Source organism: Ambystoma mexicanum, chromosome 2q (assembly GCF_040938575.1).
Source record: "Ambystoma mexicanum isolate Mex_15411 chromosome 2q, UKY_AmexF1_1, whole genome shotgun sequence".
NCBI classification, from domain to species: Eukaryota; Metazoa; Chordata; class Amphibia; order Caudata; family Ambystomatidae; genus Ambystoma; species Ambystoma mexicanum.
In genome coordinates, this window is record NC_090924.1 from 1,125,940,378 (window position 1) to 1,126,228,735 (window position 288,358).

General features: G+C 45.9%; 1 protein-coding gene and 1 long non-coding RNA gene across 3 annotated transcripts; both read left to right on the top strand.

The window, feature by feature from the left end:
- The first annotated feature begins 51,523 nt into the window (after positions 1–51,523).
- Positions 51,524–56,107, top strand: TWIST1 (twist family bHLH transcription factor 1). 2 transcript variants are annotated; one of them, XM_069648484.1, is made up of 2 exons: positions 51,524–52,264; positions 55,443–56,107. In XM_069648484.1, the coding sequence occupies exon 1, from the start codon at positions 51,708–51,710 to the stop codon at positions 52,224–52,226; it is 519 nt and encodes a 172-aa protein (XP_069504585.1). In that variant the 5' UTR covers positions 51,524–51,707; the 3' UTR covers positions 52,227–52,264; positions 55,443–56,107. The 2 variants fall into 2 exon arrangements, with proteins under 2 accessions (XP_069504585.1, XP_069504584.1); XM_069648483.1 differs by having other exon boundaries at positions 51,524–52,097.
- Positions 56,108–64,971: 8,864 nt separating this feature from the next.
- Positions 64,972–239,061, top strand: LOC138569987 (uncharacterized). Its single transcript, XR_011303362.1, has 2 exons — positions 64,972–65,122; positions 238,206–239,061. It is a non-coding gene; the product is annotated as an uncharacterized lncRNA (long non-coding RNA).
- The last annotated feature ends 49,297 nt before the right edge of the window (positions 239,062–288,358 follow it).

A 288,358-nucleotide genomic window follows, 5' to 3' on the forward strand; every position in this document is an offset into this window, starting at 1 on the left:
AGGAGTTCTTCTTGGAGACGGGGTTCTCGATTTCATCCTTAACAGCAGTATTACATCAAAGGCATGACAAGGTCAATAAATTAATCTCCTATGCAAGTAACACTTTATCCTCTGTATCCTCTGTGGAGGAAAACTTCAACGATTGCGGGAAAGCACTCCTGGCAACAATGTGGGTATTGAAAAAATACTGCATGTTCATCCATGGGGAGCACATCATCGTGGAGACTCCACACCAGCCTTTGCAATACCTCCAAAGTGACAGAATCCGGCAGGAAATGTAAGTAATTCCAGAATTACTTCCTGGATTCTGTCCATGCAAGGATTTCCTGTGGAGGTCAGATATGGCCAAAACAAGATGAGTCCCCTCGCGCAAGGTTTGGCGGACTTGCATGATTGTGCCCGGGAAAAATGTCTTGAGGACAAAAGTCTCAAAACCCAAGACAACATGGAGGCGTACCTGAATTCTACGCACAAGATCTACGAAGTAGACATGTGCAAGGGGATGCCCATGGTTTATGTGGACGAGCGCTTCTACCATGTTGACAGCAACAGGGAAAAGGAACTGGTGGCTGACTTTTGGAATGCCTGGGTGGATGATGCCACAGAACACTCCCCTGGGTACAAGATCGGTAGTCAGGTTGCAGAGTTGATGGCAGTTCACTACGCCATCTTCAATGCCGTGCAACACCGACTCCACAAACTGGTCACAATCACTGATTCAGATTATGTCCGGAACGGGTTCGTGGATCACCTGATTAATTGGAAAACCAGAGGCATGCTGTGTGCAAACAATAAACCACTCAAGCATGGCAAACTCATACAAAATATTGATGATCTAGTCACCTCTAATGGGCTGACCACCTATTGGAAAAAGATTAAGGGTCATTCCAGAATAGAGGGGCCAGACAAAACTGGAAACTACCTGGCTGATGAGTTGGCTAAAACCAGAGCCATCCAGAGGGATCCCCTTGAGATTGAGTCCCTGTTGGGAGAAATCCAGGTCACTGCTGTCACCAGGTCCCAAAAACGTGTCCACGATGAACTCTCAACTGCCCAGTGAAGTAAGGAGACCCCAGATGCTGATTTAATCATGGCACAAAAAGGGGATCCGATTATTGGGAAATGTTACCAGCACATTGAGGACCCTTCGAACTTTCCTATGTCAGAAACCGATTAGATAGGGAAAGAGGAACTCCGGGTGTTTATGAAGTTTCCAAAATGTTCCAAATCCAAGACAGTTTGTTGGTAAGGTGGTCCATCTCTGGATGTGACCAGTGGGTAGTACCTACCGCATTCCAAAGCCTGATGCTAAGTCACACCCATGACGTGGCCACAGCCGGTCATCAGGGGTTTCATACTACTTTAGAAATCTTGCGGGATGTCGCATACTGGCCACACATAGGCCAAGACCTCGACCAATAGCTGAAGGGGTTTCTTGTGTGTGCACAATTTCAGCTAAGTTCACTCACACAATGAGCTCCCCTCCAGAAGAGGGGGATGACACTGCTTTGGTCAGATTTACAAGTAGATTTCTTTGGGCCCTTGATTTGCTCCTCTAGGGGGAACAAGTACATGTTAATAGTAACATGCTTGTTTACCAAATGGGTGGAATGTCTCCCGGCCCCAAATTGCAAGGCAGGAACAGCAGCTTCCCTGATGATCAACCACATCTTCTCACATTTCAGCTTTCCCCAAAGGTATGAGTCAATCCAAGGACGTCACTTCACCAGCGAAGTGATGACAATGATGTGGGAGATACTTGGGGTAAAGAGAAAACTCCATATTGCATACCGCCAATGCTCTAGTGGGGGAGTTGAGAGGTACAATAAAACCATTGTGAGCATTCTTACGAAGTTATTGGTGGACTCTGGTCCAAGTTGGGACATCTGATTACCGCTTATCCTGATGGCCATCAGATCTACACCATCTTCTGCAACTAAAATGTCTCCATTTGAGCTAATGACTGGACGAAAAATTGTGCTACTCCAGCATCTGCTCTATAGAACACAAGAGCAGACACTGATTAATGCCTCCACAACAGATGAATATGTTGAGAATCAGAGAAAACACCTTTAGCATGCTTGGGCGTATGCTTAGCGGAATCTGGAGAAATGGGCAGATGGAATGAAAACCGACTACAATTTAAAGACAACTAAAAAAGAATATTTAGTAGGAGCCAGGGTCTACTTGTACAATTTTCAGAGGAACCAGACTAAGGAGAGGAAATTCCTCCCCTCCTGGTGCGGCCCCTTTGAAACTGTAGATAACATTTCCCCTGTTGCCTACAAGACCCTAACCCCCAAAGGAGAGCGGTCAGATGAGAAATCGGTGACACCAATCAGTTAAAAAGTTGCCACCCCAGACTCACTCTGCAGCTGATTGATGAGACAAAGGAAAATAGAGCAGAGGAACCATCGGAAGAATGGGAAGAAAGGAAAAGAAAAAGCAGAGGGAAGTATTTAAGTGCATAGATATATCTATATAAAAGGCAGTAATTTACTTGATGTTAACATAAAAAGAAGAAAAAGATGTTTTAAAAGTCAGGTTGCTGAGACCGCCAGGGGGCACGGAGCATGCTGGATGTGTGAGACCAGCACTCCTCCACCACCACAGGGCCTTTCACTCTGAGCCAATCCCCGGCCGGGAGTTTGGAGTAACCCCGACAGGAACGTGCGCCGCCGTGGCAGCGGCCCAACGAATCGAGTGCTTCTCCGAACGTTGATACAGCTTGGCCCTGATCTGATGCCCCGCTAGCCGAGCAACAGAGACGACACATTTTCGGTGGCCGTACAGTGGAGCCACTGGGGGCGTCACTTCTCGCAGTGCCCCAGGCCTCGGCCGGACCGGCCGCGGAACCCAGAGCAGCCGGCCATCGCCTCCGCAGCCGTGGCCCGCACCCATAACACCGAGAGGAAGATGCCGGAGCACGCCCCCCACCATGCGCGGATGCCGAACGGGCCCTGGAGCTCTGCCCCGGTGGCATGTGGACATCGCATGGGGCCAGGGACGAGTGGGGCGTCCTGGTGGGAGCCCCACACCACCAAGAACCGCTCCGGTGCGGACAACTAGCAGCAAATCAGGACTCCGGGAGCCTCCCGACCCATCCCCCGTGCACGGAGGCCTACTTGAAAAGGAGCCCCCAGTGAAGAAGGTGAGAAGCGCAGGGGGGAGAACTGATACTCGGCGGACTGGGTTTGGCCCCCCCGGTGCCCTCCAGGCACAGACCAGCGCAACTCACCCCGTAAAAGCTGCCACGGCCTTCCCCCCTGGAGTACAGGGGTCCCCCTGGAACATTTCAGCCGTGACGCATCTGGGGAAACAGGCCCCAATCACAATCTTAGCCCCCTCGTGAGGACCACAGCCATCACCGGGGTCCCCCCCAAATGCGAGCTTGCCTCTGCGGACGCGGGGAGGGCCCAAGACGACCAGAGGAAACCTCAAGGCATTAAGGCAGGGTGAGAGGCGCCCCCAGCCCCCACACAAACTCCAAAGGGCACCCAGAGACCAGAGCCCTGGAACCGACCCAGCCCACGTGCGCAATCCGCTCCCTCCAACGCTTCCGCCGGTCCAACGCACCCCTCAGTGATCCACACAGAGTCACCATGTCTTCAAGTGCTGACCCCCCCCCGCAGTGCTAACGAAGGACAACCTCAAGGACATCCTCCAGGAGATAAAAGCGATTCGAACGGACATACAAGCCTCTATAGTTGATCTCAGGGGGAGAGTGGAGACGCTCGAGGAAAAAATGGAGGGAATGGAAAACAACCACCTCCAAATGGACCTGTTAGACATGAAATACGAAGCGAGGCTAACAGACCTAGAAATCAGAGAGGAGGACATAGCCCTGAAAATGGACGAGAACAGAGAATGCCGAAACAACCTGCGCATTATGGGTGTGACTCAACAGAGAGGCGAGACTGCCACAGACGTGGTGAGAAAGGTTCAGGGCCTCATCAACCAACTCTTCACACTCGAGGGGGGCAAGGAAATCCAGCTGGAAAGAGCCCACCAAGGGGGAGGTGGAGCGAGGGGCGGCCCAAGGTCCATAGTTGTGCACTTCCTCCGCTACAGAGAAAAAATGGAGGTCCTCGAGAAAGCGAAAAGGCTGGAGAGTTTCTTGTTCGAAGGAGACACAGTGAGGATTTACCAGGACCTCTCGGCTTTCACTCTTACCCGCAGAAGAGAGTGCCGGCCACTCACCCAGTGGCTCACCAGCCAAGACATAAGATACAGGTGGTCCTTCCCATTCGCCTTGTCTTTCGAACGCTCATGAGTGGACTATAGAGTGACCAGCGGCAAGGAGGCATCCCAAATGCTGCAGGTACTCAAAGGGGATACCCCAGAGGAAGGAAACGAGATGGAGGTGCAAGAGCCTCGGAGCGCCAGGAGGGAGCCGGAGGGCCCTGGTCCACAAAGAAGAAGACAAAGGGCCGAAGGAAATTCAAGAAACTAAACACCCCCACAACGGAAGCCGAAGGGGACTAAGTGGTCAGAGGCTCGTTATTAGAGAAACTGAGAGATTGAATCAAACAGCCCCGGCCGGGAAAGCTGAGGGGACTGCGGTGGATGGAATTGCATTCACCCTGGTCGCCTGCCCGTTGGCAGGCGTCATGATAAAGAGGGGGAGGGGGAGGAGGGAAGGGAAGGAGTTGGGGTTGGGGATTTTGGGGACCCACACAGTCTCAAAACAACATTGGAAGGTGGCAGCAAGCACAGATCCGGGAAGACGGTACATACAAGACAAGGACCCAATGGCAGACAATGAGAATAGGGGCCGGGCTGAGTCACTGAGAATTGGTTCACTCAATGTAAAGGGTCTGAACTCCCCAACAAAGCGCTCCCTCTTGGGGAGGGAAATGAAGAATGCTAAAATAAATATCCTCTTCGTACAGGAAACTAGAACGGTCACGGGAGAGGAGAGGGTCATCCCGGGAGCACATGTGGGCCAGACCTTTTGGGCATCCGCTCCCACGAAACGGAGTGGAGTCGGGATCATCCTGCAGAGAAACCAGAGACTCACAGAGGTAACCAGGTGGGGGAGGGAAGACGGTAGAGCCATGATTATATCAGGTGACTTGCACAACTCCAGGGTCTCCCTAGCAGATATCTATTGTCCTAATGTGGGCCAGGTTGAATTTCTCAAAGAGGAGATGGGAGAGATAATGGCCAGGACAGAGGGGCTCCTTATACTAGGTGGGGACTTTAACATGTGGGCAAATCGGCAATTAGATCATAGTGGAGGGGCCATCCCGCTAGGCAGCCGAGGGGGTAGACCCCAGGGGAAATTCCGGGAGCTGATGTGGGGCTATGGGCTCATGGACACATGGAGGGAATTGCATCCGGAGGGAAAGGGATACACCTTCTACTCAGCGGTCCATGGCACCATAACGAGAATAGATTACCTTTTCATGGCGCACCAGAACATGAGCCGAGTGGAGTCCTGCATCATCCGCCCGGTTAGCTGGTCGGACCACGATATGGTCTGGGCAGATATTAGTGTATTGGGTCTGAAACCCAGAGAATCCCTGTGGAAATGCAATGACTTCCTGCTAAGGGATGTGGTTTTGAAGGAGGAGATGGAGAAGGCGATCAATGAATATTTTGAACTGAATAACACGGGTGAAGTCAACATAGAGACAGTCTGGGAGGCAGCAAAGGCGACCTGGAGGGGTGTTCTGATTAGAGAGGAGGCTTCCAAAAAAAGGACCAGGACTCTCCTGGCTCATAGGCTATGGGCAGAGATAATAGCATTGGAGGGATCTGAAGGGAAGAGAGATGAGGAGAGGGAAAGTGTCAGGCTCGCCGTCTTGCGCGGAGGCAGCACGTACACCTACCTCCCCGTTGGGTCTTGGTGCCTGGCTATTAGGAAACACAGGCCACCGCGACCCGCCGGGGAAAGAGGGTTAGGGTCCGCTGGATTGGATAGGTAAGGGGAATTAGGGTAACCGGGAAGTGGGTAAGGGAGTGGTTTTGGGTTGGGTAAGGGGACTGGGGAAAAGGTCACCTTGGTGTTTCCTGCTGGAGCTCCTGAGTTCGAGGTACACCCTCTCACACTCGTGCTCCCAAAACCTCAGACACCGTATATGAGCATTAACATAAAACCATATACATGAGCGTTTCCATCACGCCCCTAAACAAACATTTCCTGGGTTGGTATCTCCCAAGCACAATCTGAACCTTTGCGACCTCCCCCCCACAGCCCTACTACTCGCCCAATAGGTAGAAATCGAGACAGCACTTAGCTCTGAGTGTTATTGTAGCATTGCTTGCGAGGCGACTGCCTGTTCTTGCCGTAATGCCTCAGCGCTGGGCGAGATGTTCGTGCTGTCAGTTCTGCGGAGCTCCGCTACAAGAGAACCAAAACATACGTGAGGCCAGATCAAGTCCGTGTTGTTTTCACACGGTTTACAAACTTCACATACTACTCCACAAGACGCCGAGTTACTGCACTCGGCGTTACGGGTGCTCGTAAAAGGTCTGCAACCAAGTCTTGCCACACCACGTGGCGTGCCCAAGCCTTCCCCAGCTGTCCGGCGCGTACGGGCGCCTGATTGCCTGGGAAGTATTCCCCACGAGGGCCTCTACATACACTGTGACCAGCGATCCACATTGATCGCTTGCGAAAGCATGCACTGAGAAGGAGAAGCACTTATCTGTCAGGGTGAGCGGGGCCTGCAGTTCTCACAGGCGGGGGATGGCCCCGCAAGTCGCTGCCTGCAGGAGCCCTCTGCTGAGACGTCTTCTCTGCTCCGTGTTCATCAGCGCAAGCAGGGATCCTTGCGCGCACCGCGCGCATGCGCTGTAGGTCGGGCGTGGTCCGGCAAGTAGTTCTTTGGCTCGCGAACCCGCGAGCATGCTGGGCAATGTAGTCTTTCACCGGTCTAGGTGCCGGATAGTGTTTTCTGCCGCCCCCAGCCCATTTCCTGCAATAAGGACACAGCAGAGTCCTGAAATATGGTTGCCTGTGTCCCATTACCTTTGTCCCGAGCCCAGGTTGCTCCCTCCCATGCAACCGATCCACCTTGGTTACAGTGGTGGCCCTGACAGAAAGGGACTTGGGGGATGCAAGAGAGAAAAGGCAAGAGCTGAGAGCATTGGAGATGGGTAAAATTGTAGAGGGCCTCCAACACCTGCACCAACGGTATTATGAAAAAGGGGATAAGGCTGATGCCATGCTGGCGGCCAAACTCCGGGGCCAACGGAGAGATAGATGGGTGTCACGGATCTCATGCAGGGATGAGGGGACAAAAATGGATCCTGAGGGAATAGTGGAGGAATTTGCGGGTTTCTATGAGACTCTCTATGGGAGGGAAGGAGAAGTGGAGGCGGAGGCATTGGGAGCATACCTCGGAGGAGCAACATTACCTGTGATGGACCCCCCAGAGGCATCAGCCTTAGACGCCCCAATAACGAGCGAGGAGGTACTTAAGGCAATATCGGGTCTTAAGCTGGGCAGGGCCCCCGGGGAGGACGGATTCACCGCAGGCTTCTATAAGGCCTTTGGAGGCCTACTAGCAGGGTTTCTGGCAGGCCTATTCACAAATATCATGAGGACCGGGAGTGTGCCTCCTTCTTTTGCAAAGCACTGATAACAGTGAACCCGAAAGAGAGCAAAGATCCAACAGACTGCCGGTCATATAGACCAATCTCCCTCCTGAATGTGGACGCTAAACTGTTCACCAGGATCATAGCCACGAGACTAGACAGCCATATGCCGGTACTCATCCACTCCGACCATGTGGGCTTCATACAGGGGAGACAGGGGGCAGACACCCTCCGAAAAACCCTGCACCTGATGAGGGAAGCAGCCCCAAAGGGATACAACCCTTTCCTGGTGGCCATCAACGCCCAAAAGGCGTTCGACAGAGTGGATTGGGAGTTTCTACACAGAGTCCTTGTCAAACTGGGCTTTGGCGAGGGAATCAGGCAAGCCATTAAGGCCTTATACACAGACCCCTCTGCTAGAGTCATGGTAAATGGTCGCCTTTCACGAACATTCAGCCTTCAAAGGGGGACGAGGCAGGGCTGCCCCCTCTCTCCAATCCTGTTCGCCTTGACCATGGAAATACTCGCAGAGTACATCAGATGTGCCCCGATGGTCCACGGTATTGATGTTGGAGGTCAGACCTTCAAGCTCGGCCTCTATGCAGATGACATACTGCTCCACCTGAGGGAACCTACTAGCTCAGTTCCAGCGGCCGTTCGGGTTATTGAACAGTTTGGCCAATTCTCAGGCTTCAGGATGAAGATAGGGAAGTCAATGATCTTCCCCTTTTCCCCAGATGCAGACAGGGACCTCACAGAACTGTCCCCCCTGGGGTTTCAAATTCGTACCGAAGGGATTAAATACCTGGGGATCAACATCGTCCGGCCCCACGAAGATCTAAGCCAGGCAAATTACCCCCCGCTGTTTGACAACTTATTCAAAGATATGGAGACATGGGGTAAGGGGCAAATCTCGTGGATGGGAAGGATAAACGCCGTAAAGATGAACCTCCTCCCCAGGGTCCTGTACGTTTTCCAGATCCTCCCTTTGGAAGCCCCAGAAGCACTTCTTAAAGAAGCCAAGAAATGCATAACGAAATTCATATGGCAAGGCCAGAGACCCAGAATAGGTTATGAAACACTCATCCTCCCCAAGGATAGAGGGGGGGTCGGCCTCCCAGACTTACAAACTTACCACAGAGCAACCCAGCTCAGAACCCTGGCCCCCCACCTCAGAGAGGACCCCAACAAACAATGGGTCTTTCTTGAAAACTCCCTCCTGAGCCCTGTCACAGTGGGTGAGTGGTTATGGGTCCCGATGAAAAAAAGCTCCCAAGGAGAATCAGGGATCACCCAATACTGGTAACAATGTGGAAGGCGTTGGAGGGTAAGGGACACAGTGAGAAGGTGACCACTTGGCCCTCCCCCATGAGTCACATCTGGTCCACACCAGTTTTAGAGGAAATCCCAGGCCATGAACACTATCAGCCCTGGTTTGATGCAGGCCTATGCAGAGTTGGTCAGTTGGTCAGGGAGGAGTCCTTTATAAGTATCCATGAGCTTGAAGAATCCTTGAGAATAGGTAGGCTCTCCCCACTCCTCTACCTGAGACTTAAGGGAATCCTAATGAAACCAAACCTGAAGCCCAAATTACAAAGAAAACTAACCCCAGTTGAGAAAATCTTAGATACCTATGTAGAAATGAAAGGCCTCATCTTACTCCTTTACTCGGCCCTTTTAACCCCCCGGGAGGGAACCACCAAAAGCCTTTGGGGGAAATGGGAAAGAGACTTGGGTTGTAGCATCAGAGACGGTCTCTGGGGGCAACTCTGTAGTAGATCATTTAAGACCGCGATCTCCTGCCAATACAAAACCCATGCTGTCAAACTCCTGCACAGATGGCAGTATGACCCGATCACACTTTCTAGGATGTTCCCTGACATAATCCCCCTTTGCTGGCACGGGTGTGGGGAAAGGGCAAACTATTGGCACATGTGGTGGACATGCGGAAGGTCCAGACTTATTGGGCCGAAGTCCTTAGCTGGCTGAAAGAGGAGGCGAGAAGGTGTGCTCCCACTGGACCCGATGTTGATACTGTTTGGCCTGCAGCATAAGGATGACCACTGGGAAAAATTACCGGACCTCTCGCACTCCCTACTGTTGGCAGCCAGGGCAGCCCGCGCTAGAACGTGGAAGAGGCCGCCCTCCCCACGAAGAAAGAATGGGTGATGATTGCCAAAGACATATTCCTTATGGAAAGACTTACAGCGGCTTTACATGGTTCAAGCACCCAAATAGAGACAGACTGGCTGCAATTTCAAGAGGTGTTTGGCAATACATAGGCCTTGTCCTGAGACCTTCAAGTGCCCTTGGCCAGCCCAAAAACAAGGCCCAACATGGAACGAATGGCCCTGGAACTTGGAAAGCCGGTTGACCACTGGCAGAGAAAACCTGGATTGACGCTGCCCTATGCCGCATCATTTCTATAAGCAGACAGCAGCGCTCGAGATACTGTGTGTGGTGGGTGGAAGGGGGTGGGGGGAACAAACGCAGGGAATAATGGCTTATTGTCTGATTTGTTGAGGGCGATTGCCCAAATCTTGTAATTTGTGTACCTATGCTGTTGTTTTCAAAAAATCAATAGAAATTGAATTTGAAAAACAAACAAAAGTCAGGTTGCTGTCCTGGTCCTGTTGAGTAAGTTGTTTGATGTTATTTTAAAAATGGGAAGAACAGATCACAGAAAATTGTAAAACTGCAATCATGGTTCCGCTGTTGTAAATCGTCTGGGAAGAAGACCCATAGAATGTACTAAAACTTTCTTTTATCTATCTTCTATTAGATAATTAACTCCATTACCTCATAGCCTGTTGGGGACCGCCCCAGGGACCTGGAAGGGCAGGAAGGAAAGAGTGTGCTGTTCCATACCCTCCAACCGAAAGATGGAAGGGAATCCTGGAGGGCTGCTCCCTGATGAAGGAGAATTCCGTCGAATGAACCCCTCTCTGCCCTACTCTCCCTCAACAAAAGGTCACGGGAGAACAGGGGGGAATCTGTGGGGTACATTTAAGGCCCTTGCAGAAATCCATTTCAAACAAAAACCGCATTGAAATAATGTGAAGAAACTGCTGTGCTTTTCTTGCCATGGCGCATGTGTGGCGAGCATTGAACACAAGAATGCCCCCATAAGAAGTGCTCTGCATTGTTTTACCGCCATTTAAATCATCTGAAAATGACCAGCATTTCTTCTTGATTTCCTTTTAAAACACAGCAAAGTGTGTGCTACGTTCTTTATTTATTCTAATTGACAAGAAGTGAGGCAATACATTTTTAGAACGCCATTGCTGTGTGGATAAAGTACTTTAAGAACAAAGAATTCTGTTTTCCTTTCAACAAGGCTTCTTGCCTTTTACTGGGACCCATGGAGCTCAAATTGCAGCAAATGAAAGAAATGACATAGTGTTTCTTTTTCCCATGTCGACGAATATCAAGGAAATCCTGTGCAGCATTCTTTTGTGTCCATAAATCAGTCGTATGTGGCAGCCCCAGAAGATTACTTGAAGTGAAACCGTGGTCTGCATAACCACATTTGTAAACGTGAAATGAAAGAAAATGAACACCGTTGCAAAATTGTGCTTTTGCAAATCAGGAGAATGCCGTTCAAAAGTGAAATGTCAAATGACAGCCTGTGCTCGCACAGAAATGTGATTGAATCTGTGGGTGGGGGTTTCTTATATAAATGCACATTATATTTAACCCCAAGACTTGGTTTCCTTTGAAAAACTCAGAAACCAGCAGAACTGGTTTGGCCCAGGCACTGACTTCAACGATGCCCTACCTCTCAGGGAAAAAGTTATGTCCATAAGGGAACCAGCCTATAAGGGCACATGAAAGGACCAAGAGTGTGAAAATGCACTGCCTCGCCAGACTACTCAGCATCCCTGCAGAAACGAACAAAGGACCCAAGTGGAACTAGTATTTCACCGAGAGGTGCGATTTCCTCTTGCACCCATTATCGGGACAAACTGCAGAGCTTCAAAGGGTGTCATAAAAGTCTTTTGTGCAGACTGACCCAGGAGGAGAGAATTTGGATGTGGGGGTTTGCAGGACCGCCCACAAAGTGACAAATCCACCCCATTGACATTAAATAATTTTTCCCAGCACCCTGAATAAGCAGTAATGTTATGTTATGTCAGTATTTCATGTGAGTTGTGGACAAACACAAAGAGACCAAGCACATGTTTCTAGCACTTGGTGAACTGAAATGGCAGGTAAAACACATTTTGGTGTGAATTATAAATTGCACAGACATGAAACCTGGTGAAAAGATTAGCAATGTTAGTGAGCATATGTGTAGCCATTTGCAGAATTTACATATTATGCTTTTCATAAAAATGGAGAAATTGTGCCAAAGGGTGATGCAACATCACACAGAGTTGGCGATCGGACTGTCCAAATCCCTGTGACTTATGGAATCTGTATATCTGCTTCTAATAATTGTGACTAGTATAAATGTGAAGTTGTTCTCCATAACTCATTTTAGATAAAAAGTGGCTTTGTGAAGCAAAGGAAGGTCATAAATGCACACACATAAATGATGTCATTTCCCCTGAACCAATCAGCCCTGAGGAGGAGGGAGTATCAGTGGGCTGGCCTATCCCAGGATAGGAAGAATTCCAGAGTACTTCTCCCCAGATTGTAAATTGATGATGTCATTCTGGCTATATAAGGGGGAGACAGGGAAACACAAGGGATTCAGACTCAAAACCAGATCCAGGGGGAGCTGATCCCATCCAGGCAGAACTATCCATCCATCCATCCAGGCAGAACCACCCATCCAGATCCAGGCATACACAGGCATCCAGGGAGAAAGGAGGCAAGCAGCTGTTCCCATCTAGGAGAGCTCAGTGACCAGATCCCTTGCCCAGCTGGTCCCATCTAGGAGAGCCCAGTCACCAGATCCCTTACCCAACTGATCCCATCCAGGGGAGCCCAGCTGTCCCACTGACCAGATCCCTTGGCCCCGCTGTCCAGAGACCTCGCTGGCTGCCCAGATTCTCAAACTCAAGCTTACCTTGTAAGTATCACATCACCCAGTCCCCAAACTGCATATCCCTCTCTTTTGACCTTTGCATCCTATTAAAATCCCATTGAAATCCCAGTCAAATCCCAAATTGCCAGTATCATCTGTTCACCTGTTCCATAGAAGAATCTGTGTTAGTCTATGTCTGTTAGCATATTCCTTGTATAATTATTTCAGTTAAGTAAATCAATCAATTTCCCCATTGATAATTCATGTTCATTATTGTTGCCATTGTAAATCAACAATTTTGTCAAGTATTTACTAATTATAATAATTAAAATATAGTCTCAACAGAAGACTCAACAGAAATAGTCTAGTGCAACAAAAAACGAATTTGCCAGTGTATTGTTCTTTTCTATAAATTCCGATTTGCATTCTTCCCATAGAAAAACCCAAACTATCATCCCATTAAGAGCAATCCCTTTCCCTCAGAATCCAATCTGTTATGTGCCTGTAGTTGTTATCCTAAAAAAAATATTTCCGATTTTGACAGTTCAGCCCTTCTCTGTGGCTGCCTGTCATCACAAGCTCTGTGTAGAAAAGAATTGTCATGCTGCCGCGTGTGTTTTCTTTTTCATTGTTATCTTCCCAAAATCAATTTTCTCACCTTTGTTCACATTGTCTTGGTGCTGTGCTCAGTAGTCTGTAAGCTTCCTTGTCTCTTAAAGTGCAGCCACATGAATGAATGTCTGTCCTATCTATCCCACTGCAATTGTAAACTGATGTACAATTGACAAGTAGAATCTGAGTATGCCATTTTGCTCCTAAATAAGGTTTTTATTTCCGTTTCTGGCCTCCCATCTTGATGTGGTGGGCTGGATTCAAAATTCGTTTTTTTCCTTCTTCATACTGACTCCTTGCCACTACTTCCCATCCACAAAGAATTTAGTTAACAGGTGTTTGTGGGAAGTGTTGCAGGGGGAGTGCTGAACTTGAATGCCATCTGTTGTTCTGAAAAATGATGTTGCTTCTGTTTTCTATTAAAGGTTTATGTAGGTTATGTTAGGAGTTTGAAGTAACTGTATTGTGGGATTTTTGCATTTGTAATGCCACACCGTGGTGGCTACTGCCCTATTATTTGATTTTGCTCTGATTTTTCACTGAACCATAAAACAAATAAATATTTCATTGTTACACACTGGCCTGGTTCATAGTGCATTGCGACACGTGGTGTTTGCGAAAGTGGGTGTGAGATGGGTTAGGGGCCTTCTCAAGAAAGAACACAGGGTTCAAATAAAAATAAAAAGCGTTTTTACTGTGCGCCATATTCCTTGTCAGTGGAAGACGTCCCTGGCTGGAGTATGCCATGTTATAAAACCATTACAAGAACACCTGTACATGAACCCAGCCTGAAAGATCAGAGTCCACACATTAAGAACCATCATTGTAGATTCCTTCACATCAACCTAAAAAGCCAAAAGCAGATTACGGCATACTATTAGACTAAGACACACGCTGCTATACCACCTTAGTACTTTGGTGTATGGTAGAAATCTGTTGTATGATGCATGTCACTAAATAGGATATGCAAACTAAAAGTCCATGTTGCTGGGTGCATCCCCAAAACCATCAAAAGAAAATGGCGATTAATTCATACTGCTACATTTCACTGGACCAAAGAACATCTCAGTATGATGGGTTATATTTAACTTCTGACCGGCATAATATCAATGGTGCATAGCTCATTATGCTAAATATCCTAACACTATTGTAAAACAAGCATTGGCAAAGCAAATAGTTTAGGTGTTTACTGCTGTTCTTTGCATTTTGTATTTACAGGCAACTATGTGCAAAGAGGAGAGTGTAAAGTTTGAAAGGCGGATGTCATAAGGGGTGCAGGTGTGAAATATAACAAGCAGGGCAATCCATTGTACTGATAGAACCTGGCTTCTGTAAGCAAAGTGACTTTAATATGAGCTCAGGAAAGGCAAAATATGAACTGAACAAACTCATTTCCAGCTAGGTTGACTATGCCCTATTCAGGCAAAAGGTTAATAATTTTGAGAAAGGTGAGAAAGCAGGGAAATTGCTGGCGCATAGACTGAAAGTAATGGAAAGTGATTGCTTTATTACTGCAATCAGAGATTTGAATAACGTGTTGGAGACACAGCAGAAGGGAATTAACAATTTATTCCGTGGCTTTTATGAGAAACTTTATGATTAGGAATTTACTTGTGAAAAAGCAGAAATGGAGAGATTCCTTGATTCTTATACTTTCTCCTGTCTGACAACTGATGAGGCAGCAAGCCTTGAAGGAAGAGTGGAATTAGAAGATATTCAACATGCGATTTCAAAGCTGTCTATAAATAAGTCGCCTGGCATAGATGGACTACCTAATGAATTCTATAAAGTCCTCCCAGATTCAGCATTGCAGATTTTGACTGAAGTTTTTAATGATGCGTTTGAGTCTGGCTCGCTACCAGATACTAAGAGACATGCCTTGGTTACATTATTGAAAAAGAAAGACAGATCTGCTGCAAGGTGCGAAAACTATCGACGTATCAGTCTGATAAATTGTGACTGCAAAATATTGGCTAAAATCTTGGCTGTTCGATTGGAAAAGGTTGTTTCAAGTTTGATACATGTAAATCAAGTGGGTTTTGTATCTGGCAGAGCAGTGGCGGACAACATGAGACGCCTGTTATTGACCATTGAGAAAGGACACAATCAGCTTCTTGCCAATGCGGTCATTTCGCTGGACGCTGAGAACGCGTTTGATCGTGTTGAATGGGAATTTTTGTTTGCATGCCTAGAGAAAATGAACTTTGGGCAAGGTTTCCGACACTGGGTTAAACTTTTATACAACAACCCTTCTGCGAGTGTACTAACGAATGGTCTTATTTCAGATGCCTTTGTACTTCATCGGGGTACAAGACAGGGCTGCCCGCTTTCACCTCTCTTGTTCATTTTGTCTATGGAACCACTTGCAGCATGCTTGCGAGCAGATGTGAACCTTCACCCTATTATTGGTAATGACCAAAATAACTTAATTTGGCTATACGCAGGCAATTTACTGATTGCCCTACAGGACCCTGCTGTTGGTGTTCCCTACCTGATGCGAGATATTCAATATTTCTCCTCGATATCAGGATATAGAATTCATTGGAGTACATGCAACATTCTCCCGATTAATTATCTTTGTCAACGGCATGTGTGTGCTCAATTTCAGTTAAGGTGGTGTGCAGTAAAGATGAGATACCTGGGCATTTGGATTGGAGCAAATATAATGAAGCTGCCATCAATACATTTTGCACAGATCCTCCCGAAGATAAAATCAGATTTGGGGAGGTGGGGTCTTTTGAAGCTATAAACCTGGGGCAAAATAAATTGTATAAGGATGATTTTGGCTCCTCTGATAAATTACATATTATCCATGCTCCCTATCAAGGTACCGGGAAACATTTTGAAGGAGATAATAGACTTATTCAAAGCTTTATTTGGAATGGGAAACCTCCAAAGCACGCAATTTGGAAACTTCAACTCCCATTGAAACTTGGGGGAATGAACTTGCCTAATTTCTTAGACTACCATTTATCGTTCTCCATTCGCCACTTATGCAGGGTTGCTGACTCAGTGAATGAACAATCTGATCAATCTGAATTGTTGTCATGGGAGTGTGGTGCAGTTTCCCAACTGGACCCCAAAGCCCTGCTGACTACCAGGAGATGTAGATCAAAAAAGGCCAGCGTACTCACTTCATTCTTGCAAGACTGCTGGTGTACACTCTCAAGTCGTTTGGGTGCTGACCCCTACTTACACCCTGATGCATCCATATGGAATAGTCCGGCATTGCTGTACCATGGAAAAACGCTCTTTTGGTCTGAATGGTTTGTGGCTGGTATAAAGTACTCGAAAGACTTGTTTGAGGGTGGCAAATGGATACCATTCTCCCAACTTGGTCAAATGTATGAGATGACGGAATGTTCATTTGCTGAATATAGAAAACTGAAAATCATTATTTCTGCTTGTGTTGCATTACCACAGTTGAATTATCAGAATGCAGCCTGGACATCTTTAGAGGTGTGCTCGAGTGTGTCACATCCTGCATCTACCATGTACGGAATCATAAAAGCTAATCGAAAAGGAGATCCGAGACTACCGGCAATTTGGGCAAAGGAACTGGGAGAAAACATTGATCTGAGGTGTTGGCGTTTGGATTGGGGCCTCATGGCCTCTCAAATGAAATTGCTATTTAGAGCCTATTGGACACCTGAAAAATTGTTCAAGAGACAAGCACTCAAAAGGTTCCCTAAGTCACTTGATTTGGTCATGTCCCAAAACGATGCAGTTTTGGGAAAGGGTTTGTGAAAGGCTAAGTTTTGTCCTAAACACTGCGATTCCCATGAATACTTCTTTATTAGTTTTTGGCAACATCTCTTTGCTGGATGAAATTGACTTTGGCAGGAAAGTATGGTTACTGCGCGCATGCATGGTGGCAAAAAAATAATATTAAGGTCCTGGAAATCAAGTAATTCTTTTAATATTGAGGACTGGTTGGAGGAGCTTCTTACAGTTTCAATGTATGAAAAAGCCATCTACAAAAACACGGATGTAACTGATACATTTTGGGACATTTGAAGCTGTTTTCTTGATGGCTATGGATGAAACTGAACTTTAATTTGAGGACTTTACGCCTCTAGCTTTACTTGTTATTGATAAATATAACTATTTATTAGTTTATGTAATGGATCTGTGATAATGTTGTGCTTGCTGCAAGGTTCCTTTCAAATGTGATTTTCAGTCATGGACTTCCATGTTCTCTCTCTTTTTCCTTTCCTCTTCTTCCCACCTCTATTCTTTATCTACTATCTGTTATTCAGATTTAGTTTCTGATGATTTATTTAATGTGTTCTGACTCGGTTGATTGTGTGCTTATTAGTAGAATACTGTCATGATATGTTTTTATTGTTCTTATAAAAATACAAAATTTGAATTAATATGAGCTCAGGAAACGAAGATCTTAAAATTCCCGATAATGTGTGAAGACTTACCAAAATTTGATTCTGCACACATTAATTTAGAGTGTTGTAAAATGTATTAAAAACCTCTTAGAAATACAGTTGTGTGTTTGGTACATATTGTAGTATGCACCAATATTCCAAAAATAAAAAGGAACAGGGCACTCCGCAGCCAAGCCTTCTAAAAAGCTAGTCTGCTGGCAGCAGAGTTCTGCCAGGCCAGCAGAGCCTCATGCCAAAACGAAAAAGGAACAGGGCATTCCACATCCAAGCCTTCTAAAAAGCTAGTCTGCTAAGAGTAGAGCTCTTCCGGGCCAGTGGAGCCTCAGGCCAAAACCATAAAGGAACATGGCACTCCGTAGCCAAGCATTATAAAAAGCTAGTCTGCTGACAGCAGAGCTCTGGCAGCCCGGCAGAGTCTCAGGCCAAAACCAAAGAGGAACAGGGCCCTCTGTAGCCAGCCCTTCTTAAAAGCTAGTCTGCTGACAGCAGAGCTCTGCCAGGCCAGCGGAGCCTCATGCCAAAACCAAAAAGGAACAGGGCACTCCTTAGTCAAGCCTTCTAAAAAGCTAATCTGCTGACAGCAGAGCTCTGCCGGGCCAGCAGGGCCTCGGGCCTCCTTTTAATAACTGGTGAGAAGCTGCAGGGTTTTATTTATTTGTGTGTTAATTTATTGGGTATTCATAATGCACCTATACAGCAAAAGGTGTTTTAAGGCGCAACAAGAAAAAAGAGGGGGTGGGCGCCAGGGACAGGGATAAAGAAAAACCAAAAGGGTCCTACTAGGCCTTGTGTGATTTCCGACTGGGCAAGTGCAGGTTTGGAGTCAGGGAAGGGTTAATAAGTAGTAAGAAAGTAGGCAGTCATCCACCCACCAAACCGAGGGGTTACTTGCTTCTTTGTGCCCATATAACTACTATTCATTGAGGAAGACAGAGTACCTAAGGAGTTGGAGTAGGAGCGGGATAGACAATGGGCTTAGAGTAGGGAACAAGTCTCTGAGTTGGAGCCATGTTCTAAATCAGTTGGGGCAGCTCAAGGTTGAGGGCGGCACGCATTCAGGATGGTACTGCGTAAAATGCTGGGGGCCACTGTGGGCAGACTTTGAGAGCAATCATGTGGATTGTGAGCCAGTGAGGGTCGTTGTATGTTGTGTTAAAGCTTCCAGACTGCTTGTCTGGCGGATCGTGGGCTGTTACCACACAAGAATGAGCGGCAATGCACATCTGTTCTAAGTCACGGCTGTTGTGAGGAATTTGACCCTCTGCACAGGGAGAGTGCGCTCGCCTGGGCTTTTTTGATTTTTATAATAATGCAAATGAATGATGGGAGACCAACCTCTGACAAATGTGTGCAGCCATTCCGCACCCATTTCATCTGCTTCTCACACAAAACGCATAGTCACATGTACTCCGGGAAGATGCAGACTACAGGTGGAGTCTTTCCCTGTCATAATCAGATTGAATGTCACAGGCCCGGGTACATCAAAGCATCTCCAGAAGGGCGAAGGCACACTTTCCTCCAGCTATGAGCAGCCTAATTTACATATCAAAGGCTCAATGGATCTGCATTCCTTGTGTCTACTCCAGCTGGTGGCAGTGCATACTAACGAGATAATTGAAGCAAGCCTGAAGGAGCTTGGTTGCCCGATAGACAATAGGAAAGGCGGGGCTAACACCCCTTTGGTATGCAATGTGTCAACTTGAAGCTAGTTTCCACCTCTTTGTATGAAAGGTAGTGAACGGCCTATCTGGGTCCAGCAGTTACCACAGGTGGCCCTGCAGAGCAGACCCCTATCAGAGGGACAAAGGATGTGATTTGGGGGAGACAAGAAGGCTGCTCCCAGCACAATCTTCAAGGGAACCCTAGGCTTCAATCAAGAGTCACAGAGGGATCAGTAAACCAGAGAGACACTTTGATTTGCAACAGACAGGACGATGGGTGGGACATAGGTATGTGTTGTCACCCCTTGTCTATCTTGTTGCAGTGCACTCTGGTCCTGATCTCATGCATAACAGAAGATTGTTGGTGGGGACCCAGGGGTGGTTCATTGAGGTAGGCTTAGACTGCACCAATCACTGGGCCCATTTGGCTTTAAAAGAGTGCTGAACCCCTTACTTAGCAGATCATCCGACGACTTCGAAAGGAGTAAGAAGAAGGACTCATTTGGACCCGGGCTGAAGGTAAAGTGTACCTTACATCCTCAGCCTGTGAAGAAAGGCCAGGAGTTCCAAGAGGGAAGCAAGGTCCCTCCCCTAAACATCTCCCAGTGAACAGAGGGAGATAACGGGCTCAGAGGACCCATCCAGCAGCTCCAGAACTGGTACCCAGGCAGCACACATCGTGCCATGCTAGGTTCTGCCAGAAAGATTCCCAGGTGGGAAGTGCCAGAGAGACTCTGGACAAAGGACAAGGCTGTTGCCTGCAAACACTCTCCTGAGATTTGGGCTGCCTGCCTTCAAAGGACAATACAAGCCCTGCAAAGAAGCTAGGAGGAGTGCCACACAAGCATCATCCAGCATCCATTGCTTAAGGACATTTTCTAGACAGTTCAGTCCTTGAACCGCATTCGGCTGCACTGCTGACTGTTGTCACGCTACAGTAACCAGAGCCATCCGAGATGGCTCGACCAGCATTCCAGATTCACCAACAAACACAGAGACAATGATTCTTGGACTAAAGCGACCATGCCGGACATCCTGCAGAAGTCCATCGAGCCTTGCTTGCCAAACTGCCTGCCCCTTGGTATGCACAGCTGTCTCCCACCACTAACTCTGTCTCAAAGGCTGCAAAGCGCCCTGGAGCCACCTCGACACAGTTGAGCACCAAGAACTTCTTCAGTACAAGGTACATTGTGGTTCTGCCCCTGGTCCTTCTCCGAAGGACCCTAGAGACAGTTACAACCCTTTGCCCCCTTGGTGCTGAAACTAAATAACCTTGAATAGTAAGACTGATTACTTTACCAACTACCTTCTTGTCAGTATCCAGAGTGCATCTAGCACTGTCTGTTGTAGTAATAATAAGGAACAAGTTATTTACCTGTATCTGTTGTTCTCCAGCATGGGTCTGGCATGGATTCACATGCTCACGGGGCACATGCTCATGAATATTCCCCGTTGTCAGGGTGGGAAGCCTCACTAAAGAAAAAATCAGTTTCAGTTTCGTTTCTGAACTGTCTTTCTACTTCTAACCAATCACTGGTCTCTGGGTCGCATTGCCCCCAGCCACTGACTGCCCTCTACCTAAGACCGTCCTCTGGTAGCCATCTTCAGATTTGGTAGCACGTAAAGTGGCAGTAGGACCAAGAGAAGAGCCGCAAAGGGGTTGGCGGGAGGGTTTGCATGTGAATGCATGCCAATTCCCATGCTGGAGAACAACGGTTACAGGTAAGTAACTTGTTCCTTCTCCAGCATGGGGTCTGGCATGGATTCACATGCTCATGAATACAAGAATACATAGCAGTACACACATGCACAACCACAGGAGGTGGCAAGGCTCAACATTAAGCATCTCTTACCTCCTCATCAGGCTCACCTTCAAGCGAACAGGTTGCGCAGCACTGCCTGGCCGACTCTGGACTCCTCCCTGGAATCCCGGTCGATGCAGTAGAATATCGTGAAGGTGTGCGTCGACCTCCACGTAGCAGCCCTGCAGATGTCCAGCAGGGGAACACCAGACAGGAATGCCATAGTAGCAGCAATCGCTCTGGTTGAATGGGCTCTCAGATGTCCGGGAAACGGTCGGTTAGACAATCAGTGACAGTGCATGATGCAGCCGGAGAGCGATCTGGAAATGGAAACCTTCGAGAGGGCCTTCCCTTGGTTCACAGGTCCAAAGTTCACAAACAGCTGTGATGTCTTCCGAAATCTCTCTGTGCGGTCCACGTAGAACTTCAGCGCTCTAGATACATCCAGCGAGTGCAAAGTCCTCTCAGCCGGTGACGAAGGAGACGGGAAGAAAACAGGTAACACCAAGGGCTCGTTGAGATGGAAGTCTGACGGCACCTTGGGCATGAAGGAGGGGTGCATCCTTAGAACTACCCTTGTCTCGTGGAATAGTTCTAAGGAGGTATGGAGGTTTACAGGAGAGGGCCTGGATCTCTCCCACTCGTCGTGCAGAGGTGATGGCCACAAGAAACGCTGTCTTCCACGAGAGGAACTTCAGCGGTGCCGAATGCAGGGGCTCGAATGGGGAACCCATGAGCCTGGTCAGCACCACATTGAGCTCCCATGCCAGGGCCGGGAGCTTCACCGGTGGGAATGAGCAGAACAGTCCTTTCATGAACTCCTTCACCAGGCAGTGAGTAACAGCGACAACCACCCCGGAGTTCTGGTGTAGCGGGAGATAGCCGCCAGATGGATCTTGATGGAGTCGTGTGCCAGCCCCACCTTGGCCAGCGACAGCAAGTACAGCAGCACTTGAGGGGTCGTAATCCGTAGGGGGTTGATCTTCTGTGCACGGCACCAGACAGAGAACCTCTTCCATTTATGTCCATAGCACTTAAGAGTCGAGGACGCCCTGGCCTTTGCAAAGACCTCCTTGCAGTCAGCCAAGATATCGTAGCCTCCGAACTCTAGTGCAGCAGCCAGGCCTGCAGGTTCAGCGATCCTGGGTCGTGATGTAAGATGGCACCTCCTTCCCTGGCGAGGAGATCCGCGTCAGTCGGCAGTCTGACTGGGGGGGACGCTGACAAGTCCAGAAGGTCCGGGAATCATATCTGCCTCGGTCATGGCGGTGCCACGAGGATCATCCTGCACCGAGACCGTCAGAGTTGACTGATGAGTCGCAGAAGCAATGGCAACGGAGGGAACGCATACAGGAACAGGACGTCCCAGGGGAAGGAGAATGCATCGCCCATGCTCCCCAGCTGGGGAAACCTGCTGGCAAACCTCCGGCACTTGGTGTTCGTTGCCATCGTGACGAGATCTATCTGGGGATTGCCCCATTGTCGGAATAGTAGATCCACTTGATCCTGTGGCACGAGCGCAGCTCCCTGCGGAGTTACTCAGTGTCAGTGTTCTTTAATCCTGCCAGGTGGAAGGGTACCAGGAACATCCTCTGGCCGATGGCCCAGTTCCACAGATCCTGTGCTTCCTTGGATAGGGCTGGGGATCTGGTGCCCCCCTGCTTTCGGATGTAGAACATTGTGGTGGGGTGTTGTCGGTGAGGATCCGCACCACTTTGCCCTTGAGGGATGGAAGGAAAGACCTGAGGGCACAGTCCCAGAGCTCCAGGACGTCGATGTGCAGGGACCTCTCCTCCAGGAGCCAAAGGCCTCTTGCGTGGAGATCTCTGGTGTGTGCTCCCCACCCCTCCAGGGTGGCGTCCGTCGTCACTGTTTCCTGGGACATTGGGGTCTGGAAGTCCATGCCCACCACGAGATGCGCGCGGGTGCCCCACCACCGGATCGCCTGACGGAAAGTCTTGTTGAGTGGGATCTTGTCTTCGAAGCTTCCCGCCGCTTGCATCCAATGAGCGTTGAGGAACTCCTGCAATGGCTGCATTCGCACAGACGCACAAGGTAGATGCACGATGACATCATGCCGGGCAGGGACTTGATGGTCCTCATCTTGGCCACTTCCATGGTCAACAGCGGTTGCACCTTGCCCAAGATGGCCCTCGTCCTTTCCTCCGACGGTGAGGCCAACTGCGCCACTGTGTCGAGCCTGGCTCCCAGGAACAGGGCGTCCTGCGATGGTACCAAGTGGGACTTCGCAAAGTTGATCAAGAATCCCAGTTCCATGAGCAGGAGGACGGTCTTCGCTGTGTGGTCGTTGGCGAGTTCTCTTGACCTTGCTCGGATGAGCCAATCGTCCAGGAAGGGGTATACGTGGATCCCCTGCAGGCACAGCCGCGCCGCCACCGGTGCCAGGCACTTGGTAAAGACCCTTGGAGCCGACTTCAACCGGAAGGGCAGGGTTTTGAACTGGTAGTGCCGCCCTTGGACCACGAAACATAGGAACTTTCAATGTCCTTTGTGTATGGGGATGTGAAAGTAAGCATCCTCCAAGTCCAGCGGCGATAGGAAGTCGCCTTCCTCCAGCTGTCCCAGCACGTGCTCAACGGTAACCATCCAGAACTTCTGGGCTTTGATGTATTTGTTGAGGTGCTGAAGGACCAGGATGGGCCGCCAGCCGCCGGTCTGATTTCGGTCGAGGGAGTACAGCGAGTATACTCTGGAACCCCGGAGCCTCTTTGGGACAAGTTCTATCGCGCCCTTTCTCAGCATGGCTCGTACCTCCAGAAGCAGCTGTGGGACATGGTTTTATTTCCTGGCCACAGGTGGGAAATGAGGGCATCTTTTTGGAACTCCAGAGTGTGCCCGTAGGCCAGGGCATCCAGCACCCAACGGTTGGTGGAGATGGACTCCCACACGCTGATGAAGTTCGCCTGCCGGCCTCCCACCGGGGTGCTTAGGTGAGGGCCCGTCGTCACGGCCAGTTCAGTCCTATTACCGAGGCCTTGCCACTCTGGGCTCCTTGGCAATGATGACGGTATCCACCGGCCTTGCTGCGGCCCCTGTAAGCTTCCTGCGACAAGGAACGGCAGCTTGGCAGTATGACAATGAACTGCCGCTAAATCCTTTGGAGGCACCCTGAGATTTGTCTCTGGAGGTCCGAAAGGACGGCCGTCGTTGATGAAGAGTGCCTAGGGCATGGGCCGTCTCGGGATCCCCTTTGATGGCCTGTAGTGACTCGTCCACCGCTTTCCCGAACAGGTTGTTACTGTCGAAGGGCATGTCCAGTACCCTGGTCGGCACATCCTGATGGAAGTCGTTGGCCCTGAGCCAACCCCACTGGCGCAGGCAAACGCTGTTGCCCATCTGACAAAAACCAGCATCGACAATGTCCGTAGCTACAGTGATGGCATGATCCTACGCCACCTCGCCTTCCTGAAGGATTTCCAGGGCCTCCACCCTCTTGTCGTCCGGGATAAAGTCCAGGATATGGGCGATCTTGAACCACAGCTCCCTATCATAGTGGGCCACGATTGCAAGGTCATTGGCCGCCTTAATGGTAGTCGCTGCCGACGAGATGACTCGACGTGCCATGGCATCTAGCTTCTTTCCCTCGCTGTCCGGCAGTGAAGTAGATGACACCGTCACCCCTGCCACTTTCTTCTTGGCTGCCGCGGAGACTACGGGATATGGGGTAGGCTGTGCCCTGAGGCACATAGGAGCGTAATCCAGGACCTGGTACTTCTTCTCGTACCGGTCTCTCTTCGCAGGGGCCGTGGAAGGTTTCTTCAGAAGGGACAGACCCTCGTCCCATATGTCGTCCAACAATGGAACCGAAAGTATGGTTTTCCTCTTGGCTTCCCGTCATCGGTAAAGAAATCCCTCTTTCTTTTGTTCCTCTGGGAACAGCTGGAAAATCTCTGAGGCCCTGGCAATCATGGCGACGGGAGATCCATTCCATCATCGCCATCGTCGTCAGTCCCTATCGTTGCTGTCTCTGTCCCCGTCTCCTCCTCCCTCGGAGGAGGGGATGGGGGTGAAGGCTGTAAGGGAGGGGGAGGATGAACTTGCCTCCGCTTGCTCGGTGGGCTCCCCGACGGTCCAGCGCCACAGGCTCGTCTGCTGGGGGTAAGGGCAACCTTGTCCTTATCTCCGTACACAGGGTCTGCAAAGCCATCACGATTGCTCCTGAATTGTCTTTTGGCGTAGGCACCGGTTGCGATGGGAGCGACGGCTGAGGCGTGGGGTACTCTGTTTCATCCATGGACCGCGGCTCTTCCTCGGGTCCACCGTTGCTCTCTACGTCGCCTCGTCGGGATCCTTCCCGTAGGTCCTGACCTCCTCATACTTCTTGCCCAGGATAGCTTTGACACCAGCCAGCTCATTCTCGGAGGTGGTATCTGTGTCTGTTAGGGCTACCGTGCCCCCCCCCCTCTTTCTCATCCTGGGGTTTCACGGGGGTCTTCTCGATAGGCAGGAAAGATGTTTCCCTCCAGGGTGGCAGGGAAACTCTAGGCCCAGAAAATCGTCTACACTGGGGTAGCCACTACAGGCTTCGCCAGGGCCGCCACGACTCCTTCAATAGAGGCCGGATGAATCAGGGCCTTCACGACCATGGGAGCGTCTGAGGCCTTAACCTTAGGGGGAGGATCACCGCCTCGCCCCCCCTTGACTTTCTCCGTCGGTATCGACCGGGGCTTTTCCCAAAGATTACCCGGGTTCTCCGACTTCCTTTTCACCTAGCCAGAGCTTTGGCTCGTGGATGATGGAGTCAGTGACATCACGCCCTGCCTGCCAGCCGATGAGCCCAAACCAACGGCGCTCCTGGTGCCCACAGACTCTCAGTGCTTTGCCTTTTGTAGGGCCCCCATTGTTGCAGCGCCATTAAAGGTCTTAGAAGACCACTCAGACTTCTCACCTGCTTCGGGGCTCTTCCCCTTCCAGCCAGTCAGCGTGTTGTTTACGACGGTCCATCATGGTCCAGATGGACATGTTCTTGTAGAACGCACAGTCCATCTCCATGTGCGACTTGTCGGAGTGTAAGCAATAGAGACGCCAGGAGTGCTCGTCCTCCGTAAAGACGTTCTGCAGTCCACATCCTGGGCAGTTCCTAAACAGTTTGGATCCAGTAGGCGTTGAATCTCCTTTCTCCTGGGCAATGTCCGAATCAGGGTAGGCCTCAAAGGTCTTCCGGAATCCTCCAAGAAGTGTAATTCGCTGAAAATTCGCCCTTGAGGGGTGTAGAAATTTCTGAAATGGGTCCCTGTTGATCGGAAGAAGAATCGGTGGAGCTTGAGGCTCGAATTGACTGAAAAAAAAAGAGTAAACTATTCGAAAAATGCAATACGCAGTAAAAGCTCGAGAGCTACAGCACGACGACTCCCAACACTTGAACATGCAGTAAAAATCGGAAGATGGCTGCCAGAGGAGGGGCTTAGGTAGAGGGCAGTCATTGGCTGGGGGCAGTAGGACCCAGAGACCAGTGATTGGTTACTAGTAGAAAGATAGTTCAGAAACGAAACTGAAACTGATTTTTTCTTTACCGAGGATTCCCAGCCTTACGACGGGGAATATTCATGAGCATGTGAATATTCCCCGTGAGCATGTGAATCCATGCCAGCCCCATGCTGGAGAAAGTCCATATTTTTGCACGACCTTGACTCGACAGTCCCTTTTATCCTTGAGTGGTAATTGTATTTTTACGGTGTTGCAACTAACCAACGATCCACGACCTTGCAGAGATAAGCCTGCCATACCATCCACATTACCAGAAATTGGACAAGGAGGTCTTACAATTCACTTGTATTATGATCTGTTCAGATCCTTTTTGGTGTACTAGAGGTGTGGGGTTGATTGATGGTTTAGAAGCTGATATTCATTCCTGGACCACTGGTGCCCCGGCAGTTGATTCGTCACAGCTGTTGTATACATCAGCTACAAAATGCCCGCCTCCTTGGCCAATCCTGACAGCATCTATATTCCTCTGATTTATTGCGGACTGTGCAAACCACAGCACCTCTTGCATCGTGTTATTCGGCAAGAATAAAAAAAGCCATTGTGACTGAGCGAAGCATGGCCATCGGCACCTGCAGATTTCCCCTTAAACCAAGGTTTCTCACATGCAGCCTAACTCTGCTCCTTTCGAGCAATCTCGTCCTACAGTAGTGTGTTATTATAAAGAAGAGAGCAAGTGGGCATGCTTCTGCTAAACTCATCTGCGCCCTTCTATGGCCCAGAAAAATCGCTTCAGCTCCATAAAACTGTATCATCATAGATCGGTCTGTGTCTATACATAGTTTTAATTACAAATATTGTGCAGTAGATCGGAATATCCCCACATGTCAATATCGACTATTGATCTATGCCCCACTAGATTGGTTTGACCCCATAAATAAGTTATTCCCAAATAGATCGCTCTCTCGACCCCTTCTACCTACATAGGTTCATTCAGAAGATATTAAACAAAATGTCAGCTCTCCCTTGCCCTCCACTTCCAATGGTTTTCTAGCATACACGGAAAGAAGGGACTGCATGTAGCCTGTACCGAGCTCTACAGCATGTGCACACTCAAAACTCACCGGGGACCCTTGGCAGAGCAGCGCGCAGCATCATACAATGAAGGAGGGCAAGCAGCCTGCGGCAGGGGCAGCGCACACTGCACTTTCCATCGACAGAATGATACAGAGCTACTGCTGCTGCACATGGTGGCAGTGCAGGCGGAAGCAGCAGGAATATCTTTAACGACCTCAAAGTTGTTAGTTGAACCCTTTGGAGTCGACGTCACTGCTTGTTCAAAAGTGTTGGCTGCTGTCCCAAATACGTGAGAGAATCCCCTTTTTGGCAATGGAGTTGTGGACACTGGTTGGCTCAACACCTCAACCCGCTTTCCACCGATGTTGCGCCTTTAAAAGTTCAGGTGTCCTACTATGTCCCTGGAGGCCTCTGGTCCTGGTCTAAAAGGATGACTTTAGAGAGCATCTGGAGTCATCCGATGATCATCGAAACTATGTTAGAAGTCATTCCACATCATCAGAAGTCATCAGCCTGTTAAAGTCATTAGCAAATATCTTAGAACGGTGGGTGATGATTTGGGGATGAGCTTAGGATGACTTGCTGATGATGCCAACATCATCCCTATTTTAGAAAACTCTTTGTTACTGATGATGTTAGGATGACTTGATGATTACTTCATGAGCATCAGCTTGTTTGTCCATGATGATTTGGGCATGATTCTGGGATGACCTACCGATTCCTTCAAGAGCATAAACATGTTTGTCCCTGATGATTTGGGGATGATTCTGGGATGACCTACTGATTACTTCAAGAGCATCGCTATGAAACATGTTTGTTCTTGCTGATTTGGGGATGGCTTACTGATTATTTCAGAGCATCACAAAGTGTGTAGGATGATTTGCGGACTAATGCTGATTGTCATTCAGCTTTTAGTTAGTTGCACTTGTGCTGAATGATTTTTGAATGCTTTGCTAAGCACACCTTTTCTCTATTTAACAGCTCTATTTTCCTAAAAACTAACCTCATTCCACCTCAAAAATCTCATTAAATTCTCCAGCTATAGTCACTCTGTCTCATTCATATTGTCCCTGTGATGTGCTTCTATCGCCGACCATTAAAACCACATTCAGATTCTGTGATTTTCACCTATTTTTTTAAAAAAAAACGTTTTTTGACATTTAAAGCGAAAGAGAAAAATGCACCTTTTTCATGTGTGATTTGACTGCACTGTATTTCCAATTTCAACCTGCTTTGTGAACCGTATGTCTTTTGTGATACCTTACCTTAGAGTTGCTAATGATATAACATCCCTGAGACTGTGATAAAACATAAGTACATCATTTTCAATTACTCATATAATTATATGTTAAAATCCGAATGTCATTTTAGGCCATTGCAAAGGGTTTTAAATGACTCTTATTTTGTGAGGGAAGGTTGGATTTTGATTCCTCGTATCCCTGACTACCTGTTGCTTCCTTCTATCCACTCAGAATTCGAGGAATTGGGGGTTGAGGGAACATTGCAGTGGGAAACCTTAACTTGGGTGCTATCTATCCTATTTGAAAAAGGTGTACCTATTCATTTGTACATTGGATATTTTCTTGTAGAAGTTTAACCAAGTGTATTTCAGTAGTTTTCATTGTTATTATCACCCCATTGGTGATTGCTGCCCAACATAAAAATTGTGTGATTTCCTTTGACATTAAAATAAATAAATATTGAATTCCCACCAACCGGCCTGGTTCATGGTCCATTGTGACCGGGGTATTTGTAAAAGGGGGTGTGAGACGGGTTGGGTATCGGCTAATTTTGAATTTGTTGAAAATAAAGAAAAAGTATTCTAATTGAGCGCTGCATCCTAGGCTAAGGGCAAGAGTCCTGATCCAGTGTGTGACGCCCGGTTAGAATCCTTCACAGATAACATTGATTGTTATTGTCTGTTATTATGTGCGTTATGTGACTGCTTGCATGTGTGTGATAGTTGATACTCAATGATGAGCCAAGTGTTGCCAAAGGTTCCCAATGCCAGGGCCTGGTATAGTGGTGACTGGCGGTAAATGAAGCTATCATGTGTGCTTCCGGGGAATTTGGTATTCACATGCATGATGACTCCCTCTGCATCGTAGATGACCTGTGAATGCCAATGCTTGTGGTTGCGGTACATGTGCTAGATCGCTCGGGGGAGGGGCTCTAGTGCAACATGCATGAAATCAGTTGTTCCCAGCATATGTGGGAGGTGTGCTATGGCATAAAACTCCTTGCACATTCTCTGCCTTGTGTTGTGCATGGCACATATATGTGCCTACGCAGACTGTGGGATATATAAACCCACTCAATGCTTTGCCCCACATCACTATGCTGCATTGGTGCAAGAAACAGCAATATGGCTGCGCTGACTCCTGTGCGCGCCAGGATCTCAAAACTGCGTTTTGACAACCACCAAAAATAATGGCTGCACCACCCTGCCACACACATTTCAGGTGGAGGGGGACACAGTACACACCAGTGTGCTCTGCAACATTTAACATGGAATTAAGTGAAATAGGCAGCATTGCCTTGTTGAAAACCCCAAAAATCCCTTTTGAAATTAATCTTTTCATCCTTTAAAAAAGCTGCCTGACGCTAAATTCATCCATTCTGGAAAGCCACTGTGATTAACACACCCTACCAGGCCCAGGAAAAGTCCTTGTGCTCAGCCAAACCGGGCCTAATTCTGAAATAACAAGCCCTGTCAAACCAACTCTGAAAAAAATCAACCAGGGGCTTTGTTTCTTTGTTTTCATGTTGCACGGTAAACACGTTCCTTTCTTTTGCAAAAGTATCTAAAACTCAGCTGTTCAGAGAAAGACTCTAAATAGCTGCGCAATGCCTTTTTCAATGTACCAAGTCTGCAGAACACCTCCAGCATTCAAAAGAATAACTATAGCTGCATGGCAGTGAGTGAATCTGCTGGAGATGAAAAGTTGAATTAAAGAAAGAAATATTGGCTGCACCACGTGTAAAATAAAACGGGCCTTTGCAAAGCTACAAAAAAAACTGTGTGTTTAAAAAGTAAATTACTGAATGAAAGCTTGCATTACCTAGCAATGGGAAAGGTGTGTTTCTGTTGAGACTATATTACATGGATTATTTAATGCAATAGGCTTGCTTTAATTCTGGATTCAAGAGTAAAAATGAAGGATTTTTAAAACCAGGGTTCTGGAGTTGCAAGTAGAAAAACAGGTTTTCTGCTTGGAGGAGGGCACTCTCTCTCAGCAGCTCCTGGCAACTCCTTGATATTTACAGGGTTGGTCATCTCTATTGAGCCCATGGACAATGAAGCTCCCAGGGCAAGGAAGTTGAAAGTGTGAAAGGGCAATAAAATATACAATCAAGGTGAAACCCCCCATCCTGCTTTGAAGGAAATGCCAGTTGGTGTCAGCTGACAAGAAAGAAAATGGTCCAGCCCCTGCCATTTACTTTTAAAGATTATTTCATGAAGAAACTTTAAGGACTTCTATCTCTGCAGCAAGACTTTGAAAAATTGTGAAAACTTCCCAGTTTAACATTGCTCGTGTGTACTTTATTTTGAAACTTGGTAGAATGTCTTGACACTCTCTGGACAAAAATGGTGAAAGATTAAGGATTGAAAGAAAAATAGAAATGTTGCATACATACATTTTAGTAGTGACATCCGTCATGAAAGTACCCACATATGTAAATAATTATGGAATTTTAGGCAAACTGTTCATGCCTAAAATGATGAAAAAGTAGTAACCGCCCAAAATAAGGTCTCACAGATTGCAGGATTGGACGGCTGTACTTTACATACAATATGTGACCTGATTATGCAATTTATTAAGGTGTTACCATTGTACAAATGCTTAAATACTGAACATTGATTGTCAAATCCAGTTCTTTAAAGGTGTGCTTAGCTAAGCCAGCCCAGCAATATAGTCAATGGTGTCACTAGGCTCTATATAAAGGGTCCCTGACAACAAACTCAACACACTGATTCCTGACTGATTCCTGATTTCCTGCCCGGTGTCCTGTCTGTTCCTGTCTTCTTGCAATTGTCCATCTAGAATCTAGATCCCAGCCACAAGGCCAAACCTTGCTGGTCCTGCTTCAGCTAGGCCTCAATTTTTAATTATCCTAATAACCAAAAGGAAGCTGTGGTGTTTTGGGAAAGCATCCTGAATTTAACCTGGCTTGCTGCTCACTAAATGCAAACCTGCCATCCAGCTGATGTGTAGTAACTAGTAACCAGAAGTGCTAACTGGTATCAAGTCCATGCCCGCTGATTTTATCCGGTTGGCCTGTGTTAGACCCAATCCATGTGGTGATCCAGAGTGCTGGCTGTCCAAAATCCAAATTAAAAGTGGACTTTGAGTATCAATAGCTTGCCTTTCCTTTTCCTTAGTTCCACTCTCTAGACCGTCCTATCCTTACCTCAATAACTTGTAACATTGTTGGAATCCTTATTGCAACCATGTCATTGATTTCTAGTGCAAGCACTATCTATTTAGTGATTCTTGTCATTTAAATCCAAAGCTATCAATCCTATTTCGAGTGATCGGACTGGTTCTGCCAGGGTGGGCGCTGGCGAACTAGGGGTGAACTCATGAATCAACCCTGGAGCTTACTGTGTCCCTCTTTGGTATTCTAGCCTGAATGCTCTAGCATAGAGTAAAACTATTCTTGTCCAAATTGATTTTCTTTTCTGTTTTCACTACCCAATTTTTCTAAAAACGCACCTCATACTACCATGCATATCTCCCTCGGTTTAATAGCTAGAGACTTCATTTCACCTCCTGATTGTACCTAAGATCTATAGCTACACCCCAACCAAAAACCGCACTCCAAATCAGAATTTATCAAAATCCATTTGGTTAATTTCAGGCAGGAATGAGCATTTTTGCAAAGTTTTACACGTGTTATTTTTACTATCAATTGTTTTAAACCTTCCATTCATTTTCAAATTGTATGCTTTTGCTCAAACTATTGCTTATGATTGCTTGTAACTTTCCAGTGTTGCTCCTGTAGAGAATTGTACTTATTTAAGGATTTTTGCACACATTCATTGTTTTATTCAGCCATTTCCGAATGTCATTTTAACATTGCAAGGGTTTAAAATCTGTTTTTCTCTCTTTTTTGGTGAGGGAAGGTTGGATTTGAATTGTGTTTCTTATTCCTGATTACCTGCTACTTCCTTATATCTATTTAGAATTGATTATTTGTGGGTTGAGGAATATTGCAGGGGGAAATCCGAACTTGAGTGCTATCTTTCTAAAAATTCAAAAGTGTCTCTATTCTTTGGTGTTTTCTATCTGTGTTGCTATAGGGTTAAATTGAGTGCCTTGCCTACATTCCCATTGTTATTGTCACCACATTGGTGATTGCTGCCCCATATATTAAAAAGTGTATGATTTTCTTGAATCTTGAATTTTAAATAAATAAATAAATAAATAAATATTACCATTAACAACCAGCCTAGTTCCTGGTCCACCGTGACCCGGGGTATTTGAAAAAGTGGTGTGATATGAGTAGTGTATCTCTCAAATATTGAACCTATATATAACAAAATAGGTATTTCAGTTGTGCGCTGCATACTAGGCTGAAACCAGGGTGTATCGCCTGATGGAAATACTGGGGGCTTGTGCTGAGATTTTGAGTTGGTTACCACCCGTGACAGTCTAGCACAGCAGACTAACCTGCAGGGTTATGATACTTTGAGTGGTTGGAATACTGTGCTACACTGTACAAGCGCCTCCTAAAACAAATACTCCAATACCAGGCCTGTCTGTAAAAGTAAAATTAAATCAACCCCGAAATAACTAATAGAGAAAGAACATTTCCAAAATGGCTATTCCAGTGGAAATCAGTATGGCTATGGAGCACCTCGTGCACAAGCTTTTTGTCAGGGGTGAGTGGCCAGAACCGGATGAACAGGAAATCACGCAACAAGTCACCGCCATGAACCTGGATAAATGGCAGGACAATGGCCCATTACACCAAGCTCTTAGTGAATTGTACATGGCCCCAAAAATTAAAGAGGAGAAAAGCAAAATTGCCATAATTGCGGCTTACCTATACCTCCACATAGGAGTGATACGGGAAAGCATGCTGAAAACACAATCCTGGCACAGAACCAAATTGAAGTATTAGAGAAAGTCCAGACTGATTTAGACTCGGCCGAAAAAAGACTACAGAAGAACCAACAATTGGAGGTAAAATCTAGGGATTATGGCACAAGATTAAAAGAGGATCTGGCTCTCCAGCAAGAGAAGGCGGAGCAAGACACTCAAATACAGGCACTGAAAGAGGAGTGTAAGGAGAGGGTTGACTCTCTGCAAAAGAGTCAACACAAGCTGGTGCAAGAAATACAGTTTAATAGAGCCTGCACAGAGCAGATGGTTATCCTACAAGACCAGATAGACAAATTGAAAGAGGAAAATAATAAATTAATTGTGAAAACCTCCACTCTCAAGAGGAATTTGATCAGGAGCGCCAGACTATGAAAAAACAAAGAGATGACCTGGCGGAGCAGAGGGGCACCCTAAATCAAGAGAAAGAAGCCCTAGGCCAGGAAATAAGTGAATTAAAAAATGAGTTACAGGAAAGTAAGTTGTCCCTCCAGGAGTTAAAGGAACTAAGAACTGAGCATGGGAAGCTAATGGAGAACACCAGACGGGTAGAAGGTGCTCTGAAAGAGAACACCCAAGCCAAAGACGCATAAACACAGGAGATGAATCACTTGCAAAAGAGAATGTCCCAGTACTCCCAAAACATGCAGGAAAAGATTGATGGCCTCCACCAACAAGTAGCAGTGCAAGAGCGAATCATTGAGACCAGTAAGGCCTTGATAGATGAACAAAAGGCCCATATTTTTGCTTATCACCAGGAAATAGGGTCTGAAAAAGAAAAGGTAGCAAGATTAGAGAAAGAGCGTGCTAGACTAAATTCTAACTGGAGGAATCCTGAACAGGTAGAGAGGGACAGGGCATTCCCCTGATCATAGCATAAGGACCTCTGTACTCAGGGACTTAAAGCCCTGCAATACCATGAACACTGCCAGCTTCATGTCTACTGGCTCATATGAATCGGGGGCCATGAGGATGGCAGAATTCAATAGGGTTGATAAAATGGGACTGACCGATCAGCACCCTCCAGAAATTGATGGACGGGCGTCCCTGTACAGATAACCAAATGTTAGGGCTGATATCTCCGACAAGGAAGACTCCTATGAGGGAAGGGTCAGGGAATTAGATCCTCTACAATACTGACTTCCAAGGGACCAGTGTGTGACATTTGGTGGGGAACTCAAGGAAATAAAGCCCAAAAAAAGTATCCTGAAGACCTCTACCCAGTTAGGGCAGTGAGGGGGATACTCCGCCAAACCTGGGAGCAGTGAAGAGTCCGAAGTCTCTTCTGAGCACCACAAGAAAAGAGAAACTAGGCCCCAAAATTCTGCGAGCCCTTCACAAACTCGCAGAATCGGGGAGTGCCTAGATGATCAAGAACCCACCTCCAGTAGCAGCGCCTCTGAGCCTGAGGACGAGTGGACTCGGGTGACTAAAACAATGAAGGCAAACAAACTTAAGAGAGCCATAAAAAAAGATCCCATTAGGCACATCAAGGACATTAGAAGTGTGATAACTCCATATCATAAAAATGCAAGGTTTTCTGTCTGGGAGCACCTAGAATTATATGAGCAAATGATGGCTACTTTTCTTATGAAGGACAGCCAGAATCACATAGAGTATGTGAACTGGACATTCTCCCCTGAATACTCCAGTTTCTTTGCGGGACTGGAGGACCAGAACCACTGAAGATGGTCCACCTATAGGGCGGCCATCTTGAAACATTTCTCTGCACACAGAAACCCCCAAGAGGCCCGCAAGGTGGCCTACAATCTGCAGCGTGGGGATGATTAGGCCCCGCAAGAATTTGTGCAGGAGCTCAAACGCGCCTTTGCACAGACCACGAGGAGGGTGCGCACAGATAGTCGGGAGTTCATCACCACCTTCTTTCATGCCCTCCCAAAATATATAATGACCCAGCTGGTGAGGGACTTTCACGAGAAAAGATCACTGGACTGGGTCATAGAACAGGCGACCCGCGTTTATGAGGTACACAAACCGGTGGATAATAAAAATCCAAACAAAAACCCTAAACCAGCCAACACCCCCTGCTGCTGCTAAGGTGGCAGAGGTGAATGTTGCCCCCATTTTAGATCTGGAGATGGGGGGGCCTAAAAATATACCTGTACTGAATCAATCCAATAAAAGACCCAGAAGGCCCTCGGGCCAATCCCAGACAGGTGGTAGTCAGGGAGGTAATCACACAAATGGGACCTCTAAGTCCCCTGATTACATTAGACCCCATTACTAGGTAACTGACCAATCCTGGGGTATGTTTGGACTCCCCCAGCCCAAGGGGAGGGGATCCGCCCAGGTGGGTACCACCCCAGGAAACTTCTCTCTTAATTTTCCCCAGGTGGTCAGTAATCCACCAAATGTCAGGTTGAGTTCCTTTCCCTAGTACCCACAAAACCCCAACCTGCAGGACAACCCTCCTTTCTTTCCTCGCTTTCAGGAGCCCAGACAGCCCAATCTGGGAGAGGGGAGGCCAAGGGTGGATGGTTACCCAAATTCTCAAAGCCAAGGGTACTATAGGAGAAGGGATAGTTACCCTTCCCGTGATTCACCTAGGGTTGACCAGAGACCCCTGTACCAGCCGGAATGGGTGTCACAACTAGAGCACCAGGTCCAGAATCCAGGTCGCATGTTGAGGGCTCAACAGAACCCTCAGATGAACATGGCGTCTCAGAACCCCACCCACCAAGAGTCTGGTACTCCAGAACAAAGACGGGGAGAGCACCCCGACAACTCACCGGTTCCAGAGGAGGAGGCATGGGGGAAGGGAGGTGTAAAGCCCTAGAGGAAGCTTCCTTCCTCACTCGTGAAAAGCCCCTGGACACCCAGGAAAAGGAACCAAAATCTCATGCCCCCAAAAACCTGCCACCCAAGGAACACAAGGTGGGTAGGAGAAATAAAGAACCCAAAAAGACCCATTTTGTGGAGGAGGTTATTGTTCTCCAATTTGAAGGAGAGCAATCCTCAAAGGATTCTGGGAAAAAAATCTTCTCCTTCAGGGACGGGGGTACTCCTCCCGAAGAAAAATGGGTCCCAAGAGATCCAAATAAAGACTGGGTGAATGTGGGGACTGACCCAGAATTGCCCATCATTGAACCACTGAATGAGCATCAAGGAAACCACACTGTCCAAACCAAGTCTGGGGACTGCCTCCAAAAAGGGGGGGGGGGCAAGAGTCAGAAAAAGGGGATTCCTCTGCTCCCCAAAGCCATTCTGGCGACTGTCTCCTAAAAGGGGGCAGCCCAGAATCAGAAAGTCCTCGAATCCCTGAGTGCAAAATGTTCCCTTCAGATTCCCAAATTACCCAACTCGGTTCTGGGGACTGCCTCCTAGAAGGGGCGGGCAGCCCAGAACCAGCACAAGAGGATTCCCAAACTACCCCACTCCATTCTGGGGACCGCCTCCTAGAAGGAGGGGACAGCCCTGAACCAGCACAAGAGGAACCCCAAACCTCACCAACCACTTCTGTTGACTGCCTCCAAAAAGGGGGTGGGGGCAGCCCAGAATCAGAAAAAGGGGATCCTGAAACTCCCCAAATAGCAGTGTGTGAAAATGTTCTGTCAGATTCCCCAACTCCAACACCGAATCATAACCAAACTATCCCTGTGTTGGAGTCAAAAATAAGGGTATTGACTACACAACTTGCCCAGAATGCCCATTACCTTTGACCATTGGAGGAGAAAGAAGGTAGATTCTACACCTCTGTTCATGTGCAAGGGCATTGTGCATTTCCAGCACTGGTGGACACTGGAACCATCTGTCAAATAGGACCTTTGCCCAGCTAAATTTAGGAAGGGGGGAGAGATACCAGATCCCTCTCACCCCTCTACCTGGACAACTCCAGAACTTCGATGAGAAGGAAATTCCTGTTGAGGTGTCTGCAGAGCTGGAAATTAAAATAGGTCGACACAAGATGAAGCACCTCGTCATAGTCGTGGCTCCAGAGGGAACCCCCTGTCTATTAGGGAATAGCATCCTCCGTAGGTTGTCTGCCCTAATAGACTGTGTGGATAAGGTACTCTGGACCCAGACTCACAGGTCAATCAAATTAAAACAGAGCGTCAACCTTGTTAGTCTAAATTGCACATGGCTGAACAAAAACCAGATCAAATTAAGTTTTATCTTCAGAATAATGGAATACCTGACGTTACAATAATTGCTGTGGGGCAACAAACTGGTGATGGGAACTCCTCTCCATTTCTGAAAATCAACCTTCCTTCCAGTCTCAAGTGGCATTCCACAATCGAAGGACATACTTTGAAATGTTATACCAATCCACAATCTGAAAATCCCAATTCTATAGCCAAAATTGATGACAAACCAACACCAGGTGTGCCTGGCATTCAGAAGAAGGGCGAACAGCTCTTTTTCCTGATTCAGTTAAATGACGAAAAGGAGTCTCTCCTCGCCCAAGTTGACTTGAATAGCGAAGAAGGCTTCATCAGTGAAGTATTATTCAAGAAGCTCCCAAAAGACCAGACCCTATCCACTCTAGAATCAGTTTATCAATGGGTATGGGGACTGGAAATTCCCCGTTCCAAACATCTTCTGCTTAGCAGTTGTATGATCAAAATTTCTACAGGTAACAAAAGCATAGAATACAATTGTTGGGTCATGCGGGGTGTTCCTTTCGCCTTTTACATGGGCAGGCACATCCTCAACCGACTTGAAATTTATTTGGATCCCAGTTATTGCCAAGCCCGGTCGCAACTGGAGAGTAAATCTCAGGGCCCTGGCAGTCCTAAAGAAAGCCTCCCGGTCAGACCCAGTGCTACCGTAGGAGATTTGAGTTCAAAAATGGAGAAGGGGTCACCTTCCCAGGCCTAGCCTACAGAAACTGCATCCCCAAAGGTGACTTGACAGAAGAGAAGTGGGTCCACATCATTCAGATAAAGAGGTGCCACCCCAGGCACATTTTGCAACAGAGGAGTCCATAGAAAACCCAGTGGGGATACATCTGAAGCATAGGAATATTTCAATTTCACTGAATGCATGCGTATCCCACTGCTGTCATCCTAATTGGAGGACAGTTAGGGGGAAATTGTCGTAACCGGTTTGTGTTCTCATTTATAGATTCGTACTGGTTGCACCATCCTTACCAAGGAGGGCCTCCTCGGGGACCCGGAAGGAGAATCCCAAGGAGATCCGGGAGTTTCGCTCCACACCACGAAAGGAAGATCCCTGGGAAAGCAGGGCGTGTCATTCCACGTCTGTCCAGAGACAACAAGAGGAGCAGGACACACTGTTCTCTGATGATAGAGGGACTCATACCTGCTGGACCCTGCTGCGACCCATGGAGAAATCCCACTTGCCCAACTCCCCCTCGAATTAGAAAGCCCAGGAGAAGTTGGGGGGGTGTGGGATATATTGAGCCACTCAAGGCATTACCGCAAATCACTATGCTGCATTGGTGCAAGAAACAGTAATATGGCTGCGCAGACTCTTGTGTGCGCCAGGATCTCAAAATTGCATTTTGACAACCACCAAAAGAAATGGCTGCACCACCCTGTTACACACACTTCAGGCGGGAGGAACAGAGTACACACTCCAGGAATGTGCCAGTGTGCTCTGCAACATTTAACATTGAATTAAGTGAAATAGGCAGCATTGCCTTGTTGAAAACCCCAAAAATCCCTTTTAAAATGAAGCTTTTCAACATTTAAAAATGCTGCCTGACGCTAAATTCATCCATTCTGGAAAGCCACTGTGATTAATAAACCCTACCAGGCCCAGGAGAAGTCCTTGTGCTCAGCCAAACCGGGCCTAATTCTGAATTGACAAGCCCTGTCAAACCAACTCTGAAAAAAATCAACCTGGGGCTTTGTTTTCATTTTGCATAGGAAACATGTTCATTTCTTTTGCAAAAGTATCTAAAACTCAGCTGCTAAGAGAAAGACTCTAAATAGCTGAGTAATGCCTGTTTCAATGTATGCATTCTGCAGAACAACTCCAGCATTCAAGAGAATAACTATAGTTGCATGGCTTTGTGTGAATCTGCTGGAGATGAAAAGTTGAATTAAAGAAAGAAATATTGGCTGCACCAGGTGTAAAAAAACGTATCTTTGCAAAACTACAGAAAAAATAATGGTCTGTTTAAAAAGTAAATTACTGAATGAAAGCTTGCATTACCTAGCAATGGGAAAGGTGTGTTGCTGTTGAGACTATATAACATGGATTATTTAATGCAATAGGTTTGTTTTAATTCTGGATTCAAGAGCATAAATGAAGGATTTTTAAAAACAGGGGGCTGGAGTTTCAAGTTTAAAAACAGGTTTTCTGCTTGGAGGAGGGCTCCCTCTCTCAGTAGCTCCTGGCAGCTCCCTGATAATTACAGGGTTGGACAGACTTTCGTCTCCATTGGGCCCACGTACAATGAAGCTCCCAGGGCAAGGAAGCTGGAAGTGTGAAAGGGCAATACAATCTACAATCAAGCTGAAACCCCCATCCTGATTTGAAGGAAATGCCAGTTGGTGTCTGCTGACAAGAAAAAAAAATGGTCCAGCCCCTGCAATTTGCTTTTAAAGATTATTTCATGAAGAAACTTTAAAGACTTCTATCTCTGCAGCAAGACTTTGAAAAATTGTGAAACCTTCCCAGTTTAAAATTGATTGTGTGTGCTTTATTTTAAAACTTGGTAGAATGTCTTTACACACTCTGGACAGAAATGGTGAAATATTGAGAATTTAAAGAAAAGTATAAATGTTGCAAACATACATGTTTGTACGTTCATCCCCCATGACAGTACACACATATGTATAAAATTATGGAATTTTAGGCCAAACTTTTCATGCCTAAAATGATGAAAAAGTATTAACCACCCAAAATAAGGTCTCACAGGTTGCAGGATTGGACGCCTTTACTTTACATACAATATGTGACCTGATTATGCAATGTATTATGGTGCTACCATTGTACAAATGCTTAAATACTGATATGACAGATTTTTGGCAAAAAGGTCTGTGGGAAGTCTTTTTAACTCATAAAAATACAACCTCCTAAACTGGGTATTGCCGAGGGGAGGCAGTTAACATTGATCGTCCAATCCAGTTGTTTAAATGTGTGCTTAGCTAAGCTAGCCCAGCAATATAGTCCATGATGTCACTATGCTCTATATAAAGGATCCCTGACAACAAACTCAACACACTGATTCCTGGCTGATTCCTGATTTCCTGCCCGGCGTCCTGTCTGTTTCTGTCTTCTTGCAATTATCCATCTAGAATCTAGATCCCACCCACAAGGCCAAACCTTGCTGATCCTGCTTCAGCTAGGCCTCAATTTTTAATTATCCCAATAACCAAAGGGAAGCTGTAGTGTTTTGGGAAAGCATCCTGAATTTACACCTGGCTTGCTGTGCACTAAATTCAAACCTGCCATCCAGCTGATCTGTGGTATCCAGTAACCAGAGGTGCTACCCAGTATCCAGTCCATGCCCGCTGATTTTGTCCGGGTGTTCTGTGTTAGACCACATCTGTGTGGTGATCCAGAGTGCTGGCTGTCCAAAATCCAAACTAAAAGTGGACTGTGAGCATCAATAGAAACCATAGAAAACCATAGCCCAACTTGGCTTGCCTTGTCCTTAGTTCCACTCTCTAAACCATTCTATCCTTACCTCAATAACTTTTAACATTGTCAGAATCCTTATTGAAACCCTGTCATTGATTTCTAGTGCAAGCGCTATCTTTTTAGTGATTCTTTTAATTTAAATCCTAAGCTATCAATCCTATTTCGAGTGATCGGACTGGTTCTGCCAGGGTGGGCGCCGGGGAACTAGGGTTGAATTCATGAATCAACCCCGGAGCTTACTGTGTCCCTCTTTGGTATTCTAGCCTGAATGCTCTAATATAGAGTAAAACTATTCTTTGTCAAACTGACTTTCTTTTCTGTTTTCACTACCCGATTTTTCTAAAAACACACCTCATACTACCTTGCATATCTCCCTCAGTTTAATAGCTAGAGACTTCATTTCACCTCCTGATTGTACCTTAGATCTATAGCTACACCCCAAGCAAATAACCGCACTCCAAATCAGAATTTATCAAAACCCGTTTAGTTAATTCCAGGCGGGAATGAGCATTTTTGCAAGGTTTTACATGTGTTATTTTTACTATCAATTGTTTTAAACCTTCCATTCATTTTTCGAATTGTATGCTTTTGCTCCATCTATTGCTTATGATTGCTTGTAACTGTCCAGTGTTGCTCCTGTAGAGAATTGTACTTATTTAAGGATTTTTGCACACATTCATTGTTTTATTCAGCCATTTCCATTTCCGAGTGTGATTTTAACATTGCAAGGGTTTCAAATCTGTATTTCTCTCTTGTTTGGGGAGGGAAGGTTGGATTTGAATGTTATTTCTTATTCCTCATTCCTGATGACCTGCTGCTTCCTTGTATCTATTTAGAAAGGATTTAGAATGGACTATTTGTGGGTTGAGGAATATTGCCAGGGGAAATCCTAACTGGAGTGATATCTTTCTAAAAATTCAAAAGTGTCTCTGTTCTCTGGTATTTTCTATCTGTGTTGCTAAAGGGTTAATTTAAGTGCATTGCCTACATTCCTATTGTTATTGTCACCACATTGGTGATTGCTGCCCCATATATTAAAAAGTGTATGATTTTCTTGAATTTTGAATAAATAAATAAATAAATATTACCTTTACCAATCAGGGGTGTGATATGAGTAGTGTATCTCTCAAATATTGAACCTATATATATATAACAAAATAGGCATTTCAGATGTGTGCTGCATACTAGGCTGAGACCAGGGTGTATCGCCTGATTGAAATACTTAACAAGACGTGAGGTAATGCAGGACAAGACCTGGTGTACAATGGCAGAGGTGTGCTGGAATGAGCCGACAGCCTAAAAAATGTAGGACTGTCGGCACCTTCTCAGGGATATGAGCACATGGGAGCAGATGGTGGGTGATGTAAGGACTTCCTTCTACTCTCTGACCAGGTCTAGGATGACATGGGGATGGAACCTGTACCTTACATACACCACTGGCATCCCAAAAAGTGTGTGGATGTAAACCCTGTCCCTCACCCCCCTTCTCGTCTTCCTTCTATGAACATGTACAACTGCTGCCACTACAGCTGGATTCATCCTGGCGGAGCAACTTTAAAATAGTCTGCATTGTGTACTTATATGCGCCTCCTTTGCACTTTGCGCATTCCGTCATGTATCATGTGGCGGTGAGATCACAAGGTTTGTGTGTGCCTCTTTGCTCCGGGTACTTGCGGCTACTAATCCATGAATTGGATTATGTTTGGGCTGGACTGGGTGGGTTTATTTTTACGTGACGCCTCCCTACACGCCCACACTATGCCTCGTTCTTCCTCATTCTGCGAAGGGAATGGAGAATATGCATGTTCCGCCCCTTATTTGTTTCTTTGCGCTGGCCCTGCCCATGCTTTGCGCAGCGTGTCGCGCAAAGCATGAAGCATGACGCAAAGTTGGGAAGGACCCGTGCAAAGTCTGATCCATGCATAAGAGTGAGACTTTTTTTTCCTATATGCTTTTAATACTTGGACTGATATATGGTTTAATACATTATCATTGTAAAGGAAAAGCAACAAAGAAAGATAAAAGTAATGTTAAGATGTATTAAAAAAAAACGATAGCATGTATTGTAATCAAAATGAAAGCCGCAAGGTTGGAAATCAAGACATGTCGCCTTGAATATTCCCTTATTAAGGGATAAGATTATCAGGATGTGTGCCACTCTATAGTGGGTGGGTGGGTTCCCTGGCAACGAGTCCCCTTTCCATTTCCCACAGCATGCCAGGCTCTGGTTCTCCGCTGGTCGGGCACAAATACATTGTCCGAAAAGCCTCTCTGCAGGAAGCTCACGGCAGTGGTGACTTACCACACTATGCCATATGGATGGTAATCTGAAGCACACGTCTGACATGTTCAAGAGGTCGGGCCATGTCCCAACTACAGTAGAGTCATATAGACAAGGTATGACTCTAGAGACAGCGCGCTCAGATCAGAAGACGGTTCATCGGAGACTCGTGAGGTTAGGGGGAAATCGCCCAGCACGTCTTTCTGCCAGTACACAGAAACCCCGGTGTCAGCATGGAGAACAACAGGGCGACCACAGAAAGACCCGAGGCAGAGTCCGAGGGAACAGAGCGATATTCTGAACTGGGACGTGGGTGGGAGGGGGAGGGGCTCATGGGCAAGATACTGCCATGACACTGTCCAACCTGGAACAATTGTTGCGATTGAAACACTGACACTGCCTTATTGTAGCCTGAGAGAAGGAGTAGGAGTGTGTGAGAGAGAGAGGGAATGGGGGGAGTGGGGGGTGGCTTATCGGATTGGGGGCGGTATCATGCAAGAATAAGGAAAGGTGTGCCTTATGCTACTCGTTTTATGGACGGCTCCAAGGGCTGGAAAGCACTTCAGGCCCCGCCTTGTTGAAAGGGCACAAGTGAAAGCTGGAGTAAAGCGCTCGCCGAGTCCTGCATGGTCCGAAAAAGCAAACGCGAGACCATGAAAGAGCCACCGTCGAGCAGATAATGCGTATCTTCGGCTCGAAAGAGAAAGAGTAAAGTTGAAATCGGCAATGACACCTCCCAGATGTGTCTGCACGGAAGAAAACCGTAGGCGCTTCACCAAACAGGGAATACTGCGAAAGTCAACTGCAAAAACTACGGATTCCAAATCTGTGAACAGTGTCCGATAAACAGGTGCACACATGCACGCCATGTCTCTAAGCACACGTGCTCTAATCATGACTGTTTTTAACGGATTTCAATGTTATGAATATTGATCAGTTCTAACACAATAATCACATTAGTATGAAAGCGCCTCCTGACTGGATGTCCGCTCTGTGTTTACGTTTGTAGCCTATATCCTTTGTCAGCGAGGGGGATAAGGAAGAAGGAGGGGCGGGCGCTAATTGATCCTGATATATAAGTATAGTATGAATCACCTGGCCTGGGCACATTGGTTCGCGTCCAGCCATTGGGTTTGGACCTGATTCTGGATTTTGGGGGGAAGCCTGTCCTCTTGTGGTCACTGGAAATACCGCGGACACATCTGCACGCGGCGCTGCTTTACGGACAGCGCGAGATCACAGCGTATTGGACAGCGGGTCATGGGCGACAATATGGGCAAAAGTCGACACCTGACTATCGGTGTATTAAAGGAACTAACTGTGCATTGCGAGCCGAAGGGATCGTTATCTTTAGCAATACCAAGAGTGCTGCAGTGCAGCTCCGAGGGAGCGAACTGTTAGCACGTCCGAAAATGACAGGTGTTTTGTCACCTAATTCTTTGGCAACGGCTGCAGCAGCCCGAGGAGGACGAAAGATGGAGCCGAACTCTCTGCGTTATTCGCCCGTGTGTGTTGCAGATCTGGTGCTAACTGTCAGGCCAGTGGCAGGTGCTTTCCCGGAGAGGAGCACCCGCGAGGAAGCTGGTTCCCCGCTGGGTTTAGCTCACCTTTGGGGGGATTTGAGAAATGCGATCGCTGCATAATTCAAAGGATTACAAATTCACGACTCGGCGAATATTCGACAGAATGTGCAACAGGAGATCTAAATGGGCATTCGTGTAAATCGAGCATTTCGTCGTGCCGCGTGATCTGCGATTGGGAAGGCGTTAATAGAGCGTAGCACCCTTACAAAGAAGACAATGTGCACGGCAAATGTAACAGTGTTTATTTGCAATTGCATTTCTTCGGACAGGCTGTGCACCTGCACCGAATGAGCGCGCCAGTTGTCCACATATGCACTACTTGTTTCAAAGTGATAACGGGCCCCTTAGGTCTTGCAAATCACGATATCAGTCAGAAGAGAGCAGTGGTGTGTTTTCTGTTTAAACGTTTAGGCGATTACCTGACTGTTCATCGTGTATTTGCTTCACTATAGCAATACACGATTGGGTAAAGCACATTTTGAAACGGCCCATTGATGTCAGTGGCGTCCAGAAGGTTGCCGCGTGAGGTGTGGGCAGTTAGGGTACGACGTAGTTAGGAGGCTGACCGCCTCTCCTTGTGCCACTGCATGCTCGAATTCTTGCATTGCGCCCAGACCATGTTGCCCAAATCATAGCGCCGATCCCTGCGCACCCACATGTTTTGGGGTGCTTGCGAGCAAGGTATTAAGGGCCCGATCCATGGAATTTTTGCACGGTTCAAAGTGACTTTGCACTGCCAACAAACGCCCTGATTCGTGGAACAGTGCAAAGTGTATTTTTGCAGTGCAACATGACGTTGCACTAACTGTGCACTGCACAAGTACACGTTTCACAGTTCCATGAATCAGGGTTTGTGTCGGCAGTGCAAAGTCACTTTGAACCGTGCAAAAATTCCATGATTCGGGCCCAGGGTGTGTTTACTGTCAGTGCTGTGAGTGTGGCTTGTATCTGACTCCTGACGCTCTCGGCCTCCTTTCTCCTGCCCAACGAAGCCGACCCTCTGTTCCTTGTTTGGCTCCGCAGGTAATGTTTATGTCAAATGTGCCCTTCCCCTCCCCCGGCCTGCCCTCGCCTGTCCCTCCGGGGCCTGCCTGCTGCTAGCCCGCTGCTAGCCCGGGAGCCTCACTGTGTTAAGCGCTCTGCCCCGGGTCCTTTGTAATTTTCAAATCAGGTCTAATTCAGGCGAGGCCCCAATGCAACAAAGCAGTCATTGAAAAGGTGGTGTGGGGGCTTAATCTGCCACCCCCTCCCCTCCCCGTATGCGAGGACGTGCCAATGGAAGCGGTCAACTGAACGGGTAACACCATCTTCGGCCATTGTGGCAGAACCTGGGACTATGCCCTCTTGGCGAAGGGTGTCCTAGCCCACATCGCACCGCGTGTTTAGCGTTCGGCGTGACTCGAACCTAGGCGTGTCATCGTGCATGCTGTGAATGTCGTGCAACTGCACCCGCGTGGGTTGGAAGGGACCTCCCAAAAAGAAGAAATGGGGGGCATACTGCACCCCCATACCGAGTGTGACAGGCTCTCACCCCTTGTCCTCCCTGCAGCGCTCATCGCCTGCACCATCTCGGTGTGCCCTACATTCGCGGGGATTGTGGCTGCTTGCTCCCCAGCAGCCTCCGCACACCGCCGCCCCCTGGCATGACACACTCTTGCTTCAAGCGCTTCCCTGGATCCCAGAAGACCCACGCACACGACCCTACCAAGAGGAGTCTATGGCAGCCGGCCCTCAGTTCACTGCTGTGGTTGCCTTCATTGGTAACATTGCGCATGCTACATTTGGTGCGCTTACATTTCAAAAGTGCGCAAACAACCCCACATGCCCAGGTGACTCCCGTGAAGTGTCGTGTGTGTGTGTGAGAGCAGACACAGGCAGACAGCGACCCTAACACTTGGCTCCCCCATTCTTTCGTGAGGGTATTTTCCGCAGTTAATTGAGGGGGCTGATAGAGTGCCATGGGTCTCTGCGCAGCGACTGGTCAAGGGGAGGATGCAGTCATTGGGGCACTCCCTGACAGTGAATGGTCCATGGGAAGCGTGAATGCGTAAAGGCAACGGGGGTCGGGGGCACGTGCCTGCGACTGCGCACCCACAAGCCTCGCGTATCCCGCGGTGCGCATTTATGCGTCAGGTCCGCCGAGGTCCCCGGGCTGCGGGCGACAATGAGAAGAGTTTTAAAAGCCGCATGAAGAATAATCGACTTTACCAGTGCGGAGTAAGCGTGTGACCGAGCGGGCTGCACCCGGTTAACAGTGGGAGAAACGCTTTGTAGATTAGGCCCGGGTGTTCCTCGTGAAAATATCACCATATTGCAAGTTTGTTTATAGCTGTGTGTTGTGTGTGTGTGTGTTTATGCATGCTTGTGTGGGCAACGCGTCTGAGGCGGTGTGTGCACTGCTTGTGTGTGCGTTTGTTGTGTGTGTGAGAGGGGGGCATGTGACGCACAGACACACGGTGGAGGGAGTTACCAAGGCCCTCGATTGTCGGATTTAAAGAGAGGAGTTTCTCCACACCCCCTTCTCGCCCCCTCTACAGTCGGCTTCATTTTGCACGAATCAGAGAGTCTTCTCTGGTTTTCCCCGCGTGCACGCACTACACTCGCAGCCCGGGATAGTGATAAGGACAGAACGCACGTCTACAGAAACTGAAAGCGCCACCTGGAGACGCCGTGAACGCCCCACGCAGCACGCAACGCCCTGATGCCAACCTTTACACACACACCTACTTACTGCACGTGTCGCAGGCTGGTGTCGTTTCTTAAACGTGTTTTGTAAATATGAGTCTGTCCGAAAATCGCCACAAACCGACAACTTGTTGAATGTTCCAAGAAGGCGACTAGCTCCCCTCCCCCCGGCCACTGCCTGGGTGTGTTAGAGACGTCTGCATTGGCACGCTATGCCTTGGTGTGCACCCGCCTCTGCTCATTAAAGCCCTGTAACTGGGCCTGTGGCACCTTTGGGGCAGTGTCTGAAGACCCTTGGCAGGTATAGGGAAATGCTGTTATTCCAAAAGACAGAGAAAAGCTTTGTGGTCAGAATTGACACCTTGAAATCCCAAAAGACGCGCCGTGACTTGATAGGCCGGGCATGCGCCGTCTCTAAGCATCAAGAGGGCACTGCATATTCGCCAGCCCGTGGCCCTGCCGTGACAGACACAGTGCCCCAAGCACCCATAGCAGGGCACAGGATAACACGTGCTTCCTGGCAAGTAAGGTCCCATGTCTCCAGGGTTACTACCAGGGCAGACGGGGTGCTCCTGCGGCGAGGCAAGGGCGTCTACCCATGGGCTCCCGCCAAGAAGGCAGGGCTTTCCTTTGGTGGCAGATGGCATGGGAGATGCGACGTCCCTAGGCACCTGTCAGTGCAGAGACAAAAGGCCTTATTTACAACGCGTTTTTCAATATGGAAATCACATTGAAAAACGCTTCGTAAATCAGACCCATGGTGGCTCATTGCAGGGCGGAGTCAGGGCCCTCTTGGCTCGTGCCAGAAAAGGGATTGGTTTCTTTAATTTCCTGACAGGACAGTCGTTTGGGCTCCTAGTGGGCAGGTACTGTCTTCTGACAGGTAGAGCGTGCCCAGCCTAGAGGCAGAGAGGCCTTGGCTGTCCCCTGTGTTTCTGACAGTGTAGCGATGACGCCTGATTCGCACAGCCTAGACTAGAGGTAGAGAGGCCTGGGCTGTCCCCTGTGTTTCTGACAGTGTAGAGATGGCGTCTGTCCCCTGTGTTTCTGACAGTGTAGAGATGGCGCCTGATTCACACGGCCTAGAGTCAGAGGGGCCAGGGCTGTCCCCTGTGTTTCTGACAGTGTAGCGATGACGCCTGATTCACACGACCTAGAGGCAGAGCGGCCAGGGCTGTCCCCCTTGTTTCTGACAGTGTAGAGATGGCGTCTGTCCCCTGTGTTTCTGACAGTGTAGAGATGACGCCTGATTCACGCGGCCTAGAGGCAGAGGGGCCAGGGCTGTCCCCTGTGTTTCTGACAGTGTAGAGATGGCGTCTGTCCCCTGTGTTTCTGACAGTGTAGAGATGAAGCCTGATTCACGGGGCCTAGAGGCAGAGGGGCCAGGGCTGTCCCCTGTGTTTCTGACAGTGTAGAGATGGCGTCTGTCCCCTGTGTTTCTGACAGTGTAGAGATGACGCCTGATTCACGCGGCCTAGAGGCAGAGGGGCCAGGGCTGTCCCCTGTGTTTCTGACAGTGTAGCGATGACGCCTGATTCACACGACCTAGAGGCAGAGCGGCCAGGGCTGTCCCCCTTGTTTCTGACAGTGTAGAGATGGCGCCTGATTCACGCGGCCTAGAGGCAGAGAGGCCTGGGCTGTCCCCTGTGTTTCTGACAGTGTAGAGATGGCGTCTGTCCCCTGTGTTTCTGACAGTGTAGAGATGACGCCTGATTCACGTGGCCTAGAGGCAGAGGGGCCTGGGCTGTCCCCTGTGTTTCTGACAGTGTAGAGATGGCGTCTGTCCCCTGTGTTTCTGACAGTGTAGAGATGACGCCTGATTCACGCGGCCTAGAGGCAGAGGGGCCAGGGCTGTCCCCTGTGTTTCTGACAGTGTAGAGATGGCGTCTGTCCCCTGTGTTTCTGACAGTGTAGAGATGACGCCTGATTCACGCGGCCTAGAGGCAGAGAGGCCAGGGCTGTCCCCCTTGTTTCTGACAGTGTAGAGATGACGCCCGATTCACGCGGCCTAGAGGCAGAGGGGCCAGGGCTGTCCCCTGTGTTTCTGACAGTGTAGCGATGGCGCCCGATTCACGTGGCCTAGAGGCAGAGGGGCCAGGGCTGTCCCCTGTGTTTCTGACAGTGTAGAGATGGCGCCCGATTCACGCGGCCTAGAGCCAGAGGGGCCAGGGCTGTCCCCCGTGTTTCTGACAGGTAGAGATGACGCCTGATTCACGCGGCTTAGAGGCAGAGGAGCCAGGGCTGTCCCCCGTGTTTCTGACAGGTAGAGATGACGCCTGGTTCACGCGGCCTAGAGGCAGAGGGGCCAGGGCTGTCCCCTGTGTTTCTTTCAGTGTAGAGATGGCGCCTGACTCACATAGCCTAGAGGCAGAGGAGCCAGGGCTGTCCCCCGTGTTTCTGACAGGTAGAGATGACGCCTGGTTCACGCGGCCTAGAGGCAGAGGTGCCAGGGCTGTCCCCTGTGTTTCTGACAGTGTAGAGATGGCGCCTGACTCACATAGCCTAGAGGCAGAGGGGCCAGGGCTGTCCCCCGTGTTTCTGACAGTGTAGAGATGGCGCCCGATTCACACAGCGTGTTCTAATGGGGTTGCCCCATTGTAATCCCTTCTGTGAACCAGGCCCACAATCTCCTCGGCTCTTGCCAGAGTAGAGATAGACTCCTGGCACTGCAGTCTCTATGGCCCCTGGAAGGGCAGACAGAGTGTTCCTAAGCTCCTACTATCAAAGAGACAGCATCCTTCTGACTCGTGCCAGGGCAGTCTCCTGGGCTCCAAGCTGGGCAGGCATCGTCTCCACATTGGCTCGTGGCAGGCAGAGTGTGTCCTGCCCCCAGGCTGAGTGGCCAGGGCTGCCCTCTGGAAATCTGCGAGTGCAGAGAGAGCCTCCTCCAGGCAGCCTCCTCTAGACTCCCACCAGGGCAGTCTCGTGGCCTCCTGCCAGGGCAGGCCCTTGCTCTCCTGACAGGGCGTGCACGGGCTTCTGCGAGGTAGAGTGGTTCCGGCCTCCAGGCGGGTACTCTGTGCTCGAGTTTGGGCAGAGGCAGGGTCCCTTGCCTTAGGCTCCTGGCAGGGCTGGCGCAGTGTTCTCGGGGGCTCCCGGCAGGTAGGGTGTGTCCGGCCCCTCTGCTGCGGGCAGTGCAGAGTCTCTAGACAGCAACGAGACGGCATCCTCTAGTCTAGACTCGTGCCAGGGCGGCCTCGCAGGGATCCTGGAAGGACAGATACGGTGCCCCATATCACTTCGTAACTAGTAAGGTGCGTGCTGGCCCTTTTGACACAACACACGCACGCGCGTTTGATATTATTTATCAACTTGAATACATGCTACATACATGTGGTCTACAATTCTTTAAGGTCCGCGGCTAAGTTTAGGTTCGCCACAGTGAGCCAGGTTTTAATGCAAGTCAAGGCAAAAATAGAAAGAACTGCCCGTTTAGGCGGTTCATAGTAGTCCAGCTTCCCAGCCCTGACGTCACAAAAGTAACGGTTTATGGTCCAGTGTTTGCAATCCACAGACAGCCGGGCGAGAGCTCATATTGGCATCGGTGACCTGTCCCGGCTGGAGATGCAAAGAGAAATGCCCAGAACGGGGCGGGTGGAGCAGCCTCTTGGGACAGTTCGTAGGATCAGAGGGCAGAGCAGGAAACCCTTTCTCTAAAAAGTTCCCCAAAACTTTGGGCCCGGCCCTCCAACGTCACGCGCCGCCCACCAATCAGGAGTGCCGGTGCGGGCTGTCCGGCAGCCAGCGGTATAAGATGCCCCACCGCTGGCCGGCCCTCAGACCCACCTCGGCGGCTGTGCGTGTGTCCCAGGAGCTGGCTGCCACCACTGCGCTATTTCTCAGGATAGCGGCCGACCCCGGAGACCTTGCAGGACAGGCACCCCTTCCCAGCAGGCGGAGAGCGGACTCAGAACGGCCGGGAAGGGCAACTTCCCCCTCCCTCCCCGCCGTGCTGGTGGAAAATGATGCAGGAGGAGTCGAGCTCCCCAATCTCTCCGGTGGATAGTCTGAGCAACAGCGAGGAGGAGAGCCAGCAGCAGCTCGAGGGCAAGAGGGGCGCCAGCAGGAAGCGTAGACCGTCCGGACGCAGGAGCGAGGACCCCGAGAGCGCCAAGAAGTCGCGCAGGGCGGCGTCTGCCGGCGGCGGAGGCAGCACCGGCTCCAGCCCGCAGTCCTACGAGGAGCTCCAGACGCAGCGAGTCATGGCCAACGTCCGCGAACGCCAGCGCACGCAGTCCCTGAACGAGGCCTTCTCGGCGCTGCGCAAGATCATCCCCACGCTGCCCTCCGACAAGCTCAGCAAGATCCAGACGCTCAAGCTGGCGGCGCGCTACATCGACTTCCTCTACCAGGTGCTGCAGAGCGACGAGCTCGACTCCAAGATGGCCAGCTGCAGCTATGTGGCCCACGAGCGCCTCAGCTACGCCTTCTCCGTCTGGAGGATGGAGGGCGCCTGGTCCATGTCCACGTCCACCCACTAGGGGCGAGGCCCCCTTCACTCTGAGGACAGAGGCTGCAGGTGAGCGCCCGTGGCTCTGGGGATGCTCGTGGTACCCACGGTCCACACCCTGTACGCGCTGTGAGTTTGGCACCACACTGGGCCCACCTCTAGAGACGCCCTCTGTGCACACCGCTACTGGTGGCTCGAGGCGTCTCCCTCTTCACTCCGAGGGGCACAACCTTCAGGTGAGGGGCAGAGGCCCACAGCACCCAGTTCCCCCATCCCACGCACCTCATCACTGGTGGTTAGAGACCAAGGATGACCAATGGCACAGGGCACACGTGATCTGGCAGTGGTACACTCTGCCACACGCACCGAGCCTTCTGCGTGAGGGCTAAGGTCAGGGTCTCCGTGTTCACCATCTGTAGGCGAGGCCCTCTTTTTCACCCGCAGCACAGACTCGGGTCAGACGCATATTAGTAGCGCCACAGGACCGGATTCGTGGATTTTTTTGCATGGTTTAAAGTGACTTTGCACTGCTGAAAAATGGACCTGTGCAAAGTTTATTTGTGCAGGGTAAAGTCATGCTCGCAGTACAACATGAACTTTGCGGTGACTTTGCACTGCAAAAATTCACGTTGCACAGTTCCATGAATCACGGCTTGTGTCTGCATTGCAGTCACTTTGCACCGTGAAAAAAAATTCCACGAATCAGGCCCACCCTCTCTCCGAACAGAAAGGCCTGTGAGCACGGCACCGTGCACCAGGGCTCCCCAACAGGCACACACGCTATTGCACCATTGCACGGGTACTAACTGTAGACCAGGACACACAGGGCGACCCGGACCCCGAACCTGCACAGACCCTGACCTTGATGCAAACCACTTACCCTAACACCCATGAGCTGCCCCGTGTTCATCTCTTAAGAAGAATGGCCAACTGCACACACACCCTGGTGCAAAGTGTGGGAGGGGCGCTGGGGAATGCACAGCTCGCGCCATGCATACACCAGCGCCATGCATGCACCAGCGCCATGCAGGCACCAGCGCCATGCATGCACCAGCAGGGCAGCGCCTTCTATGCGTGCCTTCCCCGCTGGTGCCTCTCTCTACCCCATGCACAGCAATACAGACGTTCATGTGTTTATTAATTGTTTATGCTTTACATTAAACCTGCACAATGGCATAATATATAATTCATCAAGTAGATCGACATTGTTTACATCAACATGTTTGCACTACGTTATAAATCATTAAGACATATATGAAGTGCATCATCTTAAAATGCACCCATATTATTCCAAATCTAAAAAGAAAATGCACTATTTGTTAAGGTGCATTAACATATAATACCTATACCTACACAAGGTGTGCGTCGGCCATGTTGGCCTACTCCACATCTAGCTGCTTGAAGCCCCCAACACCGGTTCCCCTCCCCCTTGCATTCCTGACACTGGCAGTTACATGGCAAGATGCGGCCCGTTTAAAGCACACACTCCCCGGCCAAACCCTTAGTTCACCGAGGGAGGGCCATGGTGTTCCTAACTGCCGCGCGCACACTCGCACCAGTGCCACCTCCCACGCATACACTCACATGACACGAGGAGGTACATGTTCCCGGGACTGTGGGCCAAACAGAGGCTGGCGTTGCGTCAGACGCTGCAGGAAAGCCTTCCCGTCCCGTTACTTTCAGAGCACTCCCTTTGTTTAGACATGGCAAGCGAAGGCAACGTTGCGAGTTGGGTTTCCCCCTAGCACTCTATCCCTTCCTCCCCCTGTCTCTAGGAGAGGCAGTCGTTCATGGGCGCACCGTGCCACTATGCCTGCAAGCACCTCCGCACGTCGGGGTGTGGACTCGGGAGACCGTCCGCCGCAGGGTAGCCTCCCACCCGTGTTCCCGCCACTAGGGGTGAGGTGTGCGATCTGTAGCGCACCTTATCTATAAAGCGCGGCACTCCCGCAGTTGCTCATCTTGCGGCCCTGCGTTAGCGTTCGCCCCGTTTCCCCCACAAGCAGAAAGCAGCCCCCGCGGGGTACTGCTGTGGATGCAGGCCCCCAAAGATGTGTCGATTGCCCATGCCCCACTTAGTGTTTCTTAACTCGTGTTTATTGATGTCTAGTTGTACCTGTGTGTGCTGCTTATTTTGTGTGCGCCTGTAAGCAGATCCTTGTTTGTTTTGAGGGCCATCTGCAGTTTAGCTCATGAGCCAATAACTCAAATGCAGGACTAGGCCCAGTGGAAATTCCAGCAGGCGCCCATGGGCGCATCCTCTTAAATGTGCCTCCCTCGGCCCTTTGTGTCTGTCCACTCGGAAGCCTCATAGGTTCCCCAATCCCGGCTCCTGCATATACCACTATTGGGGTTCCCACTACATGGCGAGTGCCGGCTACCTTAGACACAACAGTAACAGCTCAGTGGCCTCAACGTTACTACACACCATGACCCGCAGGAAGCTCTGCGAGTTTTCAAGTTAATATTCCGGCAGGGACCCGGCCTCCCACCCTTCAAATGATAAACTTGAGTACCAGTGCTTAGAAGCGGCTATGAAGCGCTACATAAAAACGAACTAGAATTGGCAGAATAAAACACACAGGCCCGTGCAAACGCCCACTCTGTGCACAACTCCCAGCGTGAACAGTACGTTCCGAATTGAGCCGTCCACTGTCTTCTTGGGCCGTCCGAGAAGAGACGCCAAGCGGGCCTACCCGTAAACTACAATGCATACATCTTGTGTCACGATGCATACAAACTTTACACGCAGACAGAAAAAGCAGCAATGCATGTGTGCTTTAAAACATAGGGGCTAACGTACAACGAGAATTTCAAAACAATTGCCAACGTATTTAAACGCCCATCAACTGCCCGTCAACCACTACCTTCACCCAACCTTTAAAGTCTCTCCCGGGAAGTGACTTTTTCCAGCTGCCTAGGTATTCATGAAACGTCATTTTCACGGGGTGCATATTAAGAAGCTGGCTAAAGTACCCTCGGGTGGTGGGCCGCAGTCTGTTATCCGAGTTGCCTAACTATAAGCAAAAACCGTTAGTTTGTCTCTCTGGGTCGTAGCATTTGCCAACCCCAGCTTCGAAACATACGGGTCTCTTTAAAGCCGCACTTCATAACTAGTGTTATTTCGAATGCAACGCTTGACTGTGGATTGTCGGAAAAATATTCATAGAGAAAAGAAATAACATATATTATTTTGCAAATGCAATCCTCTCTAACGTGTGTTCTTCTCTCTCTCCCTTCTCTACAGACGGCGTCCATTCCCCAGCAGACGGCGGGCACCCCAGATGTTCCGCACTGGGCCCACGGGCCGGACTGCGAACCCACGGACTCTCTTGGACACTGGAAGCAAGGGGACGCTCGAGAACTACCGTGGGGGGACAATGCGGGGGCCCTCGGGGCGCGAGCGAGTGAAGGGGTCTGGTCCGCGAACTTCTAGCGGACGGCTGGGGTTTTCCGGAAGACGCTCTCCATTCTGATTCCAATCGGAACCCTTTTATTGACGAAGAATGTCGGAACTGTATCTTTGATTAAACAAAAAAAACTCTTCCTTTATGCATGCCCACACAGCCGTGCCTACCAGAAGCCACTAGAGACGGGCAAGTAAGAGACAATAAGGCCTGGCGCCCTTCTCGGACAGGAACCCGCCATGGCCGCAGACGGCGTGTCGTCTATGTGGAGCCGGGCCCACAGACTCTTAAAGCGGACATTGCCCACACTCCATTTTTTGTATTTTTCCCTCTGAGAAAAACAGATAAATCATTTTATTTATTTATTGATGAATCATGTTTTATATATAAAAAAATGCTGATGGATCCGGTGTCTAGATGCATTCCATATTTTTATGATTGATTGTTTTGTAAATATCTGCGCATATTATTTTTCTGCCATAAATAAATATGTTTGAAACTTGAAGATCCCGCAGGTTGGTTTCTTTTAAAACACCGGGCTCCAGTTCGGGGTGAATAAATAAATATATGTCTGTTTATCTGGGGAGTCTCCCCCCTCCGGCCTCCCCCAGAGAGGGAGATTATATAAACAATCGCGAGAAAGCCTAAATGAAGCAGCTACTGACGGACACCTTATTTACAGAGACGGATTTATGAGCCCCTCCCCCACTTCCTCGGTGTTTTTATCAAGGTTATTCTCCCTGTCACGCTAGCCCCTTCCCCTCCCCCAGCCAACGAAGCCCACTAATGATGTCGGGGTGGGAGCTGTGAGACTCTCGCTCCAACCGTGGCTTCTTTGAACAGCCGATGGGACGCCAGGGAAAGCATTTGTCTCCAAAATGTGTGAACTCCCCGCGAGAAAACGAACACGTCGGACAACACTAGTTCGGAGCAGTTGCTGTTGCTGTCGGGGCTGACAGGCCCGAGACACAAGCCGAAAAGGCAGTCGTTTGGCGGCGGAGTGTGGGTGCACTGGGGTGATGGGTTTATGTGGTGGCCCTCTACTGGGGTGATGGGTTTATGTGGTGGCCCTCTCTGTCCGATACACGTTAACAGTTTCTACTTCTCGGGGGACTGTGTGACCATCGGGGCATGGCACGACGGTGTCCCACAGTCTACCGGGGAGCTTGATTAATATTCGTCGCCGGCAAACAAGAGGTGCTCTTGCAAGGGGTGAGATGAAGGCCCCAACAGACAGTCTTGCCCCCACTCCACCCCACCCCCACTTTACCCGCATTGCCAGATCTCTTAAGAGAATCTAACGCATCCTTTGAGTTGGGAGGGTCACATTTGGACGTCATGATGTCTGTGCTTTGTTGAGCAAAGCTGCACCTTTCCCCCACCGTGGTCACTTCATTGGTGGCAGGGGGCAGATGGGGAAGTCTACCTTGCTCATGCACACTGCAGAGGGCATTGTGGGAGATTCGCGGATAGCTAAATAGATGCATGGGTGGGTCGTACACATGGCCAAGTTAATAATGTAAGTATGATTTTAAAAAAATGCGGTTTCCTGCTACGTTAAAGGACATGAGTTGCCGTATTTCCCATGTTGACAATGCAAGCTGAGTTTGGATGCCCCATAGTTCGCACTGTCTACATGTAATGGGTTGTGTGTGCAATATAGCATTGCATCGACCTCTCTATCATGTATAGAGTTTCTGTGTATCTTTCTATCAGTCTATGTATCTTTCAATGTGTAGATATCTATCTTTCTATAGGCCCATCTATCTTTCGATCTTACATTGGGTATCTATCCTTCTACCTGTCTATCCATGTTTCATCAATTATCTATATGTCCATCTATAGTTCAAACCACCACTCGTATCTTTTGATTAGGTATCTATCCTTCTATATCTCTATCCTTCTGTCTGTTTATTCTGTCTATCTGTCTATCTTTCATTGGGCATCTATCCATCCTTCATTGAGTATCGTTCTTTGGGTATATATCTATTATATATCTATCCATCCTTCTATCCTGCTATTTATGCGTTTATCACTCTTTCATTGAGTATCTATCCATCTATAGGTATATCCACCCATTTAAGTATAATCCCTTGGGTATCTATCTATCCGTCTCTGTATCCTTCTATCTCTCTTTCATTGGATGCCTATCTATTATCTATATATCCTTCTATCCGTCTATGTATCCTTCTATCTCCCTTTCATTGGGATCTATGTATCTATCCTTCTAGCCGTCTATGTATCCTTCTATCTCTCTTTCATTGGATGTCTATTATCTATCTATCCTTCTATAGGTCTATGTGTCCTTCTATCTCCCTTTCATTGGGTATCTATCTACCTATCCTTCTGTCAGTCTATGTGTCCTTCTATCTCCCTTTCATTGGGTATCTATATATCCTTCCATCCGTCTATGTGTCCTTTTATCTCCCTTTCTTGGGTATGTGTATATATACCTCTCTTTCACCGGCCACTCATCTCTGCGCTCCCCCTGCCCCCTTATTCTATGCCCGTATGCAGCTGTCAGTTCCCGTGGCCCGCACACTGGGCACCGTTCACACACAGCCCGCTGTTTACACTAGGCTCACGGTCTGGTGTTTATATTGAGGGATTAGGCAGGAGGTCGAAAATTGGATTTGGGTCGTGGATGGTTCACCGTCAAACGACAGCAAAGGGGCGAAGGCGGGGTCCTGTTTGTCTTGGGCCTCAACTTCTCAAATTAACACAGGCTTAGCATGGGAAGAGTTTTCGGGCGCTGCGAGGAGCAGTTTCTAGCAGCACAGCTCAGATGAAGCACCCTGTGGTAGTGTGAGAGGCCACCTCCCTCTGCCCGAAACCTAAGTGGGAGGTGTCATTCTATAGGAATGAGGGTCGTTTGCGTGGACTGGGAGTCGATAGCCAAAAACAAAAGCTCTACCCCCAAAATCTAAGAGCGGATTCCCGCAAGGAGATCCGTGCAAAGACGTCAGTCACACCACACATTTTATTCTCAGAAAATCGCATTTAATTGGGAACACAATGGGCCGGATTTTCAAAAGGATTTTACAATGGCACGATCCCATTGAAAAGCGCGTTGTAAATCAGGGCCAATAACACCAATTTAGAAATTACACATCAACGGTTATATAATGCCCAAGGACGCGGGATACATGTTATGCTATGGTGCATTGGTATCGCCCTTCCTGCCATAGTGTATGGCGTCGAAGCGGTCTCCATTATTTCTCATTTTATGAACGGTAGTAGAATATTTTTTTGCCAGCCCAGTGCAATGCTATTGGTATGTTCAACTAAACACTCGCATGTTTCAAGCTCGGGGGAAGGCCGCCGTGTATGTGTTGCCGTGGGTTGTTTTGAGGCCCGCTGCAAATACTAGTTCAAGTGCAATCATTGATCGCCCCCTTTGACTTGTTTATCACCATGAGGCGCCATGATGAATAAATACCCAGCTTCAGTGCCAAGCCGAGCTTTACCCAGACGCCGGGCTCCTCGAGGTGGGCAGTCAGTGACGGTGGCCTGCCCCCCCCCCCCCTCACCTCTCGCCTCTGTGTTACATGGTCCCCTGCAGCCGGCCCGCAGCTCTTGAAAGCAGCAGAGGAAGCAGGCCCGGGTTTGCCACACACGTGTGAACTTTGCGGGTCCACACATCCAGCGTGGAAGGCAAGCGGCGTGAACTTTGCTTGCCCCGTTCCTATGGAAAAAAAGGCACCTAAATTGCATGTTGGGATTTCAAATTACCGGAGCAGTTCAAATGCTCGCATTGTTTTGGAAATATAAACATCTGAGAGAGGGGGGAGCCCACGTGCCCTTCGGGAAATAAGTACTAGGCATGACGTCGCTTGGAAAATGTTTCATGTCTTGTATTTTTTAAAAATAAATTGTACAAGAATTGAAAGCCGTGTTTGTGGCAGTGTAACTAGCAGAGCATTAAATAGGGGCGCATGGGTAGAGGGTATAGAAAGAAGGGTGTACCCCTCTGAGGTCTTGTTAGCATGCATAAATCCCTGGCAACGTTCAGGCCTTGTGTGAGGAAAGGGGGCACTGTGCACATTCCACTGCTTGGCCGAGCCCGTGCACGATCGAATGTTTTTCCGGCACCCGGTTTCACTTGAAGTGCTGCCCAGGAGCCCTTCAAAGCGGCCTTCTGCGGCCCCTCTCATGACGTCAGACGGTTTCCCCTGCATCTGCAGCTGCGGGGAAGACGAGCAAGCGCGGAACCCCGGGCCGGCGAAACGGGGGTGCCCTGTGCTGGGCCCTGCGGCATAAAAAAGGGGCCGATTTTCCAAACAGTGGCCCAGCAGCCTCAAACGCTCTCCCCCTTTGAAGTCATCACCCAGAACTAGAACACGTGAAAAGGCCAACTGCCCCAGTCTGCCTTTGGAGAACTAACTCTTCGTGTCCAGTTCTGTGAAGAATAGGCCCTGTGCGCAGCCTCTGCGTCTGGGAGCGATTCTGTTTTTTTTTTTTAAAGTTCAAAAAGTGTTATTGAATTTTCAACATAGATAACTGTAGACGTGTTGTAGTACTCTCTTAGCAATATCCCGCGTGCGGATCTGCTGGCATTATTCGGCGAACATACGGTGAGGGTGAACTTTGCCATGTGTACTGGGCGTGATTCACACCGCATCACGACGCAGCAGGTGAACGCTTTCAGAGCTCCTGCACAGCTCCTGCACACGTACGCGATGACATTCACACAAAGGAACAAGCACCCCCAGCTCTTCTCTGATCCGAAAACACAGCACTCGTGCCCCAGCGATGGCAATTTCTTCATGCTAGCCCGAACTGTCATTGTGGGGTTCTGTTGAGGACCCCCACACCAATGCATTAGTCGGTTGCAAGTAAACATTACGCATGTGTTTATAATTTAAAAATCGAAACATAACAGATGTACGGGCCTGATTTACAAAACATTTTCCAATGGTATTGCGAAATTGTTACATGTTTTCGTAAATCAGGCCCAAAGGCTTTGTGTAGTGAGTTGGAGGCCTGCTTCTAGCGCACAGAAGTGAGAGTTTGCCAGGCTGAAGGGCTCACCTCTCCTCGTGTGCTAAACAGAACTCGGTGCTACACGCTCATGCCAATTGCCAGGTGCCTCCGGACTGCAGCTTGCTCCGTGACCCCCCAGGACCCGCGGAACTGTGCCGAGGCAGGGCAGGGCCATCCGAGATGAGGCCCCAAGACCCCAGGCTCTGACCTCGGCAGCCGCATCTCCTCACCGAGGCCCCTCGGGAAAGCACTCACCTCTGCAGCCCGCAGACACACGTGTGTACTCAGCCATGGAGCCTTTGACCAGTCGGCGAATAGTGTAACACCTGCTATTGCGTTGCTGTAACGTGGGTGCTACCAATTGGAGCGCTATGCGATGAGCTTTAGGAAAGAAATGCAACTATACATTTTGGCCTGGAAAGCACAGAAATAACACCCTTGATTTTAACACACGGACACGCTGCGTTCGATCTCTGCCTTATGGCGAGGGGGTTTCCTTCTTGTCTGACCCTGAGTTAACAAGCTGAATTGACCCCCTCCCTTTTTTTTAGGACCCACTTACTCCACTGGCCGCTTGTTGGGAACAGGGCGCGCATTTGCTCCATTCATTATTAAATATCGCCCTGGCCTCTTTTTTTAATTCTTTTTTTTTTATTGCACGCCGCATTCTGCCCTAGTAAACATTTCTGGACCGGATGCATTTCACATTAACTGCTGGCAAAGCGTTCCCGGATTCGCTGCATGTAATGCCCCTTACAAATCAAAGCGCGCGGCCTTTGAAGAAGGTGTGTAATTGGAGTTTGAGGCACGTCTGGCATCCCCAGATGGCCATAAAGCCAGAAGGAGCATTTGGCAGGTCACTTAAAGGTGCAGCAGGTTAAAATCACTGCAGCAGACCCCTCCCCACCCTCCCACCCCCGCCCCCACACACATGAGCATAACAGGGGGCCTTTCATAGAAGCGGTGTCAAAAGGGCACTTCCTTATATATGCAAACATATATCAGATCACAAATAAAAGCATATTTAAACAAATTGACAACCGAGACACGCATGGCCGTGCATTTCTAGTATCTGACGCAAGTTCAAATATAATATGTAAAAACATGGAAGCAACACTCAAAGGGCCCAATTCATTGAATTTTCTGCACGATGCAAAGTGACGTTGCATTGCTGAAAAATTACTTTTCACTGCCGGCACAAACCCTGATTCATTGAACTGTGCAAAGTGTATTTTTGTAGCGCAAAGACAGTGCAAAGTTCATTTTGTACTGCAAAAATGACCTTGCACTGTCTTTGCACTGCAAACCTACACTTTGCAGAGTTCCTTGAATCAGGGTTTGGTCAGCAGTGGAAAGTCACTTTTCAGCAGTGCAAAGTCACTTTGCACCATGCAAAACATTCCTTGAATCGGGCCCACAGACTTCCAACATATCCACATTTCCGAACACAAACCAATCTTTCATTCATGACATACAGTCATGTTGCTCACATAATGGCAAATCAATGCAAGTATTCACAAATGGCCCATCCCTCCATCTCTGTCTCTCCAGGGATGTCATTTGGGGGTTGCTAGGGGCCGCAACTATGACCCCTGAGGTCTTCCTTGCTAGCCCTGTGATCTACCTTGCTACCCCTAAAAAAGAAATAAAAAAAACAGGAGGTTCCACAAGTGTAACACTTTGAGCAGTGACCTTAAATCAGAAAGCATAGGAATAACAAATAATTTGTCTCTCTGGATGCTATACACGAATTGCTAGACTCATTAACGGTTTCTTTCAAGCACACTTCAGGGGGCGAGTCATTGATTTAGTTTGTTCTTAAACACCTCAAATTCACAATGCAGACTAAAACTTCACAAAAGCATTTAGAGTCGATAAGCATCCATTTCCGACTATGCATTTTGCTTTTCAAAGATTGCACTTATAGGATGTTTTTTTCTGCTTTTATCTCTGTTACGATCATCAGAAGACATTCCATCCCGTTCACTTGACAAAATCCTTGTGCCTAAAAGCTTGTGTACAGTGTAGAAATGTTTGACCATAGCACATAAAGTGGCCCTTGTTTTCATTGTGTTACAATTAATGCTTTGTTGTTATGTGTCTATCTTATCTCCCTGGCATTCTGTTCAGGATGTTTGTTTGCTTGTATCAGGTGAAGAGTGCTAAGATTACGGGATGCCATGTGAGTGTGCTGCATTCGCTGTGCTAATCTAAATTCTTTAAGACAGTGTTATGAATTCTCCTAATGCTATGTATTTTGCCAACCTCAGAAGCCTGACAAGTAGATCCATGGAGGCTTGACATGTGGCCAACTTTGCATTAGACCTGCCGATGAACTGACCTGCTGATAAATCCCAGTTACCAGTTTAATGGTATCCACTACAGAGTGTAATTTGCTTTCTGACTTTGAGAACATTCAGACATGTAATTGCTCATTTTACTATAGCTGGTAAGATAGTTCAGTGGGTTGAGCGATCGCTGCTGCAATGTATGTGGGATCTGTAGGTTGTAGGTTCGTATCCGGCAAGGCCAACTCAGGTTGATAAATGAGTACCAACACAGGTTGGTTGATATTGTAGGTATGTTTGTTCTATATAAAATGCTTAAGCATAAGTGCTACATAATAACACATCATTATCATTTTGCCTTGAACACCTGCTTGCTTTCACAGTAATTTGGTAATATGGCTCTATACACACTGATATTAACAATACATATGGTGATCCAGACTTGTATAAAATGTATATCACAATACAGTGATACAACCAGATTGTTCATAGTGTACTTAGGAACAATGCTATGTGATGCAACTTCTTGTTTTGTCAAGCGGTGAAAGATTGTCTTCCCTCGCTTTCGGTGATGCCACTTCAGGGTGTGGTCAAATGATACTTCCTGTGATGTCATCAGAGGTCAAGGGTTGTGAGGTGTCACTTCTGCTACCCTTGGCATTTTGGTGAAATGGCATCCCTGTCTCTCCTTCCCTTTGCTTGGTCTGTATCTCTATCTCTCTCGCACGGGCATACGAGCATAAACCTACCCCCACGTAGACTTGAACACGAAGTTCCCCTCTCACGCAGACTTAACAAGAGTGTGTGAGCCCGTCTACTGGGAACGAACATAGTTCACATGACAGTATGTTCTATGGAATTTCTTCCACTTGCAGGGGATCTACAGCCACGTTTTAGCCCACTTCCGCCCATTCAAACAGACACACAGCCACACACATACTTACACCAACACGTAGCCTTAAACACAGAGATGTAAACGCACATGCACGTCATGTACTTACATTTATGCACACATATGTAAATCACACACATACAAATGGTTATTTAAACATTCTAGCTCTGCCCGCACACACACATTCTCACACACGTAAACCAAAACCTAGCCGTAAACACACAATGATGTAAACCTACATAAACGTTATGTACACACATCTATGCACACGTATGAAATCACAAACATACAAATGGGAATTTACGCATTCTAGCTCACTGGCACCACACACGCACATATTCACACACACACTCTTCTACCAAAACCTAGCCTTAAAGAGACACATATGTAAAGCTACATGCACGTTATGTACACACATGTATGCACACATATGTACTCACACACATAAATGGGTACTTAAATACACCTTTAGCTCACTGACACCCCTAACACAGAGACTTAAACCTTAAACACACGGACACACCTCCACAGATACATGCTTAAACACACACACGTATACCAACAACTAGCCTTAAACACACAGAGATGTAACGCTACATGCACGATATGTACACATATGTATGCACACATGTGTCATCAGAAACAAACGGGTACGCAAATTAAAAATCGAGCAATGACGTACGCACAGATCCATTTACAATGAAAGATATGCACATAAACACGCATATCACGACCCGCCATGGCGCCGAAGTCAGCATGGTGTGTTGGATTTACTGTGTATTTTGTTGTTACACATACGGATTGTGAGCATCACCACCCAATTGTAATTGTTTTAATTTGGGCCACACATACTCCCAGGTGCACACCCAGGCCTGCAGTGGCCCAAAAGTGTATCAAACCATTAACCAGTCCCCCCCCCCACACACACCAAGCCTCGAGTTCCTATGCAGTTAACGGCTTGAAAAGAGAGGCCTACGGCGGAAAGGCAAGGAGGCCGTTTTCCCCGGGGAGGCGAGGTGCAAAGGGTGACTCTCCTTGGAGTGGGCACGAGTGGCGATCCCGGGAGCAATGAACTTGAGAGGTTGCGGGACCCTGACAAGCGAAAGCTTAAGCAGGTACCTGGGGAGCTTGATTTTGAACAGATGTTTGCCCTTTTCTGAGCGTGTCACGTGAAGGGAACAGATGTGCAAGTGGGGGCCACGCCCCCGCAGCCCTTCACTGCGGAGCGAGGCCGGCATAAATCATTGCCGTCCCCCGCCGGACACCCGGTGCACCCACACAGTGTGTTTGTTGTGTTTATTTCTGAAACACGAGCACGGACGAGAAGCGGGAGAACTGCCGACCACGGACCGCAAAGGTAACGCTTGCTCCCGTCCGCGGACACTTTCCAGCCCTGCTCTGCGTGTTTCATCTCAGTGAGCGGACTCGATTGCAGGCTTGGCGGGGGGGTGACGAATCGATTGCGTTTAGTGGAGGGGTGGCGGGTGATAAGGCGGAGGCAGGAATGCACGCCTGACATGTCGCGAAACCCTGTGATGCATGGTGGGGGCGCTGACAGACAAGTGCTGCTCAGACCTCGGTGCAGGCACACTGCACCCAGGGCTCCGAGCTGCTAGCAGCACCCACACTGCACACGAGTGGGCGTGGGGGAAAAGAGGGGCGGCAGGATTCCCGGGGTCTGACCATGATAGTGCATGACGTCCTTCTCTGAGATTACGGGCCTGATTAACAGAAACAGTTTTTTAATGGCGCAAACTCAATGAAAAAAAGCTACGCGAATCAGGCCATATGTGTTTAATGTGACTGTCCTTTTAACTAAGCTATTTTACAAAAGCTCACATGAAGACAATGGAAAATCTGAAAACGACATTAACAGTTTACAGATGAATGAGCTTTACCTTAATATCTTATGCACACACACAATGAGCAGGTCGTGGGTGCGATTACCAAGCCCGACTCCACATTTTAAAAACAGTTCCGCAATTTATAAAAAAAAAAAACGCTGTCTGTCTACACGCACACACACACACATGCCCAGAAACAATGAGAGAGGGAGAAACACTTCCGGAGTCACGTGATTTTTCTTTACAAGCACACACTCCGAAACCTTGTTTCATATTCACTAATCAAGGTGCGATTGAAAGCATCGGCCACGCTTAACGTGCGCGACTTCTAAACTTTTGTCATATTTTGCACGTTTGTCTGCGCGCGGCTTTTCATCAGTAAATTCGAGAGATTCGTGTTCCTTTTGCCCTGCTCTCGCGGGCTCTAACAGAAATTCTCCAGAAATGTGATTGTTCTCTACGTGTGGGCCCGAGAGACCTGCGATCCTTTGCAGCTCCCCCCATCACTCTCACACAAGGCCCTCAATGTCTTGTTAGCGTGCACATCTCTCTCACGTCCCCACTGGGCTTCCAATATTCCAAACCCAACTCCCACACCTATAGCGAGATTATTCAAATATAGCCAGAATTCCCAGAATAGGAAACAGTATCCGATGTAATTAACTCACGTTTCTACGCTGCATTTGCGGACATTCTGTTGTTGAAAAGCCAACATTGTCTAAGGAAAAGAGTTTCCGAAGAGTAACTGCGTTCTGGACACCTCGGTCCGTGGCCAGTGTTTTTGCTCAGCCATTCTCCAGGCACCTTTGTTTGTCAGCAGCGTTGTCTTGGTCGGGCTAGCACTCGCGTTTGGGTTCACAGTGATCGGAAAAGTGTACACCCCAGGCATGTCGGGTGAAGCAGCCGTACACCTCACACACACAGCTCCCTCCCCTCTGGACAGGGCGCGGGCATTTCCCGCACACAACGGCGCTGGGCAATCACCCGAACATTGTGCTACAAAAACAAAACACACAACACAGCTTACTTGCCCGACTCAACTGCACATGCAAAACGGCATCTTTACACGCGTGGACTAATTTTCACGACTGGTCCTATGCGATTCACCCGAAGAAATCTCCTTCGCACCACGCATGCATGTTTTGTGATGTTTGCGGCTTTGAGTATGGTAAGGTCAAGTAAGGTCTTGATTCGTGGACATTTTTGCACGGTGCAAAGTGACTTTTCACTGGCACTGCCAACAAACATCCGGATCCATTGAACAGTGCAAAGTGTTTTAATGCTGTGCAAAGTGACTTTTCACCGGTGAAAAGTCACTTTGACCGTGCTAAAAATTCTATGAATCAGGCCTTTAAGTGTGACAGTTTCATTGTGTGAATCCGTGCCAGAGTGTGAGCCCTGGAGGGATGCGGACACACGTGTAGATTACACATGTGTATGCCATTGCCGATCGCAGAAATCACAACTCTGCAACCTCGTCATCAAAAGTGACTATTTCCACAATAAAACCTGTTTAAAATAAATCACAAAAAAATGCTTCATTTTCAATGTGATTTTGCAAACCGACAAAGGGCATATGCTGGCATAATTTGTGAACACGAGCCCGCATTTGAACAGCTGTCGACTTTTAAATGCACGTTTTGAATGCTCTTCTCCTAAGTACAGTCTGCACAGTACCCCCCGACCTGCGTGCCTGCACGTGTGCAGCAACCTGCCCAGTGTTCGTGCTTCCACGTCAACGTCCCTCGGTGGTACGAAATGTCACTCGTGCACACACGTGTTTCCCCTGGATCATTCACTCGCCGCCACATCTAAGGGGAGACCCTCGCTGCCGCTTATATTATCCAGAGAAGGGGCGCCGTTCTGCGATCTGACGGGTTATTGGGACTCTGGCGAGACGACGCGACAATGGGGAGACAGACATCGGGAAGAGCCCAGTGGGCTGGCGCCCTACTGACCCAGTCCCCCAATTCTAGCAACTTCGCCCTTTCCCCCATACCCCAGTCTGGACTGCTGGTCCCACTATGGAATGTTTGTGACTTTGCACGTGTGTGAGCAATAACACAAAGGTGACAGTTCATCTATTACCTAAAAGAAAGACCTTGTAGGGGGGCGAGGGGAGGGGGGGGGGGGGTTCACGAACTATGGCCCTTCTTCTGAGGTTTGACAGTATACAGAAGCCTGCGTGTGATCAAAGCGGTCCACAAATCAGGGCCGAAATGGGTTTCCACTTGGAAAGCACACGTGTCAACGTTATCAGGAACCTTAAGCCTCGGCTCTGTCAAGAGGCACCGACTTCCCTTAGAAGTTGCAAGCCCATGAAATCGGCATTTCTGTATCACTGCGGCTCGTCCATATTGCCAATGTCATCAGGTGAGGAGCTCGGCGAACTCCGAAACCTGCCAAAACTTCACACACGACATGTACGGCTCCTCCAGCCCAGGCCCAACATGTCGCATATTGACCCCGGGAGAGCACACCCAGTGTGCTGTGTTTAAAGTGTACATGTTTCTCAACTAGCCTCGCTCGGTGGATAGGAGCTGACGAATCAGCCAGCCATGTGGGTGGGTAGAGACCAGTCTATCGACAATAGAGGGCCGGTTCACTCCCGTGGAGCCGGCGGAAATTGCGTGGACAGATAGACAGCCATGGGGCGGATCTAGCGGGATAAAAGTAGGGCCAGTCTGTGGACAACAGAGCGACGGGTGACTCCATGAACCCGGCGGATCATGGACACACACACAGGAAAGTGCCTGGACAGAGAGACAGCCATGTGCCCGGACCTAGCGGGATAGAGGTAGACAGCAGAGGGACGGGTGACTCCACGCACCCGGCGGAAAGTGCGTGGACAGACAGAGTGTGGGTGGAAAGGTAGTGACAGACACACGAGAGGGGGTGACGGCTGGACGGACGGGGAGGTGGATGGACTGATGGACCGATGGATGCATGAATGGGTGATCGAATAATTGATCATTGGAGGTGTGGTAATGGAAGGTTGCTGAAGGTTTGACTAGACGGGAATAGATACATAGACGCATAGACGGACCAACTGATCTGTGGGCACATAATTACAGTGAGACTACATATGTACATGTCTATATATGTATATATATATATATATATATATATATATATATATATATATGTATATATATATATATATATATATATATATATATATATATATACACACACACATATATGGCAAATTAGCAGCAACTAAATTGTTCTGTTTACGATCTTCGAGTAACCTCCGTATAAAGCTCGCTCGGACAGAGATCAGCGGGCAGCACACTCTTGCACTTTAAACTGTAACTCGATCAGGGTGTGTGCGACTACTTCAAGATACAAGATAGCAGTTTTTCGTTGTTTTTCTTTGTTCTTTGAAATATACGGCACGGCATTATGCAATATCCGCGAGCCCCATCCTCTTCCTTTAATGAGGTGCTCCCTTTACACTTGGCCTTGCGTCTAACAAGTGTTAATGGCTGGAGGTGCACCATCCTTTGATGTCGGAGTTTGGGGGGAGGGGAACAGACGCCCCACCCCAGCCCCATGTCCGAGTTAAATGCCCATTAAGGTGATGTATTGTGTTGTGCTGCGCTCATTTGGTGACACTTCCAGATGGCACGATGGCCGCTCCCTCTGCACAGCCCTGCCGGCTAGAAGTTCCTAGCACTGGGGCATACACGTAGGTGTGGCACGCTCCAACGCGCTATACACACATGATTTCAAAGGTCGCGGGACTTGATGAAAACAGACCCACACCGGAGTTCGCTCAACCTATCCATGTACCTGTTGAGCAGCACTGACCTCCCCGACCCACCCAGCCACCGGCCTTATTTCATAGGGCGAGGCTCCAGAATATCCACAATGAATATGTTTCCGAACAGGAAGCAGTGAAGCAGATCGGTGATCAGTAACTGTATTGCTCGCGTTACTTCCGAGTCCACCTGCTTTCCCTATCCGGAACCTTCTAGAGCGCAGCACTAGCGTGGGGGCCTCTGTTATGCAATGACGACCGAAGGAAACGCGGACTGAGAGCAGCTCCGGAATTGCAAAACACAAACGCCAGATACATTACGATACATACGTTTCCAATAGTTCTCCATGGGGACCCCAGTGGGGCTCCGGCCCCACACGCCTCTCTCATTGGGAACCTGCGTGCGCTCTTCTCCAATATTATATCACAGACACACAGACATGTTCCAAAACCGACTACGGCTTCCAAACGTCACCACCTGCTTTAGGCGGAGGGGCTCCCGATAGCGCCAGTGAACCGACCATAGTGTCCGTCTTCAGCATTCCTGGGGGTGGGGGGACACTACGCCTTTATTACAGAACACATGCATCGGACGTCGATCGACAAAGCTGGCCCCCACCACCCAATTTACGCAAACTGCACACGAGCTGTCATTGTTTAATACACGCCTTCGTCACCAGCGTGAGGCGAGGCATCCGGCACTTGGCCGACAGCATATATGACAGGGGTCAGGCATTGCTTTCTCATTCCATAAGAAATCCTGGCGATCATTATTACGGGTCGGAGCTCAGAATAATTTTTCTCGATAACGAGACCGCGAATTTATGTACAAGCAACACACCATCGAATTTACCAACTAGTTCTATCCATCCATCCTACCTATAAGTCTGGCTATCTGCGCTTAAGTCTTTCACCACCCCTTTGTCTATACCCTCTCAATATCTCCTTTTCACTCCCTTTTGTCAATTATTTCTTCCCTCTCTTTCCCTCTCTCTTAATCTATTTTCTTTCTCCATTGCTCTTCCCCTCTCTCCCTCCAACACATGTTCACTGTCTTTTGTGCCCTCTATCTTGTATCATTCCCTTTGACGACTGTCTCTCCCCCGCCCCCTTTCTCTCAGGTAACAGGAACAATGATGGCCCACACGCAAACCTGGCAATTAACTTAACTTTTATAGAAAAAATAATATATTTATTTATATTTTTAAAGCGCTCACACAGCCCGGCGGCATCGAGGCGCTGTTACAGAATTTGTTTTTGTTGTTGTCTTAGTTGCATATTTGTAACGAGCTTAAATACCGCGAGGTTTCTAAGCACAAACCCGGGTATCGAACCTGTGTTGCTTCATGTCGTCTTGCTTCCAAGGCGAGCATGTTGCCGCTGAGCTATCCTCCCGGACAGGATGGTTCAAGCATCAAAGCACAGTCGCAAATGTAAGCACAACATGACCTCCTTCTGAGGTCCCGGGATCAGAGAGTAATATTGCATTGTGGCAGGGCGCGCTAAATTCCTGGAATGACTGCAGAGGCTGATTTCAATGCATATATTTACGGTGGCATATTTGTCCTTACATGCTACTGTTCATCAATTTTTATTGTTTGCATTTGGCAAAGCCAACGTAAAGATTTAATAGCTTTTGACAATAGTGATCATGCATTAGGACCTGTCACCTTTAAAACACTAAAACAAGCCAACAACACAAACAATCACTTAATAATCTGAATATCTCTCTGTCATTCTATGTGGCTGTGTAGCTGGATGTATCTGTCTGCCTATATATCTGTCTATCTATCTATTATCCATCTATCATTTCCATCTGTCTTTCTATCTCTCTATCTACCTCTCCCGCCATGTCCCGCTCCCCCTGATGGACAAAGTCACCTTCCAGCTCATCTACAGACCACCCTAACGCAACACCGCCTTCATCAGAGACTTCGTCGACCTAGTCACCACCATGTCCCTCACGCATGCCAACAACATCTTCCTATGCAACTTCAACCTCTCAGGCAACTGGGCCACCAAACCGATGAAGGAAGCTCTCCCCAGCCTCCTCGACACACTCGGCCTCACACAGCACACAAAAGTCCAATGCACAAGAAAGGTAACACCCTCAACCTAATCATCACTGCACTGCCTTCCCTTCACTACAGTTATCCTCTCCTGCTTGACTGGTGTGACCACCTGGACATGCCTTTCAACATACTGCACACCAATCCAGCCAAACATTCCGAGCAGAAACCAATCAGATAAACCTTCAGGTCCTCCAAGAACATCCTGGCGGAAGCCCTCATGGAAGACCTCACCTACCTCCCCTACCACCACCTCACATGGACGAATACCTCCAACTAAACTGCCACTCTCTACTGGAAGCACTAAACGCCACCCTCTCAGCCTCCATCAACCAACGCAAGTATCTGAAAAAATGCTTCTGCCAACCGAAACCGTCAACACGTTGCACACCCAAGAACTCATCCTCAGCAAAAGAGCCGTAAGGAAACAAAAGAAAACTTGGTGCTGTTCCAGGAACTCTGAGCAACCTGCCGACAATTAACCAACACTGCCATGACCTCATTCTATCATAAAATCATAGCACAAGCTGACAACAAAAGCAACGCCCTCTTCAAAGTGGTTAAGCACTGCATCAACCCACTACCAAATCCTGCCATATTTTATTTTATTTTAACATTTGTATAGAGCGCAGGCAGCCCAAGGGCATTGTGGTGCTGTTACTTGCAGCAAGCTTAGTTACATTATGCATAAATTACAGCATTGGGTACATAGGTGTAACACATATTATGCATGGAGGCAGGCGTACACAAGTCAAATATACATATGGCAGGTGGATGTGAGGAACGGTAGAGAATCAAGCAAAAAGGGTGGTTTTCAGGGTTTTGCGGAAGGTGTTCAGTGAAGGTTCAGCTCGCAGGGCAGTGGGGAAGGCATTCCAGTGTAGAGCCGCAAACTCCATCGAAAAATCCACTGCCATCAACACCTTTTTCATTGTCAAAATCAACAAGATTCACCAACACATAGACACAAGCTCTGATCCATAGACCCACCTAACGTCCCTTCTTGCAAAATTTCCCCACCCTGTACAACATCCAAGACACTCTCTACAGAGGACCTGGTAGAAACCCTTGCCATCCTCAAAGCCACGTCGTACAGATGAAATCCTCCAAGGATTCATCCTCAAGACCCTCTCTACAGAAGCCCTCCTTCCCTACCTCCAGATCATCAACAGCTTCCTACCCAAGGTACCTTTCCATTTACCCTAAAGACAGGACAAATCATGCCTCTACGCAAGAAAGCTACTCTGGATTCTGTCAACCTAGGTAACTATTGTCCCATCAACCATCTTCCCTTGCTAGGTAAGATCATCAAGAAAGCAGTAACCAAGTAACTGCAGCAACACACCAATACCAACAATCTCCTCCAAACATACTAATCCAGGATCAGACCCAGATGCAGCATGGAGACATTAAGCATACAAGTGATCGACAATGCCTTCAACATCCTTGACAACGCCCACCCCTGCCTCCTGGTTCTACTCCACCTGTCAGCTGCTTTCAACACAGCAGACCACCAGGCGCTCACGGAAACCTACATCGACACATGGGCATCAGCAACCTTGTCTTACACTGGTTCAAGTCCTATCTCACCAACTACCAGCAGTTTGTTCTGATGCACTTCTCTAGATTGCCAATGCTACCAGTCACCTCTGGAGTCACTGAGGGTTCCATCTTCTCCCCCGAGATCTTCAATCTATACATGGAGTCGCGGGAGGCCTTCTAGCCACACACTACATCCACATCCACCAATACCAGACGACACACAGCTATAAGCTATACCTCAAGATCGTCTCCATCAAGTACATCAACAGGCTCACAACCTGCTTTTTGCTGACCCAGTCCTGGAGTCCAGTGCATATTTGAAGCACAACCCCTCCAAGACCAAATTCCTACTCCCCGCCAACAACACAGAACACCCAGACATACATGAACCCTGAGGGCTTTACACAGAAGCTCACCTCCTGCGCCAAGTCCCTCGGGTTCCCCATCGACAAACACCTCTCCTTCAAGACACACATAGCTAAGAAAAAAACTCAGACAGCTTGCTATCAGCTCTCCCTCCTAAGGAAAGTGAATCCCTTCCTCCATCCGGACAGATTTTGATGCACTGTTCAAGCACTGGTTCTATCCTACCTGGATGGGGCAGTGCCATCCTCAAAGGACTCCTGTTGTCCTCCCTTGTGCCCCAGAGAAGTGTCTAGATAGGTCCTTCTTGGTGCCAAGTTGGTATTACTTGAGATCAAGGCCAGCAGTTTTAATATCGGCCATAATGGGTCTCAATAATTTCAGGTGCAGTAGGCCTTGTCTCCCCCCAGGCCCGACCAACCGAGGACAACACTCCCAACTCCAAACTTAGTGCGGCCATAGGTATTCAACTTGGGAGCCGAAGTATTCCTTTCCAGTACTTTCCCACCAAAACATTTAGCCATTGAAACTTTTTGCAATGTAGGGGTTAGCCTGAAGGTCCTCTAATATATCAGCGCAACATCACTGCTTATATACCATCATGATTCCCTTCAGGGTTTACCCTGCAGTTTTCCTAGCAATTTTCTGTACCGTATTAACAATCACCATAGCCTTACATGTTTCACTCACTGTCAGGTTTTCATGTGTTTTCTTAGTGTGAATGTGCACCCCCAAATAACAGTAACTATCAACCTGCTTAATTGTGCCCACAGTGCAAAGCTAGTATTTAGATCAACACTTCCTCCAACTAAAACACATATATTTGGTCACGTTTTGGTTTACTTCCAGATGGTTTCTGCTAGCATTACACCCACATTAATTCCTCATGCACTGTAGGCCGATGTACGTGTGGTCTAGTAGACAAAATCATCAGCATACGAGAAACACACTGCATGTTCCATACCGATTCTTGGAGGGATATTCTTGACCGCTGCCAGTCTCATTGGTAAGTCCGCCAAATAAAGCTTTAAGAGCGGGGGCGCCAGCATACAGCCTGGCTTTAGTCCACCATATGTTGGTATAATAGCTGGGGACTCGCCCCTGCTATTCAACCTTACGCAGACACTCGTCTGCTGATACAGTTGAACTATCGCTTTCAGCAATACATCAGAGATTCCCCAGTAAACTAACTTCCGCCACAGGAACCATCTCTCCACAGAATCGAAAGCGGCCTTACAATAAAATAAAAAAGCCACATACAATGTCGGGTTTGTTTTTTTCAGAGCTTCGTTTACCAGCAGATTTAATACTAGAATATTTAAATAAATATGAAATACATAAAAATGAATACATTGTGTGTAATTGCTGACCCAGATTGGGAACCCGTTTGGAATTTACTCAGGCTATTTTTCTCCTCCACCCACGTGCTTTCCACTCCTTCAATATGATGCCAGCAAACAGCTTACCGAAACGTCAAGCATGGATAGCAAGTGCTAGTTACCAAGACTAGACGTGAACCTTTCTTATAAACTGGTACTACAACCTCTTGCCGCCAAGAACGTGCCACGCATAGTTCCCTCCTTACACACCTACCTGAACAGTTCGTTTAAAATGTCGGACCACAAATCCTTCTTTTTCCCCAACCCACACCTGTAAGCCCATAGGGCCCTGGTGCCCTTGATTATGTTAATTTGCTGATTGCCCACTTTATGGATTCCCTGTCGAATGACCAGCGACTTCTCCTTTAACTATAGTCTTGGGGTGTCAAATACCAACCCGATTCATGCCATGTAGTTTTAATATGATCAACCCAGTCCTTCCCACTAATAGGGTTCTTTACCTGCTCAGCATTTTTCCCTCTGTAGCTGTTTAGGTACCTCCAGATTTTACCCAAATCCCTGCTGACCAATACTGCCGCTGTGGCTTGCCATTGCGCATTCTTCTAAGAGTGGCGCCATTTTTTTAATCCTCCAGCAGGAATATGCCCTCTTGAGTTTTTTAACTGCCTTCTTAGCAATAGCAGGGTGCAAGTCAAGTGATCCCACCTGCCGCATTTCTCTCCTCATAGTGCACTTTGCATCTCGTATCGTTCTGTGATATCTTTTCCGGTGCATCTTGTCTTCCTTCAATTGATAACACCCAGTCTGTAGTACAATACTGGAGGACAGCGGACTGAACCACGCTGCAATCTCTTCTATCTTCTGACGATTCCTTGACTGCACAATATAACCAGCTTCCTTCATCAGCACCGTACTCAATTTAGACAAGTTTGCAGCTGTCCAAGCACCCCTGTTCCCAGCACTGTTTACTTGCACATCTCCCAATAATATTAGGGTATCCACAAAGTTTCCCAGCTCTAGTTTTAATATAAGGGCGAGTGGTCGCTGTAGTTATTAGCAGAGACTACCATGCCGGCTGCATGTTAGAGTCTTCACATATTACAGAAAAAATAGTCTAAGGTTGCAGCAGAATTCCAGCCAGCCCACGTAGCACTCCCAGGTGTATCTCCCACAGTTCTTTAATTAAACATATACAACTCCCTTTCCTTAATAAAATGGAGCCATCTTTCCCCCGGCCATTGCTACATGGACGCTTCATTTTACATGCCTGTTTACCACACCCTGTATCCCGAACTGGGGTGTCATCAACACAGCAGGCATTTAAATCTCCACCAATAATGATCAGGTCAGAACAATAGTGATGGACGGCCAAAAGGACTCTTTCTAGCCCTCTTCTGGAATACCCTATACCCGTCAAGTTTATAATCCAACTTTCTTGGATTAAGAAGATGTCAACATCAGTAAAATAAAACAGCAGACTATCACTACAACAATAGTGCCCCAAGCCCCCTGTTATTCCAGGACATGATCTTACAATGTCACCACCTTTTCTACACCCTTACGGGCAGAAAACTCAGAAGCCAGTTCCATTCCTCCACTGGTTCCCTGTCCTGCCCCCTTCTGTTTGCCCCTACTACCAGTCTACCTTCCTTGCAAGTAGTGACTCTTAAATTGGGCCGGAGTTCATCACAGGGGCTCAATTCTTGCAGAGACTGCAGGTCAATGTAACCACCGAGGTCAAATCTCATTTTTAGAAGTGCAGCCATCTGACTCCTGATCAAGTGGGCTATGTCACTGTTATTACAGTATACATTTGTCATTTGCCCATCCTTACATAGCATAGGCTCCACCCATTCTAGATCCCCTGAATCGGGGACCCATAAGGAGGGGATAGCCCAAAATACCTGTAGCAAATATGAGCGGTTTATCCACTGCTCTTCACGCTCTTTAATCAACTTAGTTATCGAGAATCCTCTAGGGACCATTGTACTAGCAGTACCATTCTTTGGTAGTTGCGTTGCCGTTTTTCAAAAACTACATACTTGTTGCAGGTAGGCCCAGCTCTACCTTCTGCATACCACCTTTCCCCACACAACACCTCCCTCCCTGCTCTATTAACAATTCGTCAGACGTTCTGTGACCCTCACTGCTTCCAACTTATTGAGCTGCTTAAATGTTTCCGTGGTAGGACACCTTTCTGATAGAGCGTTGTTCACTCCTGACTGATCCGATCCACAGACACTTTCGTGAACAATTGCATTTCAAATTTGCTGTTCCTGGTCAGGAGGAGCCTGATTAATGTCTTCATCTATTTTTTTCCTCAGCACAAAGCTTGTTAGCATGCCATTCTGTTTATTTGCTATGGCGTCCTTTCGCCGACACCCGTTTTTACAATGGGTGTTTTGCTGCAGCAGTTTCTATGAAAAAACTCTGCAAATTGTTTTTTGTGGTGGGGGGAGAAATAAAGTGTTGGGCGGGGAAATGAATGAAAAAAAAAATAGTAAAATGATGGGAGGTTTGGGGGGAACCCCAACAAAAATAATTGAAAACATTTCCATGAGTTATTTTGTAAAAACACCCGCTGCAAAACACCAGTCGTAAAAACGGGTGTTGGCGAAATGACATGGAACCGTTTATTCAACCTCTTCAACTGCTGATTTGCTCTCTTCCATGCTTTTTTTGACTTAGTGTTCCACGGTGCCTGCTCATCCCCGCCCTCCACAGCTTCATCCCTTTTTGGAGTTTGCTTAACCCTCCTTGATTGTCATGCATTCACTCTTTTCAAAAGCCTGCATTCTTTCATCGTCAAGTGGCAATCTATAACATCGTCTTTCTCCCTCACAGGACAGGATGTGCCGTACGTGTGGGCTCAGGGTCACACAATAGCACTGATGCACCCTCAGATTGAGCAGGGCGGGCGCCTTGGTCACCAGAAATGTTTTGTGCTGAGCATTTTCCTGTAGACTTATTTTCCGATGCACTAATACCACCTTTGTCAACCAAACACCTTTCAATGCATTGTAGCACCTGACTTTGTACGCACAAGTCAGTGCAAATTATATGAGTCAATTTCAGAGATATTTTTACTATAAATCGCAAACTGGATGTGGTGTAGAAACTGCTACTGAACTAATTTCTGATGTTTCTGGTGTTTCATCCTCCATAGCATCATTCCTTTCAGCGAACAAGTCTGGGGTTAGGGACAGATCATGGTTCTGTGACAGGCCGGCTACCACCACCGGCTCTGCTACTCCCTCCTGGGTGCCGCTACCTACCACCGCGGTCTCCAGCTGCTGAATTTGTGCTTGAAGGGATTTGCACAAGTTAAGCAGTAAGTTATCATCCGCCACAATTGATTTATCACTCACTGTCCCACTTGTTATATTTACTTCCGGCTGTACAGAGGGCTAGGCAGCACAGTCATTTCCAAAATATCTGTGATTTTCCTGTTTGCGGGGAATGTTGCCAACGACTGAGTTTTTACAGGTACTTCCATAGGAACATTTTTCCAAGATCCCACACTTGACAGGGCGAATGGCAGAGTTCAGAATGTAATGTATACATCTCCCCCTCCTTTACCCCTTTGCTTTCACTGACATGATATAGTCAGTGTTCGATAACAGTCCAATAAATTAGAATGTAAGGCTCACCATAGTACTGGGATCTTTGTTATGTGTCCCCGCAGCTCTGCAGTCTGCCGACTGAAGACTTGGGACACACTTGAAGAGGTGCACGCTGACACACTGCACACGTGTATTGAGTCAATTTCCAAGTGCACTATGCAGAAAGCCAGACCACTAATTCACAAGGGAGGATCAATACAGAACCGAATAGATTCCTCAGAGAGGTCCAGATTAAAAAAAGCTGCAAAGTACACCCGAGACACTCGTAGCTGCCGATTGCACACTTGGGACGCACTTGAAGACGTCTATGCTGACACGCTGTACACGTGTTTTGAGTCCATTTCCAAGAGCACTATGCTGAATGCCGAACCACTAATCCACCAGGGAGGATAGAAAGCGCCCCAAACACTTCCTCGTAAAGGGCAGGCTTCAGATAAAAACGAGCTGGAAAGTATACCAGAGCCCCTCGCAGCTGCTGAGTAAACACTGGGGACACACTTGAAGATCCGTATGCTGACATGCTGCATGCATGTTTTGAGTCCATTTCCAAGTGCACTATGCAGAAAGCCAAACCACTAGTCCGACAGGGAAGATCAATAAAGCACCAAACACCTCCTCAGACAGTGCAGGCTCCAGATAAAACTGAGCCTCAAAGTACACCAGAGCCCCTTGTAGTTTCCGACTCTACACTTGGGACACACTTGAAGTTATGGTTTTACATCTTCACCTCTCCCAATCTTCAGATGCAACGTTCCAGAGATTACTTGGCTCTCCCATGGAGATATATGACAAGGGTAGGAGATTCATGCACTGAACATGGACTCTGCTTATTGTTGACAGAGGCTTCAACAGGCACATACACTATTTAGTTTCTCTCAATACTTTTAATACTGTTCAATGTTCTAGTAATGTGCCCAGGGCATAGGATATGTTTAATCATCTTATGCATCTGGGGGTCCTGCGCAGCATGGGCGTTGGTTGGCTTGCAGCCTGGTTTGGCCTCTAAGCTTCCTGAGTGGAGGGGCTGGACCTTAGCCATTTGTTACACCCTCTTATTATTGACTGCCCTTGAAAGCCCATAGCAGGGGGATCCTGAGGTTACCGTTGGCTTTCCACTTTGGTAGCCTAAGAAGGATGTATTGACCTTAAGATTCTTCTTCTCTTCTCTCTCTACCTTTGGCTTGTCGTGACATTTGGGACCCATAACCCTAGTGTCCATGCAAGGGATTAATATGGCTAATTTGCTTCCCCAGGGATTTACATCTGATCTGCACTCTGAGATAGGGCTAGAATCCTGAGGACACTTCTGCTAGATTGTCTCAAACTCATTGAATCTGGGGTCTGCAATTCCTGAGTCGGAGTCTCCGGGCATGTCACTGGGTTCTGCTGGGCTAACATCACTTGGAAACTGCTTGTCTCTGTCTGAAGATTGTTGTGGGTCCTGCATCTTCATGGGATCCCATTATCTATAATAGGGCCATTTTCACAGCACTGCCAATTTCATACCATTGTTTATCTGAACGTTTATTGCATCACTCAGCTCTATTTCTCAGTCAGGCATATTTTGGAATTTTGTTGCAGCATAAACCCCCTTGATGACCAGGAAAGCAGAATATGTTCATATTTATATTTGATTAAGATTAAGAGGAGGTCTTACTTGGATTACTATAAACATTGCTTGAAACAGCAATAACAACTGAGGCAGAATATTATTTTGTTATATTAATTCTGTCATTCTGCAAAACAGCCAGCTTGTGCCATCTTGCTAGATCTACAGCGATCGTGTCAAATTAAACCACATATTGGTCGTTTGGCTGCAATTAATGCCCTTGGCATACTAACTTGTATAGGCACAGAAGACCTTCTGATGAGCAATGGCGGGCAATGGATAGAGTGGTTTCTAAATATGGCTTTGTCCACATACTGAGATTCTATGGTAACCTAGCAATTAGTTGAACAAGACACCCAGACTTTGCATTAACTATAGGCACACATTTTGAAAAATATTGATGTGTATGCATAATACCCCGATGCTCTAATAGCCCCCTTTAAGCAAACAGGCAACATAATATATCGTTTGGAAATGGGCTGCTATAGCATTTCCCTTTGATCCTCAGTCACTTTGGGGAACTAACTACATCTATAAAAAGCATTGGCAATGCTAACAGTTTGGGCTTTTAAATAGGCATGGGAAAATCACTTGCCAAGTACTCCCATAGCAGTATTAACTGGCCATTGAGGGTAGCAGGTGCAAACATGTGCAGGTACCGAGGCATTTAATAGCACTGCCTAGCAAATTCCTGATAATTGTACACAAGCCAAAACTCTTGGTTTTACCAATGCTTGTTTTTAACAGGACTTCAGTGAAGGGCACACCTATTTTCTATTTATTTATTTAATTTATGTAGTGCGACAACATCGGCACAGAGGCATAAGGGTTCTGCAAGCAAAAAGCCACACGCAATTGGACCAAAAAAATTACACTCTTGGGGGTACACGTAACACCGAAAACCAGAGATAATACTAAATAACATTACAGGATAAGCGCATAGCTGAAACTAAAACAAAAAGTAGTCCAAAACAATTTTCAAATTAGTCACTGAAGATGTAAAATTCACATTTGTACAAAGTCTCAAAAAACCTGGGAGATTATTCTGGCCACACCAAATGATTATACAATCTTTATGTATCCCATGACAGCAGACATTAACTTGAACCCTACTCAGGAGTATAAAGTCTTGAGCTCGAACACAACCTGGGCCCACTCTATTCTCCAACCAGAAGAGGTCCTTATTTCTAAGGGATTCTTTGGTTTCTTTTTTCTCCAGTCTATCCACATTTCTGAAGACAACATTTCGATGATCATTAACCAACATTTCCAGGTCAGGATCTGTGATCTCAGGCATTTTGGATTTGTTGATGCAAATGTCTTTATCTAAAGGAAAACCAGCCATTCTAGCTCAGAATCCTTACCATGAAAAGGAATAAGCAGAGATGAAGGACCCATGGAAGCTAAAACTCCTGGGGCAGTTATAACAGTAACCACTGGACAAGTCAATATAGGTTGATGTTTATTATTTTCAGAGCCAACATTAGTCCTCCTATTACACTTCATCAAATCAGATTGATCCAGTATCACCGGCATATTAGAGTGAGGCCATATAATAGTCAGATCACTTTGGCAGGCTATATCCATATTCTGCACCTCAGTCTGGCAAGCTATATCAAGCCTATCTGGTGGTAGCTGAGGTATGATTTTATCAAAAGATTCTACCCACAGTCAAAAAACCCTACTATTCATACATTGGGTGAGATCGATGATAATTTTGTCTTTAATCAGCTGCCAAGTTTTTGAGTCCAATTGGTCATAATCCAGGCCCTCAGTTTGCATAGGAGGCTGGGTACACCCCTCATTAACATAGTGCTTATAAATGCAGTGGCTGAAGGTAGACCTATTTTCGAAAATATTATTCCAGTCACATTTTTACATCTCCAATGAAGTCATTAAATCTCAGAAGACTGCTTTGAAAAAACACTAGCAGGCACTTGATGGTAAGACTTGATGAAAGTGACCTGAAATAGTTCCCATTAGAAGGGTGTTTGGGCAGGGAGCAGCATAAACTGGGTGGGAATAGCCACAGGAATTAGCATGGCCATGGGCAGTCAGTGGGTGGGCAAATAACCAAACAACATCTTCCAACTTTGTGTCTCTACTCATATGTCATTTCTCTGTATCTGTATTCTAATGAAATAGCTTCAGTTTATAGGTGGCTCTACCACCTAATAGCCTAAACTAAAAATGACTCCTGCTTTTGTAGAGCATGTCCGTTATTTGCACCCACCCCAAACCAGGCACGCATCATTTTCCATTATGTGCTCAAGTTCTTTCTATGAATCTGGGACTTCCAATTTAATAATATTAATTCCTTACAGCTTCAAAGCAGGCATATTTATTAACCAAATAGAAATATTTAATCCATTTAAAGACAAACAAATTATAATAAAAGACGATTCTAATACTAAAGATGAAAAATAATCAACACGCTAGTCACCTCAGTTTTCAATTCTACAGTTATAGAAATAGAGGGTCTCATTACGAGCATGCTGGTCTGGTAACAACGGTGCCAGTAATCTTACCAGCACTGTTGTTACTGGACCGGCACACTCTGAGTCTGCGGGCGGCTGCCATCCAGCCTGCTAGGTCTGACCTTATTAACGGTGCCGGTGGTTCGGTCATCCCCATTCGCATTGAGGGAATGGGGATTTACATTTTTCCGGCGCCTGACTTCCAGGAACACCGGGTTCGTAATTCCCTTCTGTTTCCATGGAGCCAGGCGCCAGAAAAAAATCCCAAATCCGGCAACAGTCTGCCAGTTTTACCAGCACGGCTACGGCCTGAGTTGTAATGAGGCCCAGAGACTTTTTTGTAGCACACACATCACCATATCTGTCTATACACTTAATTCCCCCTGAACACCCATGCAGCATGGAAAGAATACACAAGAATTCAAGATGAATATTTCATTTGTAGAAATCAATTTAAGTATCCCTGCCTATTCAATTCTCTGTACTTTCCCTTTATTCAAAATAGGTAGCCCCCCTTATTCAATAGACAGGTCAGAATTTCAACAGAATTTTAAACTCAGTTTCAACAAACCACTGGTCCCTCTTGTATGTAAGTGGCTTGGAAAAAGGAAAATGTATGTTCAACATGAATGCAAGCTAGGTTTCCTTCAGTGCTTTTTCTATTTAATTATCGTGTAAAATCATACCTTTCTCACTTTCAATAGGAAACTTTAAACAGCGAGAGAATGGGAAGCGAATCAACAGCCTCTCCCTTTGGTCCGGAACACTTAGCTTTAACAACAGTATTCTATTTGATGGCGTAACCAGGAAGTGACTTCAATTACTTTAATGGCCTATGTATGCACACGTTGAGATGTCCTATGCTCTTCTGTGTTTGTACATTTCACAAAAAAGGAGTCAAAGGATCTCATCATATACAGACCATTGGTACTATTTCATTGATCCATATTTTCAGAAGCACATACGCGTATGAAATATGTACTTATTTCCCAGGATGTACAGTCAGTTTATGTGCCCCCACCCATCAGTACTTACATATAACAGGGCAGAATATAATCCGATTCCCTTTACAGTGTCACTCCCCTCAGGATTATTCCCCATTTAGATCCTCGTGACATATGCATTCCTGTTGGCTTTATCACAGACAGGTTTGCACAATCTTAAGGACTGGTTCATTTCTCTCCCTCAAGGAACAGGTGGTCATCAGTCAGCAACATGAGATCCGGCTTTCTCCACAGCCTTTCTGCTAGCACTTCCACTGGAAAGGACTGGGGCTTTAACTCCTGCCAGCCCTCACTTACAGTCTCTGTTAATAATTCATCTAAGCATGTTGTTGTCAATTCTTCTTTCTGTCCATCAGTCAGTGAGTGAGCAAGTGAGCCTGCCCGTGTCTCCCTCACTGAGTGTGTAATGAATCTTATACAGAACAGTAAACCACCTTTTTGCGGTGAGTATATTTAACCCAATTTAATTGGTCAATGTATACGATTTGTGAAGAGCCAGGAATGAAAATGAGCCAACATGTTAGCCATGTTTTTGGTTAAAGATTTTTATTGGAAAATAAGGGTTGTGAAAATGCCTCTCTGTCCCCACTCTAAGAGGAATTTCCCTACCTAAAACCAAACACTAAGTATCTGTCTCTGTCAGGATGTCAAAACCAAGACTGTCCTTGTGTCCAAAAATTCTATTCTAACCCTCACCCTATAAACAAAATTATAAGGTGAAAAGGGAAATGTCTTTAACCATGTGTGATTGCACAAAGAGTTTGAAAAAGAAAATAATCAATTCCAACATAAAAGTTCTCCATGGTCAAAAGGCCTTGGTTCCAGAGGGTGGTTCTCTTCCCCTGGATTCTTCCTCAATATAAAAGATTCTCCAACAAAAATGCTCTTGAATGTCAAAATGCCTTGGTTCCAGAGGGTGGTTCCCTTTGCCTGGATGATTTCTCAATATAAATGATTCACCAACACAAAAGTTCTCCAACGTCGAAAGCCTTGGTCCCAGAGGGTGATGCCCTTCCCCTGGATTCTTCCTAATACAAACAATTCTTAGCTTAACAGTTCTTTGTGTCTTTTCCTGGCCCACAATAATAATGTTATTTACAAGGCTGCTTAGCCTTGTGATTTCCACTTCTTTCAAACATTCCTTCTTGTTTATCAAACACAGTTCTTTATCTTTTCTTTTGGCTTTATGTAGATTTTAAACTGCATGATATACTCCCCCACTAGGATTCTTATGCACATTTGATTGCCTGGTATACTTTCCTGCTAGGGATTCTTGTATTCAAACTAATGTTACCAGGTTTACTCACCTGCCATGACTTCTTATAACTGCACATTGTTCCTTTATTATTTCCACAGTTGCACATATCCTTTTTGGTATATCACATCTCCTTGGTTCATTATTCTATACATTCATATATAGCTGGGGTCCTTATTTGCAAAATACCTTCTTGGTTTCAATCAGACTCTTTAATGTGTCTGTTTCTCAGACTTAAATTGTTATTGTTTGTATTGGGCGCTGTCGCTGATATGCCCAAGGGTCCCCACTATACCTGGGCTGACTCACTGGCTTTGCTTGGCATTCCTGGTCCCGTTCGTGCTTAAGCAGCAACATTTTGCTGTCTGGTTTCCACTCTAGACTGCTCGGCTTCGCCTCCTCACGCCTGCTTCCATCAAGGTACCGGCAGGTGAAACACTGTCTTCTTGGGTTGTTGAACACCCAGGAGTCTTCCACTGGCTCCTGGCATGTCTGCGGCATGTTCTGTCCTCGCAGTGTTTCTCTGCTTCCTCTCTGGTGAGGCGCTTGGCTCCGCCACACCGGCACATGCTTCTAAGCTCCACAAGCCTTGCGTAGAGGTACGATGACTTCTCCCAAATAGTAGCCGCCTCCAAGAGTTTGCCTTTGATCTTTAAATGTCCCGCACACAGGTGCATTAGAATGCTCATTGAACTTGAGGCTCCCTCTTCTCTGCATTGTTGGTTCCTTCTCCTACGTCCCAGTACTTGGGGTGATTGTGAGAAAAGGAGTACATTGATGTTGAATGATACCACTTACTAGGAAAATCATTTTCAACCGTTCTGAATGAGCCAGTTCTATATGGTGGATAACTAGAAATGAAAAAGCTAGTTTGGGGTTTTTTACATTTCAGACCAAGGATGGAAGTGTTGCTCTAAGAGGATTCGATTCAACACTACAGCTAAGTCAATGCCTAGTCTGGGATACTGAATGGAAACCCTTATTGATATATCTTTATGTCCAGTTCATGAGTTCTGGATGACTGCCCCTATATAACACCCCTCTCTTAGAATCCCCCTGACCCCACTGAGCCAAGAAGTAGTTCTGTTTGGCAAGTTTAAAAGGTTTATTTGAGAATTTAAACAATATATATATATCACACTTTATAATAAATTAATATCTGATAGTACACTTAGACATATGATGTTGATCAACAATGGGTAATCTGGCACTAGCACACTTCTTTACAATCAATGAGGAGTTAGTATAGGATGGATCAAGTAGAAAAATACTTTTATGATTTCAAATGGATTCAATGTTGAATGAAAATGCAGTACAGAACTAACTAATATGGTTTCACAAGATATCATATGTTCACTTTTCCCCTGGTGGCAATCCCCCCCCTCCCCTATGCAATGTAAGACATGAAAGTAGATGGAAAGAGGAGCACACAGTTCTCAGGAATGCAATCAAATACAATACAACCGGTATGAGTTTTAAAACACAGGCCCAAGTGCTTTGAATGTGGTGGCAATGAAGTGAGAAATATGCTGAAAATGCTGTTAATTCCCTTCAGGAGGTTCAGGGTGAGTGAGAGATACTAGGAATGAGTGCAGGCTCACTTTAGCAATGATTCAGAGATGGTGATTAAGAGGCAAACACATTTTTAGCAAGGAAAGAAATGACTGCTGATGGTTACACGTGGCTGGATTTTAACCAAATCGCAAATCGCGGTAAAATTTGCAAGTGCGTGAATCGTGATTGCAGAAAAAGTAGAGGAAGTCGGTTCTAGGCCTGTTGGAAAGGTAAGATTCTAAGCTTTCAGAGGAAAGTTAAACCAAGTTCCTATCCCAAACGGTTCCAGAGATACGGATGATTAAATAAAGGTAGTTTTTCGGATTTAAAGTAAACTCAAAATGACAGGTGACAGCTTGCAGCTTCAGAATTGACAATCGACAGTGGTGCAGCTTTACAAAATGGCAAGTGACAACTTCTAGGAGGCAGTTCTGGTTAGATTAAAATAGTTTGGATTAGATTATTTTAACTAAGAGATTGGTTCTGCACAGTTCTGCTAGGTACTCACAATATATTTTTGAAATAGGCCTCGCCACGGATCTGGTCAGGTTTTGTACTGGACTCCGGTTCTGGTCTCGGCACTTCACAGTGATCTGGGTCAGCTCTCTGGTTCTGCTAACAGCGGTCTGGGTCACTCTGGATCTCTGGCCTCTGGTTCTGGATACTGCTCTGCTTTCTCTGGGTACAGCACTGCTTCTCGATCTTTCTGGTGCAGGGTTTCAGGCCAGAATCAACAGCTCAGCCCGGCTGTGAATAGTCTGCAAATGATTTTGGGCCTGCTGACAAATACCTTTGCTTGCAGTGGGCCTTCTTGGTTCAAAGTTCTGTAGTCTCTGTTTAGCTTGGAAGTCTAAGTGTAGGATCTCTGGATGTGAAGTCGTCGGTCAGCATGCGCCACAGCAAATGGAATTGAATGTCTCTACCTGTCCCAGCAGTCTCTTTTTATGTGTTTTGAAAATGGGTGTGTGCCTCGGGCCTAGCAAAGCCTGCCCCTCTCTACTTGTCATTGGGCCAATTCTCCCCTCTCCCATGATTGGGGGAAGGAAATGTGAGTCAGAGTGATGCTGTAGGTTTTATGGGTCAGAGGATCCTCCCCTGGTCAGTTTGCCCACAAATCTATATTTGATTCAAATACATATTGCACAGATACACAGTTGTTTAAAATTACATGCACCCATCACACATCACATAAGGTATACTCTGTTCAAACTCTGCTCTTCCTGGGGGCTTGCATTCAGAAATGGCAACATTTTGCACTTTTTAACTGGTTTTGCAATATCGGACATTTACCCAAATGTACACACATGTGCGCAAGAAGTGTGGACATTAATTGATGAAGTGTCAGATTTTTAACATGCAGACATTTGGAGTGAAACCCTATTTTCCGCTAGCAACCCCCCAGATCATACCACCGGGTCCTAAAACCTCTTAAAATGTGGGCAGAAAAATCATAAGAATTATGGTATTATTTAGCTAATTTTGTCAAGTCCGCACCATGAGTTATACATCTTTCTTAAAATCATATTCTGGCCAACAGGGGTGTGTCTTTCCAGGTCACATGGTGGAGAAACCAGTCTATCCACTTTCTTTAAGCTCAGCCTGTCCTCAGAGGGGGCTGCCCCTCCTCGTTTCTGCCAAGAGGAAGCCACTTTTACGACGCCCCCAATATAACTTCTGCCTGAGTCAAGGAAGGGCTTTGTTCAAAAGGAAGCCATTTACGATCCCCCCAATAAACCATCTGCCTGGGCCTAGGACAGGCCTTTGTTCAACTCCCTGTAGCTGCTCCACCCCTAATCTAATCAGAGAGGTGACAACTCCTTTTGGCAAGGGGAAGAGTGGCTGAGCAGGTTTTAACTCCTGTGGGGGTAGATGTCAGGCAGAATTCAGTTTCATTAATCCAGGTTTCAACTAAATGTCACTTTTTGTCCCCCAGTTTAAGTCTATTACGATTTCTACATACACATTAAATAATTACTTCCTTCAAGTCATTTCAGAGTACAGTTTTACATTTTATCCACCTCTTAGCAAGTGTTTCCTTGGTTTGGTTTTGTTTCATTTGTTCAGTTTTACACAAAAGTCTGGTGGTTTTAAAACGCCGGCTTTCTGATAGTGGTGAGTACTGGTAATGCAACCATTTTTGGGATTTAAGAAAATGAATTCCCCACAGTTCTAGGTTGCTTTTGGCAATCAGCATTGCCATTCCCAATGGTTTCAGGCTACTGTGTGGGTAGCCCAATGGTGGTTTTAGGCAGTGCCCTCCTGTGCTCACAACCTGGGTGGCAGCCTATTCTTCATGCATTTCCCTGTGCATTTTCTGGGAAGTTCTGGCCATCATGATGTTTTCCATGCCAGTACTGCACAGTTTTCCTATTCTGGCGTACATGTGGGCTTTTTGGCCATCTTGGATTTTCTAAGCCCACAGCACCAAATGTTGCAGCATGATAGCTCAAACGTGGGTCAGGACACCCAACAAAGCCCCCCCATGCGACTGCACTTTGAATTTGAGTCGATGGGGAGTCGGGTGCACAGAAGGTTATGACCCACGCACTGGTATGTCCGCATAATCTTCTTCCAATTCTGCAAATGGCACAGTTCAGCATCTTTTCCTCCATCCGGTACTGATCGATCGGTTCTCCTCGCCGGTCCTGATGGGAATATTGGGCGGTACCCCGGGTCCCTTGGGTCTCTGCTCCCGGTGTCCGGATCGTCCTCCCTGGCCAGTCTCCAGGTTTTCTTTCTCCTAGAACGACAAAGGAAAAGCGGCAATACCTATTCATGGACTTTTCTCCCCCACCATTGATATAGTGGGGTGGCATATATATTTTAGAACTCAACAGATATGAACATGCACATTTTTTTAAATTAAGAGACAGGAACACATAAACTTGAGAAACACAGAATTTGATAGGCTATATGTAGGATATTTTAGGGTTGGAATTGAATTATTCTGGAGGGGTACCCTCTGGGATTGCAGAGCACTCCTCCAATTGCTGCAAAGAGTGCCTGGGATGGCAACACTTCAACTGGTTTATGTGGACCCACTTGTCTTCCCCCTCTGCCAAACCGCCTTTGGGGATGCGGATCTTGTAGGCCACAGGGGAGATCTTGTCTATAATCTCAAAGGGTCCCTTCCATGTAGGCAAGAATGTTTGCTGTTTTGCCTGGTTTCTTTGGAAGTTGTATAAATAGACCCGATCCCCCACCTGATATTCCTTCCTGGAAGTTTTCAGGTCATAGTGGGTCTTCATACTCTCGGCTGATCTTTCTAGATTCCGCTGAGCATAGGCAAAAGCATGTTGAAGGTGTTTCCTTAAATTCTCCACATACTCATGAGTTGTGGAGGCATTTATCAACGTTTGCTCTTGGGTTCTGTAGAGCAAATGCTGGGGAAGCACCATCTTGCATACAGTCATCAACTCAAATGGTGACATTTTGGTTGCAGATGAAGGGGTAGATCTGCTGGCCATTAGGACCAGAGGTAATCGGATATCCCAACTTGGCCCAGAATCTGCCACAAACTTTTTTAAGATGCTCACAATTGTCCGGTTGTAACGTTCTACTGCTCCAGAAGAAGCTGGCCTGTAAGCAATATGTAGCTTTCTTTTGACCCCCAGTATCTCCCACATCTTTGTCATCACTTCACTGGTGAAGTGGCTACCTCTGTCTGACTCAATCCTTTGAGGTAGACCAAAACGGGAAAAGATGTGGTTAATCATCAGGGCAGCTGCAGTTTCTGCCTTGCAATTTCGGCTGGGAGACATTCCACCCACTTGGTAAACAAGCATGTAACGGTCAACATGTACTTGTTTCCTCTAGATGAGCGAATCACAGGGCCTACAAAGTCGATTTGCAAATCTGACCATGGCAGTGTTGTCCCCCTCTTTTGGAGAGGTACACGGTGTGTGAGGGATGATGGCTGAAATTGTGCACACACAAGACACCCCTTCAAGTATTGGTCAAGGTCCTGCCCCATGTGTGGCCAGTATGCAACCTCTCTTAAGATTTCCAGTGTTGTGTGAAACCCCCTATGACCGGCGGTGGCCGCATCATGGGCGTGACTTAACATCAGGCTTCAGAATGAGGTAGGAACCACCCACTGATCGTGGCCAGCTTTGGATTTCCTTACCAACAAACCGTCTTGGATCCGGAACATTTTTGGACATTTCATCAACACTCTTAGGTCCTCTTTCCCAATGTAATCGGTATCCGTCAGGGGAAAGTTCTCAGGGTCCTCAAGGTGTTGGTAAAACTTACCAATAATTGGATCCCCCTTCTGAGCTGTAATCAAATCAGCATCAGGGGTCTCCTTGCTCCATTGGGCAGTTGAAAGATCATTGTGAGCATTTCTCTGGGACCTAGTGATAGCAGTGACCTGGATTTCCCCCAACAGGGACTCTATTTCGATTAGATCCCCTTGGATGGCCCCGGTTTTGGCCAGCTGATCAGCTAAGTCATTTCCAGTTTTGTCTGGTCCCTCTACTTTGGAATGACCCTTGATCGTTTTCCAGTAGATGGTCATCCCAGTCGAAGTGACCAGATCATCAATATTTTGGATTAACTTCCCATGTTTCAGGGGTTTGTTATTAGCGCATAACATGCCTCTGGTTTTCCAGTTGACCAGGTGCTCCACAAACCCGTTCCGTACATAATCCGAATCTGTGATTATGACCAGTTTGTGGAGTTGATGCTGGACAGCAGTGAGGATGGCCTGATGCACAGCCATCAATTCTGCCACCTGACTACTTCGGGGACCAATTTTCTATCCAGCGGAGGGTTCTGGGAACTCCTTCACCCATGCATTCCCTACGCCAGCCACCAGTTCTTTCTCCCCGTCGTTGTCAACATGTACAAGCATCCATCCACATAGGCAGTGGGCATTCCCTCACACTTGTCTTCTTCAAAGACTTTGTGTGGGGAATTAAGGTATGCCTCCATGTTGTCCTTGATTTTTAGACTTTCGTCCTCGAGACAGTTTTCTCTGGCACAATCATGCAAGTCAGCCAGACCTTGCGCGAGGGGACTCTTCTTGTTTTGGCCATATCTGACCTCCACAGGAAAGCCTTGCATTGACAGAATCCAGGAAGTAATTTGGGAATTACTCACATTTCCGGCCTGGATTCTGTCACTTTGGAGATATTGCAGAGGCTGGTGTGGAGTCTCCACTATGATGTGTTCCCCATGGATAAACGGGCGGTAATTCTTCAATGCCCACACCGTTGCCAGGAGTGCCTTCTCACAATCGTTGAATTTTTCCTCCACAGAGGATAAAGTTTTGCTCGCATAGGAGATTACTTTATTAACCTTGTCATGCTTTTGGTATAATACTGCTGTCAAGCACGTATTAGAGAACCCCGTCTCCAGGAAGAACTCCTTGTTTCTGACAGGGTAAGCTAGGCAAGGCGCTTGTGAGAGGCTTCTTTTGAGTTGTCTTACCGCCTCGGATTGTTCTGGACCCCATTCCCACTTGACCCCCCCCCTTCAGGAGATGAATCAGGGGTCTGGTGATCTCTGCGTAGCCTTCAATGAACTTTCTGCTGTAATTAGTCAGTCCAAGGAGGCTCCTTAGTTCCCGCAGAGTTGTGGGGTCTTTCAGTTTCTGGAGTGCTTCCACTTTCTTTTCTTGGGGACAGAGACCCTGAGGAGTAATCTCATGCCCCAAGAAATTAACACGGGTTCTACACCACTGTGCTTTCTGAAAGGAAAGTTTTGCTCCGGCTGCCCTCAACTGTGTCAGAACATAACGGATCTCCGCTATGTGTTCCTCCACAGATGAACTTTTGATGAGGACATCATCTACATAAGCCAGGTTACCCCTCGCACCCAGGTCGGGCATGGCCTTATGTAGGAAAATGTTGAATTCATTGCCGGAGTTGAGGTATCCGAAGGGAGTCCGGGTCCATGTGTACTGCTGGCCCCCAAAGGTAAAAGCCAGTTTGTATTGGTCCTCCCTACTGACAGGCATGGTCCAGTATCCATTGGTCAGTCTATTGCTGTGAATAACTGTGACCCCTGAATCTGGGCCAGCCCTTGGAGGCCATCGGGAAGTATGGACCCGTTTGTTGAGCTCCCTAAGGTCGGCACAGAGTCTCCACTGGCCGTTTGGCTTCAATATTCCCAGCACCGGATTATTGAAAGTGCTGTGGACTGGACAGATTATTCCCCGGGACTCAAGGTTCTTAATTATTTCAGTAAGGGACTCCATGGATGCAAGAGGCAAGCGATATTGCTTCACAAACACTGGAGTCATTCCAGGGTCCGTGGGAATTGTTGTGGTGTGTATGTCGGTGCGACCACAGTCATGTGAGTCTACCGCAAAGAGATCCTGGAAATCCAAGAAAACTTGTTTCAACTTTTGCTTTTGTTCCAGAGTCACACAGGCATCAGCTAGGTTGACTCTCTCTTCCACCATCTGCCTGAAACCTGGAAAGATTTCTTGTTGGCTACCTCAGCGGCCTCCTCCAGCTGGGTGGAGAAGTCCCTGGTCAGAGTGCTGATTTGGACTGGAGGCTTCAGGTGGGAAAGGCAGCCCTCATGGACCTGGAAAATCACCTCATCCCTCCTGAAGTCACAAGTCACATCTTCCTTACCATAAGGGCAAGAAGTGTACACCAGGAAGTTCCCCCCATGCCGGGTGAAAATCCTGTCTGGTGTTGTATTGACATCACTGTCACTGTCAAAGCAATCCTTGGGGATTGGTCCTAACAGTTAATTTCCTAAATCGATGGAAAAATGTCGGTCATCAACCGCCATTCCAATAATGGTGCTTGTGGCTAGAGTAATATTCTTTAAGTCGCTGTTATCCACCTCTATTGGAATGGTGTCATGTTCTATGTTGACTAATGGTGTTGGGTTTACCCCTAACCCTTGCTGTTGGAGAGAAGCATTTAGATGAATATAAGCATCAGGGTTTTGCAATTTTTGTCCTCTTTTAACTTTCACTTCCAGGGAGAATTGTCGGGTCCTTTCTGGGATGGTGACTTCCTCTTTGATCTGAATTTCAACTGCATAAGGTAGTAATTGAGCTGACCTAAATGCTTTTTCTGAATCATCAAAGCCCATGGGATTATCCGCTAATCGGGACCAAGCTTTGAAGTTTATTAGGTCCAAACTAATGGCAAAGCGATTGAGAATGTCACTGCCTAAGTAAAAGGCGGCAGTGACGTCTCGCACGACCCAGCAATTATGGACTATGCTCTTGTTGCCAATGGAGATTTTGAGCATACACCTGCTTGGCAGGAGATGTTTGGAATTAGGTGCTTCCAGGTCCATTTCCCATTTGTCTATCAGTTTGAATGTGGGAATGGCTGGATCTTTTGGGAGTTGGCGGAACATGGCTTCGCTGATGAAGCTCTTACCGTTGTTCACACACACTCGAGCGAGAAGAGAGTCCTTCCCATCATTTAACTGAACAGGGATGAACAACTGCTCTCCAATTTGCTGAATATCAGCCAGGCTCTGAGCTGATTTCACATCTTTCTGGACTATAGGAGTGGGAGGGTCTGATTGTGGATTGGTGAAGAATTTCAGAGTGTTTCCTTCCAGTGTGGAATACCACCTTAAACTGGAAGGAAGGTTGATTTTCAGAAATAGAGAGGACCCCCCATCACCAGTCTGTTGTCCTACTGCTATTACTGTCACGTCTGGAGTTTGTTTGTTCTGGAAGTGAAATTCTACTTGGTCAGATTTTTGTTCAAACATGTGGCAGGTGCCGTTTAAACTAACATGGTTGACACTCTGCTTTAATTTTATGAGTCGGCTAGTCTGGGTCCAGAGGACCTTGTTTACACAATCTATTAGGGGTGACAACCTTCTCAGGAGGTCATTCCCTAGTAAACAAGGGGTGCCCTCTGTAGTCACTACTATGACCGGGTGTTTCACCTTGTGTCGCCCAATTTTAATGTCCAAGTCTGCAGTCCCCTCAACGGGAATCTCCTTCCCGTCAAAGTTCTGCAGTTGTCCAGGAAGAGAGGTGAGAGGAATACGGTAATTCTCCCCACTTCCTGCATTTAGTTCCTCAAAGGCCCTTTTGGACAGAAGGGTGGCTTGGGATCCAGTGTCCACCAGTGCCAAAATTGTACCCTGCCCCTGTACTTGTACCGGGGCATAGTATCTTCCCTCCTTCTCCTCAAGGGGGCACAGATAATGCACATTTTTGGACAACTGGTGGGCTAACTTTCTGGTTTTGGACATTGCTAGAGAAGAGATTTGGGCAGAATTCTGTGGAGAGTCTTGGGAATCTGAAAGAAAAAGTTGGCAACTGGAGATCAGAGCCATTGTGGGTTCCCCTGGTTCCGGTTCTGGGCCGCCCCCCCCTTTTTGGAGGCAGTCACCAGGATGGGTTTGAAGCAGGGGATTTCGGTGTTGTGGGTTCTGGGATGAGATGATGGGCGGCGGTAGCTCAGTCTCCATATCTCCCCAGTCTGGATTGGAATCGTTTGGGACCCATTTTTCTTTGGGAGGAGTTCCCCCATCTCTGAAGGAGAAGATCCTTTTCCCAGGATCTTCTGAGGATCCCTCTCCCTCAAATTGGAAGGCCAGAACCTCCTCCACAAAGTGGGTCTGTTTGGGTCCTTTGTTTCTCCTACCTCCTCTCTGCTGCTTGGGTGGCAGACTTTCAGGAGTAGGAGATTTTATTTTGGGTTCCTGGTTTTCCAGGGGCTGTTTACAAGTTGGGAAGGAAGCTTCCTCCAAGGTTTTACACCCCCTTCCCCTTGTGCCTCCTCCCTAGGACCCGGTGGGTTATCGGGGTGCTGCCCCCGTCATTGTCCTGGAGCACCAGGTCCCGAGTTTGGGGCATTCTGCTGTGACATGCTCATCTGAGGGTTCTGTTGAGCCCTCAGTATGTGACCCAGATCCCGTGCCATATTTTGGACCTGGCTCTCAAGTTGTGAAACCCGCTCAGGCTGATATGGGGCTCTATTTTCTCCCCTGGGCTGATCCCGGAAAGGGTAGCTATCCCTTCTCTGGTAGTACCCCTGGTTGGGAAGATTTTGGTACCCCTCCACCCTTGGCCTCCCCTCTCCTGGATTAGGTTGTCTGGGCTCAGGGAATTGGGGAAAGAAGGATGGATGATTTTGGGGCGGGAAATTGGGTGGATACCTGGGGAAAAAGTTCTGCACAGGATTTGGAGAATGTCTGCCCTCCTGTGGGGAGTTGGGAGGGAAGTTCCCTGGGTTAGGTGCTTGTCTGGACCCCCCCCCCTTGGGCTGGAGGAGTCCACACATAACCCAGGATTGGTCGGTTTCCCTTGTAGCGGGGACTTACATAGTCAGGGGAGCGGGGGACCCCATTTGTGGGACTACCTCCTCGACTCCCTGTATGTGACTGGCCCGAGGGCCTTCTGGGCTGTGAATTATTTGGTGCAGGCAGGTTTTTAGGCCCACCCATCTCCAAATCTAAAACTGGGGCAACCTATACCTCTGCCACCTTGGCAGCAGCAGGGGTGCTGTTGGTTTTGGGGTTTTTCGGCGCATTATTTTTATTTTCGATAGGCTTCTGCACCTCATAGATCCGGGTAGCCTGCTCAATGACCCAGTCTAAAGATCTTTTCTCATGAAAATCTCTCACAAGTTGGGTCATAATATATTTAGGGAGAGCATGGAAAAATGTATTGACAAACTCTTTGCTGTCTGTGCGCACCCTTCTGGTGGTCTGCGCAAAAGCACACTTTAATTCTTGCACAAACTCTTGTGGGACCTGATCCTCCCCACATTGCAAATTGTAGGCTGCCTTGCGAGCCTCTTGAGGATTTCTGTGAACAGAAAAATGTTTCAAGATGGCCGCCTTATAGGTGGACCATCTTAAATGATTTTGGTCCTCCAGCCCCGCAAAGAAACTGGAGTATTCTGGGGAGAATGTCCATTTGACGTACTGGATGCAGCTACTGCTGTCCTTCAAATGGAAAGTCTCCATCATTTGCTCATAGAGCTCCAAGTGTTCCCAAACGGAATACTTGGCGTTCTTATGATAAGGCGTGATGACACTCCTTATTGCCTTTATTTACTTCAATGGGTCCTTGAGCAAGGCCCTTTTTGCCTTATTGGCCTTTTTGGTTCGGGTAACCCTGGTCCATTCATCCTCTGACTCAGAGGCACTGCTCCGAGAGGTTCCTGTCTGATCTTCCAGGTTTTCATGGATTCTGCGAGCCTGGGAATTGCTGGCAGAATGTGGGGACCTGGTCTCCTGTGTCCTGAGCCGTTCAGAGGAGTCTTCAGATTCCTCCTTGCTGCCAGGATTTGATGGGTACCCCCCCCACTGACCTAACTGGGCAGAAGTTTTCAGGATGCCCTTAATGGGCCTACTCTCCTGGGGTTCCCCACTAAATTGCCTGTGCTTGGGTGCCCATACCCGGATGCCCGCCCCTCCATTCCTGGGAGGTACTGGCCTATGAGCCCCATACTTCTGGTTGGATAGTAATCTGCCATCCCTGTGGCCCGGCGCTCATGTGTGCGAGGGGACATGGGGGTGGCAGAGTCCAGGGACTGAGAGATATGAAGGCCTCTGGTACTGGGGCTCCTGAGGTTATGCTCAGGAGTCTCCCTCTCCCAGCAAACCTGGTCTCTATCCGCCCCTGCTCCCTGTTGCAATGCAAGAGCCTGCGCTTTCAGTTTCTCAGTTAAGGCATTACTAGACTCTATCAGTCTCTCCTGCATCGCTACCTGTTGTTGGAGCCTATCATTGTGCTGACAGAGAGCCTCATTTTCTCTCTGTGCCTCCTGATTGGTCCTGGAGTACTGGGCCAGTCTTTGCTGCAGGAGGGTTACCTTATGAGTCCCTTCCCTACTGGCCTGCTCCTTTCTTGCCAGAGCCTCCTCCACCCTCCTGGTGTGCTCTAACAAGTTCTGGTGTTCTTTTTGGAGGTCACCCAGTCCCTGGAGGGCCAGGTGATTTTCTTCCATTTTCCTTTTTAAATGGCAGACTTCCTGGCCTAAGGTGTCCCTTTCCTGACTAAGAGTCTGCATCTGTGCCGCCAGGTCGTCCCTTTGCCTTTGGAAGGCACCAGCTCTCTGGCGCTCCTGATCAAACTCTGCCTGGGTATCCAGGTCTTTCATAATCAACTTATTGCTTTCTGACTTTTCCCTATCTAGGTGGCTTTGCAGGGTGACTACCTGCTCACCACATACCCTATTGAAATCTTATTGTTGCTCCAGCTTTTTCTGGCTCTGTAGTAGGGAGTCAAAACCTTCTTGGTACTCCTTTTGCAAGGCCAGAAATCTGGTATCCTGGTCAGCCTTTTCCTGTAGCAGGATGTCCATATCCTCTTTTATTTTAATGATATACTGCCTACTATCATGTTCTAAATCCTGGCTCCTCTGCATCCTCTGCTCAGAAAAGACCAGGTCAGATTGGACCTTCTCTAATGCCATCTGTCGCCTATTTGCCAGATCTTGGCTTTCAGTACATTTATCCTGCATGTCTCCCATATATAGGTACAGGTATTCCGCTATCCTGGCAATCTTATTGTGTTCATCTTTGGCTTCAGGAGCGATATATAGTTCACTCAGGGCCACATGTAATGGACCCTGATCTCTCCATTTGTCTGACCCTGTTTCAGTGACCTGTTGCACGATGGCCTGCAACCAGACCGTTTGGTCCTGGTGAGTCCACTCACCTCTCACAAATAGCTTATGTAAGAGGTGCTCCCTCGCTATTTTCATGTCTACCAAGGTCGTCATTCTAGAGATTGGTCCTAACTTACAGAAATTAATATTTTATTTTTGCAAAACAGACCTTTTCCTTAGAGTGTCCCTTTGAAGAATGCTTTACAGCGTAAAACAGTGTGGTGATCCGACCGGATGTATGTATCTCGTCAGTTAGCACACTGTATTAAGCTGCACAAGTGATAGATCTAACCCAGACGTCCGGCTCGAGCCGCCACTTTGTAAGAGGATTCAATTCAACACTACAGCTAAGTCAATGCCTAGTCTGGGATACTGAATGGAAACCCTTATTGATATATCTTTATGTCCAGTTCATGAGTTCTGGATGACTACCCCTATATAACACCCCTCTCTTGGAATCCCCCTGACCCCACTGAGCCAAGAAGTAGTTCTGTTTTGCAAGTTTAAAAGGTTTATTTGAGAATTTAAACAATATATATATATCACACTTTATAATAAATGAATATCTGATAGTACACTTAGACATATGATGTTGATCAACAATGGGTAATCTGGCAGTAGCACACTTCTTTGCAATCAATGAGGAGTTAGTATAGGATGGATCAAGTAGCAAAAATACTTTTATGATTTCAAATGGATGCAATGTTGAATGAAAATGCAGTACAGAACTAACTAATATGGTTTCACAGGATATCATATGTTCACTTTTCCCCTGGTAGCAATTCCCCCCCTCCCCTATGCAATGTAAGACATGGAAGTAGATGGAAAGAGGAGCACACAGTTCAAAGGAATGCAATCAAATACAATATGAAATTCAGTTCCCCCCCAGCAAGCTTAGAGAAAACCGGTATGAGTTTTAAAACACAGGCCCAAGTGCTTTGAATGTGGTGGCAAAGAAGTGAGAAATATGCTGAAAATGCTTTTAATTCCCTTTAGGAGGTTCAGGGTGAGTGAGAGATACTAGGGATGAGTGCAGGCTCACTTTAGCAATGATTCAGAGATGGTGATTAAGAAGCAAACAAATTTTTAGCAAGGAAAGAAATGACTGCTGATGGTTACATGTGGCTGGATTTGAACCAAATCGCAAATCGCGGTAAAATTCGCAAGTGCGTGAATCGTGATTGCGGAAAAAGTATAAGGAGTAAGTCTTGTCTAGGCTTGTTGGAAAGGTAAGATTCTAAGCTTTCAGAGGAAAGTTAAACCAAGTTCCTAGCCCAAACGGTTCCAGAGATACGGACGATTAAATAAAGGTAGTTCTTCGGATTTAAAGTAAACTCAAAATGACAGGTGACAGCTTGCAGCTCCGGAATTGACAAGTGACAGTGGTGCAGCTTTACAAAATGACAAGTGACAACTTCTAGGAGGCAGTTCTGGTTAGATTAAAATAGTTTGGATTAGATTATTTTAACTAAGAGATTGGTTCTGCACAGTTCTACTAGGTACTCACAATATATTTTTGAAATAGGCCTCGCCACAGATCTGGTCAGGTTTTGGACTGGACTCCGGTTCTGGTCTCAGCACTTCACAGTGATCTGGGTCAGCTCTCTGGTTCTGCTAACAGTGGTCTGGGTCACTCTGGATCTCTGGCCTCTGGTTCTGGATACTGCTCTGCTTTCTCTGGGTACAGCACTGCTTCTGGATCTTTCTGGCGCAGGGTTTCAGGCCAGAATCAACAGCTCAGCCCGGCTGTGAAATGTCTGCAAATGATTTTGGGCCTGCTGACAAATACTTTTGCTTGCAGTGGGCCTTCTTGGTTCAAAGTTCTGTAGTCTCTGTTTAGCTTGGAAGTCTAAGTGTGGGATCTCTGGATGTGAAGTCGTCGGTCAGCATGCTCCGCAGCAAATGGAATTGAATGTCTCTACCTGACCCAGCAGTCTCTTTTTATGTGTTTTGAAAATAGGGTGTGCCTGGGCCTAGCAAAGCCTGCCCCTCTCTACTTGTCATTGGCCCAATTCTCACCTCTCCCATGATTGGGGGAAGGAAATGTGAGTCAGAGTGATGCTGTAGGTTTTATGGGTCAGAGGATCCTACCCTGGTCAGTTTGCCCACAAATCTATATTTGATTCAAATACATATTGCACAGATACACAGTTGTTTAAAATTGCATGCACCCATCACATATCACCTGAGGTATACTCTGTTCAAACTCTGCTCTTCCTGGGGGCTTGCATTCAGAAATGGCAACATTTTGCACATTTTAACTGGTTTTGCAATATCGGACATTTACCCAAATTTAACCACATGTGCGCAAGGAGTGTGGACATTAATTGATGAAGTGTCAGATTTTTAACATGCGGACATTTGGAGTGAAACCCTATTTTCCGCTAGCAACCCCCAGATCATACCACCGGGTCCTAAAACCTCTTAAAATGTGGGCAGAAAAATCACAAGAATTATGGTATCATTTAGCTAATTTTGACAAGTCCGCACCATAAGTTATACATCTTTCTTAAAATCATATTCTGGCCAACAGGGGTGTGTCTTCCCAGGTCACATGGTGGAGAAACCAGTCTATCCACTTTCTTTAAGCTCAGCCTGTCCTCAGAGGGGGCTGCCCCTCCTCGTTTCTGCCAAGAGGAAGCCACTTTTACGACGCCCCCAATATAACTTCTGCCTGAGTCAAGGAAGGGCTTTGTTCAAAAGGAAACCATTTACAATCCCCCCAATAAACCATCTGCCTGGGCCCAGGACAGGCCTTTGTTCAACTCCCTGTAGCTGCTCCACCCCTAATCTAATCCGAGAGGTGACAACTCCTTTTGGCAAGGGGAAGAGTGGCTGAGCAGGTTTAAACTCCTGTGGGGGTAGATGTCAGGCAGAATTCAGTTTCATTAAGCCAGGTTTCAGCTAAATGTCACTTTTTGTCCCCCAGTTTAAGTCTATTACGATTTTTACATACACATTAAATAATTACTTCCTTCAAGTCATTTCAGAGTATAGTTTTACATTGTATCCACCTCTTAGCAAGTCTTTCCTTGGTCTGGTTTTGTTTCATTTGTTCAGTTTTACACAAAAGTCTGGTGGTTTTAAAACACCGGCTTTCTGATAGTGGTGAGTACTGGTAATGCAATCATTTTTGGGATTTAAGAAAATGAATTCCCCACAGTTCTAGGTTGCTTTTGGCAATCAGCATTGCCATTCCCAATGGTTTCAGGCTACTGTGTGGGTAGCCCAATGGTGGTTTTAGGCAGTGCCCTCCTGTGCTCACAACCTAGGCAAAAATGGTTGGCAGCCTATTCTTCATGCATTTCCCTGTGCATTTTCTGGGAAGTTCTGGCCATCATGATGTTTTCCATGCCAGTACTGCACAGTTTTCCTATTCAGGCGTACATGTGGGCTTTTTGGCCATCTTGGATTTTCTAAGCCCACAGCACCAAATGTTGCAGCATGATAGCTCAAACGTGGGTCAGGACACCCAACATTGCCTACAGGATGTTGGGAAAGGTTTCTCTATTTTTCCTAAAGGGGGTGTAGATGAATGGCAACAGGCCATTAGGGTATTGGGTATCAAGGGATTTTCTTCATGGGCAAATGGGGTATACCATGTCTCATCCAATGAAGTCATGACATCTTCCCGGAGGCTGTCTTCTCACATATGATTCTCTCTCATGTAGCCACCCCCAGGATCTGGATCAGGTTGAGACTGCTGTCGTCTGGCCACATGGGAGGAGGTTACCGCCAGGAGATCAGTGATGTCTCCACTGGATTCATCACAGGTTGGGCAGTATTTCAAAAGTGACATCACAGTAGACACACCATTCTGCAGTCATTGCACATATTAATGAAGATCCAGTTTCTCTCCTATTTAATGTGATGTCATCTCAGGGATTTCTTCTATTACATATTGCCACATTCAAAATTTTTAATTTCCACACATATGACCACTTTACAAATTTGCTGGCCAGATTCCTCTCTTTGAAACAAATCAAACAACGCAATTCTCATCATAATGGCATGAATGGGTACTGAATCATCAATGTTTCCATTTAACTCACTTCTACAGGTATACTCAAATTTCAAACAGACAGGCTCGTCCATGCAGAAGCTATGAAATATGACACACTAGCATGCACCATTTCTTTGCTACAAAATGGAAATTCGCCTAATTTCGATTCTGCACATGCCCTAAAAAAACAAACTTTCTACCACCTACTGGAGCATCTCTAGCTGAACATTGAAAAAGACAAATATACTTTCCATGAGTTTCTGTTGAAGAATTAGGGACAAAATGGTTAATCCCACTGTACAAAGACACTTCTGCCAGTGGGTCTGTCAACAACAGAGCATCTGGAGCCTTCAAATCTGTAGCTGTTATTCCAGAAGTAATATTTATGATCCAGAGGCCTGGTGGGGATAGGGTCTTTGAATTATGAAGAGATTCGGGCTTTATGTCTTTTGTCCTTCCTCTCCTTGGGCAGTTTCTGGGTCTCTAGATCTGTCAGATTAACCTTTGTTTTTCCAGGTATTTTCTTGTTCTACCTTCATAAGGGCCTAGGAGATGGACATATATAGATTTGGTACCACAGATCTGTTGAACCCCCATTAGTTCATTATCTTAAGCCCTTCATACACAGCAGATGTAACCCATAAGAATGCTGGCTTTGGATTTATAGGCGGTCCAGTCTCCCCGTGACTACGCTGCAGGCTGCCAGTTGTAATCTTTATGGCTGAGCCTACATTAGTTCATCTCCACGAGAAAGCATGCAATCTGTTTTCACATCTCATTTTGGGGGAGGTGGCCTAGGTAGAACACAGATGTCAAGGCTCAAACCTATACCCGATGCTTGTTTCAGGTTGCCTTCTCACCATTGCCACTTTTAAAGTACATTTTTCTGTGCCGTTTGATGTTATATTTTCCATGTCACATTTTCCATGTCATATTTTCCGTGAATAGAGTTTATCCATTTTGATAAGAGTTGCAATATGCTTTCTGATACTTGGACATCCTCATCTAAGGCCTTGTCAATTATAGTTGTATTTGATTGACTGATAAACATTGCGCATGAGTTGTTGCGTGTGTTTTTCCAAATGCTGTGTGCAGACCGCAGTTTATGTGTTGTTTTTAAAATGAACCCTTGCTCTTCATCTTTTCATATGAGTTAAACTTCCCAACAACACTCTAAACAGCCCAATTCTTTGAGCAATATTTCCTTCTCTGGGTTTATCATTGCCATGAAGTTTGCTGAGTGATGGTAATGACTTTGTAAGCATAACAGGAATTCCTTAATGAGGTACCAGCAGATTTATTAATTTCAAATAATAAAAAGTAAAAAAGAAAACAGAAGGGGCTTTGGCAACATTCAGCTCATAACACTCATTTTAACAGAGATTGTGAAAAGCGCTATTATCTCTGCAGATGTACACTGAGCACAAGGAACTATTCGGATCATGGTCTGTGGCCATAATCGACCCCATGTATGACCTTTGTAGATTACCCATAAGCTCTTTATTAAACATTCAGTAGTCTAAACGGAGGTGAGATTTATAACAGTCTTAAAAGAAGGAAAAATCGTGTGTCAGTATTTGACCTAAAACATGCATGCAATAATCTAATTTAATCTAATTCACACTTTAGATGGGCGGGGGTGCTAACTTTGTAGTGTCATGGCTTAATTTTTATTTTCCATGATAAATGTCAAATCTCCCCTGTAAAATTCAGACTCGCTGCAAATGGTGAGGTATATGGGATGTGCCTTGAAAGAAACCAAGTGTTTACAAATTCAGTGCATTTTTGGAACAGCAGGCAACTCTCCTCTCCCCTAGTTTTCAGTTGACCACAATGTCAGTTCCCTACATGTCCTTTGCACTGTGTCTACAAAGGGAGAGCTCACAAGCACCACCGCCCCAGCTATCTTGAATCCCAATGGGAAAAATACATGAGTACGTAATATTTGATTCTGGAGCCTCACCTTCTACTTCAAAGGCAAACGATCATGTTTCCGGAAGATAACTCACCCACTCTTCACGTCCTTTGACTAAATCAGCATAAACCTACATTTATTAGGCATGTTCAGGTCCACGTAGTTGAGTATGCCAAAGTGGTAGGCATAGTTGACACCAATTTGTATTAAGCCCAAAGCCCATGTATATCCTGTGCAACGACAATGCACTCCATGCGATCCACTATTGACTCTCACCCCCTTCATTCCCTGTGCTTCAAATGAGGTTGTCCCCTCAACTCGTGTCTCCCTCATGCTTCAAAAGTGCCTAGTTATCAACCCCTACTTTACACCGCCATACTCTACTAATCCCCAAATTCTTTTCTTTACCATCCCCCCAAATTCTCACTGCTCTCCCAACGTAAACATTGTTGTCTGCAGACAGAACACTACCAAAAACCCCATTTGACCTGCATGATGTGGCTAGCCAAGACAAGTCCTCATTAAGCCTTCCAAGCAGTCAAACAAAACCTTGCCACTACAAGAAAACATTCATAGCCAAGAACAAAACCGTGTGCAGATATTTATGCCAGATAAGGCTGCATAAGGCAAGATTAGCAACCCCGAGGGGGCTACCGGCAAGCTCCTAAAATGACTAGTTTTTATTAATAGCTTCAGTCCTCCACAGGTGCTGCTTAACATCACTGAGATGACTTGTAAAATATGGGGTGAAAGGTATGTTCATCATCACTATCGTCTGAAATCTTTTGGCCCTTCTATTCCAAGTCTTGACATGTGCTTTCTGGCAGACTGTATACCGTAGCCATGCATTACTACTTGTGGTTTCCACCATTTGTTCAGCATGATCAGAGGCCAGCATCTTCAAATTTCTCAGGGGTTCCATCACTTACACGTTAACACCACAGCAACATGGCTGATCATTTGTTTTAACTATGAATCACCTGTGTTCGATGAGCTGTGACATCTTTTATAATTTCCCTCCACATTAAGGTGACTTGGGAAAGCTCAGTACATATTACGTAGCATAACCATCGATGGTAATAGTGCCTATAACACTATCATTATCACCAAAGTCTCTTTTGATGTCTCCTAATTCGGTGAGGCCTGAAGCGGAACCCTGTGCAACCTATTAGCCACTATGCTAACACTCACATAGCCAAAGCCCATTGCATTTAACTATACTCTATACGGTCGGATCTCTAACTGGGTGCCCTCTACAACCCACCAACGCATTCCCATAGCAACTCTCTCAACTTTAGCCTCCTCTCCTCCTTCTGTACTTAGGTGGGACTCATCAATGACCCCTCTCTTTGTGATGACTCCTTCTCCACATTGCCAGTCTGTCCCTCCACCACTCCCCTTTCCCTCCCTATCCCTTCCCCCATCACAGGCCACACATTTAAACCTTACTTGGAAGCACCCTATCCTGCTAAATTAAGGCTCTCTCGTCTTGCTCTTTTTACATCCCAGCCCCTCCATGAAAAACAACCTTTCAATGTCTTTAGCTTTGCCTTGGTGTCTCACTATGATACCCATTGTGTGGCGCGTGCCTTCGTGATCTTATGGGTCTGCCCCACACGTTGGCTCTAGCCACTGATCCAAAAGCTGAATACCAATATGTGGATGCACATCCAACACTGGCCTAAGTGCCACTCTTCAAAAATGTTATCTGATACCATGGATCCTTGTCTATAATCACTTAGTCCGTGCCGTTAGGCTCCGCTCCATGTCAGCTCACATCTTACTTCAAGGCCATGCTGCACACTGTCCATGCTCAATCTCTATCTCTGTATACATGAATGAACTATTTATTGTCTAAACTATCCAAAATTAGGGACACCTTGACTCCCTTTTTACCTTTCATTCTCCCTCTTCCTTCTATGAACCATCTTTTGGCCTGACTACATGAGTCCTAAAGCCCCTTTCCCAGGCCCCCTCGACTTTTCTGGCTCACTTCTTCCAGACAGCCTCCTCATTCCATGTGGCCTTCGACCCATTTATGTCCCAGATATACAAGGACCTTTAACTCATTTACTGATCTGACGTCTCATTAGGATCTGTCACCTAACTAGGATCTGGCTTTCTGCTACAAAATTTCAATTGTCCTACATATTTTAAATGTGTGCTGTACAGACGCTGAAAACCTGCCAATTATTGGCTTGAATCTTTCCCCCTTCACTACTCCAACATTATAGAACAGTTCAACTGACTCTCTGGAGTTCCGTGACCTATGCAAACCCATCTGATCTGGATTGATTTTTTAGCAGGAATTTGGCAGAGGTTGACTGATGCATGCCTCTAACTTCATAACTATTGCCCAAGATCGATGGATTTCCTCTGTACCCATTTTCATTTTGATATATATGTTCACTTTTCTATTGCTGAACACCCCTCCCTCCTCCTGCCCTCTCCAGTATTGACATTGAAGATTCAGTACTCAATGGGTTGGGTCCTATCCAGTGACCTGTCTATTTCCATCCTGTGGAAAACGGGCACGTCGATTCCACACATTGACCAGCGGGATGCTACCAAAAGTGTGTTCTATGTTGTGAAGATATCAGGCAAAGTCAGTACATTGGTTGGAGAAAAAAAGGAAAACAGTCATTAATTTCTGTTTTTTTTACCAATTGCTGTCAGTTCCAATTAACCCAAAGTATTGTCCACTGTATTTATTCAGTAGTTTATTGTTTTAGTTACAGTGTTGTAGCTAGTATTAGTATAACACATTACTACTAGGACTTGTGGGTGCGGTGCACGATTGTCTGAGGGGCATGGGTGAAATTATTATCAGCTTTATTCAGAAATAACATGTTTCTATAAAGCATGCTACATACATAAAACAAAAAAAGTGAATAAAATACATGAAAGGGAAATAGGAGTATACGATGTATAATACAAACCAGGCAGCATGTATCTCAATAAAAGCATGTGAACGAGCGAAGAATTCCCCAAATTGTCAAAGAATTCATCGTGTCACATTAGTCTGACACATTTACAAACTTAGTTCTACTGCACCAAGGCGAGTCTAAGTAATTTGAGAACGCCAAGGTTGGGCAAAGGGAAGATGCTGATTTAAAGTATCAAGGGAACGTTGTATCCCATTCTGTGCTATGTGGACTAAAATCAAGGTTTTCTGCACTTTGTGGTACAATTGGCAGAAGAACAGAAAGTGCCTATCAGTTTCCTCAGTAATTCTGCAACCATGACATTTATTCGAGGAAAGCAGAGATCATTTTGCAGTGTTTGATGGATGGGGAGAATGTTTAGCCTGAACATAAGAATACATGGATCAGTCAGCCAGAAAAAATATGGTTCACACCCGCACCTAGTCTTGAGTGCCAAATAATTCAGAGTCACAGCCCCACCAGCTTTATGCATAATGAAATCAGTCATTGCCCATTTTTCAAATTTAGATTGAACAAGATGGCTCAGAGATTGATTATTTGGCAAAGAAGAATCGCAGACTTGTCTTAAATCTACATTGGTAAACTGTATTTTATTTTGATAATTCTGTTTTTATTAGTTTCTGAAACAACAAGAAACTGAGGTACTAATAATACCAACAGTACCCCAAAACAACATTGCAGTCAAAAAATAGATCAGTAACCTGCATGCAAGGGTATATCTCATAGTGCCATTCGAGCTATCCAATTACACCACAACACAAGGGATCTGATGTGCTGATATCTCTATTAGCACACATTACTCTATCTGTTCCTTTTCCTGGAAAAAGTCCACATGAAACCCCTATTCGTGTACATCCTTTGCCACTTTTCAGTGATCCATTAGCCCCCAGACCCTGTGTTCACCTCCCGCAACCCTTGCTGTTTCCCCCCTTCCTGGTGTACTGCCTCCCGACCCACCCATGGCGCACTGATTGGTCCTACAGACACTGTTACCGAGGTCATTACCGACCTTCCCAGGACAGCCCTCTGCCTGTGCAGCCCCATCAGCCAAGGACCCCAAGGCAAAGGACGGCCCCAACGATGCGGCTCCAGATCGTATCTGCAGGTATCCGCAGGAGAAGCAAGAAGGCAGTAGCCTGCCGTCAACCAGCACCAACAAAAACACAAGTGTGGCAAGGGTGGGGACTGAAGCAATCACTTCACGCCAGAAAGCCCTACCACTCTTACCCAAAAAGTCTTACTGTATTACATCATACAGTCACATATTAAGGTCCAACAATTATCCGCAACCTGTTAGCATCACTGTGTTAAAATTGAATTAAGATGATATTCCCAACATCATTGAGAGTGGCCTAATAGCATCACTGTGTTAAATCTGAACTTAGAAAGTGTGCCCTAATAGCGTCACTGTGTTAATATTGAATCTACAAGGTATTCCCAACATCATTGTGTGCCCTAATAGCATCACTGTGTTAGAGTTGAATTAAGATGGTATTCCCAACATCTTTTAGTGTGCCCTAATAGCGTCACTGTGTTAAAGCTGAACTTAGAAAGTGTGCCCTAATAGCGTCACTGTGTTAATGTTGAATATACAAGATATTCCCAACATCGAGTGTGCCCTAATAGCATGTCTGTGTTAGAGATGAACTAAAATGGTATTACCAACATCATTGAGTGTGTCCCAATAGCGTCACTGTGTTAAAGCTGAATTTAGAAAGTGTGCCCTATAGCGTCACTGTGCTAAAGTTGAATTTAGAAAGTGTGCCCTATAGCGTCACTGTGCTAAAGTTGAATCTAGAAGGTATTCCTAACATCATTGAGTGTGCCCTAATAGCGTCACTGTGTTAAAGTGGAACTTAGAAAGTATGCTTAATAGCATCACTGTGTCAGACGAATTAAGAAGGTATTCCCTACATCATTTAGCGTGCCCCAATAGTGTCACTGTGTTAAAGTTGAATTTAGAAGGTATTCCCAACATCATTGAGTGTGCCTGGTCGCATGCACTTTACTGATTATCACACTACTACGCTTACTCTCTCCTATACACCACCATTCAACTAGAACACAGCAGTACTATGACACATTCGGTATAGCTGTTCTCATACTAACATAACCCATCAAACTACCCATCATCCTAATAAAACACAGCTAGCTGAGAAAATACCGGCTAGCTTAGGCATCTCCTCAGGCCTAACGCAGCCAGAACTCAGTCTGGGTGTCCACCCTCATGACTGAACACATTCAACTGATCCTCTCAGCACCCCACCTACCGCTAAGAAGCAGCTATCATGCAACAGCCACACCAGCTGCACACATCCCCGGTGCGCCCACACACTTTACAACTCTCTCTCTCTCTTGACTGACTTGAACTGCGTTTCCGAGGGCATACAACCAACCAGCGCTTTGAGATCATACCAGTGATACATAAGGCGCTATACAAATGCCAAGTAACATAACATAACATATTGACATGCATGCATCCATAGCTCTTATCCACTTGGATACCCATGGCGTCTCTTTCGCCCCCACAGCATGACAATGTTGCATTTAGCCAGTATCAATGCATTGGATATGAACTGCCTTTCGTATTGAGAATAAGCCTTTTCCCCCCACATGCCCAGAGAGCCCAATTTCGGGTCATCCGGGTTGGCTTGCTCTAGAGTTCGAGATATGTGCCCCTGTATCGTCAGCCAATTCTTGCAAATCTTCGAGCATGAGCAAAACATGATAAAACATACCCACATGATGTGGCACCTTAGGCAGTTGGGGTTTTGAGCCCTGTTATAACTAAACAGCATGGCTCAAGTATAATATACCCTCTGTTTAGAATGTTTAACTGAACTCATCTGAGCCTCGCAGGTATAGAGATTTATCTTGGCGTCATATGCACCTCCTGCCATTCGTCCTGGTCAACGTGGCCCACGTCTGATTCCCATTTGTGCTGCAATCCCTTCAAGGGACAGCGGGTAAAAGCTAGTACATCCTGTTACAGTGTCTATATCGGTTTCTCTGCAAAGGCTGTCATTCAGGTAGGCTTCCAGTGGGCCGTGTTCGGTGAAGTCACAATAATTTTCAAATTGTTTCTGCATGGCATGTGCAAACCTATGATATCGAAATACCTTCACTGGAGCCAGCCTAAACCCCTCCTGCACACCATCAAAGATCAGCAGCTGGATTCCCTGAAGCACATCCCCAACCAGACAAAGCCCCATCCTCCACCATAGTTTTACGACGTCCAATTTGTGAAGCTCTGGCAGGTTCTTAATATTCCATAGGGGAACTTTCAGGGTGACTTTGCCTCCCCAACCCATTGATTTAGCCGAGTCATGCAGCGATTGTAAGGGATCAGTGAGCACCAGCCCATCCAACACCACTTGTTTATTCGCGAGCACTGGGATGCCCTGGATCCATTCATTAGCCACTACAAGATGTGAAGCCCAATAGCATTACTGCAGGTCTGGGACCCCAGTATCCCTTCCCACATAGAGATGCAGAGAGTGTGCAATGCTGTTCAGGGTTGCGACCCGTGCCACATCAGCTGCTGCATTGTTGCTTCTATTTTCAAAATTCCATCTGAGGTATCCTCACCAGAGCATTCTGAAGAATGTAAAGATACCTAGGCAGAGTCATTATTTTAAACAGGGCTGCACGCCCCAGCAAAGTGAGAGGGCAAGTAGCCCAGAACCAGGTGTCTGCAAGAAACCTGTCGGTTATTGGTACCAGATTCTTACTAGGAAATATATTCGGATCACGGCAGATGTGAAACTCCAAGTCTTTAAACGACTCAGTGGCAACCCGGGATCTACATTTCCTCGGAATTGGCGGCCTGTCCTTCTTGAGGAGGACCACTATGTTTTTTCAGCAAAGCTCTGCTGGAAGCTCCCCCTTCTCCCTATCCCTTTGAAACATGGAAAGCATCCGTTTTGCCACCATATTATTGAGTTTTGGCCAAAATTCCCCTGGGAATCCGTTAGTCCCGCGGGATTTGCCTGACTGGAGGGACACAAAGGCTTCTGTCACCTCCTCCTTCAAGAGATCCCACTTCCAGGGCAGTCCACTGGTTCTTCTTTATACTGGAATGGGAAGTTCATTCAGTAGATCTGTGAAGGATGCACCAAGCTGGTCTAGAACCGTCCCGTACAACTTTGCATATTAATCTGCAAAAGCCTCATATATTTTATCATCTTCCCGAACCTCCTGGTCTGCATCCACCCTTATACTGTGCACATACCTGGAGAATAACCCCCTTCTCTCCAGCCAGTCAAACAATGTTGCTAGAGGTGTACTCGGTTTCATATATTCTGGCCTGCAAAGCTTGGTATGCCTGCAGGGCTGTATCTGTCACACAAATGCAGTACTCCTCCGTAGTGCACTATAATTGCCTGTGGGCCTCCAGAGAGCAGTTCACTATGAATTATCTTTCTTGCTGTTCTAGAATCACCTCTAGGCTATTAAGCTTTTCCAACCTCCCCTTTCCTTTAGCTGCCAGCATTGCAATGTCCCCCACCCCCTCAGTACTGTTTTGAACCCCTCACAACGGATACCAGGGTAATCCACTGATGAAAAGTTCAGCTTGAAGTATTCCTCAGTCTTTTCCTCTAGTTGTCGCATCACCTACAGGTCCCCTAGGTAGTAAGAGTTTAACCACCTGGAACAGTTGTTTGGCAAACAGTGGGGAAACTACGCTCATCAGAAGCGGCGAGTTATCCGAAATCCCTTTCTGAAGGTATTGTATATTAGTGACCTGATGTATATCTGTATTGGGTATAAAGAAACAATCAAGCCGTGAAAAGCAGAGATGCGTCCCAGAGTGGAAGGAGTGGGTCCGACAGTGTGGATTAAGAGCACGCCATATATCTGTGAGGCCCATGGCGGCTGCAAAGGCTTTAAGTGTGTTGTGGGTGCATGACTGTTCCACAGAATTTGGGAACCTATCCAGAGCCTTACACATTACATCATTGAAGTCACTACCTACCAAACAGTAGTCCACTGCAGGCCACACCAGCAAACCCTGAAACTCAAGCATAAGATCCTGTCTCAGTGATGGGGGGCATCCACATTAAGAGGTCCCGCCATCTTCCTCTATATTACCACCACCAGTAAGTACCTGCCACTGACAACTAGCACCACCTTCTTGGTCTCAAATGAGGTAGTTTTCCTGATCAATATCATGACCACTGAAGCCCCTTGTGAATCATGTGTGAAAATGCCTACCATAATTAGTTCCTGTGAAAAATCTACGTACTGTGTCTGTAAAGTGGGTCTACTGACGAAAAAAATGATGGGCTTTACCTATTGAGCTGTTGTAATACCATTCCCCTTTTGATCTTATCAAACAGCCCGTTCACATTCCAAGAAAAGCTTTGGCATCCATTTCCACCCTCTGTGGCCATCCGGCAGTTCCCTCGTGCTTATCCAGGATAATTTTGCTGTAGCCGAATATACAGGCCTTTACATATAAACTGGTATGCGCACATGGACTGATCATAACTATCAACCCCTTGTCCTTCAACAGTGTCCTCCAACACCCTACATCCTACAAATATGGCGTATCTGTCGCCCAACAATAACCAACAACCAAGTCACACCTTGCAGAGTAAGATCCACCAGGGCACCTGTATTAAGAGCGTAAACAGGATATGCATAACCTGTCCCAAGTTATATTGCGTGCTTATTGCAACACAGCATCTTGCTGCAGAGTCCACCATCTGTGGGTGTCCTGATTCAGAGGATTTACACAAACAGTCTATGAATCATAGACCAGACCCCCATGTCATCTTGGTTAGCTGCCTGTGTCGGTAGTTAGGAAGGGCCCTCTGCTGGGTTGTTTCTTTGCCCGGCCCCAGGTTTGTGGTTTTTGCAAGGCCCAGGTTCCACCATATGTGTGTCCATCAAGTTCCAACCCTCTTGCAGTATATCAAAGAAGTGTGTTGTGTCCCCATGGAAGATTTTGGGGTTCACAGGATAAATCAATGCATATTTAACCTCTAAGGACTGAAGATTATTCGTAACTGCCTAAAACAATTGTCCTGCTTTCTGCACGGCTTTGTACACTCTTGGAATATGTTGATCCTGGTGTTCTTATCCATCAGCAGTGCTTTTTACTCGTTGTTTTCAGGATTGCGTCCCAGTCTCTGTATTTAATGAGCCCAGCCACCACTGCACGTGGGGGTGAACCTAGAGGTGAGGGCCTGGCTGGCACCTGATACGCCCTTTCCACAGAGAAGAGGCCAGAGAAGCCCAAATGACCCATCAGGTTTATAAACCAGTACTCCAGATAGAGCTCCATGGAAGAGCCCTCCGAATTCTGGGGCTGCTTAAAAATGCACATGGTATTCCTCCTGGCCATCCCCCCTGTATTCTCTGTTTGGTCTTGATATGCCCAAGCAAGTAAGATAATTGAGCTTCATAGACTGGACTGTGTCTTCCGAGTCTCACACTTGTTCCATCACATTAATCTGATGGTTATTTTGTGCACGTCTTGCCTGAGCAGTGCCACATCCACTCCCACCGTGTCTATCTTGTTCTCTAATGTAGTCCGCAAGTCATGGATGGCCTGCATGATACCCATGAGGGTCAGGCTCTGTAGTTCCATTGCAGGGGAGAATGCTGCTTCCGGGGTGATCAGTTTGGGGGTGGAGGACGGGGGCGTGGAATACTGCTCCATTTTGACCTGAGTGCCAGACATTTTTGTCTCTCCTTAGCCATCTTCGGGATGTTGTGGGTTTCTGTAGCAGCCACATCAGCAGGCACTGTTGATTTTAAAAAGAGTCACCCCAGTCCTGGCCAGCTTCACAGGCCCTCCACAGTGTCCTCTGGATTAGTGAGGAGGGGAGGCGCCTGCACCGGGAATCTGGAGTGCACTAGTCTGACGCAGCAGCCATGCAACAGGTCTTTCCTCTCCCTTCCAATGGTCAGTCCCCAGCCCCTGTCACCAGATTTTTGTGTAAAGGGCTAGGGCATCACCCACTGCCACACACGGGCCACATCCACTCCCCACTGGTACCTCAGTGTCTGCAGGGATGCCCCGCCACCCATGCTGCAAGGGTGAACTTCTGCTGATCCAGGAGCAGATAGATTGGTGAGCCCTGCCAAGGCCCCGGCCTTCCTCCACATGGAACGGTGTCCTGGCCCCACCTCACCCCAGCTGCAGGGATCGCTGAGCGCCCGCAAGCACTGCTCATCTGGACACCACAGTCTCCTCACGTCGGGCGAGCAGCCTGCCCTTTCAACTGCCATTTGCACCCTACCGCCATGGAAACTGCAGCATGCGAGCACGCTGAAACCCTAGCACAAGGCCGGGTTCGGCTTCAGCTGAGCCCCACCACGGCCCCAACAAGCCCCAATGGCGATCCGCTGAGATGGTTCTCGAATCAAATTGCTGGATTTATGGCATACATGTAGCCTGTAGGATATCTGTTGTGCTGAGCGGAGCTCGGCAAAACGTGTCTGCATGGTCCAACGCGCCCCCTCGTCGGTAAGCTGCTTTTTGATATGATCAACTTTGGCTGTCAGTGTACTTTGCCAGATTCCATAAAACTATTTTATAAAGACTTAATGATTGAATACTGCAGATTCCCAAACACCCAATTCTATAAACAAAGGTAATATATGTGCACGTTTTTTTATTTTTAATTTTTAATTTTGAATTCAGTTTTATTAACACCTGCTGATTTATTCCTGAGCCATGAGTTTTTGCTTTTTCTGTTTCTTCTGCGATATTTTTTTTCTTTATTGCAACTTCCTCTTCTGGTTTGGGAACAATCTCTATTGTTCTGTGAGAATCATCTCAATATGGCAGGGAGAACTCATGTAGGGGCTGATGCGGCCGTGAGCTCGGAAAGTACGCCTGCGCACTTTTGGTGTCTTGTTCACCTGAATGTGCTCAATGACCAGAGAGTAATTTCTTTAGAAACTCCCTCTCTATCATTAAGCGGATGTGTGTGATGTTGCCCCATAGCGCTGCACTATATAAAGTACCTGATCACATTTGCGCCTTGAAGTTTACAATAGTCGCCACTATTGCCCTGCCCCCAAACATATTGTGAGAAAGCCATTGTTGCACCTGTATGCTGTTAAATAAAGTAAGGTTTCACTCTAACTGCTGATTCCATGAACTGTTAAAGGTTAGCCTTACCCCCAAATAGTCGAAGTGTCTAGCCAGCTTAATTGAAGTTCCATTACATTCAGATTTCTCTTGAATGACCTTCAATGGTGACAGGACATACAAACTGCTTTCTCTACATTCAAAGTGAGTTGGCGGTCATAGTAAGGACCAGAGCGTGTCTAGAGCTGTTTTTTTTCTTAGATTGTATTAGCTGTTTATATTTGCTTCTAATTTGAGATATAAGCTCATAATTGGATTTATCTTGGGCCTGCAATTCTACGTTTAAAGTATTTTTAGTCCCTCTCCACTCTGCATCAAAGCAAGTGTGCGTGGGTCGGAAATTAGACGGGTTAATAGTAACAAATGGGGAGGCGGTCTCAGACAGCAGTCGGTAGATATACTCAGTGTTAGCTCTTTCGTTGACCCTGGCATATTCATGGGCCTCAAGTGTAGGTTGGATCATAGAGTAAAATGCTGGTAAACTACCGTGTAGCTCATCACTGCATCACTTTAGGCTGAAACGATTGCCGATTATATTCAGATCCCAAGAAACAGTAAGGGTTTCACATGAATAAAATGTTGGGTTTTCAGATGGAGAAATACAGGGTTGTGATCACTCCCAATTTTACTGTCTACCCTTGCATCAAAGACCATTTAACAGCTGCCTAAATTGATCAAATGAAACCAATGTGCGAGGTTGTCTGTAGTTTTCTAAAAGTAGGTTTTGCAGGACTATCACTAGTAGGGCAGCCATGTAGTGGCCAGAAGCCCAACTCTCGACTTTGCAGAGCACTGCCAAGAGCACCTCTATGGGTCCTCCTGGGGAGGCTTGCAACAAGATCAGGGATTTCCAAAGTGATATCTTCCCCATCATATATATCACCAGTTGTACATAGTGGTTCAAATTGTGCATTAAAATCACCTTCACATCTTCAAGGTACATTTTAAAATTAAGTGTTCTAATTAATCAAGAGATTTAAGATCATGTTTCCCTCACTTGGGTCTTAAATACATATTAAAAGCACACACATCCATATTGACCCCCACATAAAAACACAAACACATCAAATGTAAGGACCTGGTTGGTATATTTGTTTAAAAGGACCCAAATCTGCCCCCACTTAACCATCGCTTCCTCCCTTTTACTGATGGGCTGACAAAACTCTGGAGGCTTGGTTTGAAAAATATATTTGTACCCCAAGATTCCTGTAAAGAAATGATATGAACACTGTCAATGTAATTATGGCAATCTGGGTCATCATTTTCTTAAAGCTAAACCTACAATATTCCAGGAAATATTACATTTATTAAACTGTTACTTATTAAATTTTCCTGGTCTTTGTTAAACCTGGAATTTGAATGAGTAGGAAAAGGCAATCCTAGTGGGGGGCGTGAACATAATTTTGCCTCTCCCAGAGATCGTTGACTAGTAGAAGCCCTGGAGGGGAGATTATCACTTTGAGCCAGTTTTAATTGGTCTCTGTGCTATGTATGGTGTTAGCCATGATCTTCAGAACGTGGCACATGGCTCTCACTGAGCCATCTTTTTTAAGAGCTTCAGAGGGTGATAGAAGATCCTTTCAGCAGGAATGTTCTGTAGTTGATTGCTAACAATCCATCTACTAAACTTAATTTTGTGAAGGTTGCTCTGAGTATGTCACAGTTACTGTTGGTGGAGTCTGGAAATCTATTTGCGCCCATAATGTTCTCCCTGATTGTTGAGTGATACCCCTTAACTTGGCAAATCCAATGAGTTTCTTTATTGATCAATGAGTCCCAAGTTGTATCTTTGGGACCGTGGTTATAAAAACGCCTTTTGGCTCCCTTCGAGAAGGTGGCCCACAGATCTTGCAGGAAGTAAAGGACTTGTCAGTAATCCCGAAGGGTCTGGAAAACTTGACTGTTGTGCAGTAAAACTGGGAAGTAACCTCTCAAGTGGAACATTTGTAGTAGTAATTACGGCCACACATGGTCAGTTGTTCACTGCTTCCAGGGTTGAAATGGGTGAGGTCTCTGTCAATTTCCTCACTGGGTGGACTGAGATGCCCCTGTTTCCAAGAGTGTTGTTTAAAAAGATACATAGGGCAACAATTTCCTGTTTCAGCCATACAATTCTCTCCACATTTAGGGCAAGCGCAATGGCAATTCTCACTGTTCAACTTGGATTTTTGAGTAGTTGAAGTCAGTGGCGCAACAGGGGGAAAAGAAGGCATAGTCAGAGCAGGTAGCTTTACGAAGGGGTTAGCAGGAAGAATTTGCAAACATGTTAAATTCGTTGACCCATTTTCAGGGGTACCAAAAGCCCCCTCCTTGGACGACTGATCTGAGAGCATCAAGCTTATTCTGTAACCTGATATCCTCCGTCACCACTCTTATGAATTGCTCCTTATTCTCCTTGGTGGCTATAAACTGTTCTTGATCTGGGTAGTTTAACTCTATAATCAATAGGTGGTGAACTTCAGTTGCAACAGCGAACACACGCCCTCCTTCAGGGGCATAGGGACTAGGAACCTCATATTCAGCCCGGTGATGTAGAGGACCCGGAACACTTTTATGCTTAGTACCTTGTTCCAGCATTGGTAGAGCCATGGTGGTTTAAGGGGTGGACAAACTAGTTTCGGGTCCCTTACTACCATAGGAAATGCTTTGATTTGTTGTCCTGTTGAAATTGCCTAGTATTTCAAACTCGTTAATTACAGTGTTTGCTTCTGTGATTGGGGCTACCCCTGGTCCCTTCCTTTTGCCCATGATTTGGCTGAAACCCGGCTAAAACCCAAGATGCTCTCTGCACCGTAGTACTCCAGTCCATAGGTGAAATGCTGTGCCCCCAGTTTAGAGTTTAAATATGTTAGTGTTAGTATCCGAACAAGGAAACACCCTTTTCTTGTCAGGCCGCTGTCCTCACAGTATGTGTGTCTGTGTGTGTGTGTGTGTGTGCCTATAATGGCCATCTTTATCTCATTACTACCAGTTCATTAACTTGTTCTGGGTTAATAATAGGAAACGTTATGCAAAATAAAAGCGTATTTATTTTTCAAGTATTATTTTCACTTATTGTGTTAGCTAGTGCAGCTGTAAGTTGGAAAGTTAGGAAGGCTTCTCGTAGGTGAAAGAAAACACACCTTGACAATAGTTTGTGTAATGAAATGCTGTTCCTGTGCTTGTTCTTTGAACTGAACATGTCATGTGTTTACATATTGTGGGCTGTGCACGTGCCTCCTTGGCTGGTTTGTGTGCTCTTTGGGTGTTTTGGTATTTCTGGTTGGATGTTGTGATGTTTGGGAATTCTGATGCTTGGAATGTGGTGTGCCTTTGCACTGCCAATGCACCTTATTCTTCTATATTTCTTGTACTGTTTGTGTGAGTCACTTTTTCTGCTCTGACCTTGTTTTTTGCTGGTGCTTGGTTGATGCCTTGCGGTGGTTGTGTTGAGGTTAGGGTGTGTCCACTGGAGCACCACCCATGGTGTGTTTGTTGGTTTAATTTCTTCTTTGCTGTCTGGTGAATGGTGTTCCTTTCTCTCACCTTTAGTTTTCATTGTGTTTGCTTTTCTTTGCAGGTGAGCAAGCAGGGAATTTAGCCCCTTTGTTTTTTTTTTATTATCAGGGGACAGCATGAATGTAGGGATGTTTTCACAGTCCATCCCCCAGTGCGGTATGTTGGCATGATCTTTCTTTGTTGGTGCTGTGCACATCTTCAGGCGAGCTTGTGTATGTTATGGGTGCTTTGGCCCAATGGTTGATAAAGGTTAATAGGTTGTGTTGCTGATGCATGTATTGAAGCTTGAATGTTTATTCTTGCACGTCTTGCCTCGTGATTTTCTAAAGTGCATTTACGATTTATCTGCGTATTCATGTTTGAGTGCACACATGGGCGTGTGTCTGCCTAGTGTGCAGTATTTAGTTGGTTGGAGAGCATGAATTGTTTGAAATGATTGATAGGAAGGGAGGTGTGTGGTGTCTGGTCTTGAGTGCTATGTATGGACGAGGGTCCATGTTCTGTTGTCCTGCTGTTCCTCAATGCATTGCAGAAAAAAATGGCAGCCTATGTGTGAATGACAGCTCAGAGAAAGTCGGGTGAGTATGGTATGTGTGTTACCATGAATGTCAGGTGGCACGAGCTGTATGCCCAAAGATGGGCCGGTAAGTGTCTCCCTTCCGTATATCTGAATTAGAAGACTGACTGGATTCCCCTGGCATAATGCAATTGAATGTGTACTAGTGGACTCCGGAAACCTTTCAATTGAGAGGTGCCTTCTTGAGTTCTAAGACATCTTCTCCACATTGGCATTTCAGAGTTATTTGTTTATTCCCTAGGCAGAGTGTCCTTTACACACATAATTCACAATTCTGCATGCTTTTTGTGTGTCATTATGTCCTATCCTCCACAAGGGAAATGTTCAGGTGAATTATATGCTAGAGTAGCTCTGGGCCACGCTTTGGTCTTCTAGACAAGCCTACACTGAGCCGCATGATACTGTCCTTAGAGGTTGGAGACGGTAGGAAGTGCAATATAAGACACCGATTTCATTTAATTTCTCCAGATATAACACTTAGATGCCAGTTGAGAATACATGCAGGAGAGACACTGTAATCGTGATTTAGTAGTAAGTGCTAAAAAGGTAATTGCATCAAAGAAATAGCTTTGGTCACATCAAGCCTTGTGACAGACTCAAGCGTGTGGGCACGATTTTCGGAAATGTGTATGTCACAGTATTCACAAAGGTGACAAGTGCATTTCTAGCAAGTTGTGTGCCACCACAAATCATAAGCTTGCCAGACCCCTTTCTTAGATTAATGTACGAAAAACTCCCATTACAGCTTGGGCACTCTGTGCACATCTCTGTGAAAGACTCCCAACGGACTTGCCATTGAGAAATGTTTAAAACAGCATTTCTATCACTTTTCGGGAGATATAAATGCAAGTTGGACAGCAACAGTTTATTCTGCTGCTGTCCTTCAAAACAATGGAGACATTATCCTCTAATGAATTGCACCCACTGCGTATGTTTCAAACAGGAGCGGTCAAATGCATCTGTTTTCTGTACACTTTTCTGCACACTTATTTAATTAATTTGTGCATTTGGGATGCATTATAAAATGCAAAGAAACTCACCCTGATTAGCATAATTGTACAAAGGTGGTGAACGGGTAATCTGAATAAACCCATTTATGATGTGCAAATACAGGTGCCCTTTGTGAATTCTGCACCACTTTTTGTCTGCAAGACAAAGGGATGATCTAGCACAACCCAACACTTCAAAAACATTGAGAATTGGAACCACTATTTGCATGTTTTGATGGATTGAAGACAAAGATTTTGTGTAGATGAAATAGAAATGTGATAAAGCAAGAACACTCTAAAACAAATGTATTCACTCCATAAAATAGTCAGAAGTAAGACATTTAGACTACAGAAGGTACCAACATATTTGTGCAGTTGTTGAGTTATACAGATAAAGAATTTAGCATTTAAACCGAAGTTTATGGGTACACAATTACTGCCTTCCTACCACAGCAACAGATGGGTTTTGGTTTCCATAGACCTCAGAGCACACTCTGCACTGCTGACTTCTTGGATCTTTACTTGGTCTGATGAACACTCATGAAGGAAGACTGTCAAGCCTCAACGTGCCAATGTGTTTTGAATGAAAACTATTTCTTGTTTGATCTTCCCTAAAAATTGCAGATTTGTTGCCTTCAAACTGATGCATTTTGCGATATTATGACAAACTAATAATGAACTGTGAAATTGTGTTTAAGAAATTGTTCAATAATTATATAATAAATTCATTGTTATGCTATTGAACTAGTGGCCAAAATCCTGTGACCTATTACAGGACATTAAGTTCAAGGGCACACAATACAGAAATTGTTACCGACAGGAAGTGTCGGCTCATTTGGAAGAAGAATCACTTAACGTTCTAATGTAGATGCCAAGATATCTGTCAGAAACCTTTTTGGGTTGAAGTTATATAATTATTTATGCAATCCATGCACGCGTGTTTGGCTATTTTCTAATAGCATGGTAGCAACTCAGCCCAGACCCTGCTCCATTTCGAGGTGGCCAACTGTTGTGACAATGGCCCATGGTTACCCAGGCTCCGAAAGAGGCTCCTTAAAAGCTAATCTACATTCTTGACATTGCCTTTAGATTCTAACAAGTTACCACTGACTCCTAAGATGCATCTACGTGCCTATGTTTTATGTAATTAATATGATATATGGGTGGAGGTAACAGCCCCACCTCAGTGCTGATGTAATATGGCTTACTTACACAGCACCCACAGTACTCTCGCCATCAGGGGCACCGAGTACGCGGGTGCTCCGGCCCGGGCACCCGCCGGCAGAATGAAGTCGGGCCGTGCCTGCCCCCACCCGGGGTGCAGAGAAGAGACGCAGTATGGATGGCCCGTTGCACAAATACACCCAACCCAAAGCGATTTTTAGAAATTAAGGCACAGATACAAAGCAAGAGGTTGCATCTGTGCCTCCATTTCTAAAAATCGTTTTGGGTTGGGTGTATTTGTACATCTGTGCACCCCTCTTACAAAGAGGGGTGCACAGATGTAGAGGTATACCCAACCCAAAATGATTTTTAGAAATTGAGGGACAGAGTCTCTTGCTTTGCATCTGTCCCTCAATTTATAAAAGTCGTTTTGGGTTGGGTGTACCCCTGCATCAGTGGTCCCCTCTTGCATTGCATCCATTGCATCTGTGGAGATAGGGCACAGGGAGAAGGCAAATGAGACTGTTTGCATGTCTCTGAGTGTGCACGTGGTGAGGGTGAATGCTATGGGCGGGAAACAGAGGCGTTGAGGGAGGAAACTCCCCTGAAGTCTAAGGAAGGAAACAGCATAGGAGAGGCGCGAGTGTGGGGTTAGGTGGGATCACCTTCTTGGGAGGCTTGGCGGGGGTGGGGGGTATTCAGTAGAATGTGATAATTCGGCATTTTGAAGACCACACAAATCGGCCGAAATAAATCGGTCTTTTTTGTATTTGTTCTTCAAAATGCAGAATTATCACATAGAACCCAGTATGGACCTTGCCATACTGTTATCCTTGTTACATGTACTAGCATTGAATGGGACAGTACTTGCAGGGCCGCTGTAACTCTAATGGTGCAGAGCTATTGGGCTTCTATAGAGACAGCAACAGCACTTCTCAGCAGGGCTGTGTAATCTATATGAGCCAGCACTTTCCAGTTGAGCAATCCATATTTGAAATGGGGAAATGCTGGTACTCCTCAGTTAGCTTGCTATACTCTTGATGGGGTAGTACTGCTGTTTCCCAACAGCGCTTCTATAATTTTTTAATCTTCTCAGCGGTAATACTATGCTTTTGTTGAGGCAATGCTAGTTCATCTTAGTGGGGCTGCTATACTTTTGATGGGACAACATCAGCACTTCTCAGTGGAGCTGCTACACTCTTACAAGGCTTAGCACTTCTCAGCCAATTGTTCTTTTATTGGTTAATTATAATGTGCGTAATACCCAGAGGTTTCTAAGCGCGGACCGAAAGATCGAACCTGTGTTGCTCTGTGTTGTCTTGCTTCCAAGGCGAGCACGTTTCCCCTGAGCTATCCTCCTGAAGATCTGAAGTACATTTAATGATACAGAACCAAAACTATTGAGCAAGTCTGATTTCATCTTCATCAGAATAACTCAACACTGTCATTGTTATACTGGAGCTAATATATTAAAAGGGATGGAATTACTCAGAATGTAGCAGCACATTCAATAACCCAAAGTGTTTAAGCATAGTTAATGTGAAAATACTACACTTCTCACCGTTGACACAGTACTGCCGTGTCTCACAGAGGCTTCTACACCTTTTATGGGGAAGCACTGATCCAGCCTACTGGACAGCTTCACTTTTAATGGCACTTCTTAATAGGGCTGCTATACTTCAGTAGGAAATGACCAACACTATCCCGCAGGGAATTGCATACTCTTGATGCCACCGAAGCAGCACTTCCACCCACCACAGCTGCTTTATTTTTAATGGCACAATGCGTGTACTTCTCAGCCACTCTGCTTTACATTTAAACAGACCGAATTATCAATTCTCAGCAGGACTGCAAAACTATATCATTGTGTTCTCTATGTTTAGTACTCTTTCACCAAGAATGTGGATTCATGGCACTCTCCCAGTGTCTAAATAGTAGATATGGCTACATTCAATTGGCAACAGGCATGACCCGAGCTGCCTGCTGTACAAAAGCTGCCGCTCAGGATGTTGGAAGCCGTCATGGGGAAAGAGATAGAAGGCTTGTGCTTGTAAGATATCAGAATATATAATTGTCTTCCCAGATGAGAGAGTGACTCCATTAATATACATGGGGTCACTGCGATGACCAAGAGTGAAACTGTATATTCAATTTTGAGATTACCAGCAACAGGTGATACTATGCTCCAAGGAGTGAGGTGCCCACTCAATTTATCACACTGTTTACAGGTGTGAGACTCATCCTGAATGCTTGCCCAAAGAGCCTTGGCCAGAATCTCACACTGAAGAAGTGAGCATGTGATCCGGGCTCTGTAGCCCACACCCACGCAGGGGATTCCCATGCACCCACTTGCGAGATTTGCACCAAATCAGTGAGATTGTGCTCCAAGGTAGGACGCACATGCACAGTTTTTGCTCTGAGGTTTGACACACTCACAGGATGGGCTGGAATTTCGTTCTCCCATCCTACTTGTGTTGCTCTGCCTTTTGAGGGCTACTACAACCTGGATGATTATAGAGGGGTGGAGTGGGGGCAGTGATGGCCTACTAGAATGCAACTTGAAGGCTGAAACCTCCTTCTTACTTGACTTTAGTATATTCAGTACAAGCTAGCTAATGTTTCCACTGTTCTGCGCCCCACCCCCTTGCAACAAGTTGGTGACTAAGTGAAAATGCGGTCATATAACTGCCGGTGATGTCACTTCCTACATTTGGGCACCCCCCGGGAAATTCATAAGTCGGCTCCCCTGCTTGCCATCTGTGAGCTGGCCACCTCATTATCATGGTGCTCAGTGGCTGCTAAGAGCACATGGTTTGTACACCAGCACATTCTCCAACCACACATTCTCCACCTGTAAGTAAGCCACACCTAATTAGCATTTTTGTGAAATTGTACAGAAGAAAATGTACTTGCTTTGGGAAAAGGGAGTAGAGGTTTGACAAAGGCAGCTACCTGGACTTGGTTATAATAAAGATATATACGGTTCACATATCTAGTTAACGCTTGAATAAAATAATGAAACTGTAAACATGACAAGATTGCTTAGCAAAGAAAACCACTATAATGATTATATAAATATGTAAACACATAACTGCTGGCAATTAACGCAAAAACTACCAGATGCATCATTGCATGTAACACAGTGTACACAAAGATATCTACTATGCCATACAAATACCAGATTACAAAGATTCCCCAAATATATGTTAATGTTAAAGGATATTTGTACCGCGCACTATCACCACCGGAGTGGTCCCCTGGCGCTCTGGTGACTCTGAAAAAGGGAGAAGGGGGTGGGGGTTAGTTAGTGGGAATAAGCTGGAAAAGTGTGAGAGAGATGTGCTGTTGGCAGCCTCAGCCCGGTGGGTCCGTTGGCTCGGTTTGAGGTGTTTTACAGTCGGTATTCGTCGTGTGGTTTTGTGCAAGACTATGTGGTTTGTTTTGTTGTTGCAATATAGTGAAGTTTGTGCGGATTGCTGTATTTAGGCTTGTGGTTGTGTTTAGTTAGAGTTTGAGAGGTGTATGCAGAGGGATGAAGTTGTTAGTGCATTGGTTAGTTGGCATTGTTGTCCTTGTGTTAGGTGGAAACCTGTGCAGTTCCCTCTGGGACCACTGCAAAAGATTTAGGACTACAGGTGTTTGGCAGTAAACCCACTTGGTAGCAGTCTGTACCACACAGATTCACCAAGTAGCTGTGGCTGAGCAGTCAGACTTCCCTCAAGAAGAGTTAAGCAGTATGTGGAGTATACAAGATAGGGCAATTCTTCACAGCAAGACAAGCAAACACGCAACAAGGCTCAGTGTAAAGATATTAAGGTATTTATTTATAACGAAACATCTATCAAAAACACTATGGCACTATCACGGCACACAAATCAAATACAATTACTCTACGAAGAAGAAACGATCAATCCCCCTAGCAATATTTCGACAAGTCTAGGTTCTACCGGCACCACTTATTTGCAGACAGAGGTGTATGCCTCAACCTAGATGGCACTCTAATATTAGTTAGGACGGGAGAGAAAAATAAGCAGGTTACGAAATCAACACAGCTCAATACTTCACTGGAAAAATGCAAGGCAAGAAGGCAAGAACCACAATAGATCATAAAGTTCAGAGGCCAGGCCCACTCGGAGAGAGGCAAGGCGATATGTCCCAAAAGTCTCTTGTGGAGAAGCGTTCGAGTCTTTGTAGCAAATTGTTATCGGTAGATTAAACTAGTTCAGAATAATACGTGAGAAAGCTTGGAGGCGACCCAACGGAAAGGAGAGGATTAAGACACCTCACTCGAACCGATCGAAAGGGAAGCCAGGCGGACACGGTACCTTGTTGTGGAGGGCAGCTCCGGCGGGGGCAGTTGTTCCTGGTGGTGGATGCACGTCGGGTCTTTGCCAAGAGTAGAGATGATCTCGACGTCGAAGAAAAGTGAAGTCCGGTGCACCACCAGGGAAGAGACCAGCCGCGGAGTGCTCCGTCACAAGGCACCACCTTTTGGTCGCGGTACAGGGGTAGTGGCTATCCGGTTGCCGAGGTGCTCTGCACGGGCAATTCGAACACTGCGTCCTGAGGCGAAGAAAAAGCAAAGGGGACTGGTTGTTCCCACCAGTCAGGGGAAGAGACTCTGGCAGGGAGATCTCCTCTGTCGTCGGGAAGTGGTGAGTCGGTTTCGCAGGGCTCCACCGGAGGTGTCGTCGTGCAGGTCAGCTCAGCGTTACCCTCGTCGGATTCTTAGGTCCTGTGGCAACTTCTGAAGAACCAGTCCCAAAAGCCCTGCTTTTATGCAGAAAACCCCCATTCATCCAGCCTAGCTGTCAATCAACACATGCTAAGTGGTGAGCGGGGAGGCTCACCACTTGGGCCAATCACTCCAGAGTGCGACCGGAGTTGGCAAGGCAACTCAGTACAGGGTGCCTAAACCCCCTCCCACACCCCTGTGGTAACCCAGACAGAATGGCACCACTTTGGAGGGTCTCTTGTACAGAGCCCGCCAAAAGTGGAACAAAGGGCTCAACCTTTGGTTTAGGAGTCACAGAGAAGAACACAGACGCCATTTTACCAACCGAGATTTGGCAGAAAATACCATCCGATAAACTTATTTAAGATAAGTAGACCGGTGGTACGTTAGAGATTAACGAGAAACAGTATCAATCTCTAACAATGGGACGAATCCCATAGGGTTATGTTCGGGGTCGAACATAACAAGGTGTTTCCACTGCCACCAGCCAAAACTCGACGAGGGGGGACGGGACAGTGCCCCCTCGAATAACAGATCCAGGATTAATCGAATTACCCCTACTAGTACGTCCACAATAAGATGGTTTGTACTAGTTCTGGGCCTCATTACGACTCAGGCGGTAAGGGGTTTACGGCGGCGTAAACAGCGCCGACCCTTAGAGCCTGATTCCGAGGTCCCTTAGCGCCATGGAGGCTTTAACACCTGCTTTTAGCAGGTGTTAAAATTCATGGCGCTAAGGGACCTTGATGTTAATTACGCCACCGTAATTTACGGTGGCGTAATTAACGCCTTCCCCACTCCCATTATGCCCTATGGGGCAAAAATGGGAATGGGGAAGGGTAAATGGGGATTGGGGACTTACCGCCCCGCCAACCTCGGAATGGGGCGGTAAGTCCACCAACCACCATGGCGTAAACATAGTTTACGCCATGGTGGTAAAGGTACGACCCAGGCGGTAACTTACCGCCTGGGTCGTAATGAGGCCCTCTGTTAGTAAATTTAGGTCTAGTAAAGCCAATGGTGACTTTACATGCCCGGGGAGACAGTAGTCAGTCCCCGGGTATGGAGTCTATGACGGAGGTCCGCTAGGACGCCCCAGTGTTACGGCACGTAGGGTGCGGTGTAACACACATAGAAAAACATATGAGGCCCTATGGCGTAAAAGACCCCATAGCCCATAGAACACATTGACATTCCAAGGAATTACACACTTTCATGTCCAAGAGTGGGAGGAAAAGAGTCTCACTCTTGGCAGGATGGAAAAAAACAAACGACAGAAATCCAGCAAAGCTGCTGGGGGACTCACTAGGTTAGGAAATTCAGCCTAAACAGAGAATTCTCCCTAACACTCGCCCCCCCCAGACTAAGGGACAGGAGGATTTAATCCACTCCTGGATGAATGTCATACCTCTAGTCGATGACATACATCCTAGAGAGACCATCAGCATTTTGGTGGTGACACCTTGACCTATGTTCAATGGGTTTCCAGGTTTTCCTTTGTAAGCTATATGACCTACAAACCTTCCTAGGAACATCAGCCTTTTTAAGTTTATAGGGGATCTGGTTGACCAGTCCCTCAGAAGTTGTTACAACTTCTGAACCTGTGTTAGGCTTTTTCAAGGCGTCTTTATAAAGGATTCCCTTAGATCTAGAGGGGCCTCCAGAGGTCTTCCCTACCTCTCTGTTGAGAGAAGGTTGAGTTTCAGGCCTCTTGGTTGGAGAGGATGGAGATAAGCAAGGTACATGCTTCTCCTTCCTCTGAGATCTTACGTTACCTACTTTAGGAGTTTCCCCCTTAAGTCTAGGAACTGGGTTGGAGTCTTCTGTGGAAGGTCCAACAGTCTGAAGGTTTTTGGCCTTAGACTTTTCTTTTCTGGTTTTCCACCAGCACCGAGAATTACCAGTTCTCTTAGGCCTAGTTAGGGCTCCAGTAGGTCTATCCACCTCTTCCTCAGAAGCAGGGGGAGTCACAGAATCTATAACGGGGGGAACAATGATGGAGCTTGGTTGGGGCTCCCATTTCCCTAACATGTTAGCCTGAAATTTGCCTGGGTTAGAGGTCAACTTACCAACACCAGGGCTTGTAGTGGGGTTCTCAGTAGAGGTTCCCACAGGCTTAGAGTGGTTCCTTAAGGTGGCCTCTCTAGCCAATTTGGTTTGGTTATGGGTCTCCATACTGGGAGGCCTGGGGGTACTGGATACTACTCCTACAGTTTTTAGATCATTCCCCAACAGGACTCTCCCAGGCACCTCAGTCTGAACACTGACAGGAATCAACACTGTCATGTCATTACACTGTATGAGGGCTGGTAGAATTGGAACCATTTGGACAGGGCCTCAAGACATCTTAGCGGGACCTTTGGGTGCCTTAGCAACATCCTCAGGCCTGAAAAAGCTTTCGTCCACTACTGTTCTGCTGGCCCCAGAGTCTCGCCTGGCAGGAGTATCCTGGCCGTTGACAAGAACCCTGTCCACATAATAACATTTAGGGTTTTCTGGTATAGAGCCATATACACTCCTATTCTGATTACTCACCAGATCCATTGACTCTACTGATACACTTGCTTGAAGAACCCAAGGTTCTTCAGCAAAGACTTCGAAGTGAGCACTAGTCATTTGGACTTCCTCCTCAGGAGTGAAGGCTAAGGAGACTGTGCTGATCCTAGTAGGTTTACCCTTACATTTTGGATCTCCTTTGATATGGTCAGTTGCCCCACAGAGATAGCATGTTCCAAATGCTCTCTGGAATGGTGGCTTGTTCTGACCTCCTTCTGGTTTGTGGCCAGAAGGGACACTATTCTGTTGCGGTTTTCCCTGGGGTCTACCCTGGTTATTTTGTTGTTTGGGGCCCTCTTTGGGTTGGGAGGTATTAGAATTCTCTTTTGAGTCTTTGTTAGGCTGTTTTCCCTCATCCTTTTTCTGAGTTGCCCCAGAATCCTTATGAGTAGCCCTGTTGGCAACCCATAAATCAGCAGCCGTAGCTAGCCTCCGGGAATCCAATTCCTTCGAATCAGTCAAGTGCTGTCTGAGCTCAGGAGAACAGGCATCATAAATAGACTCCAACATAAAAAGATTCCTCATACCCTCATAAGTGTTCACTTTGTAACCCTTAATCCATCCCTCTAAGTTTTTCAACCCTTCACTCACCCAGGTAGCCCAAGGGGTACCATCATGCTTTTTGAGGGTTCTAAACCTCTTAAGATACTGGGAAGGGGTCTTCCCGAATCTAGCTATCAAAGCTAGTTTCACACTTTCGTAATCCGTCTTATCCGCCTCCCCCAATTCCATTACCACATCAGTCGCAACAGGAGGGAGCCTAGAGAACAACCAGGGAAGTAAATCATTCCCGGTGATGTCCTGGAGCCCATGATTGTACTCGAACAGTTTCAACCAATCCAACACATCCAATCTCGGTTCATACATATCCACTAATTCCTTCGGCATCCGGGGTCTTTTGGGACTGGAGCTCCTAGAGGAACCAGAGGAGAGAGAAGCATTTTGCATAGACAACTTTTTCATCTCTAACTCGTGATTAAGTTCTATTTCCCTGAGTCCTAACTCAGCTTGCTTCTGCTCAGCCTGGGCATTCATCCGTCTGAACTCGAGTTCTTGGTTTCGTTCAGATTGAGCCAAGAACCGTTTGTATTCTAATTCGAGCTTCATTTTTTCAAGTTCAAAATAAGCAGGGTTACTTGTGGGACCTGGTATGGGCCCCGTAGGCACAGCTGGTAAGGCAGATAGAGGAGCAGGGGAGACAGTTTTGTTAGCCTCTCCGTCCTCATCAGCCTCTTCATCGCTATCATCAGAATTACGATTTAGATCAACACCATCACTGTTATCTACATTTGCTGGAGAAATTGGTTCCTCTGAACCAGTACCCAGACTTTGGTTCGCCAGCAATCTCTCTATCAGTTCTAACTTCTTGCCTCTTACAGGAAGATTCTCTTGCCTATAGAGAGCTCGCAAACTCTCAGTATTTTCACCTGACAAGGACTCTTGACTGTAAGTTTCCATCGTAGACATGTTTCTGAAAGTTGCTTTTTAGTGTTAAGCTTTGTGGTTAGTTATCCTACAGTGTCGAAAAGCACTCTAAACTGTATACTCGATACAAATCCCACCGCTGTACACCAGTGTTAGGCGGAAACCTGTGCAGTTCCCTCTGGGACCAATGCAAAAGATTTAGGACTACAGGTGTTTGGCAGTAAACCCACTTGGTAGCAGTCTGTACCACACAGATTCACTTGGTAGCTGTGGCTGAGCAGTCAGACTTCCCTCAAGAAGAGTTAAGCAGTATGTGGAGTATACAAGTTATGGCAATTCTTCACAGCAAGACAAGCAAACACGCAACGAGGCTCAGTGTAAAGATATGAAGGTATTTATTTATAACGAAACATCTATCAAAAACACTATGGCACTATCACGGCACACAAATCAAATACAATTACTCTACGAAGAAGAAACGATCAATCCCCCTAGCAATATTTCGACAAGTCTAGGTTCTACCGGCATCACTTATTTGCAGACAGAGGTGTATGCTTCAACCTAGATGGCACTCTAATATTAGTTAGGACGGGAGAGAAAAATAAGCAGGTTACGAAATCAACACAGCTCAATACTTCACGGGAAAAATGCAAGGCAAGAAGGCAAGAACCACAATAGATCATAAAGTTTAGAGGCCAGGCCCACTCGGAGAGAGGCAAGGCGATATGTCCCAAAAGTTTAGTTGGATCGAGGGTCATTTTTTGATTGGTCATCATGCCTTTGAATAGAATTTGTTTTTCTGTTAAATTTGGGCACTCCATGATGATATGGTATAGTGATTCAGTGATTTCTTTCTGTGCACAGTATCGACGGTATTGTAGGGATTGTGGCATTTGTCTTGTTTTTGTTAGGACTTCCCGCATTGGTAGAAGGTTGAGTCTCAATCTCAGAAGTTGGTTTCTAATGTGTTGATCTGGAAACCTTGTCAGATAATGTGTCATTCTGTTGATTGGTCTTATATCTGGATCACAGCAGATATTCAGTTGGTATTTTTCTCTTGCCTCGAGTGTATCTATCCAATCTTGTAATTGAATACCTTTCTTAGCATGTTGTGGTCTCTTGATCAACATGTTCATGGTGATATCATAGTGTGTTAGTTTCGTCAGGGCCGCTTGTTTCCATGTATTATGGGTTGTGTCCGCTGTCTGGGTGTTTTTCTTTCGCAGTATATCTATTGCCGGTATGTGGTCCTCATTGCACGTTTTCCTTTATAAATCTAGGTGTTTCCAAGTGCAAATGGAGTTGGGCGATTGTGTTGCAATTTCATGTATGATTTGAGGCATTGGAAACGACGACCGAAGGGTCAAGATTTTTCGCCAAAATATGCCTTTAAGAGTCTGCCAGATTGCTTGGTCAATGTTTTTCATAGTTTTACTGCCATAGGTTAAGATGGGTATGACCTTTTGTCTGTAAAAGGTAATGGCAATTTGCATTGAAAATTTGCCAAATTTTCGATGAATGTGTAGCCCTTGGCGTGCCAATGATCACGCTTTTAGTTTGAGACCATTTGTCCGCTGTGTCTCAGTTTCAGATCGCCCAATCCATACTCCGAGATATTTAATTTCTTTTTCGTGTATCAATTTTTTCTCAGTCGTCAGAAAATGTCCTCGAATTTGTTTTTGACATAGGGAACTTGGACAAGTTCATGGTTTTTGTTTTGCTGATGTTGATTTGTAGACTGTTATTAGTCATGTATTAGTCTCACTTATCTCTCCCTCCTCTATCAGTACTTGGCGACTTTAATATTCATCTTCCTTCTCCCCCTCAATCTTCTCCCCTCTTCTCCATCCTTGACTCCTACCTCCTCTCCCCCCTTCCTTCATCCCCCACTCACTCCTCTGGCTCCACTCTTGACCTCATCTTCAATTCTTCCTATCCCTCTTCCCCTGTCTCTTCTCTTCCTGTTTATCTCTCAGATCAAGCCTTACTCTCATTCTCCCTTTCTCCTCTCTCACACTTCCCTACTGCTAATCCCTCCCCTCCAATCTACTCACGTCGTGACCTTCATGGCTTCGATGCTACCCACTTTTTCAACACTTGCTCTTCTTCTCTTCCATCTCGCCAAGACTTTGCTTTATTCTCTGCAGACAATGCTGTATCCTTCCTTTCCTCCTCCATCTCCACTGCCCTTGATCAATTTTACCCCCTTTCCCTCTTCCGTCCAACCCGGAAGCCTTCTCAACCCTGGCTTAGTCCCCATCTCCTCTATATGCGGCGCCTCCCCCGACATCTGGAGAGGCTCTGGCTCAGAACTCCCCTGCTTTCTAATCAAACCTCTTACTTCTCTTACCACGCACTTTACAACTCTTGTCTTGCCTTGGCCAAATCCCCCTACTACTCTAACCTTCTCCAGTCTCAAGCCTCCCACCCTTGTGATATTTTTCAAACTCTCTCTCATATTCTCTCTCCTCCCACTCCTGATCCCTCATCCAATTCCACACTCTCTCCTTCTGACTTTGCTAACTTCTTCTCCTCCAAAATATTCACCCTTTGGCAAAAAATCAACTCCCTCTCTGACTCCCCCTCACCTCCTCCCCCCTCTGCCCCCTCATCCTTCATGTCCATCTTCTCACGTGTTTCCCCTTCCGAAGTCTCCTCCCTTCTATCCAAAGCCCACCCCACGTCCGCCCCTTCTGACCCTCTCCCCTCCGTTCTTATCCCCAAAATCTACCCTCTTCTTATCCCCTACCTTTCCACTTTCTTCAACACCTGCCTCTCCTCATCAACCTTCCCCTCTGCTTTCAAACATGCTACGACTATTCCTATTCTAAAGAAAGCCTCTGCTGATCCACTTCTCACTGCTAAGTTCAGACATATCTCTCTTCTGCCATTCCTTTCTAAGCTTCTTGAGCGCCTTGCCTACTCTCAGCTCTCATCCTTTGTCACTACTTCCTCTCTCCTTCCTCCCTTCCAATCTGGCTTCCATCCCAAACATTCCACAGAAACTGCTCTCACCTCTATCCTTAACTCCCTCCTCTCTGCTCGACATGCCAAGCAATCCCCTATCCTTATTCTCTTTGATCTCTCCACAGCTTTTGACACTGTCGATCACCCCCTCCTCTCCACACTCTCTCCTCCTTCGGGTTTAAAGGACCTGTTCTCAAATGGCTATCCTTTTACCTCTTCTCCCATTCCTTCGCTGTATCATGGGGTGGCCAGACCTCTACTTCCTTCCCTCTTATTTATGGTGTCCCTCAAGATTCTGTACTTGGTCCTTTCCTCTTCTCTCTTTGCACCTCCCTCATTGCTCCTGTTATCTACTCGTTTGGCATCACCCACCATTTCTATGCTGACGACACTCAATTCTTTCTCTCTTTCTCCTCCTTCTCAACTGACCTGCACCTTAAACTCTCCTCCTGCCTCACCGCTATTAAAAACTGGATGTCCTCCTGCTTTCTCTCTCTCACCGATAAAACCAAATTCCTTTTCTTCCCCTCTAATTCTCTTCCCCCTCCCTCTGTTCCCCCTTTCATTCACTTTGCTCCATCCAATCTCCCTATCTCTCCACAAGCTCGTAATTTAGGAGTTCTCTTTGACTCCTCTCTCACCTTCTCCCAACACATTTCACTCACCTCTCGCACCTGCCGTTACCACCTCTACAATATTCGCAAAATCCGTCCCTTCCTCACATTCCACGCTACCAAACTCCTAATCTCCTCTCTCATCTTTTCCTGCCTCTTTTACTGCTCTTCACTACTCTTTGGACTTCCCGCATCTCATCTTGGCCCTCTTAAATCCATCTACCACTCTGCTGTTCGTACCCTTTGTCTCCTTACCTCGAGTGACTCCATCTCTACCTCGCTCTTTTACCTTGGCTGGCTACCATTTCACTTCCAGCAAACATTTTACTTTCTCTGCCTTGTCTTCAAATCCCTCTATGGTCTTGCTCCTCCTTATCTCTCCTCCCTTCTCTCCTTCTGCTCCCCCTCCCGTTCCCTTCGTTCCGCTGACCATTTCCTTCTCACTATACCTCCATCCCCCTGTGCTTCCTCCCGTTTCCGCTCCTTCCAACTCCTTGCACCTCTGCACTGGAACTCACTCCCTCTCACAATCTGCTCTACCACGACCTTCACCTCATTTAGCACTTCCCTTAAATCCCTCCTCCTCCATTCTCCTCCTTGAAACCTCCCCGCTGCCCTCTCTACTTCCCCTTCCCCCTCTTCCTTCCCTTTGATTTTCTCTCTCCCCTCTCCTGCCCCCCCTCTCTCTCCCTTCCATTTCCCTCATCCAACTCATCGCCACTCCCCCACCTAATCCCACTCCCCTTTCCCCCTCCCCTTCAGTTAATTGCTCTTTGCACTGTTTTGCCGAATGATTCATGATGTAATTTTGCTTCCACTGTTATTTTGTTGTCGTTGTCATGTATTATGTTGTTCCACTGTACAGCGCCAGGGTGTAAAGCGCTCTATAAATAGATAAATCAATCAATCAATGTATTATTGTATTTTGTTGAGGCTTCTTTGAAGACCAATATCACTATGTCATCAGCGTATGACATGTGGGGAATCAAAGTGCCGTTCAGTTTAGGTGGATTGGCTGTTATGAAACAGTCTTCTTCTGCAATATCAGACATATGTTGCGTCGAGTGTACATCCCTGTTTCAGGCCATTTAACGTGCAAAGAGGGACTGAGACAATTCCATCTTTTGGGAGTCTTATTTTTACAATGGTATTAGAGTAGAGTTGTTTAATTGGGTTTAGTATCTCCGCTGGACACTTCCAGCAAGTGAGTTTCTCCCATAGCTTTGTCTGGTCAACCATGTCGAGGGTGAGGGGCAGATCGATAAAGGCAGCATACACTGGCCATTTATTCCTGATTGATTCTTGTTTGATCAGGTTCAGTATGATCAGGTTTATGTTTGTGGCAGTATTTTTAACAAAGCCAGTTCGTCTGATATTAAATGTGAGGGTGTTTTTAATCCATGATGTTAGCTGTTTAGAAAAGGGTAGCAAAAATCTTGACTAGCGGGTCATACATCTGTCTCATATATTGAATGGCTGTACATCATCAAAGCCTAAGTTGAATTTCAGTGATTCGTTTTAGGTTATATCATTTTCCAGTCTTTCATCAAAATACCACTTATGCTCTAGGCAATCTTTGATTGGACCAATTTTATAATTTTAGATACATCATTTTGAATCACCAAATTTTATATAAGCAGGATAGTTGTATCCGTGACCAGATGTAACACTTCTTTCTCCCAAATCAGCGGCAAGTGACAAGACACAAATATGTGAGAATAGTATTAGTGTGGGTCATTGCATTTCCACAAATTATCGTTCCTCTTAAGCCACATCCAGGAAAACATTACCAGCGTCCAGTTCACTCTTAGGTCACACTATTATAAGAAAATCATTTCTATGTATATATAAAGCTTTATTTCAGCCCAAAAAGGCCCGAGTCTGACTCCATGGCCATGACAAGTTAGCAGGAAGTGTTTTAAAATATACAGTGGGCTTGTAAGACATGTATAGTGGCCACAGCCAAGGGCTGTGGACACCGAGTGGGTAAAAAAGAAACATATTGGGGAACATGTACAGTGTACACAGCTGAAGGCCATGGCTAGTGGCCTGGTAGTGTTTTTAAAATATACAGTGGGCATGGCTGAAGGGCCTGGCCAGTAGGCCCCAAAGACAAACATATTGAGGGAACATGTACAGTGGCCACAGGCTGTGGCCACTAGCCATGACAAAAGGCCATGGCTAGTGGACCAGTAGTGGTTTAAAATATACAGTTTTGTACAGCCGAAGGCTGCCCTCACTGGCCATAGCCAAAGGTACTGGCTAGTGGGCCCCGAAAGACATACATAGTGGCCATGGCAGAAGGCCTTCGCCACCTCGGGGTAACATGTACAGTAGACAGGGCCAAAGGCCATGGCCTAAAGCTATGGCTGGTGGTAGTGGCTCATAAAAAAGGTATGGTATAACAAAACCTTTGCAATTCACTGAAAACACTTTAGTTAAGATGCAGTTAATTGGAGCAGATTTAAACAAAACCCTTGAAATTCAGCGGATGTGGGAAGTCATGATGAGCTTAACTCGTCTCTTTCCTGATGCAGTGAGAACCCAAACAACATCAATGTATTGATTAATGCACTAAGTAGTTCATGATATTTATGCAAATGATCCTTGACACATTTTTGTGAACATTATAATAAGAATGCATTGCACAGACTTTTTATGAAACGTAAATGCACATGTGATGTCATCAGTGATGTCATCAATGACATTTGTGATGTCATCTTTGATGTCCCGGGTGTTAGTCTTAGCAGTGCACAGTGGTGGCGCGAGTTATGGTTGTTTAACTTACCATAAATGGCGAATTTCAGGGGGTTTTCGGTTTTACTTGGAACCATAACGTCCCTTTAACAAAGATTTTTTACTAAATTTCATAGGTTTTTAGTAGCGCAACTTAACCATAACGTCCCTTTAACAAAGTTTTTTTACTGAATTTCATAGGTTTTTAGTAGCGCAACTTAACCATAACGTCCCTTTAACACTGTTTTTTACTGAATGTCATAGGTTTTTGTAGCACCGCTTAACAATAATATTTCTGACTTTATGTACATGTAACATGGAACATACTGAACCCCCTGTACTGAATTTGATGTTCGAACTCTTGTAATGTCCGCGGACATGTGCGGACAACAGCAGCACTACCCAAAAAGTCTGGGGGGTATCTTTAATTCTTATATCATAACATCTGAACACTGCACAAATTCACAAACCAGCACATATACACATTATATGTAGTAATAAATAAGAAGGGTAACCCATATATATATAACACATCAACCATTCATTTAAATACAATATGTTCTAAAATGGAATATACTAAAAGAAGAAAGATAGTCTTCCAACATAATAACCTCACAGAAACTGTACAACTAAGAGCAACAGCAGATCTACAGACCAGTAAGAACACATCTTACCAGAAGCTAGTAATTGTACTTCATTTTACTCATATATTTCTAAAACTACTGTATTAGAAACAAAGAAAGTGATATTTTTTTTCTCTCACAGAAATGTCTAGTACTCTGGAGTGGCTAGAATAGCATTTCCCACGTGAGGAAATGTCTGAAGATAGTGAACCTAATGGTAGACACTTTTCTATATAAACCAATTAATAAATATTATTTTATATACATTTAACATATACATTTTTTTGTACAGACCATACAAATATTGAAAATAGTAAACAGAAAGAAATATTGGATAAGACTCTCCAGCACATGCAAGAAAAAATTGACCTATTCATTGAAAATTTCAACAATTTAAAAATCTTTGTGGAGGATCACTTGAAACAAAAAACTAGATACCATTGTCCCACATGTACCTGTCCCCCTCACCATATCCCAGTCAATTATCCCCAAACCGTCTCCATGAACAAAAACGTTTTGATGAGACTTCCATCCCTTCTTCACCTCATATGAATCCTCTTGAAACCCCCAATTCTCCCGTGTTTGTCTCAGTTTCTGCTTCACCTTCTCTGTCAAAATGTAACATCCATATATAATAAAGTAAAATTATTATATTGTATCCTAATTCATTATTATTATTTTTTTTTTTTTGAAAAAGCAGTTGAGGTGTCTGCGGACAGCGCGGGTGTCCGGAATGTCCATGAAGAAACGAAAAAGGAGGTGTCTTAAGAACACTATACCTGTCCGTACTGTTCGCTAGCAAGTTTAAACTGTTCTAAGAACACACAAGATGTCCGGGATATCCCCAATTAACCAAAATGGACATGTTCTAAGAACATTATGCCTGTAATGTTCTCAAACAAGGTCAAACTCTTCTAAGAACACATTCGTTGTCCATGATGTCCGTAATCAAACTAACACACGCGGTGTCCTGAAATGTTCGTAAATAATCAAAATGGGGGTGTCCTGAGGACACTGTCCGTATTGTTCGCAGGCGAGTTGAAACTGTTCTAAGAATACAGGCAATATCCTGAAATGTTGGTAAATAATTAAAATGGGGGTGTCCTGAGGACGCTGTCCGTATTGTTCGCAAGCGAGTTGAAACTATTCTAAGAACACACGCGGTGTCCTGACATGTTCGTAAATAAACAAAATGGGGGTGTCCTGAGGATGCTGTCCGTATTGTTCGCACGTGAGTTGAAACTGTTCTAAGAACACAGGCAATATCCTGAAATGTTCGTAAATACTAAAAATGGGGTGTCCTGAGGACGCTGTCTGTATTCTTCGCAAGCGAGTTGAAACTAGTCTAAGAACACGCGCGGTGTCCTTAAACGTTTGTAAATAAACAAAATGGGGGTGTCCTGAGGACGCTATGACTGTCCGTATTGTTCGCAAGCGAATTGAAACTGTTCTGAGAACTAACGCCTGTTCGTAACTGTTTGTTTCGCTTGTGTCGCACTTTTAATTCGTTTCAGGACCCGAACAGTGTCCGTAGAACACCAACGTGCATGCGCAAAACAGTTCCCGTGCATTTGGTGTCCTGTGGACACCGCTTCCCTTCGCAGACATGTTTGCGAAGCTATCATGTGACCGCGCCCACGCTGAGGGTGTGTTCTGACTGCGGACACTGTTCGTGTCCCCGAACAATTTAAAACTACCTTTTCAGGCAATCCACAATATTTTTCAATAATAAATCACCAAAGCACAAGTCCCAGACAGTAATCCTGACTTTCTACATACTTTTTGGGACTTTTTGAACCTTTTTTGGTGTTCGATCTGTCCGCGGACAGCACAGGTGTCCGCGAACCGCGCACAAGCACCTCTATAAAAGGCCACACCCCAGAGCTCATTCTCATTGTGTTTCTGGCTATCTTAAAGAACACAGGCCATTTCTGCTGCCAATTTTCCAGATTTATTTCTGAAACCTGATGGCATCCATGGCTGCACTACTGCCACCTGGTTCTACATCTGCCTCAGTACCACCCCCAACCCCTCCACCACCACCACCTCCCCAAGGGCTTGAAGAGGGGAACAGGAGTGAGGATGCAGAGGAGGATGAAGAGGATGACGAGAATGAGGTTGTGGAAGTCCCTACTACCAGCACTCGCTGTGAGTCTTGGGTGTGGCGGTTATTTACTATTCATGGTAACGGACCTAAGGCATGTGCGAACCAAGTCACCTGCAAAGAGTGAAAAATGGTGCTCAGTCGCGGGAGGCTTGGTTCGTACAGCTTTGGTACGACTACTATGAAGCGACACCTAAGGTCGTTCCATGCTGGGGCCATTCGCAAGGTTGTATCTTGCGAATAGCGTAGTAGGTTGACTTCCTCTACTACATCCTGTGTTTCCGATCCTGTCACCACAAGGAAGACTCCTGTGGGACAGCGTATTCTTCCAGCTGCCTCACAGGCCATTCACAATGCTGATGACTCTTACCTTTCGAGGGTCACAGTTGTGTGTAGGTACTGTGACGCAGTACTCTGCAGGGGGGAGGGACTTCGAAGTGCTTTTGAGACTCTGGTCTCAGAGCACGAGAAGACCCGCTCACTACCTAAGTAAGGCCCACCCTACATCTTCCTCTCTCCACCTGCCCTTTCTTATCCCTGTGGTTGGAGTCCCCTCTTACCCTCCTTTTCCCTCCTCCTAGTGTGTCGTGTGTAAAAAAACAAAAAAAATATAAAAAAACAAAAATTAAAAAAGGCTCTTTTCAGAGCCGCCTTTCATAGTTTAAAAATAGAAGTGAAAATAAATGAAGCAGGGCCTTGTGTATTTTTTAGAAGTCTGCGGACAGTCCGCGAACATCTAACATTTTGGGGTGCTGCCCTATCATAACCATTGCAGTTTTGTATGGGAGGAAGTGGTGGCTCTGAAAAGAACCTTTTGGTGGTGTTTGTGTTTCAAAAACTTGAAATGCTCAAGACTTACTACAAAATGGATGCTGTAATTCCAAAAAAGGTCGCAATGCATTTTGTACATTTCTCAGAAAAATCTGATTGCCAGCATAAGTAAGATGGACTCCATCTCTGCGAAAATGTATGTGCTACGAAACATAATATTTTCATTGTGAAAAGAGGACATGCCAACATCTCTTATAAAGGCACAAACAGCCTTATTGACATTGTGCCTCGCTTTCTCCATTTGTGGACCAAATGAAGAAGAACGCAGCCACATTTGTCTCTGCGCAATCCGAGAAAAAATTACTTGAGAATTTGGAAACATGTCCATGACCTTCCCAAGTCCTTCTTTCATTGCAAATTGCAAAGAAATTCCAGACAAATGTCCTAAACTGTTCCCTCCACAATGAATTACAATTATGTCTGGATGATGCTCTGTCTCCAAAGTAGCACAGAGAGGTAGCAAGTCCAACCACTTCATTCCACGTACTCCATGCCAGTGCACTTCCACATGTGGGAATCCAAGATCTACAGCTACTCCACAGCTTTCTGCATGCACCTTCAACCAATGTATCCACGAGTCTCCCAAAATCCAAACAATCTGTGTTCTGAAACACACAGCCATAGCTATCTGTTCTTCTCTCAGGAAAAAGAGTATGTGACAAACTCTCTCCTGGCACAACACACCCACTAAACTTTACTGACCAATCCCTTGCTCTGTTCATTCTCATTTGCATGCCTCCGCACCCCAAAATCCCTGTATGTAACACACGATGGCCGCGGACTACTGCCATGTCCGCGGACATATCGTAACATGGACAGTCCTTCTACCATTTCCATTTCACTCTCTGTGCCATTCCCTCATTGGATATAGCTAAGCAGTCACACGACCATCCACCAATCACATCCAAGACCTCTAGATCTAACTCCATCATCATTGATCAGCACTTCAAATGTACTGTTAATCACTCTGAGTACAATTGTCACATCATTGGAAAGCACCCTCTACAAGAAATACAAGTCTCCAAGATTTCTACTTGCAGCTGCATGCATATCCATATGCCTGAACAGAAACTACAGGTATGCATATTTTCTGTATAGTACATGTACAATTCTTATACATTCATATAAACAGATTAACTGACTTTTAGCTTTTATAACCTATAAAATGAACTTAATGTCATGTTTCCCATCTGCTATAATCAACTGTTTCTTCCAAACCTATCTGCTATTTAATTTCTTTTTACACACACATTTGCAAAGCATGTTGAACTAACATATTTAAAGTAAAATATAAAGAGTGCACATAGTCAAACAAAATTGTATGCACACACTATGTTCAAATATCAAACAACAATACTTGTACAAAAACTTAAAAATAAATGTCTGAATTAACATCAGTGCTATATACAAACAAAATTACTAATTTGTTTCCTTTACAATTGCAGTGAAGACCACACTCAAGAAAAGCAGCAGCAGAATTTGAAGTACAAACAACAACTAAGAAGAAACCTGCTCATTCCACAAAAAAGTAAGTTAAATAGCACCATAATATTTGTACTATTACTCAAAAACACTGTAGGGTTAATGCATGCTATTTCTGCGCCTAAAAACAGAGATTGTGCACCATTCTGTCCCCAAATCCCCATTTGTTAAACAGAGATTTACAGGCAGAGTGGCGTACAAATTTCCATTTTTCGGCGCACAAATGACACAACTCAGCCCCTAGAATTTTGATATTATAGAACAAACATCTGTTTTAATTGTATACCATTAGATTTACTATTTGGGCTTCTCCTCACCACTAGCTTACTTTCTACTGTCATCTGAACCCCAGTTTAGTAGCACATAAATTCAATAATACCCATCCCAACTATTTGTAGTTGCCCAATGAAAAATCACACACCATCACATACATCTTTATCATCATACTCAGACACTCATGCACACAGCACAAATACATTGCAGAACACCCCAACCCATAACTTCTTTATTTTTTTCAACAGACCCTAAAGAATGCCTACCAAAAATCAAGTCCATAGAATGCAACACAGAAGTAGAGCAAATGAAAATAGAAGTGTCCAAAATAAGCATCCATCTCTAGCAGAATTTGTAAAAAAAAGTTCAAACAAAAACAAAACAAGCTTCAAGTACAGAAACATTGCCACCTCTATCAAAATGTAAAACGAAAGAGAAAACAATTAACAAGAATTCAGCTACCACTACTGATAAAACTGCTCCTATAAGTAAGCATACCAAAAAAAGTATTTTAGCAAAAATGTTCTGCCACAGAGTCCTTCAAAATCTTATAAAAACAGGAGAGAAATCATGCACAACCCTTAAAACCTATCGTAGGAAATTAATCTTAGAAGCTTTGATAGACAGTGCAATCCTTCTCAAAAGAAAGTTATTTATTTTAGTGTTAAACAATATGAAACCACTAACAAAACTAATGAATACATTACAAAAAAAGACTTCTCAATAAACAAAATGTCAACAAAAATAACTTCTTAAATATCTGTGGAGGTGAGTGGAGTCACACTACAAGCACAGGACCATATTTTAATGAAAAAGCATACAAACAAAAGCAAACAAATACAATTGCCATCCATAGCAGTGGACAAGGTTATGAAAAAGTTAATAATACCATAATGGAACAAGAAATACAGCTTACAAAAATATCCCCAGAAAACTTAAAATTACCTCCTCATTCAACTTAATCAGAACGTCTAGTATACAAATGGCCATGCACGTCAATGTGTAACATTCCCAAAAAATCTTTCAAGTCTTTACGCCAATTCCTCAATCAATATGTGAAAGGCAAAGACAAAATCAAAATTAAACTACTGCAAAATATGGATACCTGTCCAGTGCGCAAGTACACAGGACTACAAGGACATTCATTGGCCTGCATTTCAGGACCTACTCGCAAAACCACCTTCCATCATATCAAAATGATATCAACACATCATTCAACTATAAGAAATCTAGTCTATAAACTGACCATGCTAAAAGTCCTGCTTTAGCACTAGCCAATTTAAATAACATTCTTCTACATGGTACAGCAAAAGACCTACTTGAAGAAATCGACTATATCCAGAAAAAATATTTTGGAAGTGAAAGAATGAAATAGCTTTAAAACAAATTAGCAACATTTCTATGCATGGCAACCTTCCACTACACACATACAAAAAAGAAATACTGAAATTTAAAAGTACATCTGCTGAAGTACCAAACCATGTGTGTGTATGTTGCCGCAGAACTTTTTAAAAAGTAACACAAAAACTGTAGACCTAACATACAAAATAGAAGACAATGAAGATTCTAAATGGTTTGAATTATCTCTCTACCTTATAGCAGAAAACAAATACGAAATAACTGACCCCTTAATACTTTGCAGTTACTGCACTACAAAACTTGACAACAATCAAACTCCTTCATGTGCTATCACAAATAATTTGGAATTATTTCCACTACCAAAACCCTTCAACAACTCAATTTATATGAGAGCATCATAATTCAAACAGTGCACCCCTATCAAGCAATAAAACGCTTTCAACCAAAATCAGCAAAATTACCTCCCTCTGAATTGGTGAAAGGCATTCGTGGAAAAGTAGTGTATTTACCATTAGATCTAAAAAAAATGTGCACACTCTGGGAGTGCAACGTCCAATGGAGCAATCTATAATTATCATAGTAAATGGTGTACCTACAAAAGACAAACACATTTGGCAACAACTGGTAGATTTACATAAAGTTAGACATGTCTTGCAATATCTAAAAGACAATAATTAATACTACAAAGAAATTACTATTGAAGAAAACTTGAAGGAAACCACTGAAATAATTCAAGAGTCACCAGAGCTGGTCAATTGAGCTTCTAGATCCTGCTACAGTATCCAATACTTTAGACCATTATACAATTCATCCATTGCACTCTAATGACACCGTAGAAGATGCACTAGAAACATACCAAATGTGACAAACAAAAGGATCACCAATCAGCATATGGGAAAAAAGTACAGAAGCACGTGCTTTTCCTCTACTCTTTCCTACTGGCAAAGGAGGAAGGTACGATGATAGACCTATTCAAATAACAGCATCAGAATACCGCTCATTACGGATGTTTTCTGAAGATCCCAGATTTAGAAAAAATGTGGAATACATATTCCACCTACTCTTTGAAAGTGAACTAGCAACTCTATGTTACGGAGTTGCACACACATTAAAATCAGGAACCCACTTTCAAAATATGTCAGCTACACAATTATTACAAAAAGTGCAACAAAAAGATGAGGTTTTACAATCAAGTATTACAAATCTATTAGCAAACATGCGTGGTACTAAAGAGTACTGGTTCCGACGTCATGGAGATGTACGTTGTATGATAAGAAACCTTGGCCCACCCACATGGTTTGTTACATTAAGTTGTGCAGAATATGCATGGGAAGATTTACATGATTTCCTATGCATATCAAACAAAAACAAAACAAACGTAGATATACTAACACCTGGAGAAGCTTGTTCTCTAGATCCTGTTAATGTTTCAAGATATTTTTCACCATCGCTTCATTGCTATCCTACACTTTATTTGTAATAAAACTGTTCCTCCCCTCGGAGAAGTGCAACACTACTTTTGGAGAAAAGAATACCAAGCCAGAGGAGCACCACATATCCACATGCTTTTATGGATAAAAGATGCTCCTACATTTGGTCAAGACAATGATGCCACTGTGTTTCAGTTTATCGAAAAATATGTGACTTGTGAAATTCCATTGTAAGCAACAAATCGTGATCTTCATGCACAAATTTTACAATGTCAAAGACATAAATGTGGCAAATATTGTCGTCGCAAATACAAAAACAAAGGGAAATACTACACCAAATGCCGCTTTGGTTTCCCTAGACCAGTTACAAAAACAGGTCAAGTAAACAACTTCATGTCTTCAGTTAGACATAGTGTTAAAGGTAAATAACCTAAAAATACATATTACATAAAAAGAACAGAAGAAGAAAATATATCAAAGATTACAATGCAATCATTGCCCACTTATGGAATGCAAACACAGATGTGCAGTACATTGCAGACAATTCCACTGCAGTTGCACGATATTTTACAGCATACTTAACCAAATCAGAAAAAGCAGAGCTCCAAGACCTCTGGAATGACCTGAAATCAGACAAAACACTGTCTCAGAAATTATACAGCTTGGGCATAAAAATGCTCTCCCATAGAGAATGTGGCTCCTATGAAGCAGCAGATCATTTAACTGGTACTGCTTTGTATGGAAAATCTGAAAATATAGTATGGCTAAGTCTTGGTCCTGCTAAATCTAGAAAAAGAGTTCTGAAATCATACGACGATATAGAAACAATAGCCAAACATGATCCCAACAGCCAAGACATTTTAAAAAACAATTTGCTGGACACATACTACCCAAACAGAAGCACCACTTTGGAAACCATGTGTCTATACCACATAGCCCAAAACTTCACATACAAAAATAATATAAAACCAGATGAATAAAAGGTAGATACAGAGTGTCAAATTGTGAAGGCAGCTTAGTAAAACTCACCAAACCAAATTTAATTAATCATATCAAATTGTCATTAAAGACTCTCTAATATAAAGAACTATATTACATGTCCCTGCTACAACTCTTTAAACCATGGAGAAAAGAAGAAAAAATACTAGATAACTATGGGCCTCATCACGAGTTGGGGGGTAACGCCAGCGGTATACCGCCGGCGGTATTAGCCCTACCGCCAAACCCCCCGGCACTATTACCGCCGGTTCCCAGGTTTGGCGGTAATGGAATTCCCCATTCCACACTGAGCCTATTCGGGAATGCCCCATTCCCCATTGGGCTCAATGGGGAATTTTCACGCTCTTACCACCGACGGATTTCACGCCGGCGGTAATAGCACACATTTTCGGCAGATTTCCCCCCAGCTCAGAGCTGGGGAGAAATCTGCCAAAACCCTGATTTGGTGGACCCTCAAATCTGGCAGTAATTGCGCGACCGCCGGATTTAAGGGTTACCGCCAAACTCGTGAAGAGGCCCTACGACTCCTACAAAGACGCAAATGAAAGCACTATAACCGATGTAAACTTTATACACTACAAAACAATGTTGCACAATGAACAGCAACACGAAGAAGAACGCCAGGTCCAACTAGATAAGGACACTCCTGACGGTAGTCAACCTTCTGTAACAGGAAGCCAAGAACCACAGAGGCAGCCACTAATAACAAATGAGGCAGAATTAACTATGACAGATGTAGAAAACACCATGTGTCAGTATGAAGATAAAGAAGACTTAACTATACTACAATCAAAACTAAACAATGAGCAACGTAGCATTTTTCAAGAAGTAACAAAAGCAATTGCACATGGTGTACAACATGAAAACAAAGAATGCACCTGCCAAAATTACAAACCTATACTACTGTACGTCAGTGATGAAGCTGGTGCTGGCAAAACATTCTTAATCAGAATCCTCAGCAAATTCCTTCAACAATTGACAAGCAACAAACTGTCAGCTGTTGTCACTGCCCCCACAGGTTTAGCTGCCTACAACATAGGCGGTGTCACTTTACACCAATTACTACTTCTGCCAGTAGAACACCAAAACAAATGAGACTATTACAAACTTTCTACAGAAGCTGCAATGGAACTACGCAGAGTATTGAAACAAATGAAAATGCTACTAATAGATGAAGTGAGCATGGTCTCCAATCTAATGTTGGCTTTGATTGACCTCAGATTACAGGAAGTACTCAAAACAAATTTCGAAGAGCTCTTTGGAGGAAAACACATTATTGTTTTTGAAGATCTTCTTCAATTGACACCAGTGAAAGGTGAGCATACTTTTAAAACCTTAGGACACAAACTCCGCCGTAAAACTGTTGGCAGCATAGGAAATGTAAACCTTTGGCAACATTTCCAATACAGAGAATTAACAGAAAACATGCGGCAATCTGCAGATCTCACTTATGCCAACATCTTAAAAAGTATTAGAGTTGGTATACCATCTCAAGAAGCACAGGCAATATTGAAAACCTGGCACATTCATGCACTTTATGGCGAGACTGCATGTGCTACAGATGTTATGGAACAATTAGCCCACAAAAATGTCAATTGTATGGCCTTAATGCCAACTCTTGCAAGTTGTTTCAAATGCAATGAAACAATGTTGAAAAAATAAATGCAACCAATAATTGAAATTAGCGCCACAGACAAAATAGACATACATGGTATGACACTACCCATGTGTGAAAAAGCCACAACAAGACTAAATAGTTTAGAAAATTCAATCTCCAACACAGCTGGATTGGAAAAAATATTAAAATTATCCTTAAATTGCAGAGTAATGCTTAAACGTAACCTTGACGTGGATCAAGGACTAGTTAATGGAGCACTGGGTACAGTTGTTAGCTTTCAGACATACCCACGTGACAACAACATTCAGTTTGTCAATATTCTGTCTGACAAACTTTCAGACGTGAAAAGGATAGGACGCTCAACAGCCCGATTCCTTCTCTTCAAAGACATGTATGTACGCAGAGAACATTTTTCTCTAACTCTTGCATACGCAGTCACCATTTATAAATCACAAGGTCTTACCCTAGACAAGGCATTGATAGACATTGGTAACACAGCCTTTAAAGAAGGCATGAGCTACGTAGCACAATCACGGTTACATACACTTGACAGTCTATTTCTAATCAACTTTGATGCAAGTAAACTAAACGCTGATATTCCTTGCATTTTATAATACAATAGACTTCGTTCACTATACACCCCCATCTAAAAACATATCCTGTTCCACAAAAAGTAAAATGTTGTAAAAGAAAACTAAATCAAACAGAAATGCAACAGGATGTCACTGCAAATCCTCCAAAGCGATTAAAAAAATGAATACTTCATCAAGTACCACAAATAAAAAAGAAACTATTAAGGAAAGTAAACCAGGTACTTCTTCAAAAAAGGAAGACAAACTCAAAAAAAGCACTCAGATACAGAACTACCTGGTCCATTTAAAATTTCAAATGTAATTGGTGTAAGTTGCAACGCAAATGTAGCAATGAATATTCTATTTCAATTACCACCAATTGTTGACAACATTTACTTACACAGTACAGACCAATTGTATTTACAAATGTTAGTACTTCATAGAAATGCAACAAACTATCCTGGCAACATGTGTAGTGTTTATGGAATAAGACAACAATTGGACTACTGTGCTGGAATGGTGAAATTTACTATAAACTAACAGGAAGATCCACAAGAATTTCTAATGTACTTACTACAAGTACTGGAAAACAAAAACATACCTATAAATGAAATCTTCCAGATTTCATACATGTGGAAACATACATGCACTCTCTGCCACAATGTGACACAAGAACAAATCCCCAATGAGCGCTTTGTGTATGTATCAATACCTAATTGTGAATCCGTTCCATTTCAGCAACATGTACAAAATGCAAACCATGGTAGATTATGTACTACCTGCAATTCGGATAATCGGTCCACCTTACTAATACAAACACATAGTAAATACGTAATACTAATGTTTCTACGTAACAATGCAGATGGTACCAAAAACAACTGCAAGCTGACTGGATTCACACATGGTCAAATATCACTTGGTAAGAAAACCTTCACAACAATAGGTATAATCTACCACACAGGAGCCACAACCAATGCGGGTTACAATACTGCATATATAAAAAAAGATGTGGATTGTTCGAAATGTAATGATAGTACCATTACACTAAAGCAGAGATTACCAGCAAATCTTACAAACACTTATTTAATCTTCTTAAAACCAAAGTTTATTAACTAAACTGTACTTAAACATTAACAAAACTTCTATTACAAAACTAAAAGAATATGCCAACAGCTATCTAACTGCCCCAAGATTCTACAACAACTAAACAGATGAATGAATACCACTAAAGTATACCATAAAATAGACAGTTAGAATATGCCAACTGGTATCTAACTGCCCCAAGATTTTACAATAACCAAACAGATAAATCAATACCACTTCATTATAACAAAATATAGACAGTTAGAATATGCCAACAGATATCTAACTGCCCCAAGATTCTACAACAACTAAACAGATAAATGAATACCACTACATTATAACAAAAAATAGACAGTTAGAATACACCAACTGGTATCTAACTGCCCCAAGATTTTACAATATCCAAACAGATAAATCAATACCACTTCATTATAACAAAAAATAGACAGTTACAATATGTCAACAGATATCTAACTGCTCCAAAAATCTGCAACAAGCCAACATATAGAACATTAGCCAGAAACAACAAGTGAACACTGAAAACAAACAAACAAATAGACTGTAGCATAACAAAAAAAGTTTTTTTTTAATCCAACATGGATTTTTCTTTTCCACAGACCCAATGATTTTAGGAACAAACACAGAAACTGAGCAAATTGCACAGTACACTGGTTTGTAATCTACTAAATATGAGGGTAAAACAAAAATGTTGATTATTCAATCTTATAAGTCGTTACAAAATGCCAATACTAACATGATCTTTTCTTTTATCTTGAGTACTTGAGTTACTAAACCAAACAGTAAGTATATTATAATAAGTATAACCATCACAGCAAATCACACCCATAGTGACTTATAACTTCAGTGTTTATAAATTTGGTCTTGACCATGCACCCAAGATTCTAGGCCCTGGCCACAACCACCGCAGCATACCACACCCATAACAGCTTATAACTTCGGTGATTATAAATTTGGTCTTGTTCATGCACCCAAGACTGGATAAGCCACTATGGGTGTGATATGCTGCGGTGGTTGTGGCCAGGGCATAGAGTCTTGGGACCATGGCCATGCGGCCATGCTCCCATACGGCCATGCTCCCAAGACTCTATGCCCTGGCCACAACCACCGCAGCATATCACACCCATAGAGTCAAACATTTTAACTATGACATATAGGCACGTTTAATGTCCGCGAACATGACGAGTGTTCTTAGAACAGTTTCAACTTGCCTGCGAACAGTACGGACAGGCATAGCGTCCTCAGGACACACCTATTTCATTTATTTATGAACATCCCAGGACACTTGATGTGTTCTTAGAACAATTTCAACTTTCCTACGAACAGTACGGACAGGTGTAGCGTACTCAGGACACCCCCATTTTGTTTATTTACAAACATCCCAGGACACATGTTCTTAGAACAATTTCAACTTGCCTACGAACAATACGGACAGCGTCCTCAGGACACTGCCATTTCGTTTATTTACGAACATTTCAGGACATCGTCTGTATTCTTAGATCAGTTTCAACTTGCCTGCGAACAACACGGACAGTCATAGCATCCTCAGGACACACCCATTTAGTTTATTTACGAACATTTCAGGACACCGCGTGTGTTCTTAGGACAGTTTCAGCCAGCTTGTGAAAAATTCGGACAGTTCTAGTGTCGGGGGGAAATTCTGCCGGGGTCGGCCGGGCCGTCCGCAGACCTCCAGGCAGGGAGGCCCCAACTCCTCCCGTGTATCCCAGATGAGATAGAGTATGAGACACACACAAGGAGCAAGGTGACTCTGCTGTTTATTAGACAAAACGGCAGGGATGGGTCAAGGAGCATACGCGTCCGTCCTGACACACACACAATCGTGGGGCTCGCAGGCCCTTTTTACTGTATTATGACGCGCTATTTGCGTCACTTCAGAAAGTTAACAAAAAACCTATCGCCACTTTTAATTGGTTGCTCGAGTGGTAGGGTTAGTATAGCACACATATAGAGGACAATGTTAGTGGACAAAGGGTAGTCAGGTGATATATCTGGGTTGTCCCTACAATTAGATACATGAAAATTGTTACATGAAGACTCCTGAGGATTGGTTAATATTACTGGCGTCAGTGATAAGAGCCCCATGTTCTGATTGGTGCGCCCGTGAGCTTCCCAGCCTGGGACCACCGCTGTTCCCAGCTCTCGGTGTACCTGCAATTGCAACAATGTTTCACTATGGGTACGTGCAGACAATGTGAGGATTTATTCATAGTTGGAAGGCTGACCGCTCCCACTGTCGCAGAAGTCCATTGAACCTTTCAAGTGTATCTGCCTGTGTCTCGTAGCGAGGGATCCAGACGCCTTTTCTCTCCTGGGTTTGGCATCTCGTCAGGTTCGGCTTGGTCACGTGGGGAGGGACCGTGTTTGAGGCAGAATTCTGCACAATTAATATTGCTTTTCCACTGTGTGTCTGGTTTAATTTGCAGGTGTGACCTTAACGTTGGTGCGCGGAGTGCGAGGTTGCAACATCGTGCCTTTGATGCTTTGTTCTTGGAATGTGGGTTTGCAACATTGCGACCTTGGCTGGTTGTTTCACCGGGCCCATTCTGCAGGATCAGCAACCAGACCTTTGCTTTGTTAATGTCCACGGGAGCTCTTGTTTGAGGCCTACTTGGGCCTGGTGCATAAGTGGTCCGTTTGGTGCATAGGTGCTTTAGGTTATAGTAGCATATAGTTCCATGACCAGTATCGTGTCTTCATTATATTTCTTATGGTGGTAACTGGTTTAAAGAGAAGCGTGAGCAAGCTTTGTAGATGAGTTCATGACGCGTCTTGCGTTTCTGCATTCTGAAAGCCTATGTAAAAATAATAAAGATGCACGTCCGTGAATATGCCTGTCGCCTACGTCATAGCACTGAGTATATTCTTCGTGTAGATCGGTGTGGGAATGTCCAGTGTGTATATTTGTACAGATGTGCTTCCCGTTGTCTAGGTCGTCATGGCATCTCTAACGACGTGTATATTTTAGTCTAGTTGGTCCGTGCCGCAGGTGTCGGCATGGCCAGTGCGGGCTGTTGGGCAGGCAGATGGACACATCCGTATGTTCCTGTACCAGGGTATTTGGTCGTCTGGTAAATGGACAAACTCTTCTCGTGGCGGGTGTCTGGGTCGTGACCCTCTAGGCCAAGCGCGAGAGGTGAAGGACGGGAGCCTGGTCTTCCATTCTCCCACTTCAGTCCCCCCTCTGGTCGACTTTTTGACCACAAACATATCCTTCTCGTTATCTCCTCTTACTCGCCATATCTTAGTTATTCCTCCTAGATGTCCATAATGGTTTACATGATCTTCAAATGACCAATACATATATTCACAGGTTCCTCCAGGAGTACAGTATACCCATTTCCCTATGTAACTCCTGGGGTTTCTTGGGTTCTCGATCTTCACTGATGGTGGGTCTAGATGGTTGGTGATGATTTGGGTGCGCAACTTCTCCCTCTCCTGTATTATCACACCTGTATGTTGGCCGTCATCTGCTGGCATCAAGGGGTGCATTCCCACCATTTCGAGCAACTCGTCAGTGGTACGTGCCTTCCGGGCCTTCCAAAATCTAATTATGATCAGCGTAGCTCCAGCCAAAATAGTACAACCCACTATTATTTTCAGTCCATCTGACAGCCAGGATGGCATCCATGACCATAATAGTGAAAACCAGCTCTTATCCTTGTTTACACCGTTACTTTCATCCATCATTTTGGAGTGCATCTGGGCCAATTGTGAAACTGCTTCCTTCAGTGTACCATTATCAGCATCGTTGGCAGGTATGAACGTGCAGCATGATTGTCCTATCTTTGCACAAACTCCTCCTTCCATTGCTGTGAGAAGGTCCAATACATATCTGTTCTGGAGTGCTACCATCCTTATAGCTCGCAGCTCCTCTTTTATTGCGTTAAACCCATTTACTGTAGAATTGATGGTCATCATTAGTTCCCATCTAGTTATTTGGAGCCATTTCGCATTTGCGTAAGCCTGCAGTCCCGGGTGTATTATTGAGGAGAAGAACATTGCTGCTCTGCTGAATAGTCTGTGTTCTGGTGGTATGGAGGTTAGTGCCGTTTCCGACCTTCCCCACAGGTAATTTCCTGTCAGTGGCTCTCCTTGTCTTTTTCTTCTATTTAGGACAGTATCATTGCTGTTGGTCCTGTTCCCTTGCTCCTCCTGAAGTGGTGCAGATCTCTTTTTTCTCTTGTCCCCTTCATCCATTTTGGGAAAGTTCGCCACATTGACATGCTTCTTAGGTACCACTAGTGATGGTACATTGACGTGCACCATTGTGCACACACCCTTCCACAGGGGGGGCAGTGTATGGTATGCCTTTTCTCCACAGGCCCAATAATGGTCCATTATTACTGCTGTTCCTGCTCCCCCCTCAGGTAACTCCATCACACTTGCACAATTGGTGTTATATCCTACGTCCACCTCTCCTTTATGCTGGTAGCATACCTTGGGCGCAGTCAGCGGTATTATTGTTATTGGGTCTTCATCTGTTTCTACCCACGTGAGCATTGGTACATACTTGATCCACGTCGTCCAACATCGGTGATTGTGTGCCTCGATAGTTGAGATAGTTTCTTTTGTTATCATGTTGCTGCCAATCACTCCTATCTCCCAGCTGTTGTCCAGATACACCTTTCCTGTTATCGTCACCAGCGGCCTCTCCCAACATCCTTGTTTACCCGGAACTTCAGTGGCGTACCAATCACATGGTAGATACTGCAGTGTTACTTTCTTTGTTTCTCCTTTTGCAGGGCCACTTGTTATGTATCTGAATGCTTCAGCATGTAAACTGCTCTTGTGGTAACTCAAATAGGTCTTGAGGAAGTTGTTTTCATATGGATATGAGTCTCGTGTTTTCCATGTCATGTGCACTACCGTCCCTTGAAATCTTCCTTTCGTTTGGAACAGTGCCAAGTATATTATGCACTGTGCTGTCTTTTCATCTATTTCTGTGGCAACAAATGTTCGTGAAGCACTCATGGCGTATGGTATTAATGAGCAAACGTAGCAGCTGTCCTCAGTTGTCTGCTTACCAATGCGGGTCATGTGTTGGTACCATATGTTGTTTGTGACGTGTGCTGAATCTTGTATATAATTATCAATACCTTTATTGTCTGAGTATGTGCTGCGTTTAACTCTATTTTGCTTGGGTGCAAGGTTACTACTATCACCTGACGTAACACCTGTTGCAGCAGGGGACGGGGGTATATTAGGTTTAGGTGCAGCAATAAAATTAATAGCATAGCTGTACTGCCATACAGAGGCAGCCAAGAACCCGGTGATCATCAAAATCCCTATTACTTTTATTACATATGCTAATCTCACCGGCATTTTGCTCTTACCTTGCTGCAGTCCTGGCAGCGTATTCTTGCGACGTTAAAGTTGCCCGCCTGAAAAATTCTCAAAATGCTTGTTATTAAATGTTAGTTGTTTGTTTCCTTTAAGCTCTCCCTATCAAATAGTCATTCAGTGCCCAGGCGAAGAGCTGTTCCCACGCTACTCTAAGTGATCTGTCTCTTAGGATCGGCAAGTATGGGCGGAGGTGGGGCATGGAATATTCTATGGCCAAGAGGAATGCTGTGTAGTAGACACGCACCCTTCTCCTTTTTAGGTACGTTGGCCTTTTTATTTCGTATACAAATTGGTGTGACAATTCTTCTGGGTAGTTATCGTCTGGGAGTACCATCTACACCTGGGCAGTAAACTTGTTAGTAAGCTATTTTCTTAACAATACAATAATACGCAGTTCCTGTATGTGCGAGAGAAAAAGAGAACATTCACGTGTTTACATGTGTATTTGTGAGGCAATGTCTTTCAGTTCAGTTATAACTATACTTGGGGGTCAATGGGCGGGGGGTTTGGGCTCAGATGGCGGAAGTATTTTTACTCTTTGAGCGTGTGACCATGGGGTGGGCAGTATGGGGATCACCCCTTTCTTCGTCAGTTATTGTCTCCGGGGAAGCTGGGTAGTGACACGGTAAGGGAACAATTGGGTCGTTGTCTGTGGTAGAACTTCCTTCCTCTGTCGGGGATGTTGTTGCTGTTCTTCCACTGGACCTGTCGTTGGCACTGGGGCGGGTCTGCAGTTTGTAGATCTTTACATCATGTAGGTGGTTCCAGGCACGCTTGTCTTTTAGTTTTACTGCTCTTGTTGATACGTCCTCTACCAGATGGGGGCCAGTGAACCGCTTATCGTTCCACTTCCTATTGAAATTGCGAAGTAGCACGTGGTCACCTTTGGCAAGTTTGCACAAGTTCTCCTTTCCCAATTCTGTACTGGCGCCTTCTTCTTGATTGCTGGTAGACCCGCCCCGTGTGCGCTCGAGCTGTTGAGACACAAACACAACACTAGTAATCAAAGAAGACAAATATTGATACATTTCATCACCTAACACACTTGCTGAACTTTCGTGGTCAGTGAATGCCCTTGACGTTGGCGTTAGGGGAAGGCGCATTTGACGTCCAGTAACCACCTCGTGAGGGGTGAGGTGGTGGTCGGACCCTGGCCTATTCCTCAATTCAAATAGGGCTAATGGAAGGCAATACAACCAGCTTTTCTTTGTTGTTTGTTGTATTTTTGCAATTGCCTCCTTCAATAGGCCATTCAGGCGTTCACATACACCGTTAGCCTGTGGGTGGTATGCACATGCAAATTTATGTTTTATGCTCAGCAAGGATGTGATATGCTGGAACATTTCGTTTGCGAAATGTGGGCCATTGTCTGACCTTAACACCTCGCACACTCCCCACCTGGGGAAGACCTCCCTTACTAGGAATTTGGCTGCTCTAAATGCATCTGGGTGTGAACAGGGCCCTGCTTCAATCCACCTAGAGAATGGACATACTACTACAATCATATACCTATTACCTTGACATATGTTGATCATAACAACATAGTCAATGTGAAGGTGCCGAAAAGGTCCCTCTGGCCGGGGTATGGTACCTCTTATCACCTTTAGGGTATGACCGGCCGTAAACTGCTGACATGTGAGACAATTGCTGATAAAATTCGACACATGAGAATTTAACTTGGGACAGAACCAATCTTCTCTAATTCGTGCTGCAATTATTTCCTTGCCTGTATGGGCTGGGTGATGTAATTGGCTCAGAGCGGTGTTTAAAAGTGCCAACGGTATTACAACTTTCCCAGTGCCACCCTGGCGCCATAGTGCGTCGGTTGGTGACATTGTACATCCTCTTTTTACCCATATTTCTTTTTCGGCCATTGGTGCAGCCGCTTGTAGCTCCATAATCTGTGTGGCTGGGAGATGGGTGTACCCTTCTCTTATCAACATCTCCCTAGCCATTCCCCTCCCTCTCCCTCTCTGTGAGTCTGTGGGGTTCCATATCTCACCAAAGTATGCAGCATATTTCACATGTGCGTCTGCTGCTGCATTCCCTTTTGAGACGTGATCTTCACCATTGGTGTGTGCGGTGCATTTTACTAGGGCTAGTTCTTGGAGGTCGTTTATTACTTCAATTAGTTCAGCCAATAAGAGGGCATGTTGCACTGGAGTGCCATCAGCTCTCCTAAACCCTCTTCTTCTCCATTTTGATAGCCCTGAGTGGACAGTGGATGTAACATATGCACTGTCGGAATATATGGTTACTCGCTTGTCAAAACGTTCCTTCAATGCCAATATTAGTGCAACCAGTTCCGCGGCTTGAGCAGAATAATGCTGTGGTAATTGTACACATTTCATAGCCACACACACCGGCGCCTCCATCATTTTTACCACTGCTGCCCCAGTCCTCCGTATCCCATCTCCTTGATCAATAGTTGATGACCCATCAATAAACAAAAGCTCACCTCCCTCTAGTGCGTTTTCTTCAACTTTTCTAGTACACGAGTACATTTCAGTTATTTGGGTGCAGTCATGGGCGTAATCTCCCTCCTCAATTACTTCTGCTAGGAACCTTGCAGGGTTAACCGTGCTACATCTAACAATTGCTAGTTCAGCTCTAGACAAAATGATCTCATAACCTGATGCCCACTGCGTTGTTAGTGTGGACTTAGGTTTATTCAATATTGCAAATAGTGCATGTTCCACAAACAGTGTAGTTGGACACCCCATGGTTATTGCTGATGCTTTTTCCACTGCAAAAGCAGCTGCAGTGAGACCTTGTTCGCAAGGGAAGTGACCTAACATCACAGGGTCTAAGTGAGCGCTGTAAAATGCTACTGGTTTATAGCCCATGCTCGTTTTTTGGGCCAATACTGCTTTCATCACTGCTGAGTCGCAATGTGAAAATATAAAAAATCGTTGCTCATAGTCTGGGGATGCCAGTACCGGAGCAGTTGATATCGCGTCTTTCAATTCATCAAAGGCCTCCCTCATTTCCATAGTCCACCTCAACTTTTTCTCCCCTTTATTGGCTTCTCTCAAACCCTCAAGCAGGGGTCCTATGTATGAACTGTAATCAAATACCCATGCTCTACAGTAGTTGCACAGCCCCAGAAATTGCTGCAGTTCTCTCACAGTCTGTGGCATTGGAGTGCTTGAAATGGCCTGTGCTCTTTGTGGTGCAATCTTTCTTCCATGTTGGGATATCAGTTGGCCAATGTAAAGTACCTGTTCCTGACAGTATTGTATCTTATCCATGTTTACCTTGTACCCTTTTTCAGCCAATATCGTCAACATTTTTAAGGAGTCCTCTCTGCATTTACTTTCGTTTGTACTGCAAATTATTATGTCATCCACATACTGTAACACTGTGCTTTCCACTTCAACGTTACCCAAATCCATCTGTATTACTCTATTGAAAATTGAGGGTGATTCACAATACCCCTGTGGCAATCTGGTATGTTTCCACTTTGTATTTCGGTAAGTGAAGCTTGTCAAATCTTGTGAGTCTGGGTGTAATGGTATTGAGAAAAAAGCATTTTTAAGGTCAATCACTGTAAACCGTGATGCTTCTGCTGGAATGCCACACAATATTGTGGCCGGGTTTGCTGTTACTGGATACTCTGCTTCTACTATGTTATTCAAGGGCCTGAGGTCCTGTATGAAGCGCCAAGACCACCCTTTAGCCTTGCGCACTGGGTACACAGCCGTGTTACATGGTGACTCTGAGGGGACCAATATGCCATTGTTTATAAGGGCCGTTATGGTTTCATATATGCCCTCATCTGCCTCTTTTGACAGTGGGTACTGTTTCACTCTTGGTAGTATGGCACCTTTTTTCAATGTTATCCTTACACCCCCTATGCTTTTTATGCATCCCACGTCATAAGGGCTAATAGTCCATAATGATTTGGGCACCCTTGACATATCCTCCTCAAAGAAGGGGACTGGGGTGCATGCGGGTGCCTCAAGTGCCATTGCAATTTTCTGTGCTACTTGGTTGTGAGCCACTCTTAGCCATATTCCTACACTCATCATGAACACCATTTCACCTTCCTCCTTTTCTTCTGAGAACAGCTCCTCATCTGACACCTGGGTCAGCCTACATCCTTCTGCTAGTGCTATCACTGCCCTCCATGCTCTCCCTTCTTTATCTTGGGCATGCACAGCAATATAATCAGCTGTTGCAATAATGCTCTCAATGTCCATTACAAACACCTTTCCTTCTGGTTCATTAACAGGTGTTTCTGGTCGGAACAGATAGGCTGCTGGCCTCCTCCATATCTTCCCTTCTATCCCTGGCATCCATGCAAATGCCATGTCTGTTCCATACTGGAATAGCTCGCCATCTACTGGCTCCGCCCTAATCGCTGTCTGTCCACAGTATGCTTGCATAATCTGTCGTGCTGCGAGCATGTTAATCCCTGGAGTAGAGCAAATTATGCCATCCTCTGTAAAGGAGGTCGTCATATTCAACCTGTTCATTATGTCCCTCCCCAGTATATTCACTGGTGAGGCACTATAATATAAAAGTGGAACCGACAGATCATAATCTCCAATAGATAAGGGAACGTTATCAGTAAAGGGAACCAACCCTTTAGCCCCAGAAAATCCTTGGGTGTTCATGGCTTCGCCTGACATCTTAAATTTACCTTCCCTTATGCAAGACCGGGTTGCCCCGGTGTCAACAAGGAATGATAATTTTTTGTCACCTATCGTTACCTCTATGCGTGGCTCCTCCGCACTATTAGGTGTTACTGACAGGATGGGACACACCAAGGCCGTCTGTGGGCTGTCCTATTGTGGGTACAATGATTGGCCATTCCCTGTGTAAGGGTTGTGTCCCAAGACCGTCACCCTACCCAATTGCGTTTGTTGAGTTTGGGGTTGCTGTGTTAGCGCTACTTGTTGTTGTGGCAGTGGCTGTTGTTGTGTTATTTGTTGTTGTTGTGGGTCACTTCCTTGTTGTAATGTCTGCTGTTGTTGTACGCCCTGCTGTTCTTGTGAGGTCCTAGGTTGTGCCTGTTCATTCCATGCTGGTGTTCCTGGACTGACCCTACACGTACGTGACATGTGTCCTAATAATCCACAACTCCAACACACGGGTGGTTCCCTGCTTTGCCATGGGAAGCTCCCTGTGTTGTCCTGGTATACTGGTTGCCCTGTGGGGTAGGAATTTCTAAGTCCTCCCACCTGCTGTTGGGCATTATATCCGTATCCTCTCCCTCTCATAAATCCTCCTCTCCCCCTATTATAACTATAATACCCAGCTCCATGCATTGGGTACCCTCCTCCCATGTTTGGTGCGTGTAATTGCAGTGGCGGGACTTGTTGTGTTATAGTCTGTGGAGGTGCTATTTGAGCAGGATCTTGTGCAGCCACTACTTGTGTGGGGCTTTGGGCCATTGGTGTGGGCGTAGTTATTAGTGCCCCTTCCATTGTGTATTTAGTAAGATTTTTCTGTACTAGTTTAGCCTCTTCTGTTTTCCTGTCCTCTTCCTTTTGTTTCATTTTTCCTTGCCATGTCCTGCAGTGATGTACTATAGTCAGTTGTATTTCTGGCCATGGTTTTGCTTCCATTCCCACTACTTTCTTTAGTTGTTTCTGAACTCCTTCTGGGAGCCCTTGTACTAGTATATGATAAAATATGGCTGGTGTTTTGTCCCATTGTTCTCTAGTTTCCATGCGCCACTTCTCTTGGATATCCTGGATATAATCAACAGGATCCTCATTCTCACGCATCTTACGGGAAGTAATTGCTCCTATGTCTGATGTGTCTGGGTACTGTACTCTCAGTGCCTGCCATAGCGCATGTCTGCAGTTTGCAAATGGTGCCCCATCATGCGATGTGTTTGTTATTGTTACCCCATGGAATCCCGCTCTCTTCCAAATGTCATCCGCTCTATCCCCTAATATTGATATTAACAGGCCCTTTACATCTCCTACTGCTAGTTTCTGTCCTGCGGTGTGTTTTTCCATTTCATATATCCACTTACCCGCACCTCCACTTAGTGATGGGAGCCTACATTTTATATTTTCTTTATCCGTATGCTTCCAAGGGACGTACTGTGGTCTAACCCCTCCTCTCTCCAACAGTGGCATTAAGTTGTGTCTTGTGTCACCCTTTACGTTCCATATTATCGAGTCCTCACACCCCTCCTCTTCTTCCGGTTCCTTTACCTCTTCAATTCCGTCCTTAATACCCCTGCTCCTAGCTCCTTCTCCATCCTTTCCCCTTTCGTCATTTCCTGTATTTAATGTGGGCGTGTTTATTTGTCTGTCTTGCCTGCGACTAGGGAGGTCTCTAAGCCGACATGCATAGGGTGTCAGTTCGTCCATGAAGGGCGCGAGCTTTATTCTGCGCAGCGAGCTTGCGGTGGTTGAGCATGTAGGGTGCGATGGGGGAGGGCGTGATGGAGATGGGGATGGTGTGGTTTCATGGGTTTGTCCTTCCACTAGTCCTTGCACTCCCTCCTCACTTCTCTCCATGTCCTCCCTTCTCCTACTGATCCATGGCGAGTCTATGTTTGTTTGAGTGAGGTATAGCTTATCTAAGCTTTCCCTTTCACTCTTTCTTCCTTCTCTCTCCACTCCTTCTTCTTCCTCACTGCAAAAATCATTCATAAATGGCACCCCCCACTCTGCCTTTTTCCCTTTTATTGTTACTGTTTCTAAGTCTATTAGGTCTATTTCTCCTTTTCCTTTGTTACCAACTGCTCCCCCTAGTGCTGATGTTGTTGCTACTTCTCTACTTCTATATACATCCCCCCATCTTTCACTCTCCCTACTCCTCCCTTCTCTTTCTCCTTCACTTCTCTCCTCCATCTCCATACTATTTTCCTCCCTTTTCCTTTTCAATTCCTCCATCACTTCGTTGCTCATCTGTTCCAATATTCGTTCATTCTCTTTCTTCCTTTCCCATTTCACTCTTTCTCTCTCTACTATACTTTCTATTACTTTCTCCTCTTCATATTTCTTAGCTGTCTCTGATAGTACCCTCCTCTTCCATATTGCCATTTCCTTTTCTCTTTCTTCTTCTTCCTTCTTCTTCTCTCTCAGCACTACTCTTGATACCCTGTCTGCTGCTGCTTTTACCCTTTCAGCTTCGCTCCTTTGCTCCTCATTTCGTTCCCTTAATTTTTCCAATTCGTTCTTACCTTCTTTCCTTTTCCTCACTCTCTCTCTTTCCTCCCTCTCAAGCTGTTTGACCAATTCATTCTGCTCATCCCTTAGTTTTGCTAATCTTTCCTCCAAAAACTCTTCCTTTTGCCATAATAGCTCCTCCCCCCTCATTTCACTCTTTCTTGCACTATCCTCGTCTGTTCTCTTTACTACCTCCCTCTCTTCTCCAGTTAGTGAACCTCGTAATTTTAATAATATCTGTGCAGCTACCCACTCATCATTTCCTATCTCTACAGTCTGCTCTTCTCCAATCCTCCCCTCCCCCACTGGCATCTTCCTATGAGCCACATATGGTGGAGGGCTGTATGCCGGGTTCGAGTATCCTTCAGCCGCCCTTAACTGTCCTTCTATTTCTCCTAATTCTCTTAAAGGGTACAACCCTCCTCCCTCCGTTTTCACTCCCGGTGTTATGGGTATCTCGTTGTTCGGTTCCTTTTTAATGTCGTCTGATTTAACAATCTTTTCTCCTCCCTCTCCTCCGTTCCCCGTATTCTTTGTGCTTTCACGCCCCTTTTTCCCATCCTCTCCTTTTTTCTTAATCTCCTTTTCTTCCGGTGTTTCCCCCATAGTGAACATTCCATTTGGTCCTGGTCGGGACCCCTGGAACATCCTCCATAAGTTAAACACCTCCACATGGTTTGCCAACTTCTTCCCCTTGTATGTATTGTGCAGATGGTTTAGCAGTGAATGTTGGGCATATGGATCGAAACTCCCATTAGGCGGCCATGGTGTTAACATTTTGTTATCCGTCCCCTGGGTCCACTCTATGCTGTACTTAATTAATTTCTCCCTATGGGGTGGCAGTGTGGTGCATATGTGTTGTAGTGGTGTAGTGAGGGTGTACCCCCACCCTCCCGACCCTGTCCCGTATGACATAGTGGCGCTCCACTTGTTACCCTTCCCTTCACTAGTAGTTTACAATATACAACCTTATATTGTTTACCTGGCCCCGTAAGTATGGGGACTTACGACAATCCTTTATGTATGGTTTTACATTTGTCTATTCCCTTCTGTTACTACACCCTTACGGCCCCCTGCGGCCGAAGCGCACGCAGCCCCCTGCGGCTGCGTACCCTTTACGACGCTCTTATACAGTCGTCCTGTTTCCCCGTTCTCCTCCCCCTTTTACACTTGCCGTGGCCGGCGTTCTCCGTGCGCAGCCACGCCCCTCTCCCCTTCTCCTTTTCCCGATCCACTTTGTTTATCGTTTATCTCCGTGTCCGCTCCCTTATCATATTTCTCTTCCCTACCACTCCCAAAACCAAAGTTCCTTGTGTTCGCGATATCCTATTAAATCCCTACTGGTGACGTCACCGATCTCTTCGAGCTACTGGTACATTCTTATTATGTTCTTTAAGTTCAAAATACACTTGCAATCTACCCCCGCTAACCCTACAGCTGTCTTCCTGTCACTCCTGGAACAAGGTAATCAAATCAATAATATAATCGGACTGCGCACGCTGCGTCGCCTCGCGTGTGATACGCCCCTCAACAGGAGGGCTTAACCAGCCAATTATCTTCCGTATTGGGCAACTAGGCAACTAGCCACCGCCTACAGGGAATCGTCATCTACCTATCGAGTTTCTTGCTCGAACAATAGGGATCCTCGTCTACTCATTGATCAATAAATGCCAAATCGTAGGAAACCACACACACCCCCACCCTTACACGTAGTCACGACTTAGGCCAATCAGTGCCTTACGAGCGGCCGCACGTGATGTTTTCGTGCTCCGCCCTCCCTCTTTCGCGTAACGTAGCCGACTGCTCTCGCACTCGTTTCGCTACCATTCATTCCATTGGCAACACTAAGTTGTTAGACCTTCGCCGTGCATCTGTACAACACCTCCCTTATTTACTTCCTCCCCCCTCCCTCACAATTTCGCATTGCTTGTTGTGTGTGTCATGCTCACCAAGTTCTCTCGATGCAGGGCCGCTCGACTGCGTGCACCCCTCCAAGCGGCTCGCCACCTCCCCTCGTCTGGACCACGTCTGGACACTCGCCAACCGCGGACGGGATACTTCTCAACCGGCTCCCGAGGGCCAATATCCGGATTGCGCTGTCTGGTCTTCTCGCAGCTCTGCGATGGTCCTGTAGTCCTCAGAAGGGGGCAACGGCAGAGGGGGCCGCACCGCCGGGCCTCCTCGCAACGGGAGTGCCTGGAAAAAGTAAAAAATAAAAAGTCGAAGTAAAAAATAAAAAGTCGATCTTAAACAGATCTCAGCAGTGCCTCCAACTTGTCGGGGGGAAATTCTGCCGGGGTCGGCCGGGCCGTCCGCATACCTCCAGGCAGGGAGGCCCCAACTCCTCCCGTGTATCCCAGATGAGATAGAGTATGAGACACACACAAGGAGCAAGGTGACTCTGCTGTTTATTAGACAAAACGGCAGGGATGGGTCAAGGAGCGTACGCGTCCGTCCTGACACACACACAATCGTGGGGCTCGCAGGCCCTTTTTACTGTATTATGACGCGCTATTTGCGTCACTTCAGAAAGTTAACAAAAAACCTATCGCCACTTTTAATTGGTTGCTCGAGTGGTAGGGTTAGTATAGCACACATATAGAGGACAATGTTAGTGGACAAAGGGTAGTCAGGTGATATATCTGGGTTGTCCCTACAATTAGATACATGAAAATTGTTACATGAAGACTCCTGAGGATTGGTTAATATTACTGGCGTCAGTGATAAGAGCCCCATGTTCTGATTGGTGCGCCCGTGAGCTTCCCAGCCTGGGACCACCGCTGTTCCCAGCTCTCGGTGTACCTGCAATTGCAACAATGTTTCACTATGGGTACGTGCAGACAATGTGAGGATTTATTCATAGTTGGAAGGCTGACCGCTCCCACTGTCGCAGATGTCCATTGAATCTTTCAAGTGTATCTGCCTGTGTCTCGTAGCGAGGGATCCAGATGCCTTTTCTCTCCTGGGTTTGGCATCTCGTCAGGTTCGGCTTGGTCACGTGGGGAGGGACCGTGTTTGAGGCAGAATTCTGCACAATTAATATTGCTTTTCCACTGTGTGTCTGGTTTAATTTGCAGGTGTGACCTTAACGTTGGTGCGCGGAGTGCGAGGTTGCAACATCGTGCCTTTGATGCTTTGTTCTTGGAATGTGGGTTTGCAACATTGCGACCTTGGCTGGTTGTTTCACCGGGCCCATTCTGCAGGATCAGCAACCAGACCCTTGCTTTGTTAATGTCCACGGGAGCTCTTGTTTGAGGCCTACTTGGGCCTGGTGCATAAGTGGTCCGTTTGGTGCATAGGTGCTTTAGGTTATAGTAGCATATAATTCCATGACCAGTATCGTGTCTTCATTATATTTCTTATGGTGGTAACTGGTTTCAAGAGAAGCGTGAGCAAGCTTTGTAGATGAGTTCATGACGCGTCTTGCGTTTCTGCATTCTGAAAGCCTATGTAAAAATAATAAAGATGCACATCCGTGAATATGCCTGTCGCCTACGTCATGGCACTGAGTATATTCTTCGTGTAGATCGGTGTGGGAATGTCCAGTGTGTATTTTTTTACAGATGTGCTTCCCGTTGTCTAGGTCGTCATGGCATCTCTAACGACGTGTATATTTTAGTCTAGTTGGTCCGTGCCGCAGGTGTCGGCATGGCCAGTGCGGGCTGTTGGGCAGGCAGATGGACACATCCATATGTTCCTGTACCAGGGTATTTGGTCGTCTGGTAAATGGACAAACTCTTCTCGTGGCGGGTGTCTGGGTCGTGACCCTCTAGGCCAAGCGCGAGAGGTGAAGGACGGGAGCCTGGTCTTCCATTCTCCCACTTCACTAGCGTCCTCAGAACACCCTCATTTTGTTTATTTACGAACATCCCAGGACACTTGATGTGTTCTTAGAACAATTTCATAGCGTCCTCAGAACACCCCCATTTTGTTTATTTACAAACATCCCAGGACACTTGATGTGTTCTTAGAACAAATTCAACTTGCCTACGAACAGTACGGACAGGTATAGCGTACTCAGGACACCCCCATTTTGTTTATTTACGAACATCACAGGACACATGTTCTTAGAACAACTTCAACTTGCCTACGAACAATACGGACAGCGTCCTCAGGATATCCCCATTTCGTTTATTTACGAACATTTCAGGACATCGTCTGTATTCTTAGAACCGTTTCAACTTTCCTGCGAACAATACGGACAGTCATAGCATCCTCAGGACACACCCATTTAGTTTATTTACGAACATTTCAGGACACCACGTGTGTTCTTAGGACAGTTTCAGCGCACTTGCGAACAATTTGGACAGTTCTAGCGTCCACAGAACACCCCCATTTTGTTTATTTACGAACATCCCAAGACACTTGATGTGTTCTTAGAACAATTTCAACTTGCCTGCGAACAGTACGGACAGGCATAGCCTCCTCAGGACACCCCCATTTTGTTTATTGACGAACATCCCAGAACACTTGATGTGTTCTTAGAACAGTTTCAACTTGCCTACGAACCATACGAACAGGCGTAGTGTCCTCAGGACACCCCCATTTTGTTTATTTACGAACATTTCAGGACACCCATATTGTCCGCAGTCAGAACAAACACAACAGGGGTGCTTGCCACCTAAATAAATACAACATTTAACCCATTTCTTACTCCCCCACCCTCCCCAAACGGTCTTACACACCAAAACACTTTATTAAATAGTATTTTTCCACCAAGTTTCACCGTGCTTTCCACGGACGTCTGCAAACCCAAGATGGCTGGCGTTTCCAAAAATCCGACGCACTTCACTTTCTTCACCGTCCAATCAGCGAACATGTTGCATGTCCACGGACATGACACAAGCTGATTGGCCAATCAGGACACTGTCTACGGAGCGAACAGTGAAGTGTGTCCGCCAACCGAACATAGATATCACTAATTTTTGTGACCTACTTTTTGGTCATTTTTAAAACAAACTACTGGACAGATTTTCACCAAATTTGCAAAAGCTTGCATTCGGGACCAATCCGCTACTCCTGGTCCAAATTTGGTGAAAATCCGTCCAGCGGTTTGGGCTGTAGACATGAGCACAGTTTTTTACCCATTCAGTCTAAGGGAAAAAAATAAGTTTTGGGACCCCCCTTATAACTTTGCCCCCCCTGGACCAAACCTCACCAAACTTTCCCAAAAAATTCAGAGTGACCCATATACTTTGTTTGCACAGTTTGGTGAGGATTCGTCCAGGGGGAGCGAAGCTATAAGCCACCCAAAAAGGGCTCTTCGTATGGAAACAGCAACTTAACCATAACTACACAGCCACTACTGAGGCTGTGTAATGAAACTCACTGAAAAAAACTTTAGTAAAGGTGAAGTTGCACAGATTTAATGCAACAAAACCCTTGAAATTCAGCGGATGTGGGAAGTCATGATCAACTTAACTCGGCACGCTCACTTTGTTGTCCCCCATAATGCCATGTCCCCCATAGTGCCATTTTGTATGCCATTGTGAATCCCTTCTCTTATAATATGTATGGGCGTATGGGCTTTGCAAAGGGAACATGCTGAGTTAAGGTAGATATAAAATTCAATTTATTTTGTAATAGTACTACAAATAACCACAGTTATCTGTAGGAGCAAATAACTGCAGTTATCCGCAGAAAGCGTGCAAAATCCAAAACTCTTTGCTGCCCTCGCAGGCACTCACGAGGTGTACCCCACCCTCCTCTTGACATTCTCCCCACACTCCTCTCAAATCCTCTATTCCTCCCCAGCCCTCTCCCCCTCAACACTCATCGTTTCGTGTGAAACACTTTCATTTCCAATTGCTTTTTCTTTTATAGCCACGGTTGTCCCTCTGAATAACTGTGGGTATGTGAAAATGTTTGAGCTCTAAACCTTGTCCCCAGAGCCAAACTCCCTAATACACATGGTGTCCACTTTCACCCTCCCAACCTCCAGCCTGATGCCATCCCTTTCCACTTTTCGTTTTTTGGCTAGCCTCGGTTAATCCCCTAATAACCGTGGTTATCCCTCGCATCGAACAAAAACAAAATGCCACATTTTTCATTTCTGAAAAGCCTCTTGCCTGCAGCGCACCATGAGGGATATGGCTCTAGTTTTGGGGCACAGGGGCACACCTTCTACTTCAACATTTATTTTTTAAAGTACAGGATGCAATAACCCCATACCCCTCACGGAAATCAGGTCAACACTTTATGCCCAAGTTGTTTCGTAACTGGTCCAATTCCATCCAGCTGAATACATTTTAAAATAGTCTATAAATGCTAACAAAACAGTTAAAAGTACAAAACATAGACAACCATAAAAAACATACAACATCCTATGTGACAAAATACAGAAGACAAGTGCAGTTACAATTCAATTAGTCACATCTTGTCACCCAGCTGCATAATGATTTCTGAAGACTTAACCTGGGTTTCAATCATTGTAATTACCCGGCTTCGACGCAACCAAGCCCAATGGATATATTCCGCCACCCAGTACACCACATCAAGTTTATCAGTCGACATACAAAGATCCATTGCATCTGCGGTCCTTTTAATTGCCTGGGAATTAAATATTGGTTTTAACTATGCTCTTCTCAGCACTCTAAATCCATCGCAGATTCACAAAGTGGTACTCAGTTCCCTCAGCAGCACCACATAGCATACGTAGGGAAGTATTCACATCATCGATTAACGAGCCCAGTCTACATTGTAAAAAAAAGATCCTGTGCAAGGGGAGGGGAGATTAAATCAAGATAGGTTTCTAACCCGAAAGTCAGGCTTGTCCGCAAGGCACAGCATACCCGGGCGCAGCTCCATGCTTGATTCCTCCATTATTCTGCGTACCCGGGCGCAGCTCCATGCTTGATTCCTCCATTATTCTGCGGGATGAAAATAGAGCACTTTTTTGACAATCGAGGGGCTAGATTTGTCTGTAGTATTTGGACTAGTCCACAAGCCGGTCATATTGAGTGCAGCAAGGGTGTCCTTTACACAAACCAGCTGAGGCAGGGCTTTACCCCACTCAGCTGACATAACATGCACCAAAGCCTTGGTAAATCTGGGTGTACCCCACAGCCTGACCCAGTACAAGACTGATCTCAGTCTGGCCTCGTCCCTAATAGGGCGTAGGTTGACCTCCATTTGGAGCAGAGCATTTAGGGGGCCTTGAGTTAGCATAAATAGTTCTTTTAAAAATGTATTTTTTGCTCTCTCCAAGGAGTGATGGTTTGTATAGCCCCAAATGTCTGCGCAACATAGGGCCGACACGTTTGCCTGCTTCTTATAGAGTTCAAGTACAGGCAAAATTGCACCATTGCCATGTCTCCCATATAAGCTTCTTGCGCCTGCACTGCTTGACTTTTCTACCTATGGAGTCCACAAACCAGTCTCAGAGAAGCAGATTCCCAGGTAGTCATACACTTCAACTTGCTCTAGCCTAATTCCATCTACAGTAATACATAGTTCTCATATCTTGATATTTCTAGGTCAGAAACTCAAAATCGTTGTTTCCCCCGACATTTAAATATGAATCCAAGCCCTTTGCAATGGATAGGAATCGCCCCATAGTTCATTTGAGGCCCATTGGGGTAGTGATGGGTAGCCTGCGTCATCTGCATAAAATAGGGCTGGGAAGCTATCCCTGCCCAGTTTGGGGGGATCCAAACAATGTTTTAAGACATCCTCTGCAACCTCGTTAATATGTATACAGAAACGTAACAGGGCGAGGACACAGCCCTGTCTGACATCTCTATCCACCCCAAAGGGCGCTTTAACTTCCCCTGCAAAGCCAACTCAGAAAACCTCCCGATTATCATTATACAGAGCCTGTACAATAGATAGCAGATGTCTAGGTACATTTTTCCTCTTTAAAACTTGTCAAAGCAGATCCTGGGGAGCCACGTCAAATGCTGTCTTTAAGTCTACAAAAATAGCACACAGTTTTATTTACTTAAGAACTGTGTATTTTTATAGCAAGAGAAAAAGACGAATCCCCTGGTCCAAAGTCCCAGACTGAAATCCAGCGTGAAAGTTGCTAATAACCCGATCTTCATCCACCCACTCCTGAAGATGTTTCAATATTTTGCCAGAAATGTTCAGGAGTGAGATTGGTTGATAGTTCCCCGGGACGTCCCTTTCGCCTTTCTTAAATATAGGGATGATCTTGGCTACACGTTATGACTCAGCTACAGCGTTTTATTGAATAACCACATAAAAGAGCTGTAAATGCACTGGGGCCCATATAAACATTTGCTCTTTATAAAGATCGATAGGTATCCTATTGGGACCCGAAGCCTTCCTGGTCCGCTGCGATATAATAGCCATGACAATTTCATTGAGTTTTTACAAATAAATGTCTCCCTTCTCTCACTGTGTACCAGTCTGAGCTAGGCTAGTAATGACCGCACTGGTTATGCACTTAGGGCTTGAGACATAAAGCTCAGTAAAATGGTGAAGCCAGACGTTAGCAGTAATGTTACATTGGAGGATGTTATTACCATTTACGTCTTTGCCTGCTACCAACTTCCAAAAACTAATTTGATTCACCTTCACCACAGTTTCTCTTAACTCCTTCCATTTGGATTGTAGGAAAGCCACCTGCTTTACCTTTTTGATGTTTTTATAGCGTGCAATCTCGCAGTTTGAAGCACCTTCCTTTCCACCTGGTGGCCAGCTTGTAGGCATGAAACCAACTTTGATTTGGCAGATCTACAGTCATTATTGTACCACCGCTCTCTGACCAGTGCTCTATTTTTTTATGAGTGGCTTCAGGTACATCACTTGTGGTTGAATACACCTCCACCAGTGCTTCATGTCCTTCCTTGGCCACAGGACCACAGCCTGGTGCACAGATGTATTCAATGTGTTCCAAGGCCATCCTATATATCTCAGCCTTTGTGTGCATCTCCTGGAGATTTTCCGAATTGATATTCTTTTGTGAATGGCCGACCAGGGAAATTGGTACTGAGTTAACATAGACCTGCCAACCACCCTCATGACTCTGAGATAGAGGCAGAAATGTACATTCAGTGGTTTGTGGTTACTTTCGCATCGATTAATCATTGCAAAACTCTCAATTATATCCCAGTCCTTGCCAGAAATAAGATATAATCAATACAAGAAGAGGAGTTAGCACCGAGGTAGGTGCATGCCAGCAGGTTGATCAGTCAAAAACCCACCATTGCAAGCTCTCATTTCGAGCTTATAAACAAGTGTGTTGCCTCTAAAGCTTGCACATGGGTTCTTTTGGGAAGGGCCGTTATTATTGTAGGAATTCTGCAGGCCTATTCTTGCTCCTCCCACAGTCCCTCAAAGTTTCTTAGCAGTTCCAGCTGTACATTAAAATCACCCGCAGTTATGATGTGTAATTTATTCAAATCTGAGTTGTCTCTGCCATGAGTAGAGCATGTGCAGTGGATCAGGCTACAGATGTGGCAAAGCATGAGTGCACTATGCTTTTGGCCTGTAGCCAATGGAAAAGGGGAATCTAGTTGGCAGATGTTAGGAAAGGTTTCCATTTCATGTGTAATTTTCTCTCCAGTTGTGTACCCCCCAACTTTCTGCTGATATTAAAAACCATAAACTGACTCTTCCAGAGAAGCCCGGCCTTCTGCTGCACTCCTCTGGGCTTTTCACTCATTTCATATGGGGAAACTGGCATGCCCTTTAGACAGTCAGTACTGGGAGACTTTGTTTCCCTTAGTCCTTTCCAATGTTGCAACTTTTCTGCAACATGTAACAAGTGTACAATGTACCTTTCAGTACAGTACACTTGGGTCTATTAGTCATTTCCAAAGGCCCTAGATACTCACAAAGGATTTTTTAGGAGAAGTGCAGATGTGCTTTGGGCAGGGCTGGTGGCAGTTTTTCGTTTTGTATATTTTTAACCCTTTCCTGCCAGGTAAACCGCAATTACCACATTTGGCACAAATAGGTGGCCTGGCTCCAAAATGACCATGCCACAAGGTTCTTTCCCCTGTCCTTTGGACATCTTGCCCCTTCACCTTCCCCAGGTCGTGCTGACCCGGGTCATTCCTTATTTGGGCATGCATTCTCCCACAAAACGTCAAGCTTGTGTGGGCTTCTGCATGCCTTGTGTGTGTGCCTCCAGGATGTGGGCTGGGATTTCTGTTCCCAATACACATCCTGGGTGCCAGATAGTCAGGAGTGCTGTGAATGCCTGGGACCACCATGGTCCATGATTGGTCCATGTATTGTATGCCTGTATGTAAGCAGATCTCCCGTTGGGTCCTCTTTGTTTTGGCGCAAAGGAGATTCTGGATAAGAGAAGACCCCAAACACCCATACCATGTCGATCTCTGGAGTTCCCACTGAATGAAGAATAGGATATAAGCATCTTGAAACTAAGAAGCCGAGTTGAGGAAACGCTGGAAGGTTTGGCACCCTGAGCCCGCTGACGTCCCATGGGACCCCTCTGGATTTGGTTGTCCTAAAAGGTCTGCGAAGACACTTCGACCCGTTGGAATAGTGGGACCAACTATTCTCGCCACCTTCATCGAACTCTTGAAGTGTCCTTGGGCCAACCAGTGATCTGACCAACGTATGCAGACTCTTTGCCTTGATACCGCCACCGTTTCAAGGAGGCCTTTTAAACTTGGTACGTCACTAGCTCTGTGTTCAGGGCACTCTCACACCAAATTTCTTGGCATTCCCAGGTCTGGAGTAAAGTGAGTGCGCCTGAACCGGGGTATACGCGGTTACCGGGTCGCCCAGCCGTGGTGACAAACTTTGCAGGTGTGCTGCATTTGTGCCCTCTTGTCCCTGAAGCCTGCTGCAGTGAAACTGGCCTGATCCATCCACCAGGAACAGAGAAATCACAACTGTCCCATTTGGGAATCATCGCTGTATCTTTGTTGCTGAAAGCTGCAGAGGCGCCAAATTGCCGTGCTTGAACATGCAACCGAAGTGGACTTGACTGCCAAAGTTTGGTCCGTAGTGCGCCGGGGGTCAGTGAGTAATCGCAAAACTAACCGGTGGCCCCAAGCGCCTGCATCCATTTCTACGCCCCTCTCTTTTCCACTGCTTATGCAAGCTAGTGAACTATTCCTTACTCTTGGAATCGACTCTGCCCTCAAGTAGAGACCCTCCTCAAATAGTAGGAACCTATTCTTCATCGCCTCACCCACCTTCCTGGGCTGCTACAGACCCTTGAAGAGACCCCGTTTTGCCCATTTGAACTACCACATGCACTAGAATTGCATGTACATTTGAGCATTAGGCAACACTCTTATTAGGGATTGGACTGCCTCTTAGTTAGGAGTGTGTTGGATGCAGAAGGGACTAAAGACTATTTGTATTGAGATACATAGGAAACCCCAAAAATGAATTGCAATAACATTTGACCTGCTTGATGGATCTGGCTGAAATTTTGTAAACAAAAAGCTTGTCACAGGCCCCCACACTGGACATTTTGGGAAAGATTGGTTACAAAATTAAAAAGTTATAAAGAAAGTTAAAAAAGCAATGTTTCGCCTTACACTGCATTCATTTTCCCATAGATTGAAAGTCAACATTTCTGTGCAGTGCATAGAAAAAACCGCCAGATGGAATTGGGCCAAGTATGAAACAACTTGGACACAAAGCATTTCGGCATCACTGGCCATGCACACTATATTCTTTTGGACCACTGGCCATGAAAAGTGGCCACAGCCTTTGGCTGTGCCCACTGTTTTAATATTTAAAGGAGTAACAGCCCACTAGCAATGGTCTTCAGCCATGGTCTTCAGTCATAGCCAGTGGCCACGGCAAAAGCGACTAGCAGAAAAGTGGTGGAAAGGCATTAAATGGCATTAAGCTAGAGGTAGGGGAGAGGAAAGAGGACACCATATGAAATTGGGGTGTCGGGGCTGGGGGGCAGGGGACTAATTTCATAGCTCTAACATTTTCAGATAACCCCAGCGGGATAACTGCCATTATGATAGAAAACTAGATCAGGAATGAAAGTGCGTCAGACGAAAGGACGAGTGTTGGGGGGAATGAGTGAGGGCTATGGAGGGAAAAAGAATTTAAGTGGAGTTGGGGGAGCATGGCACGAGGAGGGGGGCACTTGTTGGGTAGGGAAGATTGTTGGATTTTGCTTGCTTTTGCTGCGGTTATCTGTAAAAGCACGGTTAAGGGGACAATGATTTTTTTTTAAAATAGAGAGTTAAAAACCTTAAATTAAGACATAAAGGGGACTTTTACAGCTACAGTGAGGTGGGTAGTAATGGGTGTGACAGAACGGCTATGGCTGCTGGGTTACTTTAAGGAATGGAATGGTGTCATATGGAAAGTGGCCAAGGACGAAGGCCATGGCTACTGGATCCCAACAAAATCTAGTGGGCAACATGTCAAGAGGCCACAGCGAAAGGCCATGGTTAGTGTGCCCAAAAGAGACCTAGTGGTATGGCCATGGCCGAAGGTAATGGCCAGTAGGCCCATTTGGGAAAAAGGCCAGGGTGAATGTTCATGGGCGAAGACCATGGTTAGTGAGTGGGAAAGAAAGGTAGTGTGTTAAAAGATGGGCCCTGGCTAGTGTGCCCGAAAGACATGAATAGTTGGCTGTGTCCACCAAGTAGGTCCAAAAGAAAGATATTGGAGGAGCATGTAGAGTGGACATGGCACCTAGTGGGCAACATATCAAGGGGCCACGGCGAAAGGCCATGAGCACTTGCAATGTGTGCTCAAAAGAAACCTAGTGGTGTGTCACCAGCCAAGGTCCGGTACCACTAGCCATGGCCAAAGGCCATGACTAGTGTGTGCGTTTAGGAAACCTATTGAAGCAATATGTCGAGTGGCCACAGCCAAAGGCCGTGGACACTGGACATGGCTGAAGGCCATCGCTAGTGGGACCGGAAGAAAGCTATTGGGGCAACACGTAAAGGCGCCATGGGCAAAGGCCAGGGCCGATGGTCATGGGCAATGGCCATGGCTAGTGAGCGGTAAAGAAAAGTAGTGTTTTAAAATATACAGTGGGGACGGTCGAAGGCCCTGGGTAGTGCACCCAAAAGACATGAAAAATGGCCACGGGCAAATTCCGTGGTCACCTAGTGGGTTCAAAAGAAAGATATTGAGGGAACATGTACAGTGGACACGGCCGAAGGGCATGGCTAGTGGTCCATAAAAAAACTATGGCATAACCAAACCATGGCTAATAGAAAAAGAAGAAAGCTATTGGGGAAACATGTGAAGGGTCCAGCAAAACACTTGCAAACACGGCACATAAGAAATAAGGCCATGCAGAGATATGAGGAGTTTGAACAATAACATCCTTGTGGACTCACATCCCTTGCCAAACATCAACGAAATGGTGATGCAAATAGCGAAATCGAAAGTATTTTCAATGCTGGATCTCTGCTCTGTCTACCATCAGATCGCACTCACTCAAGACTCCAAGAACAAAACTGCTTTTTAAACACCTTTTGGTCTATATCTGTATGCTTGGTTGCCCTTCAGATTAGCAAGCACAGCAGCAGTATTTCAACGCCTAATGGCACAAATATTGAAAGGGGTGGAAATATAATGATTGCCCAAGATGGCATTCTAGTACACACAGAAACACTGGAAGGACACAAAACTATCCTACAAAAGGTACTGACGATATTAAGAGAAAGAGGTCGTACTCTAAAGAAATCAAATGCAAATTCATGGAAAGGGAAGTAGAGTATTAGAGACATCTAATAACTGAAAAAGGCATTCAACCGAAACTTGATCTCACAGCAGCAATATGGAATGTGGAACCTCCATCCAACAGGGCTGGAATAATGTCATTTTTGGGACTATGTGAGTTCTAGTCAAAGTTTATTTAGAATTCTGCGGCCAAGACCTTGCCTCTAAGAGAATTGCTGAAGAAAGGGAAGACTTTGCATTGGATCATATAACAACATAGGGCAGTTGAAGATAGAAATGTGATTTTGCAAGCCCCTTGCCTAAGACAGCTTGACACAGAGAAGCCATTTATAATCACAGTAGATGCCAGCAACGACGGGCTCTGAGCCCTTTGTCCCTATAGCACAGACATTCAGAATGGACAGTAGCTTCCACATCCCAGACACTCAAACTAGTCTAATTGAACTAGTCCATAATTGAACATGAGGCACTAGCCTGTATGTGGACTGTGAAATATTTTAGGCAATTTCTATGGGAGGGCACATTTTACAACCATACAACTACTAGCTGCAGGGGGGGGTAACAGGTCATCTCTTAGACTAGCAAGATTTCAACTAACCTTCAAGACTACACATACGAAGTGGAGTATAGACCAGGAAAAAAAAATGCAGCAGCTGAATGCTTGACAAGACAGCCTTTAGAGAATAGAGTGTTAAGGATACCAATCAGGCGTCACACACTGGACCAGGACAGTTGGCCTTAGCCTGGTATGTGGTGCTCAATAGGGATGCATTTTCTTTAATTTCAATGAATTCAAATTGAGCCGATACCCAACCCATCTCACGCCCCCTTTTACAAATATCCTGGGTCACACTGGACCATGAACCAGGCTGGTTGGTAAAATACAATATTTATTTATTTTTAGAATTCACAACAATAACACACATTTTAATATTGGGCAGCATTCACAAATGGGGTGATAATGACAATGAAAATGGAAGCAATGCACTTGGTTAATCTTCTAGTAGAACTTATCCAAAGCACAACTGAATAGGAGCAATTTTTGAATTAGGAGAGATAGCACCCAAGTTAAGGTTTCCCCCTGCAATGTTCCTTCAACCCACCAGATTCTGAGTTGATAGAAAGAAGCAGCGGGTAATCAGGGATAAGAGGCATCAAACAGAATCAAAATCCAACCTTCCCTCACAAAATAAGAGGGAAACACAGGTTTTAAACCCTTTGTAATAGCATGAAATGACACTCGGAAATTGACAAATAAATAATTAATGTGCGGTTCAATCTTTGAGACAAATATGACTTCTCACGGCAATAGTAATGCATAAACCCTAGCAATCACAAGCCAAGGGAGCACAAGAAGCATACAAATAAAAAAACAAGTGGAAAATTAGAACATGCTGCAGCCGAATGACACGTTAGAAAGTTGCAATTTTCTCAATTTCCATTTGAAATGGCACAAACGAATTTTAGGAAAACATGTGAAATACTTGAATTCTCAATGCAGTTATTGGGCTGGGGGATAGATATATATCACAGGGACAATATAGAGGTGATAATAGGTCTCTAGCTGGTGAATTGAGAGAGATTTGGAAGTTAGGGTGAGGTTAGTTTTTAGGAAAATGGAGCAGTGAAAAAGAGAAAATCGTTTTTTTAAAGTGAAAGGCACATTTTACTTAAACTAGATACACAGGCCGATTCATGTAATTCCTCCCAAAAGTGACGCACGCGGCTGGCGCACAGCATGCCCGTGCGAATGTCTGCGCCAGCCGCGTGCGATAAAATCAATTTCCGCGCACAGCCTATTCATGGATTCCCACCTCCAAAAGCAGGCGTGGCGCAGAGTGGCGCAGAGACCCTGCATCAGCGCCAGTTACGTCCCCAAGAACGCCCTCGCGCAAGGAAAAGCCATCAAGATCGCAAAACCATCGCAAAGGGCTGCGCCTCGGAGAATTATTACACGCGAATGGCCTGGGTGCGTGTATTTCAGGGGTGCGCGAGAAGTCCCACACGCGAATGGCCTGGGTGCGTGTATTTCAGGGGTGCGTGAGAAGTATTACACGCGAATGGTCTGGGTGTGTATTGCAGGGGTGCGCGAGAAGTTCCACACGCGATTGGCCTGGGCGTGTGTATTTCCGGGGCTCGCGGATGGTTTCACACGCGATCGGGCCTGGGGGAGCGTGTGCGTGTATTTCAGGGGTGCGCGAGAAGTTCCACACGCGATTGGCCTGGGCGCGTGTATTACAGGGGCTCGCGGGTGGTTTCACACGCGATCGGGCCTGGGGGAGCGTGTGCGTGTATTTCAGGGGCTCGCGGGTGGTTTCACACGCGATCGGGCCTGGGGGAGCGTGTGCGTGTATTTCAGGGGCTCGCGGGTGATTTCACATGCGATCGGGCCTGGGGGAGCGTGTGCGTGTATTTCAGGGGTGCGCGAGAAGTTCCACACGTGATTGGCCTGGGTGCGTGTATTTCAGGGGCTCGCGGGTGGTTTCACACGCGATCGGGCCTGGGGGAGCGTGTGCGTCTATTCCAGGGGTGCACGAGAACTTCCACATGCGATTGGCCTGGGCGCGTGTATTTCAGGGGCTCGCGGGTGGTTTCACACGCGATCGGGCCTGGGGGAGCGTGTGCGTGTATTTCAGGGGCTCGCGGGTGGTTTCACACGCGATTGGGCCTGGGGGAGCGTGTGCGTGTATTTCAGGGGTGCGCGAGAAGTTCCACACGCGATTGGCCTGGGCGCGTGTATTACAAGGGCTTGCGGGTGGTTTCACACGCGATCGGGCCTGGGGGAGCGTGTGTGTGTATTTAAGGGGGGCTCGCGGGTGGTTTCACACGCGATCGGGCCTGGGGGAGCGTGTGCGTGTATTTCAGGGGCTCGCGGGTGGTTTCACACGCGTTCGGGCCTGGGGGAGCGTGTGCGTGTATTTCAGGGGCTCGCGGGTGGTTTCACACGCGATCGGGCCTGGGGGAGCGTGTGCGTGTATTTCAGGGGCTCGCGGGTGGTTTCACACGCGATCGGGCCTGGGGGAGCGTGTGCGTGTATTTCAGGGGTGCGCGAGAAGTTCCACACGCGATTGGCCTGGGCGCGTGTATTACAGGGGCTCGCGGGTGGTTTCACACGTGATCGGGCCTGGGGGAGCGTGTGCGTGTATTTCAGGGGCTCGCGGGTGGTTTCACACGCGATCGGGCCTGGGGGAGCGTATGCGTGTATTTCAGGGGCTCGCGGGTGGTTTCACACGCGATCGGGCCTGGGGGAGCGTGTGCGTGTATTTCAGGGGCTCGCGGGTGGTTTCACACGCGATCGGGCCCGGGGGAGCGTGTGCGTGTATTTCAGGGGTGCGCGGGTGGTTTCACACGCGATCGGGGCTGGGGGAGCGTGTGCGTGTATTTCAGGGGCTCGCGGGTGGTTTCACACGCGATCGGGCGTGGGGGAGCGTGTGCGTGTATTTCAGGGGTGCGCGAGAAGTTCCACACGCGATTGGCCTGGGTGCGTGTATTTCAGGGGCTCGCGGGTGGTTTCACACGCGATCGGGCCTGGGGGAGCGTGTGCGTGTATTCCAGGGGTGCGCGAGAAGTTCCACACGCGATTGGCCTGGGCGCGTGTATTTCAGGGGCTCGCGGGTGGTTTCACACGCGATCGGGCCTGGGGGAGCGTGTGCGTGTATTTCAGGGGCTCGCGGGTGGTTTCACACGCGATCGGGGCTGGGGGAGCGTGTGCGTGTATTTCAGGGGCTCGCGGGTGGTTTCACACGCGATCGGGCCTGGGGGAGCGTGTGCGTGTATTTCAGGGGTGCGCGAGAAGTTCCACACGCGATTGGCCTAGGCGCGTTTATTTCAGGGGCTCGCGGGTGGTTTCACACGCGATCGAGCCTGGGGGAGCGTGTGCGTGTATTCCAGGGGTGCGCGAGAAGTTCCACATGTGATTGGCCTGGGCGCGTGTATTTCAGGGGCCCGCGGGTGGTTTCACACGCGATTGTGCCTGTGGGAGCGGGGTACGTGTATTTCAGGGGTGTGTGAGAAGTACCACACGCGATTGGGCTGGGTGCGGGTATTCCAGGGCTGCGCGGGAAGTTTTACACGCTCGCCTACAACACGTATTCATGGAAACGAACGTGGCCAATCCGGAAACACGTACGCCAGCAGGAAGTAGGCGTACGTCCACCCGCACAGCATAAAAGTGCACGCAAACAACAAACAAGCTCAGACGCCAGGATGAACATACCGTTCCTAGCAGCAGTGGCCGTGGGATACCGCAGGAGGAGGAGGAGGATAGTCCGGGCCAGAATTTTTACACCCAGAACCAGCCTTTTTGGGATGCCTGATGACCATGTGTATGGGAGGTACAGGTTTCCACCTCACATAATACTCGACCTGGTCAGTGAGTGGGAGGATGACCTCACATCAACCACCCTGTGCTCCCAAGCACTCAGCCCCCTGGAGAAGGTCCTCAATTTACTGCACTTCCTGGCCACTGGATCATTTCAGCGGACAAGTGCCATAGTGGGGGGGGGTCACAGGCCACGCAGTCACGCTGCCTACCCCAGGTCTTGGCCATCATCACTGCACGCCCATCAGTCCGCAGGCACATATACCTGCCCAGAACACCTGCAGAAAGGCAGGCTGTTGCCCAGGACTTCTAAAGGGTGGCACAATTCCCCAAAGTGCTAGGTGCCATTGATTGCACCCATGTGGCTCTACGTCCCCCCAGGGCAACTGAGCACATCTATAGAAACCGCAAGCACTGGCATTCCATCAATGCCCAGGTAGTATGTGATGCCAAGGGAATCATCACCTCAGTATACGCCAACTATCCAGGCTCCACCCACGACAGTTTCATCTACAGAATGTCTACCCTAAGCCGGGACATAGAAGCTGGGCGGCATGGTGATACATGGCTGCTCGGTGAGTATAAATGCCACTGCGCATGCATGCATGTCAGATACTGAGTAATGTCACAACCCCATTGATGATACCCATCACCAACTCCCCAGGGGACAGTGCCTACCCTCTCAGCACCCACATGATGACGCCAATTTGGAACCCCACCACGCCGCCCCAGGTAAGATACAACACAGCCCACATTGCAACCCGGGGCATCGTGGAGCGCACATTCGGAGTGCTCAAGTCACGCTTCCGCTCCCTTGACCGTTCTGGCGGGAAGCTGTTATACGCTCCCCCAGTAGTGTGCAGGATCATAGTGGCAGCATGTGTCCTGCACAACGTTGCAACACGCCGGGGCCTGGCCGTGGACATGGTGGTGCCCCCACATCCCCAACCACATGCATGCCCACTGCGCATGGGAGGGGAAAGGGCACGGGGTGAGGAAGCCCGTACGCAGCTCTTGGCTAATTACTTCACATAAAATCACACCCCTGTGGAGTGCACACAGCCCTGGCACATACCAGCTGACAATCAATGATGATTGTTACTGACAATTATGATGTGTCAATAGACAGTCAACTGTCACAACCATACCAGCCTGAGATTGTACATCCGGAAGTGTTCCATTGTGTGCTTCCCAAACTACACAAACAGCACCAATGCTGTGTTCAAAAGACACACTACTATGCTGCTGAAATCATTACCCCCTTGCAAGACACAACATGACAACAGTGCCATGTCACCCAACCCCTCCCCAGCACCGCCACCCAACACACCATGGCATGACATGCCATGTGAGAGCAAACAAAGTCATCCCCCAAACATGACACGTGTCACAAAGTACAGTGTCCCTAATGGAAACTGGCCACACACAACAACACACATGACCAAATACTTACCACAATACAATCGACATAGCATAAACATGACAGTACTAAGGCAAAGGATACGTAGTCTTACAACATGAGAATGCCAGCACATCCACCACCTCCAACTGTACAGTGTTGTTGCCACGCACATCTGGAAGTCCACTGCTCACAACATGAGCCCCATCTCCAAAGTGGACGGCCTTGTGAAGACATGAGGAATGAACCTGAAAATCAGGAGGGAGACATGGATTAACAAGCACACATCAATACACCATGCAGTGCACAATACAACAACAATATGCACTAGGAATGTATACACAGTATTGACTACAGACTGCCCACACAGCTCATGGGAGTCCAACGTCACTGTGTAATTCACTGTCACTTGGGCACACCCTTTGCAAGCCCATGGAAACGGGAAGCAGGAGGGGTTTGTGTCTCACTGACCCAAGCATCTCACCCAAACTCAGGACAAGCCTGCATGTGCCCAGCCGGAATACAGTGGATGCCCACGGGAGCCACACAAGGCAACACACTGCAACAAAAAATCAAAAATCAAAAATCAAAAATCAAAAATGGCCATGTGTGGGCCAGAGGGAGTGGGGGAGGCCACCCAGGAGGTCCGAGGACAGGGTGCCCACCAACAGTCACCTGCGTGAATGTTGCGAGAAAAAAACACCTCCATGGGCTCATGGCCTGCACGGCTACTAAATAGTGGGAGATTCACTGCTGGATTCGCTCTCCTCAACCTCTGCTGCTGCTGCCACAGGAGGTGGTGGTGCCATGGGAGGCAGCCCACACAATGCCCTAGTTTGGTCCTCCATGGCAGCAAGCATGCAGGCCTGGAAGGCCTCGTTCTGGAGGGATATGGTGCGGAGATCCCCATGCAACACCCGACGTGTTGCCCGGACCTCCGCCCGAGTTGCCTGCATCTCTGCTGAGAGCGTATGGTTGACGCGCTCCAGAAGCTGTTCCGTCCTGGTGACAGTGGAAGCCTCAAGGTCCACAAGAGTCTGCCTGAGGTGCCGGACCTCTCCCCTCAGGGCTTCCCTCTGTCCCTGGGCATCTATTGAAATTGATTCCCTCAGATTGTTCAGGGCCGCCTGTCTGTCCCTGTTGGACGCCAACATGTCTTCCCTGACTGATTGGCAAATGGAGTCTGTTGCCTGCTGTAGTAGCTCCATCTGCCTTTCTGGGGGACAATGGAAGTGGCCACCCTCTCCATGGCCTGAGCAATCATTTTGGATGATGCTGCCTGTTGGTTGGCCATACCGTAAATGGATTGCTCCCATGCGGTATTGCCTGGTGGCGGGCGGCCACCGCATTGGCGGGCACCACACCTGTCTGGGGCAAGGCGAACTGCGCCTTGCTGTGTCGGCACTGCCTGAGGCTGCAGGACTGCATTTCCCCTCTGAACTGCTGGCCCAGGAACAGGATCAGATGTTGCGGATTGTGGCCCTGCATCCGTAACCACCACAGGCGCACCTACCAACACTGACATCCCCATAGTGGGCTCTACCCCTGCTGCAGGTGGGTCGGACAGAACAGTATCCCTTCCATGAACACATACCTGCGAATCCACATAGGCCTCATCCGAATCAACACCTGAAAAGAGTTCTGGGGAGGTGCAGCCAGGGACACCCCGGGACAATATGGCCTGCAGCAAGAGAGGGTTCTCCCCAACCACCAAACCACGTCCCCCACTGGTGCCTGGTCGTGCTTCAGATCCCTCCTGGCCCTGCACCATCTCCTCTCCCTCAACAGCATCAGGTGCGTCATCCTTTGCAAAAACAAGAAAGACAAAAAATGGAAACAGGCATTAGCACCATGGCACGCTATTAGGCCAGACAAGCCACAGTACCAGTACTTGATTTACACATGTCCCACATGACTATAACCCTCCCATGCATGCACTGTCCATGAGTTGGAAGGGGAGGAAAATGTCAGACACTGATGACACCAAGATGGGAGAGCAACACATCAGCTGCATGCTGGCTAGCAGTGCCATCACACATTGGCCTGTGAGTGGCATGTCCAATACACATACATGACACATGCCATCACACAGATGGCATGTACCATGGGCATGACATATATGTGACAATGGGGCAGAGTGATGCGCAGTAGAACCAGGTGAATTCCTACAATCAGCCTGAATGAACACAGCTTAATACGGAACAATGTGGTAGGAAGATGCCACTTCAAGGGCAACTGGCGCAATGTAGTGCAAAACGCCTACTGTGGCCAGAAGGGACACTGTAATACCCAAATCCCAGGGCGCAGAATGCATTGGATGAAGCACATGGGTGGGACAAAACAATCAGACACACACACCCTGACCTGGCACTCAACCGAATCCCCTCCCACAAACTACATACACATGGATCACACACACATGCATGTGCACTCACCGGACAATGCCTCGTAATCTGGCAGTTCTCCCACACCTTGGATCTGCTCCTCTGTGACGTAGGTCCCAGCAACATGCTCATGTAGAGTGAGTTCTATGTCCTCTTGTGGAGACCCACCTCCAGTCACCAGAGTTGCGGCATGACTTGAGGCCAGCTTTTTCTTTGCCCTACGCTTAAGGTTCTCCAGCGCTTGTAGCACTCAACAGCTGTGCGCCTCATAAACCCAAGGGCACTTATGCTGTCCGCGATGGACTGCCAGTGTGCCTGACGTCGAGCAGGTGTAATCCTATACCCTGAAGTGACCAACATTTCGGCGTCATGTTCGGACACATACTGCACAAGTGCATCCAGTTCGGCATCATTAAAGCTAGGCTTCCTTGGCGTGCTGGACCGTGTAGCCGTGTCGGGGTCATCAGCCTGTACTGGACGAGCACTCTTCCTCTTCCTTTTTGTGGGTGGTGGGGATCCGGAGTGCCCTACGCCGCTCTGGACACTAGAGGCAGGAGCACCGGTGGACTGTGTAGTAGTAGTGTGCGATGACACACTGACGACACATGACTATCTGCAGGCATTAGCTGAAGTGTGATTATGGCAGGGGGAACCTCAGTCTGATGTACCGGGACCAACACTGTCCTTGCTGGGGGAGTCAGAGCTGGGGTGGACGGAGCTGCAGCTGCCCCTGCAGCCTCCCCACCCCGCCTACTCAGGGCAGCAGATGACATGGCGTGGCTTGCGCCACCACCCGTGGCCTAGACTTGGCGACCTGGAAGTCAGCCTGGGAGTCACCCTGTGCTAGGTCAGGTGCCACAATGGGCCGGTCCAACAAGGGCTGAGCAGGGATGGTGTCAGCCATGTTTCCCTCAACCATGGGGGGGGAGATGTGTGTTCCTGACTGGTTCTCCACACGTGGGGGGTTTGGGGGAGTCTGGAAATGCTGGCCACGTCCCCTACCGTGCCCACCACACCCACCTCTTGAGGCTCGGCCACCTTTGCCATCCTTACCACTTGCTCGCCTCCCAGCCATGGCACTGATGGAGTTGTGCGTATGGGAGTTGCCGTGGACAATTGTCCTGGGCAATTGGGGGTCAAAGGGGTAGGGTACTAGATGGAATTCGTACCCAAGTGCTCTAGCAAGGCTGTATGTAACCCCTGGGGAAAGATGACGGGTCACGCAACGCACAGGCACCCCTAAAACAGAAAATGACGTGCACGCGACCCCTCGTAGACCACGTGCGTGGGAAAAGGAACCTGCACTACGCTGTGGCACCCAGGAACACAAAAATGAACGTATGCGTGTCACACGCAGCCTACAATGACCTCTGAAGGGGTACGCTACACACAGGGCTAGCACAGTTGGTAAATACGTGCGCGACTCACCGTCTGCCTGGGAAAAGAGCGTGAAAAATACGCGCGTGTGTGCGTTGGCAACACCCCCGCCAAAAGAAGAATTGTACACTGTCTGAGGAGACAGGACAAAAGGAGAAGTCAACGCTGTTTGAGGAAACAGGTCGAAAAGAAAATCAGAAAAATACTGACAGAGGTAACAGGGAGTACGAACTGGAAATGCTGTGAAGTAAATCGCGTGTGAACCGACAAGAAGTACAGATTTCACCCACTCGCTCTCCACGGGAAGCACGTACAAGGAAATGACGTACTACACACACCTTTTAAACCGCACCACACGTCCAACGTCACTTCCGCGTATACGCACTGAGGCACTATCCTCCAATCACGCAGGCTGACATTCGGACGTGCAGTTTTTGGTCTTGTAACATTCCCCCGAGTACAGGGACACGCCCGCGCGTGTCACGTCACAGACACGCCTGAGCTGTCAGGGCCTTTGGTCCAATGGAATTGCGTACACAGGCCAATCGCGTGTGTAAACACCCGTGAGCCCCTGAAATACACATAGCCCGCTCCCCCAGGCCCGATCGCGTGTAAAAACACCCGCGAGCCCCTGTAATACACGCGCCCAGGCCAATCGCGTGTGAGAAGCTTCTCGCGCACCCCTGAAATACACGCACACGCTCCCCCAGGCCCGATCGCATGTGTAAACACCCGCGAGCCCCTGGAATACACGTACCCCGCTCCCCCAGGTGCGATCGCGTGTAAAAACACCTGCGAGCCCCTGTAACACACGCGCCCAGGCCAATCGCGTGTGAGAAGCTTCTTGCGCACCCCTGAAATACACGCGCCCAGGCCAATCGTGTGTGGAACTTCACGCGCACCCCTGAAATTCACGCACACGCTCCCCCAGGCCCGATCGCGTGTGAAAACACCCGCGAGACCCTGAAATACACGCGCCCAGGCCAATCGCGTGTGAGAAGCTTCTCGCGCACCCCTGAAATACACGCGCCCAGGCCAATTGCGTGTGGAACTTCATGCGCACCCCTGAAATTCACACACACGCTCCCCCAGGCCCGATCGCGTGTGAAAACACCCGCGAGCCCCTGAAATACATGCGCCCAGGCCAATCGCGTGTGAGAAGCTTCTCGCGCACCCCTGAAATACACGCGCCCAGGCCAATGGCGTGTCGAACTTCATGCGCACCCCTGAAATTCACGCACACGCTCCCCCAGGCCCGATCGCGTGTGAAAACACCCGCGAGCCCCTGAAATACACGCGCCCAGACCAATCGCGTGTGAGAAGCTTCTCGCGCATCCCTGAAATACACGCGCCCAGGCCAATCGCGTGTGGAACTTCATGCGCACCTCTGAAATACACACACACGCTCCCCCAGGCCCGATCGCGTGTGGGCCTTCTCGCGCATGTAGGACTTTGGCGCACATTTCTTTCCTGCGCAGGGACGCTACTGCCTGCTTTCGTGGGGCGGACATGTATGGGCCTGTGCGCGTCTTTGGCCGTGCGCTGTTTTTCCCTATTCGATTCCATGAATACGTGTTGTAGGCGAGCGTGTGGGCGTTCTGCGCACTTGCCTACTGTACTTCCCCCGTGATGCCCACATTTTCACGAGTTGTTCCCCATTCTGCGTGTGACGCCCCGTGTTACGCCTACTTTTGTTATGTGCGCCGCGCTATGTGCGAATTCGCTGTGGCCTTATCGCACGGCGTTCGTTGACCTGTGCGCCAGCGTGAGCCAGCGTGCGCCGCGCACTTTCTCAGCGCACATCCCACATTTCGCGCGTGCACAGACTTCCATGAATTGATGTGCGATGTTTTCTGTGCGATAATCGCACTTGCACTGCGATTTTCGCTATTTCTCTGCGAATCGCACATTTTCGCAGAGTGCGCCGTTTTTTCGGCGCACATTGATTCCATGAATCGGCCTGACAATGGCTAAGAAAAGAGGAATGCCACCTGTGAATATCAAAGTTACACTGCAGTTGTAACCCTTCACTCAGTGTACCCCTTTTCTTTAGGGAAAATGTATTTATTTAATCAAAATATCACTAATGACTTATGATCTATGCAGAACAAAAGGAAAATAGGAAAGTGGCGCTTACGCTGGGAAATTCAATGTGCACAGAGAATTCTAACAGTTTTAACAAGTTACCAGGGTCAGGATAGGATTTCGTAGAGAGTAGAACAAAAATAAAAGGGACAAGATGGGGTAGACTATGTGTTGTGGGATGTTGCATACTCACAGTCCACGCTTGGGTTTGGGAATTTTGGAACAGTGAACGGGGTTCTGGTCACTGCACCACTCGTGTCTCCAGGTAGCGGACTCTCCTGGCAAAAGACAGCTGGGCAAAGGTCTGGTCACCAGATGGCAAGTGCAGCTGGGCAATTCGGGTCACTGGATGGCACAGCTAGTGGACAAGCCGGTCTGGTCTCAGGATGCTAAGGTACCACAGCCTTTACCCTTTTTAATGGGATTTTAATGGGAGTTTCTTAATCTAAGCCTTTTCTGGAGTAGAGTCAGCTATGCTTTGGCCTGTCAGTGAAATCTGGTCATCTTTGCTTTGGCCTTGTAGTGGAATCTGGAGTCTGGCAGGATGAATGTAGAAGATCAGGAACGCAGGCACTGGAAATTCAGGAGAGAGTCCTGGAGCTCTGTCAACCACTCTTATTTATAGAGCATGGTGACATCACAGAATTATTGATGGGCAGGACTGAGCTAGGCCTACCTCCAAGAAGCAGATTGGACAATCAATGTTGGGTGCCTCCTCGAGGAGGAGTCCCAGTTTATGAGGTTGCATTTTATGAAGTAAAAAGCCATCAAACAGTCCTTTTTGCCAAAAATCTGTCATAACCGAATGTACACATTTATACATTTGTGGCACTTTTACCAATCACATGGGCAGATTACATATTGTAGGTAGAGCATAGCAGTCGAATCCTCACGGTTGTGAGACCTTGTTTTGCCCTTCTACCAGTTTTTCGCACTTTTCAGTGAGAATTATATTACTTAAAATTCTATAACTTTATATATGGGTGGGGATTATCATTAGCCATGTAAGTATTAAAATTGGCAATGGCATCATGGATACTTTCCTTATAATACCCAATTCTCTGCCATTTCTATTCCCCATGTGTCAGTGAAGTCTATGACGTCTTAAATGAATGCCCATCAAATCACATTTAAACTGTTAACTTTTCTCATTTTTGCAAAGTCCTGTGGCAAAGATAAAAGTCTTAGAAGTTTTATTTATAAAATAGCCTTTGGAAACAAATGTTCAGTATTGTTTCTCATATACGGGCATAGCTTCCAAGTTACCCCCTCAATCCAGGGTTGTCACAGAGATTTCCTTTGAAGCTTCCTGTAGAAGTCACGAGTAGGTGTGATTTTTCACTTCGCACATCCGTGTCCTGGAAGTTCCATTGTAAGATGGCTCATCCCAGACCGAAGTCTGATTAGTATGTGAAGTTTCTTTGTCTTGGTCAGTCATGGTTTTCCAACCTAGCAATTATCACTTTCGTGTCCTGGAAGTTTATGGTGGTTCCCTTTTGGGGGAAGCCTTAGCTCTGCCAACAGGAATAACCTGTTTTGGGAGCTTGCAAAATGCAGCCCATGTAATTTAACAGTTTGATTTTTCTTTCATTTTGTCCTGAATCAAAACAAGCCTGTTGAATAAACAGCCCATAGGTTTCCCCAGCTACAAACCTCTTTACATTGCTAGGCACGGACAAGCTTTCGTTCAACATTGTACTTTTTAAAACAAGCATTTTGTTTCTCTTGTAAAAGCCCATTTTGGCACATGGTCAATGCTCTTGGGATTTATCATCCATCTACTTCCCAATATTGTTCTGTAGCTGTAGTCAACTTGATTTACACAACAGTCTGTACAAGGCAAAAGTTTTCATGAAATTGACATGTGCACAGAAAGCTATGATTTTCTTTTCAAGCAGTGATTGTTGACAATTTGTAGCAAAATTTAAGTGTTTTCCGTGTAGCTGAAGGAAAGCTTTTGCTGATTTTCTCAGATTTGGCTGGCACAGCCTGTCATTCAGGAATAAGGCTCTTTTCTGATGGAGCACAATGTGAATATGGCTGGGCATGACAGGGTCTTTTTGATAAAGGTAGTGTGATGAAGAAAAGGGACAAATAGCATCAGAGCAGCATCATTTTAAAGGTCAAATATTCCCTTTTGCAAATGGGAACTTTGGGCTTTGCAGCAAAGCAGCGCCACTTTTTCACTCCCCTTCTTTTGTACTTGTAAGAACACACTGGCAAGCTTTTTCAGTGTGCCTCCTTGTTCCATCCTGCCCAATATGTGCTTGGCAAGGTGGTGCAGCCATCTTTTTGTTGTTGCAAAATGCAGTTTTGGTGTGAGCCAATGCTGCTCATATGAGCCAGCGCAGATATTTTTTCAGGTTCTGCTGAAGTGCAGCTTGGTGATGTGTGGAAGTACTGCTGAGTGGGTAAATATATCCCAGAAGAAAAACAGAAAACATGCAGATAGACAACTTCATTGTAGCATCAGTAAATGAGGTCTGCAACGAAGATACTGTATATCTCAAACAGAGTGGGACAGAGCCTCACAAATGACCAAGACTTACAGTAAATGGTTGCATGTCATAATGTCACCATAAGAAAGTTGTCAAGTAGGTGACCTTTCCCTCCTTTTCCCTGACCCCCAAAATTCTTTCCCCAAATATTCTAGCAGGGCTATAGTTATAAAGTATTACCTCCAATCCTAGAATATTTGGGGAAAGCTTTAGATTGTCTGGAGGGTGCCATTTTAGGTAAATGTCGCCACCTAACGACCATTTGCATGAAGACATCGTCAATGGATATGCAGAAAATCAAGTCATATATAATGGCCAAACAGCAACACACTTGCAGAACAAGAACAACATTACAAAAGTGTAGCAGATGAAGTCTATATTAGCAGAATACACGTTTTCATACATGACTTTATAATTCCCCCAGATTATATACGACAAACAATAAACCAACATGCACATAGGGGCCATCCAGAAATTACATTAACAGTAAGATTAGTGAGAGAGAGCTTTTGGTGGCCTGCAGTTGATACTCAGATTGGGAGGGTTGTGTGGGATTGTCTGTCATGCCAGGAAAGTGACAAACGGAGTGAGCCGTGGTTGAGTCCCCATGCACCTGTCCCTGTTCCTAAAGGACCCTGGCAGAAAGTTTCTCATGATATAATGGGGCCCTTCAACAGGATATCATCGATAAAAGATATGCTATTGTCCTCATGGATTATTAAAAAAATGTATGTATCATTTTCATTCATAAAAAAGTATGCTTCCAGTACATATTAATATTAAACATCACATAACTTCAAGGATACGAATATAAAAATACACATGAATATATTAAGTAAGACAAATTACCATAAAACCATCATAATAACCTTAAGCAAACATAGTCTTATCATATTAGTGGCAGTTACATGTTCTATCTATTGGAAATGTAATCAATTGACACACACAATACCAACAAGACAAATCTATTATGACACTACACAACACAACAATAACATAAAAAATAATAATAATAATAAATAAATGAATTAATAATAAGAATTCACTCCATAATGAGAGCTATACGTCTTCACAATCTTTATTTAATAGTAGTACTTTCTCATATTTTGATAATATCTTCATCTGCACTATTCAGCCTTCTGTAGTAGGCTTTTTCCTAGTTTTCCAACCTCTCAGAATCAACTTCACAGCAACCACCAAAGCCTTATCAATCCATCAGCCTTATTCTTTCGCAATTGAGCACCTTCCAATTACGTATCAATTGCACAATATGCGCAGCTGACATAGAGAGAGTAATATTTACAACCATGCCTATTCTATCCAAAGCACCCTTCCAAAAAGTATGTAAATGTGAACAACTCCAAAGTAAATGTAACTGTGTTCCTGTGTTATTAACGGAGCCCCAAAACACATCATTGTCTATCTGTTTAAGTTTAAACATTCTTGTCGGGGTCCAATAAAGTCGCCCAACAATATTTTGTCTTATTAAGTTCAAACATGTATCCATCTTTGCCCTTAGGCCAACTCTTAGTAATTCTTCCGATTCTTCCTCGGTTATTTCCAGGTATATGTCATTTGACCAGGCCTCTCTCAATTTTATCCAGGATTTCACATGATCAGATTCAATAGGCATAAAATGTATATAGGTAGACACCCCATGTTCCAGCACATCAAATAGTTTACAAATGTTGGAATAGGTTCTAGTGCTTTATCAAGCATACCAATTCTCTGGTTCAACAGAGACCATACCTCTATATAATGGCGTAATACTCTTCTTCCCAGACCAAATCTACTTTGCAGATCTTCAAAATCCAGTACTCTACGTTCCTTTAGAATATCACTCACTCTCAAGATACCTCTTTGTATCCACTATGCCAATGTAGACTTTGACTTTGTGTTTGAAGTGCCGGATTTTGCCAAATCGAGACATCATAATTTAACCACACAGGGTGTTCATTCTCTTTGAACCATGTTACCAAGGCTTTGTTAGTTGCTGCTATTGTTTGTAGTCTTATATTTTTCCTTGATAGCTTTTCAATTGTATATAAATTGTCCAGAGCATAGGGTTTACAAAATATCCCTTAAGCATATTGGACTCATTGTATCTTCACTATTAAAATAATGTGATGCTTTCTTCAGGAGGAAACCTCTATATTATTAAAAAGGTCTGGGTATCCAAAACCCCTGTCCTGGACTTTGCATATCAAAATAAACCTGGGGATTCATGGGCATTCACCAGTCCTGCACAAAAAGTTCTGGAAAACTTTATACATTTTCTGCAAAACTTTCTTTGGGATTGGCAGAGGGAGCAATTGTATTGCATATAGCACTTTTGGCAATATGGCCATTTTTATTGCGTTTATTTTTGCCAACACATTCAAAGTTCACCTTTCCCATTTTCTTATATTATTTAACAGTTTCTCTATTATTCCATCTACATTAAATTGAAAAAACATTTTAAGATCCCTAATAATATGTATCTCTAAGTACTTCACTCCAGCCGGAGACCAGCTACAATTCCATGATGCCAATATGCCGTTATCACATGCAGACGAAAGAGAGAACACTTCTGTTATATTCCAATTCATTTTATGCCCCAACAGTTTCCTAACTTCTTCAAACACTGATTTCAGAATCAGGCCCAACTCTAGCAGGTTTGAAAGAATTATTGTCATATCATCTGCACAGGCCAGTATTTTCAATTAATTATCTCCTATTCAGATTCCATGTACTCGTCTACACTGTCTAATGTAAGCTGTCATCGGTCCTAGGGCTAAGTTAAATAGAAATGGCGACAAGGGGCACCTTTGCTGTGTACCATTAACTTGTACTTTTGCTGATATTTCCCGGTGTAAACAATTTACTGCCTTTATAAAAATAATCCCAAAACCCATTTTCTATAATGTGTATCCCGAAAACATCCAGTTCACACTATTAAATGCCTTCTCTGCCGCAAAAAAGGCTAGCACTGAATCTGACACTTTATTATTCTGTATTCCCAACACATCCAAAATCGTTTTAATATTATCATAAGCAAACCTACCTAATGTAAAACTTACTTGAGACTCAATCAAATTTCCCATGCATCCATTCAGCCAATGAGCCCATATTTTATAAAATATCTTTTAAATCAATATTCAACAGTGATATCGGTCTGTGGTTACTGCATTGTCTATGGTTCTTGTCTGGCTTTGGGGTTAGAATAATAAAGGCTTCTTTCATTGTTTCACACAATGTCCCAGTTGATAAGAACTGATTGAACAGTTCACATAGGAATGGTGATAGTTGAGTTGCCAAAAGTTTACAAATTCAGATATTAATCCATCAGGCCCAGGAGATTTCCCAGTATTGAATTGTTCGATTGCATCAAGTACCTCACTGATTTCAATATTTGCTTCAATACTAGCCTTTCCTTCTAACAGCAGGGTTGGGAGTTCAACCTTACTAAAAAAGTTTTCAAGATCTACATTACGTGGGAATATATCTTCTGTACATAGTTATGAATAAAAATCTCTAAAATAGTCATACATTTCTGAATTGTTCATAAGGTTTTACCATCTTGAGTATCTATGCACTCAACACAAGTATCATCCACTATACCCTTTAATTTATTAGCCAATAATTTGCCACTCGTATCTCCTTTTTCCCAGAATCCTCTTTGTATATAAAATCCCCTTATCCGCCATTATGTCTATCTGACTCCTCAGAGCACCCTTCACCATTTTCAACTCAAGTTTCTTTGTTTCAGTATTCTATCTAGCAAATGTTTGTTACAGTTCTCTTACTTTATCTTCTATTTTTTTCAAAGTCTCTAAATTTGTATTCCTACCATGTGCAGATTTAATTAATTATCCCCTCATTACTGTCTTAAAACAGTCCCAGACTGTCGCTATATCAGTCATCTCTATGTTTTCTTTAAAGTATCCACTAATAAAGTTCTCCAGCCCAGTAGTTACTGTTGAATCATTCAATATCCTTGTGCGTAGTCTTCATCTTGTTGTTTAAGCCCCTAGACCTGTAATTGTCATCTGAAATTCTATCATTGCATGGTCAGAGATTGCTCTTTCCCTTATCTCTGTGTAAATAATCTGTTTAACCAATCTATCACTGATTAATGAATAATCTATTTTTGAGTGTGAATCGTGCATGGGTGAGTAGAATATACATTCCCTTCCCGTTAGGTGCATCTCTCACCATATATCAACCAGGTTATATTTTTTAAGGAAGAATTCTCTGTTTATTCCTTTGCCTGTGAATCTGCATTGTGTTCTATCAAATTTACTATCTTGTACACAATTGAAATTCCTGCCTAAAATAATATTATCACCATGCATTCCATTCAGGAATTTACTCAACCCCTCAAAGAAGGGGATACTTGGTGAGCACGAAGCATAGACCACCCCCACAGTCATTTTATTTCCATCATAATAAATACATCAGTTAACAAAACATGGCCATCATCATCCTTTACTACCTTCTCTACCTGAACAGACAATCTCTTCTAAACAATATACCTACTCCCATTTATTTTGAATCATAGCAATTGAATAGCACACATGTAAACCTAGAATTAGTTAACAACTTGTCAGATTGATCAATTTGGTGGCCTTCCTGAATAAGCACAATGTCTGCTTTACTTCTTAAAATCCTTGCTAGTACTTTCCTTCTTTTGTATACACAATCTAACCCTATTACATTCCATGAAACGAAAGTCAATAATTTCATCTTCAAATGACAATTACATTTTCTATTTTCTCTCATGAACCGTTTAAAGCATAATACGGCCATTCTCCATTATAAATTGAAGAGTGATGTAATATAAATAAAACACAGAGTCAGGTGCAGAGTCTCAGTCTGCCTCAGTTGCCTGCCTCAGTTGCTACATTGTTTGCCTGGACAGAGGAGCTGCAGCAACTTGTTCTGGACTTGTGCTACCACTTTAACTAAGAAGGCATGTCCTTATAACCTGAACTCTCATGCGGAGCGCGGCGCAGAGTGAGGTGCAGAGTCTCAGTCTGGCTCAGTCCGCAACATAACAGGAAAATGACTGCCAATTCTGTCCCTGTGACCAGGTAAAAGATGCTTCAGCATTGTAGTATGCTGAAGCTCTGGACCGCCATCAAAGTGTCCACCACCGTTCCCATCAGGGTAAGCAAACCATCAAGCATCCAGCCACCTCACAACGAAGTTCAGGTGTTAGTGCTAGCAACCACGCAAAGCGTCTCCCCGCTTCCCCTGGAGAGCGGTCCGGCATGTTCTATTACGAACAAAAAACCCTAACTTGGTCCTGGTCCCATAATGGTGCTTAAAACAAACGCTTTGCTAACCTTATCTGACTTAGAACCAGGTTTTCTGGCATTGGTTGTTCCATTTAGTCCCGAGGATCCAGACGTGTTTTACTCACCTTTCGACGTCACCGACGCCAAATTAATGAAACTGCCAAACATTGAGGCCCTTGTGAGTTCCCTGCATGTAAATGCAACCAGCAGAACTGAAAACATGGGCATTATTGTCAAACATCAATCCAAGTGCGCCCAAATTAAGTTGTAATCCTGACAATAGTGACAACACTCTAGAAAGTATGGATTGTTTGCCGGGCGATCCACACTTAGCCAACAAGGAAAGTACTGATAAAGCTGTGGCCGCTGATGTTGTTGATGTGTGATACGCAATTAAAATGTATGGCAACTACTGCGTCCATTGATTTAACACGCAACAGTGCATCGAAGAATGAAGAAACCAATACATTATTTCCATCAATGATGCAACCAGTTTCAACTCAAATACATCTCGTCGCTGATCAACTTACATCAACTTGCGACCAAAACTTGTGCTCTGACCTTGCTAACCGCGAGACTCGTTTGATGGAGCGGCTAAATGTGGATTTCTTATTGACAAAAAAAGAGTTGCTTGCCTCTCATCTTTCATCATCTATTAACTTTGAACGAAAAAAATTACTCGATTTCGATGATCACGACGCTTGTAATAAGGAAGGGTTTCCCAACGAAGCTGGGCGGCCAAAAAGCCGGTCAGACGGGCCTCGAATAAATTCAAATTAAAAAAAAGTTGTGCCAATAGAACCAACAGCACAGAAACCTTGGAATACTACTCTTGCCCCCAATTTGTCACCTCCCAAAGGGCTGGGCGTTTCAAAAGAAAATGCCAGCACCCCACATCTCAATTACAGAAATACTCAACTTGAAGACAACAGGGCAAATCAATTAAACGGTCCATCTTCCTTTACTGGGAACCAGAGTGGGAACCATAGTGCGGAACTCACGAACAGACCCTCATCGGGTCTGACAGACATACAGATGTTGGCTAAATAGTCCAGTTTTTCAGCCGCAGCTTTAACCCAAATACACAATAATGTATTAGCAGCTTCCTCACTTGCCATGATTTCTTTTGTAAAGCTATATGAATCACTCAATGAAGCAATTTGTGATCAGGCTGCGATGCTGAGGAATCTAACAACGAAAATTGACAAAATTGACACTTTCAATGACTTTCGTCAAAAAAAGATGGAAAGAGAAGCAGACTTGACAGTTCTCTGGCAGCAGCGGCTCACTGACTTGGTAGCTCGTCATCATTGCCAAAACTATACTTTATCTGAGGGCCTGCTAGAAGCTGTCAAATGGACGCAGCACAATGGATGTGCTGTGACAAAGCCATCTCTGTGCACCCATGAGAGGCAAGAGGCTAATGTGGCACCCATTGATGTAGCTTGCTCGACTGTTCCAATCCAACCTAGTTTAAATCTGCTAGAAATGGCGCAAATACCTATGGGGAATGTTCCCTTTGTGGCAATATTACCACAATCCAAAGAAAGTGGACGTTGCCCAGGACTTTCAACACACACCATTCAAAATGTTGGTTCTTCCAATGCAGCAACCACGAGTGGCAAAGCCTCTCTTTCCGAAAGCCCGCCACACAAATCGGTCACTGAAAGATGCCTGGACCCAAGTTTGCGGAAGAGTTGCAACAACTCCGACAGGCATAATGTCAAGCATGCCACCTCTAGAGCCGTTGCCACATCGCATGCTTCGTTCGGCATATTCTCAGGGGGGTGTAAAACTGGCTCAGAGCACTACGAGGCCATTGGCACATACCGTGGCAATTGAAACAGCGGACAATGAAATGTCAACTCCTACAAGGACAAAATCAACCGAACGAAGCAAAGCCAGCCAAATGCCAAGAAATTCATCAGGAATTTGTCCTCCCCACCTAAACTTGGATTGTTTAACCGGCCAGGCACAGTAAAGTTGCCAAAATCAAAAATGGTTCCAAATAAGGACCTTTCTGACATTAGTCAGGTTACTGTAAACTCACTAGCCACCAAACGGAGGAGAATTGCTTCTGGTGAAGCCAGCACCTCCACCTCTCCCTCATCTCCTGCAATCAATCTGCGTGATTTATCAACCTATTCCCCCCAGGAGGACTCAGATGGGTGAAGCGTGGCAAGCCTTCATGAAACCAAAAGAAACAAAGCTCCCTCTATTTCCCCAACTCGGCCACTCAGTCGCGCGAAGACTCATAAGCAAGCAGAGATTCCAGCCAACAATTTGGGGGAAAAAAAGGAGCTTAACGGCCGAGAACAAAAGTTTGATTCAGACTCAAACCTAAATCCGAAACTGACAACAAACCAAGGAACCAGCGAGTTCATTACATCTCCAGGGTCCATCCGACTAAAAATTCTACACTTACAAGGCGCATTTGGAAACTGCGACTACAAAACATCCAGGTTCACGAGACCGAAGTCAACCTAAATCGTGTGAATGTGATGAAGCTATTCAAATGTATAACTTCATTACGAATCATTGATTCTGACGATATCAAGATTGTGGAATATCCAACTGAGAAAACTTCAGATCAAGTTGTGTTACATATTGCTTGGCTGCAGTTCGCAATATGATCTTCAAAGCTACTGAAGAACTTCTTTCATTCGGCTTTGACTTGTCGCTAGAACCAGATGTAGAGAGCTATAAGGCCTCAGAACAAGACATAAAATCTGCAGATGCCTCGACCTTCGAGCAACGATGAGCAGAACTGCAAAAATCATTCTCTTGTGCACAAAAAGGAAGTTCCCATGGTGAAAAGCCATGCTGACAGCCAACAATCCTCGGGAAGCGTCATTATCACCAATAGCCATGATCCGAGGCGGATGAGTGCTCGTGTGTCATCCTATCTTGGAAAACACGCGGCTTTGTGTACCTATTCAATGATTTTGAAGCATCTTTAGACAATGATCTCGTAATTTGCTTGGAAGAGACGTGGCTGCGAGACGCCCCATCCAGGGACGGCTTCAGTACCTTTGTAAATCCTTCAGAAAAAAAATCAAAGAGGCCGACCATACTCAGGTCTCTTAACTTTGATAAAAATAACTGTTTGGTGGTCAACCCTGGAATCGTCCAACCCACATCCTTTTGTCCAAGACACTAACTTGCAGACTCGAGAGATGGAAAACTCAAAACGTCAACATCTCCTGATCCTAAGGGGATAATTCATAGAATTCAGCGCACAAGTGGCGCACGCGGCTGGCACACAGTGTGTGCGTGCGAATCCCTGCGCCAGCCGCGTGCGCTAAAATACATTTCCGCGCACAGCGTATTCATGGATTCCAGCCACCAAAACCAGCCATGGTGCACAGTGGCGCAGCGACCCTGCAGCAGCGCCAGTTACGCCCCCAAGAACACCCCATGCGCAGGGAAAAGCCATCAAAATCCCCAATCCAGCGCAAAGGGCTGTGCTAACCCTGTACCAGCATGGCAAGCAGGGAACGCGTAACACTGGGGATCGCAGGAAGTTTCACACGTGATTGGCCCTGTGCGAGCGGGGTACGTGTATTACAGGGGTGCGCAGGAATTTTCACACGCGATTTCAGCTGGGTACGTGTATTACTGGAGTGCGCGGGAAGTTTCACACGCGATTTCAGCTGGGTACATGTATTACTGGGGTGCGCAGGAAGTTTCACATGCGATTGGCCCTGTGCGAGCGGGGTACGTGTATTACTGGGGTGCGCGGGAAGTTTCACACGCGATTTAAGCAGGGTACGTGTATTACTGGGGTGTGCGGGAAGTTTCACACGCGATTTCAGCAGGGTACGTGTATTACTGGGGTGCGCGGGAAGTTGCACACGCGATTGGCCCTGTGCGAGTGGGGTACGTGTATTACTGGGGTGCGCGGGAAGTTTCACACGTGATTGGCCCTGTGCGAGCGGGGTACGTGTATTACTGGGGTGCGCGGGAAGTTTCACACGCGATTTCAGCAGGGTACGTGTATTACTGGGGTGCGCGGGAAGTTTCACACGCGATTGGCCCTGTGCGAGCGGGGTACGTGTATTACTGGGGTGCGCGGGAAGTTTCACACGGGATTGGCCCTGTGCGAGCGGGGTACGTGTATTACTGGTGTGCGCGGGAATTTTCACACGCAATTTCAGCTGGGTATGTGTATTTCGGGGGTGCCGGGGAGTCCCACACGTGATTTGGCAGTGTGGGTCCTCCCAGGTGTTCCCTGTACACCCTCCACGGCCCCTGCAGGCAGCCCACACCACAGGGGACTACCCTGCATCCCTGGTCATGTCCCGCAGGTGGCCCACCCAACATGGCCATGCCCCCCAGCAAAGGCACATGTCTCCTTGCACTACTGATCACCAACTCATGTCCCCTTGTCCCCCGCCCCCCAGCATTGCGAGGCACCTGCCAGCAGGCCCCCACTCATGTCCCACTGCACCCCCACCCCCCAGCATTGAGAGGCACCTGCCAGCAGGCCCCCACTCATGTCCCACTCATGTCCCCCTGCACCCCCACCCCCCAGCATTGCGAGGCACCTGCCAGCAGGGCCCCACTCATGTCCCACTCATGTCCCCCTGCACCCCCACCCCCCAGCATTGCGAGGCACCTGCCAGCAGGCCCCCACTCATGTCCCACTCATTTCCCTCTGCACCCCCACCCCCCAGCATTGCGAGGCACCTGCCAGCAGGCCCTGACACATGTCCCCCAGCCAACACGTCATCACAATCTAGGTCCCTGGCCCTTATGGGCAGCCTCCACATGCCAAACACCCACCCAAGTATTGCATCCACCCACTCAGAAATGCCAATTACATGATACAACCCCAATGTCAAGTATGTCAATGAACACATGTCCCTCACATACACACAATGGGTGTAAGTGAATGTCAAAACCCATATCATGATATGCATGAAACCAATGAGATGATACTACACATTGAAGTTTGATGAAAAAAATGTATTAAAAGCAACATAAATGGGATTAAAAATAAACAAACGACAATGGGGATTAAAAACAAAAAGCAGCATGTCTGTAAAATAATGAAAAACCACAAATCATAATCCGAGGAAAGGTGTCCAAAGTCACAGTTCAAAAAAGTACATCCAAGGGAAAAACAAAACCAAAAACCATTGCTCCATGGGTAAATCCAAAAAAAACCCATAATACAACAGTCAACTATATACAGATAAACAATCCAGGGTCCATGATCCCAACTGAAGAAATGAAACCTATCTAAAAATACTACCTAATAAAAAAACTATATACAAAAATGTGGTCCATTGTCCAAAAGGTCCAAAATCAATAAAAAAGCAAAGGAAACCTAACACTAACTACATAACTATTTACAAGGGCAGCGGGCTAGTCCAACGGCTCACTGGATGTTGTCATCGGACAGGGCATCATCGAACTCCTGTTCAATGGCTTGGAGGCGGGCATGTTCCCTGGCCCGAGGTCTCGCAGGGATAATGCAGTGTCCAGGTCCAACTCCCTGCGAATACCCTCGAGGCACTCAGCCCGCCTCAGCACCCTCCGCATGGAGTTCTCCGCCCTGACCATTGTAAGCCGTTCCTCCTCTGCCCGCTGCCGCTCCGCACCTATCTGCTGGCCCAACCGCTCCCACACGGAAGCCACTCCCATTCCAGGGTTCTCCTGCCCACCGGCCTATGCCTGCACCCCTGATGTTGATGGCCCCGAGCCATGATGCCTCCCACGTCGAGCCTGCCGCTGCCTCCGACGCAACTGCCTGTGCCAGCACGACGGCATCCAGGCTGATGGAATCCACCGATGCCGTCGTGCACGTGCCCTGCCCGATGATGCCGTCACATTCTCCATCTGCTGGGGTCCAGTTGCTGGTGTGTCCACCCCTGCTGGACCTCCAACTCCCGACTGTGGCAGGGATGGGATCCCCACCGAGTTGGCTGCATTGGTCGGGGCAGGTCCACAGGGGGCCCTGGTGGCATCTGGGCCGGAAGACGGCATGGAGAACAACTGGCGCATAGCCTCCACAGAGGAGGAGAGGGTCGCCAGAGTGCCCGACATATGTACGAGACCCCCGACCAGGACCGCTCCCAACTGGGCCACGTTGGCACGGTGCTCTTCGTGATGACGTGCGTGCTCCACCCGGGAAGCACGCACGTCATCATGAAATGTCACGCGTGCGCAACGCGACACCAATCAGCACCTTCTCCATACGGCCAGGGGTCCCCTCGTCTGCAGGTGGAGGGGAGTCAGATGACATGGACATCCCCCCTACCTGCGGACGGGCCTGGGATGGGACATCCCTGCTGGTGCATGGTGGTGCAGTCACAGTGTCAGGGACAGTGACATGCACAGGCCCCTCCACGGCGACCTGTGCTGCCTCCTGCCCCTGGACTGCAGCACTTGCACCAGCAGGGATGCCCCCACCAGGCCCCATGTGCGGCTCAGTAGCGGCCTCCTCCTCCTCTGTGGAAACCTCCAACCTGGATGGCTCCACACCGTCTTCCGCCGTTGCAAGCCCCTGTGGGGGCTCACCCACCCCTTCCGCTGCAGCCATGGGGGCATCCCCGCTGCTTTGCTCCACAGCGCCGTCTCCGCCCTCTTCTTCACTTGGCGCTGTGTAGAGGGAGACATAGAACACAAGCATCAGGGTACTGTACAATGGTCCCCTAGACAGGAAGCAATAGCAGATGAGTGACAAAGATCACTTCCATCATGTCCCTCCACAACACATGGGTCAGTGCAGGCAAAACACATGCTGTAAGAGGCATGGCGCATGCTATGGACATTAGCATACATGTCCAAGGGACTCTTGAAACATACAATGTTGTTTTGGAACTCACATGCATCATGGGTCATGCCCATCACATGCACACACTTCCCCGTAGTTTCATCCATCTGGCCTCGTACACCCCAGACACAGTGGATGCAAGGATAACTAGGCTGCATCAGTGAATCTGAACATTGTCACAGACATGTGTCATGCATCCATGGCATTCACAAGTCACAGACACGCAGGTCAGACACACAGACATGGACACCATACATGTACATGGCATCAGCACCCATCCCTCACCCCCACCAATGTTCAGGAACAGAGACTGGCATGCTCTCATGTGTCCATTCCGCATAGGGCTCCCCATGTTGCATTTAAAAACATGCACCAACCGTGTGGGTCACACATTACTGGTCTCACATGCATGACCATGATGTCCCTGCACACACACATGCGTACATGGCCTATGTCACACATAGAGGCAAGTATCAGACAACCAGCACACTGCAACATGCCCTGTCTCACACAGCAATGCTTGGCCACTTACCGCTCGACTCCAGACGGGTCTGCCTTTCAAGGATCTGGGCATGGAGCACTGGGCGTACGCGTTCCAGGACCCTTATCTGGATGGTACTCATGCTGCCCCGGCCCCCCTCCACGAGGCGCCGGGCCTTTATGAGGGTCCTGGACCTCAAGTCCTCCCAGCGCTTCTTGACTTGCTTGATGTTGCGGGTTGCCACCCCCTCCGCGTTGATGGCAACCACAAAGTCGTCCCAGATCCTGTCCCGTCCTTCCTTGTCGGCGCGTGATGATCCGAAGAGGGCATCATAATGCCCCAGGACAAGCTCCACCAGGACACCAACTTCCTTCTGACTGAAGCTGGTGGCCCTCTGCCCCTCTGGCTGGGGGTCGCCAGTGGTCTCAGATGATGCTTGCCCCGACATGGCGACCCCCGAGGCAGGCGTGGGTGGGCAACTGGGTCATGGGGCTGGGCTGTGGAGCGATGGTATCCCAGTCGGGAGTCTTCTGTTCCAGCAGGGGTGGGCACCGCAACTGGACCCCTGCAGATGGCTGATGTGCAGGCACCAAATGGCAGGGCACGAGGGCAGCAGGCAGTCAGGCAGCAGCAGATGGCAAGTGGGAGCGTGCTCGGGGCTCTGGGGGGGGCAGTGATTCGGCCTTTTGGGCAGGAGCGTGGTCTTCCGTGTGTTTTCGCGTGGCCAGCTTGATACGGAGTGATTTGGCACATGAAAAAATTGCACGTCAGCGTGTAATTCGAGGAAAGGCCATTAACGCGTAAGCGCGTCTGCACGCATACGCGATTTTATTGGACCAAAGGCCCTTAGCACGTAAGCGCGTCTGTGACTTATCGCGCACGGGTGTTGCCCTGGCAGGGCTTGAAGATCCCACTTGGATTTCCATTGCTCTGTACGTGCTTTCCGAGGGGTGCGGTGCGTGTGTTTTCCAGGCGTTGGGGTTTACACGGTATTACTTCACAGCGGGTGGGTGTTGGCTACGTGTTCTTCTACACGCAGACGGTGAGTGGTACCCCGCTCGCCCAAAGCCTATCGCGTGTGAAACTTCCCACGCACCCCTGAAATACACGTACCCCGCTCAATCGTGTGTGAAACTTCCCGCGCACCCCCGAAATACACGTACCCCACTCAATCGCATGTGAAACTTCCCGCGCACCCCCGAAATACACGTACCCCGCTCAATCGCATGTGAAGCTTTCCGCGCACCCCCGAAATACACGTACCCAGCTCAATCGCGTGTGAAACTTCCCGCGCACCCCCGAAATACACGTGCCCCGCTCGCACAGGCCCAATCTCAGTATGGGACATTCATCATTGCTGTAAATTGCCACTTTTGTAATGCTCAGGGATTCTACCACCTGCCTTCGTGTGGCGGACGTGTTTCGGCTTGTGCGTGTATTTGGCTGTGCGTGGCTTTGCTCTATTCGATTCCATGAATACGTGTGGTTCGAGTGCGTGTGGGTGTTCCGTCTGCTTCCCTGCAGTACATCCCCAGTTACGCCCTTATTTTCGCGCGTTGTTCCCCATTCCGCGCGTTACGCCCCGTGTTCCCCCCACTTTCTGGTGTATGCGCAGAGGTTGTGCGCTTTCACTGCGCGTCGCGCATGCCTTTCGGGATGTTGCAGTGACGTGTGCGCCATGCACGGGTTTGGCGCACATCCCGAGGAAAACACGCGCAGGGACTTCCATAAATCGCACGCGTGCGCCTGTTTTTTCGCGCTTGCGCCTGCTTGCGCCAACATTTTTGGCGCACGTTTGTTCCATGAATCGGCCCCTAAATGTTTACTGGAATCCAGCAAAGATTAGCGTGAAGAACTTTGTGAACTTGGTCACCAAGCTTGTTAACAGTGAAATATTGATGTACAACAACCTGTCAATTTGTTGCGGCGACTTATACTGCTCATGGTTCGAATATGATAAAGGATGCCAAACAAACAAGCATCTGCCCGACTATGATGTAACCATCCGAGGCCAGGCATGGCAATCTGGATTGACAAATAGAAATTGTTCTATGCTGAACGGCAACGTGAATGGGGACCAGCCATCAAAACCGACTTGGCACCGCGCAGAGACCCACAAAACCTTGAACTATATCTGGGCATCTCGTAACTTGGTTGTAAAAGTTGCTCACTTACATGTGATCCCGATGAAAAATAGCGATCATGATCTTTTGCACCTATGTTGTCAAATGGAATGGGCGCCCTTTGCCAAAAGATATGATGACGCGATCACCGTAAATGCTGTGGTAACCGACTGCGTATCAACGGATCCCAAATTAAAAAATTGAGCCTAAAGTTCAATGAAACCGATAAACTGCGCACCGTGGATTATGCGCCCCTCTTGTCAGACTTTACTGTGGCTTTGGTGTCATCGAGGCCGATGGGTTTTACTCACAATCACTTGTTCAGCAATGCATTGGAATGCGCAAAGAAATCTTTGACGAGAGACGTGAGACAGCTGAAAAAAAAGTCCTAAAACAAAGTCAGAGCCGCTATCAAATGCAGAAGACAAGGCTATCGAAATTGGGTCAAATCTTACACCATCTGTCACGACTCGCTCCCTTCGCTCCCGTTCCCGCCACTTGGGGGCATGTTTTGGGGTTTATTCCCTACTGGACATTTCCTCCGAACCTAATGCTACAGTGCTGTGATGAATTGGGAGCGCTAAAACCTTATTTTCCAAGTTACTTCCCTTCCGGATCCATTCCAGGTTTTTGGCAGCCAGCATGCTACTTTACTCAAATGACTATGCTTCCCAGAATGCCTGGCTCACTGCTTCACCTCCTCCCTTGCAGGACAAGGTTGGGTTGAGGATAGGCAACACCTGTTGCTGCAGGTGCAGCAGGTGGCACACCTGAGGGGTGTGCTCGTTAAGCAGCTTTAAAAGCCTCAGTTTACTTCAGTCCAGCGCTAGTCATCGTTGCAGTGTTCCTGTTGTGACTAGTCCCTTGTTCCTTGTTCCTAGCTTTTGTGCCTAGTTCCTAGTTCCTGTTTCTTGTTCCTCTGCCCTGGATTTGAGATTCATGTGCTAAATTGATTTCTGCTTTCTGGATTTCCCTTTCTGTCTTCCTCTGTCTGCAGGCAGCCTTTCTCTGTGCTTTACCCTTTGATGCAGCCCAATGTGCCTGTGTTTTCTATTTCTTTAATGCTGTCCTTTGCTACTGAAAAACTTGATGCATTAGTCTTTCCTTTTTTAGATTTAGTTTCCTGCCTTTTCTCCTTGGATGGGTGAGTAAGGTTTCCTTTTGTGATATCATTTTCCCTGCTCCTGATCCTTACTTCCTATTGGGATCCATGCCATGTTTTCCATTTCACTTCTGCATTTATTTCCCATTTGATTATTTAGGTGTGCGGTGCTGTAGTAACTAGTCCCTGTGTGAATGCCTTTTGTTTTCCTCACTATTTCTTTAATCACAATTCCTACTTGCTCCTTGACTTAGGTCTTAAGTATTTAGTTATCCTCCACCCATTGCTGTTATAACCTTCTGGGTCCTTGTCTGATCAACTGGGTTCGTGGGTTTACTGACATTCAAGTGGTCTTTCCGGTTCTCGTGAGTACTGTTTCTAAGTTCCTTATTCAGTATCATCCAGAGTGTCAGCACACAGATCCTGTCCTTGCTTGCCCTCTACATGGGCTTAGCGCTGTCAGTATCTGTAAGAGCATAGTGGGTAAGGAGTTTGCCGACTTTCCTTTCAGTCATAAGGAGGTTGTAAGTGCTTACTCCACATCCCTTTTCATATATAGGTATTTTTGTTTCACTCTATCTGCACTCCTGGGTTTTAGTATTATGAGTCGTGGTTCTTGTGTGCACGTTTATTTGATTTAAGGTTATTCACTGTGCGATTTTGTGCACATTTCCCTTGCCATATTCGCTGCCTTTGTACTCACCTGATTAGTCCTGACACCATCATCATCGAAAAGATTGTGCCGAAATAATGATGAAATTATTGGTTACAAAAAACACACAAGATATTTGGGCGTTTCTGAATGCAGGTCATACAAAAAGTCTTCCCACCATTTCAAATGAAATCGCTGGTCCAGTGTGGGAAAAGCATTTTGCGGCAGCATACAAGAAACCAGCTATATAACCATCGATAATGAACAACAACATTGGTATCCTTTGGGATGTGAAAACCGACCTGCAGGAAATCGAAACGGCTATTCAAGGATTGAAAAATTCAAGAGCAGCCGGCCCTGATCTAATCTGAATGTGATGTTGAAAAAACACATAACACAGTGGGCCCAATTCATTGAAGCTCTATTTTGCAGACTCTCCATAATAGAACAAATTCCGTTATTGTGGTTGGAGGCCGTGGTGGTTACAATACACAAGAAGGATAATCGGGATGATCCTGAAAACTATCGCCCGATAGCCCTTCTTGACACCAATGGCAAAATATTTGGTTCCTTCCTGTGGCAAAGGCTAGCTTCTTGGGCTCAGAGTGTCGGGATTACAGACATTCGCCAAACTGGCTTCACTGCCGGGGTAGGTATTGAGGTAAATCTCTTGATCCTGAATGTCCTAAAGCTTGAAGCTCTGAAGGCAACAAAAAAAAGTACTTTGCCTTTATTGACATGAGACAGGCGTTTGATAGTATCAATCGTGGAAAGCTTGGTTGAAATTGCTAGCCTGGAAGTGCCCTGCCAGTTTGTAGGAACCCGTTATGGCCCTACATACGAACACCTCAATAAGGATAAGACTGAACAACAAGGGTGACCTATCGAATAAAATCCAAACTGAGAAGAAAGTAAAACAAGGCTGTCCCTTGGCTGCAGAGTTATTTAAGCTGTTTACATCTGATTTGCCATTGCACCTTGATCAAGTCCAGTGCTTTCCACCGAAGTTAAACAACACTCCAGTAAAATGCATAATGCATGCAGACGATCTCGTCCTGATGGACTGCACCCAGATTGGCTTACAACGCCTGCTAAATAAATTGCACGAGTTTCTCTGTGGAAACGACCTAGAATTAAATACTGCAAAAACAAAAATTATGACCATCGATCCCCATGGTAATAAGAAGGACAAAGTCTTTCGATGGAAGATCACCAATGAAACCTTGAGCCAGGTGAATTCAACAGTATACCTAGGAATCATGTTTAACAACTCAGTACACAAACTGCCTTGGATTCAAGATTTAGCAAACCGGATGACGAAGTTCAGGCTGGAGGGTGCAAAAATATACAAAGATCTTGGCAAATTTACAATAGCTCCAGTAATGACCTTTTATCTTCAGAAGTTCGTTCCATCGATTGCATTCGGTGCCGAAGCCGGTTGGAACATTCCAGAGAACAACTGGCACATGCTAGAAGGACGATTTTGGCGCTGTGTCCTAAAATTACCATCATACATTTCTATGACAGCAATAAGACATGAATTGGCCTACAATTCACTCCACTCATGGGTAACGTGGAAATCTCTGGCTGCAATGCGGAAATGTTTTTGTGCTCTTCAATTCCGGCTTACCAGCTCTTTGTCACTGGAACTGATAGTGAGCAAACTGCCTATTAAGATCTTGGACTTGCCTTTTAGAAGAAAACCTGTCAGCTGCAGATATAAAGAAATCTGAACTGCTCAAACAACCACAAATTGCTAAAAAGAAATTTGAGTCCTGGTGTTGGATATTAAATTTAGAAAAACGTGGAAAACTCCAATCAGCATTGGATTTAAGTCCCGGTGAAAACAAGCTAAACGTTCAACCCAGATATCTGCAACATTGCCCTTCATGTCACCACCGAGATCAATTTCTGAGACTCAGAATGAACGCTCTAAAAACAAAAGAAATTATTTGGCTAAGACATGACAGGGCTGTGAAAGACAACCAATGTCGCTTCTGTGGGTCAGCCACCGAATCCTTGAAACATTTAGTAATTGCCTGTATAGGAACCAACAGTCAGCGTTTATTACATCTTGGACAATTCACACCTCTAAACAACGTATGCCATCGCAGGCAACAACATAAAACTATCACGTGCAATAGTGCACTACATGGACATGATCCTGGCGAAGGACATTGGTTAGATCTTTGAAAAGCAACTCAAATAAATAATTAGGTTCTCATGTTGCACTAGACCATTGACATTGAACAGTGACAATGAATTCTTTAGTTGTTTTCTTCCTTTTTTTGTGTTGTTTCAACGTGATTCAGCACAAAAAGGAAAGACTGGATGTAACAAAAGTTTAATTCCTTTTTGATGTTAAACTGAAGTTTCAATTAAAAAAATAATAAAGCAATAAAGCAAAAAAAACAGGAAACGACAGAAATACAAAACAACACATGAAGACAAAACTAACATATAACAGTTCATATGATTAAAGGCCTAGTAATAGTGACTGAACCTTATCAGACACACTGTGAGTACATTTATATACAATCGTCGTTTTATGTCGAACTTTACTCACCAGTAAGGACTATGCCCAAAATAATGAAATTTGTTGTCAATATTTCTCCCCTCCCATCTATCCCTCAGTTCTACATCTATAGTAACTTCTAAATATTACTATATTGTATATTCAATTACATTAAATCAGTGTATGTGTCAAGGGGCTGTTCTCATATGGTAACTGTTCGTTCATAGCCAAATTAAAAAATAATAAACAGATTCCACACTACCGCATCAAGTCTTTTATTCCCCCATTTTCTCAACATTAAACACATTTTTCTGATTTGCAAATAGCTTGCTTCTATCACCTGCCACAATTACCTTTAGTATAGCTACATCTAATATATAAATCTATATGTTCTCAAAGGCAGAGTATCTCATGCTTAAATATAACTAGTTAACAAAGGAGTAACTAGTTAACAAAGGAATTCTTGTGCTGTAATGATTTTTAGAAAAAAAGGCATGCTCCCAAAATGGTTTTGTTACAGTCCATCAGAGAAAGGAAATTAGGTCAATCTAGTTGAGAATACTCCCAGGAAACAGGACACATACAACAAAAGATAATATGATCACGAGGTCGAACAAATTAGCTACCTACATGTTACGATTTCCATACAGCACAGTAGACATTCCTTTGTATTACATACATGTTTCCAAAGAGAATGCACAGTTGACCGTGAGAAAGAGTGTTAGCTCACAGAAGGATTTATAATATTTATATTAGCAATCACATCAGTTTTATCCATTCAATGCCATCATGGAAGCCAGCCACCAACTGTGCAAATTTCATTAGCTATCTCAATACATAGAGAATATTAAGCATTCCGAAATATACCAAGTCATGTACATGTATATATTACATGTAGTACTTGTTTTTATGATATTGAGCATAATTTATGCTATTTCAATTATGGAGAGATGAGCAAGGCAGCAGGATTTTGCGTGCGTCCGCTTCATGTACCCTTAAATATGTGTTAGTCTTGCTATAGTTTTTGATATCTGCATAGATTGTCCATGACTGAAACCAGCCCAATTGATAGTCGATGTTCAGTAAAACCATAATGGCAAATGAATGGAGTCTGACAACATCGAGTAGATTGGAAAGGAGGCATCTCACAGTGAGTGTATGCCTTACATTTATAGGTTCCTAAGTTTTGTCAGAGGCCATAACTCAAATGTATATTCTGGCACAATCTCTTATTGTTAATTAACTCATTTACAACTAGTCTTACCGAGTACCATCCCATTAAATTCTGACCTGTGATTTGGGAAATAATTTTTTGTAAATGGGCAGACGTAAACATTTTTTTATACAAGTAGATACATAAAATGTAATAAAGTTTCTGAATAACGTGTTTCCCAGGGAAGATTGGCCTGAGAAACTTGTGACAGACAATGGAATTCAATTAACTTCGAGGAAAATGAAAGTTTGCCTTGAAACAACAGGCATAAACATTACTAGATAGCACTATACCATCTGCAAGTCAATGGGCATGAGGAACTGTTCCGCTGCGTAGTCAAGGACATCATAAAGCATGCTTTACAAAGTGACACAGATGTGAAAGAAGTGATACGAGACATATTAGAGATGTATAGACACACACCACACAGAACCAGGTGTGGCCCCATTTGAACTTATGAGAGAAGAAATGTACCATATGTGACAAGACCGTGGTGGCTAATCTGAGAGGGGAGATTGGTGATAACCTCCAAACTCATGTATGAAAGTGTAAACGTAGAGATGGAAAGCAAGCAAAGGGCTATGAAGGCATGGTATGGCAGTAAGAAAGCGGTCAAAGAACAGAGGTTCTTTGCTGGACAACTAGTTAGAATTTGACAACCAGGATGTGTAGAAAAGGGTGGAAGCTGTTATGGTCCTCCCACCCACATAAAACAAGGTATGAAGAATGCCAATCACTCAACAGACGGGAGGGTTTGGAACGTGGATTGGGTGACTACGATTCCACATTATGGAGAAGTAAGATCAGGAAAAAACCCTCAAGTTACATCACATGATGAAGTGGAGGAACGGACTATCACATACCATGCACAAGTTGATAATGAGATGTTTCACATGGAAAATGAACACCACAGGGAATGGGAACACGTTTGTTGTCACCTAGCAGGAAACAAAGGGAATAGTGCTCAAGGTATGGTGGGCACACACGAAGGCATGAGAGAAAACAAGATGAAGTGTGGGGCTAGAACCTCAAGAATTTCAATAAGGCTCCAAGATTAGGCTGCCACGCTGTCCAGTTCATGAGTGTTATTAAAATAAATGTTGGGATGGTCAGGAAAGGTCCCCAAGATGAAGAGGAGTTCATGTTGCGCGCACCATATTTGTGATTGGGGGTGCAGGGAAAATCAGTGCAATGTTGCAATTTCATATGTATCCAGTGTAGTTAATTGTACATGGGATATGTTACTTTCTTTTGAAAATTGATACATGTTAGATTTGCATGCGCATAGAAAGATGAAATACTAAAATCGCCAAATGAAATATAAATGCAATTCACACATGGTGAATGGGCCTGTTCTGAAGAACCAACTGTAAAGGAGTGATGATATTTATTAAACATGCATGGATACTGAGGAACATACAAAGGACATTTTTAAATCTGTATGTAGTGAGTTATTACGAATTAATGTAGACTTTGCAGCGAGCAGTACTTGCAGTAAATTTTAGGTGGCTGGGAAAAAGCTAATTCTGCAGGACAAAGGGCTGGGAAACGAACAATAATTAACCAATCAGATAGTCACACATTGAACAGGACACAATGTTTATTGCTTGGTAGTTCTGCAGGAGGAAGATGTAATCTCGTTAAGGGCATGGAAGTTTCGCAGCAGACCAGACCAATTGTTTTGACCAGCAATAAATATGGGGTGAAGTTACAACCAAGGCTAAGGAGATTGAAACCGAGGAGCTTCAATTGTATTCTCAGATGTGCTGTATATGATGAAATGGACATTATTTAGATTAGAATGTTTCAATGGAGCCAGTAAGCCGTAGTGGATGAGATGGTCATCGTCAGTTTAATGAGAACCTGTTTAGTCAGCCTTCCTCAAGTTGCCGGGAGTATCCATGCAAACCATGAGCAATTACAATTAGGCCATCTAACTCCTCCCCGGACGTTTGTACTATAAATTTGCTTTACGTACAACTGTGCACTCCTTCCTTAGGTGGGGTGCATGCTTTGGGTTAAGGTGATTAGGGGCCTGGTCCTACATAAACAGAAGAAGAAATTATGCCATTTGTTATAATTAGGAAGTAAGATGTTAGGTGAAGTGTGTTTAGTCGTAGTAGTAGTAGTGATTATCATTAAATGATGTTCTGTGCCAGTGTTGACAAAATGTTGCTATGAGTGAACGGCTGTGCTATATCTTGGAATCTTGTCACTCTCTGAGATGTGTCTAAGCACAGCTTGCGTTGAATGCAATGTGAGTTCCAAAAACATTATTGAATAGTCACATGAGAGTTAAGTGCTGACTGGAGAGAAGCTGAGAAGGTGTTACAGTATAAACAATTAATTCAGGAGGGTCTAGTTGTGATGAGATTGATGAGGAAGTCTGGTTGTGATGAGAGGATGAGGAAGTAACGTTTACAGACATATTTGAGGAAGTGACCAATACATATGTCATGTCAGTGCTCTCAACTGTAGGCAAGAGGATACCGACCAAGTGAGGATGGTACTTAAGTGTTCTTTGATGAGAAGTCACCATAGTAGAATGGTGTCCCTGCATCGAGGAGAGGAAGTAGTACTGGGAAAGACTGAAAGTCCGAGAACTGTGCGATATACAAGAAGCAAGTGAAACTTTGGTTCATCTATGGGCACCAATAATATTTACGAGACGCAACTAACAAGGAATAAATCCAAAAGAAATGATTGTTCTATAACTTTAAGAAAGTGTACTTGCAATATTTAAAGAATTGGTAAACATTCACATCACGCAATACAGACTAATTAACATTCAATATTGATATTGATAGTGGTAGACTCTTCCAGTGTCAACAAAATGATAAATAAGGTACATACTATTGTTATGAAACAAGCCTAATAAATCTTATAATCAGATTATTAGACCAGCTGACATGTGGATCATGTTTTGCACCAAAGGCGCTTCATAAAGGTTCTGGTTTTATTCTTTTTACAATATTTATTTGCGGTGAATTCAATTATACAAATGGGCCTACACACCTATGTACGCTCTATCCTTTAGAGGTTGTTCTAACACCTTTGTGTAGATTAAACTACTCACAGTTAATTACACTGCCTTCAAAGTAATTTTTGTAATGCTCCAGTCTGTGCCTTCACCTCTGCCTCATATTTAGGCCGTAGTATATTTAATTGAAGACTTCAAATAGCCTAACTCAGACACCTATTAATTCATGATGGGTGCACGTTTATTTTTTCCCAATAATCATCAAGTTTCTCCAAACCATAGCATTTGGTTTACCTGAGAGAAATATGTGCACAGTACTTGTACACTAAGTACAATATCTGTAAGCAATACTGTCTTGGTGAGAGAAGTAGTCATTCTGTTTGTATGTGTGGGGTTGTGGTTATGGTGGTTAATGAAAAATATGTGGAACAAATGATATGATAGGTTATTTATAACGTGCTTAATACTCAGATGTTTCTGAGCGTGGACCCGGGGATCGAACCTGTGGTGCTCTGTGTCATCTTGCTTCCAAGGCGAGCATGTTGCCCCTGAGCTATCCTCCCGAGACAACATCCCAAGACAAATACAGCAACAATATGAGCTGCACTTTTAAAACCTTACTCCTATATTGGATACTGTCAAGCATGCAGAATATTTGTTATTTAGTGTCTTTTAGGTGCACTCCTCAATGTTATTTTACAGTCACTTCATTCCAAGTGCCTGCCTGTCAGCTGGATAAAATAGCCATGGTAAAATTCATATTGACTGTTGCCAATTTCATATAAGCCTTTTTTTACAGGAAAAAGTACATTTAAACTTTAGAGTGAAACAAGACTTTTAAATGGCACAATCCTGGAAGAAAAGCAGATTTTAAAATTTTACTTTAAATACTTTAAATGTATGTGCTTTGCTATCAGTATTGGATCTTGCCCTGTGATTAGAGGTTGGTCAGTCATACAGGGCCTGGGCTGGTCCTGGCTAAGTGGGTGGATCTAGATCGAGTCGAGTTGTGGGCTACTGCCCAGCCACATAAGAGCCCTGCCTGCAAGCCCTTACTGGGAGCTTTGTTGTCTCGAAAAAAGTTAACATAATATACAAAACAAAAACAAAAAACAAAAAGTTACCTGGCTAATGCATAGGGATCCTTACCCTTAGACCCTTGTTTTGTATATGCGTGTGTTTTGGGCCTGTTTCTACAGGAAGTTAGGTGTGCTTCATGAATCACACCCAAATTCCCTTAACATAAAGGACCAGCACACCTGCAAACACATAGCAATGATTTAAGGGTCACGATGGAGCCATGGAGATAGGTAAAATGCTTTTTTGTTTAATGTTGGCCCTGCTTTTAGGGGTCTCTGCTGAGTAGAAGTAGGGCAGACAGGTAGGACACTAGATAAAGGGCTCCTGATGAGGGTGGCTTAGTCGCCAAGACAGCAAGTGGTCTTGTGTGGTAGTGAAAGTACGCGGGGAAGCAGAATGCCATGTAGTGGGCTCTGCTTTTGTGGGATATGACAGGGTCGTAGGTAATTGCCTCTGTTATTGTGTTGCAGTGGGTGGTAAGGGACGATTACAGGTTAGGGTCTTGTGCTCTGGGGGAATGTAGTAGAGAGGCAAGATGCCAGATGGCGGTGTTATCTGGTGGCGAAGCACAGGCAGCATGTACCAGATAGCGGTCTCTGTTGTTCGGGTCGGGTGCAGAGGCTGCAGGCAAAGTAGAGGTCTTGTGTTTGGGGTTGTGGAGGCAGGAAGCCAGGTATGGCATTTTGTTAGGGAGGCTCATGTTTGACTCTAACAGCCATACAAGACCTGTGGCTAGGTTCTGGGTTGGCTTTACTGATACATTCGCTCCATCCGGGACCTCTATCTGTGATATATCCCTTCTCCTCCAGGTATGAAGAAGGTATGGAGGCGAATCTAAAAAAGGAGTATAACAAGATGAGAGAAGAAAATGAGGGAACGATATACTTGCTAATTACTGCCAAAATATGAATCACAAATCAAGGTATACATTTGAATGTGACTACCAAATCACATTCCTGTATTTTGGAATTGACGAATATAATATTTAATAAAACATGTTTGCATCAACGGATATCTCAAAAATATCAACATTTTTCAATAAACTCAAAGAGGTTTTCTGCTAATTGGTTCATCCACTTCGCAACTGCAGATGTGCAAAGGTGAAGAGAAAGAATGATAAGGGGTGGACGGGCCCCAACATTTATTGTATTATGGGTTTTAATTTCTCAAAAAGATTCGAAATAATCATATACACTAATTATGCAGCAAAGGGCCCTGTGCAGAATTGACCTTTTTAAACATAATGAATCTGCCATTATTTAAATTTGGCAGCTTTCACATGTTGCATTTTAACATAATATTGTTTTTGTTTCAAATTTCATAAGAGAAGTTGTTAACGCGAGAATGAAAAATGCTTGTGGGTCATGACAGAGGAGCTTACACTTCAGCAGGAGATGTTGTTCAATAGGAAAATGGGCTGTATTAGCAAAGATACTGCTCATCTACTAAATATGTAAGCACCAGAACATAATGGGAAAGGGGGCGCTGACCCACCTGAACCCTCTCTCATCATGGACATACTGCGCCAGTCCAGTGTAATCACTGAGCACTCCCCCAGCTTATTGTTGAAGCTGAGGGATTTCTCCAGGGCGGCTGAAACTGGGAAAGGGAAACAAGGGTTTGTTTTGACATTTTAGTTCCCCAGCCTCGCATGGGCCGTTGGGGATGCAGTATGGGGAATTGCACGTCTGTATGTGCGAGGGTGGCTGCTGCACCTCTATGCACATAAAATGGAACAGGGCGTGTGTCACTATCACTCCAGCACCCATGTGCAAGCACCAGGAAGTGCTGTGTGCTTCCTGGTTTCTGTTCTTGTGCGTGGGGGCCAGAGGGCCGTTGTCACAGGAGGCATTGTCAGAGAGGAGTAGGATCCAGACCGGGGCTGAGGTAAGTGTAAAATGTAATTTTGTATGTGTAGTTTTTTATGTGTGTGAATGAGTGAGTATTTGATGTATCAGTCGTTGGATGCATGTTAATGAGCAAGTAAATGCTGTGTGAGTGCTGTTTGAATGAGCGAGTAAATGCTGTTTGAAAGTGTAAATAGGTCTTTGAATTCATGAGAGAGTGAAATCTCTGTAAATGCTTTTTGAGTGCCTGATTATGTGTTTTAATGAGCAAGTGGATGCTGTGTGAATGATGTTTGAAAGTCTGCATTTGTGTTTGAATGAGCGAGTGAATGCTGTTTGAAATGAACGCTGTGTGAATGAGCGAATGAACGTGAATGTGTTGGAAAGAACGAGTGAATGCTGTGAATACTTTTTAAATGAATGATGTGTGACTACTGAATAAATGTGTGTTTGAATCAGTGGGTACATGTGAATGTGTTTGTTTTGGGTTTGTGTCGGCATATGTGGCTGACTTGAGAGGCAGAGGGTAGTAAAACATGGCAGGGGGTAGTAAAACATGTCCTGACACAGCTAGAAATGGCTAGACTTACTACACCAAAATGTCATTCTAAGCATGTAATAACATGATAAAACAAGCATGATGAGCATTATTGCGTGGCTATACTAGCATGTTGATGTAATCAGTCCAGCCATGTCTTATTATGGCATGGCATTTTATTTACTGTGTGTCTATGATAACGCAAGCATGATACGTGCTATTACATGGTAAGAGTGACATGCTGGTGTAGCCATTCTAGCCATTTCTTACTATGGCATTACACATTGTGTTATTTGGCTAGATTGCCATTTGAGTGCAGCCAGTTTTGCCAACATCTTACTGTGTCATGACATTTTTTAACTGGACATTTATGAGAAGGCAAACATGATAATTGTCATTACATGGCTAGATTGTGATTTTGGTGCAAGTCTAGCCATTTCTTACTGTGGCATGACATTTGTTACTGGGCATTTATGATAAAGCAAGAATGATAAGTGATATTAAATGGCTAGACTGGCCATTTGGTGCAGCCACTCTAGCTATATCATATCTTACTGTGGTGTGGCATTTTCTACTGGGCATTTATGATGAAGCAAACATTGTATGTTGTGTTATGTGTCTGCACTGGCCTGCATTGGAGCAGCCACTTTGAATATGTTTTGTTATTGGAGTTTGGAATTTTTAATGGCACTGCAAGCAGAAGTAGATTCTAATGTGTGGCTACTGGCATATAGTGGCAGAGCCAGTTTAGATATATTTTCTTATGGTATCATTACTGGCATTATGTGCAAAGCAAACATGAGTATGTTCTTATATGGGAATACTGGGTCAGCCAAAATGGAAATGTATAGGCACCACAAGCATGAAAGTGTTTTTATACTGCTAAAAGTGTTTGGGCACTAGGGTTTTAGAATCCACTTGCGTTACACTCATTAGCTTGTTGGTCTTTTATAGAGGTTTATTAGTTGCGAGATCACGGATTGTGGAGGTGTTGTCCACACCTCTTGTCAACATAGGTGTTTGCTTGTACGATACATGTAGGAGCTTACATGAGAGTGCACTTAGATTTGGGGCAATCGCGGCACAAGCTGCTGCTTTCCAAGGCCAAAGAAAACTCCCAGAACTAAGGATCAGAAATTAACCTCTGTGGGAATTTGCAAATTCTACTGTTTCATGCAGATGCAGGGTCATGGCCGAACATCATTTTTGATTTTTTGTGTGCATGCAGTTTGTGAATACGGGTAGTTTGTGAGGCCAGGTTGTGTGCAAAAATACAAGGGCACAGCTCTGTCACCTCCAGATTTGTGCTATTACACATGAGGAAAAAGTGCTTCTGAATGTGTTCACATTCAGAACCCCTTTTGGGAGTACCCCATATCCCATTATGTGCAGCAAATGATTTGGGAACACGCTCATAATATATCATCTTTTAGTATGGATGTCTAAATAAGACTTGATTTCTAACAAGAGTGAGTCAGCATTTGTCTGGCTGGCCGCAGCGTAAAAGCCTCCAGAGCTAGTCCACTGCTGGTTATGGGCTGCCTCTCTGCATGAGATCACTACATTCTTCACTTCCCCATGAAGTCAAGTACTACCACCCTGAGCAAAACAAATTCACGTTTTTTAGTACCTGTGCAACTTTCTGCTGCACAACCCTCACACAGTCAACATTGTAATGATAAGGTTGCTCAATAGTTATCCACGTCCATATAGCTTGCAGGACAGATAGTTCCTTGAGTTCAGTGCTTGATGCCAAGATGTTTTTTTACCTGTGCAAATACCAGAAGAGCCATCTCTGTTTTTCAACCTTCTGTTGTTCATAGTCTGTGAACCGATAAAATAGCTAATACTAACACTGGTGATGTTAAGCAGGGTAGCAAGCATTATATAAAAACAAACTATCACCAGCCATGCCTATTCTTACTATTGCCAGTGCACACTGCCTATGTAGATTGGGCCTTATTACGATACTGGCGGTAGCCGTACCAGTACAACCGGCACGGCTCGACAGTATCTTGTTTTTTCCGGCGCTCAGGAATGGGCAATTACCGGGTCATTACAGCCCCACCGGGCCCAGTAATTGCCCATTCCGGGGCGCCAGAAAAAAATGCTCCCCATCCCTGTTGAGCCGGGAATGGGGAGGTCGGATGCACCAGCACCATCTTGAATGGTACAGGTGCATCCGACATGTTCTGCCCGCAGGTGCCGGTACGCCTGCCAGGTCAGACCTGGCAGACGAGAAGGCTACCCGTGAGCAGAACTCTTAGTTTGCCGGTCCGGTAACAATGGTACCGGTAGCTTACCGGTACCATTGTTACCAGACCGGCAAACTAATAATGAGGCCAATTGCTTGTCACAGCAAACCGTTTGAAGAAGACAATGAATGTAGTCCATTGTGTGGTGATTGTGCTGTTTGTGGTGATTGTGATTGTGCTGCTGTGTACAGAACGTACACAGTGTCTTATGTACAGGAGTGTAAATCCCAGTGCACACATGGTAGTGATTAAGTGCGATATAATTGTGGAGGACTGTGATGTTCTGGTGAATTTCATTTTTAGTTTGGGCTGAAAGCGCTAACTTTAAGCCAAATCTCCTTTCATCAAAATAAGAGCTTTAATATAAGAGCTTCAAATATGGGCATTGAATGGGGGTCTGTAATGTTTTTCCACTGGAGATGACATTTGAGGAAGGATGCCAGGTTGTTAGGTTATTGAATCCCTCCAATTCCCTGCCCCTCGCCATGCTAAACTCTATGGCTAATCCCACCCATTCCTGCCCATCTCTGAACTCTTTGAGCTCTTTCATGGAGGCAGACATCTTGGATGACTGCCTCTAAGGAAGCTTTCTGGAAACAAGCTAATCTTAGCAGCCATCTTTTAATAGGAAAGATACCATTCATCTTCCAAATAAAATGATACATTAGATCATGTGAGTTAAACCTTTTTTTAAATCGCTAAAGTAATTTAAAATACTTTCGACATCAGTAATTATTTCTGTACTTTCTGCATTTCATTTCCTTGTTTTTTTAGTATATCTAGGGCTGTTGCTCATCCTTTATAAATCAGTTTTAATATGCATCAATGTCTTACAACACAGAATCTGCAATGTTGTGATACATGTCAAGTAGTGCTCAAACCCTTAATGGCTCACTGATTGCCTCTGTTAGATGGCAAGGGTCATGCCAATGCTTGTCAAGCATGGTCCTGCAATCTGACTGGTTGTGCTTGGTTTCACTGATAAGTCTTAGTTACTTGTTTTTTAATATACACACATTGCTACATAGAAATGGATGTACATAGTCCATTATAGCCTATGAGCCATTCTATTGTGTAGTCCCTCCACCTCACTTTGGTCCTTCATGGCGAGGTAGCAGGGCTTAAGCTCCGCCCCCGGCAGCCATCTTCAGATTTTGAACCATAGAGATTACAGTATAATGGATGCCTAGGAGCAGCCTCTCAGGCGAGAGGGGCTGGTGCATGTGAATCTATGAAAGATACCAATTCTGGAGAAATACAGTTACAGGTAAGTAACTAAGACTTTTCCAGCATTGGATCTTTCATGGATTCAGATGCTTGAATAGAATACCAAGCAGTTAAAACATGCCACCATCATATACATATATGCATAAATACAGAGAAACACATTTCTGATCAATCCTTTACCATGCAGCAACACAACGGTTACATACTTCGGAAAAGGTGGGAAAGGAGGCTGGTCCTACCTTATGCAAAGAGATGGTGGAGCACTGCCTGTCTAACTGCCGTTTCTTTGTTGGTATCTTCAGTCAGGCAGTACTGTTTCGCAAAGGTGTGCATAGTGCTCCACGTGGCAGCTCTGCATATGTCCTTCAAGGCCACCCATGCATGGAATGCTGTTGACGCCGCCTTTCCTCTGGTGGAGTGCGCAGAAGGCGGTCTAGTTAGAGGGCCACCTTTCATCTGATGGCAGTGGGTGATGCAAGACGACACTGAGCGTGCCAGACTTTGTTTAGAGATATGCTGTCCCTTGGTACGGCCAGAGAAAGCAATGAACAGTTGGTTTGAGGATCGGAACTCCTTGGTTCTCTGCAAGTAAAACTTCAACACTCTAGCAACGTCGAGAGAATGTAATGTTCTTTCCGCTTCAGAAGCGTGATTCTGGAAAAAGGTTGGTAAAACAATGCGCTCAGTGAGTGTCATCTCTCTGAAAGCACCTTCGAAGGAACTTAGCATGTGGCCTTAAAATAAAGCGGTCCTTCTGGTACAAAGTAAAAACAGAGGTTCAGATGACAAAGCTTGTAACTCACTGATCCTTCTGGCTGATGTGATGGCTATCAGAAAGGCTGTTTTCCAGGACAAGAACTTCACTTCGCATCTATGTATGGGTTCGAAGGGAGGTTCCATGAGGGCTGTCAAAACGGTGTTGAGGCTCCATTTTGGGACTTGCGTGGGTATACGCATCAGCCCTTTCAGGAAGACTTTAACCGCCGGTAAAGAGAGCAAGGATTGCATCTCTGGAGTTGTTGTGCACGCCGCAATGGCTGACAGATGGCTGACAGATGGATCTTGATGGAGGACAATGAAAGCCCTGTCTAAGCTAAGTACAATAAGTAGGGTAGAACTTGATCAACCGAGACCCTGAGAGGATCAATGGCCGATCTCTCGCAACACTTGGAAAATCTAGTCCACTTCCTGCTGTAGGTAACTTGTGTCGACGGGGCTCTCGGGGCCCTGATGATTTCCCAACATTCTGATGGTAGCTTAAGGTTCAGCAGTTTACGCTGCTCAGGAACCATACCTTGAGAGATTGGCTCCTCGTGTCATGGTGGAGGACCTTACGGTTCTGTTGTGTCAACAGATATTGATATGAATCGGGGGCCGACTGGATAGATGCTTCAGAGTCGAGTACCAGACTTGTCGACTCAATCCGGTGCAATTAGCATCATTGAACAATTCTGTTCCTTCATCCTGCGAAGTACTCCCGCCATGAGGGGAATGGGGAAGAAGGCATAGAGGAACTTTCCTGTCCAATTCACTGAGAAAGCACCTCCCAGTGATTGATACTCCGGGTACCTCGAGGCAAACCTTCTGCACTTCTTGTTGTCCATGGTGACAAAAAGGTCGATTTGCGGATGGCCCCATAAGGCGAAAATCCGTTGGGTTTCTTTTTCGTCCAGCTCCCACTCGTGGAATGACGTGTATTCTTTGCTTAGTCTGTTCGCTAGGACATTGTCCACTCCCGGAAGATGCTCTGACTTGATCTGCACTCCGTGGTGCAAGGCCCATGCCCATAACTCTTGGGCTTCTTGTGACAGGATCTCTGACCTTGTGCCTCCCTGCTTGTTTGTGTAGTGCATGGAGGTTGTGTTGTATGTCTGGACTTTAAGTACATATCCAGCTACCACAGGCAGGAAAGCTTTCAGCGCCCACCTTATGGCCATGAGCTCTAACACATTGATGTGTAGCTGGGATTCTTGTGCCGACCAAGTGCCCTTGGTTTGGAGGTCCGCAAGGTGAGCGCCCCAGCCTGATAACGACGCGCCCATCCTCAGCAGGAGGGTCGATGTCGGTGCTTGAAATGGCATCCCATTTAGAAGATTTCTCGGAACATTCCACCATCGAAGAACCTTGTGTAACGTCGATGGGATGTGGACGATGTCCTCCCAGCATCCGAGAGCTTGTTTTCATTGGTGGTCCTGGGCCTCCTGAACCGGTCTCATGCCTTTCATGCAATTTGGTATGAGGAAAATCCACAAGGACATCGTGCCCAGAAGGGATTTGTAAGAGTGCACGGATGTTGTCTCTCTCTCTCTCCAGAAAGCCCGCTGTTGAGCGTAGAATCGCTGCTACCCTCCTGCCAATGGTCTCACCCTGGGAATGCTGGTATCGAATTCGGCTCCCAGGAAGAGAGCTGTCTTGCTGAGAACTGGGCAGGGCTTTGTGTTGCTTATGGAGAAATCTAACTTTTCTAGGAGGTTGATAGTCCTCGACACTGTTGAGCGAGCCCTTGTGGCGGAGCATGCTTTTATCAACCAGTTGTCCAAGTATGGAAAGACTTGCGTTCCTGTCCGCCTGAGTCTTGCAGCTACTTGTGTGAAGCATTTAGTGAAAACTCTGGGTGCCGATTTTAGCCCGAATGGGAGCATTCGGAACTGAAAATGAAGCTCTCCCACCGTGAACCTGAGGAACTGTCTGTGAGCTAATGGATCGGTACATTGAGGTATGCATCCTCCAAGTCTAAAGTGGCCAAGAAGTCGTGCTTGTTTAACCAAGGCAGCACCCCTTGTAATGACACCATCTTGAATGTTATGTGTTTGATATATTTGTTGAGTGCGCTCAGGTCCAAGATGGGTCTCCATTGACCATTTTTCTTTTTGATGATGAAGAAGCGGAAATAGAAACCCTTTCCCCTCTGGGAGTACGGCACCAGTTTTACCGCTGCTTTCTGGAGTCGTTTTTGCACTTCGGACATAACCTACCTTAACATATGCACCCCGTGCAAAGTTGGAGGCAGGGAAGGAGGTTGGTCTATAAATTCTAAGGTGTGACCCTTTCGGATCACTTGCAAGACCCATTTGTCCGATGTAATTGACTGCCAACTCTGGAAGAACTGGCTTACCATTCCCCCACCAGGGTGTGGCTTTGAGGGGAAAGAATCGGATAACCAGTTTTGCTTGCTTTGTGGCTTCCCTTGGGCGGAGCCACACCTGCCTCTATGGGTGTATCTGTTGGAGGACTGATACTTATTTTCTTGGTACATGCAATCTTGTGCTTTCTGGCCATAAGAGGAGCTTCCATATTTGAAAGATGAGCCTCTATTGGGACAAAAGGATCGACGGTCCTTATCCTTGTCTTTCAAAGAACTGATGGCTCAGGCTGTGTCCGTGTCTGATTTGATTCCCTTCAGGTGGTCGTCTATTTTCTTTCCGAAGAGATCTTGTCCATCAAATGGCATGTCTAATATCTGCGCTTGGACTTCAGGCCTGAAATTAGTAGCCTTCATCCAGGCATGCCTTCTGAGTACTGTACCATGTGCCATCTGTCTAAAGCCTGATTCAGCCACATCAACCGCTGCGTCGATCATATGATCCGATGTTGTTTCCATCGACGATTATCGATCTAGCCTCTTCCTGGAGCTCTGGTGGTAACTGCTTAGCCAATCTGGACATGAGTAGCCAAAGCTCGCGATCAAACCTCACGGTCATGGCCAGCGCATTACCCGCTCTGATGGTAAGCAACGCCAAAGCGGACACCTTCCTGCCCATGGCTTCTAGCTTACGTCCGTCCTTGTCCGGTGGTGCCGACAGAGGCGAAGCGGGATTGGCGAGCTTCTTCCTTGCTGCAACTGTGATAACCAAGTCAGGCTTTGTATGACCTCTCAAACAAAGCGGTGCAGACTTGGGTGCTTTATATTTTTTCTCTGGTCTGGACACTAGAGCCGGAGTAGACAAGGGCGTAGATAGAATCTTGGATACGGACTCCCAGATGGTGTCGAGGAGAGGGATGGTGGTCACCGTTCTCCTGCGTTTGTCCCTGTGCTCATAAAGCACCGATTTCCTTTCCTCTGATGCAACCTGAATTTTGAACAATTCTGTGGCCTTGCCTATTATGGTGTGGAAAGAAACCAGATCATCAGGCGGTGAGGCATCGCCTGTTGAATCTCTCTTCCTGGGCTTCTCATCTACGTAGTCATACCACTCACTGATTGAGTCAGGGTCCTGTGTAATTTCGCCTTCTTCTGGATCAGAGAATTCTCTAAAAGGATCCTCCTGCCAACGAAATGGAGGACGGCACCATTGTTGGATACCTAGCCGGAGATTGAGGTCTATGTGATGATTGTGGTGATGGGACTCTTGTCGGCGAAGCACTGTGAGTCCTGCTACTAGGCCTTTGAGCAGGCTAAGGTGATCTCGTTCTCTTCTGAGCTCTACTACTGTGAGGTGAACTTCCCGACGTGCCTGGAATTGGAGATGTGTCTCTCCGATGGGTTTCTGTTTCTATGGGATCAGTTGGTATGTTTTTCTCCCTTTGACGCCTGTAAAAATCCTCCACAATCCTTTGTACGGATAACATCAGTATCGGGTCATGAGGATAGTCGGCCTGTTCCGTGGACGGCTGCCAAAGGGGATTGTGTTGCTTAGGGGAGGGACAAAGTCGCTCTTCCACCACTTCTGCATCTGAAAATTCTTCCTGGAGAATCACTTCAGGGAGCTCTGCCATGTCTCCCAAAGGTGAAACTTGTGGTACCACTGGTTCAGCTGCTTCAGCACCCTCAAGGAAATTGTCCTCAATGAAAGGTGTCACCCTGTTGTGAGCAGAAGGAGTCTCGGACTCCAATTCCTGCTTAGCTGCAGGAACTTGCGGTGTCACCCACAGTGTTGTGATCTATGGTACCTTCGGAGACGAGCGTCCCGCCGACGGTAGTTCCTTCGGTAAATGTCCCGTCGACGAGTGTTTCATCGACGAAAGTGGTTTGGATACCATCGATGTGGTTTGCCCGTTGACGAGTGCTCCGCAGACAAGCGTGTCAGGGACGAATAACCAGGTTACTCACCATAGTGACCACCTTACTCCTAGTCCATAGTCCCCTTTCCTCCATACGTATGGGACATTCCACCGTCCGGTGGGACGGGACCGGAGTACATTGCAAAAAGCATCACATTTTTCAAAAATGTGTCCTTCCTCCCTTATTACGCGGGGTACCGCACGCGGCTGTAACCCCGCCCTTCTTAGCTCAGCCCCGCGCATCGCCCATCAGTCCTTTTCTATCACCAGGTCAGAGACCTTTAAGCAATAATATAGGAACCTTATTAGAGGGGACGGCGGGCGGGCGTATGGAGGAAAGGGGACTATAGACCAGGAGTAAGGTGGTCACTACGGTGAGTAACCTGGTTATACTCCTACGTCCCATCCCCTTTCCTCCATACTTACCCACTTGCTGAAAAAGGTTTCTCAGCACAGCCTGCCCAAACTGAGCATCAGATCTGGAGCTCAAGTCCAAGCAGTAATGTTTATAAAAAGCCGATGGGGAGGCCCAAGTAGCCGCTTTCGCAATGGTCTCCTAGGGGACATATTTTTGAAAGGCAACAGCAGCTGCCTTGCCCCGTACCAGATGTGCATGAATCCCTTTAGGAGGCTGAAGACCCTGAAGAGCGTAAAACTCTGTAATACAGGCAGCAATCCATCTGGGGATAGTCGCTTTTAGGCCTGCTTGCTCTGTCGGTTACCAAAGGTCTCCAAAAGCTGAGAAGAACTCCTAAGTTCGGAATTCTGTCCAGATAGGAGCTCTTCTAACATCCAGGCAATGCAAAACCCTCTCGGCTTCTGAAGCCGGGTTTGGAAAGAAGACAGGCAGCGAGATTGACTGATTTAGATGGAAATCAGAAACCACCTTTGGTAAGAATGAAGGGTTTGTCCTAAGGACAACCTTATCCTTGTGTAAAATCAAGAAGGGATGCTCCACCGACAAAGCTTGGAGCTCCCTCACATGCCTTGCCGAGATAACGGCGACCAAGAAAGCCACCTTCCACGAAAGGTGCTTAAGATCTACCGTAGCCATTGGTTCGGAAGGCTTATGGCACAAGGCTGCAAGAACCACGTTCAGAACCCACGTTGGATGTGGTTTGCGAACCGGAGGGTAAAGACGCATAAGACCCGCGAAGTGCCATTTGATCACTGGATTTGACAGTGAGAAAGAGCATTGGTCCGTGGATAGGTAGGCGGACACAGCTGAAAGATAAGTCCTGCTTGACAGGACATGAATGCCCGACTCTGCAAGATGAGAGACGAAGGACAGCACCACCGTGTCAATCGTAGCCACCCTGGCGTCCAACTGTTTGGCTAAGCTCCAGTCACAGAACCGAAGCCACTGACTCTTATACTGCAACCTCATCAAGGGCTTCCTGGCTGCCTGAATTATGCGCATGTTTTCAGCAGACAGGTTGAGATGTTATAAAGATCTGAACTCAGGCACCATGCCGCCAAGCTGAACGATTGTGGGGAGGAGTGCCACAGCTGCCGATTTCTCTGGTGAAGCAGGTCAGGAACTAATGGAAGCCTAATCGGTGCACACACCAACAGATGTTGAAGCTCTGAAAAACAGAACCTGGCCGGCCACCACGGAGCTATGAGCAGAAGAGAACAATTCACCATGCTCTTCAACTTGCAAATCGTCTGATGAATCAGAGGCAGAGGCGGGAAAGCATATGCCCTCATGTTGGACCATGGACTCTCAAGAGCATCCCCGAGAGAGGAAGCTCCCAGCCCGTTTCTGGAAGCATACAGAGGAAGTTTCCTGTTTGCCGATGTCGCAAAGAGGTCTACTTACGGAGTGCCCCAACACTGGAATATCTGCAAGAGGACCTCCGCTTTCAATTCCCACTCCTAGCTGACCATTGTTTGTCGTGATGTTCATCTGGCCCGGAATGCGTACTGCCACCAGCCAGACACCATGCTGAACGGCCCATTCCCAAATCTGAATGGCCAGATCCACAAGAGGAGAAGACTTGGTGCCCCCTGCTTGTTGATGTAAAACATGGACACCACACAAACCACTTTGTTGGCAATGACTGGCCTCAATGCCTTGAGAGCCAGGAAAATCACCAGAAGCTCCAGATGATTTATATGAAGGAACTTGTCTTGTGGCCACCAGGGGTCGGAGACCTGAAGAAGATCCAACGTCCTACCCCACCCCAGGAGGGAGAAGTCCGTTGTGATCGTCTCCATCGGAGCGGGGTCTTGGAAACCTGCACCCACCGGCAGGTTGCTGAGAGACGACCACCGCACCAGGTCTACTCTCATGAAAGCCAGAATCGATATTATCTTGGAGTCCGGATCCACAGTCTGATGCCAAGAACTTCGAAGAGCCATCTGCGTCCGCCTCATCTTGAGTCGAGCAAGGAGAAGAGCCAATACACACAAGGCCATGAGGCCCAGAAGCCTCTGGAAGCACCAGGCTGACATGCTCTCCGACTGCACAAACATGTGACACGTGGCCAAGAGATCCGCCATTCTGTCCCCGGTCAGGTAAACTCTGCAGTCGATCGTGTTCCAACGAAAACCCAGGAAAGTCAGGTCCTGAGAGACCTTCATGGAAGATTTCCCCCAGTTCACCGACAACCCAAGGTGAAACAGGAGCTGGAGGAGATTGCTCATGGCTTTCAGTGGACAAGGACTGTGTAGCAGCTAATCGTCCAAATACGGATACACATGGATACCCTGGAGCCGAAGAAAACCTGCGACAACCAACATCATCTTCGTAAAAACACGCGGTGCCGCGCTGAGGCCAAAAGGGAGCACTCGAACTGGAAGTGCTCCTCCTCCACAGAAAAATGTGGGTATCTCCAACGCGGATTCCAGATCAGGATATGCATATACGCATCCTAAAGGTCCACCACGCTGAGCCAATTGCCCTTCTTTAAAGAGGATTTTATCTGGCAGGGTGTGATCATCTTGAATTTCTCTTGGGGTAGAGAGAGATTGAACTGGGAAAGGTCTAGGATGGTGCGCAAGCCAGCCTGGATGGGTTTGGGCACCGTAAACAGCCGCGAATATAAGCCCTCCCCTTGCTCCCCTAGAGGAACGGGATCCACTGCCCTGAGATCCAGTAACTTCTGAATCTCGGCTCTGAGGGAGGGTGACCCTGACTGCTGGAAGGGAGGATTGATGGGTGGGGTAGGGGCGGAAGGCCACCCGAGCGACTGACAAGACCCACCGGTCCTCGGTGATGGTCTGCCAAGCCTCTCAATGAGACGCAATGCGTCCTCACACCGGGTCTCGTGCGAGCGCAGAAAACCCACATTTTGCTGGTTTGTCAGTGGCAGCACCACCTGACCCTGAGGAGGAGGCTGAGGAGCAGGAGAAAAACCAACTCCGTTGCTGCCTCCGGTGGGAATTCCCCAAAGGGGTGTCAACCCTGCGGGATTTCCGATCTAAAAAACCCTTGAAATCAGAGGAAGGCCGAGGGTTTGACAACGATCTCTGTGTCCTAAACAGAGGTTTAAACAGGACAGACAAGGACTTGCCGGTCTGAGTGCTGTCCTTACTTTTGGTCAGCTCCACATCTGTTGTAGAGTGAAAGAGTTCCTTGCCATCGAAAGGCAGGTCCAAAACCTTATCCTGCACCTCCTTGGAGAACTTGGTGGCGTGCAGCCAAGCTTGACGAGAGGTATCCACACCAAGCATAAGACCCCGGGCCGAGGTGTCAATGTGGTGCGCCGCAGCCTCCAGGAGATCCTGTGCCAAGACCCTGGCTTCCGACAAACCAGCTTTGAAATCTTCTCCGACAGACCTTTCTACATTTTCATATTCACCCCCGCTAACACCAGTTCTGCATTGGCTTGACGCAGCTGTAGAGCCAAGTTAGCGAAAATCTTCCTCCCAAGGGAGTCAAGAAACTTATCCTCTTTGGCCAGAACCTGTGTAACCGTAGAAGAACATGATGACGCAGGTTTGGATTGCAAAGTGGCTGCTGCCACTACTGTGGAGGAAGGGGTCGGACACGACGCTAAGGCCACCTCTTCCGAAGAATGGAGCCTGTATCGCGCGTCAATCTTCTTGTTGACAAACAGTCTAGAGTGTGGCTTTTCGCAAACTTTACGGACCTCGCTAAAACGTCCTTCTGCAAGAACAAGCCGGTACGCTCTGATAGAGATAAGGTGAACGCCCTGGAAATCACGCCCTGCTGTGGAGCGGGTGCCTCATGAAATGCTCTGACAGAGCGGGGCTGGGCTTCGCAGTCCTGATCGCCCTGTACATCACCCGACTCTGGATCTGATTGAGTCACATCTGGCGCCACAATAGCCCTGTCCACTGGGGACAATGGAGGCGGGGATGGAAGAGTTGGGGGAGGCCCAGCCAGTAAGGGTAGCGCGGGCGGAGGCACAGGCACCGCAGCCGGGACCATCGGACCAGGCGGGGATATCTCCCTGAACACGCCTCAAAAGTACTCCTTCATGGGGTCAGAACGCATCAGTGTTTTAAAATTGCCGAAAAAGACGTCCTCCGCTGATGATTTCGGTGTAACAGGAGGAGGCCTCTCATGAGTGGAGTAATTCCCGGGGCGTAAGGGAGAGGGTTACCAAGAGGGCCCTTCCCCGCTGTTGTCTACATAAATCAAGGGAGTCGATGCCGCAGGAAGCGAGACATTGTGCGGTAGAAGCATCCAAGCTTTCCAGTCATAAACTGGACGAAACGGATGTGCACAAGCAAACCAAAGCTCACCTGAAAAAGCACCCCCTACACCTAGGTCTGGTGGCATAGTTGTAAGGGTTGTATCTAAAATGGCTGCTGTGATCTTGGCGGCAATGGCCGCCATTTTGTCGGCACCTGAGGAGAACTGTGGCACGTGTGGAAGTGAAGCAGGGGTCCCCACAAATGGGTCAGGGGTCTTAATTTTAGCCTTAACACAAGGAACCTCGGCCGAGCCGGTACTGTGTGGCCTAGAATGTTTCTGTGACATTGTAACAGCCAAACTAGCCTTCAAAGGAAGGATCTGAGCACTGCCGGTAACAGAAGTATTACAATCCAAAACCTCACTCCGTGCCCCCTCAACAGAACTGGGGTCTCCGCAAGAGGGGGGAACGATAAGGAACACACCTCACCGACAAGACCTTAACAGGCCTCTCAGAACTGTTGGTCACCTTAGCCTCCAAATGACAGGCCTCAGACCTCAGTCCTGTAACAGCCATCTCATGAGGGGCCTCGAACCTTTGTTCGGTGTCAACAACCTCAACCGAGGTCTCAGGGCGTACCCCAGTGATTTTACGGGAAGCTCCAAACAAGGAGACCTCGAAGCAAGCTCCGGTACCCGATGCCTCAGTAGAACTGGGACCACAAACAGCCCCCACAGGAGGGGCCTCTGTATCTAATCGGGTGTCAATAGGCCCCTTACGGATGCCCTCGGAGAAAACTCCGGTATAATTTTTGGCCTGGAAGGCACCTCAGGGCTAGCCCGGTAATAGAGCTTTTGACGCTCCTCCCGGACCGGGAAGACCACGGGAAGGAGTCCCCCGGCCGGGGTGCCCTAAAAGGTAAAGAACTCACCGGGCGTTTCTTTTTCTCGTCAATGAAAGTTTGAAAATGCGCCGGGGAGTATTTGTATTTGTTTTATTTATAATGCGCAAGCCATTAGGCCCAGAGGCAACAGAGCGCAATTTTTACAAAGTTACAATAATGCATATATACAGACATAAAAATTACATTAACAGAATACTAACAGTGTTTCTATCTACAAACATTACAGTAATTACAATGCCGCTATGCTAAACAGTAGATATGCCCCTAGGGTGTACAGAGAATAGTAACGGAGGTCAGCGGGCCAGAGTATGTAAGTCAAGGGCGCAGAGCATGTCTTAGTGCTGGTCAAAAAGCCAAGATTTGGTTTTGGCCTTGAATGTGTTGAATTAGTCTTCAGCTCTGATTGTAGCGGGGAGGGAGTTCGATAGCTTAGAGGATAGGACACGGAAGCTGGTGCCCCCTGCTTTTTGAAGTTTAAACCTAGGGATCGATAGACAGTGGGTCTGGGCAGTTCTTAGAGGTCGGGAGGTCGAGTGGCGAGACAGCCGACTGCAGAGGTAGATAGGGGCCTTGTTAGCCAAGCATTTGTGCATGAGGGCAAGTGTTTTTAGTGAGATTCTCTGCTTGACAGTTAACCACTTTAGGTTGGTTCTGGATTCTGAAATGTGGTGGTTGCGGGGGATGTTTAGGGCAGCTCGAATGGCATTGTTCTGTGTTGTTTGGAGTTTATTCAGGTTCTCTTGACTAGTACCTAAGTAAAGAGCACTACAATAATCAATTTTGGCCATAATGAGAGTTCTAGGGATCGATAGACAGTGGGTCTGGGCAGTTCTTAGAGGTCGGGAGGTCGAGTGGCGAGACAGCCGACTGCAGAGGTAGATAGGGGCCTTGTTAGCCAAGCATTTGTGCATGAGGGCAAGTGTTTTTAGTGAGATTCTCTGCTTGACAGTTAGCCACTTTAGGTTGGTTCTAGATTCTGAAATGTGGTGGTTGCGGGGGATGTTTAGGGCAGCTCGAATGGCATTGTTCTGTGTTGTTTGGAGTTTATTCAGGTTCTCTTGGCTAGTACCTAAGTAAAGAGCACTACAATAATCAATTTTGGCCATAATGAGAGTTCTAGCAAGTGTGACACTGTTAGGGGTGGTAAGGAACGGTCTGCAAGCTGCAATAAGTTTACATGTGTATGCAGAGGCAGATCTGACTGCATTTATTAGTCGAGATAAGGATAGGGTGGCATCAAGGTAAAAACCGAACGTTTTGGTATCTTTCGAGACTCGTATGGTATTACCGTCTATGGTAAATGACTGATAGGACGGCTCTAGTTTGCTCAGGCGTTGTGAGGTGCCCAGGATGAGGAGCTCCGTCTTGTCGTCATGTAGGCATAACTGGTGTTGGGCCATCCAGGCCTGGATGACCAGGTAGACGTTGTTAAGGGCCTTGGTGTCAGCTAGATAATCACCTGTGATGGGAATGAGTATCTAAGTGTCATCCGCATAGTTGGTGTATGAGACACCCAGATAGTCAAGCACATCAAAGAGAGGTTTCTTGAAAATGTTATAAAGTGTAGGTGACACGCAAGATCCCTGAGGCACGCCGCAGTGAGGGGAGGGGTCCGCAGCTGCGGATGGGGCAAAGACCCTCATGGATCTGTTGCTCAAAAAGGATTTGATCCAGGCCGCAGCAGAGGACGAGAAGTTGGCAGCAGAGTGGAGGTGCCTGCATAGGATCTGGTGGTTGACCAAATCAAATGCGGCAGAGAGGTCGAGGAGTAGTAGCATTGCTAGTTTACCCTTGTCCTTCAATACCTCAATTTGGGTTTTTAGGTCTATTAAAGCAGTTTCCGTCCCGTGTCTAGGACGAAATCCGGATTGTCGTAGACCTAGCAGATTGTTAGATTCCAAGTAATCTTGGATCTCAAGGTATGCTGTTGCGGTCTAAAATCTTAAGCAAAAATGGTACTGTGGTGATAGGTCGGAAGTTAGTAGGTATGCTTGGGTCTAGGGATAGTTTTTTGATCAGTGGGATCACCCAAGCGTCCTTAAGGTTGTCCGGGACAATACCTGTTTTAAAATAGGAGTTGATGAAGGCAGTAATGAATGGGGCCAGATCATGTGCAGAGTCCTTAATGATGGGAGCTGGGCAAGGGTCACCTTGGCAGTTGGATGGTTTAATTCTTAGGATGATATTTTCTACCTCGGTAACGGTGAGTGATGAGAAGGCAAATGGTTTGGTGTTAGCAGTGTCTAGAGGGAGGGCCCTAGCAGGGGAGAGTGAGCGGTTGTCGAGCTTCAGACTGTCCTGCTTGTCTTTAATTTTAGATTGTAGTGTAGAGATTTTATTCAGTAAGGCTGCTGGAATGTTAGCACACCATTTACTATCTATCGTGCAAGTGTCTGGGGGGGGGACTGGAGTTTGTAGCTCTTTTAGGATTCTGAAGAGTTCCTTTGTGTTCGAATCAGCTTGCAGAATACGATTGTTAAGAGACTCTTTTTTTGCCTTGATGATAGCATCTTTGTAGGTGAGTGAGGCAAGAAGGAAACCATCTTTATGCTCATCAGAAGGGTGGCTTTTCCAGCAATTTTCAGCACAGCCTTTAGCTTTGCGGAGCATTCTTAACTGTGGGGTGAACCATGAATTAAGATGTGCTTGTGGTTTGGCCTTTCTAAGTTTGATGGGTGCTATGGAGTCTGTGGCCGCGAGCATAGTTTGGTTATAGGTGTCTGCTAGGGAGATGGGATCAGAGCAGGTGTTGGTGGCCGCATTGAGGGAAGGGAGTAACAGAAGGAGGAGTTTCTCTTTAGTTATGTCCTTTTTACTTTTAGTAGGGAGTGCTGGGGCTAACAGTGTCGGGGCTCGCGGGGTTGCTTCAATATGTTGAAACACCTCCTCCCACCGCTCGAAAAGATGTTGAAGCGCCTGGACCGAAAGGGAGTCGCAATAAAAGCATAAGTACCCCCGGTGGTCCGGACCCAAACACTCTAAGCACAAAGGATGGGGATCCGCCCTAGCGAAGCGTCGCTGACAAGAAGAACAATTTGGAAAGTCTAGCTGAAACGGCATAGACGAACTACCACGCGACCGCTAAGCCAGAGCAAGAGAGGGGGAACTGGAAGGAAAAAATCTTCCAAAGATGCAAGTGCGTCCAGTCCTGAGCAAGCGGAGAAAAGGACTGATGGGCAATGCGCTGGGCAGAGCTAAGAAGAGCGGGGTTACAGCCGCTTGCTTTACCCCGTGTAAAAAGAGAGGAAGGACACATTTTTGAAAAATCTGATGCTTTTTACAAAGTGCTCCGGTCCCGTCCCACAGGACGGTGGAATGTCCCATAAGTATGGAGGAAAGGGGACGGGACGTAGGAGTATGGTGCTTTTTCTTCATCGACAAGTGCTTCGTGGATGATAAATCTGATGACGATCTTGCTGAAGACGATGTTTTATGTGTAATCGTCGTCGAAGATGGTTTCGTCGGTGGAATGTCCGATTACGGGTCTTTACCTTTCCCTTCGCTCGTGGACGGCTTCCCTGTCGACGACTGCCCCTTCCCCCAGTTATTTGCAAACTCCTCCTTACCTGTGGAGGTAGCTTTTGCTGATGAACGTGACTTCTTCTGGCTTGAGGAGTCCAGTGGAGGCAGAAAGGGTATTAACTCCAGCTTCCTCTTGCTTTTGGCAATGGGAGAGGAACTCCTTTCCACTGAAGAGGACCTTCTCTTTGAAGTTTGCCTCTCAGACGCAATGCTGGAGCGGACAGGAGCTGTTCTGACAGACTCTTCGCCCCAAGATTGATCCCTGGCTTCCAGGTGTAAAAGAAGTCTTATGTGTCTGTCCTGAAGGGTCTTGTTGGAAAAAGGTTTACAAATATCGCATTTTTGAATGTCATATGGGTCCTTCATGTAAACTAACTTCTTCTTGCACCTCGTGCAGTCCCTGAACAGGGAAGGCTTCTTGACAGCCTGAGATGCAGCCATTCTGAACAGAGGGTTTACACGACAATTTAGAATCAAAAACAACATTATTTGTCCCAAAAATTCACTGAGACCAAAGCCCCTTAGTAGGGGAACAAAGCAGAATATATTTGAAAAATATATTTCACTCAAGAAGTAGAAAAGAATTAAAGAGCTCAGAGAGCTTGAGGATTCCCTGTGTCTGTTAGACTGCGGTGAAAAATCTGAAGATGGCTGCCGGGGGCGCAGGTTAAGCCCTGCCACCTTATTGGTTTGGGCCATAAAATACCAAAGTGAGGTGGAGGGACTAAACAATAGAATGGCTCATAGGCCATAGTGGACTATGTACATGTGTTTCTATGTAGCAATGTGTGTATATTTTAAAAAAAAAATAATCATAAATATTTTATCACAGAGGATTCCCAGTCTGACGACAGGGAATATTCAAGCATCTGAATCTATGAAAGATCCAATTCTGGAGAAATTGTCTCGCCCCACCTCTATTTTTGTCCTTCGATGCATTCCCTTTCTGTTGTTGTCCTTCCCCGCCGCTTTTAAATCAACTGTAAATTGTTCACATAAGAAACTTGGAATAAGACATGAAACCCCACAGTACTCACGTCAGAGAGGATCTCAGGGCCTCTGACGTGAGCACTGTACTGTGCGTGTTTGCGTGATTTTGTGTGCTTTGAAGTTGTTTAGCTCCCCACTGTCGGCACATGCCGCTTTGCAGACAGCGGGGAGCTAGCTGTCCAAAGTGCAAGCAAAATCCTGCAAACAGACAGAGGACAGTGCTCATGGATTTTAAGCACTGTCCTCTGTGTGTTTGCAGGATTTTGTACACAAACCACATTGTAAACTGAAATGAGAAATACATAAATACTTATGTGAACCAAAATAACGGAAGAATACAAGTATATGCATACAAAATGATGTCAGCCTTAACAAATCTTTGGGTTATGCAGCTTTTCAGTCAAGTCAAAAAGACAAACAAAAACAAAACTGTGTGGCAATGCTATCTGTTAGTAAACATTATGGGCCTGATTTCAGAAAATGTTTTTCAATGTGAAACTCAATGTTTCCAGAATAAATTAACTGCGTGTAGAAATGCCTTCTTACCACTTGGGAAGTGCCATTTAAACATTCCACCTGCTTGAGAAATGGTAAGCAAGCATTTCTGTTTTTTAGGGCAATTTTATCTTTCCTGGGTGGCTCCCCTTTTCCAGCAAGAGAGTCTGTCGGTTAGGGCGGCTTTTCACCTGTTCTGAAGTGCAAAGACCACATACCACAGATGCATGATGTGGCTGGTGAATATTGCAGGTAGGACAGGGCAGCCCCCGGGACATGTTTGAAAGTTACGCTTGATTTAGTGAATCATTGGTCATCTCCCCCTAGCCACCCAGTGAGCAAGGTGTACCCCCCAGGTGACTCTGAGAACCTGAAAAAGACATGAGGTTGAACTATTGTGGTGTCTTCACCTGAAGACACAGGAAACTTGAACTCTCCTCCAATACCCTCCATGGGACAGTATAACAGAATGCCAGTAAGTGTGCAGGCTCAGCTTCCGGAAAGTATTTCCGGGTCAACCAAAGGTGGTCATTTGGCCATCCTGTGATGACGCTAGGTTTTATGCCAGTTACCTGCACTAACAAACTGTGGCGAGACTTTCCCATCTCCCAATGTCCCCCCCCCCAATATTATTGACTCGCTTGAGCATCATGGTCTATTGGGTCACGCTTTCCCGGAAAAGACGAATCTGGAGACTTGTCAGCGTTTTAGGCTCATGTCCAACCCACTTAACCCCAGGACAGGAATGCCCCCACACTATCTCTGCACCTTTGCTGCTGCTGCAAGGCTGCACCCCGATAAGTGGACATACATAGTTTAAGGGCAACCAACATTGGACATTTTTAAGTGCAGGTAGGCAATACGGCCAGCTGTGCTTAGGATATGACCATGGTCGGTGAAGTACTAGAATGGAGGCAGAGGAAGTGAGGGACAGAGGCAGCTTAGAGGCGAGGGAAACAAGTTAGCTTTGTTAGCTAGGTTAGATGCTGGGTTGAGCGAATGCTGCTGACTGAGCACAGAATGCAATCTATAGGTCACATGTTTGAATCCCATTAAGGTGCAATCAGGATTTCATCCATCTGTGATTGACCAGAATTAGGAGAATCATATTTCATGATATTTTTTTCTTTTTAGAAGCACTGAGCTGAAACCTGTGTTTTTCTTGCAAGCACAGCGGCAAAGGCTCTTTTGGTTGCTAGCTTATCTTGCAGCCCGGCAGAGCCCAGAACTGATTACTTGAAGTTGCGGGGGCTTTCGTTTTGGTGCATTTTGTTGCATCTCTTCGGATTGTGTGAGTACCGCATGTAGGAGACAACACAAAGCTTGTAGGTGTTTGGTTATTTGCCCACCTATTGATTGACCATGTGCATACAGTATTAAGCATTTCGCAGGCACTGCTATTAGATGCCCACAAAAGCCCAAACTGTTGGCATTGCCAATGCTTTTTAGCATATATCATTGCTCGAGCCCAAGACGCATGTTTGCCATCAGTCACCTCAGGCATGTTTCCAACGCATTCCTAGCCTTTACCATCAACATCTCCCATTTTGCTGCACCCATAAGTCCCAGCAATACCTTTAATCAACCGAACCACACAATAAAATGACTTCCCGAATCCCTCCGTTTTCTAACAACCAGTATACTTTTATCCAAACACAGTTTCATCTACAAGAACGGGACCATATGAAATCGCTTAATATGCATGAGCTGATCCCGAGATCACACCCAGAACTGGTCATGCTTTCAGGTTTCTATTTTCTATGACGTCCAAGTGGCACAGTTATTTGCATATTGAAATTCGTTTTCAAGTAACTTTCCTGGTAAATCTCAGTTACGTTTCATAGTGTGCGAGAATGTGCGAAGCTGTCCACCCAGTCGATAATTGCTGGCTGCTTTTTAGTTGTGTGTAAGCGCTGCTGAATAGGATGCCGTGCGGTGTTATTTGTATGCATGCCTGAACGTGCCATTCTCACATGAATGGATGTGCGATGTGCGTTGACTTTCAGTGCCACAATCTCATTTATTTTGGGGAATATGCAATGTTTCAGCCAGTTCAGAAATAACTGCGTTGAGAAAAACCTACGAACTAAGAACGCTGAATTTCGAAATATGAACGTATGATTAATAACATGTATTTTAAAGCAACACCAACGTTACCATGGATACACACACACATCTGTCAATCAGCTCCGAGTATTCAACAGTCTTTCCTTCCATGCCCATGACGACGAGGGCATTATATTTGAATTTAAAAAGTTTCACAAAGAGTCAGACAAATTGAACTAACTCACAGAAAAAGACTATGCATTAAGTATTATGTGGGGAATTCTTTAAAATGTGTATAATACATTTAAAATTATTCTGAATGTCTAATTGGGGAAGTCAGGTACCCCTGACAAGACCTGCCCAGTCTCTGTTACAAATAATGTGTTATTCTATTTGACTACGGACGGAACAAGTGTCAGAGGAAATCAAAACAACTCCAACAGTGCGTTGCAATATCCCACCCCCTCAGGCACATTGTATGATGTTCTAAGTATTTGAAAAAGTTATTTTCAGAGTCGCACATTGTTCTGCATTAATCTAGATAGTATAAAAATACCACATTCGATGATCACAGAATTGTTGGAGGCTCATCAAGAGAGTTCCATAAGAGTTTAAAATGATATGAATACTCCAGTGGGAGGACCACGTGCTGATACTGTTATACTATAATTTATGTATTTATTTAAATTGATTGGTGTTGTACGAAATGCACTACTTTAAATCAATCTTCTTTTATGAAAAATTGCTTTTTTTTATCCAATTTAATTGTTTCTGTAAGTAACTTTTTGTCAGAGTGAAACTACTAGGAACAGCAGTATGTAGTGTCTGCTGCAATTAACCAGCAAAATCAATTCACCTCTCATATTGTGGGAAACGTTAGGAATTTGCCAGTTTTCTGTAGAATTCATGGTCCGATTGACATCTGCCCTGCCATCATCAGACTCTAGTAAATAGTTGCTTAATTATAAAAATGTCTGGTGAAATTGCTTCCAAATAGATTTTAAACAATCTTTGCATGTTTGACAAAGTATGTACATCAGTGGAGATTTAACATGAATTTGTTTGTGTGAAAGGGGAGTGTGCTCTCCGTGACCCGTTGTTTCAAAGAAATCCTCACTAAACATGGATGCCCTGGAAATGAACTGCAGGGCTCCATGCAGAGCCCCTCATCCATTTCCACGGTAGGCTAAGGGTCTTGTGGGGAGCAGCGTGGTGGCATCGCAACTGCTAGGAAAGTAGGTGGTAGGGGAGCAGACTGGGAAAGCGACAGAGAGAGGGAGGGAAGCTGGCGGGGGATTTGAGATTCCGAGCAACCTGAATGGCTGCCGTGCCCACCCCAGGCGCTTATGTCATGCATTTCACATGGTATCATTTAAAGAAAAAGACACCTGTGTTATGATAAAAAGTCTATTTTTTCGCAGTGTGTGCTGTCTTTTGATTGCACAACCTATTTGCAGTTATTTTGAAAGGAAAGGCAGAGTAAGCAGGTTTTCGAAAATCAGCAGTTTCGAATTTTTTCAACAATCCCAGACCATTTGTCTAAATTTGGAGATGTGCTTTTCTCATTTGTGGATACATCTTTTAGATTTAAAACGTGTGAAAGCTGTCAGACCTGAGCAGAATCTAATGACAGTGGTAAGTAAGGAGTGACTGGTCGTTGTGTATGAAAACATAATCAAAAGGGCAAATGCATTGAAAGCAATTTTCACACATTGAAATGTGCCTAGCGGACTCCCCAGAGCTATACTGTCAACGCCAGAACAATTTAGAGCTTCTGACAATCAGACCTTGGGATTCATGCCTTTTCCAAGATTTCAAATGTAAAACAATCCACTCATTTTTGTCCTCTCTCCAAAGTGTTCTTGGCATCCTTGCAAGCATACTAAGTCTGGACCTGATATTGTTGAAGGCTCAGCTTTTTTCTGTCTTAAACAATGCTACATTGTTGATGTCTTACAAGTTTTCCTTTCATTCTTTTATTTATGGAACAGTGGAGAGGTGCTGGAGCTAGAAGAAACTTACCCATGACTCATGCATGGCCAAAGATGAAAGAGGAACACTCCATCAAGTCTCAGGAGAATTTGATTATCAAGGATGAAAATATTTTTCAGACCTCATTCTTTCTGGGTGCCAGATGACTGTAAATGTAGCAATTTGTTTCTAGGCGTGGCATCAGAAGTGAGTTCTGTTAAAATGATCCGGAGAATAATTTATTTGCAAGTGACCATTCAATGCAGAAAGCTTTGCAACACAATATAAAGATATCATTGAGAGTATTCTAGTTAAGAATGGACCAGAACTCAATCAAAATCTGGGTCCACAGTTGAAATGTCAAATCACTGTGCTCTGATGCTGAAGGCCTACACAGTTGCTGCTGCTTCTGGGTTATGAGATCACCCCAGTTGCTGCTTAACTTCACCTTTCCATGGCACAATCTGGAGAAAAAGAAAGACCTGGTGCGGTTTCTAAGGGGAGCTTTTGAAAAGAATCATATCCAGTGACGTATACCAAGCTTCCGCAAACTCTCAAATCATGGAAATCAACAAGCGGCCATTACAGGAGTTCACTGCAGAGTCAACATCATAGAATAAACTGCCAATCCATCTATGCCTAGTTACCTAAATCCACCAAAATAGAAGCAAATTGCACAATTAAGGAACATTTTCAATTCATATTAATTTGAAATAAAAATTACAAAATGTTTTGTTGCAATTGGCTAACATATCTACTACCGTGTCAGTTATGTACTTAATTTAAACCAAAAAAAGTTTGAACACTAGTCAATTCATTAGAAAGTAACCGAAGTTTCACAACCACTACACACAATAAAAAGGACTCTGTATTTTACTCTATGAAAATGAAAATGGGTTTATTAAATGTTCAATAAAAGTATTTGCGCTTTCCATGTCAGGTTGCTGCCATGGGGCAATAAAGCCCTCTAACTATGTTATGCGACCACATTGGTCTCTGGGTGCATAACTGAAGCAGGGGGCACTACTGAAAGAGTAATGCCCACATTAGAGGGCATTATTGCTCAATGGGCATCCCCAGCATCATTTTCAATGTCATCAGCAATTATATAATGCAAAAGGGTAGATGCGTTCCATAGAAGATTTTTAACATGTTGGGAAATGTGTTTCAGGCCATTTCAGCGGTTGAGATTTCACTGGAAACGCCAAAGTATTAAGAAGACAGATAAACGGAAATCATTGTAAAGTTATATTAAAAACCTTAAATGCCTAGAAATATATCTGATAGCTGTGTAACGTTACCTCAGCACTGTGCACTACTTATGACCTCACAGATGACAATGTATGACATCACAACAGACAGCACTGATTATATCAAATATTTCACCACCAAAGCATTGCCATCTCTGAAAATCTCACACATAACATCATCAGTAGTATCTTCAGAGGCATCAGCGATAACATAATTCACAAGAATACAAATCCCTATTAAGAAATTATTCTGAACAGGAGTTTAATGAAAACATACAAGGCCTGATTCATGGAACTTGTGGCGCGGTGTCAAGTGACTTTGCAATGCCAACAAACACCCTGATTCACAGAGCGGTGCAGAGTGTATGTTTACAGTGACAAACGACTTTGCACTGCAAAAATACACTTTGCACCGCTCCGTGAATCAGGGTGTTTGTGGGCAGTGCAAAGTCAATTTGCATCGAGCAAAAATAATTTCATGAAACGGGCACACACAGTCTGGTAAGCTGAGTGTTCTTTATGTACTTCATTGTAGTAAGCAGGTGTTCTATGCATGCATCTCTGGTAAGAACACGCTATGAACATATTTCCCAGCAAGCATGTTCAGTGTATTGGAGTCAATGAACCTCATTTTCAAAAAGGGAGCAAAAAAGCACACAGCGCATCACAAAACTATTGTGTAGTGAGTTGATCGACAAAATAAACAGTGCACAAAAGTGAACGGCGCAAAGGAAAAACTGTAGTAGCATACACGCCTACAACACCCCCATCAGCGCAAACCCAGATTGTTGCGTTGGCCCACATTGTGCCATGAATGGAAGTGCTAAACAGATGATTACAGCGATTATGTGGTGCAACCATACACAACGTCTGAAAGAATGCTTGAATTACTTGCTGGTAATCTTCATAACTCCTGATCCTACTCTCCCTCATCACAGTACAATATCTAGGATGGTGCTTCGCCTTCCGACAGAACACTTTGAAGAAATAAAATCATCCCTGGGCATCATAGCTTGGACTTTAAAGCACCTGAACAATCCTATAATACACCCATTAATAGAAAGGACCTGGGATGATACCAAAACCGAGCAGGGTAAAGAGGGTGTCAGTACTGTGACGAGAAAGAGCAAGACTATGAGTAATGAAGATTACATGTAATTATTCTGAGCATTACCTCCACGTCCCTGTTCCACATCACATTACTTACTCTAGGAAGTATACCAACCATCTAAAGATTGGACCATAAAGGAATTACACCCCCTGCCCCTGTTGAAGAGGAGCAGTTGCCATCCCACGGGGAGAGTAAAACAACCACCTCCCCACCCCACAACGAGAGAGAGGAAAGTCTGAAGGACAACGCTCACAAAGACCAACAGGAGTGGTGCAACAACCCAAGTGCAGTGGATAGACATGTAGCCAGACCACTCAACAGAACAGGCTTGCTTTAGGCTGGCTGAAGGCCCTAGCTTTGGACAGCCCATACCAAGAGACCCGCCGAGAATCACAGAAGCCCCAGGAAATAGCAAGGAAGAAAGCAATCATAGGCCATCTCCCAACTCCCCGAGCCCCAAGGAAAAACTGAGCAAGACAAGCGCTCAGCATTCCCCAACTCATAACAGGGAAACAACTGCACCCCTATTCCCAGAGTTAAACGATCTGGAAGAGCCTACCAGAAAGACTCCCATCCAAAACACTCCACTGACATACGGCCAGTGGTAGTTCCAATGGTGGGGCTGAATATCTGTGGAAAGGGCGAGCCGGAGGGATTCAAAACGTCTGCCAGGGCTGAAGGGCCACAACTGAGGACCAGGGCAGGTAATCCCCAAAGAAGCAGGAACAGAGCCCAGTTCTTCTAAGACCCTCTCCCCCACTATGGTCTATGACCAATAAACTGCGGTCACTGGGGAGATAAAATCCCCTGAACCAAGGAAGGGGGTGTGCTGAACTTGCTTTCTCGATGGCACGTGGCTGGAGCCTCATCACAGGTGGACTGAAGAAGCAGAAGTGGCAAGAACCAGGTGCTAAAGTGCCCAGATTTTGGCCCCCATCAAGAACATTCAGCATGTCACTGAAACAGATCCTATATGCAACTGAATTCTACTGCAGAACCTGAAAGATCCGAGGTAGGAGCTTAAGAAGGACATAGGTTGATTCAAAGTACAGGCATCGCAAAATGACTCAATCAACACTGGACCCCAGCTTAAGGAGCATGAGAATTACCTCATACTCACAAGAAACAGAATGGTGCCAGGGGACTCACAAGGAGAATATTATTAATGTTATCCCAAAATTCAAAACATGACACACTACCAAGCCACAAGACTAGGCTCAGCAGTCAGAAGGTACGACATTGGCATTCCAACTGTGGGTCTGGATCCCATAGGGGGCACTAGGAGATGTCCAGGGTCGGTCCAACCGTTCTTCAACTGGCAAGATGGTAACTGTATCTAACAGAAAATATAAGCAGTTCCCGGTGGGAGGGAGGTTGCTGGCACTAGCAGGGTTCCTTTCTTAAAACATAAAAAGACAGTATTTCTCTCAATGTGATGAGCACAATGGTTTTATTAAAGGACGTCTTGCAAGACAAACAGACAGCATTCTAGCACTAACCCATTCCTAATCCAACAAACCCACTCTGCATTCCAGATGATCATCTTTAGTACACTCCAGACAACTGACCCCGCATCGTCGAAAGGCACTTAAAGGGCCATCCGTTCACTATTCCCGCCTTATCTAGAATAATCATGCCTTTTGTCCGTATGTATTAGTCCCCCAATTATGTTAATGTCCACAGAGCATCACCTGACTATCGTGTTCTGGCTAAAACATGGCATCAATGACATCATTCTTGCCGATTAGTGATCATTTGTTCAGACAGGTTCATAGCAGTCTGATTCATTGGCACTGAGTTGACAGCCTTTGCCCAGTGCCATGGGACTAGCTGCATGTCCAGAGTCTCCACTGTCAGTGCGACTGCACAGCCTGACACGGCTGCAAACAGCTTTATCTAGTACAAACACAAACGGAATACCTTAATTGAGAGTCTGCTGAGATTTAAAAACAAATAATCAGGGTAAACAGGGTGGATACATTGCAGGTCAGAAGGAAATATTTGTTGCTCTCCGGCTTCCTTGTTTTCTTTTGTCAAGGACATTTCTCCTGACCTGCCCCCTCCAAAGTTTTATTCATATTGATCCCCAATTTCAGTAAGTCATTATTAGTGTTCTCATTTATTTATTTTAATACTTTGGTTTGGCTGAGGGTCTGCGACCTTCAGAATTCCTTAAGTCATGGTTGAAGCATGGTCCCTAGTGAGCTACAATGCTGTTGACTATAGATGTTGACTCCCAGTGCCCTACCCTTTTGCAGGCCTGGAGATATCCATCTGCAGCCACCCACACGCCTGTTCACACATGGCACTCAGCCAAGCTGAAACTCCAGGGATGCCCCATACTTCACAAACTGGATATTTGGACCCACAACGTCCTGCTTGAGAATCAACCTTTTGGGATAACAAGAGGGCAGCTCAGCTAACCTCTCCAGGGCTTACAGTCTGAAAGGACAGGAAGCAAAACAGGAAGATCATGGGGTTGATCAGGTGTTATAAACCCACAATTCTGAGGGCGAGGGGCAAACAAATATTTCAAAATAAGAATCCTTTGGAAAGGGTTCTGTTGGAAGGTGGCGCACCTTCATAGAGTACGTTCTGTGACAAAGAAGAAGGAGGTGGAGGTAATATGTGCCCTCTGTAAACCTGAGCCAAAGACAGTGTGTGAGTGGCCCTATCATGCAAGTGCTCACAATACCAACATCAAGTACACAAGAAAGAAAAAGGGATTGGCAAGTGTCATCGCAACATACAGCACCATGATGTTAAAGTCAATCATATCACAAACTGGTCAAACATTGCACTCATGGTAGTAGTGTGTGTCCAACACCTGGCTCAGAGGCAACATTGCTTACACTGAATGATGTAGTTCAACCACATCTTTTGGATCACATGTGTCCACTGTGTCCTCAAGGAGGAAACCCATAATGGAAAATGTTGCTTTTACTTGATAAGCCACTTGGGGTCCACTCTTGGTTACTTGACAATTGCAAGCACTTCCCAGGCTTCAGTGGCGAGGTGATGGTGCTCTGGCTGAGGGAGCTGTGGATGATTACAGCTAAGGGACAACTTCTGCCGGGGGAAGGGCCAGGAGGATGGATGCAGGGTAGATGGTTACCATAAACAATGTTTTTCTATAGTGTATCAAGGTGCACTAAACATTTCAAAATTATTAAATTAATATAATATTGTAAATTAATTTCTGGTTTTGGGAGAACAAAGGGATCAAGCTAACCCTACTAACTGTAAAACATATTGACCAGGAGTCCAGGAGTCGGTTCCCCCACACTTTACAATGAGCTGAGAAGCTCTTCCCATTCAAATTAATCAAATTACAAAACAATATGTTTCATACAAATTGCTACAATATTATAGTGATACAACCATATTTTCAGGTATTCTTATTAACTTATAATCAGCAAACCTTGACTGAAAACTCATAAATGCACATAAATAACATTTATTTAGTTACATGTTTTGAACGTGTATAGGGCTTGACGTTTAAACGCTCAACCGAGTAAATAACGGTACAATAAAAATGAACTTGTCAAAAAAATAAAGCCAAGAGATCAGTCCGTGAGTAGATGAGCTTTAAGTCAGGTCTTAAAAAGGGGGAAATAAGATATGGAATGCAGAGAGAGGGAGAAAGTTCACATTTTTGGGTGCAAGCGAAAAGGAGAGGAAAAATGATAGCAAACAGGGGGGGAGGGGACAGTCACAAGAAAAACGGATTGGGAACGGAGCGAATGGGTAGGGGACTAGAAATAGATTAAAGAAGAGAGATGGGACGAGGCAATAGATTCACTTAAAATCAATACAAAGGCCCTCATTCCAACCCAGATGGTAAGTTCCCTACCTTACCACCATGGTGTAAACAGAGTTTACACCATGGTGGATGGCGGATTTACCACCCCATTCCAAGGTGAGTGGGGCGGTAAATCCCCATTTACCCTTCCCCATTCCCATTTCTGCCCCATAGGGCATAATGGGAGTGGGGAAGGCGCTAATTACGGCACCGTAAATTACGGTGCCGTAATTAGCGCCAAGGACGCTTAGCGCCTTGGTACTTAACGCCTGCTAAAAGCAGGCGTTAAGGTGGAAATCAGGCGTTAAGGGTTAACGGCGCCGACGGCGCCGTTAAACCCTTAACGCCTGGGTTGGAATGAGGGCCAAAGGAAGTTAAGAGTAATGAGTTTCAAAGGAGAGCCAGTTTAGAGCGTGCAGAATGGAAGTAATACAGTTGTGGGAGGAGAGAATGCACAGAACCCCAAAAGATGAAAAATAGATTGAACAAAGAGGAGTAAGGTGAGATGTTGGGAGACCAATGAGAAGAGAGGAACAATAGAATAGTCTGGAAAAAACTAGAGAGGAGATAAGGAGTTTAGGAGAGGAAAAAGAACCAACAAGCTTTACGGATAGTAAACAGCTGCAGGAACGTAAATAGAAGAGATATGAGGAGAGAACGAAAGTCTAGAATCAAGAATGACACTAAGATTGTGAACCGATGGAGCACTGGAAATGATAGAAGGGGAAAGAAGACTGAGGGTGTCGGCAGTCAGAGGGGAATCGTAGGAGCATGGAAGAACATCTTTTTTTGAAGGATTAATGTGGAGATAGTGAGAGGGCATCCATGACTGAATAACAAGAAGACAGGCAGTTAAGGAAGCGTGAATAGAGTTGGTAAAAGAGGTGAACGATAGAAAGATGTGCAAGGCATTTATGTAGAGGTGATGAAAAAAGCCATAGAAAGAGATGATAGAAATGAGAGGAGAGGTGTAGAGAGAAACAAGAAGAGTACCAAGGACGGAGCCTTGGGGGACACTATGTGAGATGAGCAAAATGGAGGAAGAGTGACAAGCCCAAGAAACAGGGAAGGTGCGTCCTGTGAGGTAAGAATGAAAGCAGTTGAGGACAGAGTCATTAAAGACAAGTTCAGCAAGAGAAAAGATGAGAATAACGTGGTTGACCTTGTCAAAAGAGGCTGAGAGATCTAGAAAAACAAGGAGAGGAACGTTTAGAGTAGTGAGAAGTGAGTTAATGACTGACAGGACAGCAGTTTCAGTGCAGTGTCATGGACTAAAGCCTGGCAGGAATGGAGGTAAGAGAGAGTGCAGATTAATAAAAGAAGAAACTTGGGAATAGACAATACACGCTAGACATTTTGAGAGGAAATTGAGAAGAGAAATGGGTAGAAATTAGAAGGCAAGGAGTGGTCGAGTGCAGGCTTTTTTAAAATAGGAGGAAAGATTTAGACATGCTTGAAGTGGGAGGCAACAGTGGAAGAGGAGAGAGAAGTGTTGAAGAGGGCAGCAAGATAGGAAAGACGTTTTGAATAAACAGGCAGGATTTGGTGGGAAGGAAGAGGATTGTCAGGGGAGGCAGTGTGATGAGCCCCAGCCAGGGCACAGGAAATGCCCACTTCGGTGAGAGGCGGGAATGTGGACATCACAAAAGAGGGAGAACAGCTTGTGAAAAAAGGAAGGAGGAGAGGAAGTAGGGGGTATGAAAGACTGAAGTAGGGAGATTTTAGAAGTAAAGCAGTTGGCAAAGCCAAATACGGACAATGGGAAATGATAACATGGGATCAGGAGGAGCAGGAGAAAGAATGAGGTTTGAATTTGGGAAAATGCAACAAGGATGAGATGTAAATAAGGTGAAGAGCGAGTGAAAATATTGTTTCTTGGTGGAGAAGAGCAGAGAGTTTGCGGTAGAGTTGAGAGAAGATAGAAGGGACAAGTCAATTGCTGCCCAAGACTTATGCAAAAGCCGCTCAGTCTGTCGCAGTGAGCAGTAACTGGACCAAAGAGTCATTGAAATCCAGTGCTGAGAATGCCTATGAGACAGGGCAAAAGCAACAGAGGGATAAAGAAGGTTAAGAGAGTCATTCAAGGTGCCAGAAAGAAGAAAAGAGGCAGAATCAGCTGAACGAGAGGAAACAGTAAAAAGGGAGAGAAGAGTAGAGACAGTAGTAGAAGAAAAGAGGAAATATCAGAAGGTCATGGCGATGAAAGTAGAGAAGGATTGGGTGGTGCAGAGAGAGGAAATGAGAAAGAAAAAGGGGAGTGATCGGAGGAGCAGAGTGGGCGAGCAATAACTCAAGCAGAGAACAGTGTAGAAAATAAGGCCAAGGAGGACCTGATATATGAGAAGGTGGAGTGGGAACTTGTATTAGTGGGTTAGAATCAAGAATAGAGAGGAGCAGTAAGGTAGCACAGGTAGAAGAGAGCTAGAGATTAAAGTCACAAAGGCGGAAGAGAAGGGTAGTAGAGGTCAGGACAGTAGAGAGAAGAATATCAAGAGCCATGCAAAAAGTGGAAACGGGGACAGAGGGACAAAACATGACAATGAAAGTCAAAGAGGGGCAAAAGAAGGAAGAGTAGTGGTATTCAAAGGATGAGAAGTGAGGGGGATCCATGGGAAGGATAGAGAATTCTTATGTAACAATTAAAGATGTTTTCATTTAATGTAGTAAAGTACAAACTAATTAAAAAAAGATGTTTTAATGAAGATTTTTGTTGCCAAAAACAATCTCTAATTTTGAGATAATTCAATAAAAATCAATACATCATTTGAACATATATTATCTGTCTGATTCATGGAATTATTTGCGTGAAAAACGCAGATTTGCGCACCTTTCTGCCCAAAAATCCCCATACTTCAAACAGGGATTTTCGGGCAGAAAAACGCGCAAATCTGCGTTTTTCACGCAAATACTTCCATGAATCAGGGTATTTGTGTGTTCATGTGAATTTACACCAATCTAAGTGGGTTCTGGAATATTACTCCAACGCGTTTTTAATGCCATTGTATTCTTCATCATATATTTCCTACAAATTAAGGACATCATTTTAATATATTGTCTATTACTTAAGTATCTGGCATAAATCCGAAATTAGACCCCCCTATCCAGTTGATGTAGATCTTAATATTCTTTAATGAGTTTGGTTACTCAAAAACTACTTCTTGTACGAATATTAGAATCCTGAAAAGAGGGAAGGGAAAATAGTCACCCAAAGATCAAGTATAATGAGGTTCAAAAAGTAAATATCTAAGCATGCACTTTCAAGTGTTTCACAGATTTATAATAATGTAAATGAATGTTCTTCAAAGATCGAGATATGTATGGGGCTTTCTTTTCGCATATGATCAATAAAGAGCATTTGTAAATATTTAAATGAGTCCTGTAGTGAAAAAATGTATCTGACTCATAGCGGTCCATAACTACAGTCCATAACACCTATCTCCTTCAGACAGATCCTGCCAAGCGAGCTGGGCAAAGAAAATTACCTGCATTGGATGAAGTATTACAATATTCTAACCTCTTGCTTGGGAAAAGTCGCCTCTATGATGTCTCACGTACCCAATGATTTAATTCTCAATATTTTGAAGGCAGCACGAATCTCTGCATCATTGCTAAATGGTCATACACAGGTAGCTTCACATATATCACTGTATTCGATGCAACGGTGAGACATATGCTTCCTGGTAAACTATTGGTAATATTCTACCGTGTTGTTATTACAGATCGAGAATCATCTTCTGTTCTTTAGTTAAGAACGAGAGAGTCATTAAACCAACCAAAAACTATATTCCTAGTTGATGTGAATACAAGACCCCTCTCAGAATGGTTCTAATTCACAAGAATGTCATCATTACAAAGTCATGTACATTAACATACAAACATTACCGATACTTATACTAACCTAAGAATGCATTTAAGTATTAGGGATGCAACATTCTATATTTTTTCAAAAACATCCATTAATCTATTAACCTATTATTATGTTGACTTAGAAGAGAAGAAAAACAAATGTCTTCTCATTTTTCTGTAAATCTGTGAATTGATTCTAGATCATAGAATAAACAATTCCAACATTGTTTTTAATATGTATTGTTATATTCACTCCAGAGTTTAGATTCACCTACCAACAAAGTTAGATCACTTTAAGAAGAACATGAACATTTTCAAATATATATAAACAACAATGTAATCTACATAATAACCAAGATGTCTTTTAAAGAAAGCAAGAGCAGGGAATATGTTCCCATCACTGGGCATAGGCAGTCAGTTGTGTCCAAGAAAAGCCACTACCTAATGATACTCTGGGCCACTGTTTGTGTGTGTCGTGTAACACTCTATTCAATGTGTCATGGCCCCAAGATGAATCTGCCTTTGTTGCCATCTTGCCTGCATCTGAAGTGGCTGCCGTTGAGCATGGAGTAGAGCAAAACAAAAGAGGTGATGATTGGAAGGTTTAGAATTAATCTCAACCTCTGGCATTGTTCTGGGCAACCCCTTAGGCCATCATTCCCTGCCTGCCAAGCCATTACAGAAAGGGGAAAGACCAAATCAGGCTTGGTCCCATCACAAAAACGGCAGTGCAGACAGAACTGCTTGGCCACATCCCTCTTGCACGAGACAACAAAATCCCCAGAAATATTTTGGCGTCATTGGGCATCATCAGTGAGGAGTGGCTTGGGACTCTGGACCAGGAGGCATGGGATCCACATCTGGGTATTCCCTTCCCACTCAGGGTGACTATAGCAAAACAAAAGAGGTGATAGATGGAACGATTAGAATTAATCTTATCCTCTGGCATCACTGTGGGCAACCTTCCAGACCATTGTTCTTTTCCTGCCAAGCCATTATAGAACGGGGAAAGACCATATGCACATCAGGCCTGGCACTAACCTAAAAGGGGCAGTCCAGCCTGAACTGCTTGGTCACATCCCTTTTGCACAAGACCACAAGCATCTCCAGGCTTGTTTTGGCTTCAAGGGCATCATCTGTGGGGGGCATGGAGTAAAGCAGTGCGGCTTGGCGCTGAGGAGCTGCTGGAGTGACCTTTCTTCTAAATTTGCGAGCGAGCTGGGGCTCATGTTGATGTGATGATCCGTGAAGCTGCTGTAGGATGGTCCGGGCCCTGATCCTGGCCTTGGCCCCTCTTAAACTTCTATGGACTTTTATGTTGTCTTGTGCTAAAACACATGGACCCTCACCTGTTAGACTCTGTCTGTCTGCTGCCCCCACTGAGATTGATTGCCGATCACTTCATATGAGGATTTACTCACTATCTGCAATCCAGTGTTGAGCACAGTGAGTGAGTGTTGAGTGCTCAAAAGGCTTTGAAGTGAAGATACCAAATAGTCTGGAAGCCTGTAATTGATAACTGTGCTTGATTACAGTAATTGATAAAATGGTGGAGCGTGGACTGGTAGTCTGCAACCTGACCTGATCAAGTTGCCCGCTTCCAGCTAGTGTTTACTGGTATTTACTACCTTAGACAGTTAGAAAGGGGAGAAATCTAGGTGGAGCAGGAGCCCCATGGAGGCCAGCGTAAAACAGGGGGCATCAGCAGAGCAGCCACAGTCTCAGCACTCCATCAGTCGGGCTGCCGGGCTCTTGGGTCACCGGACTCACTGGACCATAGTTCTTCACCTACCAAGCTATCATAGAAAGGGGAAAGACCATATGCACATCAGGATTGGTCCTGTAAAGGGATTTGAATCCGGCACACACCCAAGTCTCGCCCAGCATGTAGTGCGCAAATGAAACCCTTATTTATTTTTATCCATAAATTCAATATTCTGAATAATATACCACTCATATCACACCCTTCTCCATATACCTCTCCCCGCCTCCCCGGTCACAATGAACCAGGAATCAGGCTAGTTTGCAAAGGTAAATATTTATTTATTTAAAATTTAAATAACAATATATTTTAATAGGTCACAACAATCCCCAATGGGGTGATAAAACACTGAATAATATCTTTAATGTACCGAGAATCAGGTAATGAACACAAAAAGAATGCAGAAAAGAATACTTTTAGGTTGGTTTGGAACAGATAGCGCTATCGTTAGAGGTTCCCCCTGCAACACCCCTCAACCCACCAATGGATAATTAAAATAGAAGTGAGTAGAGAGCAGGTACTCAGGGATAAAACAAATCAAACAGAATATCACTCCCACTTTCCCCCTTTAAACACAAGAGAAAAACAGATTTCACTTTTCAGCTGTCAGCATGGCTTTGAAATTGGCTGAGCAAAAACACTATGTGGTCAAAATGCTTAAATTATTATGAATTTATATGGGAGCCGCTTTGAACAGATGCAAGCAATCACAAGCAATGATTTAATCAAAAGAAAACATTTGAAATCTCAAAGGCAAGATCGGAAATAATTTAAAAGGTAATTCACACGTGTAAAACTTTTGCTAAATGGAAAATCGCTGCACATTTTTACTATGCGGTTTTTGAGAAAAACTGGTTACCACATGTGTTGTGGAGATAGCTAAGGATGTTAGGTATCAGTAGGAATTGAAATTTCGTTTCTATCATAAAAACTGCGGGAGTTATGGAAGTTTTTGGGAAATAAAGACACAAGTTTTGGACAAGAACTTCAGTTTGAAATCAGAAAATATGGGTTACGCTTTTACTTAAGACTAGAGCATGCAGACTAGACAAGCAAGTAGGGACATAGTAACCTCTGAGACTGATTCATGACTTCAGTAACATATCCCCAGCGCCTTCCCCGGCGGAACCAGTCCACACACTCGAAATGGGATTTTAATTTACAAAACTAAAAATGACTAAGAAAATTATGCTTTAGCAAATAGATAGAATAAGATAGCACTGAGATTTTGACACTGTTACTGGTTATGACAGAAAGGATAGTTTACAGATTTATGTGGGACAAGATAATGCAAGGTATACAATAGTTCTCTAGAGTCCTATTAATACACACAATCCACTGGGATTTAAGGTTTTAGGCCCGTCGAGATTCTGGTCAATGGATCGGGTCTATCAAGGAAAGACAGCACATCAGGCAAGGGACACGATCAGCTAGGATCAGCTAGGCCGGTCGCAGGAACTGCACGGGAACTGCCCTTCTTGTTTCTGGATATTTCAGATCAGCGGGTTTGTGAGTTCATCAGGCAAGCCTTATGGCAGCAAGCCAGATAGTTTCAGGTGCCTTCCTACAACACAGCGCTTCACTGGGTTGTAAGGATAAGTTGAGGATTATGGCCTAGCTGAACATGGTTCAGCTACTGCTTGGCCTGGTCCTTGGCATCTGGATCTGGAAGGATGCTGAAGGTGGATGTTGAATGCTGGAACAAAGTGCTTCACTGGAACACGTGAGTGTCTCATGTGTTGTCAGCTGTCTCTATTTATCGTTTCAAATGACAACACAAAAATGGGTGTCTGGGCCGGCTTAACTAAAACTGCCCACAGCTCTGAGACCTTGTTTCGCCATTTTTGCAGAATTCTGTCCATTTCGCCATGAACACATTTTCCAATTTTTCTCCAGAATTCCACAAATATGCATTTTTACCCTAGGAATGTGTGTGCAAAGTTTAACAGTTCTAGCATAAACACAGTTCACATAAAACCATATATATTGCCATTCCTGTTTCGAATATGTTACACAATTCCACTACATCTTTAAATGTAAAGCCAAAAATAAGACTAAAAAATCTGTCCTTTTTATATTTTTCACCATTTCTGAAAGCACATTATAAGTCTTTAAAGAAATGTTCATTATATATTCTTAGCAGCAAATGGTCATCCTTTTGTCTGTCTCTGGCGCAAGGAGTAGCCTCCACCTTTTTTGGATTTCCTTCTGCAGGCCAGTTTACGACCCTTTCACACGTCCATTTCCTGGCCTGGAGGATTTGCCATTGTTCAGTCCTTGGCTGCAGACAAGAGTCTTTCCTAACCCACAATTATCATGTGTCAGTGTTTCTCTGCTGAGAGGAATGCCCTCCCCTTGGGTGAAACCTGTTTTTCAACTCTGGCAGGCCCAGCCAGCCTAAAACAAACTTGTGGCATCAGATGACATGGATAAATTACATTCTTAAATATAAAAACAGCTGAGATCTGTATTCCTTTCAGCAACAATCCTTTTATATTTGCTAATCTGGCATATCTTTAGTTTTAGGCAACTTTAAACTTTAATCAGGAGAGCCCATTTGACAGGAGCTGTCACTCAGGTAGCCCTGGGTGGCTGCACACAGATTTTTGACAGGAACTGTCATTCACAGGCAATCCAGTTTTGCTGAAAAAATGTTTTGCTCTTAACATTTTAGGACTTTGTAAATTCACAGTGCTTCATTAGATTAAATGAATTTTAGCAGCAATCAAGATTTGGAGTGTTGGAGAGTGTTTAGTGCAGGCATTTTGGAGTTTCAGCAGCAAAGTAAATGTCATTCACAGGCACATTTTTGGAGTTTCATTTGCAAAGTGCTTCTTCTCCCTCTGTACTCCATGTTTACTTATCATGGAGTCCACTGGCACTTTTTCTGCCTCATGTGCTCTGTTCCACCACACATGCACCATGGGTGGCAGGTTGTGCAGCCATCTTTTTGTGTGTTGAAACGCGGTTTTGAAGGTTTTGGCACGCACAAAGGGTTTTGCCACCATTTTGCTGTTTCTGGCACCATAGATAGCAGAGTGAGACCGCATAGTATAGCAGAGTGGGTTAATACATTCCACAGTCCCACCCCAAAAGGAACAATCCAACCTGAACTGCTTGGTCACACCGTTTCCGCAGAAAATCACAGGCAACCCAGACATGTTTCAGCCTCATTGGACGTAATCTGTGAGGCGTTTCTTGGGTTTCTACGCCCAGCAGGCACGGGACCCACATCTGTGCAAAGCTGTCCCTCTCGGGGTGATATCAGCAGAACAAAGGAGGTGATGGATGGAGGGTTTGGTATTACTCTTAACCCCTGTTATCATTCTGGGCTGGACTGCCCCTTTGCAGTGGGACCAAACCTGATTTTCTATTTGGTTTTTCCCCTTTCTGTAACTGCTTGGCAATTGAAAAACAGTGGTCTAGAGGGTTGCCAAGAATGATGCCAGATTAAGATTGATTCTAAATCTTCCAGCCATCATTTCTTTTGTTTTGCTGTACTCCATGCTTCAGACACGGGCAAGATAGCAACAAAGGCACATTCCTCTTTGGGGCCATGACACTTTGAATAGTGTGTTTACATGACACATACATACTGTAGTGGCCTTTCTGGGACCACATACACATACATCATCAACTACACAACTGCCTGCCTATATTCAGTGATGCTTTATTTTTCTGTTGTGTACTGTGAATGGTCAGAATGTTGAGAATGCTGGACACCTTCCTTCAGCCTATTGTTACAGGATTTCCATGAACACGGAAGACAGCGAGGAAGAAGGTGTTGGGGTAGATGAGACACATTGTGGTGAGTCGGTGAAATCTCTAATTAAACATAGACTGTCCTTGGGTGGGATTGACAGGAAGTCCAAGTTGACACATTCTATAATTGATAGCATGAAGTCCCAAAATAGTACTTACTAGAAGCTGTCAGCAGTCTCCACTGATAGGACGTCAATATCCCCACTTCCCTCCTCCACCTCCTCACCTGTTGAATAAGAGTCTTCATCAATAGAGCTGCGAGTTCCATGTGCTCTGTAGTCCTTTTCTTTTTTTCTTTGTTGCGGATGTCTCCCACAAGAAGAAGCCACAGTGAGAGCGATAGAAACGCCCTGACCGTGAACCCCTCCCGGGAGGGACCAGAAAGGGGAAAAAAGCCAAGTGTAGGCAAAAACCCCGGTGAATCACAATGACAGGTGGGTATCCTGATGTAGGTTGTACTAGCAGAACTCAGCAAATAACAGCAAATCTCAGAAATGGAAAGCGAAGAAAGAATAACCAAGAAACAGGAAGGGTAGGAAAATACAATAGCTCCTACTCCAGGAAAATGGAAAACTGCAGGCAAACAGGACGGGAATAACAAAAGAAAAAGAAGAAAATAGAGAGAGAAGGGGGGTCCCGGGAATCGGGACCCGAGAGGACGAGGAGGTGCAAGAGAGAGTAAAAGCTCAGCGGAGCAGAATTACAGCGTATAGCAAACCGCGGCAGCAAAAGAACGCACAGCTGACCGTGAAGGGGTTGCAACGCACAGAAGGAAGATAGGGTGTGGCTTAAATAACGCCACGTTTGCTTAAGCGCAAAAAGACTAGACTGCTATGTGGACGTGATGCGAAAGACTTGACAGGAATTAGGAAGTGCTTAATCGGAATCGGAGCCACAGACGCCAGGTAGGAATGCGTCTACGCAGATTGTATGATATCTCTTTGGACTCGACTGATGCAAGGAAATGAGAGAGCATTAATCTTTGCCTTAGTAGAGTTTTTGAAAGTAATTGAGAAAGAGATTTTGTTATTTCAGTGTTAAATTTGTTTGTTATTGGGTTGTTTTCTCTTGGAAATTGTGTTAAAGCTTTGTTCTACTTTTATCAGTTTTATTGAGATGTTTTGTATTTTGTCTGGTTATCTGAAAAAAATTTTTGTTTGTAATAATGTGTTATTTTGTAAAGGTTCATTGAACTATATACAAATAAAAATAAAAAAAAAAAATGCGTCGCATGACAGTATGCCCCCTTCCAAGACACAGACCCCCCGGTTTACCGGGATGTAATCGGTGAAACTTTCTGAGAAGTATTGGGGCATGGATATGTGAACGGGGTTCCCAAGAGTCCTCCGTATGAGAAAAGCCCTTCCAATGCACCAGGTATTCGAGGCGCCCTTTGCGGTACCTAGAATCCAACAACTGGGAAACCTCGTATTCAGATGAATCAGGGGAGTGAGAAAGAATAGGGAAAGGTCGAGCCTTGTGAGATTGATCGGCACTCTTAAGAAGTGAAGCATGAAACACTGGGTGAATCTGACTCAATGCATGTGTCAATTTTAGGCGGAATGCCACTGGATTGATTTTCTCAGTGATAGGTTAGGGACCAATAAACCGAGGGGAGAGTTTAGACGGTTGAGACCATCTTCGGAGGTATTTAGTGGATAACCACACTTTAGAGCCCACTTTCCAATCAGGTACCACCTGCCGGTGTTGGTCGGCCTGTCTCTTATAGACTTGTAAACTGTCGTTCAGGTTTACCTTTGCTTTTTCTTGAGTATCTTTTATCCTGCACAGTGTTTCAGCAACCGCAGGAAGGGTAGGTTGAAAGGGAGAGAGAGGAATAATGGCTCGGGATGAAAACCATATGAACAGTAGAAGGGAGACATCCCACTTACTGAATGGCTGGTGTTGTTGTATATGAATTCCGCCGTTGGCAACAGGTCCACCCAGTTATCTTGTTCCAGGTTCATGTAGCTGCGTAAGTACTGCATCAAGGTGGCATTCAAGCGTTCCGTCTGGCCATTTGTGTGGGGATGATATCCAGACAATAAAGCACGCTGGATGTTAAGGGCAGCACAAAGTGATTTCCAAAATTTAGAGACGTATTGACTCCCCCGGTCAGATATGATTTTGTCTGGGAGACCATGGAGTCTAAAAACGTCTTTTATGAAAACCAATGCCATGCTGTCAGCAGTCGGGAGACCTGGGAGTGGAGAAAAATGGGCCATCTTGGTGAGAGAATCGATAGTCACCATTATACATGTGTGTCCCTGTGAGGGTGGTAAGTCCACAATGAAATCTGTGGATATCTGACTCCACGGGCGATCAGGAATGGTGTCTTGTTGCAACAATCCAATGGGCCTCTTAGTACTGTTTTTGCTCTGACAACAGACTTTGCAGGTCCTTACATACCGTTTGACATCCTCAGGCAAACCCTGCCAATAGAAGGCTCTTCTTATCAAGCCCAGGGTACTGGCTTGCCCTCTATGACCTGCTGTCTTGTGATCATGGCACCAAGACAAGATGTTTTTCTGGAGGGTCTTGGATGGTACCCATATTTTTTGACCTTTGAAAAACAGGCCATCTCGGTCAGTCATGCCATGGGGCTCCGGTTGAGAGGAGACAGCTTCTCTGATCTGTTGAAAAAATGAAGTGATGGTAGCCACTATTCGATTCCTTGGGAACAGTTTTTCAGGGTAGGAAGAGGCTGTCTGGGAGGTAAGTGTCTTTCTGGATAGTGCATCAGCAAAGGTATTTTGACTTCCGGTGATGTAAGTAATCTGGAAATCGTATTGTGAAAAAAATGTGCCCATCTTGCTTGTCTGGAATGTATGCAATCCATTGACTGTAACACCTGTAACTTTTTGTGATCAGTTCGAATTATGAAGGGGTGGCAACTCCCCTGTAGCAGATGCCTCCAAACTTTGCAAGCCTTTTTCATGGCTAAGAGTTCTCTTTCGATGACGGAATAATTCTGCTGACTTGTTGTAAGGGTTTTGGACAGACAGGCTATCGGATGTTCTGTGTGGTCATATTCTTGACATCAAACCGCTCCTATGGCTGCAGCTGAAGCATCGGTCTCAAGGATAAAAGGTTTCCTTTGATCTGGCTGACGTAGGATGGGAGCACTACAGAAACTTTTCTTCAAGAGTTGAAAGCTGTCTTCAGACTGAGTGCTCCAGGCAAAAGGCGCGGATGACTTCTTTAGTAAACTGGTGATGTGTAGAACAATGTTTGAGAACCCCTGGTACAAATCGCCTGTAAAAATTTGCCAAGCCCAGGAATCGCTGTATTTCCTTAACAGATGAAGGAGCTGGCCATTGGAGAATGGCATCAACCTTCTTTTGGTCCATTTGAATCCCTTGAGATGAAAGAATAAATCCCAAGTAGGGTACAGAAGAAACTCCAAAAGCACACTTTTCCCTTTTGACCAATAGTTGATGCCTTTTGAGTCGCTCCAGTACTTCTTTGAGATGTATTAGATGTTCTGGCATGGTCTGAGAAAAAAACAGTATATCGTCAAGGTAAACGACGACAGACACAAATAACAAATCTGAGAAGATATGGTCGATAAACCTTTGAAAAATGGCAGGAGCGTTCACTAGTCCGAAGGGCATCACGTAGTATTCATATAGGCCAAATGGTGTTCTGAACACAGTTTTCCATTCATCACCGGAATTTACTCTGAGTAAATGATAAGCGTTACGCAGATCCAGCTTTGAGAACACCGTTGCCCCTTGTATGGATTCCAAGATGTCTGGGATGAGTGGCATGGGGTATCTATCCTTCAGAGTTACTTTGTTAAGTCCCCTATAATCAATGCATGGCCGGAGGTCTTCGGAATCCCATTTGGGGATAAAAAACAAAGGAGCACCTGCCGGGGACTTTGAAGGTCTAATGAGACCATTACACAGGTTATCATCCAAGTATTTCCGTAGTACTTCCTTTTCAGTTTTTGATAACGCAAACATCCTGCAAAGGGTACTAGAGCATTGGGAGCCAAGTCAATGGCGCAGTCCTCAGGTCTGTGGGGAGGTAATGCCATGGGAGCAGCTTCTGCAGATACTGATTGATATTCCTCCAAGACTTTGTCAAGAGAGTGTACTCCAATAGTCGTGTGAAGAGTGGTGGGATGGATCTTTTCCTCCTGGTAAGGTGTGTCTTGGAAACAATGGGTTTGGCAATAATTAGAATTGAAATGCAAACTGTTTGATTTCCAGTCTATGCTGGGATTGTGTTGACACAATCAGGAGATCCCTAAGATCAGAGGAAAATGAGCTGCCCTGATAATGTCGAATGTGATGACTTCTGAATGCTGAAAAATGGTGAGTGGCAGAGGTTCAGTTGTCTGTACAATGAGTCCAGAACTCAAAGGCGTACCATCCACCCCCTTAACCTTTTGGCCGTGTCTGCGATCAATATGCTTTGCTCCAACTTTGTCCACCCAGAGTGTATCAGCAAAATTCCCTGCTGCACCACAATCTAAAAGTGCCAAGGTCTCCACTTGATTACCATGAATGGTAACTTTTACTGTTAATACCATCAGACGCGAGTCTTCTGAGGGATCTGAAGAATCAATTGACATAGTCACATAGGGACTGGAAGATTGCCCTCGATAACCCGTCCCTTTTAGGGACGAGGGTTCGTGTTTTCCGCCGGTTTATGAGGCAGTTCTGTACAATTATGTACTGAATGACGATCTGAAGCACAATAAGCACATAGGCCAAGTTCCCTTCTCCTTTTCCTTTCTTCAGGGGTCAGGGACCGACGAGTAGCTCCGATTTGCATACGTTCGTCATTATGTTTGAGTGTAGCTGAAGAAGGTGAGGAGGTTCTTGTAAAGGAGGGGCGTGTCTTGCGTCTCTCCTGCCGCCTTTCTTGCATCCTGAATTCCATCTGAAGCGCAGCAGTCATCAGGTCCTGTAGTGAGGCAGGACGAGGAAAATGAGCCAATTCGTCTTTAAGTTCCTCTCTGAGGCCTCGGCGGAATAATATGAAGTGAGATTGCTCCGACCAACCAGTCTCCAATGCCAGTCTTTTGAAGGAAGAAATGTAAGACAACACATCGGCTTGGCCCTGGCGAATGTCCATCAGGTCTTCCCCTGCTGCCATAGATACTTCGGGTCTCTCGAAAGTGCGTTTTACTAGGTCCACAAAGGCATCGAAATTTTGGAGAACTGGGTCAGTTCCTGTAACTAGAGGGGTGGCCCAAGCAAGAGCATTCCCTGTCATGTTAGATATTAGAAACCCGACTTTGGCATGATCGGATGCATAGGTGCGCGTTCTAAAGGAAAAATACACCCTGCAAGCATCAAGGAATTCTTTTAGGGTCTTAGGAGACCCATCGTACTTCCCAGAGCACAAAGACATGGGAGGTAGATCTGTTGTGGGTGGTTCGCGTGCCGTCACCATTTGTTTCAAAAGGTTATTTTCTGCTTTCATGTTTTGCATTTCGAGAGAAAGATTTTGAACAGCCGCTATTAACTCTTGCACTTGCTCAGGAGTAGCCATTCTTGAGGTTTGGTGGCGTTGCAAACTGTTAGCACTTGTGTCCACTGATAGGACCTCAACATCCCCGCTTCCCTCCTCCACCTCCTCACCTGTTGAATCAGAGTTTTCTTCAAAAGAGCTGAGAGTTCGATGTGCTCTGTAGACCTTTTCTTTTTTCTTTGTTGCGGATGTCTCCCACAAGAAGAAGCCACAGTGAGAGCAAATGAAACGCCCTGACAGTGACCCCCTCCCGGGAGGGACCGGAAAGGGGAAAAAAGCCAAGTGTAGGCAAAAACCCCGGTGAATCACAACGGCAGGTGGGTATCCTGATGGAGGTTGTACTAGCAGAACTCAGCAAATAACAGCAAATCTCAGAAATGGAAAGCGAAGAAAGAATAACCAAGAAACAGAAAGGGTAGGAAAATACAATAGCTCCTACTCCAGGAAAACGGAAAACTGCAGGCAAACAGGACGGGAATAACAAAAGAAAAAGAAGAAAATAGAGAGAGAAGGGGGTCCCGGGAATCGGGTTGCAACACACAGAAGGAAGATAGGGTGTGGCTTAAATAATGCCACGTTTGCTTGAGCGGAAAAAGACTAGGCCGCTAAGTGGACGTGATGTGAAAGACGTGACAGGAATTAGGAAGTGCGTAATTGGAATCTGGGCCACAGGCGCCAGGTAGGAATGCGTCGCATGACAGAAGCCTTTGGTGTAGAGGTATACTAGGGAGCATATGCATGAACCGTAGTGAATGAGGGGGATGCCTCTTACCATCTTCCATGGATGGGCTGAACAAAGTAAGCAGTAGCCAATGTGGATGAGGACCTCTGGGCTCTGGTTGTAGGTTGGTGACACACAGGTGTCTATCATGGAGTAGTACAAGTTGTGTGTGTGGATCAGCTTGCAAACATATGATGTTCGTCATGAAGGTGAGTGAATGTAGAGGAACATCACGCATCAAGTAGTGGGGGCAGTTGTAGTGCATATGTGACCTATCAGGAAATGTGAGAGGTAGATGTGATGCCATGTCCATGATAGTGTTGGTCAGCGGCAACGTCACAATGACTACAGATGGCATGTCTGGCCTGCAGGCAGACAGAGGGGCATTGAAATCATTAAAGGAACCGCAACTGATGTGTGAGGATTAGGATATATATGAGGCCAGATTACCGGAATTGTGCACTGGTGCAAGTGAAAAGTTGCATGGTAGGAGTAGGGCAAAGGTTGCCCTAGTTCTAAAAACACTGGGACAGGCAGTCTATCCATTATGGAATGCAGCCACCTTTGGCAGGAGGTGAAAGATCAAATCGTTGCCTGTGGGGTTGACATTGCACTGCCAAGGAGGTCTCAAAGAGCATGGGTGGATTTACAAGGTGAACTAAGGACAAGTTGAGAAGGAATCTGAGTTCAGCAATGCCAACAGATTGAGTATCCCCCAAGATTGGAGGAGCTCATTCAAATCAAAAAGGTGGTCAGTGGCCTATTAAAAGTGAGCATGGCGTGGGAGTTTGAGTCAAGGACTCATATATGGTCAGATTAAGTGAGTGACATGGGCGCATGGTGTCTTTGTTGTTTTCTGTGCATCCTCATTCCTCATGTCATGTTATGGGGTGTTGCAAGCCTGATTAAGACATCATCCTAGGCACAGTGTAAAATGCCTGTCATTTGACGCATCTTTATTTTGTTCACACAAGTGAAAAAACATATCTGGCTATGTTCCGTTTGAACACACATCGAAACACATGTTACAGCAGACAATCCCAGTGTCCGTTCAGGGGATCAGCATGTGGTGCCACTACAATTGCCTTTTCCTGGTTACACTTTATTGCTGGACATGTAGGGGTTATGGCTTGAGCGTCTATAACAGCAGCTGGTTGCCACTGGTCGAGCAGGCAGTATAATGAATATTTCATATGTTGACTTGTGTCTTGAGCTCCCCCACAATCCTGAGATGGCAGTGTTGGAATGTAAGTCATCATACCCTGGCCAGACTGCGAGGGGCAAGCAAGGAATGCATAGCGGTACCCATTGCGGCCATGTCCACCTTTGAGACACGGCACACAAGTTGCGGCTGCATGGCAGCATGTGCAAGGACATCAGTGTACCTGTGTAATGTATAAAGAAAAAAGGTGGTCATGTAAGTCCTGCATGTCCTATGATATATGTTTGGGTTGTAAGCCTTGATGGCTGAGCATCTGGGGTACTCTGTCACGCCTAGAAGCACTTGTTTACAGGCACGTTATACATGACTTATCATATCATATAAGAAATCATATGCACATATGACCAACACTGTCTGATACTGCCAGAGGCCATTGGTATCAGTGGCATACACATGTATGTTGGCATAGTGATAGATAGCCACATCCTCAAAGGACCTTAAATCAGCCCCTGTAGTGTGTCTTGGAATGAGGATGTCCATTGTACTGTTCAATGTGTGGGTGAAGCAGAGTTGCTCCATTCATTTGGAAGTGCATCACATGATGGCCAATACATTCCCCCACAGCCCCAACAATGTACCTGCCACTATTGATGTCCACCCAGTACCAATGGGGAAGGGTCCACCAGTGGTTGCTGTTTCCCTATACTCTGTCTGACTTTTGGTCTTTCTGTTGCTGGCACACACATTGGAGTTGGGTCAGGTTACCCACAGTCCGAAATGGCTACTAAGTAGCTGTGCATCTGACTTAGGTCTGTGCGCCATATGTGTCCTGCAACATGAGATAGCCTGTGTGATTTGGTGGGACTGGGCCTTACAAGACAATGATCATACACTGCTTCTCTTGGTATTGTCTTCCAAAGACGAAATAAGGGAGTGTCATGTGAAAGCGAGAAGCCTGTGGCCCCTGACTTATAATATGTGCTTGTGGGTAAGTGGCCTTTTTAAGGCCAAAACCCAGATGTGATGGTGTACCGGACATGGCATTGAGGGAACATTGCATGCTTGGTTAAATACATGAATGCTTGGTCAGATTTCACGTTAGACAATCACGTGTGGCATTTTCTCAGCAGAAGACTTTAACAATGACATATATTTTAATTATTTTGCAGAGGAGCCATCCCAAACCAACTAACACATCCCACTGTTCTTTCCCTAGGAACGTACTGGAAGGAAACCTTGTCACCCTGGCCTCCTCGTCTGGCCCCTCGAACAATGTCAATGACCAGATCAGTGCACTCAATCACAGATGACACCACAAACACAACACAAATGGAGCACTGAAACTTTGACTCATCAAACATAAGCCCTCAATACCTAGCTACTCAAAGTAACTTATTGAGAGCAAGCACACCAAGTGCAGACAAGAAAAGCACTGCAGAACAATCCCACCAATGAGGGGACCTGGGAGTGCCGGGAGGACAGCTCAGTGGGATGCACGTTTGTCTTGGAAGCAAGACAACGCAGAGCAACACAGGTTGAATCCTGGTCCCGCACTTAGAGACTGGTATTAAGTGCATTCTAGAAGATTAATTAATTAATTAATTAATTAATTAATCACCCTAAGGAACCTCTGTTTAGCACATTGGACACTTATAACCCTGGCAAATGCAAATCACTAAACAACAACCATTATGAAAGCATCAAATACGAGCCGTGAAGCACTGCATCAGTTCCCTGCAAGACCTTGCAATACTGCAAAACAATTACAATGCAATGCAATTAGCAACTTTTTCACACGCAAGATTAGGCAACACATTGGCAGCTCTAAACACACAACAAACATCTCACCCGTTCCAGCCTGCAGCATTTCAAGCTGGAGCTAATTCAGAACACTCACTCTAGAACACCTGAATAAAAATAACACTCTCACATTCCTCAAACCTGCCACCTAAAAATAGGCCATCTCCGTTTTTCAATTGTGATGGTCATCACAAGCGACACACTCACACCAATTATCAATGTTGTCCTCAACCCATCAAAAACAGAATTCGTCCTTATTGGTCCCCCCCTAAACAACAACTTCTCGAACAATGGTTCAATGATATGCGCATAAAAGGATTTAATCCGGAACTCACAGATTCAGCAAAATCCTTAGCCAACACCATTGACAGCAGCCTGTCCTTCCAGAAATCATAGCCAAGAAGTCCCAAACAGCCTGGCTCCAAATCTCTACCCTTTGCAAAATCAAACTCTTTATCCTGCCACAAGGAATCTGGACCGTAGTGTAGGTCCTTCTGGTGTTTCACATCAATGAGGGAAATGCCTTCCTGACAAGGCTCCCAGGCACTCACTTGGCTCCTCTAAAAGAAGTCCACCACACTGCAGCATATCTTATGAGTGTGTGAACATTTTACTGATTCACCCATGTCCTACACAAACTAAGTTGGCTTCCTCTACAGGTCAGGATACTGTTCAAGACTACATGTATCATCTACAAAGCAGTCAGGAGTAGGACACTAGAGTACTTGGCAGCACAGCTCCACATATCTCTTGGCGCACACTCCTTGAGCAGCCAATTGACCAACTGTCTTCAATCACAAGTAGTCTGCAAAGAGAGGATCCGCAAAAAATCCTTCTCTTGTCATGAACACACACTTGGGAACTCGATCCCAGTTTCGACTCGGAATGCCCCCACAATTCTTCAATCTTGCAAATCTCTCAAAACGTTGCTTTTTCAACAGCACCTGATGGTGGAATAATCCCAATGGGCACAAATAACTCACAGTATTGTGCTTATGTTTAAAAATGTCAGCCCAAATACTGCCTACCCAAACCTTGTACTGTGCTGTTCTCAAGCTAGGTCCGTGCTATAAACAATGAAATAAAAATAAAATAAATATACACCTTTTCGGATGCACATAAAATGTGACGGATCCTCCCTCTGTTGAAGAAACCCACACTCGATTTGTATGTCCAACTATGATATGATATGGCACTTATAACGTGCCTATCACCTTATCACACATCTATGTTTTTTGAGCAAGGTAATTGAGAAGACCGTCACCATCCAGTTGCATGGAAGGATCAATCAACACAATCTCCTGGAAAACTAACAATCTGGTTTCTCACCATGATGCAGCATAGAGACACCATCCAAGTTATTGATGATGCTCAACACATCCTGGACAAAGAAGATCGCTGCATAATTGCCCTACTCGATCTGTCTCCTGCTTTTCATACCATTGACCGAAAGGCCTTCCTCAAAATCCACACCCATGCATGGTGGTTCCTCTCCTACTTCTACAACAGGGACCAAATCGTCCATATTGACATTGACCTCCTACAGATCCCGGCAACACTAAGTAACCTTCAGACTTCCACATGACTCCTCCATGTCCCCTTTCATCTTCAACCTCTACATGGAACCTCTGCAGGTCCACACTATCACATCAATCAACATCCACCAAAGTACAGATGGCATACAGTTTTATCTAATGATAATTGGTATAATTGACATCCATCAACTCAAGTACTGTCTGTCCCTCATCTGGATGTCATGCACCTACCTGAAGAATATTCCTGCGAAGACCAAATTCATTCTACTAGGAACCGCTGAACAATCAGTTGGCTTTACCATTCACTGTGACCTCTCTTTCAAAACACACAGCACAGAGAAGACCCAAGCAGTTTGGTACCCACTTAAGTCCTCTGCAAAGTCAGGCCACTTCATCCAACTCATAGAGTTCCAGATGCCACCTTGGTCCTTCTAAAAGCCTTTTAGAATAATGCAGCATGCCTCACCACAGTCCCAAGAACATTCAACCTTATCATCCTGAAGCTGCTGAACTGAATACCCTTTAAGCATGCATTATATTCAGACAGCCTGCATCATGCCCAACAAAGTAATAAGCAAAAAAATCATCCTACCTGGCCAAGAAGCTCACCATCTCGGAGGCCTGTACCCTACCATAGGCCACAACATTGTCAAGCTGGAATTAAAGAACTGTGAGAATAAACTAGCAAGCAGGTCTTTCCGTGCTTTGCACCCTCTCTCTAGAAAAGGTTGCCTATAAGACTGTCCTCCTCATTTTAAAATTCACGAAGGACCTGAAGACCTTACTCTTCAAAGAACATCTCACCAATTTCTGATCAACCGTAATTCTCCCTTCCATAGCTCTTCTTTGTTATGCTCTCCCTATCCTTTCCAGCACCTCTGCTACCCCAACACCAATACATGAATCCTTGATGTCCATCCTGAATATAGAGCACTCCATTTCTTCCCAGCTAGGCGTGTGTTTTATAAATCCCATACATGCATTCGGTCATACATACATATAAGGCTTTATTTAATGCATGGTGTGTCATGTAATGTGGATCTCACGTGGTTGCCTGGTCACATGCCAAAGTGTTTTAGTCTCTTTCACCAACTTGAAATCCTAAGTGTAAAACTGGCAGTGTGATTGCTAGACAGCCACAAAGTAATTGTCTACTTCTAATACAAGTGTTGTATCACCAGAGGGGAACGAAGGCCACATGGGAGCAATCCATGGCAACACAAATGCACAGTACCCAGCTATTTCGTAAAATGCCTTCAGTATTCCTGCACCGGTACATTTATAGTGAGGCATGTCTATGTATAGCTTGGCAGATGTAAGCATCATTTTAACCACACTACGCATGGCCTGTGAAATTCACGAGTATGATGTCACCATTGTGACACTGTTGGTGATATTGAAGGAGCCTTTGGTAAAGAATTACAGGGCTGGCAGTGTCTTGACTAGTAGTGGTATGGCATGCGCTCGCATTGTGGGTGTGGTAAGTGCCCTCTCTCACTGACTTACCATCTACAGCATGATATGGGTTGGGAAGCGGTACCTCTGGGTGACATCTTCATTAGCCGGTTAAAATACAGCGAGCTTCCTATATATCACTTCCTTTCTCATCAGTTAGTGCAGCAGCTTGATGCCCACTGGATTGGTAATTCTGGGAATGTATAGCTGTCTCTCTGTGATGGGATTGAATACTCTGTTTATGGTTGTGATTGGGACACACTGTGTGCTACTTTGTTTGGAAAAAAACATGTTGCACTCTTTTATGGGCCACTTGCACCACATCAAGAAAAGTGAAAATGTTGAAGGGCCTTTTTGCTCGCAAATACAGTGGTCATGTTGTGTGAATCAGAATATTCCTAACTTTGAACACTGTTGTGTGAGATTGCGGATCGCAGTGACTGCAGGGTTACTGCACTTGGAGCTGTGGTTTACTCTGCATACTTACCAAACAGGAGTGCCTGAAACTCTGAAGAGGCATTCCAGCAGAGTGACAGTGGCGTGCCAGTGAAGTGCACAATGCGCATCGCTGTTACAATTTCGCCTGACAGGAGACTGCAAGAATGGACCCAGAAGCTGGTGTTGAAGGAGGCAAAAACACCTACTGTGAATGTTGTAGCAGTTAGGAGCATGGTGAGTAACACTGAGCCCATTGAATTCAAAGCTGCATATAACCTGTGTCTAAACATAACAAGGCAATAAAGACCATGCCAAAATCGCTCCTGTCATGCCCTAATGCCAAAATTCCTCACATCTTCCCTGCCATGCCTTCAAACATAAGTAGCCATAACACAATCATACTACACAAGGATATTTTAACTAACATGGCATGACTGGGAACCATGATGCAAACCAACTGGTAACTATGTTGCAATTGCACCAGAGGATGACCCCCAAACCTGGGGGGAACTAACTTGCTGCCAGACAGACTCCACAAACCTATGCCTGACAAAGCAAACACGCATTTGGAAGCTGTTGCACCATTATTGATGAGGCAACCGCTTCTGGCACGAAGGCCACAGAATTCAGAAATATTTAAGCACTTGAGGGAAACAACTGAAGTGGGAGAATGGAACAAAAGGCTCCCACCAATCCCCTCACACCCCTGGCCTAGAGGATCGCGGCCCAGACACCCGCCACGAGAGGAGTTTGCCCATCTACCAGACGACCAAATACCCTGGTACAGGAACATACGGATGTGCCCACCAGCCTGCCCACCAGCCTGCCCTGCCCATGCCGACACCTGCGGCATGGATGAACTCGACTGAACCATTCAACAGTAAATGAACACATCGTTAGAGATGCCATGACGACCTAGCCAACGGTCAGCACACCCGTGCAAACATGCACACTGGACACTCCCACACCAATCCACACGAAGAACATATTCAGTGCTATGACGTAGGTGACGGACACACCCACTGACGCGCATCTTTATTATTTTTCACATAGGTTTTTTTCAAATGCAGAAACGCAAGACGCACAATGAACTCATCTAAAATGCTTGCTCACGCTTCTCCTAAACCCATGCATTGCAATAGGAAATATAACGAAGACATGATACTGGGGATACAGCAATATGATACCATACCCTAAAGCGCCGTGCATCAAACGTCTCCACCTATGCACCAGGCACAAGTAGGCCGCAAGCAAGAGCCTCCATGAACATTGAACGAGCAAGAGTACAGTTGCTGACCCTGCAGAACGGGCCCGGCGAGAGCAGACAGTCAAGGGCACAATGTTGCAAACTCGTATGCATGCCGCAAGCCGACGCCAAGGTCACACCTGCAAATTAAGCCAGGCACACAGTGGAAAATGCAATATTAAATGTGCAGAATTCTGCCTCAACCACAGTCTCTCCTCACGTGACCAAGCTGAACCTGACAGGGTGCCAGGCCCAGGAGGAGGGAGGCGCCTGGATCCCACTTTTTAAGACACAGGCAGATACAATTAAGCGACCCAATGGACATCTGCGGCAGTGGGAGTAGCCTGCCTTCCAGCATATGAATAAATCCTCACATTGTCTGCACACACCCATAGTGATACATGGTTGCAAATGACAGGTGCACTGCGAGCTGGGAACAGCGATGGTCCCAGACTGGGGGGCTCGCGAGTGGACCAATCAGAACATGGGGCTCTTATCACTGATGCCATTAACATTAGCCAATCCTCAGGGGTCTTCATGTAACAATTTTCATGTATCAAATTAAAGGGACAACCCAAGTATACCACCTGACTGACCCTCAACCACTAACAACGTTCTCTATACGTATGCTATACTAACCCTACCACTCGAGGAACCAATCCAGAGTGGCGATAGGTTTTTTTGCTAACTTTCCCAGGTGATGCAAGTAGCGCGTCATACTAAGGTAAAAAGGGCCTGCGAGCCCCACGATTGAGGAGAGAGGGTCAGGACGGACGCGTACGATCCTTGACCCATCCCTGCCGTTTGTTTAGTAAACAGCAGAATCACCTTGCTTCTTGCGTGTGCCTCATACTCATTTTTTTGGGATACACGGGAGGAGTTGGGGCCTCCCTGCCCGGTGGTCCGCGGACGGCCCAGCCGACCCCGGGAGAATTTCCCCCCGACAAGTTGGAGGCACTGCTGAGATCTGTTTAAGATCTGCTTTTATTTTATTTTTCCGAGTACTCCCGTTGCGAGGAGGCCCGGCGGCGCGGCCCCCTCTGCCGCTGCCCCCTTTTGAGGACTACAGGACCATCGCGGAACTGCGAGAAGCCCGGACAGCGCAATCCGGATATTGGCCTTCGGGAGCCGGTTGAGAAGTATCCCGCCCGCGGTTGGCGAGTGCCCAGACGTGGTCCAGACGAGGGGAGGTGGCGAGCCGCTTGGAGGGGTGCACGCAGTCGAGCGGCCCCGCATCAAGAGAACTTGGTGAGTATGCCACGCACAACAAGCAATGTGAAATTGTGAGGGAGGGGGGAGGAATTGAATACGGGAGGCGGGAGGTGTTACACAGGTAGGCGGCGAAGGTTGATAAAATTAGTATTGACGGTGAAGTGAATGGTAGCTGGACAAGGGCGAGAGCAGTCAGCTACGTTACGGAAGAGGAGGGGGCGGAGCACGAAAACATCACATGCGGCCGCTCGTAGACACTGATTGGCCCAGGTCGCGACCACGTGTACGGGTGTGTGTGTGTGCGGCTTCCTAAGATTTGGTGATTATTGATCAATGAGTAGATGAGGATCCCTATTGATCGAGCAGGAAACTCGATAGATAGATGACGTTTCCCTGTAGGCGGTAGCTAGCTGGTTGCCTAATACGGAAGATAATTGGCTGGTTAAGCCCTCCTGTCGAGGGGCGTATCACACGCGAGGCGACGCAGTGTGCGCAGTCTGATTATATTGTTGATTACCTTGTTCCAGGCGTGACAGGAAGACAGCTGTGGGGTTAACGGGGGTAGATTGCAAGCATATTTTGTACTTTTAAGAACGTGTAAAGAACTTACCAGTAGTTTTTGAAGAGATCGGTGACGTCACGAGTAGGGCTTTCATAGGATATCTCGAACACAAGGCATTTTTCTTTCGGAGAGTGGTGGGGAAGAGAATTATGGTAAGGGAGTGGAGACGGAGATAAACAGTAACGAGTTGATCGGGGAAGGGTGAAAAGGGGGACGTGGCTGCGCACGGAGAACGCCGGCCACGGCAAGTGAAGAAAGAGGAGGAGGGGTAAAAGAAAGTGGGACGGCTGTATAAGAACGTCACACGGGGCACGCAGCCGCAGGGGGCTACGTGCGCCTCGGCCGCAGGGGGCCGTAAAGGTGTTTGGTAAAGGAAGAAAAGAAAGAAAAGAGTATACAAATGCAAATGCTATATTTTTCTATTTTTCCTTAGCGGACAATCGAAAGTCCCCAAAATTACGGGGCCAGGTAAAGATCTAAGATTGTATAGTGTACACTGTTAGCAAGATAACCGCTACCAACTAGGGGTAGGATAACAAGTGAAGTGATACTATGTCATAACGGACAGGATCGGGAGGGTGGGGGAACACCCTCACTACCCCGCTACAGCACATATGTAAAACACTGTCACCCCATAGGGAGAAACTGATCAAATATAGCATAGAATGGACACAGGGAACGGACAACAAAATGACGACACCATGGCCGCCTAATGGCAGTTTCGATCCATATACCCAACATTCACTATTAACTCATCTGCATAACACATACAAGGGAAGAAGCTGATACACCACGTGGAGGTGTTTAATTTATGGAGGATGTTCCAAGGGTCCCGACCAGGACCAAACGGAATGTTCATTATGGGGGAAGCAACGGTAGAGGAGAAGATTAAGGAGGAAGGAGAGAATGGGGAAAAAGAGAGTGAAGGCACACAGAACACGGGGAACGGACAAGAGGGAGGAGAAAAGAGTAACAACCTAAACGAAAAGGAAATAAAATATGAACAGAGCGACGATATGCCCCTAGCGAAGGTAGTGAGAAAGGAGGAAGGGGGGTTATATCCTTTAACAGAACTACGAGAAATAGTACAATTAAGGGCGGCTGAGGGGTACTCGAACCCGGCATACAGCCCGCCACCATATACAGCTACAGGTGGCCACACGGGAGGGGAGCAGACTAGTACGGCGGGATCAGCTCGTACAAAGATGCCCGCAGGGGAGGGGAGGACTGACGAAGAGCAGGTCGCGGAAATAGGGCATGATGAGTGGGTAGCTGCGCAGGTACTATTAAAATTACGAGGTTCATTAACAGGAGAAGAGAAGGAGGCAGTAAGGAAAATGGACGAGGATAATACCAGGAAGAGTGAAATGAAAGGGGAAGAGGGGAAAAGAAAGGGGGGAGAGCTGTTAAGAGAAAAGGAAGAGATTTTGGAGGAACGATTAGCAGAATTAAGGGATGAGCAGAATGCACTGATCAAGCAGCTTGAGAGAGAGGAAAGAGAGAGAGCACGGGAAAGGAAAGAAAGCAAGAACGAGTTGGAAAAAATGAGGGAACGAACTGAGGAGCAAAAGAGAGAAGCCGAAAGGGTGAAGGCAGTAGCAGAAAGGGTATCCAGAGCAGCACTGCGTGACAAGAAAAGAGAGGAAGAAGAGAAAGAAAAAGAAATAGAAATATGGAAGAGGAGATTACTATCAGAAACGACAAGGAAATACGAAGAGGGGAGGATGTTAGAGGGTATATTAGAGCGGGAAAGAGCGAGATGGGAAAGGAAGAAAGAAGAAGAAAGGATAATGGAAAAGATGAGTAGTGAAGTAATGGAGGAATTGAAAAAGAAAAGAGAGGAAATTGGTAGAGAAATAGCGGAGAAAATTGAAGAGGAAAGAGAAGATAGGAGAGGGGAGAGTGAAGTAAGGAGGTATATATACAGAGACACAGAAGTAGCAACAACGTCAGCACAAAGGGGAGCAATTGGTAAAGAAGAAAAGGGAGGAACGGATCTAATAGACTTAAAAACAGTAACGATTAGGGGGAAAAAGACAGATTGGGGGTTGCCATTCCTGAATGACTTTTGCAGTGAGGAAGGAGAGGGAATGGAGAAGGAAGGAAGAAACAGTGAAAGGGAAAGTTTAGATAAATTATACATCACCCGGACAAATAGAGAATCACCATGGATCTGCAGGAGACAGGAAGAATTGGAGGGAAGTGAGGAGGAAGAACAAGGAATGGCAGAAAGGCAGGCACGTGCAGCTACACCCTCACCACCCCGTCCAACATGCTCCACTAGCTCACGCTCATTACGTGCAACATGCCCACCTAAACTCGCAACCTTCCCCCACGAAGTGACACCCTATGCAGGCAGGCTTAGGGACCTCCCTGGACGCAGGCAGGGAGAACGAATACACACGCCCACATTAAATAAAGGAAATGATAAAAGAAGGGGACGAGATGGAGGAGAAACAGTTACGAGCAGGGGAAATATGGACCCAATTGACGATGTAGAAGAAACGGAAGAAGAGGAGGGGTGCACAGACTCGATTTTGTGGAACCCAGGGGGTCAAACAGGACACAACTTAATGCCACTTCTGGAGAGGGGAGGGGTTAGACCACAATACGTCCCTTGGAAGCATGCAGACAAGGAAAATATAAAGTGCAGGCTCCCATCATTAAGTGGAGGTGCCGGAAAATGGATCTATGAAATGGAAAAACACACCGCAGGACAGAAACTGGCAGTGGGGGATGTAAAGGGCCTTCTAATATCAATATTGGGGGATGCAGCAGATGACATCTGGAAGAGAGCAGGCTTCCCTGGGGTCACAATAACAAACACATCACACGATGGGGCACCATTCGCAAACTGCAGACATGCATTATGGCAAGCGCTGAGGGTACAGTACCCAGACACATCAGACATAGGAGCAATTACCTCACGCAAGATGCGTGAGAACGAAGATCCTGTTGATTATATCCAGGAAATTCAAGAGAAGTGGCGTATGGAAACTAGAGAACAATGGGACAAACACCAGCAATATTCTATCATATACTAATACAAGGGCTCCCAGAAGCAGTTCAGAAACAACTGAAGAAGTTGGTGGGGATGGAAGCATGAGCATGGCCAGAAATACAACTGACGATAGTACATCATTGTAGGACATGGCAAGAAAAGATGAAACAAAAGGAAGAGGATAGAAAAGCGGAAGAGGCTAAATTGGTACAGAAAAAACGTACTAAATACACGATGGAAGGTGCACTAATAACTACACCTGCAACAATGACTCAAAACCCCACACAAGTAGTGGCTGCACAAGATCCCTCCCAAATACAATCATCACAGAATGTAGTACAACAACTGCCACCACCCCAACCATACACGACTAACATGGGAGGAGGATACTCAACGCCAGAAGCTGGATATTATAATTACAACAGGGGAAGGGGAGGAATGATGAGGGGGAGGGGATACGGCTATAACACACAACAGCAAGGGGGAGGATTCAGAAATGTCTACCCCACCGGGCAACCAGTATACCAGGACAATTCAGGAAGCTTTCCATGGCAGAACAGGGAACCACCGGTATGTTGGATTTGTGGATTAGTAGGGCACATGTACACTAGTAACACAACAACAGCCACAGGCATATTCACTGCCACAACAACAGGTAGCGATAACACAACAACCCCAAGTGCAGCAAGTACAGCAACCTGCCCAAATTCAAGACCATAACATAACCTCTACCAATACACAACTACAGCAAACACAACTGGGAAGGGTGACGGTCCTGGGACGCAACCCCTACACAGGAAGTGGACAGTCATTATACCCACAATAGGACAGCCCACAGACGGCCTTGGTGTGTCCCATCCTGTCGGTAACACCTAATAGTGCGGAGGAACCACGCATAGAGGTAACGATAGGTGACAAAAAATTATCATTCCTTGTTGACACCGGGGCAAACCGGTCTTGCATAAGGGAAGGTAAATTTAAGATGTCAGGTGAAGCCATGAACACCCAAGGATTCTCTGGGGCTAGGGGGTTGGTTCCCTTTACTGATAACATTCCCTTATCAATAGGGGATTATGACATGTCCGTCCCGCTTTTATATTCTAGGGTCTCACCAGTAAACATACTGGGGAGAGACATAATGAGCAGGTTGAATATGACGATCTCCTTTACGGAGGACGGCATAATTTGCTCCACTCCAGGAATAAACATGCTCACTGCACGACAAATTATGCAAGCATACTGTGGATAGATAGTGATTAGGGCTGAGCCAGTAGATGGTGAACTGTTCCAGTACGGAATGGACATGACATTTGCATGGATGCCAGGAATAGAAGGAAAGATTTGGAGGAGGCCAACAGCCTATTTGTTTAGACCAGAAACACCAGCCAATGAACCAGAAGGAAAGGTGATTTCAGTGAGCATAGAGAGCATTATAGCAACTGCTGATTATATCGCAGTACATGCCCAAGACAGAGAAGGAAGAGCATGGGGGGCAGTGATAGCCCTAGCAGAGGGATGCAGGCTCACCCAGGTGTCAGACGAAGAGCTCTTCTCAGAAGAAAAGGAAGAAGGTGAAATAGTATTTATGATGAGTGTAGAAATATGGCTAAGAGTGACATACAAACAAGTGGCACAGAAAATTGCAATGGCACTTGAAGCACCCACATCCACCCCAGTTCCCTTCTTTGAGGAGGATATGGCAAAGGTGCCAACATCATTATGGACTACTAGTCCCTATGACGTGGGGTGCATAAAGAGTATAGGGGGAGTAAGAATAAAATTGAAAAAAGGTGCAATACTGCCTAGTGTGAAGCAATACCCACTATCAAAAGAGGCAGATGAGGGCATACATGAAACAATAACGGCCCTTATAAATAATGGCATATTGGTACCATCAGAATCACCATGTAACACAGCTGTATACCCAGTGCGCAAAGCTAAAGGAGGGTCTTGGCGTTTCATCCAGGACCTCAGGCCCTTGAACAACATAGTGGAGGCAGAATACCCCATAGCGGCAAAGCCGGCCACAATATTGTGTGGCATTCCAGCAGAGGCATCACGATTTACAGTGATTGACCTCAAAAATGCCTTTTTCTCAATACCCCTGCATCCAGACTCACAAGATCTAACAACCTTCACGTACAGAAACACAAAATGGAAACACACCAGGTTGCCACAAGGGTACTGCGAGTCACCCTCAATTTTCAACAGAGTAATACAGATTGACTTGGGTAACATTGAAGTGGAAAGCACAGTGTTGCAGTATGTTGATGACATAATAATTTGCAGCACAAGCGAAAAAAGATGCAGAGAGGACTCATTGAAGATGCTGACAATATTGGCTGAAAAGGGTTACAAGGTAGACAAAGAAAAGTTACAGTACTGCCAGGAACAGGTACTATACATTGGTCAGCTCATATCCCAATACGGAAGAAGGATTGCACCACAAAGAACACAAGCCATATCAAAAACGCCGTTGCCCCAAACAGTGAGGGAACTGCAGCAGTTCCTGGGACTGTGCAACTACTGTAGAACATGGGTATTTGATTACAGCTCATACATAGGACCCCTACTTGAGGCCTTAAAAGAAGCTAACAAAGGGGAGAAAAAATTGGGGTGGACAATGGAAATGAAAGAGGCCTTTGATGAACTGAAAGATGCAATATCAACTGCTCCGGTACTGGCCACCCCAGATTATGAACGACAATTCTTTATATTTTCACATTGCGACTCAGCAGTAATGAAAGCAGTATTGGCTCAAAAAACAAGCATGGGTTACAAACCAGTAGCGTTTTACAGTGGTCACTTGGATCCTGTGATGTTAGGACATTTCCCTTGCGAACAAGGTCTCGCCGCAGCTGCCTTTGCGGTAGAGAAAGCATCATCAATCACAATGGGGTGCCCAACCACACTATTTGTGGAACATGCACTATTTGCAATATTGAACAAGCCTAAGTCCACACTAACCACGCAGAGGGCGTCAGGTTACGAGATCATCTTATCTAGACCAGAATTATCAATTGTTAGATGCAGCACAGTTAATCCTGCAAGGTTTATAGCAGAGGTAATTGAGGAAGGAGACTATGCACATGATTGTACACAGACTACCGAAATGTACTCATGTACTAGAAAAGTTGAAGAGAACGCACTAGATGGAGGAGAGCTCTTGTTCATTGATGGGTCATCCACAATTGACCAAAGTGATGGGATAAGGAGAACTGGGGCAGCAGTGGTAAAAATGACAGAGGAACCGGTGTGTGTGGCGGTGAAATGCGTACAATTACCACAACATTACTCTGCTCAAGCAGCAGAATTGGTTGCACTGATCTTGGCGTTAAAGGAAAGCTTTGACAAAAGAGTGACTATATATTCTGACAGCGCATATGTCACGTCCACTGTCCACTCAGGATTGTCCAAATGGAGGAGAAGAGGGTTTAGGAGAGCTGACGGCACCCCAGTGCAACATGCTCTCTTATTAGCTGAACTATTTGAAGTAATAAATGACCCACAAGAATTAGCTTTGGTCAAATGTACCGCACACACAAATGGTGAAGATCATATCTCAAAAGGAAATGCAGCAGCAGACGCACATGCGAAGTTTGCTGCATATTTTGGTGAGATTTGGAACCTCCCAGAGTCAGAGAGAGGGAGAGGGAGGGGGATAGCTAAAGAGATGTTGATAAGAGAGGGGTACACCCATCTCCCAGCCACACAGATAATGTAGCTACAAGCGGCTGCACCAATGGCAGAAAAAGAAATATGGGTAAAAAGAGGATGTACAATGTCACCAACTGACGCACTATGGCGCCAGGGTAACACTGGAAAGATGGTAATGCCATTGTCACTATTGAACACCACCCTGAGCCAACTCCACCACCCGGCCCACACAGGCAAGGAAGTTATTGCAGCACGAATTAGGGAAGATTGGTTCTGTCCCAAGTTAAATTCCCATGTGACAAATTTTATCAGCAATTGTCTCACATGTCAACAGTTCACGGCCGGTCACACGCTGAAAGTGATAAAAGGTACTATACCCCGGCCAGAGGGACCCTTCCTGCACATCCATATTGACTATGTTGACATGATCAACGTATGTCAAGGAAATAGGTATATGATTGTAGTAGTATGCCCATTCTCCAGGTGGATTGAGGCAGGACCCTGCTCACACCCAGATGCATTCAGAGCAGCTAAATTTCTAGTGAGGGAGGTTTTCCCCAGGTGGGGAGTGTGCGAGGTACTGCGGTCGGATAATGGCCTGCATTTCGCTAATGAAATGTTCCAGCACATCACATCCTTACTGAACATCAAGCATAAATTTGCATGTGCATATCACCCGCAGGCCAACGGTATATGCGAACGCCTGAATGGCCTACTGAAGGAGGCCATTGCAAAGATACAGCAAACAACAAAGAAGAGTTGGTTGTATTGCCTTCCGCTAGCTCTATTTGAGCTGAGGAATAGACCAGGGTCCGACCACCATCTCACTCCTCACGAGGTGGTGACCGGACGTCAAATGCGCCTTCCTCTAACGCCAACATCAAGAGCATTCACAGATTATGAAAATACTGCAACTGTTCTTGGTGATGAAATGTACCAATATGTGTCTTCTTTGATTACTAGTGTAGTGTTTGTGTCTCAACAGCTCGAGCGCAAGCGGGGCGGGTCTAAGAGTGATCAACAAGAAGACGCGGATAAAGAAGTGGAAAAGGAAAAACTGTGCAAAATTGCTAAAGGTGACCACGTGCTACTCCGCAATTTCAATAGAAAGTGGAACAGCCCACGCTTCACTGGCCCCCACCTGGTAGAGGAGGTATCTACGAGAGCAGTAAAGTTGCAGGACAAACGTGCTTGGAATCACCTACACGACGTAAAGATCTGTAAACTCCAGACCCGCCCTAGCGTCACCGACAGGGCCATTGGAAGAACAGCAAAAGCGTCACCCACGGAGGAAGAGACTTCTACCACAGCTGACGACCTAAGTGTCTCCATACCCTGCCACCCCCCAGATTCCCCAGAGACAACTACTGAAATAGAAAGGAGTAATTCCCATACCGCCCACCCCATGGTCACACGATCAAAGAGTAAAGAGACTTCTGCCAGTTGAGCCCGAAACCCTCTGCCCATCGACCCCCTACCCACTGCAGTAATCACCCAACTGAATGACATTGTCTTGCACATATACACATGTAAATACTTGAATGTTCTCTTTTTTCTTTCTCGCACATGCAGGTACCGCGTATTATTGTATTGCTAAGAAAACAGATAACTAACAAAGTTCATTGCCCAGGAGTAGATGCTACCCTCAGATGATATCTACCCTGAAGAGCTATCACACCAATTTGTCTATCACATAAAAAGGCCAAAGTACCTGAAAAGAAGGAGGGTACGTGTCTACTACACAGCATTTCTCTTGGCCATAGAACAATCAATGCCCCATCTTCACCAACACTTGCCTGCCCTAAGAGATAGATCGCTTAGATTGGCGTGGGAACAGCTCTTCGCCTGGGCACTGAACGACTACTTGATAGGGAGAGCTTGAAAACAACAACTAACACTAATAACAAGCATATTGAGAATTTTCAGGCGGGCAACTTTAACGTTGCAAGAATAAGCTGCCGGTCTGCAGCAAGGTAAGAGCAAAATGCCGGTGAGACTAGCCTCTGTAATAAAGATGATAGGGATTTTGATGATCACCGGGTTTTTGGCTGCCTCTGTATGGCAGAAAAGTTATGCTATCAATATTTTGGCTGTACCCAAACCTAATATACCCCCACCCACGGCTGCAACAGGTGTTACGTCAGGTGGTACTAGCAAAATTCCACACAAGGGAAATAGAGTTAAACGCAGCACATACTCAGATAATAAAGGTATCGACAACTACATACAAGATTCAGCACACGTCTCGAACAACATGTGGTACCAACACATGACCCAAATAGGTAAGCAGACTACAGAAGACAGCTGCTACGTCTGCTCATTGATCCCATACGCCATGAGCGCTTCTCGAACTTTCGTTGCCACGGAAATAGATGAAAAGACAGCACGATGTATAGTATACTTAGCACTGTTCCAAACGAAGGGGAGATTTCAAGGGACGGTGGTGCACCTGGTATGGAAAACGCGAGACACATATCCATACGAAAACAACTTCCTCAAGACTTATTTGAGTTACCACAAGACCAGTTTGCATGCTGAAGCATTCAGATACATTACAAGTGGCCCTGAAAAAGGAGAAACAAAGAAAGTAACACTACAATACCTACCATGTGATTGGTACGCCACTGAAGTTCCTGGTAAACAAGGATGTTGGGAAAGACCACTGGTAACGATAACAGGGAAGGTGTACATGGACAACAAATGGGACATAGGAGTGGTTGGCAGCAACATGGTAACGAGAGAAAATATTACAACTATTGCTGAACACAATGACAGATGTTGGATGACTTGGGTCAAGTACGTACCCATGCTAACGTGGATAGAGAAGGATGAAGACCCAATAACAATACTGCCGCTGTCTGCACCTAAGGTATGCTACCAACATAGAGGAGAAGTGGACGTGGGATACAACACCAACTGTGCAAGCGTGATGGAGTTACCTGAGGGGGGAGCAGGAACAGCAGTATTAATGGACCATTACTGGGCCTGCGGAGACAAGGCATACCACACACTGCCCCCTCTGTGGAATGGTATATGCACAATGGTACACGTTAATGTACCATCACTAGTGGTGCCCCAGAAACATGTGAACGTGGCGACCTTCCCTAAAATGGATGAAGGAAACAAGAGGAAGAAGAGATCTGTACAACCTCAGAAGGGGCCAGAGAACCAAAACAACAGCAACAACACTGTCCTCAATAGAAAGAAAAGACAAGGAGAACCTCTGACAGGAAATTACCTATGGGGAAGGTCGGAAACAGCACTCACTTCAATCCCACCAGAACACAGACTATTCAGCAGAGCAGCAATGTTCTTCTCCTCAATAATACATCCGGGACTACAAGCTTACGCAAACGCAAAATGGCTCCAGATAACTCGATGGGAACTAATGATGACAATTAATTCTACAGTAAATGGATTCAACGCAATAAAAGAGGAACTGCGACCAGTAAGGATGGTAGCACTACAGAACAGATATGTACTGGACCTCCTTACAGCAATGGAAGGAGGAGTTTGCGCAAAGATAGGACAATCCTGCTGCACATTCATTCCTGCTAACGATGCTGACAATGGTACACTGACAGAAGCAGTATCACAACTGGCCCAGATGCACTCCAAAATGATGGATGAAAGTAAAGGAGTGAAGAAGGATGACAGCTGGTTTTCACTGTTATGGTCATGGATGCCATCTTGGCTGTCGGACGGACTGAAGATTATAGTTGGATGCATAATACTGGCTGGAGCTGCACTAATCATAATTAGATTTTGGAAGGCCCAGAAGGCACGCACCACAGACGAAATGATCGAAATGGTTGGTATGCACCCCTTGATGCCGGCAGATGATGGCCAGCACACAGGCACAATAATAAAAGAGAGAGAAAAACTGCGCAAACAGATCATCACCAACCACCTGGACCCACCATCTGTGAAGCTCGAAAACCCAAGAAACCCAAGGAGCTACATAGGGAAATGGGTATCCTGCACACCTGGAGGAACCTGTGTATATATGTATTGGTCATTTGAAGACCATGTCAACCACTATGGACATTTGGGAGGAGTAACTAAAATATGGAGAGTGAGAGGAGATAAGGAAAAGGATAGGTTTGTGGTCGACAAGTCGACCAGAGGGGGGACTGAAGTGGGAGAATGGAACAAAAGGCTCCCACCAATCCCCTCACACCCCTGGCCTAGAGGATCGCGGCCCAGACACCCGCCACGAGAGGAGTTTTCGCATCTACCAGACGACCAAATACCCTGGTACAGGAACATACGGATGTGCCCACCAGCCTGCCCACCAGCCTGCCCTGCCCATGCCGACACCTGCGGCATGGATGAAATCTACTGAACCATTCAACAGTAAATTAACACATCGTTAGAGATGCCATGACGACCTAGCCAACGGTCAGCACACCCGTGCAAACATGCACACTGGACACTCCCACACCAATCCACACGAAGAACATATTCAGTGCTATGACGTAGGTGACAGACACACCCACTGACGCACATCTTTATTATTTTTCACATAGGTTTTTTTAAAATGCAGAAACGCAAGACGCACAATGAACTCATCTAAAATGCTTGCTCACGCTTCTCCTAAACCCATGCATTGCAATAGGAAATATAACGAAGACATGATACTGGGGATACAGCAATATGATACCATAACCTAAAGCGCCGTGCATCAAACGTCTCCAACTATGCACCAGGCCCAAGAAGGCCGCAAGCAAGAGCCTCCATGAACATTGAACGAGCAAGAGTACAGTTGCTGACCCTGCAGAACGGGCCCGGTGAGAGCAGACAGTCAAGGGCACAATGTTGCAAACTCGCATGCCGCAAGCCGATGCCAAGGTCACACCTGCAAATTAAGCCAGGCACACAGTGGAAAATGCAATATTAAATGTGCAGAATTCTGCCTCAACCACGGTCTCTCCTCACGTGACCAAGCCGAACCTGACAGGGTGCCAGGCCCAGGAGGAGGGAGGCGCCTGGATCCCACGTTTTAAGACACAGGCAGATACAATTAAGCAACCCAATGGACATCTGCGGCGGTGGGAGTAGTCTGCCTTCCAGCATATGAATAAATCCTCACATTGTCTGCACATACCCATAGTTATACATTGTTGCAAATGACAGGTGCACCGCGAGCTAGGAACAGCAATGGTCCCAGACTGGGGGGCTCGCGAGTGGACCAATCAGAACATGGGGCTCTTATCACTGACGCCATTAACATTAGCCAATCCTCAGGGGTCTTCATGTAACAATTTTCATGTATCAAATTGAATGGACAACCCAAGTATACCACCTGACTGACCCTCAACCACTAACAACGTTCTCTATACGTATGCTATACTAACCCTACCACTCGAGGAACCAATCCAGAGTGGCGATAGGTTTTTTGCTAACTTTCCCAGGTGACGCAAGTAGCGCGTCATACTAAGGTAAAAAGGGCCTGCGAGCCCCACGATTGAGGAGAGAGGGTCAGGACGGATGCGTACGATCCTTGACCCATCCCTGCCGTTTGTTTAATAAACAGCAGAATCACCTTGCTTCTTGCGTGTGCCTCATACTCATTTTTTTGGGATACACGGGAGGAGTTGGGGCCTCCCTGCCCGGAGGTCCGCAGACTGCCCAGCCGACCCCTGGAGAATTTCCCCCGACACAACATATAAAACAAATCACAGTACAGCAATATGAAAATACTGCATAGCAATACTACCACCCTCGAAATTTGGCAAGCTGACATTGATAACAACCTAACCATGCCAGCAGGCATAAGACTGACACATAACATGTCCGGCCAGAGTAAAAAACGTCCACCTAGGACTTAACCGTTCATTTCTCTAACGCAGATCTATGTGGCAATAGCCTCATTAGGACTCCTGAACTAACATACATGAACTCCTCCATGACTGACACTGATGATACAGATAACAGCAAACCCAAAGGTACCAACAAAGGGGATATGGGCCTGACCCCAGCACCTGAGGGAACTGATGTATACCAAAGTGATGTTATTGCATCTTTTTTAACACCTGGAAATTCTGGATCAGGTGGCATAACTAATGAACAACTCCAGGCACTGGACTACATCTTGACTGCACTAGTCAAACTTTGTGAATCCATGATACATGGAAACGCAAACTCACAAGAATTATTTAACTCACACACTTGACATAATCAAGACTAATGAACGGGCCACCAGAGACAAGGATTTAAATCTGACAACCAAAGCACTTGTAGAGAAACCCCTCAACGCTCACACCAGAAAGAATGCAACCCACTAGCGAAAAAGGCCCAGCACACCTCTTGCAAGGAGAACAGGTTTTATTTCCACAAAAATAAAGTTGTGCTAGCAAAGTACTCTGCTGCCACAGAACATTCTGGCAAAATCAGTATGAGCAACACTGTATGAAGGCATACAGCGTCATCAGCGACATAAATGTACAAATTCAAATGCTGGTTGCTTGAGACCCTATACATAGGCTACCTGTTTCATAAGGGTTGCCAGGCCATTGGTCCCAGCCCCTTCAAGCCGTCTTCTTCCAGGTGGGCTCCTAGTTGCACGTCACCAGACATGAAGCTACAATTAGTTAATGATTATGTAAAGAAAAACAATGCAGGCTCTCTTGCCTAATGTGCACCTGGTACTGCAGACAAGGGCTAAAAGGATACTTTAACGTCATTGAATCTAAAAGACTACAGCTTCATTCCAAACACGTCAGCACACAGCCAAAGCTCCCCATCATTGTTACGGCTATGTTGCTTTACCACTTCCGGCACCTCGCAGCACAAATCACGTGACCTATGTTGAAGGCAACTGGTTCCTGCTTTCTAATCTTTCTTGATTGATTGATTGGGGGGTTTAACAGTTTTGTGGTTGGTGGTCTGGGACTGACTCTTACTTTGAAATGCTGGGGGTCTTGGGGTGGGAGCATCTGAGTGCTATTACCTAGAGCTGGGACATGGAAGGTCAGAGGCTCGTGCCTTCTTTCTTGTGGAATCGATTTCCGCAGAGAGCTTTCAACCCCCCCTCATGGCCTTGCAGGGCACCTTCCTTCTGGTATACAAATGCTGGCAACATTTTATTGAATTATTTATTTATTTATTGGGCATTTGCAAGTCTCTTATACATCAATTGGCTTTGTGAAGGCTAAAATGCAGGTTAATTATCTTTACAACAATGTCTATTTGTACAACATTGCAGTCTTTGACCCAGTGGGTCTGCTACTTTCTGGTTGCACCCTATTTTGGTAAGTACAATTTGTGCATACTTTTCATTTTAAACATTCATAGTAAGTCAGAAAATTTAACATAGCATTTATGGTAATTCCATCTGATCTGAAAAATATGGAGATACTGCAAAGGGAATCGACCGCCAGCAAATCTGGTTTGATTCCAAGATCCACCACAGGCAGATATAACAACACAAAGAAACACTGTACAGGTAAGAGAGGCAGGGGGAAAACCAACAGGTGGCGAAGATTAAGAACAAGGCTGCGTGCACATTCTAAATAGAACAAACTGTAAGCAGTGCACCCAGATTTTCCTTAATGTGGTGCAAAGCCTGAACAATTTGCTTTTCAGAAGACCATTCACCGTCTCCACAAACCATCGGCCTGAGGGTGGTAAATTGTACACATACATTGTTTGATGCCCAATAATGCTGTGATCTCTTTGAAGACCTCATTGTAGAAGTGCGTGCCATTGTCAGACCTTAATGCTCTGCACATGCCCCACCAAGGGAAAAACACTCTGACCAAGAACTTGGCCGCACATTTTGCATCAGGGTGTGCACACGGAACAACCTCCACCCACCGTGAAAAAGGACACACTACCACTATCAGATAACGAGACCCATTGCACCTTTCGCCCATATCTGTGTAGTCGATATGCAACTTGCGGAAAAGCCCAGTAGGGCGGGGCAGTGCGCCCCTAATTGTCCGCAGGGTGAGACCAGTGCTGTCAGTCTGGCTAGTAGTACAGTTGATAACCATTTTAGATATTGCCTCCTGCAGATTGGGGACAAACCAGTTCTCCTGAATATCTGCAGTGATATGCTGATTTGATGAATCGAATGAATTATGCAGCTGGTCGAATGTGACCAGCAGCAACCCGTGTGGCATAACTGCTTTGCCTGATGATTCTTGTCACCACAATCAATCTGTAGGGGAATGCTTGCATCCCCTTTTCAATCACGAATCTTTTGCTTTCTGCTGGGCCTGTCCCTGCAACTCAATTAGTTGTGCAATCGGTAAGGAATTGTAGGAGTCGGGCAGCTGTTCTCTGCTCTGCGCTACCACTGGATATTCAGAAACACTAGGCACTGGTAAATACGCTGCTTGCTTGGGCGCCACATCCACAGCAGCATTACCGAGTGAGACCTCATCTGTGTTGTTGGTATGGGCAGTGCATTTCACCACTGCTGTCAAGGAGGGTTGGGTTAATGCATCAATTAGCGTTTACTGTTAGATTCTGCCCACTTCATCCTATCTGAACTTGGCCTGTCTCAATCAATGCACCCACCTACAACAAAGGGAGAATATTAGATTGGGTGGCCGATTATAACTGCCATGCTAATATCACCTCCATCTCCCCACAAGCTTGGACGGACATTCTCTTTTGACCTTTACACTTACCACCACTAGACCTCGCCCCATAATCACCCCCACCGCCTCTCCTACCTTAACTAGGAACAAAAAGAATATCACTGTGGATAGACTCATTCTGGCTATTCGTCCCACCCTCAACTCTCTACCAGACAGTACTGATCCGGAAACACTGGTCGACAAATACAATCAAATCATGACAACATCACTAGATATAATTGCCCCACTTAAACTGAGACCAAGTAAGACTAAAACCCATCTGAATAAGTGGTTCACCCCACAGCTAAAAGACTTATGACAAGAAAAGAAGTTGTGAGGCATCCTGGAGACTATTCCCATCAGAAGCACACAAAACCAAACTCACCAAGAGCTCTTCCCCTTACAATAAAGAAATGTGTCTGGCCAAAAGAGAATCTTATAACAACCAGATCTCTCAAGCTAATTCCAGTATGAAGGAATTTTTCACGATCCTCAAAGAATTAGAAACCCCTACCCCCATGCCAGATACCTGTACTAAAGACAAAAGCTGGTGCTCTGGCATCCAGCATGCACTTTCTTACAAAGTAACTACTCTCCAAAACAAAATAGCTCTAAAAAAAGCATCCCTGAACTCATCACCTCCTAACACACCCCTTCCAACCAACATCCCACCTAATCTTTCCAAGACCCCTAACACCCCTAAAATCCCACCTACTTACTTCAACATCTCAAAAACCTCGATCCTTGAGGTTGAAAAGGTTATACTTTCACTGAAACCATCCAACTGCCAGGGCGATCACTGCCCAGCCCAGCTTATCAAGTATGCAGCAAGGGACCTAGCTCGCTTTATCTCAAAGCTCATCAACGCCTCATTCGCGTCTGGCACCATCCCCATCAACCTCAAAGAATCATGGCTGCTCCCATTGCTAACAAAACAAACACTAGACCCTCTGATACCTACTAAGTACCGGCCCATCACGACAGTACCCATTCTCCTAAAAATATTAGAGAAGGTTGCTTACTTACAAATTCAGAAGTACTTGGAAGTACACCACCTCCTAGGAGCATGCCAATCTGGTTTCCGTCCACAACACGGAACAGAAATTGTCCTCGTCGACCTGAAGACCCAAGTTGACAAGCTACGGGACAAAGGGAAATCACCTAGACTCGGCTGCACATTTCTCCAAGAAGGCTATAGTCTGGTTTGAGTCATTTTTAAGTGACAGGACTATGAGGGTATTCTCTCCTTCAGCAGCTGCAGACCCTATCCCCATTACCTGCGGCATACCCCAGGGATCCTGTGTCTCTCGTACGCTGTATAACATATTCACTAAGCCCCTTTTCGATGATCTGGACAGTCTTAGTCTTACCTACACCAACTTTCCAGATGATACACAGATTCTCCTCCCACTTTCAGGGGATTACGTTAAGGACTTGGCCTTGGTGAATAGAGTTTATCTCATCATCCATGCATGGATGGCAACTCACGGTCTATGCCTGAATGATGACAAAACAGAGATCATCATTCTGGGTACCCCTACTAACCTTAAAAAACTAGGGCATGAATATTCCTTCTTCATAATTGATGGCAACCTCATCAAATTGACCAACGAGGTAAACACTCTAGGTTTTTACCTTGACTCAACCCTTTCCTTTACCAAACAAGTTAATACCCTGGCCTCCACTACTGATTACACATGTAAACTTATAAGAACCGGCAAACCATTTTTTTCCAACAACAGTTGCATCATCCAGGCCAGAGCACTCATTCTTTCTAGGCTTGATTATTGCAAAGCCCTCTACATTGGCTCTAACAAAGCTATCATCAGGAAAATCCAAACCCTCCAAAATAATGCCCTTAGAGTGGCCCTCAGTGTAGCTAAGAGAGATCATATTTCTGAGATTAGGCGACAAAACAACTGGCTATCAACAAACAACAAAATCAAGCTAAAAACTGTGTCACTCACTCATAAATCAGTGAATAACGCCACTCCTAGTTATTTATCGGAGAGATTCCACAGAAGGACCTGCACTAGACCCTCCAGGCTAGTCAACACCAATTGCCTCCACATCCTCAGATTCAAAATATCTAAAGTGGCAGGTGCTGCTTTCTGACCAAAGCGGCCCAGCTTTGGAACCCTCTGCCACACTCAATCCGAGAAGATCAATCATACCAGAACTTTAGATCCAATTGCATTAACTGGCTTAAATCTACAGACCACTAATGCCTGGCCTCACCACATATTGATATCGGCCCACTACAATGGTGCCACTTTGTTCAAACACAATACACCTTTGCTTGTGCGCCCTTTTTCTGCCTACAAAATTTGAAATTTTCACCTATGCCTGACCTCGTTCTACTATCTGCAATATGTAACCCTTCTCTATACCTCCTCCTTTTGCGTTTACCATTTGTATGCATCTGTAATGTATAACCTATTTATTTTTGTAACCTAAGCTGTGAATTTCCTTGTAACCTCTGCACCCTGATGCCTTCAGGTCTGGTGTGCAATACAAATAAATAAACAAACAAACAAACACTTCCTGCACTTTCCATCCCTTGATCTCCACTACTGTGCATCTCAACACACACATCCTTAATAGCAGTTCTATCTAGTCTAAACAAAATGTCTCCAGCCCTCCACTCATCCAACTCACACCCCGTTTCGCTCTCTCCTTCTTTTACTGCCCTCAACCGGGCCAATTCTACTTCTTTCTGTGATTTGGTCTCCCACTGTGTAATGCTGTTTGGGGTTGGTTAGTATGGGGGTGGAGTGGTGGCAGGAGGGGGAAAATAGGTAGGGTTGGTATATCCTGTGACCAGGCAGTAAGTGGATGAAAGCCCTCTCTAGGCACAGGTTGCAGTGATTCCTCTGGCGCTGTTGTCTTTACTATATTTGAGGTGGCACGACCTTCACGCAGGGCAGGGGTGCACAACTTGTGGCCCGTGTTGGCCGAATGTGGCCTTTCAGGACATTATTTATGGCGCTCCAAGTCACATGAGTTGAATGATGTAGTGTTGCCTGCTATAAGTCAGTCAGTCCTAAGTCTGTCATTTCAGGTGTGGGAAGCCTCTGTGGTCAATCTTGTGTCTTTGCATCATGATATATGCAGTTTTACTTTGATTTAAAATATGATTTCAATCACATAATACAAATAAATCAAAATGGGATTAGCATTAAAAGAATATGCATCATGTGTTATAGTAAAAAAATAATAAATAAAAAGTCCATCTCAAAATCCATGTTTTTTCACTCAGATCCAAACATCAATGCCCCTACAAACCCCACTCATTCACATGGATAATGTGGCCCACTTTATGGGACTTGTGTGATACATTCTGCCCTCCATCGAAATCAGTTGTGCACCCCTGGGGTAGAGGCATACACCTAATGGTGTCCTCTACATCCTACACCATTTTCCAATGGTCTAAAATCTCTTTTCGCTTCTGCAGTTGTTTACCTTTATACTTAGCAGTTAGGAACATACTCATGTGCTCTAATATCTTTCTGTTACTAGTACCATGCTCGGGCCAGGGGCAGGGCATCCCCCTTGGGTCTCTACCATCCACCATGTGTGGTAGTACTCTATCTTATCCTTGTATGATGGCAATGCACTATACATGCAGAGTCATCACCCCCATATTCACACTTATATATTAAAAAGACACTTCTAGTTGTGCATCCCACACAATGTTAATATAGCCATCACTACCGGTCTTCCGTCTTCCATCTCCACCTCCCAGTTGCCCCATGTCCACTCCCACTCCGTGCACA

Excerpts from the sequence above, each read along its gene's own strand:
- TWIST1 (XM_069648483.1), top strand. The coding sequence starts at position 51,708 with ATGATGCAGGAGGAGTCGAGCTCCCCAATCTCTCCGGTGGATAGTCTG. Across the intron at positions 52,098-55,442 it reads ACATCGACTTCCTCTACCAG|ACGGCGTCCATTCCCCAGCA; the intron begins GTGCTGCAGAGC and ends CCTTCTCTACAG.